We start from the raw sequence: 209,587 nt of genomic DNA, 5'->3' as shown, positions 1-209,587 counted from the left end.
CAATTGCGAGAGAAAGTGCAAAATCATCTGGATCTGCCACTGATAGAAGAAATCACCCACCCACTCAGCAAAAGCCTCATCTCAAGGCGGCCAGTCTGGACTAACCTGCCCAAGCTAGGTTGGGTGTGGACCTGTGGTACAACACCAACAACACAGCCCAGAATCTGTCCTGGCCAATATTTAACCTTCCATCAATACCACAAAAACAGATGATCTGATCTTTATAACATTGCTGTGTGTGGGTATACTTGTGCGCATTTGGCTTCTGTGCTCCCTTAAAAATACGTTACAATTAACATTTTAAAACACATGCATGGATTTGATACGGGAAAATTGTGTTTAACTAATGTAGTTGGGTTTTTCTGAAGAGGTAACAGGGAGGGTTGGTGAAGATAATGCTGTTGATGAGATGTGCATGGACTTCCAAAAGGCATTTGATACAGTGCTGCATAACAGACCTGTGAACAAAGTTAGCGATCACAGACTGAAAGGGGCAGTAACAATATGGATACAAAATTAGCTGATTAACAGGAACCAGAGCGTTGTGTTTCGTGGATGTTTTTCTGACTGGAGTAAATTTTATAGTGGGAGTTGGTGTTGGAACCCTTGCTCATCCTGATGACATACATCATAGTGTATCGGGCAAGTTTCAAAACTGACCATACGGTTGTGAAGTATGAGGAGGATAGTGTTAATCTTCAAAAGGATATAGACAATTTGGTGGGATGGGTGGGCATGTGGCATTTAAATTTAATAAAGATTAGTGTGGAGTGATATATTTTAGTGGGAATAACAAAGAGAAACAATGTAAAATAATTATGAAGGGAATGCAGGAGCAGAAGCATATGGATGCATGTGTGCATAAATCACTGAGGAAAGCATAACAGGTTGAAGCGTGGTTAATAAAGCTTATTGACGGGGCATTGAGTATATGTTGGAACCAACAATTCTACAGACACATGCTTGTAGGATTAGAATAGCGGTTTTAATATACTCACAACAGAGCCAGCCGGTTAGCCATTGAACTTTCGGTGAACTGGCCGGCTGACCATGTGGCACTGATCTTTATACAGCAGCTCCAGGGGGAGGAGTCCTGGGCGGAACCAAGAGAGAAGCCCAGTACAATTCTTGAGCATTCCCAGAGTTACTCCCCCTGGTGGTCAAGTAGTGCAACTGCACTTACAATATAGGCACATGTATATACAGATTATAATCCGGTGTGAATCACATTCACCACAGTATATAAACAAGGAAATTATGTTAAAATGTATTAGAACACGGTTGAACTTCAACTGGAATTCATCCAGTTCTGGGTACCCCATTTTAGGAAGAATGTGAAAGCTTTAGAGAAAGTGCAGGAAAGATTCATGAGAATAGTTCCAAGGATGGGGGGGGGGGCGGGATTCTCCAACCTCGGGCCGGGTCGGAGAATTGCCAGGGGGGAACGCGAATCACGGGATGCCGTTTCGCAATTCTCAGAGCAAGCAAAAACGGCGTGGTCGGGAACAGCGCCGCGTGGCCCGGGGAATTGCCTGAGGGGGGTGCGTTGAGCGATTCTCCGGGCTCCTGCCGATACTGCGGTCGAAGTCCCAAAGGTGAGACCCGAGGTCGCGCCGGCGCCGTTCTAATTTGCTTTTAAAAATCGTGAGCCAGTCGTGCTGGCTGACGATGCGGCAGCAGGAGCTGAGTGGTCGACATGGGGGGGGGGGGGGTGGGGGAACCTAGGGCTGGTGGGATGGGCACGGCCGTGGCTGGGGGCGAGGGGGGGAGGCACTTCCCAGCCGGCGGCACCTACTGGCGGGTAAATACAGGGCCGCACACACGGCAGTACTCAGTGAGGGCAGTGCCATCCAGCGGTGGCGCTTGCAGGAAGGACGGGCAACAAGAGTCAGGCACTGAGGGTGCGGGCAAGGGTGGGAGGCATGCGTGGCTGGGGCGCAAGCTGGCAACCAGGGCGGCCATGTAGCACATGGCACCTGATTGTGGAGGGGGGGTCATGCGCCATGGTTAAACCTGTAGTCTACCCCCACCCCACCCCCCCCCCCCCCCCCACTGCAGATCATAATGTATGGGCACCAGCCAGCGATGTTGGCCGCCGTGGGGGGGCCGCTGCTCTGCATGCAGCCCTGTTGCAGTGGAGGCACAGGCAGCTCAGAGAAGCAGCGGAGGCTGCAGCAGAGGGACTGGCTGCAGAGGACCAGGGCAGCACGGTAGCATGGTGGTTAGCATAAATGCTTCACAGCTCCAGGGTCCCAGGTTCGATTCCTGGCTGGGTCACTGTCTGTGCGGAGTCTGCACGTCCTCCCCGTGTGTGCGTGGGTTTCCTCCGGGTGCTCCGGTTTCCTCCCACAGTCCAAAGATGTGCGGGTCAGGTGGATTGGCCATGCTAAATTGCCCTTAGTTTCCTAAAAAATAAGGTTAATGGGGGGGGTTGTTGGGTTACTGGTATAGGGTGGATACGTTGGCTTGTGTAGGGTGATCATTGCTCGGCACAACATCGAGGGCCGAAGGGCTTGTTCTGTGTTGTACTGTTCTATCTTCTATTCTAGGTGGCCACTCAGGCTGGAGGGCTGCCCGCCTGAAAGGTGCAGGAGGAGGAGGAGGACAACGACAAGGGCGAGGAACAGGATGACGATACCGAAGAGGGTGAGGGGGACGAGGAGGGGGTGAGTCGTGGGGAGGAGGAGGCAGAGGTAGTGTTGGTGCCAAAGCCCCGGAGCCGCCTGATGAGGCCTTGTGTGTAAAGGTGCCGCATATCCTTCCAGGACCTCACGGAGGAGACTCCGGATGAGCCGGAAAACCGTTGCCCATAACTGCCACCTGATGGCACACCTGGCACCCCGTGGCACTGGGGGAGGGCATGCTCCCCCGGTGGTCGTCAAGGTGTCAAGGTGATACACCACTGTTGTATTGTGTATACTGCATACGAGGGTATTACGGTAAGGCCCCTGTACTACAGGTACGTGGGTAGATCCCTGCCTGCTGGCTCAGCTCAATAGGCGGAGTATAAATGTGTGGGCTCTCCGAGCTGCAGCCATTTCGGTCTTCGCACATTGGCTAGCTTGCTTCGAGGCATACATCGGATCTGCGACTGAACCACCCTCAGAGGCACAGAAGCTCCAGATCCTTTACACGCGGCTGAGCTCCGACATCTTTCCCCTAATACGGGACACGCCGACCTACGCTGAGGCCATGGCGTTACTGAAGGAGAACTACACTCAGCAGACCAACAAAATCTACGCCAGACACCTCCTCGCCACGCGTCATCAACTCCCCGGTGAGCCCTGCAACTCCTAGTGAGAGACTGCGATTGCCAGGCTGTTTCGGCCACTGAACATTCTGACCTGCAGACGCATTCGTTACAGGCATAGGGTTGGCCTACATCCGCCAGCGACTCTTCAAAGGGGCTACCCTCGACCTCGCGGCGACCAAGAAACTAGCGCTCTCGCTCACAGTCACCTCACGCAATATACAGGCGTATGCCTCCGGCCGCACGGCCCCCCCTCCTGGGCATCGTGGATCTTGCCAGCGAACACCCCACAGTGCACCCCACCAGCGACCTCCCACAGCCAACCCCAGGCCAGCGCCGTGCGGCAGCCAAACAACCCAGGTACCCAAGTGCTGCTTCTGCAGCCAGTCAAAACACACCCGACAACGCTGCCCGGCACGGAGTGCGCTCTGCAAGGCCTGCGGCAGGAAAGGGCATTTCATCGGGCCGCTCATCACCTGCAACCACCGCCGACCAGCCATGTCTGGCCTCCATCATGATCGACAAGTCCCAACCGCACAACCTCGCGACCGCGTCGACGACAGTGAAGATCGACGGGAACAAGATATCCTGCCTTCTGGACTCCGGGTGCACTGAAAGCTTCATCCACCCCAATATGGTAAGGTGCTGCGCCCTCACGGTACACCCCACCAACCAGAGAATCGCCCTGGACTCCGGATCCAACTCCATGGCGATCCGGGGGTACTGCACCGCCACCCTCACCATCCAGGGTGTAGAGTTCAGGGGCTTCCGGCTGTACGTCCTCCCCAACCTCTGCGCTGCCTTGCTTCTCGGCCTGGACTTCCAGTGCAACCTCCAGAGCCTAACCCTGAAATTTGGCGGGCCCCTACCACCCCTTACTGTACGCGACCTCACGACCCTTAAGGTCGACCCACCTTCCCTGTTTGCGAACCTCACCCCGTTTGCAAACTCGTCGCCACCAGAAGCAGACGGTACAGTGCCCAACACAGGACCTTCATCAGGTCCGAGGTCCAGCGGCTGCTGCGGGAAGGTATTATCGAGGCCAGCAACAGCCCTTGGAGAGCCCAAGTGGTATTGGTGAAAGCTGGGGAGAAACAGAGGATGTTTGTTGACTACAGTCAGACATCAATTGCTACATGCAGTTCGACGCGTACCCCCTCCCTCGTATATCTGATATGGTCAATCAGATTGCACAGTACCGGGTCTTCTCGACAGTGAACCTGAAATCTGCCTGCCACCAGCTCCCCATGCACAAGGCTGACCACCAGTACACCGCGTTTGAAGCAGACGGCCACCTTTACCATTTCCTTAGGGTTCACTTCGGCGTCACTAACGGGGTCTCGGTCTTCCGACGGGAAATGGACCGAATAGTTGACTGGTACGGACTGCGGGCCACCTTCCCGTACCTGGATAACGTCACCATCTGCGGCCATGACCAGCAGGACCACGACACTAACCTTTCCAAATTCCTCCACACCACCAAACTCTTCAACCTAACCTACAACAAGGCGAAGTGCGTGTTCAACACGGACCGATTAGCCATCCTCAGCTATGTGGTTCAGAACGGAGTTCTAGAACCCGACCCCGATCGCATGCACCCCCTCATGGAACTCCCCCTCCCCCACTGCCCCAAGGCCCTCAAACGATGCCTGGGGTTCTTCTTGTACTACACCCAGTGGGTCCCTAACTATGCAGACAAGGCCCGCCCACTCATTCACTCCACCGTTTTCCCACTAACGGCCGAGGCTTACCAGACCTTCAACAGTATCAAGGCCGACATCGCCATGGCTGTGATGCATGCGGTCGACGAGACGCTACCTTCCAAGTCGAGAGCGATGCATCAGACATCACACTGGTCGCCACCCTCAACCAGGCAGGCTGGCCCGTGGCATTCTTTTCGCGCACCCTCCATGCCTCCGAAATTCGGCACTCCTCCGTTGAAAAGGAGGCCTGAGCCATCGTAGAAGGCAGTACCTGGCTGGCAGGAGGTTCACTCTCCTCACTGTCCAAAGGTCGGTTGCCTTCATGTTTAACAACACACAGCGGGATAAGACCAAAAATGATAAAATCTTGAAGTGGAGGATCGAGCTCTCCGCCTACAATTATGAGATTTTGTATCGCCCCAGTAAGCTCAACGAGCCCCCCCCGATACCCTATACCGAGGTACATGTGCCAAAGCACAAGTGGACCGACTCTGCACCCTGCACGACGATCTCTGTCACCCAGGGGTCACCTGCTTGTATAACTTCATAAAGGCCCGTAATCTGCCCTACTCCATCGAGGAAGTCAGGGCTATCACCAGAGACTGCAGGTCTGCGCGGAGTGTAAATCGCACTTCTACCGGCCAGACCGTGCACACCTGGTGAAGGCCTCTCGCCCCTTTGAACGCCTCAGCGTGGACTTCAAAGGGCCCCTCCCCTCCACCGACCGCAACACGTACTTTCTCAGTGTGGTCGACGAGTACTCAAGATTCCCCTTTTCCATCCCATGCCCCGACATGACGTCTAGCACCGTCATCAAAGCCCTCAACACCACCTTCAGTCTGTTCGGTTTCCCCGCCTATGACCGGGGATCCTCATTTATGAGCGTTGAGCTGTGCCAGTACCTGCTCAACGGGGGCATTGCCTCGAGCAGGTCGACCAGCTACAACCCCCGGGGAGGTGGCAGGTGGAGCGGGAGAATGGGACGGTCTGGAAGGCCATCCAGCTGACCCTAAGGTCCAGAAATCTCCCGGCCTCCCGCTGGCAAGAGGTCCTCCCCAACACCCTTCACTCCATTCAGTCGCTCCTGTGCACTGCGTCTAACAAAACTCCCCATGAACATATCTTTGCCTTCCCTAGGAAGTCCACCTCCAGGGATTCGCTCCCAACATGGTTGGCAGCTCCAGGACCCGTTCTCCTCCGCAAGCACGTGCGGCCCCACAAGGTGGACCCGTTGGGTTGCAGGATCATTCCAAATCATAAGAGATCTTGGCAGGGTAGACAGGAATGACCTTTCCCATTGGTGAAAGGAATAATAGTAATCTTTATTAGTGTCACTAGTAGGTTTACATTAACAATGCAATAAAGTTACTGTGAAAATCCCCTCGTCGCCACTCTATGGCGCCTGCTCGGGTACACTGAGGAAGCATTCAGAATGTCCAATTCACATAACAGGTTGTATTTTGGGACCAAAGGATGACAATTAAAGGTAATTGGCAAAAGAATCAAACGTGATACAAGGAAAATCATAGCCAGCAATCTCTGCCAGGATGATTCTCCGTTATGTCGCCGCTCGGGAGTTTCCCGACGGCGTGGGTCTACCCCACAATGGGAAACCCCATTGACCGGTTGGCGTAATGGAGAATCCCGCCGGCCGGTCAGGAAAGAAGGGCGAAATTCTCCGACCCCCACGACGGGTCGGAGAATAGCGGGAGGGCCTTCCCGACATTTTTCCCGCCCTCCCGCTATTCTCCCCCACCCCCCGCCCAACTCCCGACCAGAATCGCTGCCGCCGTTTTTTTACGGCCGGCAGCGATTCTCAGCTGTTCGATGGGCCGAAGTCCCAGCCCTTTACGCCGTTTTTACGAACGGCAAACACACCTGGTCTGGCCGTTCGTAAAAACGGCGTCACAAACTCGCTTTTTATAACCATGGCACCGATTGGCACGGCAGCCTTACGGGGCGAGATTCTCCCAAAACGGGAGAAATCGTAAGGCTGGCGTCAAACCCGGGCGGGTTTGACGCCAGCGCGTCCCTTCCCGACCGGGAACCGATTCTGGTCCCCGGTCGGGGCTAGCAGCCCGACGCCGTAGGCTCCGGCATGACGGGCTTAACGAATATCGTTAAGCCCGCTTGCCGGAGTTAGCGCCGGCTGACGCGTCATATGACGTCAGCCGCGCATGCGCGGATTGGAAGACTCCAACCTGCGCATGCGCGGATGATGTCATCGCGTATTTGCGCGAAACCCGCGCATGCGTGGGCCGGGTTGCCCCTCAGCCGCCCCGCGAATGGATACTGCGGGGCGGCGGAAGGAGAAAGAGTGCGCGGGCATCGGGCCCGCGATCGGTGCCCACCGATCGCGGGCCCATGGCACTCTTGGCACGGCCGTGGTACTGCCGTGCCAATCGGTGCCATGGTTATAAAAAGCGAGTTTGTGACGCCGTTTTTACGAACGGCCAGACCAGGGGCGAGATTCTCCGGACTCACGACGGGTCGGAGAATAGCGGGCGTCGGAAATTTTTACGGCGACGCTGTTCCGACGCCCTCCCGCTATTCTCCGAACCCCGCAAATTGTCGGAGTCGCGTTTCCCGACAAACGCCTCCTTCCCGCCCCTGACACGACCAGAATCGCCACTGAGAGCCCCCCCGCTATTCACCGGCCCGGATGGGCCGAAGTCCCGACGTCATGGCGCCCTGTTTGGACGTCGTGAAACACACCTGCTTTTTAAATTCGTCAACCAGTCGGCCTGGCTGACGACTGCTTGGAGGAGGTCAGGGCACCACTCTGCGCACCGCTCAGCGCACCGTTCAGCGCACCGCTCGAGTCTGGCCAAAACGGGGAAGGCATCCCTGGGAACGGGAGGGGGTCCAGAGCGGGGGCAGTGGGGGGGAGACGGGGGAGGCAGTGGGGGAGACGGAGGGGGCAGTGGGGGAGACGGAGGGGGCAGTGGGGGAGACGGAGGTGGCAGTGGGGGAGACGGAGGTGGCAGTGGGGGAGACGGAGGTGGCAGTGGGGGAGACGGAGGTGGCAGTGGGGGAAGACGGGGGAGGCAGTGGGGGAGACGGAGGTGGCAGTGGGGGAAGACGGGGGAGGCAGTGGGGGAGACGGAGGTGGCAGTGGGGGAGACGGAGGGGGCAGTGGGGGAGACGGAGGTGGCAGTGGGGGAGACGGAGGTGGCAGTGGGGGAGACGGAGGGGGCAGTGGGGGAGACGGAGGGGGCAGTGGGGGAGACGGGGAGGCAGTGGGGGAGACGGGGGAGGCAGTGGGGGAGACGGGGGAGGCAGTGGGGGAGACGGGGGAGGCAGTGGGGGAGACGGAGGGGGCAGTGGGGGGCGACGGAGGGGGGGGGTTAGGTAGAGAGTGAGCCGTCCAACCCCGTAACAAAATGTCTGCCACCATGCCATGGTGTGCAGGTGACGAGGACACGGCCGCTGGTTCCCCTGTGGCTTCCGGCCACAGGCCACTGACGCACCCGTGAGGAGGCCATAGTTTACTGGCCGTTGGATGCAGAAAGTGACCAGGGGTTAGGCTGACCGCGTGTCAGCAGCGCGACCAGGCCACCGGGACACACTGGTATCCCATGGCTGGCGGCTGCCGAGGTGTCGACTAACGTCCGTCTAACATGTCCCGTTTCTCTGCCCCCCACCACCCTTCTGTAGGTTAGCACGATGCATGGGAACAGAACGGCTATGTTCTGCGCAGTGGTTGGGGCAGCTCTACTGGATTTGGAGATGCAGCAGCATCCACACCCACAACCCGCAGTGGCTGCAGGGCCAGCTGCAGCAGCAGAGGGAAGGGCCGAGGAGTTGCCAGTCGTCGAGCAGCATGGGGGGGGGGGAGGAGGAGGAGGAGGAGGAGGAGGAGGAGGACGCTGGCGGAGTGGCGGGCGCAGCACGCAGACACGACCCAGGTGCTGGTGATGTCCAGGAGGCGGCACGACGGACCCGGCAAGGACGGCGGGCACGCGACGCCATGGTGGCAGCACGGTTCACGCATCGCATGTGACGTCCCCGATGAACACCAAACCACCACCTGCATCGCTAGTCATGCAGAGGGTCACCACACAACTGCCACCACCACAACCCCCCCCCCCCCCCCTCAGTGTACACTGCTCCACTTCGACATGACGCTTATCACTGGGTCCAGACCGAATGGCACAACATTGATGGCTGTGTCAGCGGGTGTGATCAGTGCCATGTGGAATGATGACAGCCCGCTCTGCGAAGAGCTGTGAGCTCAGAATCGTTAGAGAGAGTCTGACCCATGGCAATAGCTGAACCATCCACCTTGGTGGCCGCTGAGTTCGTCACTGACACTCCATCACGTGCCCGCGTGGGCTAGCTGTGGGAGGGGGGTAGGGGCAGGGACTGCACACCCGGCACCGAGGTTTCACCACCCGTCACCCCCAGCGACACTCGGTCACCATCACGATTCCTGTGGCTGTGGAACAATCACACGGTATTACAAGTAAGGTGGAACAGTGCGTTTAATATTAACAATTATTTACAGGTGCCCTAGCCCCTACAACTAAACTGTGCCCTTCACCCGTGCCAACTTACTCAGTGTCTATCTTAGTTGCCTTACGGGCCCTACCACTACGTCTAAGTGAATCCCCAGATGATACAGCAGGAGTGGAGGAGGATTGCTGCGAATCGCCCCCCTCGACTCGTTTCTCCTTGGCCAAGCGTTTCCTGGGGCGACCCGGCCTTGATGGGCCAGGCTGCTCTGCGGGCGTCTCGGGTGACATTGTGCCACCCTGCTCTGCCTGCTGCCCACCCGATGCACCAGGGATGGGACGGGGGGAGGCCGAGAATTCCGGGACGTCCCGTGATGGAGTTAATGGGACGGGCCCCGAAACCTCCTCCTCCCTCGGGGAGCCCGGTGGCCCCCGGGCCTCACTTTGGGACAGAGGTGCGAGCGGGGAGGTTCCCCGTCGCACCACCGACACCTGGCGCTGCCAGTCCTGGAGGCCTGCAACGGTATCCACCAGGATCCGAAGGTTTGCAGAGACGGAGTCCAGGGAGTTAGACATTCCCGCCAGGGACTGTGCGATCTCAACCTGAGTGTGCACGACGCCATCCAGCACATGTGTCAGGCGGTTGATGCTCTCGGCGACTGACTGCTGCGACTGGCCAATGACCTGCTGAGACTCGGCCATGGCCCGCAGGGCGCCGGCAATGTCGGTTTGGCTCTGGCACATTGCTGCCTGTGAGAGGGCAACCCTGTCCAGGGCCGAGGATGACGCGTGCACATTAACCCCAACGTCTTGCATAACCTGACCCATTGCCTCCACCGCGGATGCCACCCGTGCGGTGTCGGACTGGGTCTCTGCCATGAGCGGCACCACTCCCTGCTCTTGGACGCGGTTCGACTCCTCTAACAGCGTCTGCAGAGTCTGGAAGGAAGCCCTCATCCCGTTATTGTTTCCCTGGGTTTCCTGAGGCATCGGCTGTGCGGGTGGGTTGAGAAACTCCAGGAACTCCGAAAACGTCTGGGAGCCAGCTGCATCCTGGGCCTGGTCTGGCCTCCGCGAGTCCGGGCCCTCTGTTGCTCCGACCTCCACCTGCTGTACCTGCTCATCTGTGATGTGCCAACCAGACTGTGCCCCAGGAGACTCATCACTAAATAGGCCCGCCGGGGTGTGTATCTCTGGGATGATGGATGTGGTGGGAGAAAGCAGTGCCGCAAGCCCGACGCTCTCAATGGTTAGGTCCTCATCCATGGTGTGGGGCTGCTCAGCGACAGGAGGGTTGTCCCTGGCCATTTCTGGTGGTGGTGGTGGACTTCGAACCCTCTGTGCGTCCTGGTCCGCAGATTGGGTTGGGGCGGATAGGGCTGCCCGCTGATCGGGCACCCTCTGTTGTGAGGCCCCGGGTGAGGTGGCGGCAGATTCCTGTCTCCGTCTGCAGCCAGACGGCCCTGGTCGTTCGGCATCACGTCCTAGGGAAGAGAATGAGACGGGTTATTTCGATTTGCTCGGCAGGCCGTTGGACGGTCCCAGTGGGCAGGGTGTGTGAAGGGACAGAGGATGGGGAGGTGTCCCAGTGGGCAGGGTGTGTGAAGGGACAGAGGATGGGGGGGGGGGGTGTTTGTCAGGGAGGGTTGTCTCACTTGCTGCAGTTCCGCCAACCTCGCATTGCGCGATATCGCGGGTGGCAGACCCCCCAACAAGGTCCAGTGCCCTCTGTTCAAAGGTGCTGAGGGGTGCATGTTGGGCGAACCCCCTCCAGTCTTGTGCCGCTCACGGTGGTTATGACCGGCCTTGGCCTGTTGGGGGAGAGAACATAGGTAGATCATTACAAAACGGTAGGTATCAGAAGTCCGTTCTGATACTGGCACAGTTTGGGGGGGGCAAGTTGTCATCAGATGATTGCATCTCTCCTCGGGGCCAGAGCGCTGGGTCTGTGACAACTTTGTGAACCACCCTCAAATAACTCTGCCCCAATCCCTCTCCCCCCCCCCCCCCCCCCCCCCCCCGGGCAGTTAAGGGGGAGGGATGGTTGTGACTAGGGGGCACCCTCATGGCACTTACCCTGGCAGACCTGGTGAGGTCGTGTAGCTTCTTTCGGCACTGCTCTGCTGAGCGAGGGGTCTGCCCCACAGCACTGACGGCAGCAGCCACGTCACGCCAGGCCTGGCGTACCGTGCTGGCAGGTTGGCGATGCCCTCTCCGCGGGCGGATGATGCCCCTCCTCTGCTCCACGGCATCGAGCAGCGCCTCGACGTCTGCATCAATAAAGCGAGGAGCAGCTCGCCTAGGCTCCGACATCCTGCCCGACAGATTCTGTGGTCGCCCGCGCCTATTTACGGCGTCGGGCGGCGTCACATGGGCGGGTTCGTGTCGTCGTCGCGTTCCGTCGTCATCACGCACGTAATTGACGCGGCCGCGCTGCTAGCCCATTTCCAGGGAGTGAATCGGTCGGGAAATGAAGCCTTCGCGACCGTCGTAAAACGGTCCCGATTTTTACGACCGTTTGCCGACTTTCCGCGGGTGCGGAGAATTTCGCCCCAGGTGTGTTTGCCGTTCGTAAAAACGGCGTAAAGGGCTGGGACTTCGGCCCATCGAACAGCTGTGAATCGCTGCCGGCCGTAAAAAAACGGCGGCAGCGATTCGGGTCGGGAGTTGGGCGGGGGGTGGGGGAGAATAGCGGGAGGGCGGGAAAAATGTCGGGAAGGCCCTCCCGCTATTCTCCGACCCGTCGTGGGGGTCGGAGAATTTCGCCCACGATTTCTCCCGTTTTGGGAGAATCTCGCCCGAAATGTGGCGCAAAGGGGCAGAGAATGCCGCCCATGTCGACGCAGCGGGTGGTGAGGATCTGAATGCACTGTATGAGCGTGAGGTGCAAGTAGGTTCAGTGGAGGCATTCCAGAGTGAATGGGATTGTTACCTGAATAGGAAGAGCGTGCAGGCTAGTGGGAGGGAAAAAAGACTTTGACGAGGCAGCATAGACACGACGGGCCCAATAGCCCCAATAACGCTTCAGTGATTCGATGAGAACAGCTTCAACAAAATTGAAAGAATGAGCCATTTGGTGCAGCAACGGCTTCAGCCAATCTGAGAGCCCGGTTCAGTTTGATTGACAGCTCGGCCTGGGATACTCTCGCGAGAAGAGGTTTCCAGGGTAACAAGCGCCGCCACAGAACAGGCCGGCCCGAGTCTCCAAACCCGAGAGCAGAGAAAGAGGGGGTAGGATCCGGGAGAGGGATCCGGGGAGGGGAGTGATCGGGGGAGGGGGGCATATCCGGGGGGGGGGGGGGGGTGGTCCGGGCGGGGAGTGATCTGGGGGTGGCGGGTTATCGGGGGGGGGGGGGGTGTTATCCGGGGGAGGGGGTGTGATCCGGGGTGAGGGTGATCCGGGGGGAGGGTGACCCGGGGGTGAGGGTGATCCGGGGGTGAGGGTGATCCGGGGGTGAGGATGATCCGGGGTGAGGGTGATCCGGGGGGAGGGTGACCCGGGGTGAGGGTGACCTGGGGGAGGGGGTGATCCTGGGGTGAGGGTGATCCCGGGGGTGGGTGACCCGGGGGGAGGGTGATCCGGGGGAGGGGGTGATCCGGGGGAGGGGGTGTGATCCGGGGCGAGGGTGACCCGGGGGTGAAGGTGATCCGGGGGAGGGGGTGATCCGGGGGTGAGGGTGATCCCGGGGGAGGGTGACCCGGGGGTGAGGGTGATCCGGGGGGGGGGGTGATCCGGGAGAGGGGGTGTGATCCGGGGGTGAGGGTGATCCCGGGGGGAGGATGACCCCGGGGTGAGGGTGATCCGGGGGAGGGGGTGATCCGGGGGTGAGGGTGATCCCGGGGGGAGGGTGACCCGGGGCTGGGGGTGATCCGGGGGAGGGGGTGATCCGGGTGAGGGTGATCCCGGGGGTGGGTGACCCGGGGGGAGGGTGATCCGGGGGAGGGGGTGATTCGGGGGAGGGGGTGATCCCGGGGGGAGGGTGACCCGGGGGAGGGTGACCCGGGGCTGGGGGTGATCCGGGGGAGGGGGTGATCCGGGTGAGGGTGATCCCGGGGGTGGGTGACCCGGGGGGAGGGTGATCCGGGGGAGGGGGTGATCCGGGGGAGGGGGTGTGATCCGGGGCGAGGGTGATCTGGGGTTGGGGGGGGTGATCTGGGGGGGGGGTGATCCGGGAGAGAGGGTGTGATCCAGGTAAGGGCGGGCTGGTTCAGGGGAGGTGGGGGTGATCTGGGGGAGTGTAGGAAAAGGAGGAGGGATCCGGGGGTGGATGGGAACAGAGGGGAATACCCTAGATGATGGTGTGGGGTGGGGCGAGAGGGAGGATCGGGATGGGAGGAGGAGGTATCTGGGTGGGTGTGAAATCACGTGTGGAGGGACCCGGGTTGAGGGGCTGTGGGGTGATCCCGGGGTGGGGGGGTGGGGGGGGGGTGGGGTGGGGAATGAGGGGGTAATCAGGTTGGGAGAGGTGATCTGGGTTGGAGGGGGTATCTGGATTGGGGGTGATGGGTGGTGGTGGGTTGGGGGAGAGAGGGGATTGGGGTCCGATCCGGGGGGGGTGGTGGGGAGAAAGGGAGTGGAGCTGTGGGATAAGTCTTGGGAGGGGGTTCCGAGGCTGAGGGTTGGGGGGTCTTGTGGGGCAGGGGGGGGTTGGAGTAACCTGGAGAGGGGTAATGTCTGATTGGTTGGGGTGAGAAGAGGTGGAAGATCTGAGGTTGGGGAAGATACAGAGGTGGATGGGGAAATTCCAGACTATGGTAGTGGGAGAAGAGGGAGGAGAGTCTGAATGGTGTGTGGATGGGGAGCAGGAGGATGCTGGAGCGGAGAGGATGGGGGAGCCTAGTTAGGTGTGTTTGGGGAGGGGGTGAGAGAGGAGAAGGGGAGTCCAGATGATAGTAGGAAAGGAGAGCGAGAGGGAGAAAGTTCAGACGGTTTGGGGAGAGGTGGGGAGAATGCCTCAACGGTGACGGATGGGGCTGTGGGGGAGAGAAGAAGAGAGTCCAGATGAGTCCAGGGCTGGTAGGCCTGCCTGAGGAGGAGCAGGGGTAGATCGAAGGGATAGATGGGTAGGCCCAGGAACAGGGTGGGAAGGTTGTTAGTTCGATGAGAGTATGGCTAGGGATGTGGGGGAGGAAGGTCCTGGGCTGAAGGGGCATGATAGGTTTTGGGAGGGGTGTCAGGTCTGGGGCGAGGATGATGGATGTGGGTAGCTCCAGTGTTTGGGGGATGGTGTAGCTTCGGGTGAGGGAGTGTGGGTTAGTGGGGAAGTCTGACGAGGGAAGTGGAACAAACTAGATCTGGGTGAGGAGGCGTTCAGGGTAGACGAGGTGAGCGGTGAAGGTCTAGTTGAAAGGGCAGTCAGAGTGGGGTTGGCTGGGTCTGGTGGGTGGAATGGATGCTAAGTTGAGGAGGGGAGGAACGCAGGGTGTGGTGGTGATGATTAAAGGCTGAGTTTGACACCAAGCCCAGGCGTTTTGCAAAGCAATAGTTAAGAAGAAAGTTAAATTTTATAAAGGAAATGGAGTGTGGGACAGAGCAGGTACAGTGTAGCACAGTAAAATATTGGTGGTGCACAGGGTTGCTGTCAACTTCATCATTGCATAAACAGTTGATCTGTGAGAGGTGGTTGGAATTCTTAATGGGGGGTGGGGGGGGTGGGGGGGGGGGTTTGTAACAGGAGAGGACTGTTTAATACAGAATAGTTTTTAATACGGAGTAGTTCGTCAAAATAGTTTGGTGAGAGTACTCCTTTGTGTTTCCAGCATGTTGATCCCACAGAATATTTTATAACTTCAGCTCAAGGTAGATAAAGAAGATCTGCTGTTAATTTACTGTCTCCACTTCCTTGAGCTGGTGAATCAGTATTCCTCATTTGAAGAATCTTCAGAGGAAGCACTGATGGCACACAGATGGTGGAAGTTTAATGCTATCCCCTGAGCAGTGGTTGGAGATGCAAGGCATATAATCAGGTTAGAGGGTGCAGGGTGGGGAACTTGTTGCCTACCCATCTTTGTCCTGATTGAATCTGGAACAGGAGAATCGCGGATAGCTGTCGTACCCCAATGCCAGTTGAGGCCTTAAGTGGGAAGTTAATGTCCACTTCAGGCACTTATCCCGTAAACATTGGTGGGCAGGGCAGTCACCATGCGGGATCCTGAAAAGTGAATCCTGTCAAGTTTGCTTGTTGGTTTCCAGGGGAGTCCCTTTCCGGAGGGAAGTTCCAGTAATATTGGCACCAGTTAGACCCGAATCTGAATGGGGAAACAAGAACCAATAAGATAATAAATAGAAACAAAATACTGCAGATGCTGAAAATCTGAAATAAAAACAGAGAATGATGGAAAAACTCAGCAATCTGGCAGAATCTGTGGAGAGAGAAACAAAGTTAACATTTCAAGTCCGTATGACTCTTCTTCAGAGTCACACTGTTCAGGCCTGGGGTTCCAGTAGACAATGCCAGTCATACTGGTGATGGTGCCATTAGAACTGCCAGTCATACTGGTGATATTAGCAGTACTGGTCCAAATGTGGGATTGTTTCCAATTTTTCTGTTGGGTTTCATTTTTGTTGTGCTTCAAGTGAGCATCAACAGATGCAACAAACTGAAAGCACTCAGCCCCTTTCCAATGTGTATTTGTGTGGAGGAAGACTATCAAGATGATTAAATCTGATTCTGCAGATTTGGAGGTTAAATTCTGACTAACACACGGAATAAAAGTTTGTGTAAAGGCTGCAAATTTTATTGGGATAAAATGGCAACTGTACCTAATTAAAATGCAGAATTAATCTTCGAAAAACAAAACTTCAGAATAAAGTTTACAGTAAACGTTACACCAATTTTATTGCTGGAAAAAGGGAGCAAACCCAAGTAACTGCATACAATCATTACATTACACTGGGCGCCACGATAGTAGTGATTAACACTGTTGCTTCACTGCGCGGGGACCCAGCTCGATTCCCGTCTTGGGTCACTGTCTGTGTGGAGTCTGCATGTTCTCCCCAAACAGGCATCGGAATGTGGCGTCCAGGAGATTTTCACAGTAACTTCATTGCAGTGTTAATGTAAGTCTACTTGTGACACTAATAAAGATTATATGCTGACTGAGTTCAGTCAGATTTTGATTTTTAATTAAGATCCATGATCTTCTCTCTGATGCAATTGTCCAGTCAGCGTAACCACTTTGAGGTCTCCTCACTCCACCTCTTTATCTTTAATCGTTGGATGAAACATGCTGCAGCTAGGGAGGGAAGAGGAAAAACACGAGCATCAACTCATTTAAATCGGTAAAGTAACAACTGAGGTTACAATTGAGATAGCAGAGACATCTATTGCAGCGACAGATGAGGGGTGGGATTCTCCGTTTGGGAGACATTTCTCCCGCCGGAGCTGAATTGCACTATCTTTACGAATTTGTGCATGGCAAGGAATACGAGGGTTTCCCAGCGTCTCACGCCATGAGGCTGCCACCCTGAACGGGCACCCTGACATCGGAGTCCCCCGGCTGGCACTCCTGTCTCCGCACCGCAAATCAGCCCCTTCCCCCCCCCCCCCGTGACACTGCCTGCAATGAACTTTTGATTGGCTGGCAGTTCTTGGGGTGGTCAGATTTTCACCTCCGGAATCTTTGATCCCAGAGAATTCTTGCCAGTGGTGAAGAGGCACTCCCACTGGAGGTGATTTGGGGCTTCTGTAATGGCTGTCCAGTCGGGAGGCAAGGCTCCTGCTGCAAGGATTAAATTCGGCCCAGGATATACTCTTCTTGGGTCACATCAATATCCACCACCAAGAGTGATGAGGTAGAACCTCGACTGAAAAGGTGGCTCAAAAAACACTGTGGCCAGAATGGGTCTACATCAAGTGGTGAGGGAACCAAAAGGAGTAACTTTGATTAACTCTGCCTTATCAACCTACCTGGGACAGATATATCTGTCTGTGATATTATTTGGAGGGGGGAACTACTCCACAATCTCTGTGAAGATACTTATTTTCATAGTGAGTACACCTTCCATTGTATAAATTGATTTTGCTATACTACAGAGGTCACGTAGGTCCTGGGCCGGGATTCTCCCCTACCTGGCGGGGCGGGGGGTCCCGGCGTGTCGGACTGGCGTGAACCACTCCGGCGTCGGGCCGCCCCAAAGGTGCGGAATTCTCCACACCTTTAGGGGCCATGCCCTCACATTGAGGGCATAGGCTCGCGCCAGAGTGATTCCCACTCCTCCGGCTGGCGTGAACGGCCATTGGCGTCACGCCAGCCGGGGCCAAAATGACTTCTCCGGCCGGCGTAAGTCCACGCATGCGCCGGAGCGTCAGCGGCTGCTGACGTCATACCGGCGCATGCGCAGGGGAGGAGTTCTCTTCCGCCTCCACCATGGTGAAGGCCATGGCGGAGGTGGAAGAAAAAGAGTGGCCCCATGGCACAGGCCCGCCCGCCGATCGGTGGGCCCCGATCGCGGGCCAGGCCACCATAGGGGCACCCCCTGGGGTCAGATCGCCCAGCCCCCCCCCCAGGACCCCGGAGCCCGCCCGTGCCGCCAATCCTGCCGGTCAGGTAGGTGTTTTGATTCCCGCCGGCGGGAGAGGCCTGTCAGCGGCAGGACTTCGGCCCATCGCGAGCCAGAGAATCGCCGCGGGGGGACCGCCAGCTGGCGGGGGGGGGGGGGGGGGGGGGGGCGCTGACCGGCACGATTCCCGCCCCTGCCAAATCTGGGGGGGCAGAGAGTTCGGGACATGGCGGGGGCGGGATTGACGCCGGCCCCGGGCGATTCTCCGACCCCCTGCCCCCCCAGATCTCCATGAGGTGTTGTAAGACTTGGATGCTACTTGAATCTGTAACTTCAGTTGACTTATCGCACCATCACCATTAATCTGGGAAACTAACTGTGGTCCAATAGAGAGCATAGAAGGAGCAGCACAGAAAATAAGGAAAATAAGATTAAAGTGCCAACACTATGAAATTGTCTTTGTTCTGATCACCAAAGTATGCACCCAGATGTTGATAGATGAGAGAAAAGCGTTTTGTTTTCTCTCCGTCCAGCTGAAAGTTGCAAAATTAGGTAAATAATGTTAGTAGGATGTTTTATGAATATCTCCATATTTAACAATAGTGTAGCCCAGCATGTTAATACAAGATTTAAGGGACTAAAGTGTTTGCCAATATCTTTAACCAAAGTGGATGACCAACTATTCCTCCTTTAGAGGTGCCCGCCATCACAAAAGCAGGTTTCTAGTTAATTGAATTTAGTTCACATTTAGAAGAGTTTGTAGAAAGTACTGGACACAGTAAATATCATGGGCCCTGATGACATGTCAGGTCTGAAGTCCTGTGTACTGCCTCCTACATTCTACTAGCTAAGCTAACAATGTAGTTATGATATAATGATAATCTTTATTGGTGTCACAAGTAGGCTTACACTGCAATGAAATTACTGTGAAAATTCCCTAGTCACCACACTACAGCACCTGTTGGGTGCACTGAGGGAGAATTTAGAATGTCCAATTCACCTAACAAGCATGTCATTTGGGACTTTTGTGGATGGAAACCGGAGCAGCCGGAGGAAACTCACGCAGACACAGGGAGAACGTGCACTGTGGATGCAGTATGTATGATGTACCACTGCATCAATTTTACAAAGTTACTTTTACACCACCTCCCTTTTTCTGTGACTTCTCTTCCCAAGAACAGTAAACAGCAGGATCTGGAAGACCACCTGCCTGAGGTATAGATTACTTTATTATTGGTCAAGAATACCCTCGAGGGAGCACCATCACCATAAGAACTGTAGCATTTGGGGAACTTGGGCTACAGCTGTCTTCTTTGGGTAACAAACCACAATGGATATCTTGCTATTTTCCTGATTGAAAATTGACCCTTGATTGGAACTGTAAGATTTAAATATTTGGTAGTGCTGTTGCATGTGAATCAGAAGGTAAAATAAGTACTTAAGTACAATATGGCCTTTCTCATTCTTTCATGGGATGTGGGCATTGCTAGCAGGGTCAGCTTTGAGCATGTAATATAGGTTACTGCCTACGTGTAGTACTGAGGTTGAGCTGTTTTGCTGGAGGTGCTGTCTTTTAGATGGCATGTTAAACCAATACCCAGTCTGTCTATTCTAATGTCCAAGATGCTATCCAGAAGGGAAGGGAGTTCTTCATGTATTATAGCCTATGTTTATCAATAAAATAAACTCGCACCATCAAAATTGATTAACAAATTATTTTTCTAATTACTGTTTTTAGGACCTTTGCTGTGCTCAAATTGATCACCACATTTGTCAAAACTATATTAGTAAAAACAGAAGTATTTGGTTATCAAATACTGGTTTTGTTTTTTTGCAAGCTTGTTTTTTCTATCAAATAGTCTTTCCACCAGCCTTTTTTCTTGTGAGCTATCAAATGGACTAAACTTAAAAGTACGGAAATACTTCAATTAAACTTCTACGAAACGACAATTTATTCAGTTAACGTATACCAAAATAACATAGAACAGTACAGCACAGAACAGGCCCTTCGGCCCTCGATGTTGTGCCGAGCAATGATCACCCTACTGAAGCCAACGTATCCACCCTATACCAGTAACCCCCCCCAATTAACCTTATTTTTTAGGACACTAAGGGCAATTTATTACAGCCAATCCACCTAACCCGCACATCTTTGGACTGTGGGATGAAACCGGAGCACCCGGAGGAAACCCACGCACACACAGGGAGGACGTGCAGACTCCGCACAGACAGTGACCCAGCTGGGAACTGAACCTGGGACCCTGGAGCTGTGAAGCATTTATGCTAACCACCATGCTACCGTGCTGCCCACTTGGATCAAGCCCATTACTGCAGCACGCAAATACTCATGTCTGCTGACTAGTGAAGATAATGCTTTGTCTATTTAACCTTCTCCAATCCCTTGTAGAATTTGAAGCATATTCATTAAATCTCCTCATTCTCTTTGTTCTAGTGAACAAATCCCAGTTTCTCTTCACCCCGGCATCATTTTACTAATCCTTTCTATGCCCTGCAAAGCTTTACCATCCTTACAATTGAACATCCAAAGATGGAGATTATTCTTAGCTTCAATAATGTGTCCTCCAACTTTCAAATTTGTCAACCTGAACCCATAATCCTCTGCTCTTTAATACAAATTTGCCTCTGCTATTGATATAGTGAATGTTGGATTCATACATTATGCATTTTATGTTGTGGTGGCCTTTAGTCTTGGTAGTATAGAATGACATTTGCTGGAAATATTGATCTCTACACTGGTAACTGCAAAGGCTAAGAAATACCCTAAACGATAAAAAATTAACAATTAATCCATCATTGCCAATGCAGTTTTATTTGCAATCTACTTCTATAAATTCTCATTAATCTCTGTAACAGCCGTCACTGCCTTGGGTGGGTAAATTTTCAAACGGTCTGGTTGAGATCAAGGTTAATCTGAGAAATTGAAGATACAAACCTACACCTTGCTTGATCTTTTAGAAAACTAGTATATACCACAGTGCTGATGTTGCATTTAGCTCGCACTTGTATCAATGTATTTCATCATGCTGAGTGTGATTGGATTATTATCCAGCAATTTAACTTCTTTTTACATTTTACAGATGTAATAGATTACGCCTTTGTTTTTCAGAAATCTCTGTTCTTGCACTGCATTGTTGGATGTAACGGGTGACATCTATTGACTTTCAATTGTCACAATCACTGAACCATGAATCACAATGATTTTGTTGTGATCCCAGGCAACAAACCTGCCACATCTGTTAAGTTAAAAGCAAGGTAAGTGAAACAAAAGTATCTCGGGCAAACATAAACATTTTTGCTATTGTCATTTCTTTTATAGATATGAAGATATGAAGTTGAGTGTTTATGGGAGGATAAAACTTTGAATCAACAGTCTGATTTTCCCTTGTATTTGTAACAGTGATCATAGTGCTTGCTAACTTCTCCATTCTAAATCACATATTGAACTAAATGAATTAAATCAAGGACAGTGCCTCAAAACTAGAATATCAGGACTGAGGCTGTGCCATATTTTGGATCTTGCCAGTTTTTGGAGGCAGGGTAGGGCGATGGTTGGCTTTAAGCTCAAGTGTATTACAAAATGTCTGCTGCTATGTGCTCAACTTTTCCTTATGAATCTTGTTTGTCCCTAGATTCTGGCTATTTCCCACCTTGTTGCTTTTCATTCTAAAGGCCATGAAAGGCGATGGGCAGTTGGAGGTTCTGTTTGCTCATCAGTAATAGAAGGAACTACCACACAATTCTTTTGTTCACCAATGACACTGGCTCATTAATGATGACACTGGCACCATGTGGTGACTATGGTTCGGGTTGGGTTGGGCCACGCTGGGTCGGATGGGGTCAAGAGTCGCTTTGACCGCTTGACCCCATCCGCTTTGACATGCACACAATACTGCATGGAAATCTTCATTTTGCTTTTCATCCTACAACTGGCCAGAGGGCACATTTAGAATGTTGTCTTCTACTGTGCGTTTGTGGTTAAGTAATTAACTAAAACTAGCAGATAATACAAATTGTCGGGAGGTGATTGCTTAAATTATTACATTTTTATTTATGCACTTGTCTCCATGGGGTATCCTTACACGTCTCGCCGAAAAAAATGTCAGGTTTTCAGGCATCACTGATTTTGGGATAGCCAAATTTGAGGTAGTGTACCTATAGTTTAATTTCTGAACCTCGTACTATTGCAAACCTAACTTACGTGATAGTTCCAATCTGTGGTGGTCATTAAGCCTGGTGAAAATCCTTGATTGGGAGCAAATTTTTAAAAGTGGCATTCAGACCTACTCCAAACTCTTCTCCATGATATCTCAAAAGCCTAAATCAAATCACCCTTTAACCGTCTAAATTTGGAAATACAACTCTGGTTTGTTTATTCTCTCCTGGTAGCTTGACACTTGGGAGTCCAGGCCGGTATCATTCTGGTAAATTTATGCTGAGGTGTAGTGGCCAGAATTGCGCACAGCACTCCAGGTGTTGTCTACCGAATGATCTTGGGGCCGGTTTATCATAGTTGGCTAGACAGCTGGTTTGTGACGCAAAGCGAGGTCAGCAGCGCGGGTTCAATTCCCGTACCGGCTGAGGTTCTACATGAAGACTCCACCTTCTCAATCTTGCCCCTCGCCTAAATGTGGTGATCCTCAGCTTAAACCACCATCAGTCAGCTCTCCCCCTCAAAGGGGAATGCAGTCTATGGTCATCTGGGACTAAGGCCCTTTATCTTACCCCAAGCTATGGGGCTGGTTTAGCACAGTGGACTAAATAGCTGGCTTGTAATGCAGAACAAGGCCAGCAGCGCGTGTTCAATTCCTGCACCAGCCTCCCTGAACAGGCGCAGGAATGTGGCGACTCGGGGCTTTTCACAGTAACTTAATTGAAGCCTACTTGTTACAATAAACGATTATTATTATTACATCATGGTAAAGAATCACAATATTTTACTTTTATTGTAAATCAGATGGAAGTTTGGATTTTCCAACACATAGTATAAAATATTTTTGTGTGTAATCCATCTCAGGCATCCACCCAAACTTTCAATGTTTTCTGATGCATACTTCTTGTTTTTAAAACTTAAGGGTGGGATTCTCTCAGCCTGGGGCCAGGCTGGAGAATCCCCACGACCGGGACACGCCGCCCCAACGCCGGCACACGATTCTCTGCAGGCGTGTTTGGCGCGGCCCCGAGCACGGGCCGCTCTACGCGGCTGGTCCGCCGATTCTCGGCCAGGGATGGGCTGAGTGGCCGCAGTTAAAACGCCGAGTCCCGCTGGCACTGTCCACACTTGCTCGCAGCCGGCGGGAACTCTGCGTGCAAGGGTGGCGGCCTGTGGGGGGCCTCCGATGCGCCTGGCCCGCAATCGGGGCCCACCGATTGGTGGGCCGGCCTCTCTCTGCCCCAGCCTCTATTCATACACACTGACTCTTGTACTCCTGCGCCATATTGCGTTGGGGCCGGCATGTTGAAGGAGGCCACCACGCGGCATGAACTGCTCCAGCTGGCCTCCTATAGGGGCCAAAATTACTCGTGGCAGCGGCCCGTTCACGCCGTCATAAAACGTGACGCCGTTTACGACGCTGTGGACACTCTGCCGCGGGATGGGAGAATCCCGCCCAATGTTTATTTGCAGCCACAAAGAAATGATGGGATTGATTTTAGAAATGTGAAAATATTCTTTAGGTGAAATGACAGATTTGTTAAACTATGATTACTTTGGACAGGCAAATTTAGTGTTTCATAGAATCATAGTCTCCCTACACTGCAGAAGGAGGCCATTCAGCCCATTGAGTCTGACCCTCTGAAATAGCACCCTACCTAGGTCCACCCTACCTAGGATTTGTGTGTATGAATGGGGATGTTTTACTGCAATTGTATAGGGTGTTGGTGATGTCACACCTGATGTTTGTGTGCAGTTTTGGTGTCCTTATCTGAAGAAGAATGTTCTTGCTATGGAGGGAGTGCAGCAAAGGTTTACCAGGTTGATTCCTGGATGGAGGTACTGTCATATGAGGAGAGACTAAGTCAGTCAGGATTATATTCATTGGAGTTTAGAAGAGTGAGAGGGGATCGCATAAAATTCTAAAATGCTTAGACACGGTAAGGGCAGCACAGTGGCGTAGTTGTTCGCACTGTTGCCTCATGACACTGACTACCCGGGTTTGATTCTGGCCCCGGGTCACTGCCCGTGTGGAGTTTGCACATTCTCCCCGTGTCTGCATAGGTCTCACCCTCACAACCCAAAGACGTGCAGGATAGGTGAATTGGCCACTCTAAATTGCGCTTTAACTGGAAAAAAAAGGCACTCTGATATCCCAGGTCCCCAAAAAAATCTTTCCCCTCCCCCCCAGCTCGATGCAATATGGGAGGGTTCCCCGCTGCCCCAATTTCCACAGCGCACAACCCTGACCTGATCGCGCAAAGAAATGCCAGCTTGGCACTGCCAACCTTTACATAGGCTGCCATCCTCCAGCTGTTTGCTGGCGGAGGGATTCCCTGCCTGCAGTTCCTCAGTGGCGTGGGGTGGCTTCAATGAGAAATTCCATTGATAGTGGTGGGGGACAGAGAATCCCACTGTCAGCAAACAGCGTGCCGCCTCCCACCGCCGAGAAACATGCGGCTGAGAATCCTGGCCATAATGTCCTTTATTTCGTATTTTATCAAGTAATTGCAAACAATTCCTAAGTATGTAGGCTTGTTTCACCACAACATTTTTAGCAGTGTTACCTCTGGCTCTTTATCGCACATTTATCCAGGTCACAACTAGTCCAAGCAATGGCAGAGGACAAGCATTGTCGAAATTGTGTATGGATACTGATTTAAAAACTGTGAAATTTGTTCTTTCAAAAATGTGAGAAATATAAAATCAGAAGGACGTACCATACCTACCAAATGTTAGCAGGATTGCATGTAGATTGTTATGTATTTGTGGGATGAAGAAACCATGTTGGAGGCACATTTCCAGCAGGATGCTCATAAATACATTGATTATTAGATTTGTCAGGAAGCCATTTGAATATATATTTTTGTAAATCCTTTCCTTGAGAATTACACCTATTTCTCGGTGAAAGCATACAGTTTTTGGAGTTCTAAAGTTCTAAAATGAATGGATCAGTAAAGTTTGGCATTGTATTGATTATTGAACTGATTCTAAAAGTGCATTAAGAAGCAGGACTGGAAAGATATACATTGCTGTTCGGTTATCTGTCAGGTTACTGTGGGTTAAGTTTCCTAATATATCTTACAATATTAAAGTCTTGAACTTTTTTTTTTCTCTAGAAATCTTCGGGAGCTCCGATTGGAAACTGTGCAACTAGAACTGGACAGTGATGTAATGGAACAGAGATTGCAGCAGCTCCGGCAAGCCATGAGTAAGGAAAAGGAGGAAAGGGTGTAAGTTTTATGAGTTACTACTTTGTGCATTCTATTATAAAGCTGTGAACTAGGTGGACAGAGTTTCAATGACAATTGTAGCAATTTGCATTTAGAACATAGAACAGTACAGCACAGAACAGGCCCTTCGGCCCTCGATGTTGTGCCGAGCAATGATCACCCTACTTAAACCCAAGTAACCCGTATACTCGTAACCCAACAATCCCCCCATTAACCTTACACTACGGGCAATTTAGCATGGCGAATCCACCTAACCCGCACATCTTTGGACTGTGGGAGGAAACCGGAGCACCCGGAGGAAACCCACGCACACACGGGGAGGACATGCAGACTCCACACAGACAGTGACCCAGCCGGGAATCGAACCTGGGACCCTGGAGCTGTGAAGCATTGATGCTAACCACCATGCTACCGTGAGGCCCTTTATTTCGCAATTTCAATTAATAAAAACATCCCATATCGGAAAAATTGGGAGTGAGCCACAAGAAGAGATATTCGGATAGGTGACCAAATCTTAGTCAGAATAGTTTTTAAGGAATGGCTTAAGAGGATGGAGTGAGGAATGGTTTCGGGAGTGAATTTTGGAGCTTGATGCCGAGGTAGCAGAAAACTAGAAATCAGAGGCGGGATTCTCCATCGGCCAATGCCGGAATCAGGAAACATGATTGGTGGAGAATTTGGCGTCAGCCGGAAATCGAGGTTGGCGCTGGGCGGCTGACGGAAAGCCATGCTGCGGTGCCTCATCTGCGGCGAGAATGCGTTTTATGCCGCACGTACAGTAAACGCAGTTGGTATATCATTAACGGGTCTGTCCCAGTATTCTCCAGGGATCCAGAAGGAATTACTGTCGGTAAGGTTCACCTCTGGTTTTAAAAATCAGCAAACAGGCACAGTGGCTACTGAGGGAGAGAGAGGAACTAGGTCATGTTCTTACAGGCAGTCCCGCTGCAGCCATGGCTGGCTGGGGGACGCGGGTATCTGCCAGAGCTGCGGGGAGGGGGGGGTGGGGCGTGGAAGTAGCGGGGGCGGTGACCAGGGGATGGTCCATGGCGTCGGGTGACACCTGGGACCGGGGTGTCCAAGCACAGATTGCTATTGCCGGCCTGCAAGGCAGCCACCTTGCTGCGCATCTAACTGACCACCTACCTTGGCCCATGGTTGCATTGAGCGACACCAGTCATATGGGTGCGCTCATCCAACCCCCCCAAGCGCTATCTAAACCCAATCCGCCATATCCACCCCACACCCACAACCAGGCGCCATCTTCTAGCGGGGCATCACATGGTTCTTCAATGGACAACGCCCACAATAGCCCCTATAGGAAGGCGCCGGACAGGGGGCCGCAGAGCATACCTGTGACATGGGTGGGGCCAGCCACTGGTACCCCTGCCGGCAAGGACGGGTGTCGTGGTTATCTGCTGCAGTTGTGGTTGATGACGCCTATCCGGAGGCCACAGCCCGACGCGGAGATGCATTATAATGATGCTCATTCTGCAACCAGGGCAGTGATTGAGTGGTGCATCGGTGTCCTGAAGATGTGATTCGGGCCCTCCAGTATAGCGCTAAGAGACTCTCCCACATCATGGTGGCGTGCTGTGTCCTCCACAACATTGTGCGGCAGTGGGGCGATGTGCTGGAGGAAGGAGATGAACGCCAGGTATTGCCCAATGTTGATGATGCAGGCGAGGGCCAGGATACTCTAACGACCTCGAGGTTTGCCGACTCGAGTGCCTGGCCAACGGCTTTAGTGAACAAGGTACCCGGCCATGACGGAAGGTATGGGGGACATGTGGCGCAGGGTCGGGTGTGAGCAGACTGCTGACAGGTGGGGTTCGGCTACCGTCCAGGTGAAGGCGGGGGCACGGTGCTGAGTACTCACCCTGGCAGCCCTGAGGAGGTTGAGCAGCTTCTTGCAGCACTGCTGGCCGATCCTGGCAGTGGTGCCCACGGTACTCATGGCCACCTGTGTCTAGGCCCGGTGTACGGCGGTGGGTGGCAGCCTCCTTCCCACCCCGGGAACAGGGTACCCTGCCCCTCCTCCATGGCGCCCAGCAGGGTCCCGAGCTCCGCCTCTGCGAACTGTGGTGCTTCCCTTCGGGCTGTCATCTTGTTGGCTGGAATGAGTGTGTGAGGGGAGTGGTATGCTGATATGCGGTTGCAGCTTATCAGCCTTTCGAGTGCCAATATGACCCCAGCGAATAGGACAGCGTTTTTTATTGGAATTGCTCTAATTCCACAAGGCGCCAGTGCTAGCCATTAACGGATCCTGAATTGCATGGGATTCCGTAGTCGTAGAACAACACTGATTCGGCGCAACATCGAGGGCCGAAGGGCCCGTACTGCGCTGTAGTGTTCTATGTTCTATGTTCTATGATTCAGTCCTGGTATAAGCACTTGTCTGACAAATGGAGAAGGGATGTCAGAAAGGCCGGAATTGGAGGAGTGCAGATATTTTGCTTCAAAATAAAATTTACCTTGGCATATGCGTTGGGGACACTTTTTAAAAAGATGAAAAGCGGTATATTCTGCACTCCAGCAGCGTGTTTTCTTGCGGCGGCGGAGGTGGTCTGCCATTGGCCAGCGTTGGGACTGTATGGTCCTGCCGCTGTCAACGGGGTTTGCCATTGTCCACACAGGGAGTTGTCGGCAGGACCGGAAGATCCCGCCTGCGGGACCGGGCAGAAAATCCCACCCTGAGGTTCAGGACATTTCAGATATTGTTTTCACTCATTGGCCACCCCTTTGCAACATTTTCTGAAATAGAATATGCTGTTAAATTCAGTACTTTAGAGGTTTCTTCCCCCTGTCTCTGAAATAAAACTGCTCATTCAATCTCTTACATATAATGATGGCTTCTTACTGCTGCAGCAAATGGCACCTTCAAGATGGTGTTACAAATTCTGCAATTTGGCTCCCGAATGGCTGACTGGGTCAAAAAATACCATGCCCATGTGATTTATCTCTTCAAATTTATCTAATTAATTTCAATTATTATGAAATAATGGGCCAGCCAAGAAAAATGATGTGAGCACACCAACTGCGCAGCCATTTTGTCTCGCAAATTGTTTAGCAGCACGGTAGCACAGTGGTTAGCCCTGTTGCTTCACAGCGCCAGGGTCCCAAGTTCGATCTCCGGCTTGCGTCACTGCCAATATGGAGTCTGCACATTCTCCCTGTGTCCGCGTGGGTTCCCTCCACAAGTCCCAAAAGACGTGCTGTTAGGTAATTTGGAAAATCTGAATTCTCCCTCCGTGTACCTGAACAGGCGCTGTAATGTGGCGACTAGGGGCTTTTCACAGTAACTTCATTGCAGTGTTATTTTTAGCCTCTTTATAACAATAAAGATTATTTGAAAATAAAATTAATTAAAGCACTTAGAAGAAAAAATCCTGGAGGTGTGTCCCACACCGTAATGCTGGCGGATTGGGGTCTGAAAGAACCAGCAAAGTCGGCTTTCTTGAGATTAGGGTCCTGTTTTCAAAGATCACAGGTTTAAAAAAAAAACAAAGAATAATCCCATGGACCCGGGAACCCCTCCCATGAAGTTTCCCAGAGGAACCTGCGCCAGTTAATCCTGTTAGTTCAGGATTAATTTACATTGGGAACTGACCCGAATGCTCTTAATCCTCATTATAATTTGCTGCATTTTCTTTTTTGCTTCTTGCATTTATAAAATTCCTTTTTTTTAATAGTCATTTTGAGCAGTGCACAGCCTGGCCATAATAAATGTTAATAGACTGCCATAAAGTTGTTTCTTGCTGCAGATGTCAGTGTGTAGAAACTGAGTATTAACTTACCCTTTGTTTCTTCTTCAGCATCACCCAGTGGTAGGGATTGGATACCTCACTGCGGCTATCCTGATAATCTATAAAATAGCTTTGAATCATTGTAGCTTTTAATTGGTGTGCTGTGATTTTATTTTCAATTTTGGTTATTGCAGGCGATCGGGACCATACCATTGGAAATCTGGACAGATGGGGGGTCTTGTAAATCATGCACAGCAAGTGCTGAGGAACAAAGACAATTTTAATCAAAAGGTAAGGAGAGACTTCAGATTAAAAGAGAAATAAAATGATTTGGCATTTCTATCATTTGAAGCTGTTATACATTAGTATCTTCATCTGTCTCTTTAATATTTGATGCCATGTTTGAAATTCAATTGAGGACTTGCAATAACTGGGAGTGAGAAAGCCTTGTTTGGAAGTAAGGTAAAGGTAACGTCGCCATAGTCCCAGTTGACCATAGGCTGCTTTGCCCTTTGAGGGGGAGAGCTGACTGGTGGTGAATTAACCTGAGGATCACCATACCTCAGGTGAGGGGCAAGGTTAAGTAGGCGGGTCCTTCATGAATGACCGGTACAGGAATTGAAGCCACGCTATTGGCCTCGCTCTGCTTCAAAGACCAGCTGTCTAGTCAACTGAGCTAACTCTTGGAAAGATGGTGATGGAGACTAACCAACATTTTACACAAATGGCTAATCCTGTTAATCCTACACCCTTCCAGAAATGTCCTCCGTTACTTGTTCTGATGTAACTTTTGGATAAAATGTCAGCAAAATCTGGTTTAGATATGTTTCTGGATTAATGTTATGAAATAAATTGTTTATGCTGCTCAACAGTTGTGGTAGGTGGCTATGGTGGGGTGACAAGAAAAGCAACAGTGTAAACAGACAAGATTAAATGGCCATTTTCTCTTTTGCTTTCTGAAGTCAAAAGTAAATTGAATAGCTTTTACTTCAGAATTTATTTTAACGCCTACACAATCATCTAGTCTGCATTGAATCTTTTCCTAAAATAAAACATTTTCTTTTCTGCTGTTGGAAAATATCACCATCTACCAGCTGAAAGTATGGCTGGAATTTTATTAATCCTCTTGAGACCGACTGGGAGCTGAGAGAGCTTGTAAAATAGTGTCCTAAAGGTGTTGAGAGGGAAGCCAAATCATTTCCTACTACCACTGATACTCCCAGACGCACAAAGGGCAGTGGGTTTCTTTCCACCTTAGGCATAGAACCTCCTTGCTTGAGATAAAATTTGACCCTATGTTCTGTCGGTTTCCAAAAATAAAATAATACACAGCAGTTAAAAATAATGACAAGGTAGTATAAGATACAATAACTAACTTATAATAATAATCTTTATTAATGTCAGAAGGAGGCTTACATTAACATTGCAATGAAGTTACTGTGAAAAGCCCCTAGTTGCCACATTCCGGCGCCTGTTCGCGTGCACCGAGGGAGAATTCAGAATGTCCAAATTACCTAACAGCACGTCTTTTAGGACTTAAGGGAGGAAATCGGAGCACCTGGAGGAAACCCACACAGACATGGGGAGAACGTGCAGTCTCCGCACAGACAGTGACCAAAGCCCGGAATGGAACCTGGCGGTGTGAGGTAACATTGCTAACCACATTGCAACCGTGCCGCCCATAACTCCATACAGAACTAGGTTAACTACCCAAAAATATATGAAATAACTGCAGTTTTTGATGAAAAATCCTTAACGAAACATGCGGTGTGGTAGAAAATGCCTCAAATTTCTTCCCAATCATTGGTAATCTCCAAAAACTAGTCTCAAACATTTGCCAGAGATTTTCATGATATGGCACCTGCGTTGTGATGTCCAAGACTTGCAACAGTGGCTTTAACTAATTTCAGCACTGGAATGTCTTCTTGACAGTGGGAGAGCTGAGTAACAGTTCATTGGAACCAGATATACATTAGATTTCCTGCCGATCATTGGACGAGGCAATGGAGAAAGACTGCAGCAAAACTGTTGGCTCATGAGAAAAATGCGGACAATCTGTGGGTGGGTCTTAACTGTGCTTATTTCAGAGACCCCGAAATGTGTATTCACCACTCTAAAAGAGTATGCCTATTAATTAAAAAATGTGAAAGCCTAGCATATTTGAGAAGATGTTTGTGAGAAATCTCCAGTTAATTAATTTGGCCAGCATATAAGTAGGCCATTGCACTCACCAGTATTTTCTTCCAGGTATGGCATTTGCACTCGTTTTATTCATATCACCAGATAGTTGTACATAAATGTATATGGATACATATTAACTGATATCAGTTTCTGCTCTTTTGCAAGGTAACCCTTTTAAAATTACACTTATTTTGTCACAGCTAACTTCTGGAAAGACAAAAATCAGAATACTGAAAGACCAATGTGAAGGTATGGCTATTGTTTTTTATTTAACTTGGATTTATACAGTTAATAAGCAACTGAAATGGTTTCTCATTGTGCTTATTTCAGAGCCTCCGAAACGCATATTCACCAATGCGCCAGTTTGTATAACCGAAAGGGCAAAGATTAAGGGGAAATTATGTGGGCAGTGTGAGATCAGAAGTCCTGTGCTGGTAAGTAAGCCAAGAGTTACATGTGAAATAAAACCTGTGCTTTAATTGTTTTACACAATAGCTATATCAGTGGAAATGTGGAAGCTGAATATCTGCTGGCACTGACATTAGAATATGACTTGACACTGCAGTTTAATGATAGTGCAAAAGGGCAGCATGGTGGCGCAGTGGGTTAGCCCTGCTGCCTCACGGCGCCGAGGTCCCAGATTTGATCCCGGCTTTGGGTCACTGTCCGTTTGGAGTTTGCACATTCTCCCCGTGTCTGCGTGGGTTTCGCCGCCACAACCCAAAGATGTGCAGGCTAGGTGGATTGGCCATGTTAAATTGCCCCTTAATTGGGAAAAATGAATTGGGTACTCTAAATTTATAAAAATAATAAACAAATAAAATAAAAATAATTGTGTAATGACCCTTACAATACCCACGGAGACAACCCGATTGATCGCCCCATGGGGCTTGAGGAATATGAGCTCCGCCCCCCCGCCCCCCCTGGCTAATGGGCGGAGGTCCATCAGCGGGGGCTCATAGAATCACCTTTAAAAGCCGGCCTGGATTGGGACGGCAGGATCGTTAGTCCTGGTTGGGACCTTTGTGCTGTATGCTGAGTTGCAGCCTTTTCTTTGGCTGAAAATAAATTACAGCCTGGTATGGCAACTGCTCGGCCGAAGACCACCTTCAGAGAGTCATAACACTGCCCTTCCATCATACAAACCTACCACCCATCCATTGACTCCATCTACACCTCCCGCTGCCTGGGGAAAGCAGGCAGCATAATCAAAGACCCCTCCCACCCGGCTTACTCACTCTTCCAACTTCTTCCATTGGGCAGGAGATATAAAAGTCTGAGAACACGCCCGAACAGACTCAAAAACAGTTTTATCCCCGCTGTTACCAGACTCCTATACGACCTTCTTACTGACTGACCTGATTAACACTACACCCTTGTATGTTTCACCCAATGCTGGTGTTATGTAGTCACATTGTGTACCTTGTGTTGCTCTATTGTGTATTTTCTTTTCTTTTCATGTACTTAATGATCTGTTGAGCTGCTCGCAGAAAAATACTTTTCATTGTACCTCGGTACATGTGACAATAAACAAAATCTAATTCAATTCAATAGGAACAGGAGTAGGCCATATGGCCCATCAAATCTCCTCTGCCATCAAAATTATCATGGCTGATCTGATTGTGCCCTTAACTCCACTTTCCTGCCTGTCGCCCATAATGTTTGACTCCCTTATCAAACATCTTCTTTTGTTGGACACCCCCCTTTTTCAAAAAGCTCAAACTTTTGAGTAAAAATCTGTCTAACTAAGCCTAAAATGTATTCAATTATCCATGATTCACTGCTGTCTGAAGGAAAGAATTCCAAAGGTTGATGATGCTCTGAAAAGAAGGACTGATATCTCCGTTTGGGAGACTATGGCCGGGATTCTCCCTTCTGGGGACTCAGTTCCCACGCCGGCGGGAGAACTGGCGCCAAGCACTCCGGCGTCAACAGCCCCCGAAAGTGCGGAATTCTCCTAGTTTTCGGGAGCGTGGTGGACACCTGACGGGTTGGTGCTGCTCCAGCCGGTGGCGAAGGGATGGCGTGATCTTGCGCATACGCGGAACTGTCGGCGTGGTTCCGTGCATGCACAGACCGGCAGGCATATTTTGCTGCATGCACGAGGGCGTCTCTTCTCCGGCCCCTGTAGGGCTCCGTGGAAGAAAGGATTGCCCCCACGGAAACAGCCCACCCGCAGATCAGTGGGCCCTGATAGCGGGCCATGCCACCTTGGGGGCTCTCCCTGGGATCGGATCCCACCGCGCCCCCCCCCCCCGAGGACCGCCCCCGCCGGCTTACCTGCCAGGTCCCACCGGTACGTGAGTTGAGTGATTCACGCCGGCGGAACTGGCCAAAAAGGGACGGCTGCTCGGCCTAGCGGGGCCTGGAGAATCGCCAGGGGGGTCACTGCCAACGGCCCCCGACCAGCGTGGCGTGAATCCCGCTCCCGCCTGAAAAACGGCGCTGGAGAATACGGTATCCGGCATGAGGCGGCGGGGCGGAATTTGCGCCGCCCCCCGGGGATTCTCTGACCTTGCAGGGTACGGAGAATCCTGCCCTATATTCTCCCTGTGGAGACGAATCGCTTCAGATTTGTGCTCGTGCTGGGAGCGGGAATCTAGAGGCAATTCACAATCACTTGCAAATCTATGTACAGCGGGGATTGCAAGGATTCCCTTGTGAATTGAACTATCGGGCCATCATTTTCAGCAGGCGGCCCAATAGCAAGGTCTGGAGGCTGGTGCCCTCTAATCCCCCCCACAAGGCAATTCCCCGCCACTAGGGAATTTTCTGGGTCACCCCCACCCCTTCACAGTACAAGGATGACCCGACCTCCCCCACCAGATTGCCATGTGGAAATATGATATGATATGAGCTAGATATTATTATAACCTTTTATTAGTGTCACAAGTACACTTACATTAACCCTGCAGTGAAGTTACTGTGAAAATCCCCTAGTTGCCACACTATGGCGCCTGTTCGGGTATACTTGAGGGAGAATTCAGAATGTCCAATTCACCTACCAAGCACGTCTTTCTGGACTTGTGGGAGGAAACTGGAGCACCCAGAGGCTGACCAAGGAATCGAACCCGGGTTCCAGGTGCTGTGAGGCAGCGGTGCTAACCATTATGCCGCCATTGCTATGCGGATCTTGGTGCGCAGGGGGCAATTTCACTGTTTGCAGACGACACAAAACTTGGAAGCATTGTATACTTTGAGGAGTACAGTGTAGATTTTCAAATTGACATAGACAAGACCTGGAACATTCCACTGTTCATACTGGCGGTATCTTCCGGCCCCTCGCCGTCGCCACGGGTTTCATGGCGGTGAGGTGTGCATTCAATGGAAAACACGTTGACAGTGGTGTGACAAGAAGATCCTGCCACCAGCTAATGGCAGGCCACGAAATGCCTCTTATGGAAAATCCCTCCCACGTTGTTGCAAGTGGACAGATAGGTGGTAGATGAAATTATGTGAAGAGACAATATAAAATTAGGGGCACAATTCTTAAGTTGATGCAGGAGCAGAAGGACCTGGGTGTATGTGTGCATAGATCATTGAAGGTGGCAGGACAGATGGAGTTAATAAAGCATTCAATATCCTGGGCTTTATTAACCGGACATGGTGTACAAGAGCAAGGGGGTTATGTTGAATTTATACAAGACACTAGTTAGACCTCATTTGGAGTGTTGTATACATTTCTGGGTGCCACACTAGAGGAAGGGTGTGAACACATTGGAGAGAGTCCATCGAGGTTTACAAGATAGGGTCCAGGAATGAGAAACTTCAGTCATGGGGATAGATTTGAGACATGGACTGTTCTCCTTGGAGAGAAGAAGGCTGAGAGGAGATTTGATACAGGTGTCAAAATGAGGGGCCTGGATAGAGTGGACAGGCAGAAACTATTCCCACTCATAAAAGGATAGAGAACGAGACGGCAAAGATTTAAATGATTTGCAAAATAAGCAAATGTGATGTGAGAAAAAGCATGCACAAATTGGGTGGTTCAAGTCTGGAATGTGCTGCTTGGAAGTGTGGTTCAATCGAGGCATTCAAGAGGGGGTTTGATGATTATTTGAATGGGAACAATGTTCAAGGGGAAAAGGCCGGAGAATGACACTGAACCACAATGCTCATTTGGAGAACTGGTGCAGACACGATTGGCCGGATGGCCTCCTTCTGCTCCTTAACAATTCTGTGGTTCTGTGACATGTGGTGGTTGTTATTTAACCATTAAAAAAATATGTTTGGGAAATAGTTTCAATAAGCTTATCTTTTATTTTGTTTAACCTAAGAAAACTTGTCCGACTAATTGTTTACAATCTGAAAGCATAAATACTGGGACCTGCAGAATTGGCAAAGCACATCCTCTCTAAATTCACACAAAAACCCTGTTACATCAATCTCACTCTTCCCCATGTGGTTGTAACAGTACAGACAAAGATTCTCCTATTTGCAGTTGTTGGAGGAAGAATAATTGGAATGGCTTTGCCTTCCAAAGGAAGCTCTTGCTAAGTTAAATCACATGCTGCACCATGACCTGCAGCCCACTGCCAACACAGACATCACATTGGTGTTGTGTTTGATGCTGCCACAAGTTCCATTCACTTAGAATCAATTTTTGCAGCCAGCGCCTGTTTCCCTTCCTTCTCTTTCCTTCTTTATCTCCTTTCAACATGTTCACTGCTGTATTTGTATATATGGAAACTTTCTGTCCTTCTACAGACCAACCAGCCATCCCTTATCATGGGCTCTTGCAGAAAGGAAAAAGGACTTGTTTTTAAAGTAGCAGCCTTCAAGACATCAGGTTGTTCCAAAGCCTGTCACAGACAATTAAATAGTTTTGAATTGAAGCCAGTGTTGGAAAATATGCCAATCAGTTTCTACGCAGGAAGATTCCACACATTCTGCAATCAGATATAACCAGATAATTGAGTGATGTTGATTAAATGATAAATATTGCCCAATGCAGCAGGAGCACTCTCCCAGCCCTTTCAATAGTACTCTGTGATTTTTACTCCCATGTGAGATGATTGTGTAATGTCTGTTCTGAAAGACAGCGCCTCCAATTATACAGCACTCCTTCAGTACTGCAAAGAAGTCTCAGCCTATATTATGTGTTTGAATCATGATATGGACCTTAAACCCACACCCTTCTACTCAGGCAAGAGTACTACTACTACTGGACCAAATCTGACATGACCAAATCTTCTTTTGAACTGCTTTAAGCCTTTGTTTCCCGATTTAGTACACTATTGTGTATCCCAGTGGTAAGTTCTTGTTCAAAATATTATAACAAGACTACATATTATAATAGTGGTTAGTGCTTCTAATGTTTCGGTGTACATCATGTACCTATCCAGCTGAGATGTTCTTGTCTGAGATTGTCCAGAATTTCACAAAAACCTGTAGTGAAACATTGGTGAAACTGCAACATTATGCAGGTTTTTTGACATAAAAATTAATGAATATCTGACAAGGGACTTGAGCACAATTTTATGTTGTGCCAGAATGGCTCCATTTTTGTTTATGTCCAATTCAGTCATTTCTGTGATATCCTTTGCTATTCATAAGCAAAAATGTAGCTCATTCAAATTTCTGGTTTAGCACAGGGCTAAATCACTGGCTTTCAAAGCAGACCAAGGCAGGCCAGCAGCACAATTCAATTCCCGTACCAGCCTCCCCGAACAGGCGCAGGAATGTGGCGACTAGGGACTTTTCACAGTAACTTCATTGAAGCTTACTTGTGACAATAAGTGATTTTCATTTCAGAATTTGTGCCAATTTGTGCCAGGCTTCCATTTTGCAGCTATACTTTTAGGCTTATCTCTGAAAGTGTATTTCTGAATGATTTGCGCTAACATTTAAAAACTTCTCTGCACTTTAAAAAAATGTGATGTGGCTGATGTGCATACATGGTGATGGTTTGATTTCTCCAAACTTTGAATTTTCATGCATGAAGAGGAACTGAGGGCTGATTTACTGGCCGCATCTCAGCAGAATCAGAGCTAGACGTGGCTGGTGAATCCCGGGGTAGGCCTCCCCCGGGATTCCTGATGGCCGTTACGCCTCGCGAGGTCTAACCAGATCTTGCGAGATGTCACAATCTGGGTCCTGCCCACAATGGGCAAGTTCCAGTCTTGCGTGGTGAAGTGAGTTTAAAAACCTGCTTAGCCGTGCCGACTGTGGATCGAACGGTCACCAGCATCTATCGGCTTCGCCAATGAGACCACTGCCAGGCGCTGTTGAGCACTGGTCCCCATGAACAGGGGTCAGGCGGGGGTTCTCCCAGGTGATTGGAGGCCCCCCCGGCAGCTGGCCACCAGGCAGGGTGGCATCCTGTCACTGTTGGTGCCAGTCTGGCACCCTGTCACTGTCACCCTGGCATCCTAGCAATGCCACTCTGGTGACAGCCTGTCACTGTCAGGTTGGCAGGGGCACTACCAGGTGCCAGGATAGCAGTTCCAAGGTGCCAGACAAGCATGTTACCTGCGCTGCGGTGGTGCCCTGCCCATTTGAGGTGGGATGCGGGCGGTCCCGAGGAGCTCCGAGGGGCATTGGGGGGTGGTGGTCCGGCAGTCGCTTTGGGGTCGAGGGTTCAGGGCGTCATTACGAATGGCGTCCTGATCTCTTCCTGTACTGAGAAGCTTCGCTCCATGGAGATCCTCAGTGCAGGCAAAGACACAAAGTGCGGCCTCGGTGGGGGAGGGGGGTTTCCTGCTGGGGCCCAAAATAGCAACAGAATTCTGTTAGATAGTGGGGCACTGGGAATGACCCCGCTAATCCCACTCAGAACAGACTCTGATGTTTTTGGGTTAGATTGTGCCTGTGTGTAAGTTTGCTGCATTCCTTGGGTTATGAATTCACTTGTTTCATTCTCTATTTTATGTTCCAGAATATGGTAATAAGATCTTGGGGAACGTTGATGTAACCCCTGTAATTGGGAGGTGGGCAAAATATTCAGTGCAACTTGCCTATTATCCAGTTTCAGAATTTTGATACCTGCCAAATTTAAATGTGAAGTATTTAAAACAGAATTTGTTAACATTTCATCGAACACATTGTAATTCGTATCGTGTTATACAGCATTTACAAATGATATTTTAGCAGCCACCTCTTTACTTAGAATCCCTACAGTGCAGAAGGAGGCCATTCGGCCATCAAGTCTACACTTGACCCTCTGAGGGAGCACCCCACCTAGGCCCACTCCCCAACCCTAACCATGCAGCCCCGTACCCCCAACTAACCTTTGGACACTGAGGGACAATTTTAACATGGCCAATCCACCTACTTATGCGATTATATTTATTCCACAAAGCAGTCTACTGAATGCTGATAACTTTGTATTCTGCGTTATTTGTATATTTAATTTTTTTCTCCGTGTTGTTGCTTTAACTTGATGTTTTTCAAAAATCAATGTGCATAAAGGCTAATTTTATGGAATTTAGGCAGTAAACTTGCCTGCTGGGAGTACACACCGTGAAATTGCATGCATTTAGCATCATTTTCAATCCATTCAGTGTAATGTGTGGGAAATTATGAGCGTGCTCACCATTCCCAACATGTGCTCCCGGTGATTTCAAGGCCCCCACTGGGAGGTTGATTTTGTAAAACAAGCTCCAAAGCAGTTAAGTTTCATTTCATTTTTGACTGCACCTGAATTTTAAAGATAACTTTGTACATGTTTGGAGTCAGAGAAATGTTTCTCTCTTTTAAATCAATGTGCATTTCAGTGAGTCTCACCTTAACATGTTTCTATGCTTTCCAAAGGTTTGTGTGGAGTGTGGAGAGGATTACTGTTCGAGCTGCTTTGCCAAATTCCATCAGAAGGGGGCACTGAAGCTTCACAGATATTCTCCTTTTCAGGTACAGGCTTCTGTCACATATTTTCGTAACATGATGATGTTGCTTATATATGTTGTAACTTGGAGTTCTTAAAACTAATTTTTTAAATCGTAAATTTTGCCTGATTTTAAGGTAGCAACTAACCATTTCAAAGTTGATAACCTTTCAACATATTGTTTTTGATTCTCTGCCTTCCAAAAGAAATCCACAAACTTATTATTATTACACATTGGAAAATCGAACATTTACTGTCAATAAATGAATGGCCAACAGTCATGCCCACTGCGTTAGCTTACATTTTGAAGGTATGCTTAACTTTGTACTCGATGAAGACAGGGGCGCACACGCACACATACACACACACACACATCGATCAAAGACAATATACCACTGATGAGCAAGATCTACTAATCATCGCTTTTGAAAAGGTCTGCTGAATTAGTTTGAACTTTGTATTGAAGTTAATGGAACACAAAATCAAGCAGTGTGTATGATGGGTGGTATATCCGATATAGCCCATTTTATGCCACTGTTGAAAGTTAAGATTAACCTCAATGAATGAAGGTCAAATGTTTTCTTTGGATTAACTGTGATTAGAAGATAGAGGATAATTGGACTAGGGCACACAGTATAGCTGTTGAAAATAAGTAAATGCCATGTTTGACCTTGGTGTCTAATCAGTTTTTCTTTAAAATTTCACATATTTGAATGCATTGCAAAGGATGTTAGGAAATGTTACTTCCCTCCTCTTTGTACTCCCCATCCCACAGAGGCCTCAGTGGAATTAGCTTTAAGGTGGTCCTTTTTGATTCAGTGCCATTTTGCGCTTCTTTCAAAACAAAAAGCATTGTTGAGAATCCAAAACAAAATAAAATATGGGAGTAGTGGATTCTGATGGGTCTGTACCTGAAATGTTAACTGATTTGTATTCTCTTGACTGATGGTGCTCGTTCTGCTGGCTGTCTCCAGCATTTACTGTTTTTGCTACCATGGTTTTCCCCTGCTGCATCTTTTTCCTTCTATTCTGCCTTTGTCTACAGAAAATTCTGTTCCATTTTCCTGGCAGCATGAACAAGTGCTGGTAAACTAATCTACCATCAATATTTTGCTGTGAACAACGGCCCCACTGAGTTCACAGGAACATTTCTAAATATGCACTCCAATTTTATTTTCTAACTAATCAATTCCTTTAGGCTTTGCTTAAAGGAAATTGGAGGACATAAATTATGCTTTGCTTGTAATATTGCAAACTTAGTTCCCTAGCTACTGATTCAATTCCTCTCCCTGGCAACAGTCTGAGATTAAACCAATCTGTTTGCAACATCACCCTGGTGTCACATTTGATCCCATGATGAACATCCAACCTCATATTTGTGCCATCACTGACACCATCTATTTCTACCTCCGTAACATAGCTTTACTTTATCCCTGTCTCAGCCCCTCATACTGTCTTTATCTCTGGACTTGACTATTCCAGTCTCTGGCCAGTCTCCCACATTCTATCATCCTTGAGGTCATTCAAAATACAGCTGCCCATGTCTTAATTTACAGCAGGTCCTGTTGCCCTATCACTCCTGCGCCCGTTGACTTCCATTACCCCGATCAAGCAATGTCACAACTTTAAAATTCTCATTGTTGATTTCAAATCCATCCATGGCCAAGCCTCTCCCTATCTCTGTGATGCCTCCAGCCCCACTACACTCTGAGATATCTGGGCTCCTCCAATTGTGGCCCCTTGAGTATCCACAATTTTAATTGCTCCACCACAGATAGATGTGCCTTCAGCTACATAGGCCCCAAACCTGGGAATTCCCTCCCTACAACTCTCCATCTCTCTACCTCGCTTTCTTCCTTTAGACAGTCCTTAAAACCTACTTTTTTGACCAAGCTTTTGGTCGCCTGACCCATTGTTTCCTTGGTGTTGTGCTTTGTTTTACATTGCTCTTGTGAGGTACTTTGGGACATTTCATTATGTTAAAGGTGCTATATGTGGAAAGTTGCGGACACTTCCTGTGGCGTAAATAATCACATGTGCAGGAAGTGTCATAAGCTGCAGAAACCTGAGCTCCGAGTTTTGGAACTCAAGTGACAGCTGGAATCTCCATGTGCATCTATTGAGGCTGAGAACTATACGGATGGTGCATTCAGGAAGGTAGTCACACCACACGTTAAAAGAGCAGAAGCAGAAAGGGAATGGGTGTCTGCTGGGACCTGGCAGGTAGTGCAGGAGTTCCTTAAACCACCTTGTTCACTCACCCTAAAAGGGTTGGTGTAAAACCTAGAGTGGATTTGCTGGTAGATGTGGATCAGAAGTTCTGTTCGAAAGAGTTCTTTGGAAAATGTGGAGTGGATTTTGGAATGCAAACTGCTAATGGAAAACATTGTTATGAGAGAAGATTTTAAAGTGTGCTTTTGGAGGTAGAGTTTGGAAATTCTTGCGTGACAATCATCTGAGGGGGATTCTGAGGACAAATCCACAGACACTAATTTGGGTTCAGAGAGTTTGACCACAGCCAATCTGTGTGCTTTGAAAAAAAAACATTGTGTGCTTATGAGACCATTGTAGCTTCCAATGTTTGTGTCATTCGTATTAATCTTAAAATCTGTGTGTAATTGCTAACCTAAGGGGGACTAAAGGTGTATTTGATTTTAATCCAATTTTTCCGTGTTTAATAATTTGATTGTTGTTACGACTAATTAGCTGTAACTCTGGTCCTCCACGTTTGAAATGAAATGAAAATCACTTATTGTCACGAGTAGGCTTCAATTAAGTTACTGTGAAAAGCCCCTAGTCGCCACATTCCGGCGCCTGTCCGGGGTTTGATAAAGAATATATAAAAGTTATGGTTTTTTGAGCCAGGGTTCCATTCTGGGATCTTCCTGTCCAGTTATAACATCAACCGGGATCGTAACGTAGTGCAGTTGGGGACGATTTAAACTAGCCCTGCACATAAGTGCAAGGTCTCCAGCTGCACAGATGTTAGTCTTCAGCCAATACGATTCACTCTATGTGATATCAAGAAACGGCTGAAGGCACTGGATACTGCAAAGGCTATGGGCCCTGGCAATATTCCGGTGGTGAAAGGTTTGAATGTTTGTGGAAGGGGGAGCAATCAAGTGGGCTGCTTGTCCTGGATGGTGCCAAATTTCTTGAGTGTTGCTGGTTCTCCTCCATGTCACTCACCACCCTGACTTGGAAATATAACGCCATTCCTTAACTGTCGCTGAGGCAGCATCTTGGAAAAACTAGAACCAGAGGACACAATCTCAGATTAAAGGGGCGATCCTTTAAAACAGAGATGAGGAGGAATTTCTTCAGCCAGAGGGTGGTGAATCTGTGGCACTCTTTGCTGCAGAAGGCTGTGGAGGCCAGTTCACTGAGTGTCTTTAAGACAGAGATAGATAGGTTCTTGATTAATAAGGGGATCATGGGTTATGGGGAGAAGGCAGGAAAATGGGGATGGGAAAATATCAGCTATGGTTGAATGGCGGAGCAGACTCGATGGGCCAAGTGGCCTAATTCTGCTCCTATATCTTATGGTCTTATAATGCCCATGAATTGTCCCCTTCTGTAAATGCTATGATTCTATGAAATTCTTCACTCAGAGGGTTTTGGAATTCTCTAGCCCCAGATAGATTTCTGGATAGTAAAGCCTCAAGGGATAGTGAGGTAGAAGATCAACCCTGATCGAATTGAATGGCGGAGCTGGCTCGAGGGGCCAAATGGCCTATTCATGCTCCTAGTTCCTCCGTTGCTATATAAATATAAGTTGTTGTATTTGTGTTTTTCTGTTGCTAATTTTGTATATTTCTGTTTTGCTTTGTTAATTCTGCCAATAAAGGAACCTGGATGGCTGTGTCATGGGTGTAGGACTTGAAAGGAGGGGAGTGGTATCGTCTTGGTATAGACCTAGTACAGTGTTTTTCAAACGTTTTTTCCCAGGACCCACTTTTAACAACTGGCCAACCTTTGGTACCCACACCAGCCGATCTTCGCAACCCACCATTATTTCTTACCTTTAATGCGATAGGAGAGCTTGCCTGGTCCTCATAACCCCACTTGCTTTGTCATTTAATGTTATATTTCTGCTAAGGACTTCAGCTGAGATTGAAGCTCTTGCTGTATCCTTTCGAAAAAAATCACGAGGTTTGTCCTCGTTTTGATGGTTTTAAACCTTCATTTACCAGAAAAAAACAGACATGGCTTTGCAACTGATTTGCATTGGTGCAAAGAACAAAGCTGCACCTCAATAAATCACTTTCAGACTGCTTTGTTCCAGATTTCAGTTTTTTTCTTTGTTGGCTGTTTGCCAGTGGCCCTGGAACTCGGCACCAGCACTGCTTTGCAGTGGACCCTCCTTGGAAGCTCTCTCCAGCAGATTCAATTGTGAGATCCTGGCCTATTTGTGTCTCTCACCCTCTCTTCCTTATTAACCCATCTTCAGTTTTCACACAGTCCTGTTGCTTGCTTGCTTGCTGGCAGCTACAAAATGGAGGAATCTCTCCTCCGTGATTGTGCCCAAAACACAAATGTAGAGGGCGTGGGATGTCAGTGTACACGACGGGCGTGTGACCTGCTCTCTGTTGCTGCATCTGGCAGGTACACTCCATCGTTTGTGTTTAAAGGCCGGTTGCGGCATTTTTAAAAGGCGGTCGCAGCCATTGGGCGCTTCTCCCTCAATTGGGAATGCCACGACCAATTGCTCCGCGATCCACTCACAGGTCACAATCCTGAGTTTGAAAAACCCTGACCTATTGATTATGAGGGCCATTAGCTTTGTAGGCCTGTTTTGTGTTTGGCATCTGTAGGGTGATTTTCAGCTGTGGCTAGGGGAGGTAGGTGCGGGCTACCTTTAGAGCCTTGTTGAAATAGTTGAATTAGTCCAACAAACCTCACTTTTTTAAGAATGATGAGCACAAACGTGTAAAATTTTGTGTACTCTTACTAGGAGAGTAACACATCAGAAATATTGGGCGGAATTCTCTGCAAGGCCCATTGCCGTCGTGAAACCCGGAGAGGTTCACGATGGCATCGGAGGCCTCTCCTGGCCCCCTATTCTGCCCCCCCCCCCCCGGGGGGGGGGGGGGGGGGGGCTAGGAGGGCCGTGCCATAAATCTCGGCCGCCGGGAATGACGCGGCCGGTGCGCCTAATGACGCCTTCCCGGTTGCCATGTTCCCCTCCGCTGCCCCTTTGAGACGCCGGCCCGATGATCGGTGGGCACCGATCGCGGGCCAGTCCCCTCCCGAGCACGGTCGTGGTGCTCACTCCCCTCTCTGCCCCCCACAAGCAACAAACCAGGTATTGGCGCCATGTTCACGCCGGCAGCGACCAGGTGTGGTTGCCGCCGGCGTGAACCGGTTGGGAACGGCAGGCCGCCCGGCTCGGAGAATCGGGGGCCGCCGTGAAAAACGGCGGCCCGCGATTCTCCGAGCGGCGTGTCCCAAAACACGACACGCCATTTTGGGGGGGTAGGGTGGGCGAATCGCGGGGGGTGCCAGAGCTGCCCTCCCGCGATTCTCCCACCCGGCGTGGGAGCGGAGAATCGAGCCCATTATGACACAAGTACTAAAGCTCTTTTTGCAGATTAATCACAGTTAAAATAGTTAAGTATACAGTTAAAATATTTAGGCAACGTCAATGATATTTGGCCAATTGGGAGGACATAATTACGTGTGATGTTTCCGGGTTTTGAAGTACTGGCAGTGAATTATAAGTTACTCAAGGGAATTAATTTAAAATGTGTTTCATCTATTTTATACGGATTTTAGTCTGCTTTAGGTGGCCTCAGACTTGTGCTCTCATCAGCTCTCACCTGTAGAGATTTGTCAGATGTTAATTGCAGATGAGATTCCATGTTTTTATTTTATATTACCACTGTTCGGATTATTTCCAACTCGCTTGTGCCATAAATAAAAAGCTCTATTCCTGCATAAAATGTAGGCACATTTTATTGTGGCTATATAATATGTATGAGTTCTTTTTTATCTATGACTTACATGCATCAATAGGTTTTGAGGAAGATGCCACTATCTGTTTCAGGCGCAGGTGGCAGCATCATGTATTTTCAAATCAAGAAAAAGTATTTAAGCCTGCATATGGCTGCTAATAGTCGTGTGCCCTGTGCATGTTGTATTTAATTAAAGTGTAGCAACTGTTATACATGTACAAATTTAAATCTTGCAGCCCTTACCTATAATACAAATACAACAGATTATTTTAATGCAGTATATAATTTGTTGGTGTGTAGTGTATTAAATATTTTATTTTATTTTCCATACGAACACACAAGCTTCTGTTTTATTACAGCAGTATTGGTGAATATCAGAGAAATCAATTAATTTGCTAATCTTAAATCTCTGTGACTTACCCTCCTGCTCGATGTTACAGTCTATTAATTATGCACTGACTACAAATAGAACAGCTTAACTAATTGGGCTGGATCTTGCTCTGGGCTTGGGAAACCTGACTTGCGCAGGGGTCAGATTTGAAGGGTGGTTTGCGAGCTGCTCTGGAGTGCCTGAGGAGTATGAGCGCCGAGACAGGCCAGTTAATTCCCTCCAGTAACTCTAGTTCTACAACAGATTGGGATAATCCCACAATGTTTAAAGCCTTTCAACCTCACCCTAGCTCAGATCACCTATGCCACCTCCACACCCTTATATCCTCCATGCACCCTCAGATCACCCATGCCACCCATGCCCATTTCCTCTCAGATCACCAATGCAACCTTTATGCCCCAAAGGTGGTGCCAAGCTGCCTTCTTGAAATCATACAGTCCATGTGGTGTAGGTATACTCATAGTGTCAAAGGAACATAGGAATTAGGAGCAGAAGTAGGCAATTCAGCCCTTCAAGCCTGCTCCGCCATTCAATCAGATCTCGGTCGATCTCTTCCTGGCCTCAAAGCCACCTCCCTACCTGTTCCCTATATCCCTGTAACCCGTTTTTAAAATCAGAAATACATCTATCCCTCTCTTGAAACCATTTAATGATTTGGACTCCACCACATTATGGGACAGTGAGTTCCACAAATTCAACACCCTCTGCGAGAAGTATGCCTCCTCATCTGTTTTAAATCTACTGCTATGTCGTTAGAAAGGGAGTTCCAGGATTTTGACCCCAAATCATTTGCAATTGCAAGTTGTCGGAACTATCATTCATTCTCAGATGAACATAACACCTCCTGTGCTGGAACCTATTAGGGGTTGAGGCATTGGTAATGGTCACAGTTGTCCAAATAATGGACTTTTTTCTGGGAAGAAATGGCTCCCCATTTCAGTTTCAAAGCAAAGTGTTGTGTCAATCAATGTAAGGGAGCAGATGGTGTCAAAACAAGTCTTTTTTTAGCAGGCAAAGCCATTTAAATCACAGTAGAAAAGATGATGACACAGGTTGAAAGGACATTTTGTAACATTTCTCACTGATTTATGGACCATTCTCCATTGGCAAAGTACTGTACTGCATGTGAACAAATACACAAGGTGGTCAATGTAAGGGTCAATTTACATGAAGGTGTTCCAGACTCCTCAGCAGGCTTTCCATTTTCCTCACAAATTCTGAAACCTGGCTTTTAACAGTTCCAAAACCCGTGTCACTAGATGAAAATGGTGCGTGGGAGGAAATCCGATTTTGTCACCCGTTTAAAATGGGAATTTGACCTAAGCAGGGGTGGATGTGAGTTTTTAACACCAGGCATTACCTAGCTGCAAAGGGTCCAGAGGAAAATACTGCGAGATTAAGAATGCAGAGGAAAATTTGATTTCCTCCAAGAAAAACTGAATGTGGATATTCGCACACCAAGTCATACCTCAGCAACCAGTTAGAAATTCAGCCCATTAATTCCATTGAAACTGCAACTTTACTGCCACAGAACACTCCTTTCAGCACAAGGCCAAAATAACACATGTAATCCAAGGTTCAACTTTGTGGCTGAATGTTTTTTGAGAGAATGCTCCAAGGTCATTACAATTCAGGTACACTGCCAAAATAATGGTGCAGAAGATGGTCTGTCCCACCTTGTGGTACTAAAAGGAATTAGAATTTTAAACTGATACAGTAGGTTTGTGCCCCTAAGAAATTGTCCTCATTGCACAATGGGACAGTACTGGACGGGATTCGCTGTCCCGCCAGCCCCGATTTCCAGTGTGGTGAGCCCCCGCTGGCAGCGGGATTCTCCGGTTCCGCAGCCAGCCAATGGGGTTTCCCCATTGTGGACCACCCCACACTGTTGAGAAATGCGCACGCATGGGTTCACTGCTGGTGGGACAGAGGATACCACCAATGGAAAATCCTGCAGACTACCTTTCTGCTTTTGCATTATAGACAAAAGAGTGAAGGCTTATGGATGCAGACAGGAAAGTAGAGTTGAGACCATATTCAGACCAGCAATGTTCTTATCAAATGACGGAGCAGGCTCAAGAGTCAGATGGCCTACTCTTAAATAATATGTTCCATTTCTTTTGGAGAAGGAAGGAAATGCAGCAGAGTTTAGAAGGTGCATAGATAGCTCATATGGAGAAGAATATCAATGGCATGTTTATACCCTGTATCATTTAGTACTCTATACATGACAGCATATTAATAACAGAAAGCATTCATGCATTATTTTCAAAAGGTTTAAAGATGGCACTGTGGTAATAATATTTGATTGGGGATAGCGCGGTGGCGCTGTGGTTAGCACTGCTGCCTCACACCGCTAAGGACCCGGGTTCTATCCCGGCCTCAGTTCACTGCCCGTGTGGAGTTTTGCACATTCTCCCTGTGTTTGCATGGGTCTCGCCCCCACAACCCAAAAGATGTGCAGGTTGGTGGATTGGCCATGTTAAATTGCCCTTAATTAGAGAAATAAATAATTGGGTATTCTTAAAAAAAACTATTAAAAAAATGATATTTGATTGGGTTGATTATCAAGTAATTGTTACATCAATTTTCCTGGACATCTATGTTTTGTGACCAAAACATTTGTTCTGGTGAATAATTTTATACACTGTGAACCTAAATTTTCTGTTCACTTTTACTTTTTCTTCCTTGATAATGAAGCTCAAAATATGTTTACCTTTAATAATGTTTAGTTAATCTTCCCTCGAGCATGTGGATTGAAGCAAACATTGAAGGGTGCAGTATAGTTATTTATCTAGTACTGCTTCAAGATATCTTTTGGTGCAAAGAGCAACATTAACTTCATGTCGAGATTTTCAGTCGCACAATCTATTTATTGCGTTGCACCAGTTTTGGGTCATTTTGTTCTATTATGTTTGCAAATGTACTTTGGAGAACTGTTGAATATTTATGAGGAATAACTGAATAATAAATGACTTAAAAATCTAGGCGGGAATGATAATCTAACACGGCCCTTATTAAGCTGCCTCTTTTTAAAAAAAAATCCTATTTAACAATGTCATCCATTTTTATAATATTGACAGGCTGAGGAACATACATCAAGCAGCTCATTGCATTTAGTCACCCAATTTAAAAAACAAATTGAATCTGATGACCCACCTGTGAATACTAAGCAGTTCCTGAAGAAACAGTTTTCAGTAAGAAAAGCTTCATCTCAAAGGGGAAAACAACACGCTGAGGTATATTTTATTGTTTGAAATTAAGATTTTATCTGTGAAAGGGCTACAATTTAAATTGGTGCATATTTGCTTTCTGTTAATTGAACCCAGTATGAAATAGCAAGCATCAAATTTTATAACTGGTACAAATTACCAACAGGATGCACGTCAACCTCGAGAACCAGCAAAACTGATCAACTGCTTCAAAATGTCTAATTGCTCAGAGGCAAATCAGAGCGCAAGTCAATGACGTTGGAAGTGTAATGGGACATTGGCTTACAATTTGAACGGTTTGCATGGATAACATTCCTTCATTTTTATTAAAGAATATAAAAACCGATGTATCTGAAGGGTTCTACCAGCCCAAGGGTGGGAGGCCCAAGGTTTATTTTCATTTGGAGTGTGACTTGGGAGGGGGGAACAATTAGCCTCCAGCAATTATAATTTTTGACAATTTATCTGGTTTATTTTCCAGTGTTTTAGAATTTGTGTGGGCATTGCTAATGTTTCATTTAAGAAGGGACATTTTAAAAAACTTTCTTGAAAATAACCTTCCTTAATAATCTTCCTTTATATTTCAAAACTTCTGTTGCCCAGTAGCAGGATCTTTTGCTGAAAAATGTTTCAGTTTATTTTCTCAGAGTCGAGTATTTGAACCTAATCTTATAATTCTAACCTAATTCCAGTTGGAGTTTAAGGCAGCACATTTATAAATTCTAACCACTGTAGGGAGACATGCCCTCTGAGAAATGTTGATGTTTGCTTCATATTGGTGCGTTCATATTAATTTTAAACACTTTAATACACTACGGTCTTAATTTAAAAAACAGCCTTAGGTTCTCAATAGAACAACGAGACCACAAAGGTCTCATATCTCCCATCCCCCCATAATCAAACAAGCAATGTATGCCTTCCAAAACTAGAAGATCTGACTTCCCCAAAATTTCCCTCAATAGCCGCATTTCTTTTGTGCAACCAAACCAAGCTCATATCATGCTATCCCACTATTTTTCAAACTTTTTTTCCCCCGGGACCCACTTTTTCTATGGGGCGCTGAATTGCGATGCGGGATGAGTGGACAGCTGTGGGACCTCGCTTTTGGGCACTTGCCCAAAATGCATGAATTTGTATAGCGAGGAATTGGGAAGGAACACACATCAGGTGCAATTCAGCTTTGCTGAGAGAACATAGGGCACGATTTAACAGGCAAAAAAAACAGAATACCGTTTCAGGTGCGTACAATTGGTGTTTCTCGGTGCGTGCAGTGCCAAGAATAATGCCGCAATCCAACAGTATTTTTTTGCCTCGGTCAGATTTGCCACCATTTCTAAATGCTGTCCCAATCCTTCGACACCCCACCACTGCTCCTCCACAGCAGCCCCTGGACTCCTCCCCCCCCCCCCCGACTGCCCCAGTGTACCTCTTAGGGGGTCCTCGAGCACCCCCCCCCCCCCATCCCACATGTTAAGGGCAGAGCACCCCCAACCTTGATACCTGGCATGGCTATCTTGGCATTGCCAGCTTGGTACTCTGGCAGTGCCCCTGTCAGTCTGGATGTGTCACCCGGGCACCCCGGCAGTGACAGGGTGGCACTGCTAGGGTGCCTGGATGGCAGTGCTAAAGTGCCAGGCTGGCAGTGCCAATGTTCCCAGGTGCCAGTGGGTGTGCTGGGTAGCACCCTGCCCAGAGCACTACAACCCGGAGGCCAGGTGCCATTATGCCTGGTCCATGTTTGTGTGTACCAGTGCTAAACTGCACCATGGTGAGGTCTCCCAGGCGAGGTCATTAGTTCCTGGGCCTCTGGAGAATCGGGTCTCAACATATGCAAATGAGCCTAATGACTCACTTAAATATGTTAATCTGGATCTCGTCCAGCGATGTTGTTCAAGCTCGCGAGACATTCAATATGTTTCAAATCTCGTGAGGCCTTGCGAGAGAATTTCGCCCATTGTTTCTCTTTCCTGCCTCCTCATATTGAGTGCCCGATGTGGTTTTGTGGCATTTGCTTCCTTCTCCATACTAAAATAGTGTAAATTGAGTACTTGCCCATCCAACATCAACAACTTGGATTTAAATAACACATTTAACTTAGTATAATAGCCCAAGATACTTCATTATCTTATCAGATAGAAATTAAAACCAAGCCACTTACAGATATATTTGGATAGATGGCCAAATGCTTGGCGAAAGAGGTATGTTTTTAAGATTAATTCAAAGGAGAGTGACAGAGGGAATTCCAAATCTTTAATCCTAAATCGTTGAACACATGACCAGCTATTTCTAGTGATAGATGTTGCAGTGCAGGATCCTCTCCTGATTGAGCGCTGCTGACCTCACCGTCAGCACCCGAACAATCCACATCCTCACCGGCCAGCTAAATTACTCTACCTTCAAAGTCTGTCAGGACCTTGAGTTCAGCCACTCCTCCACCAGTGTAGGACCTCTGATGCATCTAGAAATGGTACAGCAGTTATCATGGGAGATTTTAATCTACATGTCGAATGGTTTAACCAGGTCGGTCAAGGCAGCCTTGAGGAGGAGTTTATAGAATGTATCCGCGATAGTTTCCTAGAACAGTATGTAATGGAACCTACGAGGGAACAAGTGGCCCGGGATCTGGTCCTGTGTAATGATACAGGATTGATTAATGATCTCATAGTTAGGGAGACAGGGAGCAAAGACTTTATGGTGAAACAGTTGAGGAACAGTGGAGAACCTTCCAAGCGATTTTTCACAGTGCTCAGCAAAGGTTTATACCAACAAAGAGGAAGGACGGTAGAAAGAGGGAAAATCGACCGAGGATATCTAAGGAAATGAGGGAGAGTATCAAATTGAAGGAAAAAGCATACAAAGTGGCAAAGATTAGTGGGAGACTAGAGGACTGGGAAATCTTTAGGGGGCAACAGAAAGCTACTAAAAAAGCTATGAAGAAGAGTAAGATAGATTATGAGAGCAAACTTGGTCAGAATATAAAAACAGATAGTAAAGGTTTCTACAAATATATAAAACAAAAAAGAGTAGCTAAGGTAAATAATGGTCCTTTAGAGGATGAGAAGCGAGATTTAATAATGGGAGATGAGGAAATGGCTGAGGAACTGAACAGGTTTTTTGGGTCGGTCTTCACAATGGAAGACACAAATAACATGCCAGTGACTGATGGAAATGAGGTTATGACACGTGAGGATCTTGAGATGATTGTTATCACTAAGGAGGTAGTGATGGGCAAGCTAATGGGGCTAAAGGTAGACAAGTCTCCTGGCCCTGATGGAATGCCATAAGAGATGGCTAGGGAAATTGCAAATGCACTAGTGATAATTTACCAAAATTCACTGGGTGGTCCCGGCAGATTGGAAATTAGCAAATGTGACACCACTGTTTAATAAAGGAGGAAGGCAGAAAGCGGGTAATGTAGGCCAGTTATCTTAACTTCCGTAGGAGGGAAGATGCTGGAATCTATCATCAAGGAAGAAATAGGGAGGCATCTGGATGGAAATAGTCCCATTGGGCAGATGCAGCATGGGTTCATAAAGGGCAGGTCCTGCTTAACTAATTTAGTGGAATTTTTTGAGGACATTATCAGTGCGGTAGATAACGTGAGCCAACGGAGGTGGTATATCTGGATTTCCAGAAAGCTTTTGACAAGGTGCCACACAAAAGGTTGCTGCATGAGATAAAGATGCATGGCATTAAGGGTAAAGTAGTAGCATGGATAGAGGATTGGTTAATTAATAGAAAGCAAAGAGCGAGGATTAATGGGTGTTTCTCTGGTTGGCAGTCAGTAGCTAGTGGTGTCCCTCAGGGATCAGTGTTGGGCCCACAATTGTTCACAATTTACATAGATGATTTGGAGTTGGGGACCAAGCGCAATGTGTCCAAGTTTGCAGATGACACTAAGATGAGTGGTAAAGCAAAAAGTGCAGAGGATACCGGAAGCCTGCTGAGGGATTTGGATAGGTTAAGTGAATGGGCTAGGGTCTGGCAGACAGAATACAATGTTCACAAATGTGAGGTTATCCATTTTGGTAGGAATAACAGAAAAAGGGATTATTATTTAAATGATAAAGTATTAAAACATGCTGCTATGCAGAGAGACATGGGTGTGCTAGTGCATGAGTCGCAAAAAGTTGGTTTACAGGTACAACAGGTGATTAAGAAGGAAAATTGAGTTTTGTCCTTCATTGCTAGAGGGATGAAGCTTAAGACTAGGGAGGTTATGCTGCAACTGTATAAGGTGTTAATGAGGCCACACCTGGAGTATTGTGTTCAGTTTTGGTCTCCTTACCTGAGATGTACTGCCGCTGGAGGGTGTGCAGAGGAGATACACTCGGTTAATCCCAGAGTTGAGGGAGTTGGATTATGAGGAGAGGTTGAGTAGACTGGGACTGTACCCATTGGAATTTAGAAGGATGTGGGGGGGAATCTTATAGAAACATATAAAATTATGAAGGGAATAGATAGGATAGATGTGGGAAGGTTGTTTCCAATGGCGTGTGAAAGCAGAACTAGGGGGCATAGCCTCAAAATAAGGGGAAGTAGATTTAGGACTGAGTTTAGGAGGAACTTCTTCACCCAAAGGGTTGTGAATCTATGGAATTCCTTGCCCAGTGAAGCAGTTGAGGCTCCTTCATTAAATGTTTTTAAGATAAAGATAGATAGTGTTTTTGAAGAATAAAGGGATTAAGGGTCATGGTGTTCGGGCCGTAAAATGGAGCTGAGTCCACAAAAGATCAGCCACAAAAGACCAGCCATGATCTCATTGAATGGCGGAGCAGGCTCGAGGGGCCAGATGGCCTACTCCTGCTCCTAGTTCTTACGTTCTTAATGTTCTCTTCCTTTTGTTGTGTGCCAGCTTGTCCTGCATGAAGACAAATGGAAATGGTGTAGGCAGGATGCCTGCCAGGCCAGATGATAAGGATGCCTGGCATGTGTAAGTGGTGAGTGGGGCCATGGACATGGTGAGGACATGATCCACAGGAGAGATGGAGGTGTGTGTGTGTGTGTGGGACACTGAGTGGTGGTGTCCCTTGAGCTGGCATTGTGCAAAATCCCTGTTGATGTGTGATGTGTCTGTGAATGTGTGGGTTGATAGTTTTGAGAAGAGTGGCTTACCTTGGCTAAATGGAGGAGATCATTTATCCTCTTTCAACACTGGATGACCTTCCTCTTTTGGAGATCGTTCATCCTCTTTCAACACTGGATGACCTTCCTCTTTTGGAGATCGTTCATCCTCTTTCAACACTGGATGACCTTCCTCTTTTGGAGAGCAACAGTGAAAGAATGGTGTTATATTTCCAAGTCAGGATGGTGAATGAATCGGAGGGAACCTACAAGTGGTGGTGCCCTGAGGTATCTGCTGCTCTTGTTTTTTGAGACGGTAGTGGTCATAAGACCATAAGATCATAAGACACAGGAGCAGAATTCGGTCACTCGGTCCATCGAGTCTGCTCCGCCATTCAATCATGGCTAATATTGTTCTCATCCTCATCCGCCTGCCTTCTCCCCATAACCCCTGATCCCCTTATTGGTCCTAGGTTTGGAGGGTGCTGCCTAATGAAACTTGGTGAGTTCCTGCGGTGCATGTCGTGGATGGTACACACGGCTGCCACTGTTCTTCAGTGGTAGAGGGATTAAATATTTGTGGAAGGGGTAGCAATCAAGTGGGCTGCTTTCTCTTGCATGGTGTCATAGATGCTTACAGCATGAAAACAGCCCCATCGGCCAAGCTGGTCCAAGCCGCCCAGTTTCTGTCACTAAACTAATCCCACTTGCCAGCATTTGGCCCGTTTCCCTCTATGCCCAGCCTGCCCATAAGACCATAAGACCATAAGACATAGGAGTGGAAGTAAGGCCATTCGGCCCATCGAGTCCACTCCACCATTCAATCATGGTTGATTTCAATCCATTTACCCGCTCTCTCCCCATAGCCCTTAATTCCTCGAGAAATCAAGAATTTATCAATTTCTGTCTTAAAGACACTCAATGTCCCGGCCTCCACCGCCCTCTGTGGCAATGAATTCCACAGACCTACCACTCTCTGGCTGAAGAAATTTCTCCTCATCTCTGTTCTAAAGTGACTCCCTTTTATTCTAAGGCTGTGCCCCCGCGTCCTAGTCTCCCCTGCAAATGGAAACAACTTCCCTACGTCCATCCTATCCAAGCCATTCATTATCTTGTACGTTTCTATTAGATCTCCCCTCAACCTCCTAAACTCCAATGAATATAATCCCACGATCCTCAGACGTTCATCGTATGTTAGGCCTACCATTCCTGGGATCATCCGTGTGAATCTCCGCTGGAGCCGCTCCAGTGCCAGTATGTCCTTCCTGAGGTATGGGGCCCAAAATTGCTCACAGTATTCTAAATGGGGCCTAACTAGTGCTTTATAAAGCCTCAGAAGTACATCCCTGCTTTTATATTCCAAGCCTCTTGAGATAAATGACAACATTACATTTGCTTTCTTAATTACGGACTCAACCTGCAAGTTTACCTTTAGAGAATCCTGGACTAGGACTCCCAAGTCCCTTTGCACTTTAGCATTATGAATTTTGTCACCGTTTAGAAAATAGTCCATGCCTCTATTCTTTTTTCCAAAGTGCAAGACCTCACACTTGCCCGCGTTGAATTTCATCAGCCACTTCTTGGACCATTCTCCTAAACTGTCTAAATCTTTCTGCAGCCTCCCCACCTCCTCAATACTACCTGCCCCTCCACCTATCTTTGTATCATCGGCAAACTTGGCCAGAATGCCCCCAGTCCCGTCATCTAGATCGTTAATATATAAAGAGAACAGCTGTGGCCCCAACACTGAACCCTGCGGGACACCACTTGTCACCGGTTGCCATTCCGAAAAAGAACCTTTTATCCCAACTCTCTGCCTTCTGTCTGACAGCCAATCGTCAATCCATGTTAGTACCTTGCCTCGAATACCATGGGCCCTTATTTTACTCAGCAGTCTCCCGTGAGGCACCTTGTCAAAGGCCTTTTGGAAGTCAAGATAGATAACATCCATTGGCTCTCCTTGGTCTAACCTATTTGTTATCTCTTCAAAGAACTCTAACAGGTTTGTCAGGCACGACCTCCCCTTACTAAATCCATGCTGACTTGTCCTAATCCGACCCTGCACTTCCAAGAATTTAGAAATCTCATCCTTAACGATGGATTCTAGAATTTTGCCAACAACCGAGGTTAGGCTAATTGGCCTATAATTTTCCATCTTTTTTCTTGTTCCCTTCTTGAACAGGGGGGTTACAACAGCGATTTTCCAATCCTCTGGGACTTTCCCTGATTCCAGTGACTTTTGAAAGATCATAACTAACGCCTCCACTATTTCTTCAGCTATCTCCTTTAGAACTCTAGGATGTAGCCCATCTGGGCGCGGAGATTTATCAATTTTCAGACCTTTTAGTTTCTCTAGCACCTTCTCCTTTGTGATGGCAACCATATTCAACTCTGCCCCCTGACTTTCCTGAATTGTTGGGATATTACTCATGTCTTCTACTGTGAAGACTGACGCAAAGTACTTATTAAGTTCCTCAGCTATTTCCTTGTCTCCCATCACTAGATTACCAGCGTCATTTTGGAGCGGCCCAATGTCTACTTTTGCCTCCCGTTTGTTTTTAATGTATTTAAAGAAACTTTTACTATCATTCCTAATGTTACTGGCTAGCCTACCTTCATATTTGATCCTCTCCTTCCTTATTTCTCTCTTTGTTATCCTCTGTTTGTTTTTGTAGCCTTCCCAATCTTCTGACTTCCCACTACTCTTTGCCACATTATAGGCTCTCTCTTTTGCCTTGATGCATTCCCTGACTTCCTTTGTCAGCCATGGCTGCCTAATCCTCCCTCTGATAACCTTTCTTTTCTTTGGGATGAACCTCTGCACTGTGTCCTCAATTACTCCCAGAAACTCCTGCCATTGCTGTTCTACTGTCTTTCCCACTAGGCTCTGCTTCCAGTCGATTTTCGTCAGTTCCTCCCTCATGCACCTGTAATTACCTTTATTTAACTGTAAAACCTTTACATCTGATTCTACCTTCTTTCTTTCAAATTGCAGACTGAATTCTACCATATTATGATCACTGCTTCCTAAGTGTTCCCTTACTTTAAGGTATTTTATCAATTCTGGCTCATTACATAACACTAAGTCCAGAATAGCCTGTTCCCTCGTGGGCTCCATCACAAGCTGTTCCAAAAAGCCATCCTGTAAACATTCAATGAATTCCCTTTCTTTGGGTCCACTGGCAACATTATTTACCCAGTCCACCTGCATATTGAAGTCCCCCATGATCACTGTGACCTTGCCTTTCTGACATGCCCTTTCTATTTCGTGGTGCATTTTGTGCCCCTGGTCCTGACCACTGTCAGGAGGCCTGTACATAACTCCCATTATGGTTTTTTTGCCTTTGTGGTTCCTCAACTCTACCCACACAGACTCCACATCGTCTGACCCTATGTCGTTTAGTGCTATTGATTTAATTTCATTTCTAATTAACAAGGCAACCCCGCCCCCTCTACCCACCTCTCTGTCTTTTCGATAGGTTGTAAATCCCTGGATGTTTAACTGCCAGTCCTGAACCCCCTGCAACCACGTCTCTGTGATGCCTACCACATCATACCCGCCAGTCACAATCTGGGCCACAAGCTCATCTACCTTGTTCCGTACACTGCGGGCATTTAAATATAGCACCTTTAATTCCCTATTGACTGTCCCTTTTTGTTTTCTTAGTGTGGTGGACCTTGGTTTACTGAGCCTTTCCATACACTGTGTCATATTTTGTGAGATGGGGACTATCGTAACCTCTCCTGAGCTCTGTCTTTTCGTGATTTTTTGTAATCCTAAGCAGCTACGCTTCCCACTGATTCCTTCACCTCTTGGTTCCCTGACTTTCCCTTCCCCCCCAATCTCTAGTTTAAAGTCCTATTGACCACCCTATTTACTCTTTTCGCCAGAACACTGGTCCCAGCTCGGTTCAGGTGGAGACCATCCCAACGGTATAGGTCCCCCCTGTCCCAAAACTGATGCCAGTGTCCCATGAAAAGGAACCCCTCTTTCCCACACCACTCTTTCAGCCACATGTTAACTTCCCTTATTCTTGCCTCCCTATGCCAATTTGCACGTGGCTCGGGCAGTAATCCGGAGATTATGACCCTTGAGGACCTGTTTTTTAATTTGAATCCTAACTCTTTATAATCTCTAAACAGGTCCTCTTTCCTAGACTTGCCTAAGTTGTTGGTACCGACATGGACCACAACAACTGGATCCTCCCCCTCCCTCTCCAATATCCTTTCAAGCCGGTCAGAGATGTCCCGCACCCTAGCACCGGGCAGACAACATACCATGCGGGACCCTCGATCCTGCTCACAAAGGATACTATCTATCCCTCTGATAATAGAATCCCCTACAACTACAACTTGCCTATTTACTTCCTCCCCTTGAATGGCCTGCTGAACCATGGTGCCTTGGTCAGCTGACTCATCCTTCCTGCAGCCCTGTTCGCCATCCACACAGGGAGCAAGTGCCTCGTACCTGTTGGACAGGGTCAAGGGCTGAGGCTCCTGAGTTCCTGACTGCTGGTTCCCTTTACCTGCCTGACCTGCAGTCACACCCTGCTGTCCCTGGCCACTGGCAGGATTTAAACTATTTACTCTGACAGGTGTGACTGCCTCCTGAAACAAAGTGTCCAGGTAAGCCTCCCCCTCCCGGATGTGCCTCAGTGTGTGAAGCTCAGACTCCAGCTCATCAACTCTGAGCCGGAGTTCTTCGAGCAGCCAACACTTACTGCAGATGTGGTCGCTGCAGCTCGCAATGGGATCTGCCAGCTCCCACATCAGGCAGCTTAAGCACATCACCTGACCAGCCATCTCTAATTAATTAATTTGTTTAATTTAAGTTTACGAGTTTTAAATTTGGGGCAGATTGGTTATCAACCAATCAGATCACAGCTTCCCTCTGACGTCACTTTTGAAAAAAAAAAGTGGAAAACAGGAAGTTACCGTTAGGTCTGTATACTCACCCAGAGACTGCTCCTCCTCCTCTGAACGGCTCCCGAAACTAGGCCTCGAACCCCGGGTTAAAGTGAGTTTTTGTACTCACCCAGAGATTGCTCCTCCTCCTCCTCTGAACGGCTCCCGAAACTAGGCCTCGATCCCCAGGTTAAAGTGAGTTTTTATACTCACCCAGAAACTGCTCCTCCTCCTCTGAACGGCTCCCAAAACTGGACCTCAATCCCCGGGTTAAAGTGAGTTTTTATACTCACCCAGAGATTGCTCCTCCTCCTCTGAACGGCTGAAACTAGGCCAACAGACAGAACTTTTTTTTTGGTTAGAGGAGGAGGAGGATGGGTGGGAGACACTACGTAAGTAGTGTTTTGGGTAAAGCTGTCACTCGAGAACAGCCCCTTCACAAACCACCTTCAACTTACGCTGACCGCACTGCACATATGCAAATGTCCCCGGAACAGCCAATCAGAAGCTCTGCTCTGCTGCCCTCTGCTGGATGCTTAACTTCCGTCGAACTCCTCGGGTCACTGATGCAGGTGCACCTTCAACTTACGCTGACCGCACTGCACGTATGCAAATGTCCCCGGAACAGCCAATCAGAAGCTCTGCTCTGCTGCCCTCTGCTGGATGCTTAACTTCCGTCGAACTCCTCGGGTCACTGATGCAGGTGCACCTTCAACTTACGCTGACCGCACTGCACGTATGCAAATGTCCCCGGAACAGCCAATCAGAAGCTCTGCTCTGCTGCCCTCTGCTGGATGCTTAACTTCCGTCGAACTCCTCGGGTCACTGATGCAGGTGCACCTTCAACTTACGCTGACCGCACTGCACGTATGCAAATGTCCCCGGAACAGCCAATCAGAAGCTCTGCTCTGCTGCCCTCTGCTGGATGCCCATGTAACTATCTAACTATTTTTTAAAGAACATAATTGTACCGCCTCTGGCAGCCCATTCCAGATGCTAACCACCCTCTGTGTGACAAAATTAGAACTTCTTGAGTGTTGTTGGAGCTGTACTCATCCAGACAAGTGGAGAGTATTCAATTACATTCCTGACTTGTGCCTTGTAGATGGTGAACAGGCTTTGCGGGTATCAGAAGATGAGTTACTCACCATTGGATTCCTAATCTTTGACCCTCTCTGATAGCCACATTATTAAATGGCTTATCTAGTTCAGTTTCTGGTCAACGCCAGGATTTTGATAGTGGGAGATTCAACCATTGAGTATCAAGGGGCGATGGTTAGATCATCTCTTGTTCGAGATAGTTATTGCCTGGCTTTTGTGTAGTGCGAATGTTACTTGTGACAGATGTGTCAGTCCAAGCCTGGGTATTGTGCAGGTTTTCCTGCATTTGGACATTGACTGCTTTGTGCAGACATACATGGTCTGTTGTTTAAATAAATGAAAGCAATTTTCATATTGGAGGGTTTGGAATAAAATAAGTATCAAAACATGATAACATTTTATAATTTACTTGTACACTGCAGGTTATTAACTTGGAAGAAGAGGATGATGAATCCATTGTCTGTGTGCAAAGTAACAGTGAAGAAGATTTGAACAGTAGCTCATTATTAAATGGTGACTTTAATGAGGAACAGTCATCACAGTCTTTCCAACAGGCACTAAAAGAGTGGAGAGACAGAAAACCTAGTGAAGCAGAATGGACTCCCGAAATGTTTTCAGGTAGAAATGATTGTGACACTTTATTTGGAAACTCAAACAATTTAAGGAAAAACAACTTAAAATGCGATTTAGCAACTTAAATCAAACATTATTTTGTTATGTTATTAAAAAGTGAAAACACATAAATTTTAACAATGTCATGGTACTAACTTTAAATAAGGAAATGAAAACAGCATTTCAATGAATTTAGGAGCTGCCATAAATTGCTGACAAACAATTTGTATTCATGCTGTATAGATTGCAGCTAACACCTTTCTTTGTCTGCGTTTTCTTTCTTCAACCTCTTGAGTTCTCTCAATATCTCTCACACACTGTCATATTTCCTTCTCCAACATACAGTCCATCATATCACTCTCCCCCTCTCACTATCCAGTCGTTTTCACCAGTTTTTCAATGAACCTCGGATAAATAGTGCCAGAAATATGCTCCACAATCTAGTCCATCACAGTTCTCTCTGGAAGTGTAGATACATGTGTAAGTATGTTTTCTGCCATTTGCCTGGGAACTGGCACCACTTGGGTCTTGCACCATCTTTCAAAAGTAAACAGAGAGGGCCTTTCAGTATCAATTCCAGTGGTATCCAGGAAAGGCTGTCTTGATAACTCAACAGCAAATCGTGCAAGAAAACTGTTTATTCTTTTGGCAGTTTGGCTTCTCTTAGAGGCATCTTCCCAAAATGGGGCCATGTCCCCACACCGGCGTAAAAATGCAGGCGTCGCACTCCGGACTTCCTGAAAAGAATACAAGACGATTCGCTTCCCTTCAGGGAGTGCTTCATGCAGCTTTAGCTGTGGATATGGGCTCCCGCAATTCCGGTTCCGAGTCCTCCAGCGGCCGCCCTGAGCCCCATGGCGGACTCGGACCAGGGACCCACACAAAGAAACTAGGCCCCTCCGATCAGCTGCGCACCCGAGGATCCGTCTGGCCCGATATCACCCCCAGCTGCCCATTAGGCCCCCCCCCAGGTGCCACATGCCCCCGCCCCCCCACCAGGGCGGCCGCGGACTGAGTCTGCAGCAGTTACGTGAGAGACCTGACCAGCCTTAGCATGTTAGTTCCATGCCGTCGGGAACTCGGCCGGTCAGGAGCGGAGGTTCGCTGGGCGAGACTCTAACAATGGCCACCCAGCCACGCGGTGTAATTTGCAAATGCGTGGATATACGGGGCCCGGAGAATCGCCAGAGTGGCGCCGGGCCCGATTCCGTTAGGAAATTTGATTTTCCGCCCCCACGCCAAACGCAGTTTCGGCGCAGGGCTGCGGAGAATCCAGTCCATGGTTCCGGCAAAAACATGGATCCTGCTACTGACACACCAGTGCCTCAAACCCCGAAAATCAGTGGATGCAAACTAGAAATGCTCTGTGCCAACAGCCTAGGATGTAGAGGACAGAAATGCCAGATGCAGCACCAGGCGCACCTCAGAATGAGGTACCAATCTGGTGAACTAGAACACAGGAATACATGCATGCCAAACATCAGAAGCAGCATGTGACAGAGAGAGAGAGCAACACGATTCTACAACCAATGGATCAGCTCAAAACTCTGCAGTCCTGCCATATCCAGTCCTGAATGGCGTAGTCAGTTAAACAACTAACTGGAGGAGGAGGCTCCAAAAATATACCCATCTCCAAAGATGGGGGAGCTCAAAATATCAAGCTTGAGTGGAGCATAATTATTAGTATGAAGTGGTCGGCCAAATGGTCTGTTTCTGTGTTGCTTAATCCTATGTTAGAACAATATAAAAGGTAATTACAAGATTGTGGGCACTAAATACCATATGCACTCATGTAAAAGTCCAATTTTTGACATTTGTTTTAAGCCAAAAGTCATGTAGTCGACCTTTACCTGGGTGATGTTTATGAGGGGTTAACACACATGCTCAGTTGGGCCCAAGTGAAATTTGTAAAAAACCATTGGGATGGAATAAAGTACAACCCACCAATACAAGCATTCATATTAATTGTCATTCATAATCTGATTTCTTTAATAACCTGGATGAAAGAAGAACGTAAATGAATAAATGTTTTAAGCATTTACGTCCCAGTACGAGTATACAAGGTATTCCTTGTTGTGGTTTGTTACTTCTTTGTGTTATATTTTACTCCGTTAAGGTAAGAGGAGCTCAATGCTCCAAAGAAGTTTATTTTTCACAATATTATAAACAATGTGGAGTTAATAGTGGGTATCCCATTCTTATTCTCTCTGCTTCATGCCTCAAAGTTTCCTTTACATAATTGTGCCTGTGTGATGCTTTTCCTCCATGCCTCTAGCAGCAGTAGCACAGGTGTTGAGTAATAAGATCATCTTGTTGGGCAAATAATATCTCATTATTCCCCCCACACAAAGTGGAACCCAGCAAATAGGTTAGTTAAGGAGCTGTGGCAATATCTTGTTGACTCTGTTCCTAACCATTGGCAGTTAAGTTGTTCATCCACATCTCTGAATGGTTTCTTTCTCAGCAGCAGCTTTACTTATGGGGCTTAAAGTGTAGTCTGCTGATTTGAAATAGATCATATGCCTCTCCTTGTTTGTGAACTGTACTAAATATGCTTATAATGGGATCTTCTGTGATTTGCATTACTCATGATCACAGGTGGTCAGGGAACGCTTTTTTTGGTCACACAATTAATGAATTGCAAAACGGGCTGTCATCTGTTAGCAGCAGGAACTGTCGGGAAAGAACACCACATTTATTCCATTTAAATGACTACAGTAAAGCTGTTTAATAAATTTGGTTCTTGAATTCAACATGTTTTTAATTTAAAACTGAGCACTAGGTTTGAAAAACCAAGCTGAGCCATAGAAATTCCTGTAAATTATTGAGTCAGTGGGACAAAAAGGAATATTTTTAGGTATTGACTGACAAATGCCAAAAAATAACAGCAGAAATTGTAGTTTCTGTTATAGTGACCTATCTATCAGTAATTCGCTGATATTTTAGAATGCCCCTTTATGGAACCTGGCATTAATAATTCTCTTATAAAAGACCAATAATTTAAAATAATCCAGATTGCAGAAGCATGCTTTCGTCCTTGAAGTGACAGATGTTATCATGAAATGCCCGTGAGCAAGGATTAAGGAAATGTTAAATGATTAAAGCATTGCAGTACTTCTCTGAGCTGCCAGTGGTATTTGGAAGCTGTCATATACATTGATACTGTTGTCTAAGCTATATAAAAGTACAAACAATTGTATTTTTTCCCTTTATTTAGATTTAGCAGCATTCACTATTAGAAATTAAAATGGTGCAAACTTGTCTTGATTTTTTAAAGTAATTTAACATAATCGACTTTAAATAGCATGAAATGATTCAGCACAGAAACTGACCATTCAGCCCATCATGCTTGTGTCAGTTCTTTGACAGAATAATTCAATTACTCCCACTCCCCATTAATCATGCTGAAAATCGGAAGAATACAATGTTGTCTTTAAATTTAAATTTTAATGAAGTTGCAAAGAACAAATAATGATTGAGAATTTGCTTGAGCAAAGCATCTCATGTAGTTAGACGTCTTCCTGCACCCTTCAGCTAAACATGTTTCTTGCTGGCAGTGTAAACTGATCATGGCATGCTGAAGGACCAACAAGGAATCGCCTGCATCAAAGAGATTTAACGATTGAGAAAGAAACAGGAACGACTAAGAAGGGGATGAAATGCAGTCAAAATAAATATAAAAAGAAAGAAAGATTGACAAAAAAAAGGAAAAGTAAGATAGGTGAAAAAAATTCGGCATTTATGAAATCTCAAACAATTTAGTAGCTAAAGAAGTGAAACCCTACATTTTTTCTCTTTTACAAAAACCAGTTAAAATAAATTCACAAGTTAAAAGGGCAGACCCTTAAAGCAACACTGCATCAAAATAAAGAAAATCTCAAAGGAAACTTACAACATCAAATCAATTCCACATTTGTAATTGTTCACTCTTTGGATTAGAGCTGAATTGGTAGTGATGATCAATTAGCACATTGTTAGTTGGGTACTGAAAATATAATGACTAAGTTTGACTTTGTGGTGAGTTTACTGGGCAATTAGAATGTGCAAATGCAGAATTTGTTTGAAAATCAGAGATTAAGGGAGAGATGCTGTGCCGGATTCTCCACTGCCTGTAGCGGAGTTACCAATGCGGTAGAGAATCCAGCGGCATCAAAAAAACTCTGGTCTTCTGCTGGCGGCAGTATTGCGGTTCGTACCCTGCGTCAGTGGGAGGATGCAAGTGGGTCAAAATTACCCATTTGCATCCTACTAACGGGCTGGGCACCGGATTCTCCAAGACTGCGCGATTCCCTGGTCCTCTGGATCGGGATTCACGTGGGAGAGAATTGGTGCAGGTATGTGCCAGCATGGTTCTGGCGCAGTGGACCTTATGGTGGGCGAAGGGGGCAACCCTAAGGGAGTTGCCCCCAAAATCACAGGACTCCCTCCCCCACAATGCAAATCCAGCCTACCCCACCCCCACCAGACCCACCACCAGAAAACCCCCATAAGAGAGCCCTCCATAAGAGAGACCCCCACCAGAAATGCCCCATTAGATATCCCCACCAATGACCCCCCCATAAGAGAAGCCCTGACCAGAGACCCCCATAAGAGAGACCCCGCCATAGGCAACCCATTACAGACTCCCCTGCAGAGACCCACGATAAGAGAGACATCCCATCACAGAGACCCCAGCAGTGACCACCCGTAAGAGAGACCCCCATCAGACCCCCATTTGAGACCCCACCAGAGATCCCCATCAGAGATCCTGCCATAATAGAGACCCCCACCAGAGAAATCCCATTACAGAGATCCCTGCCTGGAAGCTAAAGAGCAGTTCAGACAGAGACAGTGAAAAATTCACTGTTCTAAAACTCACCTGTGGTCAACACCTACTGGCTCAGGCAGTGAAAGCAGCAGTTGTAAATTCCTAGAAAGCGAAAACCACATCAGCTGGATTTAAACCCCTCAGATTTTGTATCTGCAAGGCTTTGATTCACATCAATGTGAAATTGGTTTTCTTCGGCTGTGATTGACAGTGTGTACACAGCCAGCTATCCAGATTGTTTGATTTCAATTCCCTTCACGCTTGAATGGATCTCAAGTACCCAGCTGTGGAACTAACCACAATGTTTATAAACATTCAGCTATGATTGACAGCTCTTGGATCAATTCAAAAGCAGTTAGCGCTCTCACTTACTCTTTTTCTCTGTTGAAAGTAGTGAGTTTTAAAGCAATGATTTTTCATTGTCTGGTCTCTAGCTACCAGGCAGCAGTTTCTGCTGTGGGGAGGTCTCTGTAATGGGGAGGTCTCTGGTGGGGTGGGGGTCTCTGTAATGGGGTGTTTCTGATGTGGGTCTCTGTAAGGGGCATCTCTGTAATGGGGGTCATGTTGGGGGGCCTGCTTATGTGGGGTCTCTGATGGGGTTCTCTGTAATGGGGGCTATCTGGTAGGGAGGTCTCTGTAATGGCTGTCTCTGCAATAGGGGGTCTCTGTAATGGGGGTCTCTTATGGGGGTCTTCGATGGGAGTCTCTACAATGGGTCTCTGGTGGAGGTCTCAAATGGGGCTCTGGTGGGGGGGTCGGCACAAATCCCTTGGGGAGTGGAATTGGGTAGCGGGAGGGGCCAACCGGCAGAACTCGCTATCGAGCCACACATTTAAAATGGCAGGCTGATCGCGGGATTTGTGAGGGAATCCCTCACAATCACCGCCATGCATAAATTTGGCGAGCAAGGGATAGTGAATCACCTCTGGCTTCCTGCTCCCAACCTGAGTGCAAATCCGAGATGGTTCATCTTCGGCGGGAGAACATATTCACCCAAATGGATAATATAGCCCACTCTCCATGAAGTTAAATGCAGACAGGCCATATTGACCAATTAGTTAAGATGATTGGGCAGCACGGCAGCACAGTTGTTAGCACAGTTGCTTCACAGCTCCAAGGTCCCAGGTTCGATTCGCGGCTTGGGTCACTGTCTGTGCGGAGTCTGCACGTTCTCCCCGTGTTGGCGTGGGTTTCCTCCGGGTGCTCCGGTTTCCTCCCACAGTCCAAAGATGTGCAGGTTAGGTGGATTGGTCATGTTAAATAGCCCTGAGTGTCCAAAAAGGTTAGGTGGTGTTACTGGGTTCCAGGGATTGGGTAGGGTGCACTTTCCAAGGACTGGTGCAGACTTGATGGGCTGAATGGCCTCCTTCTGCACTGTAGATTTTATGATTCTATGATTCACAATTTAATGGGCACTTCTTCCTTCAGCAATGTAATTCATTATCCCTTTCGAACAAGTCATTTGATTAAGTGATTTAATTCTAATCCCCGCCTGTAAAAATTAAATTATTATAAACTGGATCTACTGTGAAAAATGGTTAACTGAAATAGACATATTGAAAAAAGACACCACAACTGGGTTCAGGTGATGTTGTAATTGCAGTGCTGCAAACTAAGACTTGAATGAATTAAGCCTTTGCCTTCATCTGCATTTAACTAGTGCCACAGGCACTAATTCAATATCCCTATGCAGTCTTCTGGTCGCAGTCCGATGACGCCTGTTCCTCCTGGCTCCTTGTCTCATCCAAATTATCTTCATTCCCATATGAATCTTAATATTGAATTTCAGCAGACTGAATGATTGCAGAGGAATCTTGTCTTACCTGCAATTGCTCAATAGCAATCAAAATGAGGATTCCGGTTGATTTTAGCTCTTCCTTAACTAAGGGGAACTGATATATCTCTTCTGGTGCCTCTACCACATTATCTGCAATTGTGTTCCACTCCACAAACAGGCTGAAAGCTGTGATCTTCATGTGCTATGTGGCAGTTTTTGCTGCTCAAATTCACTCAGCCATTGGGCAGCTAATGTTGTATTATAGAAGTAAACTTTTACAGAAGAATAATAGTGACTAATTTACATAATCCTGTCAGTTTCTACAGGGACATCACATGATCAAGACAATTTGCAAAGTCCAAAAACACCAATTGAAATTCATTTTAAGGAACACAACACAAGCTACTTGGATAAGCTGCTGCTCAAAAAGTACAGGAGGTACCTTCAGTTTGTTTGCCTTGACTTTTCAGGTGCTTTTTTCACTTTCCTACCATTGCATGCACGTTAGGGAGAAGGGTAGATACCATATTAGCCAATTTCAAATATTACATAAAGTAGAAAGCATATGAATATCTCAGTCAGCGGTATTGCTTCTTGGGGTCACGTGATTGACAGCAGTTCTTGTTCCTAACAAGATAATTTGTTATCTCCAAATGAAAATTAACCTTTAAACAGAAAGCAAATCACACAACAATTATTTCTTCATAGCAATTTTACTCAAGTGAATATTGATTAAGTTGAAACTGTAGCAAAACAGACAATTATCTGCTTTTAAACATCCAGAGTGATTGCAAAAAAGGCAGGCGTTTGTCTCTGCTCCAGTCTGCTTCCAATAGATTGAAGTTTGAATTATTTATTGAGCAGCAAGTCAAATTGCATTCTTATCGAATGATTAAAGCCAGAAATGTTCGGGTCAAAATGATAACTCAAATTATTGTGTTCCGACAGTCCAGGTTATGGACTGTTAACGTTTAAATACAAATCCAAAAACTTAATTTTAACCAGTAGGCCTATACCTCAAGATTGCACTTTTTTTTAACAAAACAAACTTTATTGTATATAAAAGACTTAAAACAAAACAAGCACTATTAGCCTAACAATATTGCCCTTCGTGTTGGGTGGGGTTACTGGGTTATGGGGATAGGGTGGAGGTGTTGACCTTGGGTAGAGTACTCGTTCTAGGAGCCGGTGCAGACTCGATGGGCCAAATGGGCTCCTTCTGCACTGTAAATTCTATGAAATATGGTGTCTAACTACATATGTCACGTGTTACATATGTCACCAGTTTTATTCTTTCTTGCCCCATTAATTCTGTTATGAGGCACATTAACCTTAAAAGTTATTTACTTATATCAGGACCACTCATTAGTTTGCCACAGTGCTCTGGAAAATTCTAGTCAGCGCCAGCAATTCTGAAACATAAAACTTTCATTTACCACCACTTGCCTCAGTCCCTTGTTTGCTTACTTTGCCAATACTTCTCATTTACATAATCCTGTCAGTTTTCACAGGGACATCACATGATCAAAACAACTTGTTGGTTTCTTTGGTATAAGACTCTGCAGAGGACTACTCTAGATTATTTCACTTTCAAACCAATCAACCTTCCAGCTTCCGTTCCCTCACGCACAATTAAGACTCACCCGCATTCCGCATGGCTTATTAATTTTTTCTGCTTACAATGCAGGCCTATCTAACCATCATTTACTTTAGCTGTCTTATCTCAGTGTGCTGCAAACCACAAGAGGTCCAGGCTGGAGATTCCCTGCGACCGGCATGAATTGCGCCATGCCGCCCCGATGGCAGGACGCTATTCTCTGCGTGGTGTTGCTCGTTATGCTTTCCTTAATTTGCTCTGTTTTAACTACCGTTGTTCAAGAGTCGCCAGGTATCCTTTTGATACCACCCCAAGGTTCAAAACCGAATACTGATCAATGACTCGATACACCAGTTAGTAAGTTTGAAATCAATGCACATTTATTTACACACACAGTCAATTATTACTCATGCACAAACTCTACTCACTAAAATACAACTACTAATAAAAGCGTATACTTAGCTTTGGGCACCCACTCAGTCAGAGGAACAATGGCCGTTGTCCGGTTCTGATATTGCTGGCTTTGAACTGGTATAGAATAGTAGCTAGGAGCACCTATCTCGTAGCGTGCGTTGACCTTAGACTTACTTGGCTTGTGCTTGGCAGGCTTCTCGTCGCTGAGAGCCAAAGGCCAAGGTGAAGAAGAAGAGAGCGCTCTGACCTTGGGGACTCTTCTTTATACCTCAAAGGGTTTCGCGCCCTTCTGGGCGGTTCCTGAACTTGGCCCCAATTAATTGGACCATGTCCCAATCGTTTGTATTGATTCTCTCCAATAGAGGGGTCGTTCCTTGATCACTTGGTAACCGTTGGCCTGCCTTTGTTTTAGTCTCCACTGGCGCCAGGGAGTCTGCCCTAGTACCGATTGTTTAAATGTTTCTCTTTTGTCCCCGCAGATAGCTCATTACTATGCTAATGGCTTGTAGTATCAGTTCTGTCTGGGAGCTGCAAGTTCCAATCCACAGGCAAACCTTGCACCTGCTTATTTTCCCAGCACTGTCCAATTTTCCCTGTACTCTTTGCAAGTGTCCATTTTGAAATCGGGACGTGGCCACCCCAGGTGGCTACAGTGGTCAGGGTGGCGCCAGTCGGGGCCGCGTAGTTCTCGGCCCGGGATGGGCCGAGCAGCCAATACAAAAAACCTGAGGCCTGCTGGCACTGTTCTAATCTGCTCTCAGCTGGCGGGACCACGGCGTAGAAGGGTCCGGGGGCGGCCTGTGGGGGGGAGGGGGGGATCGACCTTGGTGGGGGGGTGGGGGCCTCCGTTGTGGCCTGCCCCGCGATCGGGGCCCCCCGATCGGCAGGCTGGCCTCTCGGGCTGGGGGCCTCCTTTCTTCCGCGCTGGCCCCTTTAGTCCTATGCCATATTGCGTTTGGGCTGGTGCGGAGAAGGGAGCCACTGTGCATGCGCGCGTTGGCGCCGGTGCCACTGCGCATGCGTGGACCCTACAGTGTCCAGTTGACACTGGGATCAGCAGCTAGAGCAGCGTGGACCACTCCAGTGTCGTGCTGGCCCCCTGTAGGGGCCAGAATTGCCGGTCCTGAGGCCATGTTGATGCCGTCGAGAAACGTGACAGCGTTTCCAACGGCGTCAACACTTAGCCTCGGGATCAGAGAATCCCACCCCATGCCTCCAGTTCTTTAGCTAAATAAGTTCATCTGCTGTTTTGTGATGTTTTTCTAGTCGTTCACCTCTTAAATCAACATGGCCCCAATGTTTTAAGGGTGATAGATTCCAAGTTTGTTTTAATTGTGCTTATCCCATTTTCTATGGTTAATTTTACACATAAAGCACGAACAGTGTGAACACACTTATCCACAGAATTTAGGTAAACATGTGGAACTGATGAATATTTTAAATTCATTTCAGGGAGGGATTGCAATTTCATTTTAACTGATACATTGCTGATTTAAATAGGCCTGTGAGTTCACCTAAAAATATGCACATCGTGTGGGTGTGCTGCTTGATTCCTGATCAATCACCCATGAATCATAATTAAATGCTGGCCTTCTGTCCTAGTAGCTTCCTACTTACTCTGCTCACCTAATTTCCTCTGTGAATTAAAATATTTGTGAAGTAGGGTTTAAAATACTTTAATCTAATTTACATCAATATATCTTTGTCTCTTAGAATGCCAGTTGAATCTTTTAAAGATCCCTGTATAAATGACTTAAAGTCCTTTTCCCCTTCATTTTGTGAGGAAGAGGTTAACCAAAAAGACGAAGAGCCCCTTCTAACAGGTTAGTTTTTGCAATGTGCTTTGCAACTGAAGATACTCAAACTCTTCAGATGTTATACAACTTGTGCCAAACCTCACTGTCTTAAATTATAGAATTTTAAAAAAATACTGTGGTTGCGAGATGAAATAAAAACAGAACATGATAGAAAGAAGCAGCAGAGCTGGCAGCATCTGGAGAGTGAAACAGTTAATGTTTCGAGGCGGAGTGACTTCAAAGCTCTAAATATCGCCAGAGCTACTGAGTTTTCCCAGTATTTTCTGTTTTTACTTTGATCTTAAATTGTAATCAGCTGCAGTTGTTTTAATTGCTTGTGCAATATGAAGCCTAGAGAACTTTACATAAACTCTGGTCTTAAGTTAATAGTAATTTTGTTTATGGCAATATTTGGACTTGCAACCACTGGTGTAAATATTTTCAGCAGTGTACAAAAATGTTGGACAGTTGGCTGTGAATAATTCTTTTGCCTGTAAAGCTCAAAAATGGGAATCAAAGTAAAATTGCAAAGAAAGCACGGGCACGATTCAACACTCCCACGCCGGGTGGGAGAATCGAGGGAGGGCCGTTCTGGCACCTCCCGCGATTCTCCCCCCCCCCCCCCCCCCCCGCCAAAGTGGCGTGTTGCATTTTGAGACACGGCGCTCGGAGAATCGCGGGCCGCCGTTTTTCACGGCGGCCCGCGATTCTCCGACCCGGATAGGCCGAGCGGCCGGCCGTTCCCGACCCCTTCGCGCCGGCGGCAACCACACCTGGTCACTGCCGGCGTGAACATGGCGCAGCAGCTGTTTTGTGGCTTGTGGGGGGCGGAGAGGGGAGTGAGCACCACGACCGTGCTCGGGAGGGGACTGGCCCGCGATCGGTGCCCACTCTTTCCCCTCCGCCGCCCTGCAAGATCAAGCCGCCACGTCTAGCGGGGCAGCAGAGGGGAAGACGGCAACCGCGCATGCGCGGGTTTGAACCATCATCCATCGTGACATCAGCCGCGCATGCGCAGGTTGGAGCCGGCCAACCCGCGCATGTGCGGCTGACGTCATTCTCGGCGCGCCGGGCCTTGATGCCAGCGACAATGCCCAGCAGAGAGAATAGGGGGCCAAGAGCGGCCTCCGACGCCGTCGTGAACCTCTCCAGGTTTCACAACGGCGTCGGGCCTTGCGGAGAATTCCGCCCCACCCTTTCATCGAGTTTATTTTTGTCAACGGTTCTTTAGATGTAAGGATGTAGTGCAAAATTCTCCGTTTGGGAGATTATGGGCTGAATCAGCAAATGTGTGGACGACTGCGTGCCAAAGAAAGCAGTACATACGTTCTCCAACTGGAAACCATGGCTCAATTGCGAGATTGACTCCCTACTGAAGGACAGGTCGGAGGTGTTCAAGTCCGGCGACCCTGACCTACTCAAGAAATCCAGGTACGACCTCCGCAAAGCCATCCGAGATACCAAGAGAGAATATCAGACCAAGCTAGAGTCACAGACTAGCTTTACAGACTCTCGGTGGTTGTGGAAAGGCTAAACAACATAACGGGCTACAAAGCGAAGCCGAGCAGTATTTCCGGCAGCAGCGCATCCCTCCCTGACGAACTCAATGCTTGGTTTGAGCAGGAAACCAATGATCCGCTGTCGAATGTCCCAGCAGCCCATAACACACCCATATCCACCATCACAGCTTCTGAAGTCAGATTGGCTTTCCTGAAAGTGAACCCTCGGAGGCAACAGGTCCGGAGGGTCGTGCACTAAGCCAGCGCGGTCCAGCTGGCACATGTGTTCGCGGACATCTTTAACCTGTCCCTACTCCGCTCCGAGGTCCCCGCCTGCTTCAAGAAGACCGGTGCCAAAGAAAAACCAGGCAACGTGCCTCAATGACTACCATCCGGTGGCCCTGACTTCCGTTGTAATGAAGTGCTTCGAGAGGTTGGTCATGAAGTCTGAGAACACGCACGAACAGACTCAAAAACAGCTTCTTCCCCACTATTACCGGACTCCTAAACGACCCTCTTATGGACTGACCTGATTAACACTACACTTGTGTATGCTTCACCCGATGCTGGTGTTATCTAGTTACATTGTGTACCTTGTGTTGCCCTATTATGTACTTTCTTTTATTTCCTTTTCTTTTCAGGTACTTAATGATCTGTTGAGCTGCTCGCAGAAAAACACTTTTCACTGTACCTTGGTACACGTGACAATAAACAAATACAATCCAATCCAAATCCAATTCTCCACTGTTGGGATGCTCCATTTTGCCAGCAGTCCGGGTTTCCCGACGGCGTGGGGCTGACCCACAATGGGGAACTCCATCGACCAGCCGAAGAAACGGAGAATCCCGACAGCATGCCACACCTAATATCTGTGCAGAGGGATGGAGAAACCCGCCCTACGTTCTCCAACCTGAGCTGAATTGCACATGTGGGAGCGCAAATCAGGAAGCGATTCCCAATCCTTTGCCATGCAAATTTATGCATGATGAAGATTGCGAGGGATTCCTTAGCTGGCAGATCACCATTTTGAGTGGGCGGCCCGATAGCGAGGTCCTGCGGCTGCCCACCCCCCGCCCACTGCATCGCAATCCAGCCCCCCCATCCTGGGACTTTCTGCCCCACCCCATCCCCTCAGTACGGGGGTGTCCCGACCTGCTCCTTCCACAGAGTCACAGAGATTCCTAAATACCCCAGAGACCCCCTAAATAAATAGATCCCAACCAGCGACCCCCTAAATAAACAGACCCCTCACGGGCTTCCCCAAAAAAGAGACCCCTCAGGACATTACAAAGAACTTTGCAATGGCTGACAAATACTTTTCTAATATAAGGAAATGCAGCAACCAACTTACATATTGTAAGGTCCCATAAACAACAGTGAGGTCCATGGAAAGCTTATCTACTGCCCCAACAGCCTCCGACACACGCATATCTACTGTCATAGCATCAGAAGTCAGGCCTTCTTGAAAGTGAACCTACGGAAAGTAGCAGGTCCAGACAGAGTCCCTGGTCGTGCAGACCAACTGGCAGGTGTGTTTGCGGACATCTTCAACTTCTCCCTACTCCATTCCGAGGTTCCCACCTGCTTCAAGAAGACCACTATCATACCGGTGCCAAAGAAGAACCAGGCAATGTACGTCAATGACTACCGTCCGGTAATCTTAACATCTATCATTATAAAGTGTTTTGCGAGGTTGGTCATGAGACACATCAACTCCATACTCTCAGAATGCCTTGAGCTACTGCAATTCGCATACTGCCACAACCGGTCCACAGCACAGCAGAAGCTATCTCCCTAGCCCTCCACCCATCCCTGGATCATCTTGACAACAATGGCTCCTACGATAGGTTCTTATTCATTGACTATAGCTCTGCCTTCAACATTATAATCCCAGCCAAACTCATATCCAAACTCCAAAACCTGGGACGTGGCTCCTCCCTCTGCAACTGAATCCTTGACTTCCTGATCCATAGACCACAATCAGTAAGGATGAACAACAACACCTCCTCCACGATGGTCCTCAACACCGGGGTACTGCAAAGCTGCATTCTTAGCCCCCTACTATGCACCCTATATGCACACGACTGTGTTGCAAAATTTGTCTCCAACTCCATCTACAAGTTTGTTAATGACATGACCGTAAAGGAAGATAGAGAACCTAGTGACGTTGTGCAACAACAACAATCTCTCCCTCAATGTCAACAAAGCTAAGGAGCTGGTCATCGAACCCAAGAAGCAAAATGTTGTGCCGAGGTGGGTGACAGTTTCAAATTCCGAGGTGTACACATCACTAACAATCTGTCCTAGTCCACCCATATCGATACTATGACCAAGAAAACACATCAATGCCTATACTTCAGGAAACTAAGGAAATTCAGCATGTCTATATTGACTCTTAACAATTTTAACAGATGCACCATAGAAAACATCCTGTCTGGCTGCATCGCAACCTGGTATGACCCAAGACCGTAAGAAACTACAGAGAGTCACGAACACAGCCCAGTCCATCACGCGAACCCGCCTCCCATCCATTGACTCTCTTTTTTTCCAATATATAAAAGGTAAGAGAGAGGCAAAAATAGGCATTGGACCACTGGAAAATGTGGCTGGAGAAGTAATAATAGGAAACAAAGAAATAGCAGATGAACTGAACAATTACTTTGCATCAGTCTTCACGGTGGAAGACACCAGTGGGATGGCAGAACTCCAGGAGAACCAGGGGACAGAGGTGAGTGCAGTGACCATTACTAAGGAGAAGGTTCTGGGGAAATTGAAAGGTCTGAAGGTGGATAAGTCACCTGGACTGGATGGACTATACCCCAGGGTCCTAAAAGAGATAGCTGAGGAAATTGTGATGATCTTTCAGGAATAACTGGAGGCAGGAAGGGTCCCAGAGGACTGGAAGGTGTCTAATGTAACACCAATGTTTAAGAAGAGAGGGAGGAAGAGAAGACGGGAAATTTTAGGCCGGTTAGCCTGACTTCGGTCATTGGTAAGATTTTAGAGTCTCAGATTAAAGATGAGATTGTGAAGCATTTGTAAGTGCATGGTAAAATAGGACTGAGTCAGCACGGCTTTGTCAAAGGGAGGTCGTGTCTGACAAATTTGTTAGAGTATTTTGAGGAGGTAACAAAGAAGTTAGACAAAGGAGAACCAGTGGACGTGATTTATTTAGAATTCTGAAAGGCGTTTGACAAGGTACCGCATAGGAGACTGTTAAATAAGTTAAAAGCCCATGGTTTTAAGGGTAAGATCCAGGCATGGATAGAGGATTGGCTTACTGGCAGAAGGTAAAGTAGGGATAACAGAGTCTTTTATAGGATGGCAGCCGGTAACTAATGGTGTGCCTCAGGGGTCTGTGCTGGGACCACAACTTTTCACGATGTACATTAATGATCTGGAAGAAGGAACTGAAGGCACTGTTGCTAAGTTTGCAGATGATACAAAGATATGCAGAAGGACAGGTAGTATTAAGGAAGCAAGGGAGCTGCAGAAGGATTTGGATAAGCTAGGAGAGTGGGCACTGAAGTGCGAGGCTATGCACTTTGGCAGGAGGAATTTAGGAATAGACTATTTTCGAAATCGGGAAATGCTTAGGAAATCAGAAGCACTAAGGGACTTGTGAGTCCTTGTTCACGAATCTCTTAAGGTTTATGTGCAGGTTCAGTCAGCAGTTAAGAAGGCAAATGCAATGTTAGCATTCATGTCGCGAGGGCTAGAATACAAGACCAGGGAGGTACTTCTGAGGCTGTATAAGGCTCTGGGTAGACCCCATTTGGAGTATTGTGAGCAGTTTTGGGCCCCGTATCTAAGGAAGGATGTGCTAGCCTTCAAAAGGATCCAGAGGAGGTTCACAAGAATGATCCCTGGAATGAAGAGCTTGTCGAATGAGGAATGGTTGAGGACTCTGGGTCTGTACTCGTTGAAGTTTAGAAGGATGAGGGGGGATCTTATTGAAACTTGCAGGATACAGCGAGGCCTGGATAGAGTGGACATGGAGAGAATGTTTCCACTTGTAGGAAAAACGAGAAACGTAGGACACAGTCTCAGGCTAAAGTCACGATCCTTTAAAACAGATGATCTTCAACCAGAGTCTGAATCTGTGGAACTCTTTGCCGCAGAAGGCTGTGGAGGCCAAATCACTGAGTATCTAAGACAGAGATAGATAGGTCCTTGATCAATAGGGGGATCAGGGGTTACGGGGAGAAGGCAGGAGAATGGGGATGAGAAAAACATCAGCCATGATTGAATGGCGGAGCAGACTCGATGGGCTGACTGGCCTAATTCTGCTCCTATGTCTTATGGTCTTTCAATTCCAGATTTTTATTATTAGTTATTTGAATTTAAATTCCACCAGCTGCCATGGTGGGATTTGTACACATGTCTCCTGGGCATTTGCATTACTCGTCCAGTGACATAACCACTACACCACTTTATCCCCACTTCTTGAAGGTATAGCACTAAATCTTGTTTAAACAAATTTATTGAATAGTAAATAAAAAGCATGTAAATAACTGAAATATATATTTACCCTTTGTTTTGCTCTGAGATTTTCTCAGTTGATTCTGGGTATGGCTTTTATTCTTGATCTTGTTGGTGTTATGTTTCATAATGTGTCAATTCTTTCTGTTTTCTTTTGAAAGTTGTTGAGGCTTCCCTACACTTGCAGTCTGTACTTTGTTGTTTCCCCGTTGCACTGTCACTTGTTATTTGTTTTGCATTTTCTAAGTGTCTCAGAGCTCCTGCAGCATTTGTACTGCAAATCATTCCAAATATTGTATTTTTTTTTTCTACATATAATTTGCTGCTGATTTTGTTGATAAATGTATGGTTCCTCTCTCAGTATTTAATTTTGTGATTGTCGTTTTGGTAGGTGTGTAAGGTTTTAATAGAGGTATAGAGAATGTATATATTGGTTTTGATCTTCCAGAATTCTCTATGGCTTTGACTAAACCTAATCACATTATGCTTTCCTAAGTGCCTTGCTACATGTCAAAGCAGATTTGCAAAAAGGAAATTGTGTTTTGAGTTTGTAAGGTTCGACGAGGGCTAACCAGTGAATGGAGCGTGTTTGGATTTTCAAAAGCATTTGATTAAGGTGCCACATGAGTGGTTATTATACAAAATTAGCCCTCATGGGATTAGGGGTTGAATGGGTTGAAGATTGGTAAAACGTCAGTAGGAATAAGTGGGTCATTTTCCGGTTGGCAGGCTGTAACTCGTGGAGTACTGCAAGGATCAGAGCTTGGCTTTAGCTGTTAACAATCTACATCAATGACATAGAAGAAGAGCCTGAGTGCAATGTATCCAAGTTAGCTGATGACACAAAGTTAGATGGGAAAGCAAACTGAAGAGGATGCAAAGAGACCACAAAAGGATTGAAATATGGTATATGAATGGACAAGTATGTGGAGAAATGCAAAGTTATCCACTTTGGTAGGAAAAATAAAAAAGCAGAATTAATTTACATGGGGGGCGTTTTTGAACCCTCTCTCTCTGTGGGAAACTTGCATGGACTCAATATCTGGAGAGAATGGAAAAACATGATTTTTATCTTTTAGAAATCCCTCCCGAGCGGCTTGGTGGCACAGTGGTTAGCATTGCTGCCTCATGGCGCTGAGGACCCGGGTTCGATCCCAGCCCCGGGTCACTGTCCGTGTGGAGTTTGCACATTCTTCCCGTGTCTGCGTGGGTCACACCCCCACAACCCAAAAAGATGTGCAAGGTTGGTGGATTGGCCACGCTAAATTACCCCTTAATTGGAAGAATTGGGTACTCTAAATTTATTTTTAAAAATAATTCCCTCTTCCACCTTGCCAGTGCGAATCATGTGGCTTGAGCCCGGGAACCTCATTTTAATGCATTAGCATGTCATTAGCGAGCACTCTTTCTCTAGATCTTCATCCGTCACGGAATGTTCATTGGGCGCCAGCATGACATTACACTAGCATCATTTAGAACAGGTCTGCAAATGCATGAACCTGGTGGTGTGGAATATTGGCGGTGGCACACTCAGGCATCCATGATTCCCAGGCTCTTTACTGCTTAAGGTGCATCGGAGAGAATGTGGGGCCACAGATAAGTTTGACTCTGAGCTGGGGCTAGGGTTCAGTCAGACAGAGGTCACTGGCTGGATTTACTTTCCACTCACTTCGGGGTGCCCCCTTTAAAGGAGCCTGGAGGCTGGCATGCAGGCACCGCTTCCTGTGGCCTCGCTGGGCTTGTGACCAAATCACTGCTAAGGGAGTTCCCATACTTACTGGGAGCTGGAAAGTGGGTGACTGGAGGTGAATACTGAGGGTCAGCACAGGGGGTAACCGGGTGGGGTCTCATGAGAAGCCATGCCGCAGGGGCAGAGTGGCGCCTCAGGAATGGCTTGCATCCCTGCCTCATGAGTAATGATGACCCTCCCACTTGGGGAAGCACAACTGAACTGTGTGTAGCACCCCACACTCAGGCAGAACTTTCAGTACCAAGGGGTTGAGCTCCATTGAATTATCAATTGCACTTGTCTAGGAAGTTTGTTTCTCAGGAACAAGTGTGCAGGGCTGAGAAATGGGAGAATGAGGGTGCCCTCTAGATGTGTGCTTGTTATGCTCATTGTAGGCTTTAATTTAATCAGCTGTGACACTCATTGTCAGAAGAGACATTTAATTGATTGGAATTCGATTTCACCCTTCATTGCCAACTCAACGCTGCCAATGAGATATGCAAAGCTAAAGAGAACTGCCACTTATTTGAGTCCCAAGCATTGAACTTCAATTTTCAATGAAGAGTTTACATCACACAGGATACACTGATGGGACACCCAAAACAAGGCTGTATGGTAAACCCTATCATCACTCACCCTGTTACATGGCATGACGGGAGGCTTCTTTGAGATTCCCCGTGAGGATTCAGATGCGGGTCCCATGCAGCAAGGTTTACGTTTCAACACATGTGCTGGTGGCCAGGTGATGCAGTTCCAGTGCCTGGACTGTTTGGTGGGTGCCATCCACTACAGCCTCAGAGGGTGTCCTGCATTATTGTGATCTGTTGCATTCTCCACAACTTGGCACTGCAGAGGGGAGATGCCTGGACCCAGAGGAGATGGAGGAGCGTCACATTTCCTCAGTCAGGAAGGGTGGCAAGGGGGCAAACAGCGGAGGAGGAAGCACCTCAGGTCATGGCCAGGGCTCCAGGTTGGTGTTCAGCAGGCCCACGTGTGAGGAGATCTCCAACTATGGGGACTGCTATCTCAGCATTAGTATGGTGCCAACAGTAGGTGATTGTGTATGATTCCATGGGCAGAACACTAAAGCCATTGGCTAGACTCTGCAGGAGCGGGGCCCAGGATACACAGCTAAGGTTGCGGCAGTCTGCTGCCTTACCTGCCCTGTTGGGTGGGGAATCGGGGGCTGGACACTCCCAGGCTCCCCTGGGTTGAGGGTTGAGGCTTGCTCCTGCCGATCCTCTTCCCTTCGAGTTCCCAGGGGTCCCTGTGCTCCTCCATGGGATAGAGGGGCAGCTGGAGTGAGATCCAGAAGCCCAGTCTGCCTTCTGGTGCAGACACTCGTGGATTCCCATCAGTCCCTGCACCATGCAGTTGAAGCCCTCAGCCATGAAGGTCATGCTCTCGGTCATAGAGTGGACATCTTCCACGGAGTGCACGTTCTGCACCAAGGGCCCCATTGCAGATGCCACCCAAACAGTGTTGGCCCTGTTGCATTGGGCTGATGGCATCATCTCCTCAGGCAGAATGCAAAGGGACTCCTCAAGTGGGCCTTGCAGTCCGAGGATGGATGCTGCCGTCCCTTCCTGATTTTCACGACTCCGCCTTTGCTGTTCCATCAGCTCGGGGACGAATAGACCCAAGGGCATGTCATCAGTCAAGGACTCAGCAGTGTCCAGGACCCCTGCATTCCTCCAAGTGCCGGATCCTTGGGATGTCCACTGAAGTGGCGATGCCTGAGAAGACCCCCTCTGAGCTTCTTGAGTCTGGTGATTCCAGGAGGCACAAGGATGGTTCGGCTGCTCATCTGAGTGCCCTGCAAATGAAGGGAGATGGCATTCATACATCGTTGGGGATAAATGGTGCAACATATTTACTCACATGAGGTTTGAGGAATGACTGTTTTTCCTCAGGGTTCTCACTTTTGCTCACTGCCCCCACTTCACATTTAGCATAGGCATGGTCAGGCTCCTCCCTGGCCAAATCAGGGGCTCAGGGATTCAGGTTCTGGAGTTCCCGCTTGCCACCGAGTGGCTGTGCCCTCTCACACCAGTTGAGCTCGAGTTTTTCCTGTGGCGATACAGATGGGAGGCGGTGTCCTTCCAGTTCAGGTGGTTGAGGAGTGGCATGCGAAGAAGATCATTTATTTTCTCCCTGCACTGCTGCCCCACCCTCTTCTGGAGAGTGCTGGCATTCATCGAGGCAGCTATTGCCTCCCAGGAAACCCTGCTGGTGGGCCGCCTCCAGGATTGTGGGTACAGGCATTCCTGACTCTGCTACACATCAATCAGTGGTCTGGTCAGGGCTTTCATGCTGCCATTCCCTCTCAGGGAACCAAAATAAGCGCTGGAGAAGCGTTTATATGCAGCTCCCCAATGATTACAGTGATTAAGTTTCCCCCGGGGCGAGCAAATCAGCAGGAAGGTTCCAAGAGCATGACGTGATTCTCGTGGGGAGAAAAAACTATCTTTAAATGACGTACGATTCTGTGAGAAATCCCACTGATTGAGTCGGCACTCCCTGTTTCTTGCCGGGACCGACACTTTCCCATTTTTTGATAAGCTTCCGCCCATGGGTAGAGACTGGGAAATGTGAGGGGTTAGCAGCAAAGCTGGGTAAAACTCCTCACTCCCACGGCAAAAACGGCTGGAGAATGGGCGTGTCCATGGACACGCACGTTCATGGCGACGGCATTCAGCAGTTGTGCTGTACAACATGGCGCTGGCCGTGCACGGATCTGACCTGCCAAATACAGCCACAGAGGTCACCCCCTGGTCACTCCCTGGCCAAGCCTCACCAGTCTGCCCAGCACTCGCTGAAACACCCCCTCCCCAACCTGCCCCGCCCAGCGGCCCGTCTTCCGGCCGAATGTGGTGGCGCTGGACAGTCCGCAGCCGCCACGCCGGGTTCCCGACCACTCAGACAACACGTTAACCGCACGGTCGGGATCTCGACCCATCGTGGGAGGGCCTTCAGGCGATGCGCCAATGCTGTTCCAATGGCGTGCGGCGTGTGATGCGATGATGCAATTTCGGAGGGGACGAAGACTCGAAAAGCAGAGTCAAACTGGCGCCGCCCCCGATTTGGGAATCTATGCCCGATCGCCGATTATGATATCAGTGTTGGGCAGCGGGAATCCCATATGCAACAGAGATTCACGACTGACTCCTGGGCTGAGAAGCTAAGAGGAGAGATTTAGTAGGCTGGATCTGCATTCCCTAGAATTAGAAGAATAATAGATGATCGTAACTGAAATATAAAATTCTGAGAGGGCTTGGCAGGGTACATGCTGGGAAGATATTTCCCTTGGCTGGAGAATCTAACATTAGGGCTCACAGTCTCAGAATAAGGGATTAACCATTAAGAATGAGACAAGGAGAAATTTCTACACTGAGGGTTATGAATCTATGGAACTCTATCCCAGAGAACTGTGGATGTTCAGTCATATTCAAGACACCGAATCATAAAATGTGGCTATTGAGGATATTAAAGGATATTGGGATAATATGGGTAGGTGCAATTGAGGTAGAAGGTCAGCCATGATATTAGCTGAGCAACGAGCTGAATGGCCGACTCTGCTACTACTTCTTCTGTTCTCTTTGCCCACTCCTACTTTTCTTTGTCATTCCATATTTTTGTTGAATCTGTGAAACTGACACTAGCTATGAAACAGCTAATGCAATCCGAAGTTATAAAGTAGAATTCCTGATTTTGTAGAAACAGTGAACGTAAGGAATGCCAGAGAGGAGTGGACAGAGACAGATTAAAAGGCAAATGGAATGTTGTTGTTCATTCCAAAGGGAATGGAAAATAAAAGTTGGGTTGTTTTGCTACACTTGTCCAGGGCATTGGTGCAGTCACACTTAGAGTACTGTGTACAGTTTTGATCTCCTTATTTAAGAACGGACATAATTGCATTAGAAGCAGTTCAGAGAAGGTGCACTCCACTGATACCTGGGATCCAGGTGTTGTCTAATGAGGAAAAGTTGGACTTTACCCATTTGTGTTTGAATAATGAGATCCAGCAGAGGGCAGCAGAGCAGAGCTACTGATCAGCTGTTCTGGGGAAATTTGCATACGTGCAGTGCGGTCAGCCTAAGTTGGAGGTGAATCTGCGAAGGAGACCCGAGGAGTTTGAGTGAAGGCAATCATCCAGCAGAGGGCAGCAGAGCAGAGCTACTGATCAGCTGTTCTGGGGAAATTTGCATACGTGCAGTGCGGTCAGCCTAAGTTGGAGGTGAATCTGCGAAGGAGACCCGAGGAGTTTGAGTGAAGGCAATCATCCAGCAGAGGGCAGCAGAGCAGAGCTACTGATCAGCTGTTCTGGGGAAATTTGCATACGTGCAGTGCGGTCAGCCTAAGTTGGAGGTGAATCTGCGAAGGAGACCCGAGGAGTTTGAGTGAAGGCAATCATCCAGCAGAGGGCAGCAGAGCAGAGCTACTGATCAGCTGTTCTGGGGAAATTTGCATACGTGCAGTGCGGTCAGCCTAAGTTGGAGGTGAGTCTGCGAAGGAGACCCGAGGAGTTTGAGTGAAGGCAATCACCCAGCAGAGGGCAGCAGAGCAGAGCTACTGATCAGCTGTTCTGGGGAAATTTGCATACGTGCAGTGCGGTCAGCCTAAGTTGGAGGTGAATCTGCGAAGGAGACCCGAGGAGTTTGAGTGAAGGCAATCATCCAGCAGAGGGCAGCAGAGCAGAGCTACTGATCAGCTGTTCTGGGGAAATTTGCATACGTGCAGTGCGGTCAGCCTAAGTTGGAGGTGAATCTGCGAAGGAGACCCGAGGAGTTTGAGTGAAGGCAATCATCCAGCAGAGGGCAGCAGAGCAGAGCTACTGATCAGCTGTTCTGGGGAAATTTGCATACGTGCAGTGCGGTCAGCCTAAGTTGGAGGTGAATCTGCGAAGGAGACCCGAGGAGTTTGAGTGAAGGCAATCATCCAGCAGAGGGCAGCAGAGCAGAGCTACTGATCAGCTGTTCTGGGGAAATTTGCATACGTGCAGTGCGGTCAGCCTAAGTTGGAGGTGAATCTGCGAAGGAGACCCGAGGAGTTTGAGTGAAGGCAATCATCCAGCAGAGGGCAGCAGAGCAGAGCTACTGATCAGCTGTTCTGGGGAAATTTGCATACGTGCAGTGCGGTCAGCCTAAGTTGGAGGTGAATCTGCGAAGGAGACCCGAGGAGTTTGAGTGAAGGCAATCATCCAGCAGAGGGCAGCAGAGCAGAGCTACTGATCAGCTGTTCTGGGGAAATTTGCATACGTGCAGTGCGGTCAGCCTAAGTTGGAGGTGAATCTGCGAAGGAGACCCGAGGAGTTTGAGTGAAGGCAATCATCCAGCAGAGGGCAGCAGAGCAGAGCTACTGATCAGCTGTTCTGGGGAAATTTGCATACGTGCAGTGCGGTCAGCCTAAGTTGGAGGTGAATCTGCGAAGGAGACCCGAGGAGTTTGAGTGAAGGCAATCATCCAGCAGAGGGCAGCAGAGCAGAGCTACTGATCAGCTGTTCTGGGGAAATTTGCATACGTGCAGTGCGGTCAGCCTAAGTTGGAGGTGAATCTGCGAAGGAGACCCGAGGAGTTTGAGTGAAGGCAATCATCCAGCAGAGGGCAGCAGAGCAGAGCTACTGATCAGCTGTTCTGGGGAAATTTGCATACGTGCAGTGCGGTCAGCCTAAGTTGGAGGTGAATCTGCGAAGGAGACCCGAGGAGTTTGAGTGAAGGCAATCATCCAGCAGAGGGCAGCAGAGCAGAGCTACTGATCAGCTGTTCTGGGGAAATTTGCATACGTGCAGTGCGGTCAGCCTAAGTTGGAGGTGAATCTGCGAAGGAGACCCGAGGAGTTTGAGTGAAGGCAATCATCCAGCAGAGGGCAGCAGAGCAGAGCTACTGATCAGCTGTTCTGGGGAAATTTGCATACGTGCAGTGCGGTCAGCCTAAGTTGGAGGTGAATCTGCGAAGGAGACCCGAGGAGTTTGAGTGAAGGCAATCATCCAGCAGAGGGCAGCAGAGCAGAGCTACTGATCAGCTGTTCTGGGGAAATTTGCATACGTGCAGTGCGGTCAGCCTAAGTTGGAGGTGAATCTGCGAAGGAGACCCGAGGAGTTTGAGTGAAGGCAATCATCCAGCAGAGGGCAGCAGAGCAGAGCTACTGATCAGCTGTTCTGGGGAAATTTGCATACGTGCAGTGCGGTCAGCCTAAGTTGGAGGTGAATCTGCGAAGGAGACCCGAGGAGTTTGAGTGAAGGCAATCATCCAGCAGAGGGCAGCAGAGCAGAGCTACTGATCAGCTGTTCTGGGGAAATTTGCATACGTGCAGTGCGGTCAGCCTAAGTTGGAGGTGAATCTGCGAAGGAGACCCGAGGAGTTTGAGTGAAGGCAATCATCCAGCAGAGGGCAGCAGAGCAGAGCTACTGATCAGCTGTTCTGGGGAAATTTGCATACGTGCAGTGCGGTCAGCCTAAGTTGGAGGTGAATCTGCGAAGGAGACCCGAGGAGTTTGAGTGAAGGCAATCATCCAGCAGAGGGCAGCAGAGCAGAGCTACTGATCAGCTGTTCTGGGGAAATTTGCATACGTGCAGTGCGGTCAGCCTAAGTTGGAGGTGAATCTGCGAAGGAGACCCGAGGAGTTTGAGTGAAGGCAATCATCCAGCAGAGGGCAGCAGAGCAGAGCTACTGATCAGCTGTTCTGGGGAAATTTGCATACGTGCAGTGCGGTCAGCCTAAGTTGGAGGTGGTTTGTGGAGAGGCTGTTGGCAAGTGACAGATGGGTAACTGTAAGAGGGACTGGGAAGAAGCAGTCAGTGCAGGGACCCCCTGCGGTCGTTCCCCTGAGTAACAAGTATACCGTTTTGGATACTTGTGGGGGGGACGACTTACCAGGGGTAAGCCATGGGGTACGGGCGTCTGGCACGGAGTCTGTCCCTGTTGCTCAGAAGGGAAGGGGGGAAAGGAGTAGAACATTAGTAATTGGGGACTCAATAGTCAGGGGCACAGATAGGAGATTTTGTGGGAGCGAGAGAGACTCACGTTTGGTATGTTGCCTCCCAGGTGCAAGGGTACGTGATGTCTCGGATCGTGTATTCCGGGTCCTTAAGGGGGAGGGGGAGCAGCCCCAAGTCGTAGTCCACATTGGCACTAACGACAGAGGTAGGAAAGGGGACAAGGATGCAAGGATGTCAGGCAGGCCTTTAGGGAGCTAGGATGGAAGCTCAGAGCGAGAATAAACAGAGTTGTTATCTCTGGGTTGTTGCCCGTGCCACGTGATAGTGAGATGAGGAATAGGGAGAGAGAGCAATTAAACACGTGGCTACAGGGATGGTGCAGGCGGGAGGGATTCAGATTTCTGGATAACTGGGGCTCTTTCTGGGGAAGGTGGGACCTCTATAGACAGGATGGTCTACATCTGAACCTGAGGGGCACCAATATCCTGGGGGGGAGATTTGTTAGTGCTCTTTGGGGGGGTTTAAACTAATTCAGCAGGGGCATGGGAACCTGGATTGTAGTTTTGGGGTACGGGAGATTGAGAGTATAGAGGTCAGGAGCACAGATTTGACTTCGCAGGAGGGTGCCAGTGTTCAGGTAGGTGGTTTGAAGTGTGTCTACTTCAATGCCAGGAGTATACGAAATAAGGTAGGGGAACTGGCAGCATGGGTTGGTACCTGGGACTTCGATGTTGTGGCCATTTCAGAGACATGGATAGAGCAGGGACAGGAATGGTTGTTGCAGGTTCCGGGGTTTAGGTGTTATAGTAAGCTCAGAGAAGGGGGCAAAAGAGGGGGAGGTGTGGCGCTGCTAGTCAAGGACAGTATTACGGTGGCGGAAAGGATGCTAGATGGGGACTCTTCTTCTGAGGTAGTATGGGCTGAGGTTAGAAACAGGAAAGGAGAGGTCACCCTGTTGGGAGTTTTCTACAGGCCACCTAATAGTTCTAGGGATGTAGAGGAAAGGATGGCGAAGATGATTCTGGAAAAGAGCGAAAGTAACAGGGTAGTTGTTATGGGAGACTTTAACTTTCCAAATATTGACTGGAAAAGATATAGTTCGAGTACATTAGATGGGTCATTCTTTGTACAATGTGTGCAGGAGGGTTTCCTGACACAATATGTTGACAGGCCAACAAGAGGCGAGGCCACATTGGATTTGGTTTTGGGTAATGAACCAGGCCAGGTGTTAGATCTGGAGGTAGGTGAGCACTTTGGAAACAGTGACCACAATTCGGTGACCTTTACGTTAGTGATGGAAAGGGATAAGTATACCCCGCAGGACAAGAGTTATAGCTGGGGGAAGGGCAATTATGATGCCATTAGACATGACTTAGGATGTGTTGGTTGGAGAAGTAGGCTGCAAGGGTTGGGCACACTGGATATGTGGAGCTTGTTCAAGGAACAGCTATTGCATGTTCTTGATAAGTACGTACCAGTCAGGCAGGGAGGAAGGGGTCGAGCGAGGGAACCGTGGTTTACCAAAGAAGTGGAATCTCTTGTTAAGAGGAAGAAGGAGGCCTATGTGAAGATGAGGCGTGAAGTTTCAGTTGGGGCGCTTGATATTTACAAGGAAGCGAGGAAGGATCTAAAGAGAGAGCTGAGACGAGCAAGGAGGGGACATGAGAAGTCTTTGGCAGGTAGGATCAAGGAAAACCCAAAAGCTTTCTATAGGTATGTCAGGAATAAAAGAATGACTAGGGTAAGAGTAGGGCCAGTCAAGGACAGTGGTGGGAAGTTGTGTGTGGAGGCTGAGGAGATAAGCGAGATACTAAATGAATACTTTTCGTCAGTATTCACTCAAGAAAAAGATAATATTGTGGAGGAGAATGCTGAGACCCAGGCTATTAGAATAGATGGCATTGAGGTGCGTAGGGAAGAAGTGTTGGCAATTCTGGACAAGGTGAAAATAGATAAGTCCCCGGGGCCGGATGGGATTTATCCTAGGATTCTCTGGGAAGCCAGGGAAGAGATTGCTGAGCCTTTGGCTTTGATTTTTAGGTCATCATTGGCTACAGGAATAGTGCCAGAGGACTGGAGGATAGCAAATGTGGTCCCTTTGTTCAAGAAGGGGAGTAGAGATAACCCCGGTAACTATAGGCCGGTGAGCCTAACGTCTGTGGTGGGTAAAGTCTTGGAGAGGATTATAAAAGATACGATTTATAATCATCTAGATAGGAATAATATGATTAGGGACAGTCAGCATGGTTTTGTGAAGGGTAGGTCATGCCTCACAAACCTTATCGAGTTCTTTGAGAAGGTGACTGAACAGGTAGACGAGGGTAGAGCAGTTGATGTGGTGTATATGGATTTCAGTAAAGCGTTTGATAAGGTTCCCCACGGTCGTCTATTGCAGAAAATACGGAGGCTGGGGATTGAGGGTGATTTAGAGATGTGGATCAGAAATTGGCTAGTTGAAAGAAGACAGAGAGTGGTAGTTGATGGGAAATGTTCAGAATGGAGTTCAGTTACGAGTGACGTACCACAAGGATCTGTTCTGGGGCCGTTGCTGTTTGTCATTTTTATAAATGACCTAGAGGAGGGCGCAGAAGGATGGGTGAGTAAATTTGCAGACGACACTAAAGTCGGTGGAGTTGTAGACAGTGCGGAAGGATGTTGCAAGTTACAGAGGGACATAGATAAGCTGCAGAGCTGGGCTGAGAGGTGGCAAATGGAGTTTAATGTGGAGAAGTGTGAGGTGATTCACTTTGGAAAGAATAACAGAAATGCGGAATATTTGGCTAATGGTAAAATTCTTGGTAGTGTGGATGAGCAGAGGGATCTCGGTGTCCATGTACATAGATCCCTGAAAGTTGCCACCCAGGTTGATAGGGTTGTGAAGAAGGCCTATGGTGTGTTGGCCTTTATTGGTAGAGGGATTGAGTTCCGGAGCCATGAGGTCATGTTGCAGTTGTACAAAACTCTAGTACGGCCGCATTTGGAGTATTGCGTACAGTTCTGGTCGCCTCATTATAGGAAGGACGTGGAAGCTTTGGAACGGGTGCAGAGGAGATTTACCAGGATGTTGCCTGGTATGGAGGGAAAATCTTATGAGGAAAGGCTGATGGACTTGAGGTTGTTTTCGTTAGAGAGAAGAAGGTTAAGAGGTGACTTAATAGAGGCATACAAAATGATCAGAGGGTTAGATAGGGTGGACAGCGAGCGCCTTCTCCCGCGGATGGAGGTGGCTAGCACGAGGGGACATAGCCTTAAATTGAGGGGTAATAGATATAGGACAGAGGTCAGAGGTGGTTTTTTTACGCAAAGAGTGGTGAGGCCGTGGAATGCCCTACCTGCAACAGTAGTGAACACGCCAACATTGAGGGCATTAAAAAATTTATTGGATAAGCATATGGATGATAAGGGCATAGTGTAGGTTAGATGGACTTTAGATTTTTTCCATGTCGGTGCAACATCGAGGGCCGAAGGGCCTGTACTGCGCTGTATCGTTCTATGTTCTATGTTCTATGTTCTATGAGAGATGATTTTTATTGAAATAAGATCCTGAGGGGAATGACAGGGTTGACACAGAAAGGATGTTTCCCCTTTTGTTAGAGACTAGAACGTGGGGGCGGTGGGGGGCACAGATTAAAAATAAGCAATCTATTTAAATTTTAAAAAATTTCTTTGAAGTCTAGAGTCTGTGGAACTCACTTCCCCAGAGAGCAGTGGAGAAATTATTGAATATTTTTAAGGCAGAAGTAGATACATTCCTGGCTCGCAAATGAGTCAAAGGGTATGGGTGGTAGGCAGGAAAGTGAAGTTCACTCAATGCTTCTAACTTGTATGTTCATAATGCACTCCCTCCTTTTTATGCTAGGGTGCTGTGATATAGGTATGAGTGCAAAGAGAAGTAGGAGGGATGGGGGAAACACGATGACAGTGGCGACTTGAAAAAGTTTTAAAACATTTAAATTGCAAAGCATTTTTTGTGGCACCTACACTGATACCACCACATATATTTTCTTTCTTTTTTGGCAGCTGAAGAGATGGAGGAACATGAAAACTGTGTTGCGCTTTTTAAAGTAGATGAATACTCTAAGGATGCAGAGAAAGTGCAGCCAGTTTTGAGAATTATGGAATTAGAAGAGGTAAGTATGTGTATACCAAGTAAATTAAATCTCTGGGATTGCAAGGACAGAAGCAAATAAACTTGGAATTTTCCACTGTCAAGAACTCCAAGTGTGAAGGTCAGATTTGTATTTCTAAGCCGTTCGAAATCTCGTTGAACTTATGCAATAGCTTTGGGAGTCAGGTCGAAGCTGTGCAGCAAACATTGCACAAGTGGAACTCTAACATCAAATTAAATCTTTCGTGACAGAACAATAAACATTACAATGTTTTGGGCAGGTTGTTTCCACTGGCGGGTGACAGCAGAACTAGGGGGCATAGCCTCAAAATAAGGGGAAGCAGATTTAGGACTGAGTTTAGGAGGAACTTCTTCACCCAAAGGGTTGTGAATCTATGGAATTCCTTGCCCAGTGAAGCAGTTGAGGCTCCTTCATTACATGTTTTTAAGGTAAAGATAGATAGTTTTTTGAAGAATAAAGGGATTAAGGGTTATGGTGTTCGGGCCGGAAAGTGGAGCTGAGTCCACAAAAGATCAGCCATGATCTAATTGAATGGCGGAGCAGGCTCGAGGGGCCAGATGGCCTACTCCTGCTCCTAGTTCTTATGTTCTTATGTTTTGGCTGCCATGTTGGAAGAATATTACAATCTACAACTCCGAAAGAATGTGGACTCTGTATTACTTTTGCAGCAGCTATAACTGATATCAGAATTGAGTAAAACCTCAGCAGTCAGACCCCACGTCAGGAACATGACCCCTTGTGGGCACCTTGCATTTCTCAGGTCAAGGATAATTACTGAAAAGCAAAGTTTTAAATCTTCCAACCACTAGTGAAGAGGAACTTTGTAGAAACTTGTAAGCTTACAGCATTTTAACTTTCCTCAAAATGCTCCATGTTACCTTTATTGTGAAACCTAAGTTTGCTTACTTGAATTAATGACTTTATATTGGCATAAAACACCACATGATGGATGCAACATGGCCAGTGCATTTTTGTGACATGTTTCTTTTGCTACTGCTGATTGACCTTTTACGAGTGGTTCTTCTCCTCATGGGAGATCAATATTTTTCACTGTACCTCAGTACACGTGACAATAAACCCAAATCCATTCAAAGACCTTTTATTGTATCTTAGGAGCTTCAAAGCTCCAGTTTCACAGAAAAACAAACTGAATCGTAAATGCTAACCCAAAACCCTCAAAAGAAAATCTGAGATCCAATGTACTAAAAAAGAAAAATAACTATTTCAGTTACCTTCAGGTAATTACTTTGATCATAGGACTTGCTGTTCTTCAGTTGTGAGTTATGCACTTTAGGGCAGTCAGATTTCCTGAGTTGTAGGGTGTCATGTACTACGGAATTGTCTGTCCCATTGTAAGACTTGTATGGAAAATGGAAGTGTTTGATTGGTTCAGTGGCCAATTTCCAAGGTTAGGGTTATGACACGTTATTGGGATAGAGTGGAGAGAGATATTTGTTTCTTTAGAATGTTTTTATTTAGAATTACCTGACCTGGCCCAAAATATGAATTGTTTTCTTTTACTTAGCATGCACTTAGCTGATCATGGCCAGGCCCAAAATTCCTGAAGAACTTATGGACAGCCAGAGAAAATGGTCTAATATTTTGAGAAATATGCAAACTTTTAGATTGCACTATATTACAATATAAGCATATTAATGATTTGGTTGTGGGCAAAATTATTGTTGAAGCGTACAGTAAATCAAATTGTCTTTATAACCAGACCAATGATGATATATTTGAAGAACCTTCCTTTTACTTGGTTGAAGAAGCTGATTGTCATGGACAAGAAAATAGACCAAGGTAATACAATATTGCACTATTTATGAATGTGTGACAAAAATATCATATATTTCAATATTTTCCCAATATCATTGTGATATACTGCGAAATAAGCTTATGTGTGTACAGGTGTGACTAATTTTCTTAGACTGAAGGCAGTTAAATTGCAAGGTTAAACACATCAAAAAGGGGTTCGACGTGAAATGAAGTACTTTGAAGTGGAGATGAGCATGGCTTAGATGGGATACCAATGAACAGCATCAATGGAAATTTATATTAGGAGGATATGAAGGGTGACTTGACATTTAATTATTGTATTTCAAAAGGAAAATGTACAGTTAGCAAAGATCATAAATTGATAAAGTATTAACTGTATTTTCTACCAAACGTAGTAGCTATAAAATAACATGAAATATTTGTATATTCTGGGAAAGGGAATATCCAAAGGGATATAAAAACAATAGATTTAAAGATGAAAGGAGAAACACTTATGTAAAGAGCGATTGAAGGCTGTATAGGTGGGTGTAGCTATGAGATCCTGAAGAGCATATGTGTTGAAACAGACCTCTGAAGAAGGTAGCCTACAGCCACCCCCAGAGAAGACAAGTGTTGTGTCTGCAAGATTTTGATATAAGCTTTGGTTTTCCAGTATTGAATGAGAAAGGGAGAGGCCTGTGGAATACCTCCCCTGTCACAACACTGGATGTTTGTGGCAATCCTTCTGGAATTTTTGTACAGGAAATCTATGAGCATGTTGCTTATAAGGGGTGTTTAGCTCTGAGTTTAACTAAGCATTACTTCCCAATGCATCTTCCTTGGTCTTCTTTCCACTTGTTACTGTTACATTACTTCTAGGTTTTTCTCTCTCTGTTTGACACTTACATTATTATTTAGAGATGCATTTAGAGGAGCTATGATGCCAGATTGTTATTCTGGAGATTATTGTCATCATCATTATGACCTCACGCTTAACATTCATGTGAGACAATGCCTATTGCATAATTTTAAATAATGAAATAATGACCAAAACTTATTTTTTATTATTCAATAGCTCACAATTGATCAGTGCCTACAGCAGCTTAACCCTTGACGTAGCATTAATTGATTTATGGCGAAGCTTCAATCCCTATCTCAGAAAGAATGATGTGATATGACCCCCTGGGCGAATGTGTTCAATTCTAGCCCCATTTAACCCGGAGTTGCAACGCAGTTGGATTAACCAATAATTCTTAGAAAAATTACTTGAAGTCTTCTGCCCTTAGCTGCCCAATAATTACAGTCATCGGGTTTGTAAATTTAAACTCAATTACCTTTTTATTTATAACAAGAGTTATAATGGAATATGCAGCAAATACAACTGGTTAATGATTATCTAATTCCTAATCCCCACTTTAACTTGCCCCCATCCTCTACACACATACACATACACACACACACAAACACACACAAGACAGACAAACACAGAGGGGGGTAGAGGGGTAAAATAATAGGTCAAAGTAAAAAGAGTCTTTGTTTTCAGCCTGTAATTGTTCCCCGGTAGATTCATTCATTCAAATTCTCTATAGGTTCAGAAATACATCAACTCACAGCCTTTCTGGAGAGAGGAGAGGGGGAGGCAGCAAGTCCTTGGCCATGTGCTTCCAGGTGTCAAACTCTGCTTTCCTCAGGTCTCGGGAAATTATCAGGCAGGATCCAATCACCACCTGTTACTGGGCAGAATACGTCCTTTTGGCCAATTCATTGGCCACCAGCCAATTATCTGAACCGAGTTCCACCCCATTTCTTGGATGCTGAAAAGTCTGGGTCTTGCTGTGCAAAGTTAGCAGCACTATATACAATGTTGCAACTTCTTGAATTCCTCATTTTCTTTGCTACTTGACTTAAAGATATATGTTCATTAAGCATCCATGGATCAAAAATGATGATGGAAAACATAGAAGGAGGTAATAAGGGAATCAAGAGGAATGATCCTTACACATGTCTCAGTGATTTTAAGGGAATCAAGAGGAAGGATCCTTACACATGTCTCAGTGATTTTCTGTCCAGTTGGATTGGCCAGCAGCCCTGTACACCCATCAATATCATTGAGAACTGGCAACTGGTGTCAGTACAGGTCGCAGACAGTACCACTACACTGAGGAACTCAAGTAGAACCAAGGTTCTTGGTCAGGGGGCGGAGGACCAGTTTAAAGAGGCATAGATAGAGGATGAATGGGGGGAACGAGCTTTGGGAAAGGGATGCCACCTATGCCTCGCAAAGAATGTTCTCCCCTCACCCGGTTCTGATACTGTCCCACACAGCTAATGTTGCTGGGCCTCTGGCATGTCGTGGGATTCCACCCCTTCCCCTCACCCCGTCAAATTTCAGACAGGTTGGGGGCAGGCAGGTAGATGGTGGAAAATATATTATGTTCTTCCCACCTCAGCCTAAAATTCTGCCTAGGGAGTCATAAGTCTAATTTACTGTTAAGCAAAGTTAGAGGGCAGGGAATAATTGGATGCCAGTGGACAAATGTAATTCAGTCACCATTTTAAAATCATACATTCTGTGCTTATCTCTATATATCTCTATATATTTCCTATAAATTCTTCTGCCCACATTTATAACTGAAGCTGTAAATGTAAATTTTGCACACTATTGTTACACCTTTTTACTGATGCCAGTGGAAAAGGTTGATGAGAATAGGATGTTTACTCAAGGAATTTTATATGATTTATATGAATATACATCATAGTCATTGCTTCTCTGTTTTATCTCAGAATTTATGGAAGTTTATCTAACACAATGAACACAACATTGCAACCGGAAAACATCACAATATCAACAACTATTGATAGTTCTTCCTCTCAAGCTTCAAACAGAATTGATTCAATAGACTCCAATCACACCAATACAGCAGAAAATGAAAATCAACAGCTATCTCTTCATGACACAAATGGAGATTTAATGGAAAAGCAGCACAATCATAAAGGTATAGAATATCAAATTTTCCCCAGCTCTACTGAACAAAAATATATATTGCAACCCCTATGTCTCCGTGTAGCAGGAATTTGAACATTGCCAAATGTGAAGAAACATGTTGTTATTTTAAATATTTTTTTGGTTTATGGGGGGGCGGGGTGCGCATGTGTGTTTAAAGTTTAGGATATCAAAAGGATGTAGGTGTGAAAGGCTGGTACCAAAAGTAAATATAGCCACATTAAATTTTCTAAAAGTTCAGAAGGAGGCTATTCGGCCCATTGAGTCTGCACCGATCCTCGAAAGAGCACCCCACCTAGGCCCACTCCCCCGCCCCATCTAAGGGACAATTTTAGCATGGCTAATCCACCTAACCTGTACATCTTTGGACCATGGAAGGAAACTGGAGTACCCGGTGAAAACTCATTCTTTGTTTTAAAGTTTCATGAATTTCCACAGCAGAGTGGGAGAATGTGAGAAGCATTGTGACATATCTTCCCTACAGCAGCAGTGGCTTTGCTTTGTGGAAATATTACCAGATTTGTATGGTTAAACTTAGGGAACTGTTGCTTAAATGGGTGTTTATTTGCGAGCCTAACCCAAGTAGATGTTGTTTTGAAATAGAGTTCCGCAGGACTCATTTTGACTGTGTAAATGTAATCTTTGTGTTTAAGTTTTAATTTCTTTTGTTGATAAAGATTTTGATATAATATTTAAAATCTCCCAAAATGTTACTGAAATTTGTGACTTCTGACTTCAGCATAGGTATCATCTCATGGTCAAAATAAGAACATAAGAACTAGGAGCAGGAGTAGGCCATCTGGCCCCTCGAGCCTGCTCCGCCATTCAATTAGATCATGGCTGATCTTTTGTGGACTCAGCTCCACTTTCCGGCCCGAACACCATAACCCTTAATCCCTTTATTCTTCAAAAAACTATCTATCTTTACCTTAAAAACATGTAATGAAGGAGCCTCAACTGCTTCACTGGGCAAGGAATTCCATAGATTCACAACCCTTTGGGTGAAGATGTTCCTCCTAAACTCAGTCCTAAATCTACTTCCCCTTATTTTGAGGCTATGTCCCCTAGTTCTGCTGTCACCCGCCAGTGGAAACAACCTGCCCGCATCTATCCTATCTATTCCCTTCATAATTTTAAATGTTTCTATAAGATCCCCCCTCATCCTTCTAAATTCCAACGAGTACAGTCCCAGTCTACTCAACCTCTCCTCATAAAGAAGAGTTGCGATAGGTTTGCTATGTTTCCCTTTGGGATTTGGATTGTGCAGTAATTACTATTTGACAGATCATAAGATGTGTTCTCCTCCCTTTCCTCCCTTCTCTCCGTTGCCCTCGCCGAGGAGAAGCTTAACCTTCTCTATCACTGAGCTCAATGACATGTTGCCACCCCACATGTGGTGATGGCATTCCTAACTCTCCGACAAATCTCTAATGAGGACAAACACCACCTCCTTCAACCCCCTCCCCACCAACCCATCTTTCGCACCTCCTCCCCCACCACTGTGAACCACTCGTGTGACTAACGGCGCCCCCTCTGTGGCTCCTCAGGAATAGCTCTCCCAAAATCACTGGGAGAGGGTCCAGACTGACAGTAGTGTGCCAGACATCAGGATCCTCACCACCTTCGAAGAGCCTACCCCGGAGGTGACTGGTGTGGCTAAGGACAGGGCAGTCACCAATGCGGAGGCTGGCGGATGCCGCAGAGGTGAGGAACCACCAGGCTTCACCCTGTGGATCTGTCAAACTTGAGTTGTTATTGCCTTGTTGACTGACCCATCCCTCCCACTAACCACATGTCCATTCTACCGCAGGTCCTCCAGCTAACGGCACCGGCCCATCCCAGTTAGCACTCTCTCCAGTCTCATGGGACCACCTCAGACTAGAGCTCTGAGGATGCCACCGTACTAGCCATATCAGAGCTGTCACAGCACCCTCCATCAGCGCAGATACACGCACTTCGGTGGGAAATGTTCGTGGTCAGGCTTCTGGGGCTCAATCCTGTGAGCACCACATTGCTGATGATGTGCATCAGGTGGAGGCAGGAACCCCCAGGAGAGACAGCAGTCGAAGATCTGCTGGATCCCAGGACGCAGCTGGGTTCCAGCCTGATATTGAGTCTGTAGAAGAGGTATTCCTGGAGCAGATGGAGATGTTTGGGAGTGGCTGGGACATTCAGAGGGAGATGTAGCGTCACTCCATCAGATTCATAGCCGCTTGGAGGAGTCCCAGAGGCTGCGGGCGCAGGAGATGTCAGCGTTCAAGCATGGCACCGAGGCCATCACTGCTCGGGTGGAGAGCCTGGTGCACGACGTCGGCACCATTAGTGAAGGTGTCCAAGGCATTGCATAGTTGGTGACGGTCATGGCTGAGGGTCTAGGCAGAATGTCTGTCTTGCTGGGGAATGTCACCCAGTACCAAGCTAACCTTGATAAGGTTCTGCGGGACATGTCCTACTCTCAGATGGGAATGGCCTGGGCACTATGGAGCGTGTCCCAGTCACAGGTGGGCATTGCCAAGGTACTGCAGAGCATGGCCGAATCACTGAGGAGCATTGCTGAAGGCATAGGCATGATGATGCGGACCTTGGGGAACCGCCAAGATTGGCAAAGCCAAATGATGCAGGGGCAGCCGAGGTTTGAACCAGCTGCCTCTCCATCCCAAGGTGAAACCCAGGGTCCTGTGGGCATTGAGCGGGTGGAGAGGGTGCCGGGTGCCAACCTGGACCCGTCTCATGGAGTGGCGATGGTGGCCAGCAGTTTCTCCAATTTCCACCCGTCTGATGAGGCCGCATCTCACAGCCAGCACATGGGACAGACCGGCATGACTGTGCATGTGCTGCTGACAAGTTAGCCAGGGTCCTCCAGCCTCAGAGGCCCCAGAGGATGTCCAGCAGGGGCATCGAAGGCTACGGGATGTGGTAAGCAGTTGGCTGCCTCCACCTTAGATGTGCATCCTGGGGACACACCAAGACGTAGTGGTAGAGCTAGGAGGGCCAAGTACATCGAGGATCACTGAGGGCACTGGGGGAGGGGGTGAGAGAGGTAGGCAGGGAATGAGAGGGCTGGGGTTGGAGGAGGGGACAGCACCATTGGAAGGGTGCGGAATTATCAAACACAATAAACACCTTTGTGCACAGCTAGTATGATGCTTCTGTCAGTTTCTTCCGCAGTGCGGGCTGGCCTCTGAACCCTTGGCCCATCTCTCCTGGCATCTCCCTCTCCCCGTAGCACTCACCCACCCTCTGTCCATGGCCATACCCCCAGAGCTATGTAACAGAGCTGGGTGTTTGGGTGTTGGCTGCTGCGTGTGTGCTGTAGCCTTCCACAGTGTTTAAGCACAGTATCCATGCATCAAGGTTTGTTTGAGATGCTAACCTGGTGTTGTAAGACTTCTTACTGAGATGCTAGACAATGACTCCCACATGCTACATGGCCCGCTCATCCAAGGGGATCCACGGGTTGTGTGAAGTATTCACGTAACCACGATTGCCAATTCCCTATTAGCAGTAGCTTGCAGCTGCACGGCCAGGGACCTCGGCAGTCAGTGGGGGTTATAGGTGGTCATTGGGGCAGATGGGCAGCATCAAGGGTTGCCCCTCTAGAAACATATACACACGATCGAGGCATTGGCATGGTGATGTTGTGCGCAGTTTCCTCTCCCCCCAGCACCTCCCCCCCTCCACCCTCCCATGGCGGGCCACCCCTGCGGAGGGTCCCTCACTCCCAGCTGACGGTCCCCCATCCCCTACCGAGCACTGGGGTGGCACGTACAGCACTCCCGGGCTCTTTGCCGGTGATCAAATATGGCTACTTACCTCCTCCGGGAGGCTGCTGAATGACAGGAGGCCATTGGATACGGGGTGGCTCTTGTTAAGTATATGGAAATAGGGCTTAAGTGGTGATAATTGGTTTCTCGCCCTGTTGTAGCGAGATCCCGATTTCACCTTCGGGAGCGGGCCAGTTACATTGCAAACTGTTTGACGCCTGACGTGGTCTCGTTTTCTGCCTCTCCCGCTATTCATTGAATCATAGAATTAACAATGAAGAAGGAGGCCATTTGGCCCATCAAGTCTGCACCAGCCCTTGGAAAGAGCAACCTACGTAAGCCCACACTTCGTACCTATCCCCGTTACCCAGTAACCCCACCTAACCATTTTGGACACTAAGGGCAATTTAGCATAGCCAATCCACCTAACCTGCACATCTTTGGACGGTGGGAGGAAACCGGAGCACCCGGAGGAAACCCACGCAGACACGGGGAGAATGTGCAGACTCTGCACAGACAGTGACCTAAGCCGGGAATCGAACCTGGGACCCTGAAGCTGTGAAGCAACAGTGCTAACCACTGTGCTACCATGCTGCCCAACCGGCCTAGTTTTGCTTGAGCGAGAGTGCAAAAAGGCCGGAGAATCACGCCTGTTCTGCCTTCTGTTCCCCTCATCTATTTTTCTCCACTTTCTTTTGCTGTCTAATTCAAGTATTTCCTTGTAACTTGCTTGACTGAATACCGGACAGTATGATTCACCACTCGCGACTTGTTACTATTTTGGAGGTAATGTTAAGTTCTGGAAAGATTATTGTTTTTAAATTCATTTATGGGATGTGGGTGTCGCTGGCTGAGTCAGCATTTATTGCCCATCCAGAATTACCCTTGTGAAGGTGATCTGCTTTCTTCAACCCCTGCAGTCCATGTAGTGTAGGTACACACACAGTGCTGTTAAGAAAGGAGTTCCTGACCTTGTGACAGTGAAGGAATGACACATTCCCAAGTCAGGATGGAGGATGGTTTGTGGGTGGGTGGGGAACGTTTAGGTGATAAGCCCATTGGACATAGGAGCAGAAGTAGACCATTCAGTCTGCTGCGCTATTCAATGAGATCACGACTGACCCAATGAGATAATCCCTAACTCCACTTTCCTGCCTTATCCCCATATCTCTTGATTCCTCACTGATTAAATATCTGTCTATCTCAGCCTTGAACATACTTAACAACCCAAATTCTACAGCTCTCTGAGGTAAAGCCTTCCACAGATTCACTCACTCTTGAGAGAAGAATGTCCTTCTTTTTTCTGTCTTAAGTTGGAATTTCCTGACACTGAATATGCCCTCTGGCCCTAGACTCTCCCACGAGGGAACACAACCTCTCAACACCTACCCTGACAAGCCCCCTGAGAATCCTATGTGTCTCATTAAGGTCACTTCTCATTTTTCTAAATTTCAATGAGTACTGGCCCAACCTATTCAACCTCTCCTCATAAGAAAATCCCACCATACCCAGGATCCACTGAGTAAACTTTCTCTGGACAGCCTCCAATGCAAGTAAATTGTTCCTTAGATAAGGGTACCAAGACTATTCACAGTATTCCAGGTGTGGTGTAACGAATGCCTTGTATATTTTTAGCAAGACTTCCCTATTTTTATACTCTATTTCCTTTGAAATAAAATCAACATTCCATTCGCCTTTCCTATTACCTGCTGAACCTGCATGCTAGGTTTTTGTGATTTATGAATCGGGACCCCCTAATACCTCTGTGCTGCAGCTTTCTGCAGTCTTTCTCCATTTAAATAATATTCAGCTCCTTTATTTTTCCTACCAAAGTGCATAACTTCATATTTTCCTACATTACATTTCCTTTGCCAAGTCTTTCCCTGTGATGTTCCCATGCACCTGTGCCCCTTGTCCTTCTAATTGGTAGTGGTTCAGGGCTTGGAAGATGCTGTTGAAAGAGCCTTGGTGTAGAAAATCTTGTAGATTCTACACACTGTTGCCACTGTTCGCCGGTGGTGGAGGGAGTGAATTTGGAAGGGGTGTCAAATGTCTTAAGTGTGTTGGAGCTGCACTCATCCAGGCAAGTGGAGAGTATTCCATCACACTCCTGACCTGTACCTTGTAGATCGTGGAGAGGCTTTGAGAAGAAAGGCGGGGTGGGGTGGGGGGAATGGCACTTGCCACAGGATTCCTAGCCTCTGACCTGCTCTTGCAGTCACAGTATTTATATGGCTAGTCCAGTTCAGGTTTTGGTCAATGGTAACTTGACAGTGTGGGATTCAGCAATGATAATCCCATTGAATGTCAAGGGTCGATGGTTAGATTTTCTCTTGCCTGAGATGGGCATTGCCTGGCAATTGTGTGGTGCGAATGTTCCTTGTTATTTGTCAGCAGAAGCCTTGATATTGTCCAGGTCTTGTTGCATTTGGATGTGGACTGCTTCAGTATCTGGGGAGTGGTGAATGGTGCTGAACATCCCCACTTCTGACTTTATGGTGGAGGAAGGTCATTTGTGAAGCAGCTGTAGGTGGTTGGGCCTAGGACACCACCTTTGAGGAATTCCTGCAGTGATGTCCTTGAACCGCGATGATTGACTTCCAACCATCACAACCATCGTCTTATGTGCCAGATATGACTCCAACCTGCGGAGGACTTCCCCCTGATTCCCATTGACTCCAGTTTTGCTGGGGTTGCTGGATGTCACACTTGGTCAATGCTCTCTTAATGTTAAGGGCAGTCAATGTCACCTCACGTCTGCTGTTCTATCATTGTTTGAACCAAGGCTGTAATGAGGTCCGGTGCTGAGTGACCCTGGCGGAATTCAAACTTGACTGTCACTGGGCAGATTGTTGCTAAGGAATTGGCACTTGATAACACTCTTGATAGCCCTTTCCATCACTTTACTGATGATAAAGACTAGATGGGTGGGGCAGTAATTGGCTGGGTTGGATTGGTCCTGCTTTTTGTGTACAGGGCATAGCATATATATGGGTAATTTTCCACATTGCAGGGTAGATACCAGTGTTGTAGTTGTACTGGGACAGCTTGGCCAGGGGTGTGGCAGGTTCTGGAGCACACATCTTGTTGCCGGAATGTTGTCAGGTCCCAGAGCCTTTGCAGTACCTAGTGCCTTTATCCATTTCCAGATAACACCTGGAGTGAATTGAATTGGCTGAAAGCTCGCAATTGTGACATTGGGAACCTCTGGAGGAGGCTGAGATGGATCACCCACTCGGCACTTCTGGTTTAAAGTTGCAGCAAATGTCTCAGCCTTCTCTTTTGCACTTATATGCTGGGCTGCCCCATTGTTCAAGATATTTGTGGAGCCCCCTCCTTCAGTGAGTTGTTTAATTGTCCATCACCATTTATGACTGGATGTGACATAAATGCAGGGCTTTGATCTATTCTGCTGATTGTGCAATATTTTAGTTCTGCCTCTTGTTGCTTAATGCTGTTTGGCGTGCAAGTAGTCCTGTGTTGTAGCTTCACCGGGTTGACCCGTCATTTTTAGTTAAGCCTGGTGTTGCTCCTTGCATGCCCACCTGCACTCATCATTGAACCAGGGTTTGTCTCTCAGCTTGATGGTAATGGTAGAGTTGGAAATATGCTGGGCCATGAGATTAAAGATTGGTTGTTGAGTTCAATCTTGCTGCTGCTGCTAATGGCCCACAGTGCTTTATGGATGCTGAGTCTTGAGTGGCTAGAACTGTTCGAAGTTTATCTCAGTTAGCACGGTGGTAGTGCCGTATAACATGATTGAAGGTATCCTCAATGTAAAGAAGGACCTTCATCTCCACAAGGACTGACCGGTGGGCGGTAATTCCTGCTGAAACTGTCATAGACTAATGCACTTGCGGCAGGGAAGTTGCTGAAGGTGAGGCCAAGCATGTGTTTTCCTCTTGGTTGTTTGCCCATGACCTGCCGCAGACGCAGTCTAGCAGCTATGTCCTTTAGGACACGGCCAACTCGGCCTGTGATGATGCTACAAAGTCACTCTTGGTGATGGACATTGACATCCACAACCCAGGGTATGTTTTGCAACCTTACTATCTTTACTGCTTCCTCCAAGTGGTGTTCAATATTGAACAACATAGAACATACAGTGCAGAAGGAGGCCATTCGGACCATCGCGTCTGCACCGACCCATTTAAGCCCTCACTTCCACCCTATCCCCGTAACCCAATAACCCCTCCTAACGTTTTTGGTCACGAAGGGCAATTTATCATGGCGAATGCACCTGACCGGCACATCTTTGGACTGTTGGAGGAAACCGGAGTACTCTGAGGAAACCCATGCAGACACGAGGAGAACGTGCAGACTCCGCACAGACAGTGACCCAGCGGGAAATCGAACCTGGGACCCTGGCGCTGTGAAGCTGCAGTGCTATCCACTTGAGCTACCATGCCGCCCTTTTTAAAAATGCAGCCGCATATGACGACGGGATGTGTGACTGCCTGTCTGTACTGCTGTGCAATTCACCCGGAAACTCCTGGCTGCATAACTAATAGTACAACATCATGTAATTCGGTGGAATTGCCCATTCGGCTCCATGGCGGGAGTCCCTCTGATTCCTGTCCTTGCCACAGGACTTGGGTCAGGAGAAGAAAATCCTTGCCCAATCTGTGTACACGTATAAATAGCCAACTTCCACTATTTTCTGCTGTACACTTTCAGGGGAATTGCAAATTGAGTGAATGCATTTTGTCTGCACTATTGATTTTGGGTGACACCTAGTTGTGATATAAAATCCCAAACTGTGTGTTAGTTATGACTGTGTTACCTTTGTGTGTTTATTGGGGGAGGTGTGAATGATCCTTTACACTCCGAATCACCTCCTAAAGAAAATAGTTATCTGTTTTTTTGACTACAGAACTGTGACTTGCTGAGTGCTCCCTGCCAAATGTTGTCTCTTGGGAAATGGTGCCTCCTCATTGAGAATAGTATCAAAATGTGTATTAAATTGTTCTTATTTTATATAAGAAAAGTTACTTTTATAATGATACCCAAAATGATTCGGAAAAACACTGCAAAAGTTGGTGCACTGCCAAGAGAGGCTAAGCACTCTTAAATCTTATTACTTTTTAATCAGCATTTTTTCGTGGGCCGTTGCAGCTTTAAGTTGTTCAACGTGTGCCTAATTAATATGGTTATAAATAATCTGTTCAAGTTTATGCTCCCCATAAAGTTTGTAGGAGTTTTTAAAAAACATATTACAAATACAAGAATGCCGGGTTTCATGCGATGACGGTTTGCACCACAGGAGACGACGTGTGATGACTGTGATTGGCCGGGGCATTGCCATGGAGAAAGCAACAAGGAGGGAAGCCTATAGTTCCATGGCAATGCCACGACCAATCAGAGTCAACTGGAGAGCACCCCGCTTCTCCAGGGGTGTAAATGGTGATTGTTTAAAACTTGGCATTTTTATGTTTGTCCTGATGAATATAAAACAACGGGCGTGATTCTCCAAGAAGGGAACGCGTTTAGCAGCGTGTTCCCTGGTGCTTGCAGTGCTGAGAAACACATGGCTATTCAATTCGCGTTGAATAAGGGGCCTGAAAGGGGAATGTGTGATTGAGGCCGCTCATAGTTCTGCTTTGTACAGTGGGGGTCTGCTCGTCAGAAAATAAAATATAGATGAGTCCTGATTCACCAGCTGAAGGCAGGGGTATGTGGTGATCGGCAGGAGATTTCATGTTCGACCTGGTGTCATGAGACTTCATGGGACGGAATTCAATGGAAAGATTCCTAAATTCATTTGTGGCACGTTTTTCCAGGGGCTGGTTTAGCACAGGGCTAAAGAGCTGGCTTTGAAAGCAGACCAAGGCAGGCCAGCAGCACGGTTCAATTCCCGTACCAGCCTCCCTGAACAGGCGCCGGAATGTGGCGACTAGGGGATTTTCACAGTAACTTCATTTGAAGCCTACTTGTGACAATAAGTGATTTTCATTTTCATTTCATTTTTCAGGAGTTTTCCACTGCTATCCAATGACATGGCCACTTTTTTGGGCCTTGGGAGGTTTCTCACTGGCTTAGCCCACACTTGGAATTTTTTTCAGCACTGAACTCAGATCGGGCCACCATTTTGAAAGGGTGTCCATTCTCTAAGCCTGTGGGTCTCCACAACCACACCCATGGGAAATGACACCACTCACAAACATGGGCATCACCTCACCCTTCAAGTGAGGACATCCCGCTATGAGGTCCCTGGGGGCCTCCCCACTTCAGGCCCCCCACCAAGCCCCCTTACAGCAATCCGCACCCCTCCAGGACACCCACCCATCACCCCCCGACCTCCCAGAGGCCCCTACTTACCTGCCTGTACGCCCCACCCTTCAACCCACCCTGCTTTCATGGGCATGGCTCCCTTAGGGCTCTGACTGTTGTTAGTGCCACCCTGGCACCCGAGCACCCTTGCACTACTACCCTAGCACTCCTGCCAGCTTGGCAGTGACATCCGGGTGCCTTCGCAATGTCATGGTGCCATTTGGGCAGAGCCAAGGTGCCCACGTTCCAGGGTGAATGCCACCCTGCACCCCTGGGTGCATTTCCGCCTGGTCCACATTCTTGTGGACCAGTACTGATCGTCGCCCGGCTGCAGCCTCCCTGGGGAGGACAGTAGATCCTGGACAGGTAAGCCTTAAGTAGATTTAAGACCGACTTTAGAAAGCACCATTTGATTCCAACTTTTTGGACAGAGTTCTGATTCCGATGCATCGCGGAACTTGGGTAGATCCCGTGAGGTGTGAAGTCTCAGAAGCCCGCAGGAGGCATCGCCCGGGATTTACCGGCAGCTTTGTTCTCTCTCTTGAGTACAACGCGGCCACTGGATTGCACCCAAGAAGTCGCTGTTAAGGCCTCCTAGGGCAACACAGTCCTGACTTCATACCACTGTGCCACCTTCTCTGTGAAGGTAAGGTAAAGTTGGGCTTTATATTGCCGTAGTGTCTCAAGAAATTGTAGTTCAAAAGAAGACCCATGCTTGCCTCATAAAGTCAGATTGGAAGGGAGAGAGCTATAAAGCAACAGAGGGCTTATTGAAGAGCGAGAAGCATGGGGCTGTATTCTACGTAGCCTGGTGCCGAAATCGCGATTGCCGATCAGGCGGAGAATGGATTCCGACACTGGAATCAGGGCCGGTGCTGGTTTGACGCCGGTCCGTCATGCTCTGCCTCCTCCAAACCGGCATCATCATGACGCGTGCTGCGCGCCATTTCAACACTATGGCGTGTCATCGACCAGCCCATCTGCAATGCTCCACCTCCCTTTGGCCCAGGTTCACAACGGTGTGGACCACGTGTGGTCCCAGCAGTTGGGAACCCGGCGTGTTGGCAGTGGACACTGTCCAGCACCGCCACACCCATGCAGGATCGTGCCACTGGCCAAGGGGGCTTCTGCAAGGGCTGGGTGGACTGGTGGGGGGTGTACAGGGGCTGAGCTGTGGGGTCGCGGTTGGCAGATTACGGTTCAAGCACGGCCGTCACCATATTTTACGGCACGACCGGTGCAGGCCATCAGCCCTGCCCATGCGCATCCCAGGACCCAGCCATTCTCTGGCCGTTTTTGCCGCGATCCGCAGGTGTTTCATGCGACGCCAGTGCAAGCCCCTCACCGGTACCAGAATCGGTGAGGGGTTTGCGCCAATTTCCTGTCGTGAACCTCCCGCGGATTCTGCGTTCGCAGCGGCACTTAACTTCAGAAACGGAGAATCCAGCTCCTGATATCTGATGTACTTGCAGTCATGACATTCTCGAAAGATGGTTTTGTTTTGCAAGTCAAAGCTAAAAGCAATCAGTAAACCCTGAGAGGTTGTAAACCCTTTTACTTTATAAGATCAAATGCTAAATTATAAATAAGGTATAATTTACATAAAGCTTGTTTTGAGGACATCTTAGAGCAGTTTATGTCATCAAGGAGATGGGTGGCTCCCAGTTTCAATTTATCTAGTTGTTTGCTGGTAGAGGTTTTTAGTTGCAGTTTGGACTTCCTCTGGTTTGCAGCTCACAGCCAGAGTAAATTACAGTTGGACCTGCACTGTGAGCAATGTAAAACACTGACTTCATCGCTGACCATGAGGAACACTGGTGTGACTTAATCTCAGTTTGAATCTTGCGATGTGACAGAAGACAAAAGATCAGTGCAGCCAGATGCAACGGAATAATGCGATTGACAGTTCCCTTACTAACACTGTTTTCTTCAATGTGCCGTAGCAGGATAGGGAACATGTAGTAGTTTTGGTTTTGTACTTGCACTTGCCAAACTTTCAGTGACTTTTGGAAAGCATCTGTTTCGTCACAGTGCTGAAAGCAATCATAATCCTTTCCTTGCAATTTGAAGTTAAGTTCAATTAGAATTCAAAAGATTCATATAAGACATATTTAGCATTCAACTTTAATTACCAAATGAATCTGCCAGCGAAGAATATCTCTCAAGGAGGAAAGTGTGTATTTTATACCTCAATTTGCAATGTCTGCAAAGTATCCGACCTGTTGACAGCCAAAGTTCCTCTGTGTGGAACAATAAATATGTGTGCCTGTCCTCCATATCAGAACACAGAGCCTCGACAAGCCTAGCATTGAGTGTGCAGTGTTTAATTAAATTCACAACTTTCATAATTCTTTTCAACACCACTTCAAGATTGGATGGATTTCCTTTCAATGCCAATGCCTCATGGTGAATAAAACAATGATTGCAAACAATATCCTGACCAGCTGCTCCTTAATCCTTATTATAACCCCACTTTTTTCCAGACATGTTGTCTGCCCTATCACTTATGATTCCTCTGCAACGAATCCAGTCGAGCCCGCACGTTCCAACCACGTAACTATTCAGCACTTCGAAGATATGGTCGCAAGTCGTGCTGGTTGGTAATGTTAGGTAGCACAACAAATCTGTAATAAATTAATTGTGCGAACATATTTAATGTAAACTAGCAAGATTGCACAATCTGAAATATCTATACTTTCATCTAGTTGTATTGAGAACTCCTGTGCTGATCTTAAACGAGAAATAAACTGGACTTCAAATATCTCTGCAATGTCACAAATTCAGCGAGCCACTGTGTTATTAGGGAAACTGAATTTCAGTTTTTCAGCTGACCTCTCATCTAGGACCGTATGAGCCGTGTCTCATGCTGCAGGGAGAATTAATCTCTCTGCTGTAGTATGGTGCATTCTCTCTTTAGCTACGAAGTAAGCTACCATGTAAGAGGATAATTGTGTTTTGTCATTTAATGTTACATTTCTGCTAAGGACGGCAGCTGATAATTTAAGTTCTCACTGCATCCTTTGAAAAAAAGAGATTTGTTCTCCAGCTCCCCATGCTTCGTTTTCAGATGCCTTTGCAGTTTTGAGGGTTTTAAACTCTCACTCGCTTGTACTTCCCTGCATATAACACACATAGGCTTTGCATCCTGCTTTGCATTGGCACAATTAACACAACCATATCTCAAGAACAGTAAGAAGTCTTACAACACCAGGTTAAAGTCCAACAGGTTTGTTTCAAACACGAGCTTTCGGAGCACGGCTCCTTCTTCAGGTTGTAAGACTTTTTACTGTGCTCACCCCAGTCCAACGCCGGCATCTCCACATCATATCTCAAGAAATCATCTTTATACTGTTTTGTTCCCAATTTAAATTTCTTCTTTGTAGGCCGGAGGACCCGGAGCTCTGTGCACTCACAGAGTCATACTAGCACTGCTCTGTCCTGTTGTGGTCTCACCTACACAGCTCTCCCCAGCAGATTCAGATGTGCCAGTAAGTGCACTGCTAATTTGTGTCTCTGACCACCTCTTTCTTCTCACAAAATGATCCATCACCACAGTCCTTCTAGCAGCTAGAAAATGGAAGAAGCTCTCCTCCTTGATTTTGCGCCAAAAGCACGTACATACAGGGCGCTTGGCATCAAATATACATGCAGGGCATGTGACCTGCTTACTGTTGACTCTTATGGTCAGAAGACTGCATGGCTGATAATATGGCTATTCTCATTTTAAATGCCAGTAGTGGCCATTGGGTGCTTCTTTCAGGAATGGGAACACTGCGCCCGATTGTTCTGTGGCCCTTCCGACACCCGCTCGCGACCCACCCGTGGACTATGATCCGCACTTTGCAAAACCCTGCTCCAGAGGATTGTGGCAAATGTATAGTAGTCCCTAGGATTGATATGTGTTAAAAGAGGGGGCACGATTCTCCGCTCCCACCGTCGGCCGAGTTCACGACGGCCTTTCCGATTTTTCGCGGGAGCGGAGAATTCCGCCCAGGATTCTTGGGGGAAAGTAGGAAGTAAACCTGAGTGCATAACATTTAATTCTGTAGTTTGTGTTTTGTTTAAAAAACATGAAGCCTTGTTGCATAGTTCTATTGGTTAAAACAAGACTTTTGGATTTCTATTTAAATGTTAACAGTCCTACCGAACATTACAGACTTAGTAGGAGATCAACTCGTTACAAATTACATTTGGCAAGTGGGGTGCATTAAGTTCAAAGCTTTCATGAATCACATAGCACATCTTGACAAACTCACTGCATTGTCCATGAAGCCGTTGCAAGAGCATTGTTGACAGTGCATCATTACTGAAACTAATTTTCAATTCCAAATTTATCAACTGATTTCAAATTCAGTTGCCATGGTGTGATTTGAACCCATATCTGAGATCATTTGCCTAGGTCTCTGAATTACTAATCCAGTGACACAACCACTGGACCACCATTTCCCCTCTTAAATGAATTTACTTAAATTTTTGTCACTTGGAAAGAGCTGGAATTGGCTAAACAGGGGCTCGATTTTCCCACTACGTTGAGCCCAGTGTCGATCCTGTGTGCCGAGAGCATCGCTGGGTAGGGGCAAAACGGGTTTGTGCTGGGCGCTAAACCCCTTTTGAATCAGCTGACCTGCACCCCCAGTGCTATCTGGATCACCCCCTCACCGGGCGTGATCCAGGTAATGATATTTAAATAAGCCATTAGGCTAATCTAAAATACAAGGCCGAGTTGAGGCCACATTCGCCTGGCTCCCGGGAGTCACCAGCCACTCCGGCAAAGTCTCTTCTCGGGGCCACATTGGTCTTCACAAGCAGAGCCAGTGGTCACAGGTTGCTGGCCCAGTGCTCGGGGCAGGAACAGCGGGGGGGGGGGGGGGGGGGGGGGGGGGGGGGAGTGAGGAGTGGGAATGGAGACACCCCGAGTGGGACGGCCTCAGTCGCGGAGGCGGTTGATGGACTGCCATCAGTGAGGGGTTGCCCCTGGCCGGGGATAAGTAACAAAAATTTAAGTAAATTAATTTAAAAGGGGAGATGGTGGTCCAGTGGTTGTGTCACTGGATTAGTAATTCAGAGACCTAGGCAAATCATCTGATACATGGGTTCAAATCACACCATGGCGACTGAATTTGAAATCAGTGGGTGTTCCAGTAGGACGCATGATGGCACCATGGTGTTGATGCCATTAGAGATGCCCCTCCGGATTGGATTGGATTGGTTTGGATTTGTTTATTGTCACGTGTACCGAGGTATAGTGAAAAGTATTTTTTTGCGAGCATCGGTGTGAGCAGGTCATGCTCTGTAGTGCCTCTCCAATGTCCACCTGCGCGTCAGTCACTGACTGAGCCACGCCTTGGATGCCACATTCGTGGCATTGACGTCATGCTGCAGGCTCTCCACTGTGGTCGCCAACCTAGCAGTGTTTGTCTCCATGCCACGCATTGCCAGCACTATCTCCTGTACTCACAGCCTTTGGGACTCATCCAATCGGCTGTGGACCTGCTAGAGTGTCAGAGGCACCCCCCTCTGAATCCCATGGCTGCACCGTATTGATTGCATTAGCTCCGGGTAGACCTGATCCAGAGGTTCAGCATCTGACTGGGACTCAACAGGGTCCTAAGACCCAGCAGACCCCCGACTGCTGTCTCCCCTGGATGTTCCTGCCTCCACCTGATGTGCATCAGCAGCTGTATGGTGCTTATCAGATTGTGCCCCAGAAGCCTGTTTTCTACTTTTTGTCCACCAAGGTGTGTGTCCCTGCTCTGGTGGAGGGTGAGGTTGACAGCCGTGTCGCAATGATGGTGGCATCCTTGGAGCTCTCCTCCAAGTTCTCATGTGAGATGGGGCCACCCGATGGGCCGCCACCATTGGATGGTAATCCTGTGGGAGAATGGACATGTGGTCAGTGAGAGGGAAGGAACATCATGCTGGCATGAACAACACAAGTGTGACAGATCATCTGAGTGGGAGCTGGTGGATACTCACCTCTGCGGCATAGGCCAATCTCAATGTCAGTGACCAATCCGCCCTCAGCCACCCCTGCAACCTCCAGGGCCCGTTCCTCTTAGGTGATGAGGACTCTGATGTCTAGCACCCCATCACCCGTCTGGGACTTCTCCCGTCTGTTGTAGGTTCTGCGGGGACACAGAGAGGACATTGTGAGCAACATGCATCATGCATCGTGAGGTGTGGCATGGGGAGGGAATGTCAGACATGGGCACCATTTCTGGGCATGGGTGAGCTGCGACACGCGGTATGAGGCTGGGCGGGGGTGGTGCCGTGCATGGTCGCTGGGGTCGGGTGACTGGCAGGACCCGTGCCAGGGGGTGATGCCAACTCACCCATGTGACCCGATGAAGATCGTTTAACTTCTTGTAGCACTGGGTGGCGGTCCTCCTGGTGACATTACCCGCGCTGACGGCCATTGCCACTTCCACCCAGGCGGCATTGTCTGCACTGTGGCTGACCCTCCAATCCCCTTGGGGGAACAGGGTCTGGACTCACCACGTCCAATAGTTTGGCCAGATCAGCCTCTCCGAATCTTGGAGCTGGTCTGCACAGTGGCATTGCTGAATGCTGTCTGGATTTTGCTCTACGGGAACGGTTTAAGTGCTGCTCATCCTCGTTAGCGGGGAGCTGCTGGGCGCGTTTTCGGCCAATAAGCCAGAGCGACAGTAATTTGCGGTGTGAAGCCCATAGTGCCTCGTTACGTGGACCAATTAATGTTCGATACCAGTGATAGATTCGCCGGGCTGGAAACAATCGAGAAACACCCGGCATTTCCCGCCCAATACGAAACTTAGAATGAATTTGGTTAGATTGCTCCCTAAGTGTGGGTTAACCGGTGAGAAACTCCGCAAAGCCCTAGTGAAATGACAATGTGGGTAAGTACAGGTCTGGGTATCACCCAAAAAGCTGATGGGAATTTCACTGCCAAACTCACCCAAAAATGGCATCTAGGGCACGATCCTGCGGCCTCGGTGCGCTCTTGCTCGAGCAAAACGAGGCCGATGAATAGCTGGAGAGGCCGGAAATGTGTACCGCGCCAGGCACCAAACAACCGGTCTGCTCCCGTAGTCGCAATTGGGATCTCGCCGTAGCGTGGCGAGAAACCAATTATCACCACTTAACCCCTATTTCCATACAATTAATGAGACCCCATATCCAACGGCCTTCCATCATTCATCAGCCTCTCCAGCAAGGGTTCACGCTGGCGCCAATTAGTACTCCTTTTGAAAATCATGAACCTGGCAGAAGGCTTCTGTGGGGAGCTGAGGAGATGAGTAGCCATATTTGCTCACAGGCAAAGAGGCAAAGAGCCAGGGATGCTGGAATTGGAACCCCAGTGCTCGGCGGGGGGTGGGTGGACGGACCCTCGGCTGGGAGGCCCTCTGCAGGGGTGGGCCGCCTTCAGAAGGTGGGAGGGGAGGCGTTGGGGGACAATCGGGGGGGAAACCACGCGCAGCACCACCATGACAACCTCTGGATTGGACTGGGACAGACAACCTCTGTACTGGGGGCAACTCTTGTCCCTGCCCACTGTACACCCATAACCCCCATAGACTGCTGAGGCATCTGGCCGTGCGGCTGAAGGCTATTGCTAATAGGGAATTGACAATCGTGGTTAAGTGAGCAATTCACACAACCCAAGTGGATTCCCGAGGGTGGGTGGGCCATGTAGCACGTGGAAGTCAATGCCTGGCATCCCAACCACACCTTGATGCCTGGACACTGTGCCTGAACATTGCGGGAGGCAACAGCACACGCAGCAGCCAACATTCGAACACCCAGGAGATGGGACACAGCTCCGGGACATGTCCACGGCCGGAGGGTAGGTGAGTGTCACGGGGAGGGGGAGAGATGGGCCAAGCGTTCAGAGGTCGGCCCGCATTGTGAAAAAAAGTGACAGGCATCACACTAGTTGTGGACAAGGGTGTTTATTGCGTGTAACAATTCCCAACTCTCCCAAATGTCCCGGCTGCATCCTGTTGTCTCGATCAGCTCCGGGATGACCTCCTCCACAGGATCAACATCAGACTGGGTCCTGGGATTCAGCAGACCTGCGACTGCTGTCTCGTCTCAAAGAACAAAGCACAGGAACAGGCCCTTCGGCCCTCCAAGCCTGTACCGATCCAGATCCTCTATCTAAAACTGTCGCCTATTTTCTTCGGATCTCTATCCCTCTGCTCCCTGCCCCTTCATGTATCCGTCTAGATAAACCTTAAATGACGCTATCGTGCCCGCTTCTACCACCTCTGCCGGCAATGCGTTCCAGGCACCCACCACCCTCTGCGTAAAGAACTTTCCACGCATATCTCCCTTAAACTTTTCCCCTCTCACCTTGAACTCGTGACTCCTCGTAATTGAGTCCCCCACTCTGGGAAAAAGCTTCTTGCGATCCACCCTGTCGATACCTCTCATGATTTGGTAGACCTCAATGAGGTCCCCCTCAACTTCCGTCTTTCTAATGAAAATAATCCTAATCTCCTCAACCTCGCTTCATAGCTAGTGCCCTCCATACCAGGCAATATCCTGGTGAACCTCCTCTGCACCTTCTCCAAAGCATCCACATCCTTTTGGTAATGTGGTGACCAGAATTGTACGCAGTATTCCAAATGTGGCCGAACCAAAGTCTTATACAACTATAACATGACGTTGTACTCAATACCCCTTCGATGAAGGAAAGCATGCTGTATGCCTTCTTGACCACTCTATCGACCTGCGCAGCCACCTTCAGGGTACAATGGACCTGAACACCCAGATCTCTCTGTACATCAATTTTCCCCAGGGCTATTTCATTTACCATATAGTTCGCTCTTGAATTGGATCCTCCAAAATGCATCACCTCACATTTGCCCGGATTGAACTCCATCTGCCATTTCTCCGCCCATCTCTCCAATCTATCTATATTCTGCTGTACTCTCTGACAGTCACCTTCACTATCTGCTACTCCACCAATCTTAGTGTCATCTGCAAACTTGCTAATCAGACCACCTATACCTTCCTCCAGATCATTTATGGATATCACAAACAACAGTGGTCCCAGCACAGATCCCTGTGGAACACCACTGGTCACAGTTCTCCATTTTGAGAAACTCCCTTCCACTACTACTATCTGTCTCCTGTTGCCCAGCCAGGTCTTTATCCATCCAGCTCATACACCCTGAACCCCATGAGACTTCACTTTCTCCATCAGTCTAACATGGGGAACATTATCAAATGTCTTACTGAAGTCCGTGTATATGACATCTACAGCCCTTCCCTCATCAATCAACTTTGTCACATCCGCAAAGAATTCTATTAAGTAGGTAAGACATGACCTTCCCTGCAAAAAACCATGTTGCCTATCACTGATAAGCCCATTTTCTTCCAAATGGGAATAGATCCTATACCTCAGTATCTTCTCCAGCAGTTTCTCTACCACTGATGTCAGGCTCACCAGTCTATAATTACCTGGATTAGCCCTGCTACCCTTCTTAAACAAGGGGACAACATTAGCAGTTCTGCAGTCTCCGGTACCTCACCCGTGTTCAAGGATGCTGCAAAGTTATCTGTTAAGGCCCCAGCTATTTCCTCTCTCACTTCCCTCAGTAACCTGGGATAGATCCCATCCGGACCTGGGGACTTGTCCACCTTAATGCCTTTTGGCATACCCAACACATCCTCCCTCCTTATGCCGACTTGACCTAGAGTAATCAAACATCTATCCCTAACCTCAACACCCGTCATGTCCCTCTCCTCGGTGAATACCGATGCAAAGTACTCGTTAAGAATCTCACCCATTTTCTCTGACTCCATGCATAACTTTCCTCCTTTGTCCTTGAGTGGGCCAACCCTTTCTCTAGTTACCCTCTTGCTCCTTATATATGAATAAAAGGCTTTGAGATTTTCCTTAGTCCTGTTTGCTAAAGATATTTCATGACCCTTTCAGCCCTCTTAATTCCTCATTTCAGATTGGTCCTACATTCCCGATATTCTTCCAAAGCTTCGTCTGTCTTCAGTCGCCTAGACTTTATGTATGCTTCCTTTTTCCTCTTTGCTAGTCTCACAATTTCACCTGTCATCCATGGTTCCCTAATCTTGCCATTTCTATCCCTCATTTTTACAGGGACATGTCTGACCTGCACTCTAATCAACCTCTCTTTAAAAGCCTCCCACATATCAAATGTGGATTTACCTTTAAACAGCTGCTCCCAATCCACATTCCCCAGCTCCTGCCGAATTTTGGTATAGTTGGCCTTCCCCCAATTTAGCACTCTTCCTTTAGGACCCCTCTCGTCTTCGTCCATGAGTATTCTAAAACTTACGGAATTGTGATCACTATTCCCAAAGTAATCACCGACTGAAACTTCAACCGCCTGGCCGGGATCATTCCCCAATACCAGGTCCAGTATGGCTCCTTCCTGAGTTGGACTATTTACATACTGCTCTAGAAAACCCTCCTGGATGCTCCTTACAAATTCTGCTCCATCTAGACCTCTGACACTAAGTGTATCCCAGTCAATGTTGGGAAAATTAAAATCTCCTATCACCACCACCCTGTTGCTCCTACATCTTTCCATAATCTGTTTACATTTTTGTACCTCTATCTCACACTCGCTGTTGGGAGGTCGGTAGTACAGCTCCAACATTGTTACCGCACCCTTCCTATTTCTGAGTTCTGCCCATATCGCCTCACTGCTCGAGTCCTTCATAGTGCCCTCCTTCAGCACAGCTGTGATATCCTCTCTGACCAGTAATGCAACTCCTCCACCTCTTTTACCTCCCTCTCTATCCCGCCTGAAGCATCGATATCCTGGGATATTTAGTTGCCAATCATGCCCTTCCCTCAACCAAGTCTCAGTAATAGTAATAACTTCATACTCCCAGGTGCTAATCCAAGCCCTAAGTTCATCTGCCTTACCTTCTGCACTTCTTGCATTAAAACAAATGCACCTCAAACCACCAGTCCCTTTGCATTCACCATCTGCTCCCTGCCTACTCTTCCCCTTAGTCACGCTGACTTCATGATCTAGTTCCTTACAGGCTTTAGTTACTACCTCCTTACTGTCCACTAACCTCCACATTTGGTTCCCATCTCCCTGCCACAATAGTTTAAACCCTCCCCAACGGCGTTAGCAAAAGTACCCCCAAGGACATTGGTTCCAGTCCGGCCCAGGTGTAGACCGTCCAATTTGTAGTAGTCCCACCTCTCCCAGAACCGGTCCCAATGTCCCAAAAATCTGAACCCCTCCCTCCTGCACCATCTCTCAAGACACGCATTCATCCTGCCTATTCTTTCATTTCTACTCTGACTACCGCATGGCACTGGTAGCAATCCTGAGATTACTACCTCTGAGGTTTAACTTTTTAACTTGGCTCCTAACTCCCTAAATTCTGTTTGTAGGACCTCATCCCGTTTTGTACCTATATAATTCGTGCCTATATGCACCACGACAACTGGCTGTTCACCCTCCCCCTTCAGAATGTTCTGCAGCCGATCTGAGACATCCCTGACCCGTGCACCTGGGAGGGAGATGACCGCAGGAGACACCGCACTGTCTTCCTGCTTTTTCTCTGCCTTTTGGTCACCCATTCACTTTCTCCCTCAGCAATCCTAATCTGTCTCGCCTTGAGGTTCCTGCGTTCACCTGATGTGCAACACCAGCAGTGTGCTGCTCACCACATTGTGCCCCAGAAGCCTGACCACAAACATTTCCCACCGAAGTGTGTGTATCTGCACTGGTGGAGGATGGAAATGACAGTTGTCACGCAACTATTATGGTTGCATCCTTGGAGCTCTCCTCCGAGATGTTCTCCTGGGAGGCTGGAAAGGGTGTCACCCGAGATGGGCCAGCGCCGTCGGCTGGAGGACCTGCAGGAGAATGGACATGTGGTAAGTGAGAGAGCTGGGTCGGTCAGAAAGACAATGACAACTCACATTTGATAGGTGCTTTGGCTGGGTCCCGGTGGTTGTTCACCTCTGCGACATCTTCCAACCTCCGCACTGGTGACCACTCTGTCCTCGGCCACCCCAGTCACTTTCAGGGCCCGCTCCTCGAAGTTGGTGAGGAACCTTGGGCGGGATTCTCCAATCCCGCGGCAGAGTGTCCACGCTGTCGTAAACACCGTCACGTTTTACGATGGCGTGAACTGGCCACTCCCACGTCTGCACGTCTAATTCTGGCCCCGAGAGGGGGCCAACTCGGCACTGGAGCGGTTCGTGCTGCTCCAGCTGCAGATCCCGGTGCAAACTTGGTGCCGCGGGATCCGCGCATGCGCAGTTGCGCTGGCGCCAACGAGGACATGCGCAGTGGTGCCGGCCCCAACACAACAAAGTGCAGGGCTACAGGGGCCGGCGTGTAGGAAAGGAGGCCCAGCCACAGAGGCAGGCCCACCGATCAGTGGGTCCCGATTGCGGGCCAGGACACATCGGAGCCCCCCCCTTCCCTGCCAAAGGGGGGGGCAAAAGGAAAGGGGGGTTGGAGGGAGGGTTGGGGGTCGCATGGAGAGTTGGAGGATAGATGCTCGCGTGGGGGGAAAGGTCCCGCGGGTAGGCCTTTGTGTCTCCTCACTCGTGCTGCCCTTTGTAGGTCATTGACCTTTTTCCGGCACTGGCGGCCAGTCCTCCTGGTCACACTCCCGGAGCTTGCAGCCGCCGCCACCTCATCCCAGGCAGCACTGGCTGCCCTGTGGCTTACCCTATGGGACCCTCGGGGGAACAGGACCTCTCTCCTGGCCGCCACTGCATCTAGGAACCTCCCCAGATCTGCATCCCTGAATCTTGGGGCCGGTCTCCTGGGCGCCAGTGTTGCAAGCTGGCTGGCGTTGAAAGAGCAAATGCTGCTCAAGTGCTACTCAACCTTACTAGTGGGGGCAGGCGAATCGGCTGGTGAGCCTTCATTTTCTACGAGAAGCCAATGGAGCCTCGTTCAGTGGACCAATTAACGTTAAATCGCATTGCTGGCCTTATTGGGCCTAGCACCGAGAAGCCCGCGGCAGTTCTCACTCACTGCAACACTTAGAAATCTTTCTGCAGAATGTGCCCCATGTCATTATTTTGGTGAATTGCGCCCCAGGTTTTTCTGACAAAGTTTTCAAACCACAATTTTTGACCACTGACCTATTCACACGTTTTTCAGGACTTACTTCATCCAGGAATTTAAAAGATTTAGCTCACACCTTTGACTCTGCAATCCGTGGCATTCAAACTGGACCTCCATGTGAACCATGGAGTCCTCAGCTGCACAGTGAAGTTTCTATCATTATTAACTACAAGAACTATGCACTGCTGATCTCAAAGAAAACTGGCCACTAAGACCTCACAATCTCTGACATTAATTTCCTTATGGTGAGAGCTTTAGAAGATTTTTGGCATCCAACCGCATTGTTGAATTCTAGGAGACTAATGAGCCGATCCCACTGAAGTATTCTCTTTGACAGCATGCCAGGAAATAACAAACCAGTTTTGTCATTCACATTTTATAATTTTATAGACATACATACACAGGGGTAGAAGTAAATCATAAGCAAACTTTAATTTTATTATTTTAAAAATCTGTGCAATTTTTATCATAGAATGGGGAAATTTCCCTTTCTACAATTTCTTTAGTTTTTCAGAGTTAGAGAGATTGTTCTGCAGTTATGAAGAACTTAGTAAGCTTTTAAAATCCCAATTTCAGCTTATTATGCATGATGTGACTTTTTCAAAGGTTTTTATTTAGCGAGAATAGAAACATAAAAAGCAGGAGGTTCATGTCAATGATTGCTAATGGACTATCGTCCACAAGGACTTCAACGCATTCTACGGAGAAATACGGAACCACTGACAGCAATTTCTGGATTTCGACTTTTAACTCCGCATTGTGATTGGCGGATGTTGCTGTCAGTTTTACAGAATAATGACAGTTTCACCATCATTATAACTGCAAAATGCAGGCCAATATATATCTTCAATACTACCGTCAAATATGCTTGTGTTTGCTAATATAGAATAATCATAATGTTTCCTATCCAAAAGATATTTCCATTCCAGAACTTAACAAGTACCAACAGATTCTGTCACGAGAAGTTATACAAAGAGCAGGATATAGTTAAAACATTATTTAAATTTTATCATGGCTAATCCACCTAAGCCACACATCTTTAGACGGTCGGAGGAAACTCATGCAGACACAGGGAGAACGTACAAACTCCACGTAGATAGTCACCCACGGCAGGATTTGAACCTGGGTCCCTTGCGCTGTGAGGCTGCTGTGCTAACCAATGTGCCACCCTATTATAATAGTTAATGGCTTTTTGAACTGGGTCCTGTATCCTGTTCCGACTGGAAAAAAAAACCCTCAGCATTATTTTCAAATAGCGGTAATGTATTTTGTCTGTGTAAGTTAAATATCCATCTGTTGTCATCGTCAAATTCTTTCTTTTTTTTTTAAATTTAAGAGAACCCAATTATTTTTTTCCAATTGAGGGGCAATTTAGCCTGGTCAATCCACCTAGCCTGCACATCTTTGGGTTGTGGGGGCGAAACCCACTCAAACACGGGGAGAATGTGCAAACTCCACACGGACAGTGACCCAGAGCCGGGATCGAACCTGGGACCTCGGCGCCGTGAGGCAGCAGTGCTAACCCACTGTGCCACCGTGTTGCCCGAAATTCTTTCTTAATACTTGGTCTTGGCCTTTTCATCTAGCTCGTTGTTAGCCAATTCCACAAATGTATTAGCCTTAATACACACTTTTTAAAAAATGACTGCTTCTAATTTTTAATTTGTTTTTGACCCTTTTCTCAGTAATAATTTTGCTGCATTATAGTTCATACTATTTTGCCATTTGTACTCAAGTAATGCAAAGTTGTTTTAATTTTTTAAGTATGCCACTATCAAATTATGTTACAATGTTGGTATGACTCTGATGCATGAGCAGCTTATTTTAAAAGGAAAGCAAAATACTGCAGCCGCTGGATAACTGGAATTAAAATAGAAAGTGCTTGGAATATTCCACAGGTCAGACAGCATCTGTGGAGAGCGGAACAGGTTTACTATTTCAGTAGTGATTACCGTCCAGTTTAAAAAGTCATTAACTATTATAATAGGGTTGCACATTGGTTAGCACAGCAGCCTCACAGCGCAAGGGACCCAGGTTCAAATCCTGCCGTGGGTGACTATGTGGAGTTTGTACGTTCTCCCCGTGTCTGCGTGAGTTTCCTCCGACCGTCTAAAGATGTGTGGATTAGGTGGATTAGACATGATAAATTGCCACTTCGTGTTCAGGCATGTGCAGGTTAGGTTATGGGGTGGAATGGGGAGTGGACATGGGTAGAGTGCTCATTCGAATGGTTGGTGTAGCCTCAGTGGGCCGAATGGCCTCCTTCTGCACTGTAGAGAGTCTACAATTATTGCTGTACTAATTTGGTACTATTTTATTGTGTCTAAAATATTAAAAGTGCAGCTTATTGGTATTTAATATTATTGGTTTAATCGCTTTATGTTTATAAATTATTTTTTAAAAGTCTTGTGCATCAAAATACAATTTTTTTTCTCCAAACTTTACAGATTCCTCAACAACTGACAGGAATGATTCAGTTTCAAACTGCAAGACATCTCTGCCTCACGATGAACAAGTGAAAGGAAAGCAATGTGGTGGAAGACTGAATACAGTCATGCCTGATTGTGACAGTAGTTCATCCAGCAAACAAGGATTTGTAAACCACATCCCTGATAGAACAAACACTGTTACTTCTATATTGCCATCTCAGAGGACTTCAGTGTTTTCAAATGTTGCACTCGGAGACCCTTCTGCATTGGAAATTTCAGAAGAATTTGGCCATAAGCTGCAGATAGTCAGTTCAAAAGACAGCAAAAACACTGGCCTCACTTCCAAACCATCGAATGTAAGGTTTATAATAAGATCTTAATTCCTCATATAAATTTTCCATATTTTCTTAAATTAAGGCCGCTAAACTCGCACAGTGCTGGCATCTCTCGGGAATGTTGTATAGCCGAGCTGATCTCCTATTTTTTCATACGCTCAGTGATTTGTTTAATGTTATAATACAACTTAGATATTAAGAATAGCTTATTGCTCCATTATTGCAAACTCGAGGAATGATTCCGAGCATATGATAATGCCTCATAAGATACATGATATTAAAGCAAATTAATTTGTAGAGACATTGCATGAAAGCAGAAAGTAATAGCAAGTCTCAGTGGATGTTTCTCAGATTGAGAGGAGGTTATTGTATCTGAAAACATCCCAAAATTCACACTGTTGGCTCACGCGAGAAACCAATCTGAAGCTCGCACACTGGTACTCTCTCGCAGTATTGAACAACACTGTGCAATTTCAAGGTGGAGCCGAGATTCACACAGTCATCTGGAGAGGTGGGACCTATGAAAGCCGGCAACACCCAGAATCATGAGATAGGAGCGGCCATTTTAAAGGACACCCCAATCTCTGATTTAAATAAAAGGTTGCCACTACCCCCTCCATGGGCAGGGGCACCCCCTCCATCGAGACACCCCCTCCCCCCCCACGGAAAATGGAAACCCCCTTCCATGGATAAGGGGAATCCCCGCATTGGAACTCCCCAGGAGGCCCCCGGCCAGGGGGCACTGTCAGAGTGCTGGGGCAATGTCCAGGGTATTTCCATCACCACCCGGTACTTCCCTGTACACCCCCGGCCGGCATGGTCATCTCAACTTTTTTGGTTGTGAAAACCTGTATTGATTTGTGCCTGCTGGATGTGATGTTACGATGAAGGCAGGTGTAGCAGTGTCAGGTCTGCTTCTGTAATGTTAATTTGTGCCCTTCTTGGGTGTGAACCGGCGGGTGAGGGGTATCTCATTCTGTGGCTTTACAAAGGTTCTGTACAACTGTAGCATGACTTGCCAATTTTTACACTCGAGGCCCCGTCCAATGAAGGGAAGAATTGCATATGCTTTCTTAACTACCTTGTGACAAGGTCCTTGTCCACTTGTGTTGCCACCCTCAAAGATCTGTGGACACGCACACCCAGATCTCTCTGACTTTCTATATTCCCAAGAGTTTTGCCAATTATGATATATTTTCTCTCTATGTTAGACCTACCAAAATACATTACCTCACATTTGTCTGGATTAAACTCCATTTGGCATTTCTCTGCCCAAGTCTCCAACCTATCTATGTCCTGCTGTATCTTTTGACAATCCTCAACACTATCTGCCACTCCACCAACCTTGGTGTCATCCGCGAACTTACTAATCAGACCGGCTACATTTTCCTCCAAATTGTTTATGTACACCACAAACAACAGAGGTCCAAGCACCGATCCCTGTAGAACACCACTAGTCACAACCTTCCATTCAGAAAAACACCCTTCTACTGCTACCCTTTGCCTGTATCCATCTTACCACCTCACCTCTGATCCTGCGTGACTTCACCTTTTGTACCAGTCAATTTTAAACTTGGCACAGGGGCTTCTGCAAACTTGCTCAACAGGCAACCGTTTGCAACCAAAGCAACCCCTAAAATCAAGAAATCAAATTGTCAATTGTATGACTATAATGGCAATGCTATCACTTCATTGGGATATTGCTGTTTATTGGTTACAAATCATGACACTGCCATATCTGTAAGACTTGAGGTTGGTGATTCAAACAGATCTTCACTCTCAGGTGCGCAAGCCTGTATGGATCTTCACCTAATTCAGAGAATTTATAATGCAAGTTCAACGGGAGACTGAGTGCCGATGCCGGAGTGAAACCTCGCCCCCTATCCCCCCCCCCCCCCCCCCCCCCCCCCGGGGGGGGGGGCTAGGAGTGGCGGCGCGTGAATCCCGAGCACCCGGCCTTGACGCTTGCGTCAAAGTGGCGCGCCGGGAATGACGCGGCCGGCGGTGCCGGAGTGACGTCAACCGCGCATGCGCGGTTGCCGTCTTCCCCTCCGCTGCCCCGCAAGACATGGTGGCTTGATCTTGCGGGGCGGCGGAGGAAAAAGAGTGCGTCGTTTACAGATGCCGGCCCGACGATCGGTGGGCACCGATCGCAGGCCAGACATCTGCTGAGCACGCCCATGGTGCTCGATCCTTCCTCCGCCCCCCACAGGCCCCACACTCACCTGTCGCGCGCTGTTCATGCCGGCAGCGACCAGGTGTGGTTGGCGCCGGCGTGAACCGGTCGGGTTCGGCAGGGGCCCATCCGGGCTGGAGAATTGCCGGTCGCCGTGAGAAACGGCGAGCGGCGATTCTCCGAGCGGCCTGTCGAAAAACGCGACACACCATTTTTGGGGGGGTGGGAGGATCGCGGGGGTGCCAGGGCGGCGTGGCGTGATTCGCCCGGCTATCCCCCGATTCTCCCACTCGTCGTGGGGTGCGGAGAATTGCGCTCCATCTCTTTCACCTGTTCACGACGACATACAAGGAATTCTTGATCGCTTCCCGCACGTCTTTGAAGGCATGGGTACTCTTCCCTTTCCATATAAAAGTCAGTTAAAGCCAGATGCCAAACCAGTGATACACACTGGTTCCTGCACCGATTTGTGAGAGATTGAAGCAAGAACTTGCACGTATGCAAAATCTTGGCATAATATCCAGAATAACAGCACCGACTGACTGGATCAGTTCAATGGTGTGTGTAAAGAAACCTTCTGGGGAATGAAGGATATGCATCGATCCAAAAGATCTTAATAAAAATATTAAGAGAGAGTACTATCCGATAACCAAGTGTGAAGAAATCACCAGCGAAATGGCAAATGCTCTATTTTTTTCCAAACTGGATCCCTCCAGAGGATTTTGGTAAATGCAATTAGATGACACAAACAAGAAGTTGTGTAAGTTTGACACCGTTTGGTCGATACTGTTTTAACAGAATGCCATTGGAATTATTTCACCATCGGAGATATTTAATCGAGTGATGGAAAAGATGACTGAAGGTATTGAATGTGTACGAGTGTATGTGGATGATATAATTGTCTGGCCATCTACAGGAGCAGAACACAATGCAGGGCTGTTGCAAGTATTCCAACAAGTACATAAATTTAGTTTGAAACTGAATAGAGCCAAATGTAATTTTGGTATCTCAACTCTGAAATTCCTTGGAGATCAAATTTCGGAACATGGTGTGCGACCTGACGATGACAAGATTGCTGCCATACAGAAAATGAAAGTCCCAGAGGACAAGAAAGCTGTGTTGAGATTCTTAGGTGTTGTGAATTTTCTGGGGAAGTTCATTCCTAACCTCTCGTCCAGAATTACTTCTTTGTGACATCTCATCAAAAAGTCGACCACATTTGCATGGACTGACACTCATCAAAAAGAATGGATTGATCTGAAGTCACAATTGACTACTGCATCTCTTCTTTCTTTCTTTGACCCCAACAGGAAAAAAAAAATCTCTTATGGATGCAAGTCAAAAGTCAAAGTGGAATTGGAGCAGTTCTACAAAGAGATGACAATTCTTTGTGGTTACCAGTTGCCTATGCTTCAAGAGCAATGACGCCTACTGAACCACGGTATGCCCAAATAGAAAAGGAATGCTTAGGTTTACTAATGAGAATTCTCAAGTTTCACGATTATATATATGGTCGTCCTACATTCATAGTCGAGACTGATCACAGACTACTTGTTCACATCATTCACAAGGATTTGAATGATATGACACCAAGGTTACAGCGTATCCTGATGAAGCTACGTAGATATGACCTTCGACTTGTATATACTCTAGGCAAGGAATTGATAATTGCTGACGCGTTATCACGTTCTGTTAACTCAGAACAGCAACCACCTGAATTTATTCAGCACAAAGAAGCTCAAGTGCAGCTTCGAGCTGAAACCTACGTGCCTCCAACGACAAACTGAAACTCATCCGTGATGAGACCAATAAAGATTCAATGTTACTTCATGTCATGGACCATTTAAACAATGGTTGGCCTAAAGGACATTGTTCCAAGTATAGAAACATACAAGCTGAACTCACAGTTGTTTATGGATTGTTATATCGACTCGATTGCATAGTGATTCCTAGGTCACTTAGACCCATGATTCTAAAACAGATACATGAAGGTCACCTTGGCATTGAAAAATGCAAGAGAAGAGCAAGACAAACTGTTTATTGGCCAGGTATCAACCGAGACATCACAAATCTTATACTTGAGTGTGAAACATGTCAAAAATACCAACCTGCACAATGGGAAGAAAAACCTCTACCACATGCATTGGAGAAAACTCCATGGTCTAAAGTAGGAATTGATTTGTTTCATTTCAATGGTCGTGATTACGTGTTAATCATAGACTAGTTTTCGAATTATCCTGATGTCATTAAATTGTCAGACTTGACTTCCAGATCTCTTATCAAGGCTACAAAAGAAATCTTTGCAAGACATTATATTCTGAACAGCAGTGCAATAATAAATTAGTCTTGTTTCAATTTTTTGATTGGTATATTCTTTGTCAACACTACATCAGGTCATTCTTGAAGAAAGGACAAAGAATACAACATATTACCAATCATGGTAATATAACAAGCACTTTCTAATTAACTGAGTCAAAAGCCTTGTTCTGATCGATGGAGGCCATGTAGAGTGGTTGATTTGCTCCTGGCATTTCTCTTGAAGTTATCAAGCAGTGAAAATCATGTCCGCTGTTCCACGGTTTGGTAGGGAGCCACATTGGCTTTCTGGAAGGATTTCTTCAAAGATTGGGAGAATGCGGCTAGCACGGATTCGGGCGATAATCTTTCCAGCAATGGAGAGTGGGGGATTCCTTGGTAGTTCCCATAGTCAATTTTGTCTCCTTTCTTGAGGATGGTGGAAATGACAGCATCCCTGAGGTTAGCATGAATTTCTCTCTTCTAGATTTTCAGCAACAGCTAATGGAGATGGCAGGTGATCTCTTCTTCAAGTTTGATACTCTCCTCTTGATCCTGTCCATTGATGTGGCTGTTCCATTCTTCGCTTCCATAGGAGTCCTAGATCATCTTTTATGGGGGGTTGGGGGATTTCCTCAAACACGTCCTCGTCTACGGTTGTATCAAAGTTTAGGGGTTCTTTGAAGTGTTCTCTCCATTGAAGGCCAATGTTTTCTCTATCTCTCAATAGGGATCCATTCTTACTCTGCACCGGTTTGAAGCCGAGGGTAATATGTCTATATATTGCCTTGGTGGCACTAAGAAGCCCTGTGCATCATGCTTGTCAGCGAGGAGCTGCAGCTCTTTAGCTTTCTCAGTCCATCATTGGTTCTTGATTTCCCTATTTCTTCCTTGTACCCCCACCATAGCTAATTGATGAGTTCTCGTCTTTGCCTTGCTGGTTATGTCCATTTTGCCAGGTGCGGAGAGCTTTGTCCTTCTTGTCAATGAGGTCTCGGGTGGTGTGGTCGTTCTCGACGAACCAGTCTTGTGGTTTCCTGGTCTTGTAGTTGATGGTTTCTTCACAGCTTGAAATGATGGCTGTCTTCAGCTCTTTCCAGTTTTCCTCCAATCCATTAGAATGGACAAGTTGGAGATTTTGGAGGTGACGTTGTTGGAAGTTCATTAGCATGCTTGACTCTTTGAGCTGCTCACCATTGATCTTTTTTTCTGAGCTGTTTTTTCACCTTTCAGTGGAGTTTGACAGACATAGATGAGCGGATGAGCTGGTGGTCTGTCCAGCAGTCATCTGCACTAGTCATCGCTACGTGACGAGGGCACATTTTTGGCCTTCGGCAGACAGATGTGACATATGTTTTAGAAAAATAAGAGAATGGTAAGAATGTAAGAATTCTTAAGATTCCATCCACATAAAACTTTGAAGCCGAGTTTACACACAGATTATCAATAAGTAAAATAAGATTCTGGATTTGTAAATATGGCATGAATATAAATGTAAGGATGTGACATTGAACTTGTGGAAGATTTGATGATCCCAATGTTGGAAAAGTGTGCATGCATTTCTGGTCACCCTATTTATAGTAAGCATTTTAGAGCTATGGAAATTGTACAAAAAATAATTAGCATAATTCCAGGAATGAGAGACGAATTAGAAAGAAACAATTGAAATATTAAGGCTTTTTTGCTGAAGCAAAGAAGAAAAACCAATAAAGCTAAAAGATTTGCAAAATATTTATCAGGATAAATAGTCAAAGATTATTTTTCTTAGTGAATTGGTAACAAGGGGACACTTTCAGGATTATTATTTGAATAATGAGAGAGTAGAATTTGAACGAAGGACTATTAGAACATAGTACACTTTACCACAAGTGATTATTAACATGAAATTGTATCAACATACTGAATATATTTTTGAAAAGGAAGACTGCAAAATATCCAGGGAAATATGAAAAATTGGTCTCGAGGAAATAGCACCATTTGAAGAGCAATGGTCAAATGTGTTGTAGTATGACTCTCGCTAACCTCCCTTTTTAAATCTAGAAACAGAACAATGCTAGTTCCTTCCTAAATCACTGCCTAAACATGTCGCTCTGTTCCATTTGATTAAAATCATCTTCTCTTGTTTCCATAAATTATAAGAATTATTCATTTCATTCTGTAAAGGTTATGCAAGCAATCCTGTATGCTAAAAATACCTTTTTCTGTGGGTGTACCCTCTTGTGTATCCAGGTAGTCAGCTGGGTGACTGTATTAGACTGCATTATGACCAAGTGAGATGACAGCCTGCTCATACAATAACTTATTCAAAATAGAAAGAGAGGCAAAGAAAAATGTTTGGTTCTGCAGAGCACTGATGAGAATCCTACTCAAATAAGTCTTGTGTTCATTTGCATAGTCTCTCCTTCTCTGTCTTTTGCTAATTGCCTTAAATCTGCCCTCAGGTTCTCAGTTCTTTCACCAAAATCAACAGTTTCTCCATATACTCTGTCCAGACCCTTTATGCTTTTAAATACCTCCATTAAGTCTCCTCTCTACCCTCTTTTGTTCAAGGAGAACAGACCCAACTTCACCAATCTGTCCACCTAACTGAAGTTCCTTATTCCAGGAACTAAACTCATGAATCTATTCGGCACCCTTTATGATGCCATCACATCCCTCCTAAATTAAAGTGCTCAGAACTGGGCGCAGTAATCAGTTAAGACCATAAGACCATAAGACATAGGAGTGGAAGTAAGGCCATTCGGCCCATCGAGTCCACTCCGCCATTCAATCATGGCTGATGGGCATTTCAACTTCACCTACCAGCATTCTCCCTGTAGCCCTTAATTCCTCGCGACATCAAGAATTTATCTATCTCTGCCTTGAAGCCATTTAGCGTCCCGGCCTCCACTGCACTCCGCGGCAATGAATTCCACAGGCCCACCACTCTCTGGCTGAAGAAATGTCTCCGCATTTCTGTTCTGAATTTACCCCCTCTAATTCTAAGGCTGTGCCCACGGGTCCTCGTCTCCTCGCCTAACGGAAACAGTTTCTTTGCGTCCACCCTTTCTAAGCCATGTATTATCTTGTAAGTTTCTATTAGATCTCCCCTTAACCTTCTAAACTCCAATGAATACAATCCCAGGATCCTCAGCCGTTCCTCATATGTTAGACCCGCCATTCCAGGGATCATCCGTGTGAAGTTGAGGTTGAATCAGTGTTTTATACGGGTTAACAACATAGCTTCCTTCCTTTTGTATTCTATGCCCCTGTTGATAAAGCGCAGGATGCTATATATTGTATCTCTCAACCTGTCCTGCCACCTTCAATGATTTATGCACATATACATTCAGATTCCTCTGTTTCTGCAATTCCTTTAGAATTGTACCCTTTATATTGTTTCTCTATGTTCTTCTTACAAAAACTAATCACTTCATACTTCTCTATATTAAGTTTCATCTTCCGCTTGTCCGCCCATTCAACCACCCTGCCTATGTCCTTACACCAACCTCCTCATGGTTCCCAATACTTCATAGTTTTGTATTGTCTGCTAATTTTGAAATTTGTGCCCTGTACACCAGGGTTTAAATCATTAGTATATGTCTGAAAGTGCTGGAGTCCTAACGCCAACCCTTGGGGAGCACTGTTATAAACATTCCAGTTTGAAAAACAACCCATACTCTGCTTCCTGTCACTCAGCCAATTTTATATTTGTGTTGCACTGTCCATTTTATTCCATGAGCTCTAGCTTTTCTCACATCTGTTGTGCTGCAATTTTATCAAATTTGAAAGTTTGTGCACATTAACAGCATTAGCCTCAGTAACCCTCTCTGTTACCTGTTCAAAACCAGGAGCACGCTAACTAAACAAGATTTGCCTGTACCAAATCTGAGCTGGTTTTTCTTAATTAACCAGCATTTGCACAAGTGACTACTAATTTTGTCTCAAATTATAATTTCTAAAAGAAGCTTCCCCGCCGCCAAGGTTAAACTGGCCTTCAATTGCTGTACTTTACACACTTCAGTGAACAAGGATGTAACATTTGAAATTCTTCTTTACTTTGGTACCATCTCTGTATCTAAGAAAGATTGGAAAAGTCTGGCCAGTGTCTCTGCAATTTCCACTCTCATTTCTTCACTAACCTTGGATGCATCTCATCCAGTCCTGGTGCCTTATCAACTTTTAAGTGCAGACAGCCTATCCAATATATTTTCCTTATCAATTTTAAACCCTTCAAGTATATGAACTACCTCTTTTACCATGACCGGGGCTGCATTTTTTCCATGCCTCTTGACTCCATACATAAATCCCCTTTTGGTCCCTAATTGGCCCCACCCCTCCTTCTTACCAACCTTTTACTATTTATATGCCTATGGAAGACTTGCATTCCCTTTTGTTTAGCTACCAGTCTCTTCTCATGCTTTCTCTTTGCTTCAGTTTCTGCTTTTTCAATTCCGCTATGAATATTTATATATTCAGCTTGGTTCTTGGTTGTATTATCCACCTGACAGCCATCATAAACATTTTTTTTCCTGTTTCATCATACTCTCTATCTCTCTTGTCATCCAGGGAACCCTACCATTGTTTGCCCTACCTTTTCAGTTCGTGGGAATATGCCTTGACTCTGCTCAAACAATCTCTTTGAAGGCAATCCATTGTTCAGTTAGTCTTACCTGGTTTAGCTCACTGGGTTAAATCGCTGGCTTTTATAGCGGACCAAGCAGGCCAGCAGCACGGTTCGATTCCCGTACCAGCCTCCCCGGACAGGCGCCGGAATGTGGCGACTAGGGGCTTTTCACAGTAACTTCATTGAAGCCTACTCGTGACAATAAGTGATTTTCATTTTCATTTCATTACCTGCCAAACTTTGATTCCAATTTATCTGGGTAAGATCCAATTTTAATCCATTGAAGTAGTTTTATCACCAGTTAATTATTTTTAGTCTGGATAGTCCATTCTTATCACAGCCAACCTAAACCTTACGATCCAATGATCACTGTGGCCTGAATGTTCCCCTTTTGGCACATGGACCAACTCATTCCCAAACATCAGGTCTAACAATGCCTCTTTTGACATTGGACGGGAAACGTACTACTGTAGGGAATTCTCCTGAGTGCATTTTAGGAATTGTTGTCCCGCTCTGTCCTTTACACTACTACTATCCCAGTCTATATTCAGATAATTAAAGTCCCCCATTGTAACTTCTCTGTAATTATTGCACTTCTCTGTAATTTCCTTGCCTGTTGGTTTCTGTACAATTTCCTCACAGTTGGTGGCCTCTGGACCACTATAAATGCAAGTTACTTCTTAAAACATATTAATTTACAATGTTATAAAACCAATATTTGACAATAGTTAATATGGTATTCTCTTTTTATGACATGTACATTATCATTTTAAAACCATCATGAGTAAATGGCCAATGTGTCATGAACAGTAAACGGAAAATGCAGTAATTGTTGATAATTGCAGGTAAATGGTAACTTGATCTCTCGTTAAAAAGCATGAACTGGCACAGATGTGAATTTTTGGTCTGTAACTTCTACATTTTTCTAAGGTAACACAAATATTTTTGCATCAATTTGTTTCAATCTTTATAGGAATTGCATGAGATCACTCGTTGTCAAGATATTGATGCTAACCAGTATCTGGGCTTGGAAGGTTTCTTCACCTTGCAAATGGATCCTGATCAAATTGCTGCAGAACCCTTTGCAAAACGAGTGATCAAAGATGAAAAACACATAACAGAAACACTTATAATAGGTATGACATCCTATATTTATATGAAATCAGGCAGAATTCAGATTGGCTGTAACTGCCAGTTATTTCAATAAATATACAGTATCTGAAAATCAGTTGTAACTGTAAAATGAAGTTCAATAATTTTTGCATTGCATGTTAAAACCTTTCAGGAAATGTAGACAGTAAATACAGTGATGTATTGGTCAGAATGCTATCTTTTTGAATTGGTTTTGAATTCAGCCAAGTTAGATTGAAAGAAAGTCTTTATGGGGTTTGTTGGATGACAACATGAAAGTATCTCAATTGTCTAAATTTAGTTCCAAAGCTGCCTGGGTCTAAATATCAATAATTCAGGAGTAATTGTCAATTTTATTTAGGGACTAATCGGGTAGGTTTTCATCTCTACTACTTGGATGGTTGTAGAAAGGAAAATCTAACAGGGAGATGCTATGTGTTAAAAACAAATTCTAGAATTTCTTTCAATTTATATTAATGAGAGAAGAATTTGACGGGTTCTGTAAAAAGCTTGAAATTCTCTGCCACCAGACTTCCTTTGTGCTCTGCCCATTTGCTCCTTAATATCTAGGTAGTAAAGACAAAATCCCATGGTGTTTATAAAAGTGAATTTAGAGGTACCCTTCTGAAATCGTGAAAGCAAATTTTTTAAACAGTATGAAGAGAGTTTTGCCCTGCATTTAGGTTGGGCTCTATAAAAACTAGGAAGTTGGAGAAAAAAGAAGGTTACATATTATATATGATTAAGTCATAAATCCATTCTTCATGAACGGTTTTATAATGTATTACACATATCATATGGAGGAAACTTTCTCCTGCTTGAATACAGAAATCGCCGTTGGAGATGGTGGACAGGCTTTGGGGAGTCAGGAGATGAGTTACTCATCACAATATTCCCAGCTTTTGATCTGCTTTTGTAGCCACTGTATTTATATGGCTAATCTAGTTTAGTATCTGGACAATGGAAACCCCCCGGCATGTTGATCGTGAGGGATTCAGTGATAATTTAGTTGAATGTGAAGGGGAGATGGTTAATATCCCTTTCATGTTGGAGATGGTCTTTGCCTGGCATTTTTGTGGCATGAATGATGCTTGTCACTTATTAATTCAAATCTGAATGTTGTCCAGATCTTGCTACAAGTGAGCGTGGATTGCTTCGCTAATTGAGGAGTTATGAATGCCACAGAGCACTGTGCAATCGTCAGCAAATGTCCCTGATTTTGATCGTATGATGGAGAGAAGGACAGTGCTGATGCAGCTGAAAAGAAAGGGCAGCACGGTAGCACAGTGGTTAGCACAGTTGCTTCACAGCTCCAGGGTCCCAGTTTCGATTCTCGACTTGGGTCACTGTCTGCGGAGTCTGCATGTTCTCCCCGTGTCTGCGTGGGTTTCCTCCGGGTACTCCAGTTTCCTCCTACAGTCCAAAGATGTGCAGGTTAGGTGGATTGGCCATGCTAAATTGCCCTTAGTGTCCAAAAAAGGTTGTGTGGGGTTACTGGGTTACGGTGATAGAGTGATGGTGTGGCCTTGGGTAGGGTGCTCTTTCCAAGAGCCGGTGCAGACTCGATGGGCCGAGTGGCCTCCTTCTGCACTGTAAATTCTATGATTCTATGAGAACACCATCCTGAGGAGCTTCTGGAGTGATGTCCTTGCACTTACATGATGCCTTCAACAACCAAACCAACTTCCTTTGTGTTTGGTATGACTCCAACCAGTGATTAGTTTTCCCCTGATTCCCATTGATTTCATTTTTGCTCGAGTTTATGGATGCCACATTCAGTAATATGCTGTTTTGATGTCAAGAGCAGTCACTCTCACCTCATCTTTTAAGTTCAGCTATCTTGTCCATGGTTGAACTGAAGCTGTAACGAGGGCATTCATTTATGAGGTTCCAGGAATAGAGCCCAAGCCATTTGCTCACCAAGCAAGCGTGGTGCTGAAGTAGGGTGCATTAGGGCAGCATGTGGTGCAGTGGTTAGCATTGGGACTACTGCGCTGAGGACCCGGGTTCGAATCCCAGCCCTAGGTCACTGTCCGTGTGGAGTTTGCACATTCTCCCCATGCCTGCGTGAAGTTCACCCCCATAACCCAAAGATGTGCTGGTTAGGTGGATTGACCATGCTAAATTGCCCCTTAATTGGAAAAGAAAAATAATTGGCTACTCTAAATTTAAAAAAAAAGAAGTAGGGTGCATCAAATAATACGAACCCTGATCAGATCATTTTGTGCTGTACTTCACATATACTCATGAATGGGTCTAACGCTGTCACATTCCCTGCAAAGTGCTCAGTGTACCACAAATTGCCCTGGAATCTCAAAACTGTGAGCAGCAGGTGAAGTGCACTGCTGCTCACATTTTTGAGATTCCAGTCACACTGCTCCAATGCAGTAACAACATGAGTGGTATTCACCACCGCCAGAAATACATTCTGCCTATCACACAAATGAGTAATGTGGTATACGAATTTCAGTGCCAGTGTGATGCTACATTTGTAGACCATACATCCGAAAGACTGGCAGATGGTATCAAACAGCATGTACGACAGTTGATTGAAGTAATTTTTACTTTTAATTTTTGCAATGGGCAAAGTACAGAACGTACCCAATCAGCTTATGCTTGCAAAACAGAGTGTCCAACATTAGATCTGATTCGACAATTGGAAAACCTAATCCTCAGTGTGCTAAACGTCACACTGCCAGCCATTCTGAGATTGTCAGTTGGGCTCGCAGTGTGGTAGACTGCTGAAATCAAGGTGAAAAGCTTTGACAAAATGGTTTTTCAGCAATGCTTAAAGGAATGGGTTTTCTATCTGTAGTTTTTTGTCGTGCCTTCTGATTAATTTGTATCCACGTTGTGTGCCCCTATCCATGTGGAATTTCGAGAGGAAATGGTCCGGATTCTCCATTCTGGAGTCTAAGTGGTCCCGCCAATGGAGACTCACTCTTGGTCGCAGCTGGCGCGAGGAACGGCGCCCAGGTGTGATTTCCTCTCCTTTTCCATGCAAATGTACTCATGGAATCTCTGCCAGAATCCTGGTACTGGGCTGCCATTTTGAACGTGGCGGTCTGATACCGAGGTCCGGGGGCCGGCCCCCACCAAAATACAAATCTTGCACCCCCTCCACTGACAAATAGGGACATCCTCCCCCCCTGCCCCCGCAACCACCACGGAAATTGTGGGTCACTCTCCCGCTGCAGCACCCATACATGAGGATGACCCGACACCCCCCCAACAACCCCCATCAGACCCCCAACAGAAATCTTCTGATTAGACCCCAACAGAGATCCCCCCAACAGAGACTTTCTCCAACAGAGAGACCCGCCCCCCCCAACAGAGATCCCTCCCTCCAATGGAGAAACTTCCATCAGGGACAATCCCATCAGGGACCCCTGCCTGAAAGCTGAAGAGTAGTCAAGGCAGTAGGGTGAAACATCACTGCATTTTCACTTACCCCTTCTTAACATCTGCTGCCTCAGACAATAGTGTTTAAAACAGTAGCTGTTACAAGTGTCAGAGGATTCCTCAAAAGGCAGGTGCACTGCAAAAGTCCCTTGACAATCCCTTGACTGCATTTTTGAAATGCAAATCTTCCATTCAATTTCACACAGCAATACATTGCATTAGCTAGCGATTGACAGTTTTATTACTACAGAGAAAGCTGCTTGGTGGATTGCTGACTCATCTTTCCCTTCACGCTTCACTGCATCTCAAGAACCCTGCTTTGATGTTGACCACAATGTTTACAAACACTCGCTATGATTGACAGCTCCTCACCACACCAAAACCAGCTAAGTGCTTTGACTTCCTCTTTTTCACAGACAGTTCGGGTAGGTGGTGGAGGGGACATTGTTTGCCTTGTGGGGGTGAGGGGACCTTCCGGAGGACTTGGGGCGGCACCTCTGTTATGTATTAACACCCTAGACCCACCACGGGGTCTACCGTGTAAGGGCGACGATTGTAAATACCTGCAGCAAATCATGCTCGCGTGAATCCCAGCGGAGAGGGTTGGAGCATCATGTGTTGCTGGAGAATCGGACATCCAGCCCGTTCATCGGATGCAAATGACCAATTTGCATGATACCGCCGGCATGGGGCATGTAATTCACTGCTGGCGTGGGACCAGAGCATCGGGACTGAATTCCTCGGGTGAGAGAGTTGCTCTATGATGAGAGGCTACGTAGATTGGGCCTAGATTTTCAGGAGAAGAATAAGACGTGATCTCATTGAAAAATAGAAGATTATCCAAGCGTCATTAGTATTTGGAATTATCTTCCCCAGTGAACAGTAGAGTCGGGATCATTGAATATATTCAAGGCTGATCTAGATAGATTTTTGATTGAAAAGGCAATAAAGTGGAGTTAAAGCCACAACCAGATTAGCCATGGTTGCATTGAATGGCAAAACAAACTCAAGGGGCCAAATTACCTATTCCTGCTCCTATGTCTTATATTCTTCTAAAAGAACTTGTCAGGGTAGACCCTGAAAGGTTGATTACCTGTCTGGGAAATCTAAAACATAATGGCTTAGCCTCAGAATAAGGGATTTAGGATTGAGATGAGAATTCTTTTCCATTCAGAGGGTTGTGAATCTTTGTAATTCTTTATCCAGAGGGTTGTTGGATAATCCGTCATTGACTATGTTTAAAGCTGGCATCGATAGAGTATAAAGGGATATGGAAGCCGATGGGAAAGTGGAGTGTGTCAGAAATTCTGCCACAATCATACTGACTGACGGAGCAGGCTCAAGAGGATGTATGATCTATCTTATTCCAAAATATTCTTGCTTACCATGAATCTTCCTTGTAATGAGAGTTTAAAACCTGTACCAGCTACAAGATAGTGCTTGATTGCACATAGTCATTCACTGAAAGACAATTGTGCCTTCACGAATTTTAAGCTTCCTCCGTTTTAATAAGCCTGGCACAAAACCACTCCCTATCTATTCTTTTTAACCAGAGAGTGTTTTCAAAATAATTTTCTACGGGCAGGATTCATTATAATAGTTTTCTAAGTCACGGGTTTTTCCAGGAGTTTGCTGCTGGCTCTGTCGGCAAGTTCCTCACCACTATCCAATGACACTTAGGAGGTGGATTCTTCTGTCCCGCCTTCCGCCACGGGCAGGATGCGGATCATGTATAGGTCCATTGACCTCGGGTGGGACTTTCCAGTCACCAGGCAGGTGCGGCCGGAGAACCCACCCTCAGTCATTTATTTGGGCCCTGGGGAGTTACCCACCGGTTTAGCCCACGCTTCGAATTTTTTTCAGCACTGGGGCCATAAACTCATAGATCGGGCTGCCATTTTGAAAGGGTGCCCCAATCTCTAAGTGAGCATATGGGTCCCCCCCACCCACAACAAGTGAGGATACCCAGTCGATACGCCCCTATCTCCCCAGAGGCCTTTACTTACATGCCCTGCACACCTCCACCCTTCAAACCCCACCTCTATCCTCTTTTCATGGGCATGGACCCTCACAGACCCTGACCCTGCAGTGCAACCCTGGCACTCAGGCACCTTTGCACTGCCACCCGAGCAGTGCCCCTGTCAGTTGCAGTGCCACCCGGGCACCTTGGCAGTGGTGAAAGATTCACTAATCTTGTCCAAAGAGCAAAAAAAAAAATCACTACTTGTTCCTTCAGGAACTATAGCAGGAAAGAAGGAGCAATGCAGCTATCTACCGAGTAACCCAGACAATTATCACTCATGTACTTTCTTAGTTGTGCTTAATTGGTCAGAGTAGGAGCTGCTGAATTATGGCTATGTGACTTTAAATCTTTTTACAATTTCTTGCACAGTTCATGCTCAAGATATTGAATTCAATCTCATGAATCAACACATGCTGAATCAGTCAATAACACTTGTGACATCAGTAATAACACTACTTGCTGCACTCATAACTGCTTTACTGTATCATTCAACAAAAAATCAACACAAGAACGTATTTGTGTTGTCCAGATTGAACAAAATAAAAAAATATCGAAACAGAGAAAATAGGAGCAGGAGTATTCCAGTTGGCCCTTCGAGCCTGCTCCACCATTCATTATGATCATGGCTGATAATCCAACTCAGAAACCTGTTCCCGTATTCCCCCATATCTTTTAATCCCTTTAACCCCACGAGCTATATCTAATTCCTTCTGCAAAACTGTTGTGGCCTTAACTGCTTTCTCTGACAGTGAATTCCACAGGCTCACCAATCTCTGGGTGAAGAAATTTCTGCTCTTCTTAGTCCTACAGGGTTTACTCTGTATCCTTAGACTGTGACCCCTAGTTCTGGACTCCCCTGTCATTTGGAGCATCCTTCCTGCATCTACCATGTCTAGCCCTGTTAGAATTTTATAGGTTTCAGTTTTTATACACTAATGTCTTGTCAATGTCAAATCTATGTCAAAAGCCTTCTGAAAGCCTTCTGAAAATCCAAGTAAACTACATCCACTGACTACCTTGCCAACTCTATTTACATCATCGAAGAATTTCAGTAGATTTGTCAAGCGTGATTTCCCTTTCGTAAATCCATGCTGACTTTGTCTGATCCTGCCACTGTTTTCCAAGTGCTCGGCTATCAAATCTTTTATAATGGATTCTAGCATTTTCCCCACTACTGACATCAGGCTGACTGGTCTATAATTCTGTTTTCTCGCAACCTCCGTTTTTAAATGTTGGAGTTATATTAGCTGCCCTCCAATTTGTAGGAACAGTTCAAGAGTGTATAAAATCTTGAAAGATGGCCACCAATTCTTCCACTGTTCCGAGGGCCACTTCCTTGACTACTCTTGGATGTAGATTATTAGGCCCTTGGAATTTATTGACCTTCAATCCCTTCAATTTCCCCAAAACGATTTCCCTACTAATACTGCTTTCCTTTAGTTCCTCCCTCTCACTAAACCCTGTGTTCCGCAACATTTTTGGTACTTTATTTCTGTCCTCTGTTATGAAGAACCAATTGTTTTCTGACTAAAATCATTTTTGCTCCTGAAGTGCATTCTATATGTCAGTCTACATGTGAAACGCATCAGGCTGGATTCTCCATTCCTGAGACTAAAGGCGGGATTCTCCCGAATCCCCGCGAAGGCTCAAAAGTGTAAAAACCAGCCCGAACCCCTCTGGCGCAGGCCAACCGGAAGTTGCAGAATCCTCCGCAATTCCGGGGGCTAGGCCGGCAGCGGAGCAGTTGGCGCCGCGCCGAAGGGCCGATGTGAGTTAGCGCATGTGCAGACCCGCACTAGTGATAATTTACCAAAGTTCACTAGACTCTTGGGTGGTCCCTTCGGATTGGAAATTAGCAAACGTGACACCATTGTTTAAAAAAGGAGGCAGGTAGAAAGCGGTTAATTATAGGCCAGTTAGCTTAACTTCAGTAGTAGGGAGGATGCTGGAATCTATCATCAAGGAAGAAGTAGCGAGACATCTGGATGGAAATTGTTCCATTGGACAGACGCAGCATGGGTTCATAAAAGGCAGGTTGTGCCTAACTAATTTAGTGGAATCTTTTGTGGACATTACCAGTGCAGTAGATAACGGAGAGCCAATGGATGTGGTATATCTGGATTTTCAGAAAGCTTTAGACAAGGTACCACACAAAAGGTTGCTGCATAAGATAAAGATGCATGGCTTTAAGAGTAAAGTACAGTAGTCCCCCTTTATAACGCGGGTGTTGGGGTCCAAGACAGCCACCCGCGTTGCATCCGAGCCGCGGATATCCACGATGGGGGTTTTAAATTTATTTTAAAATCTATGCATGCGCTTCCCATTGTGAGTCTACGGGGGGAGAGGTCAGACCCCCGTAGACTCACAATGGGAAGCGCATGCATAGATTTTAAAATAAATTTAAAACCCCCATCGTGGATCTAATTAAAACAAGCACTGCTGCATTTTTAACAACTTAAAAGTTGGATTGGAGGGAGAGAGCAGCCGGAAGTGTCAATTTCAGCGGCCGGCTGCTCTCTCCCTCCAATCAGCCGGCAGTGTCAATTTCAGCGGCCGGCTGATTGTTTCAGTGAGAGAGCAGCTTCCCTCTCCGGATCAAAGTGAGCCGGCTGCTGAAATTGACACTGTCGGCTGATTGGAGGGAGAGAGCAGCCAGCAGTGTCAATTTCAGCGGCCGGCTCACTTTGATCCGAAGAGGGAAGCTGACGGTTGGGGTCCATAAGCCCCCCCCCCCCGCCGTATATCGCAAACCGCAGTATTGCGGAGCGCGGTATAACGGGGAACTACTGTAGTAGCATGGATAGAGGATTGATTAATTAATAGATAGCAAAAAGTGGGGGTTAATGGGTGTTTCTCTGGTTGGCAATCAGTAGCTAGTGGTGTCCCTCAGGGATCAGTGTTGGGCCCACAATTGTTCACAATTTACATCGATCATTTGGAGTTGGGGACCAAGTGCAATGTGTCCACGTTTGCAGACGACACTAAGATGAGTGGTAAAGCTAAACATGTAGAGGATATTGGAAGTCTTCAGACGGATTTGGATAGTTTAAGTGAATGGGCTAGGGTCTGGCAGATGGAATACAATGTTGACAAATGTGAGGTTATCCATTTTGGTAGGAATAACAGCAAAAGGGATTATTATTTAAATGATAAAATATTAAAACATGCTGCTGTGCAAAGGGAAATGGCTGTCCTAGTGCATGAGTCGCAAAAGTTGGTTTACAGGTGCAACAGGTGATTCAGAAGGCAAATAGAGTTTTGTCCTTCATTGCTAGAGAGATGGAGTTTAAGATTAGGGATGTTATGCTGGAACTGTATAAGGTATTAGTGAGGCCTGGAGTATTGTGTTCAGTTTTGGTCTCCTTACCTGAGAAAGGATGTACTGGCGCTGGAGGGTGTGCAGAGGAGATTCACTAGGTTAATCCCAGAGTTGAGAGGGATTGGATTATGAGATGTTGAGAAGACTGGGACTGTACTCTTTGGAATTTAGAAGGATGCGGGGGGGATCTTATAGAAACATGTAATATTATGAAAGGAATAGATAGGATAGATGCGGGCAGGTTGTTTCTACTGGCGGGTGAAAGCAGAACTAGGGGGCATAGCCTCAAAATAAGGGGAAGTAGATTTGGAACTGAGCTTAGGAGGAACTTCTTCACCCAAAGGGTTGTGAATCTATGGAATTCCCTGCCCGGTAAAGCAGTTGAGGCTCCTTCATTAAATATTTTCAACATAAAGATAGATAGTTTTTTGACGAGTAAAGGAATAAAGGGTTATTGTGTTTGGAGCTGAGTCCACAAAAGATCAGCCATGATCTAATTGAATGGCGGAGCAGGCTTGAAGGCCCAGATGGCCTACTCCTGCTCTTTGTTCTTATGTTATTATGTTCTTATGCTCCTGTTGGCTAGAAGCAGGAGTCTCTTGAGAAGCACCCTCAGAGTGTGGGAGCAGGTTCCCAAGGAGGTGAGTGCTGGACTCTGGCCCTGAGGATATGGTAACAGTGTCAAGAAAAGTTTAATGGCTTCAACCGCCCACCAGAATCGCCACCCCCCCCCCCCCCCCCCCCCCCCCCCCCCTGGTTCTTTGTGTCTAATCCTGAGTGGAAAACCTGCCCCACCCACCCCTTCCTCAGACGAACCTGGTCCGCCACCTTCAAGTGGGTCTCCTGGAGCATAGCCACGTCCGCCTTCAGCCCCTTCAAATGAGAAAATACCCGAGCCCTCTTAACCGGCCCATTCAGCCTGCCCCCCTCCGCCGCCGACTAGCTCATCGACTGCTCGCCCCAGGCCAGCACACCCCGCCCAACCCGTTCCCCATGACGATACCTCCTCCCCTCTACCCCCCCGGCCCACACCAGCTCTCTCCTGGCCCTTCCAGCAGCAACCCGGTACTCCTCCCCCCGCCATTTTGTCCTCCTTCCCCCGCTTTTCCTGGGGAGCTGCTGCAGCCTTTTCCTTTGCCCCACTCCGGGTACGCACCATAAATTTCGGGGAATGTTCCTCCAAACACCGGAATCGGCGAAACAGCGCCATTTGGGGCCCTAAAATAGGTCCGAAAGTCCTTTAATAGCGGGAGCTGCCGAACGTGCGGCTTAGCTCCGCATCACCGCAACCGGAAGTCAATCTATCTCTGTCTTAAAGACACTCAGTGATTTGGCCTCCACAGCCTTCTGCGGCAAACAGTTCCACAAATTCACTACCCTCTGGCTGAAGAAATTCCTCCTTATCTCTTTTTTAAAGGATTGTCCCTTTAGTCTGAGGTGGTGTCCTCTGGTACTAGTTTTTCCTACAAGTGGAAACATCCTCTCCAGGTCCATCTATCCAGGCCTCGCAGAATCCTGTAAGTTTGAATAAGATCCCCCCTTCATCCTTCTCAACTCCAATGCGTACTGACCCAGAGTCCTCAACCTTTCCTCATACGACAAGCTCTTCATTCCAGGGATCTTTCTTGTGAACCTCCTCTGGGCCCTTTCCAAGGCCAGCACATCCTTCCTTAGATATGAGGCCCAAAACTGCTCCAATACTCCAAATGGGGTCTGACCAGAGCCTTATCCAACCTCAGAAGTACCTTCCTGGTCTTGTATTCTAGACGTCTTGACATGAATGCTAACATTGCATTTGCCTTCTTAACTGCCGACTGAACCTGCTCGTTAACTTTAAGAGAATCGAGAACAAGGACATCTAAGTCCCTTTGTGTTTCTGATTTCCTAAGCATTTCGCCATTTAGAAAATAGTCTATGCCTAAATTCCACTTTCCAAAGTGCATAACCTCACACTTTTCCACATTGTATTTCATTTGCCACTTATTGCCCACTCTCCTAGCTTGTCCAAATCCTTCTGCAGCCCCCTTGCTTCCTCAATATTACCTGTCCCTCTACAGATCTTTATATCATCTGCAAACTTAATAACAGTGCCTTCAGTTCCTTCTTCCAGATCATTAATGTATATTGAGAAAAGTTGTGGTCCCAGCACAGACCCCTGAGGCACACCACTAGTCACCGGCTGCCATCCAGAAAAAGGCCCCTTTATCCCCACTCTCTGCCTTCTGCCAGTCAGCCAATCCTCTATCTATGCCAGGATCTATCCTAAACACCATGGGCTCTTAACTTATTTAACAGTCTCCTATGCGGCACCTTGTCGAAGGCCTTCTGCAAATCTAAATAAATCATGTTTATTGATTTATATGCCAGGGGCAGCACAGTAGCATGGTGGTTAGCATAAATGCTTCACAGCTCCAGGGTCCCAGGTTCGGTTCCCGGCTGGGTCACTGTCTGTGCGGCGTCTGCACGTCCTCCCCGTGTGTGCGTGGGTTTCCTCCGGGTGCTCCGGTTTCCTCCCACAGTCCAAAGATGTGCGGGTTAGGTGGATTGGCCATGCTAAATTGCCCGTAGTGTCCTAAAAAGTAAGGTTAAGGGGGGGGGGGGGGTTGTTGGGTTATGGGTATAGGGTAGATACGTGGGTTTGAGTAGGGTGATCATTGCTCGGCACAACATCGAGGGCCGAAGGGCCTGTTCTGTGCTGTACTGTTCTATGTTCTATGTCCACTGGTTCTCCTTTGTCTAACTTCCTTGTTACCTCCTCAAAGAACACTAACAGATTTGTCAGACACGACCTCCCTTTGACAAAGCCGTGCTGACTCAGTCGTATTTTACCATGCACTTCCAAGTACTATCTGTGCCCCTTACTAGGAAGTCCCCTATAACTATCGCTCTCCTGCGCTTTACAGCCCCTGTACAGGACTTTGATAAATCTGCAAAAAATATGTCTTTGACAAAACCTCCTTACATGAATAATATTCAAAAATAATTTATGCTACACTGCATTTCAAGATTTATGCCTCAACCTTTCAATTCAAATTAGTTGTCGGGGAAGAGTACTGAGAGACCTAATGACTTCTACTAAATCTTGTTGCCAAGCTATAACCCATTGGAATGCTCAAACTACATCTGCTCTCCTTGAGGAGATTAAATTCAGCTCTGCAAAAGTTACTTGGCCATTATGGCGCTACAGAGGGCCTTCATCTCTTGTTTTAAGAAGAGGTTGATGAATCAAGTTGATTGTACAATCTGATGACGAACCACATCAGAATTATGTCCCATCTTAGATTTTGTCCATTTATCTCCAAACCATTACTACCTAATCAAAATGTTGACTTGGAGGAACAACTTCCTAGAATTAGTTATTAGAATGACTGCTGAATTGTTTTTTAAAAATATTTTTTTATTCTCCTTTTTCACATTTTCTCCCAAATTTACACCCAACAATAAACAATAATCAATAATGAATGTAATGTCATTCAGACTTCCGGTTGCGGCTATGCGGAGCTAAGCCGCACGTTCGGCAGCTCCTGCTATTTAAGGACTTTTGGGCCTATTTGAGGGCCCCAAACAGCGCTGTTTCGACGAATCCCGGTGGGGGAAGGTGTCTAGAGGAGCATTCCCCATAATTTATGGTGCTCACCCGGAGTGGGGCAAAGGAAAAAGCTGCAGCAGCTCCCCAGGAAAAGCGGGGGAAGAAAGACAAAATGGTGGCCGGCGGAACACTCGAGGACTGGTGGAAGTGGGCGCAGGAGCAGCAGGCCTCTCTTCTGCGCTGTTTTGCTGAGCTGAAGGCTGAGTTGCTGGACTCCCTGAATGCGACTACCAACAAGCTGCTTGGGACCCGGGCGGCCCAGGAGGCGTCCATTCGGGAGTTGCAGCAGCAGGCCGCTGAGAGGGAGGAGGATGCCGCGGTCCTCGTGGGGAAAGTGGAGTTGCACGATGCACTTCACAAAAAGTGGCAAGACCGCTTGGAGGAGCTGGACGTTCGCATGAGGCGAAAGAATTTGAGGATCCTGGGCCTGGCGGAGGGGCTGGAGGGGTCGGATCTCCTGGCGTATGTGACCACGATGTTGAGCTCGTTGATGGGGGCGGGGTCCTTCCATTTGCCCCTGGAGCTTGAGGGAGCTCACAGAGTGCTGGCCAGGAGGCCTAAGGCAAATGAGCCCCCGAGGGCGGTGCTGGTGCGGTTCCATCGATTCAGCGACTGGGAGTGTGTGCTGTGCTGGGCCAAGAAAGAGAGGAGCAGCAAGTGGGAGAATTCGGTAGTGAGAATCTACCAGGACTAGAGTGCGGAGGTGGCTAAGCGGCGGGCCGGGTTTAAGCGGACGAAGGCGGTGCTGCATGCCAAGCAGGTCAGATTTGGAATGCTGCAGCCTGCGCGTCTGTGGGTGACATACAAGGACCGACACCACTACTTCGAGTCCCCGGAGGAGGCGTGGGCCTTTGTACAGGCGGAGAAGCTGGACTCGAACTAGGGCCTGGGGACACACTATGGCCGTTGCTGTTTTTGCTGTTGCTGTTCTTTAACTTTGACATGTGTGTTTTTTATGCTGGTTTTCTTTTTGCTCTGTTTCCGGGTGGGTCTGTTTGTTGGGTATGGGGGTGGGGTATGTGGGGAATGTTGGGGGTTTGTATTTTATATGTTCTCTTTTGTACGGGGCTGGGGGTTGGGGTGAAACTGGATTTTGCGGAGCTGCGTCGGAAGGGTGGGGTGTGGCAGTGTGAAAGCGCGGGCTTTCCTCTGGTTTCCCGCGCCGCGGGGCGGGGGGGCGGAGCTGGCGGTGGGGGCGTGGCCGCTACTGGTTTTCTTTCCCGTGCTGAAGCGGTGCCAAGGAGGTGTGGCAAGAGGGGGATGACCCCATGCCGGGAGGGGATAGGTTTTGGCGGGAGCTGCTGGGGTCAGCAGAAGTCAGCTGACTCACAGAAGTACCATGGAGGGTGCGTTGCGGCTACGAGGGGTCTTAGCCTGGCGGGGGGGGGGGGGGGGGAGAGAGTACCGGGTTGCTGCTGGAAGGGCCAGGAGAGAGCTAGTGTGGGCCGGGGGGGTAGAGGGGAGGAGGTATCGTCATGGGGAACGGGTTTGGCGGGGTGTGCTGGCCTGGGGCGAGCAGTCCATGAGCTATGGCTAGTCGGCGGGGGAGGGGGGCGGGCTGAATGGGCCGGTTAAGAGGGCTCGGGTATTTTCTCACTTGAAGGGGCTGAAGGCGGACGTGGCTATGCTCCAGGAGACCCACTTGAAGGTGGCGGACCAGGTTCGTCTGAGGAAGGGGTGGGTGGAGCAGGTTTTCCACTCAGGATTGGACGCGAAGAACCGGGGGGTGGCGATTCTGGTGGGGAAGAGGGTGGCGTTCGAGGCGGCTGAGGTGGTGTCGGATAAGGAGGGCAGATATATTATGGTGAAGGGTAGGCTGCAGGGAGAGAAGGTGGTGCTGGTTAATGTATATGCCCCGAATTGGGATGATGCTGGCTTCATGAGGCGCTTGTTGGGCCGCATTCCGGACCTGGAGGCAGGGGGCCTGATCATGGGGGGAGACTTTAACACAGCGCTGGATCCCCCACTGGACTGGGCCAGTTCAAGGACAGGTAGGAGACTGGTGGCGGCCAAAGTACTGAGGGGATTCATGGACCAGATGGGAGGGGTGGACCCCTGGAGGTTTGGGAGACCGAGAGCGCGGGAGTATTCCTTTCTCTCCCATGTCCATAGGGTTTATTCATGAATAGATTTTTTCGTCCTGAGCACGGGATTGATCCCGAGGGTGCAGGATGCCGAGTATTCGGCCATAGCGATTTCAGACCATGCTCCGCACTGGGTTGATCTGGAGATGGGGAAGGCGCGGGACCAGCGCCCGCTCTGGCGCCTGGATGTGGGGATGCTGGCTGATGAGGAGGTATGTAGGAGGGTCCGGAGAAGTATTGAGGGGTATCTTGATACCAATGACACGGGGGAGGTCCGTGTGGGGATGGTCTGGGAGGCTCTGAAAGCAGTGATCCGGGGGGAGCTGATCTACATCCGGGCGCATAGGGAAAGGAGGGAGAGGAGGGAGAGGGAGAGACTGGTGGGGGAGCTCCTGGATGTGGACAGGAGATACGCGGAGGCACCGGAGGAGGGGTTGTTGGGGGAACGGCGTAGTTTGCAGGCCAAATGTGACTTGTTGACCACCAGAAAGGCGGAGACACAGTGAGGAGGGCGCAGGGCGCGGTATATGAGTATGGGGAGAAGGCGAGCAGGATGTTGGCGCATCAGCACTGTAGGCGAGATGCTGCTAGGGAAATTGGTGGAGTGACGGATGGGGGTGGGAATGTAGTGCAGAAGGGGACAGAAGTAAATGGGGTCTTTGGGGACTTCTTCGAGGAACTGTATCGGTCGGAACCTCCGATGGTGAGAGGGGGGATGGAGAGCTTCATGAACAGGCTATGTTTCCCAAGGGTTCAAGAGGAGCTGGTTGAGGGGCTGGGGGCGCCGATAGAGTTGGAGGAGCTAGTCAGGGGGATTGGACAAATGCAGTCAGGTAAGGCCCCGGGGCCGGACGGGTTCCCGGTGGAATTTTATAAAAAGTATGCGGATCTGGTGGGCCCCCTGTTGGTGCGAGCCTTCAATGAGGCATGGGAGGGGGGGGGGCTTTGCCCCCGACGATGTCGCGGGCACTGATCTCTCTGATCCTAAAGCGGGATAAGGACCCCTTGCAGTGTGGATCATACAGGCCTATCTCACTCCTCAATGTTGACGCCAAGTTGCTGGCGAAGATCCTGGCCACCAGGATAGAGGATTGTGTACCAGGGGTGATACACGAAGATCAGACAGGATTTGTCAAGGGACGGCAGCTCAACACGAATGTGCGGAGACTGCTAAACGTTATCATGATGCCGGCAGTGGAGGGGGAGGCGGAGATAGTGGTGGCGCTGGACGCAGAGAAAGCGTTTGATAGAGTTGAGTGGGGGTACCTGTGGGAGGTGCTGGAGCGGTTTGGATTTGGGGAGGGATTCATCAAATGGGTGAGGCTGCTCTACGCGGCTCCGATGGCGAGTGTAGTTACAAATGGAAGGAGATCGGAGTACTTTAGGCTCTACTGTGGGACCAGGCAGGGGTGCCCACTGACCCCCTTGCTCTTTGCACTGGCGATTGAACCTCTGGCTACGGCGTTGAGGGAGTCAGGGAGATGGAGGGGTTTGGTGCGGGGTGGGGAGGAACATCGGGTATCGCTGTATGCGGACAACCTGCTGTTGTATGTGGCGGACCCAGAAGGGGGAATGCCGGGGGTGATGGAGCTGTTAGCGGAATTTGGGGCTTCTCGGGCTATAAGTTAAATTTAGGCAAGAGCGAGGTATTTGTAGTACACCCGGGAGATCAGGAGGAGGGAATTGGGAGGCTCCCGTTTAAGAGGGCAGTGAAGAGTTTCAGATATCTGGGGGTGCAGGTGGCCAGGAGTTGGGGGACTCTCCATAAGCTTAATTTTACCAGGCTGGTGGAGCAGATGGAGGTGGAATTTAAAAGGTGGGACATGGTGCCGCTATCGCTGGCGGGTACAGTTCGTCAAAATGACGGTTCTCCCGAGGTTCTTGTTCCTCTTCCAGTGTTTGCCCATCTTTATCCCAAGGGCCTTTTTTAGAAAGGTGACTAGCAGCATCATGAGCTTTGTTTGGGCGCATGGGACCCTGAGGGTGAAGAGGGTCTTCTTGGAGCGGGGTAGAGATGGGAGGGGCTGGCATTACCCAATCTCTCGGGGTACTACTGGGCAGCCAATGTGTCGATGGTGCGCAAGTGGGTGACGGAGGGGGAGGGGGCAGCATGGAAACAGGTGGAGAGGGCATCCTGTGGAGATACAAGCCTGGGGGCCCTGGTAACGGCGCCGTGGCTGCTCCCTCCTACGAGGTATACCACGAGTCCGGTGGTGGCGGCTTCCCTCAAGATTTGGGGGCAGTGGAGGCGACATAGGGCAGCACGGTAGCATGGTGGTTAGCATAAATGCTTCACAGCTCCAGGGTCCCAGGTTCGATTCCCGGCTGGGTCACTGTCTGTGCGGAGTCTGCACGTCCTCCCGGTGTGTGCGTGGGTTTCCTCCGGGTGCTCCGGTTTCCTCCCACAGTCCAAAGATGTGCGGGTTAGGTGGATTGGCCATGCTAAATTGCCCGTAGTGTCCTAAAAAGTAAGGTTAAGGGGGGGTTGTTGGGTTACGGGTATAGGGTGGATACGTGGGTTTGAGTAGGGTGATCATTGCTCGGCACAACATCGAGGGCCGAAGGGCCTGTTCTGTGCTGTACTGTTCTATGTTCTATAGGGGAGAAGTTGGGGGCTCGATGGAGGCTCCGTTAAGGGGGAACCATAGGTTCGTCCCGGGGAACATTGATGGGGGATTTCAGGGTTGGTACAGAGCGGGCATCAGACAGCTGAGGGACCTGATTATTGATGGGAGGTTTGCGAGCCTGGGGGAGTTGGAGGAGAAATTTGGGCTCCCCCCGGGAAACATGTTCAGGTATCTGCAGGTAAAGGTATTTGCTAGACGGCAGGTGGAGGGATTCCCTTTGCTTCCCGCGAGGGGGATGAGTGACAGGGTGCTTTCGGGGGTCTGGATCGGAGAGGGGAAGATATCTGATATCTACAAGGTTATGCAGGAGGTGGAGGAGTCGTCAGTAGAGGAGCTGAAAACTAAGTGGGAGGGGGAACTGGGGGAACAGATCGAAGACGGGACATGGGCTGATGCCCTGGAGAGGGTTAATTCTTCCTCCTCGTGTGCGCGGCTTAGCCTCATCCAATTCAAGGTGCTGCACTGGGCCCACATAACTGGGACGAGGATGAGTAGGTTCTTTGGGGGTGAAGACAGGTGTGTCAGGTGCTTGGGGAGTCCAGCGAACCATGCCCATATGTTCTGGGCATGCCCGGCACTGGAGGAGTTCTGGAAGGGGGTGGCGAGGACGGTGTCGAGGGTGGTAGGATCCAGGGTCAAGCCAGGCTGGGGACTCGTGATTTTTGGGGTTGGGGTGGAGCCGGGAGTGCAGGAGGCGAAAGAGGCCGGTGTTCTGGCCTTTGCGTCCCTAGTAGCCCGGTGAAGGATTTTGCTACAATGGAAGGATGCGAGGCTCCCAAGCGTGGAGACCTGGATCAATGACATGGCGGGTTTTATTAAGCTGGAGAAGGTCAAATTTGCCCTGAGAGGATCGGTACAAGGGTTCTTTAGGCGGTGGCAACCTTTTCTCGACTTTCTGGCTCAACGATAGGGTGCTGGGACAGTAGCAGCAGCAACCTGGGGGGGAAGGGGGAGGGAATGGGGGGGGGGGGGGGGAGGGAGGGGGAGGGAATGGGGGGGGGGGAGACGATGACTATGTTTGTTTATTTAATTTAAATTTATTTTTAAGTTCTTTTGTTGGGGTTGGGGGGGTGGGGGGGATATGATACATACATTGAGGCGGTCTGGGGGGTGTTACAGTTGTTATGGGTTATTTTGTTGCATTTCATTGTTTGTTGTTATATTTTATATTTTCTGTAAAAAATTCCAATAAAAATTTTTTTTAAATAATAAAATAATGAATGTAATGTCAATCCCCATATCAATAACAACGATCCCATCGTCCCACCAATCCCCGAAATATTAGCCTGCAAGTTAACATAAACAAATAACAAAGAGAAATCAGGAATCACCCATAGTTACCATTACACACACAGACCCCCCTCCCCCCAACCCTCCCAGCCTCCAACCCCCCTAATGTTCGATGGATTCAATTCTCGAAAGTGCACAATGAACCAATGCAGAAAGTCAGAGGGAAGTAAAACAGGGCCAGAAACAAAAAGCCGTAAGGAGGAAAGTGTAAGGCAGAGAAGCCATAGTCAAAAATCAAAAAGGGCCACAGTACAGGGTACAGTGGCTGAGGAGAGTGTAAAAAGGGATGTGGCCAATGCAGGATTGAGGGTGTTGTACCTAAATACGCGCAGTATACGGAAAAAGGCAAATAAGCTGGTTGCGCACATTGAAATTGGCCAATACGATGTGGGCATCACAGAGACGTGGTTGCAAGGGGATCAGGGCTGGGATTTAAATATCCATGGATATATGTCCTGTGGAAAGAACAGGCAGATGGGCAAAGGGAGGGGGGGGGGGGGGGTTGCATTGTTAGTAAGGAATGAAGTTAAATCGATAGAAAAGAGCGAGAGAAGGTCAGGAGGCATAGAATCTCTGTGGGTAGAGTTGAGAAATCGCAAAGGTAAATAGACCCTGATGGGAGTTATGTACAGGCCCCCTAGCAGTAGTCAGGATGTGGGGCAGAAAATAAATCAGGAGATAGAAAAGGTACGTAAAAAAGACAATGGGCGATATTCTCCCCTACCCGGCGGGGCGGGTGGTCCCGGCGTAGCGGAGTGGCGCCAACCACTCCGGCGTTGGGCCTCCCCAAAGGTGCGGAATTCTCCGCACCTTTAGGGGCTAGGCCCGCGCCGGATTGGCTCCCGCTCCGCCGACTGGCGCCAATGGCCTTTGGCACCATGCCAACCAGCGTTGGGGCTGGCCGAAAGGCCTTCACCGGTCAGCGTGAGTTCGCACATGCGCCGCAGCGTCAGCAGCTGCTGACATCACCACCGGCACATGCGCGGTGGAGGGGGTCTCTTCCTCCTCCGCCGTGGTAGAGGCCGTGGCGGCAGCAGAAGAAAAAGAGTGCCCCCACAGCACAAGGCCCGCCCGCCGATCGGTGGGCCCCAATCGCGGGCCAGGCCACCGTGGGGGCACCCGCCGGGGTCCAATCGCCTGGTGCCCCCCACAGGATCCTGGGGCTAGCTCGCACCGCCTGCTCACGCCGGCACAGAGGTGGTTTAAACCACGAGGCGGGTGAGGCCGGTCAGCGGCGGGACTTCGGGCCATCGCGGGCCGGAGAATCGCCGCGGGGGGCCCGCCGACCGGCGGAGCACGATTCCCTCCCCCGCCGATTCCCGGGTGGCGGAGAATTCTGACCACGGCGGGGGCGGGATTTACGAAGGCCCCGGGTGATCCCCGACCCTGCAGGGGGGTCGGAGAATTTCGCCCAATATTACAACAATCATGGGGTATTTCAATATGCAGGTGGACTGGGAAAATCAGGTTGGTAGTTGATCCCAAGAAACTAAAAAAGCAATAAGGGCAGAGAAGATGAAGTATGAGTGCAAGCTAGCCAGTAATTTAAAGGAAGATAGGAAGAGATTTTTTCAATATATAAAAGGTAAGAGAGAGGCAAAAATAGACATTGGGCCACTGGAAAATGTGGCTGGAAAAGTAATAATAGGAAACCAAGAAATGGCAGACGAACTGAATAGTTACTTTGCATCAGTCTTCACGGTGGAAGACACCAGTGGGATGGCAGAGCTCCAGGAGAAGCAGGGGGCAGAGCTAAGTGCAATGACCATTACAAAGGAGAAGGTTCTGGGGAAACTGAAAGGTCTGAAGGTGGGTAAGTCACCTGGACCGGATGGACTGCACCCCAGGGTCCTAAAAGAGATAGCTGAGGAAATTGTGGAGGCATTAATGATGATCTTTCTGGAATCACTGGAGGCAGGAAGGGTCCCAGAGCACAGGAAGGTGGCTAATGTAACACCACTGTTGAAGAAGGGAGGGAGGCAGTAGATGGGAAATTATAGGCCGGTTCGCCTGACTTCGGTCTTTGGTAAGATTTTAAAGTCTGTTATTAAGGATGAGATCGTGAAGTACTTGGAAGTGCATGGTAAAATAGGACTGAGTCAGCATGGCTTTGTCAAAGGGAGGTCGTGTCTGACAAATCTGTTAGAGTTCTTTGAGGCGGTAACAAGGAAGTTAGACAAAGGAGAACCAGTGGACGTGATTTATTTAGATTTCCAGACGGCCTTTGACAAGGTGCCGCAGAAGAGATTGTTAAATAAGTTAAAAGCCCATGGTGTTAAGGCTAAGATCCTGGCATAGATAGAGGATTGGCTGACTGGCAGAAGGCAGAGAGTGGGGATAAAAGGGTCTTTTTCAGGATGGGAGCCGGTGACTAGTAGTGTCTCAGGGGTCTGTGCTGGGACCACAACTTTTCACAATGTACATTAATGATCTGGAAGAAGTTACTGAGTTTGCAGATGATACAAAGATCTGTAGAGGGACAGGTAGTATTGAGGAAGCAAGGGGGCTGCAGAAGGACTTGGACAAGCTAGGAGAGTGGGTATTGAAGTGGCAAATGAAATACAATGTGGAAAAGTGTGAGGTTATGCACTTTGGAAGGAAGAATTTTGGCATAGACTATTTTCTCAATAGGGAAATGCTTCGGAAATCAGAAGCACAAAGGGACTTGGGAGTCCTTGTTCACGATTCTCTTAAGGTTAATGTGCAGGTTCAGTCGGCAGTTAAGAAGGCAAATGCAATGTTAGCATTCATGTCAAGAGGGCTAGAATACAAGACCAGGGATGTACTTCTGAGGCTGCATAAGGCTCTGGTCAGACCCCATTTGGAGTATTGTGAGCAGTTTTGGGCCCCGTATCTGAGGAAGGATGTGCTGGCCATGGAAAGGGTCCAGAGGAGGTTCACAAGAATGATCCCTGGAATGAAGAGCTTGTCGTATGAGGAACGTTTGAGGACTCTGGGTCTGGACTCGTTGGAGTTTAGAAGGATGAGGGGATCTTATTGTAACTTACAAGACACTGCGAGGCCTGGATAGAGTGGAGAGGATGTTTTCACTTGTCGATAAAACTAGAACCAGAGGACACCACCTCAGACTAAAGGGATGATCCTTTAAAACAGAGATGAGGAGGAATTTCTTCAGAGGGTGGTGAATCTTTGAAACTCTTTGCCGCAGAAAGCTGTGGAGGCCAATTCACTGAGCATCTTTAAGACAGAGATAGATAGGTTCATGATTAATAATGGGATAAGGGGTTATGGGGAGAAGGCAGGAAAATGGTGATGGGAAAATATCAGCTATGGTTGAATGGCGGAGTAAACTTGATGGGCCAATTGGCCTAATTCTGCTCCTATATCTTATGGTCTTATAACGCCCATGAATTGTAGAACCCCTCCATCCTTCCCCTCAGTTCAAATTTGATCTTTTCAAGCGTCAGGAATTCCAGCAGGTCCCCCCGCCACGGCAGGGCACAGGGTGGAGAGGTTGATCTCCACCCTAATCGCCTTTGGGCGATCAACGAGGCGAAGGCTATAACATCTGCCTCCGCGCCTGTTATTACTGCTGAACTGTTCAGTGAAGGAATTGGATCTCAGTTCCCTAACTTGTTACTTTTCCAGATTGTATTCTCAAAAAGACTGGGGGCGTGATTCTCCCAGCCCGGGGCTGGGCTGGAGAATCCCCGCAACCAGGCCATGCCTCCCCGACGCTGGCGCGTTTGGCGTGGCGTAGGCCGCTGTATGTGGCCAGTCCACCGATTCTCTGGCCCGAATGGGCTGAGCGGCCTCTCTAAAAAGGCAGAGTCCCACCAGCGCCATCCACACCTGGTTGCAGCCAGCAGGAACTTGGCGCGCAGGGTCGGGGGACGGCCTGTGGGATTGTGGGGGGGGGGCTCCGACCCCGGGAAGGGCCTCCAATGGGGCCAGGCCTGCGATCAGGGCCCACCAGTCGGCGGGCTGGCCTCTCGCTCCCCGGGCCTATTTTCTTCCGCGCCGGCCCCTGAACTCCCGTGCCACGTTGCGCCGGGGCCGGCACGTTGAGGGACGCCACTGCACATGCGCGGGTTGGCGCCTACGCCGCAGCGCATGCGCGGATCCCGCAGCGCATAGTTTGCGCCAAGATGGGAGGCTGGAGTAGCGTGAACCGCTCCAGCCCAGTGATGACCCCCTGTAAGGGCCAGAATGGGTACTCCCAGCGGCCCGTTCACATCATTGTGAAACGCGACAGCATTTCCAAAGGTGTGGACACTCAGCCGTCGAATGGGAGAATCTCACCCAAGAAGTTTAATGGCCGTATACTGATTTATATTTCCTATTGATGGAATATGAGCTCTTAAAATCCCATCCCTTATCGACCTCATTTCTTTGCCCTCTCCTCTTCCATCAATTTAAATCTTTTACAGGGAAAAACAAATATCAATCTGAGTTGAACTCCCACAACTGTAATTCAATGTAATTGAATCATGAGTATCATCCATTAATAATGATGAGCACGATGTTATCTGGTAATATTGTACTGATTTGAGTGGATGTGAGTGTAAATGGCAATTGACAACATGCTTATTCTGTAGACTTAATGTGTACAATATTTGACTTCAATATCTGTTGTTCATTTATTTTTCATTTATTTCCAAGTCAAGCAAGATCTATTTATGTTTTTTTTATTAATTCAAGGGATGTGGGCTTCGCTGGCTAGGCCAGCATTCATTGTCTATCCCTAAATGCCTTGCGAAGGTGGTGGTGAGCTGCCTTCTTGAACTGTTGCAGTTCAAATGGTGTCGTACACTTACAGTGCTGTTAAGGAGGGAGCTCCAGGATTTTGTTCCAGTGGCAATGAAGGAATGGTGATATATTTCCAAGTGTCATGTGGGAGTACCTATAAGAGATGGGTGTTTAAGAAATGTACCTTTAAGAAATGGGTGTTTATCAGTGATGTCAGAGTGTGGTTGGAGCTTGGCTTTCGGTCAGCTTTTTACTTTCGTTTTAGGCCGTTTGCTGCAGGGTGTGTTTTAGTTTTGTTTTTTCAGAGCTGGATAGCTGCAGTCACAGTCAGAAGGGGTGTTAGTCTCTCTCTGTAATCTAAAGAATGTAAATCGATCCTTTGGTGATTTAAAACTAATAACTGCCCTCAGTAGTGACTTTAACCTGATGTGCTTCTGTTAAAAGTTATTTTTTAAGTCTTATTGCTATTAAAAGGACAGCTTAAGGATTACTTAGTGTTGTATTCTTTGGGGGTTGTATTTGAATGAATGGTTGCTAAGATGTTCATTGTTTGTTTTAAGAAGGTTAACGTGAGTTCATAGAATAAACATTGTTTTGCTTTAAAAAATACTTTTCCCTTTCCGCTGTACCACACTTGTAGAGTGGGCCATGTGCTCCCCATACCACAATCTATTAAAAGTTGCGGGTCAGGCGAACTCCATGATACACTTTGGGGTTCTCTAAACCTTAGCCCATAATAAAGTCAGGATGGCAAGTAGATTGGGGGGCACCTTCTTCCATTTGGTGGGGTTCCCATGTATCTGCTGCGCTTGTTCTTCTACACGGTAGTGGCTTTGAGTTTAGAAAGTGCCGTTGAAGGATCCTGCAGTTCCTGCAGCACATCTTGGAGATGGTGCACACTACTGCCACTGTACATTAGTGGTGGAGGGAGTGAATGTCTGTCGAAGGGGTGCCAATCAAATGGGCTGCTTTGTCATGGAGGGGGGTCAAGCTTCTTGAGTGTTGTTGGAGTTGCACTCATCCAGACAGGAGAGACTATTCCACCACACTCCTGCCTTGCAGATGGTGGACAATCTTTTGGGAGTCAAGAGGGGAGTTACTCTCCGCAGGATTCCTAGCCTCTGACCTGCTCTTATAGCCACAGGGTTTATGTGGCTAGTCAAGTTCACTTTCTCATCCATGGTAACCCCAATATGTTGATAGTGGGGCAGACAGTGATGGTAATGCTATTGAATGTCAAGGGCAATGATTAGATTCTCTCTTGTTGGAGATGATCATTGCCTGGCACTTGTGTGGCACAAATGTTATTTGCCACTTGTCAACTGAAGCATGGATTTTTTTCCAGTTCTTGTTGCAATTGAACATTGAATGTTTCAGTACCTGAGGAGTCATGAATGTTGTCGGAACATTGTGCAATCATCAGCGAATGTCCCACTTCTGATCTTGTGATGGCAGGAAGGTAATTGATGAAGCAGTTGAAGATGGTTGGGCCAAGGACACTCCCCTGAGGAAGTCATGCAGGGGTGTCCTTGAGTTGAGACTGACCTTCAGCAACCACAACCTTTGTGCTAGGTTTGACTGCAACCAGTGGAATTTTCCCCCGATTCCTATTGATTCCAGTTTTGCTAGGGATCCTTGATGTGGCACGGTGGCACAGTGGTTAGCACTGCTGCCTCACAGCAGCAGGGACCCAGGTTCAATTCCGACCTTGAATGACTGTTATGTGCAATTTGCACTTTCTACCCGTGTCTACGTCGGTTTCCTCTGATTGCTCTTGTTTCCTCCCACAGACCAAAGATGTGCAGATTAGGTCGATTGGCTATGGTAAATTGCCCCTCAGTGTCTGAGGGTGTGTAGGTTAAGTGGGTTTACGGGGATGGTAGGTGAGGGAAGTGGGAGGGGGGGGGGGGGGTGGGGGGGGGGGGGGGTGGGAGGCTAGGTAGGGTGCTCTTTCAGAGGGTTAATGCAGATTTGATGGACTGAATGGCCGCCTTCTGCACTGTCGGAATTCTATGTTCTATGTTACACTCAGTCAAATGCAACCTTGAAATCAAGGGCAGTCGTTCACACCTCACATGAAAAATGAAAATCGCTTATTGTCACGAGTAGGCTTCAATGAAGGTACTGTGAAAATTCCCTAGTCGCCACATTCCGGCGCCTGTCCGGGGAGGCTGATACGGGAATCAAACTGTGCTGCTGGCCTGCTTGGTCTGCTTTAAAAGCCAGCGATTTAGCCGAGTGAGCTAAAGCAGCCCCATCATGAGCTCAGCTCTTTTGCTCATGTTTGAACCAAGGCTGTAATGAAGTCTGCAGCTTAGTGGCTTCTTCCTCCATGGGGTGTCTTGTCTACGCGGATGTGGCTGTAATAAGTACACAGAGGCAGAGGTCCCTGCACCAGAATGCCTTTCATTTACAAAACCAACAGCCGAACAACCAGCTGCATTCCGCTTGCTGTCTACACTGGGAGTGCAGAGGATCTGACACACCCTGTTATATACAGAGAAAGGGGTTCCCTGATTAGGCCATTAATCAGGGAACTCATATTCTAATTGGCCAATCTCAAAGGCCTGGTCTAAGTCATTACACCTGCACAGGTGCCGCATTGTCTCTTTGATAAGACAGAGTCTCCTGTGGCACATGATGTCCATCATCTCTTCGAAAAACCAACGGTGCCTGAACACTTTGGCCGTCACTGGTCACTCCCTCTGGGTTCCTCCTTGGCCTGATGGATGCTCGGGTTTTCAGGGTGTGCAGTGGCCCCCTTACACAAGAGGTGCTACCTCCAGCCTGCATCGTCCCTGCTGTCGCCTTCTCCGGCATCTGCCTTCCTCAGCTGCCACCAGCAAAGCGAGGACAGCCTCTGCGGGATCCACAACAGCAAACATTTTTTAATCTGGAAGGAATTGGAGAAGGAGAAAGTGTGACAATCCATTAGGGTTTCCATCCCGGCACCCTTAAATCCCACAAGCAACCCCCTTCCACCCTTACCATGACTGTTCTGCCTTCTCCCAGAGTGCCTTCCAACGAACCAGTTGTGCAGGCAAACCTTGCTCTGCACACTCACCCCGGCCACATCAGAAGCTCCTCGACCCCAGACCTCTACTGGGAACATAGGAAGGCCATGCTCCAGTGCCCTCCTCTGATCCACACACTTACCCTTTGATCACAAGATTCCTAGTGCTAAAGCTCTTCGGTGTTTGATTATTGGTTTGGGAGCTGCCTCTATTATGCTGACACTCCTAAAGTTTAGACACAGTATTCAGGCTTTAAAGTTTCCTTAAGGTGCTATGCACTAATCATCCTCTGTACATGTACCCTGGAATAGGCAGCTGAGAGTTGAGAATATTTTGATTATTAAACAGTCAACAGTAGCAAAGATTTGAAGATCAACTTTGTAATATTCCACATATACAACAAGGAAATGTTCTAATTCTATATTGGTCCCGATACAAAGTTATATCAGCTCATTTTCACACAAAAAAAACAAACACACGGTATCATCCCTCGCAGGTTCCTCAACAGAAATGGAGGAAAAGCCTGAGAATGTGTTATCATGTGCAGAACTTTTTCATTGAAATTATCTGTCCATCAATGTGTTACTTGATCCATATATCAGTTCCATTCTTCGTCCAGGAACTGCACCTGTGCAGGCCCTCCCACCCGACCCAACCGAATCCTGGCATCCACATATTCCACTAGCGCTCAGAATGCAGTTGAACATCTTTGACTTCAGCGTGTTTGATCCACGGTGACATGCTAGTTACATGCAGTACTCATCAGTCCAGCAACAAAACCATCAGCAATCTGCAAAAGCATTTCATCAACTGTGTCATCAAGTGGCCCATTCTGATCAATGTTGTGCACCAGGTCCCATAGCGTCTTCTTGCTTCAATCCGGATTGCCTTCCAGACTCATAGTTCTCTGCGCCTGTTGTTCTAGGACCCAGATATCTTAGAAAATATTGTCCTTTCTTCCGGCTACAGAAAAGGAAAGAAACAGCAAAAAAAGCAAAAAAAAAAGGCATCTGCAGCCACCAGCAGGAACAAGCAGCAAACATGACCTGCAGCTGTGAAGTGCTCTCACAACTAACAAGGCTAATTTATCATTCACTATAGCCTTCAGCTGTGCAGCTAGAGGCTGGTCACAGTCAAAGGGAGTGAGACTGACTTTCAGCATTGAAGCCACAGAAAGGCTCTGTCCTGGAAGTGTTTGGTGGGTCAGACAGCCTGCAGCTTGCCCCTGTTATGGGTTGAAGGCCTTACAGATACAAAGCTCCTCACCTCCCCCCCCCCCACCCCCCCCCCCCTCCCATACACACACATCGACACCCCCCCCCCCCCCCCCCCCCACCCCAGCCCAGAAGCGACCCTGACCTGGAATGCTTCAGCCTCCCCCAACCAATACCAACAGGCCTGAGGGGGTGTGTGGTGTGCAATCCCCCCCCCCCCCCAGCTAAGCATTGGGGCAACAACTCCGGTTCCCTTGAGCTCCATGCTGGAACATGGACATGGCTACTCACCTACTCACTTCCCCTCAGCATATTCCCCTCGCCATATTTGGGTGAGATCTGGAACTCACCATCGGCAGCTGGCCGGGTAAATTGGAAACTGATTCACGCCTGACGGGAATCTCGAATTTGGCCTTTCCTGCTATTTACATGTTATGCCCAGATCTGCACCGGACGCAACGGGTTGAATCGCGCCGATTATTTATTCTGGTGGAAAATCCATTGCAGGAGGGCTTAAAATTAGAGTTAATGGTATTTAGGAATAAAATCTAGAAGCAATTTCTTCAGACAAAGAATAGTAGAGAGGTTGAGGATGATCAACCTGGAAGTTTGCAAGACTGAGATTGATAATATTTTTGTTTGTTAAAGGCATCAGGATATGGATCAAAGATGTGTAAGTGAAGCAGAGGTACAGATCAACTATGGTCTAATTGGTGGAAGTACTTGAGGGACTGAATAGATAATTTCAGTTGCAATGTTATGTAAACAAACGTAGCAGCCAATTTGCAGCAAGGCCACACAAAAACTGTGAAGAATGACTAGATACTCCATTTTTAATTACGTTAGTTGAAGGATAAATATTGGTCAGGACGCAAGTGTTGATCCGTTTTGAGAGACTTCTGCCTTGTTCCAGTTGCTTCCCTGTTATACTAATGTGCAAACATGTCGTCAAAAAATCAGTTGTTGCAGAATAAGGATAAAATGGTGGGCTTATTAGATATTATGTAGCTGACATCACAAGGTAATTTATTATGTAATAACACATTACATGCTGACTCTTTATACCAGATACAGTTGTGGCAGAGTTAAAATGCTTTTTAAAGTAATCACTCTGGACTCTGGTCATTTTTCAAGAATTGTTATATATTTGTTGAAGCAATTCTGTATTAAGGGACCGTAAGTCTAAGTATATTTCAAGTTCCATATGATTTATATAGATTTGAAATTCTGATCTCTACAGGTTTTATTTTGGTAAACTGTTTTAAACGTGCATTTGCATTGCATGTCATTTTAATGGGGAGGTAGTGATGTACAGTGATGAGCATTCCTTATCCGATAAACGAAAAACTCCAGAATCCGTACATGTTTCAAACGCCGACATGACGTTACGAGTGTGAAATCCCAGAAGGTTCCTGGGCGATGTGCAGTTCCCAACGCCCGCCGCAAATGTGCAGTTCCCAACGCATGCCACATATGCGCAGTTCCCAAAGTGCTAACGCTCCTCACATGCACAGTTCCCAATGCACACCACACGTGCAGTTTCGAACGCGTGCGTGCACAGTTCCCAACGCGCTATGCATGTGCAATTCCCAACGTTCCACACATGCACAGTTCCCAACGTGTGCCGCACATACACAATGTATTCCGAAATCTGAAAAAATTCCACAATCCAATACACATTGCATTTTGGAAGGGATTTTCAACCTGTAGTGGGATTGTTGCTGGATTAGTAATACAGAGAACCAGGATAATTCTCGAGGAGCCCGGGTTCAAATCTCACCAAGGCAAATTATGAAATTCGAATTAATTGAGAATCCGAAATTAAAAGTCGTATTTGTTGATTGTTGTAAAAATCCATTCTGGTTCACTAATGTCCTTGAAGGAAGGAAATCTGTCGTCCTTATCTGGTCTGGCCTACATGTGACTCCAGATCCACAGCAATGTGTTTGACTCTTAATTGCCCTCAGGGATTAGTAATGAATGTTGACCCAGACAGTGACGCCACATCCCATGAGCAAATATTTTTAAAAATTGTTCCGATATGCTTTATGATTGATCTTTAAATTTCATCCTTGGGAGAAAGTATGTGGTAGCAGATCAGCCACTCATTATAACCTCAACTTCAGATGGGATGCCCAATGGGTTGCTGATCCATATCACCCATTTCCTGCCACCAACAAAAATTAAACTCAGCCCTGACAGCAATTCCTTTTTATTTCCCAATTCTCCAGAAAATGGGGACTGGCGACCGCAAAGCAGCCTCTGCAAATATGCAGATAACTCCATCGTTAATGATGTAATTGATGATATTCGGAGTAGGCCTTCAAGTAGTTTCGGAAGGCATGTTGCATCCACGAGAGTTACACCATGGACACCATTATCAAAATCAACAGCAGGTAAGTTGTCAGTACTCACATTTTTTCCATCCATTTTTTCCATCATGTTTTTGTAGCTCCATTTTATTTCCTCTGTTCGACATGTTTCCTATGCTTACAATAATTCAACATATTTACAGGACTTGACACCTCTCTTTAGACAAACCTTGCCTCTATCCTTTGCAATACTCATCAGTTTCTCTTGTAACACCTTCCTCATTCTCACCTATCTCCCTCTGAACTTGTAGCACATTGTTCTCTCAGGTCCAAAACTAACATTGTCATTGAACTTGCTGACAAGGATATCAGTATGGTTGTTGGTAAACCATCTTCTACCTTGGTAAACCAACTTCGACTTAATAAACCAACTTTGTGACACCTCTTCCTATCTCCACCTGGACCATGACTCTACCATCAGCATTAAACCATTATTTTTCAAACTGTCATTAACATCACTATTGGAGATCATCCCCACCAAGGCCTGCACTCTCATAGTCCACCAGTCCAAGAAACCCACTTCTAAGTGCTCAGGTCCACAAGCCAGCAGTGCGGCTCACTCTGGCAATTCTTCTTCCTCTAGAATGGGGAACTAATCACATGGCTTTCTTTACTACCCATTTGACTTTGAATTAGAGAGATCCAAATCATAATCATCGTATAAAACCTTGCATTCAGAACAACTGAACGTTTTCCAGTGTTATTCACATCTGTTATTTTGGCAAATGGCCTTGGAATATTAAGAAGTTGAAGATTACTTCTGTGCTAGTTTCATAGACATGGACAGTTTACTACTGCATTCATTGCATGTGAAATAGTTGTGATGGAAGGTCAACTGCTAAAAGATTATTTATATGGCAGGGAGAATTTAACAGGATGGAAGTTATTATCTCAATAAAACTTTATAGGATTGTTAAGGTGCAGTCACTATCTTAAAACATCCAGAAAATGTATAGCCTTCTGCAAGTTGTTCAAATTTGAACAGAATTAAAAAGAAAAGTTTGAACTTAACTATAATAGCTTTTTAGATTTAAAAAAAATGGAAATTTCAAGAAACTTGAATTTATATGCCATCTTATCACGGTAGCATGGTGGTTAGCATAAATGCTTCACAGCTCCAGGGTCCCAGGTTCGGTTCCCGGCTGGGTCACTGTCTGTGCGGAGTCTGCACGTCCTCCCCGTGTGTGCGTGGGTTTCCTCCGGGTGCTCCGGTTTCTTCCCACAGTCCAAAGATGTGCGGGTTAGGTGGATTGGCCATGCTAAATTGCCCGTAGTGTCCTATAAAGTAAGGTTAAGAGGGGGGGTTGTTGGGTTACGGGTATAGGGTGGATACGTGGGTTTGAGTAGGGTGATCATTGCTCGGCACAACATCGAGGGCCGAAGGGCCTGTTCTGTGCTGTACTGTTCTATGTTCTATGTTATCACATCCTTAGGAAGTTCCAAAGTGCTTTCTCACTAATGCATCAGTGTTGAAATGCAGTCAGTATGATTATGTAGGCAAACAGGTCTGTCAATTTGTGCACAAGTTTTCACAAACAGCAAACACATATGTGAAAGGTACATTTGCTTTGATTGGTGTTAATTAAGAGAGAAATATTGACTGGGACAATGGAGAAGTTACTTTAACGATATGGAATTTATTTTTCTCCTACCTAAGCAGGCATAGAGAACCTGAGTTAAATACCTCATCTGAAAGACAGCACCTCCAACAATGCAGCACTTCCTCAATGATGTGTTTGTCTAGATAATGCACTCAAATCAGATTTCTGATTTAGAGGTGATATACTACCAACTGAACTGAACTTACACTTTGAGAAAAGCTATCTTTTGAAAAGCAAAGTATCTGGCTTCCTCAAATATCTATTTTAATGTTTGCTGTGAAATCAAATCCAATTCTAAAACATACCTATAAAATGAAAGAATCCAATATGTATATGTACATTTATTATTTGAGTGTTCCTCTGTAGTTAACAGCAGGATGCATTATTATGCTTTATTGGTGAGCAGAACTATGAAAAAATATAAAATGAAAATATTATGTGATGGGCTCAAATTAAAAAAAATATGGTGACAGAGACAAGTCCTCCACAGAATTTTGAGACGGGTGTTAGTGTTTGCCCTTTTGCAGAGTTAATGTGACTGTCTGTATTAGAGTACAAAATTGGTATTTTACTGGGATAGAAGACTGAAGAACATTACCAATTGCTATGTCGGGAATTGTGGGAAGTAACAGCCGTCTATAGTGGTAACTCAGCGATTATCCCTTGGGTGTTGTATATGAAAAACTAGAATGGACAGAAAGGTTTTTCATTATGGGTTAATAGGAAGGAGATTTGCTCCTATAATCTTCACCTGCCAAATTATTGAGCTTATTTGTATCCCTGTGGGAAAGGAACTCGGCAGTTACCAGTCATTTTTCCAGAGGCAGAAACAAAATGACCCCGAAGACTGCTTTTGTGCATTTCCTTGCAACTGACTTCAGAATTTTATTGATAGAGGTTCAGATACAGGCTGTTTGGCCTCTCCCTTGATGAATGGCACAAAGTCTGTCAAAAAAGAAATGGGAAAATCACCTTTGAAAGAGGGAGCCCAGCCTCAAACAGAGGAATAAAAGTAGGGCAATGGACAAACATGTGAATAACTAATGCCAAATATTACTGACTGTGGGCTTGTTTATATTGTAAGGGAAGAAACAAATGGAATTTAATGCATTATTATATTGAATGCCAGACATTCGATTGTTCTGAGAGTTTGTGAATTAAGTACAGGAGATGCCAACTAGAAGGGAGATAGCAGTAAGGGGTGTAATTTTAAAGAGAGTGGAAAGGACAATAAGTACGGATTATGAGAAAAATAAGCCAATGTCTGTGGTAGATAAATGCGACAAAAAACATGAATAATTAGCTTTGAGTGTTATATTACATTCTGTAATTATTTGTGTATTTGCGATTTAACTGAAATTTGTAATGTTTTTAGGGACTCTGCGATGTTCTGGGCGAGTAATGTCTCCCTCTCCAGTAGAGGCATCTAAAATTTCAACAAAACCTCCGGTTTCCCAGAAACAACATAAAATCTCTGATCACCCGCTGTCTAGAGCTGCAAGGGAAATTTCTGAAGTTGAAAGCATTGGTCAAGGTGAATCCAGTTTTGACAATGATGCTGATGAAGAAGCTTTAATTGAATTAGCGAGGGAGCTATTGCAGATTCATAAAGGTATAAAATACTTAAATGAATTGATGCTAAGTTATAATGCCTTTCAAATATCAGTTTGTGTTCCAGAGATTTCAAGTTTCGTATTTGACATGAATGAGATATAAATAGCTTCCAATTACTTGAAAGCAGGATTTCTAGGCTATTAATACATAAGAAAAAGATCTGAGGCGGGATTCTCCCGAATCGGCGCGATGGCCGGACGCCGGCGTAAAAAACAGCGCGAACCACTCCAGCGTCGGGCCAATCGAAAGTAGTGGAATTCTCTGCGTTTCCGGGGGCTAGGATGGCGCCGGAGGGGTTGGTGCCGCGCCAGTCGGCGCCGAAGGGACTGCACGAGTTAGCGCATGCGCAGACCGGCCGGCGTATTCTGGCGCATGCGCAGGGGGGTGTCTCCTCCGTGCCGGCCATGGTGGAGCCCTACAGGGGCCGGCGCGGAAGGAAGAAGTGCCCCCACGGCACAGGCCTGCCGCAGATCGGTGGGCCCCGATTGAGGGCCAGGCCACCGTGGGGGGCCCGCCACACCGGGGTCGGATCCCCCCATGCCCCCCCCCCCCCCCTCCACCCTCCCCGAGAACTGCACCAGCCAACCTACCTGCCAGATCCCGCCGTATGGGACCATGTCCAATCTATGCCGGCGGGACTGGCCAAAAATGGGTGGCCGCACAGACCATTGGGCCCGGAGAATTGCCGGGGGACCGCTGCCAACGGCCCCCTGACCGGCGTGGCGTGGTCCACGCCTCCGCCTAAAAATTGCTGCCAGAGAATACGGCAGTCGGAGTGGCGGGGTGGGATTCACGCTGCCCGCTCCCGCCGGATTCTCCGACCTGGCGGGGGGAGGTTGGAGAATCCCACCCCTGTTGTCCAACAGTGCCTCTTGGAGCATATCACTGCACACTTCCCTCCAGTCCATAAAACAAACGTTCACCTCTAAATCTTGTTTTCTGTCCCTTAACCAATTTAGTATCCACGCTGCCAGTGTCCCTTTAATCCCACGTGGAGTTCAATTTGAAGTATATTGGGCGCGATTCTCCCAGACAGGGAGAAATCGTAAGGCTGGCGGCAAAACCGGGCGGGTTTGACGCCAGCCTCCCCCTCCCCGACCGGGAACCGATTCTGGTCCCCGGTCGGGGCTAGTATGCCGCGGCCGTGAACTCCGGCATCGCGGGCTTAACGAATTTCGTTAAGCCCGCTTGCCAGAGTTTGCGCCGGCTGACGCGTCACATGACGTCAGCCGCGCATGCGCAGATTGGAAGACTCCAACCCGCGCATGCGCGGATGACGTCATCGTGCATTTGCGCGAAACCCGCGCATGCGCGGTCCGGGATGCCCCTCAGCCGCCCCGCGAATTGATACAGCGGGGCGGCGGAAGGACAAAGAGTGCGCGGGAATCGGACCCGCTGCCCGCGATCGGTGGGCACCGATCGCGGGCCCATGGCACCCTTGGCACGGCCGTGGCAATCGGTGCCATGGTTGCCAAGATCGGGACTTTACGGCCGTTTTTACGAACGGCCAGACCAGGTGTGTTTGCCGTTCGTAAAAACGGCCGTAAAGGGCTTGGAATTCGGCCCATCGGCCAGCTGAGAATCGCTGCTGGCCGTAAAAAAACGGCGGCAGCGATTCGTGTCGGGAGTTGGGCGTGGGGGGGGGGGGGGAGAATAGCGGGAGGGCGTCGGACTAGCGTGGCCATAAAAATTTACGACCCCCGCTATTCTCCGCACCGTCGTGAGTGCGGAGAATTGCGCCCATTATATTTTACGTTTGTTATATGGTACTTGTCAAACACTTTTTCATATGTCCATAAACACATCAACCATACTATTACCGGCAACCCCCTCCATTACTTCATCAAATAACTCAGTAAAGTTGATTTGTCTTTAACAAATCCGTCCTATCTTTCATTTATTACTCCAGAATTTTCCAAATGTCAAGTATTTTTTTTTAAATAAACAATTTTATTGAGGTCGGTTTTGGCTTTATAAACAGTTACAGACATCATCAGAAAGAAAGCAAAAAAGGCAAAAATGTGCAAACATCCATGTACTTTCAATACTTCCATCGTAACATATTGCACATTTCTGGAATAGCTCTAGTCAGTCTTGTGGACTTTTCCCTCAAACATTCTAAAACGGCTGGTTTAGAATAGGTTTTTCACCAACTTTCCCAACTATCTCTCTCCTCTCCCAAGTTTGCACTAATGATACAGCATCAGCTTCTTGCAGACTTTCAAGGCCTTACATCTGCATTACCTTCAACACCCTGGACAATCTGCTAAATAAGACTTTTCAGTGTGGCCAGTATTGGACATGGGTGGGTCAGGGCATGATATGGTGATGTACAGGGGTTTGCCAGGCACATGGTTGTTGGGGTGGGGTGGCTTGCAAGGTCGGTGCCAACCCACCTGTGCGGCCCGTTAATCTTGTTACAGCACTGGGTGTCAGTTTTCCTGGTGAAGCTTCCCAAGCCGAAGGTCGCTGCCACTTCCTCTCAGGTGACACTGACTGCTCTGTGGCTGACCCAAGTCCCTCGGGGGAATAGGGCATCCCGACTGCACACGACCCCTGTCATAATATCCACTCATGTATATAATGAGATGCATTCAGGCAGTGATCGACACACAGGATAACCAATGAACACACACGACACAGAACAACCAATCACCAGACAGAATACCACCACTATAAAGCCCACAGTGCATTAAGACTCTCCCTCTCTCACAGGACACAGCTACTGAGATAGTTAGACTGCACAAGCCAGTGAGCATCATCTCCATCTGGTAAAGAGCTAGTCTGGTCAAGCTAGCAGGAGGTTATCAGTTAGGTTAATAGAGTGTCAACTCACAGCAGATTATGTACAGCAATCAGCCAGTTCAATAAAACAGTGTTGGACCATCTCCTATGTCGGAAGCCTGTTTCTAGTTTTGACAATCCCTGATCCTTTTCACCAGTCTGGGCTCAATAAAATCTGAGACGGATCTGCAGGTATCAATTATTGTTTTATTTCCACCAGCTTGCAAGGCTGACTCACCCGTGGGACCTTAAAACACGAAGCTGTCTTCTAGAGCTCCCAAAAGTTAGTGAGGGAGAGAACAAAGAAATCACAGCACATATTGATTGAATCACATCAAGATTCGCATACAAGCTTCCCATTGGTCATTCTATACACCTTCTGACCTGGCCATATATCCTGATTGGCTCACTTCACATTTCCCAATCTTAGGCCTCTTGTTACCCAGCATCCTTTTCACCATTCTCTCCACAAGGCAAAGCTCCCCTCCCCCCCTTCCTAGCCATGCTGTGCTCATCCCTTTGTTCTCTGTGAACTCATTACCCTCAGGGTCCTACTGTCTATCATATTCGTTTGTTCACTTCCTCAGTTTCACTGCATCCAGTTGCAGTCAATGTTGAACTAACTCACTTAACACATCAACTGGCCAGTTAGACATCCCCAAACCATGGGGTGGTCTCTTTGGTGGCATGGCTGTGAGCTGTGTGGGGTTTGCTCTGTGTGATCGGTTTATGCGCTACTCCCCCTTGTTGGCGGGGAGCTGGGGGGTGCCGTTCCTTCACTCTTGCTGGGGCAACATCCTTAAAGGCACAGTGGCTGTACCTACATCTCAAGGACTGCAGCAGTCCGAGAATGCAGCTCACCGCCACCTTCTGAAGGGCAACTAGGAATGGACAATAAATGCTGGCCAAATCAGCAATGCCCACATCCCGTGAATGAATTCAAAAAAATATGGCTTGTCCGGTTCAGTTTATGATGAATGGTAACTTACAGGAAGTTATCAGTGGGGATTTAGCAATGGAAATGCCATTGAATGTCAAGGGGAGATGGTGACATTTTCTCTTGTCCAAGATGGGTTTTTCTTAACACATATATGGTATGAATGTTTCTTGCCGCACATCAGCCCAAGCCCGAATGTCATCCAGATCTTGCTGCATTTGGACATGGACTGCTGAGTAGCTGAGAAGTCACGAATGGTACTGAACATTGTGCAATGATCAGTGAGCATCCCCACTTCGGACCGTATGATGGAGGGAAGGTCTTAAAATTCCAAAGGACAGTCACATGAGGAGTAAATTAAGGACACCTTAAATAATAGTCATGTGCTGTGGATAAAAATGATCTGGAGCAGAACATTATTTAATGCTTGGTTTGCACACCCTGAGAAGTGAGATAGAGCAAGTGGCCGGAGACACCAATTTCTTGAGTCTGGCCCTGAGGATCTGGCTAAAGTGCTGGAAAACGTTCAGTGCCCTCACATAGATGGTGAGTGCTAAGGTCAGTGAATGCATCTTCAAATGAGATCTCCTGCTCACTGGAACACCAACCTGCCATCACTCAACCATCAGTAATCAGGACTTGCATCTCACATTCAGATGCTACTATCTCACTCTCACATATTTAACAATGCTACTAGCCTCACAACTAACTCTCACAGCTTCCCCATACCTCCACTATTCGATGCAGCAACATCACCCAAACACATTACAAGGCAGTCATTGATATTCTTCCCTAATCCTTGGAGGACCAACTGGCAATTAATCATGGGAGCAGCAGAGAATCAGCGCGGGACAAGCATACCTGCCACTCTTGAGCCTTTGAAGGAGCCAGTGCTCTTCATTATGGGACTGACAATGCCTGCATCCAGAATTGCCTAGACCAGTCAGGATGATATATGTTCCAACTTTATGCCATTCTCAAATCCCAGTTCATTCTTATCCTGCTATCTGATTACAAGTGCAAGATGTAGATGATGTGACCCTGGACCTTGCTTTACACCTTCCCTCATTGCCCTAGGCCCAACATTGCCTTTCTGCATTTTAGATTCCAAATACCCAAGATTTTATGCTTGGCTAAACATTGCAACTTCATCAAGAAGGGTGGGAACAGCACCAGACCTCTGAAGAAACGGGTGGCTGAAATTTCTGGTGACAGATCAGAAGGCTATCTTTCCTGCATCTCTGTAAAATTAGGTGTGATGACACCTGTTTGCAATAATAAGAGGTGATCAGGGCCCAAAATTATGAACATAAGGGGGGATGGCGATTCTCTGGGCCCCGCTCCGGGCCGGAGAATCGCAGCAACTGCACCACAATGCCCCGGCGCACGATTCTCCGCGCCATTTGCACCGGCGAGGTTGGCGGGGCGCTGGCCGCTGGAATCGGCGGGCTGCGCGGATATGACAGAGTCCCGCCGCCGCTGTTCACCCCTGGTCGCTGCCGGCGGGAACTCTGCGCGAAGGGTCGGGGGGGGGGGGGGGGGGGGGGGGGGGGGGGGGCCTGTGGGGCGGGGGGGGGGGGGGGGGGGGGGGGGGGGGGGGCTCCGATGGGGTCTGGCCCGCGATCGGGCCCCACCGATCAGCGGGCCGGCCTCTCCCCCCCGGGCCTACTTTCCTGTGCGGCCGGCCCCTGAACACCAACGCCATGTTGAGTCGGGGCCGGTGCACGAAAGAAGTCCCCTGCGCATGCGCAGGTTGGCGCGGCGCCCATTTGGCACCGGGAAGGGAGGCTCCAGCGTGAACCGCTCCAGCGCCATGCTGGCCCACTGTGGGGGCCAGAATCGGTCGTCCCCATGCCCGTTTCGCGCCGTTGTGAAACGTGATGGCGTTCACGACGGCGCGAACACTTGGGCTCTATTTGGGAGAATCGCCCCCAAGGAGTTTCACTTCCTGAATGTATAACTTGTATGTGATCTGTATGTGATTCATACATGCTCAGGAACACTGAGGTTCCACAGCTATTCTCCACATCAATGCCATTTGGAGGGATAGATACGTGATGGCAAGGAGTATCCGCCATAACCCCTGTAAGGAACCGGTGAACAAAGGGTGAGCACTGATATGAGAGCCGTGCATCCATCAAGGCCACCGTTGCTGGGCTTTTCATAACCTCGGGGTGAGGGGGGAGAAGATAATCTCGGTGTCCGGCCTGCATCCTTGGATTATAGATCTGAAGAGGATTCGGAAGATGAGCAGGCAGATCCAAACTGGCCTGTTGCTGCAGGCTCATTAGGGAGTAGGTGCCAGAGAAATTCGGGAGTCTATCGCAATGAGATGCTTCTGTTGAGGATGTGGAGAACATTCAACAAGGTTTAGGCTCCACAGTCTTCTAATCTGTAACTCCATATGACCATTCCAAGTCAACGCAACCAAGGCCAGCATCTCATGTTTCATTGCTAAGTAAACCTGAGGAAACTCACTTGATGTAGACATCACAAAGCAGCCATGGATTAGAAGCCCTTTAAACAACCATTTAACCATGAGATCGTTTACAACAATAACACATCCAAGTCTGTCCATCATTTTATAAATTCAGTAAACTTGACACCATCCAGATGATGTTGATGAAGAGATCCCTGCATTTCACACCTTTGCTATTTAATCTATCTCACAAAGTGATGTTCTCCCAACCTCTAGATGAGATGGATTCATTCCTGCTGGCACTGAAACACAGCCTCCCTACTTCCCTACCCTGGGGCTGTTTAGCACACTGGGCTAAATTGCTGGCTTTGAAAGCAGACCAAGGCAGGCCAGCAGCACGGTTTGATTCCCGTAATAGCCTCCCCGGACAGGCGCCGGAATGTGGTGACTAGGGGCTTTTCACAGTAACTTCATTGAAGCCTACTCGTGACAATAAGCGATTTTCATTTCATTTAATTCCCAAGCCATGCTGCAGCTCAAGAGATATTGCAACTAGCCACAATTATAATGATGTAGACTTTCTAATGGCTGACCTCCTTGTCAAAATCCAGCATCACTCTCTTATAAATCGAAAAGGTTTGCAAAACCCCTCCAAAAACACTTAACACACTTTTACTATTGGAGGGAATTGTGAGTGGGAGCAGGTGAGGTCCGCAGTGCAATTGAATCCATGCATAAAATAGCAGATTCTGCACTAATCCAGCATTAGAGTCTGTTTAGGGTCATGTTCTGCCCGTTTGTATGCTTTCAAGGCAAAGCCTGCATGCCAATGCAGGCACCCTTACAGCCAAGCCAAGGCACACACCATGGTGTTCCAGAGGCATTCCAGTTGCAATTTTCTGAATTTTGGTTTCTGTTGTGCAGGCACTAGTGACACCACTGAGCCAACATTAACGATGAAGGAACACTAAAGATGAGTAATCATTCATATTTGGAAGGGAAACTCTAAAGAATGATTTGAAACATATGCAAAATTCATGAAAATGTTAAAACACTTGAAAATAACATGTTGCCAAAATTAGTTTTAATTAGAAACTTTGACAGTATACATGACTACTATTTGTGTAGCAAAATGAATAATAGAATATAGATAGAACAGTACAGCACACTACAGGCCCTTCGGCCCACAATGTTGTGCCGACCATTTATCCTAACCTAAGATCAACCTAACCTCATAGATTTCATAGAATTTACAGTGCAGAAGGAGGCCATTCGGCTCATCGGGTCTGCACCGACTCTTGGAAAGAGCACCCTACCCAAGCCCATACCTCCACCATATCCCCATAACCCAGTAACCCCACCTAACACTAAGGGCAATTTGGACCCTGAGGGCAATTTAGCCTGGCCAATTCACCTAACCTGCACATCTTTGGACTGTGGGAGGAAACCGGAGCACCCGGAGGAAACCCACGCACACACAGGGAGAACGTGCAGACTCCACACAGACAGTGACCCAAGCCGGGATTCGAACCTGGGACCCTGGAGCTGTGAAGCATTTGTGCTAACCACTATGCTACCGTGCTGCCCTCATCCCACCACCTCTAACCTACATCCCTTCAATTTACTGCTGTCCATGTGCCGGTCCAAGAGTCACTTAACTGTCCCAAATGACTCTGACTCCACCACCTCCGCTGGCAGTGCATTCCACGCACCCGCCACTCTCTGTGTAAAGAACCTACCTCTGACATCTCCTCTGTATCTTCCTCCAATCACCATAAAACTATGTCCCCTTGTGACAGCCATTTCCGCCCTGGGGAAAAGTCTTTGGCTATCCATGCCTCTCATCACCTTGTGCACCTCTATCAAGCCACCTCTCTTCCTTCTTTGCTCCTGTGAGAAATGCCCTAGCTCCCTCACCTTTCTTCATAAGACATGCCCTCCAGTCCAGGCAGCATCCTGGTAAATCTCCTCTGCACCCTCTCCAAAGCATCCATATCCTTCCTATAATGGGACGACCAGAACACAATATTCCAAGTGTGGTCGAACCTGGGTTTTATAAAGCTGCAGCAATACCTTGCGGCTCTTAAACTCAATCCCCTTGTTAATGAAAGCCAACACACCATATGCCTTCTTAACAACCCTATCAACCTGGGTGGCAACTTTGAGGGATTGATGTACGTGGACACCAAGATCCCTCTGTTCCTCCACACTTCCAAGAATCCTGCCTTTTACCCTGTATTCAGCATTCAAATTCGACCTTCCAAAATGAATCACTTCACATTTATCTAGGTTGAACTCCATCTGCCACTTCTCAGCCCAGCTCTGCATCCTGTCAATGTCCTTGTTTAACCTGCAACACCCCTCGACACTATCTACAACTCCACCAACCTTTGTGTCATCGGTAAACTTACTAACCCACCCTTCCACTTCCTCACCCAAGTCATTTATAAAAACCACTAAAGAGCAGAGGTCCCAGAACAGATTCTTGTGGAACATCACTGGTCACCGACCTCCAGGCGGAATACTTTCCATCCACTACCCCTCGCTGTCTTCTTTTGGCCAGCCAATTCTGTATCCAGACAGCCAAATTTCCCTGTATCCCATGCCTCCTAACTTTCTGAATGAGCCGACCATGGGGACCCTTATCAAATGCCTTACTGAAATCCATATACACCACATCCACTGCCCGACCTTCAAGAATGTGTCTCGTTACATCCTCAAAGAATTCAATGAGGCTTGTGAGTCATGACCTGCCCCTCACAAAGCCATGCTGACTATCTTTAATCAAACTATGTTTTTCTAAATAAACATGAATCCTATCTCTCAGAATCCTTTCCAATATTTTGCTTACCGCAGACGTGAGACTGACTGGTCTGTAATTCCCAGGGATTTCCCTATTCCCTTTCATGAACAGGGGAACAACATTTGCCTCCCTCCAATCATCTGGTAACATTTACTTCCCTCCAATCATCCGGTAATATAGAAATAAAATGTGTGTTGTGATTCACAAATGCTTATAACTTTTATAAATGCATTTAAAATTATTTCAAAGCCATTCTTTGATACTATAGGCAACGGAAAAAGAAGGCATGACTTGCCGTCAACCTATGAGCTGTTGATCCCTTCTGGGCAATCAATTGAAAAGACTACTCCTGTTACTCAAAGGTCAGAAAGAACCAAGTAAGTAATTTTGCAAAGATATATTGTATCATTTTTTTTGATTACAGTTTTCCAAGAATTTCACAAAATCAATTGGAAATAGGAAAGATGTTATTTGTTCCCTTGGCTTTATGGTATAGCAAGTTCTAAACATAAACTTTGATAGTGTTTGGGTTTAGTTTTGGTTGAGCTATCTAGGAAGGAAACAAAAGTGCATTTATATAATGTTATTTAGGACATCCTAAGGCACATTTTCAAGTATAGTTAGTACATGAATCGGCAGCTAATTTTCATTTCAAAATTCCAACATATTCAAAGTCATGTGCCTGTGCATACTCCCTGATGGTCAACTTTTCTTTCTTAAAAACCATGTTTGTTGCTGTCATGACCTGAAGCCATGGGACCAGCTTCCATATATATGGTGATGAAAGCACAGAACAAAATGTACTGTATTCAGGATAATTACTTGCATGAAATGAGCAAATACTATGGGCTGGATTCACCGTTTTGGAGGCTAAATGCCGACCCCGGTGTGGGAACTGTGGAGTTTTATTTATTTATTTATTTATTTTTAATTTAGAGTACCCAATTCATTTTTTCCAATTAAGGGGCAATTTAGCGTGGCCAATCCATCTAGCTTGCACATTTTTGGGTTGTGGGGGCGAAACCCACGCAAACATGGGGAGAATGTGCAAACTCCACATGGACAGTGACCCAGAGCCGGGATCGAACCTAGGACCTCGGCACCATGGGGCCACAGTCCTAACCCACTGCTCCACCGTTATGCCCTAACTGTGGAGTTTTATGATGGCAAAATCGGCGCCAAACCCTCACCGATCTAGCTCCCACGACATCAACACCTGGAGAATGGCCGGGCCCGTGGCTGCACATGCGCAGGGCGATGACCTGCAATGGTCGCGCCGTGAAACATGCCGCCAGCCATGTGCGGACCCGACTTGCTAAATAGTGCACCCTGGCCTCCCCCCACCAGTCCCTCCAGCCCTCGAGGAAGCCCCCCCTCCCCTGGCCAGCGCATGGCTCCCGCCACCACACTGGGCTCCCAACCGCTGAGATCACATGTGTCCCGCGCAGTTGGTAACTCAGCCCATCGGGGAGGGCCTTCAGGTTACGCGTGAACGGCATTCCAACGGTGTCACGATGGTGCCATTTCAGAGGGGGTGGAGGACACAAAGCCGGCATCAAACCAGCACCGCCCCCGATTTAGGCGTCGGAATGGATTCTCCGTCCAATCACCGATTATGAAATCGGCATCGGGGAACGGTGAAATCGCCTCATGTGTCTTTTTTCCCTCTGAAGCAGAAACATAGAAAATATGGGAAGGAGTAGGCTATCCGGCCTTTGAGCTTGCTCCTCCATTCAATATCATGGCTGATCCTCTTACTCAAAGCCACACTGCAGATCTCTCTACATACCCCTTGATGCCTTTAGAGTTGAGAAATGTATCTATTGCATTATATACATATTATGACTTGGCCGACCTTGTTTCCTGAGATTGGGACCCTTGTTTTAGATCCCTCAGCCAGAGGAAACAACATTCCTTCATGCAATTGGTCCAGCCCTGTCAGTACTTTATATGTTTCAATTGGATCCCCTATCACTCTCCTAAATTCCGGTGAATATAGGCCCAGTTGCCCCATTCTCTCCAACCCAGGAATCAGTCTGGTGAACATTTTCTGCACTGCCTCTATGGCAAGTATATCATTTCTTAGATATGGAGACCAAAACTTCACACAATACTCCACGTGTGGTCTCACCAAGGTCTTGTACAGCTGCAGTAAGACATTCTTGTTCTGTACTCAAGTCCTCTTGCAATGAAGGCTAACATATCATTTGTCTTCCTATCTGCTTTCTTTACCTGCATGTTTGCTTCAGTGACTGGTGTACAAGGACATGCAGGTCCCTTTGTACATCAACATTTCCCAATCTATCATAATTTAAATAATACTCTGCCATTCTATTTTTCTGTCTAAAGTGGATTAATTCACATTTATCTACGTTATACATGTTTTACTGCATTTGACATATATTTGCCCACTCACTGAACTTGTCTGAATCAACTTGAAGCATCTTAACCTCCTCACCACTCACATTCCCACCAAATGTCATGTCATCAGCAAACTTGGAAATATTGGTTCCCTCATCCAAATCATTGATGTATATCATGGATAGCTGGGGCCCAAACATTGATCCCTGTAGGACCCTGCTAGTCACCGCCTGCCCCTTGTTTCCTGTCTATGAACCAATTCTCAATCCATGCCAATCTATTACCCCCAATCCCATGTGCTTTAAATTCTATCCTCTTATGTGGAGCTTGATCAAAAGCTTTCTGAAAATCTAAATGCATCAAATCTACTGCTTCACCCTTATCTATTCTACTAGTTACATCCTCAAAAAACTCCAAGTTTGTCAAATTTTCCCTTCATAAATTCATGTTGACTTTGTCTAATCCCATTGATATCCTGTTGCCACATTCTTTACATTACACTCTAGCATTTCCCTCCTACTGCTGTTCGGCTAACCAGTCTGTAATTCCTGTTTTCTCCCTCCCTTCCTTTTTTAAATAGAGGGGTTATATTTGCCAATCTATTGAAGAATCTACAGAATTTTGGAAGGTGACAAACAATATTACCACTATTTCCATGGACATCTGGGATGCAGATTATTAGGCCCTGGGGATTTATCAGCTTTCAGTCCCATTAATTTCTCCAGCACCTTTCTTTAGTAGACTAATTTCCTTTATTTTCTCCTTCTCACTAGACCCTTGGTTCCCTAGCATTTCTGGGAAGTTGTTTGTGTATTCCTCTGTAAAGACAGAGCTGGAGTAGTTAATTCATTGCTCTCCCATTTCCTTGTTCTCTATTATAAATTCTCCCAAATCCAGACTGTAAGGGACCTACGTTTGTCTTCACTAATATTTTTCCTTTTACATCCATATATAGAAGCTTTTACAGTCTGAATTTATGTTGTTTACAAGTTTACTGTCATACTCTATTTTTCCCCTCTTAATCAATCTCTTGGTCCTCCTTGGCCGAATTCAGAACTGCTCCCAATCCTCAGACTTGCTATGTTTCCGAGCAATTTTATACGACTCGGCTTTGGATCCAATACTATCCTTCATTTCTCTTGTTAGCCATGATTGGGCCGCTTTTCTAGTTGTGTTTTTGTGCCAGAAAGGCATTATAACTGTTGCTTAAATATTAGCCATTGCCTATCCACTGTCATGCCTTTTAATAAAGGTTCTCAACTCCCACCTTATACCTCCATAATTTTGTTTCTTTAGATTTAGGACCTTAGTATCATATCAGATTTCTCCACTTTTCATCCTAATGAGGAATTCTAAGCTCCGTGAAGCACCACGGGGTGTTTTTCCACATTAAAGGTGATGGTAGTTGAATGTTGTTAATGTTAGATTTGCAGAATAAAGAAATCCCCGGCGCTAATTTGGAACCCTTGAATAAACAATATATAAAACATGCCTAAGTAGGGCAATCCTTTAATTCATAGTAAAGAAAATTCATGGAAATCTTGATCAAACGTTTGTGATACAGGCTTTCTTCTGTTTTATTCCCTAGTTATTATAAAATCCTTCTACATCGTACAAGAGCTGAGATTAATCTCCACATGAATCAAATGCATAAATTAAAACAAAATACTGGGTATGCTGAAAATTGCAAATAGAAACAGAGAAAGCTAAAAAAATTCAGCCAGTCAAGCAGCATCTTCAGAAAGAGAGTCTCGGGGGATTTTCTGTGCCTCTTTTCATTGGCGGGATCAGCGACGGGAAGTAAAAATCCCACGGGAGGCCCAAATGTGATTTGTGCTGATATAAAGGTGCGACGTGACTGTCTCTGTCAATGACATAATGGAACCATCATGATCCCCATTACAATAACTGTACATATAATTATCAGGCCTCATGTCTGATAATCCCCCTCCCCACCTTTGTCGGTACATAATCCAATGTGATGTGAATTACAACAGGTCTCCCAAAGCATGTACCTGGTGAGCAGAAGCCGCCAGACAAGTTTAGGTGGGTACAATGCTCAGGGGGACAGTGGGTCATGTTGGGCACTGCCCCTAGTGGGGGAGGGGCATTGGGTTTGGGAGTTCTTGGTCTTCAGTTTTTAAAAGGCGCCATAACCTTTTAAAAAACTACGTTTCTGGGGGAGCGGGCTCAATCAGAGCATACCCCACCAGCGTGGCATGTCTTGGGACCTGCCCCTTCACTTTTTTTTCATTAATAGCCGCCGTCCACACCACTTTGCCACCCGCTGCGCCATTTTGCCAAAACAATGGGAAAATTGCACCCTCAGAGCTAATTCAAAACAAGAAGTCATATTGGACTCAAAACCTTAACTGGGCTCCTCTCTCCACAGATGTTGCTTGACTGCTGAGTTTTCCCTGCGCTTTTCATCAGATACATGTTCATTTCGGTAAACAATAAAATAAGTACACTGGCTGGGATTTTCTGGCCCGTCTTGCCGGTGGGATCTTTTGTTCCTGCTGAAGGTGACACCCCTCCCCTCCCACTGCCCATACGTTCCCCAGCGGCTTAGCCGGTGAGCAACGCAAATAGCCATTGACTTTAGCGGGAAGGGAAATCCCGCTACAGGGGGCCAGAAAATCCATGACCATTGTTTTTTATGTATTACATGCAGATAATCCTAAATTATGCAGTAAATGCTTTTCATGCTTTGAGGCTCTTTATTTTGATTTCAGCTGGAACTTCTCAGCAATTGTGCCTACCAGTGAAGAAGTGGATGATTCATGTTCTTTAGAACAGTTATATTTCACATGTCTGTCTCCATTTTTCCTAGGGATGCTGTTGGTTCTCAGTTTATGCTTGATTCGTTGATTGGAGAGGTAGATGAAGGTCAAACAGATGATGAGGGAGAGGAGGCGCAAGACAAACAAAATGTTCTGTTGTTATTCTGACAATGTGTCAGAGATAAATATTAGATAAAATTTAACTGTTCCTCACCAAGCAATAAGTTCTGGAAAAACTCAATCAAATGGGATGTATTATGTGATTTGTAATATTAAATATCAATATCTGTTGAAAAGAGCGTGATTTGATAATGATTTAGGGTTATGCACTTTGTAGAACAATCAATATTTTGTAAAATATGAATAAAAAACGACAAACTCATTTGATTTATTTATTTAAAATTTTGAATCATCTGTAAATTTCTACTGAACCCACCTTTAAATGTGTACATTTGGGATTATGATCTGGATCTTCATTTTTTAAATCGTTCTTGTGATGTGTGCACAAGTGGCATTCATTTTAAATCCTTAATTGCCCTTGAGAAGGTGGTGATGAACTTCCTCCTTGAATTGCTGCAGCCCATGATGTGTTGGAAGAAGTTGTAAGAATTTGACCCACCACAGTGAAGGTACAACAGCATGGTTTCAAGTCAGGATGCTGTGTGACTTTGAGAGGAAAATTCAGGTGGTGGTGTCTCCATGCATTTCCTGCCCTTCTTTCCCAAGTGGTCGAGATTTCGGACTTAGAAGGTGCTGTTGAAGGAGCTTTAGCAGGTCTCTTGCCAGTGCAGCTCATAGATAATACACAGACCTGTCGCTATGTGCCATTAGTGGGGAGTGAAGGTTTATTTTGTTGGATGGGGCAAGTGGGCTGCTTTGTCTTGGATGGAGCTTTTTGAGTGTTGTTGGAACTGGATCTATCCAGATAAGTGGAGAGATTCCATTTGATTCTTGATTTGCACTTGGTACATGGTGGATGAATTTTGGAAGTCAGGATGTGAGTTACTTGCCACAGAATCTGATTTGCTCTTGTAGCTACAGAATTTTGTGTCTGGTCAAATTACTCTCAGAAGTTTGGCAGTGAGAAATTCCGTGATGGTAATGCTTTGAACATCAAGGGGAAATGCCATTTTGAAAGCGTGCCCTGATCTCTAAGTGAGCCTGAGGATCCCCCACACCCTCCCTCCCCTGGGCAATGCCACTCCCCACAGACATAGGCATTACACCCCCCTGCCAAGTGAGGATGCCCCACTATGGGATTACTGAGTCCCCCCCTACGCTCCCTCTTTTGGGCCACCCCTTTTCAGAACGCCCCCTTCATTGCCCAACCTTTAAGAGGCCCCTTCATATCCCCCTTCACCCCCTCAACCCACCTTTCATGTGCATGGCCCCTCCTCACTTGGCAGTGCCACCCTGGCACTGCCAGCCTGGCACCCAGAAAGTGCCACAGGCACCCCGCAATGCCAACCTGGAACTGCCAGGGTTCCCGGGTGCCTTGCCCTGTCCCCGACCACCTGGGGTGGGTCTCATTGGTCTCATTGAGTCCGTGCCGGTACGGATGTTGACTCACAGGAACATAGAACAATACAGCACAGAACAGGCCCTTCGGCCCTCGATGTTGTGCCGAGCAATGATCACCCTACTCAAACCCACGTATCCACCCTATACCCGTAACCCAACAACCACCCCCCCCCCCCCAACCTTACTTTTAAGGACACTACGGGCAATTTAGCATGGCCAATCTACCTAACCCGCACATCTTTGGACTGTGGGAGGAAACCGGAGCACCCGGAGGAAACCCACGCACACAGGGGGAGGACGTGCAGACTCCGCACAGACAGTGACCCAGCCGGGAATCGAACCTGGGACCCTGGATCTGTGAAGCATTTATGCTAACCACCATGCTACCGTGCTGCCCCACGGGTCATTATCAATGCAATTTTTTCCAGATTCCCATTGAGTTCAGTTTTGGTCAGAGTCTTTGATGCCACATTTAGTCAAATGCTGCCTTGATGTCAAAAGCTGTCATTCTCACCTCACTTGTGGAATTCAACTCTTTTGTCCATGTGTGCAGCAAGGCTGTAATGAGATCAGGAACTGAGATACCCAAACTGAGTTACTGACACTTCTGATAACATTGTTGATGACACCTTTCTGTTGATTGAGAATAGACTGATGGGGCAGTAATTGACCAGATTGGATTTGTCCTACTATTTATAGAAAGAACATATGTGGACACCTTTCCATTTTTTTGGGTCAATGTCAATGTTGTAGCTGTACTGGACTAACTGTTAGAGGACTGTTGTCAGAGCCTATAGTCTTTGCTAGATCTAGTGCCTTCAGCTCTTGATATCATGTGGAGCAAAGCAAATTGTCCGAAGACTGGAATCTGTGAGGGTGGATCTTCCACTTTGCAGTTCTGGCTGAAGATATTTCCAAATGCTTCATCCGTGTCTTTTGTACTGATGTACTGGCTCTGTTATCATTGCAGTTGGGGATATTTGTTGCGCTTCCTCATTCTGTTAGTTGTTTAATTGTCACCCATCATTCATTACTGGGTGTGGTGGGGACTGCTATGTTGACTGTGGGATTGCTTCACTCTTTGTATTGTATGCGGCTTCCACTATATAGCGTGCAAGTAGTCCTGTGTTGTAGCTTCATGAGGTTGACACTTCATTTTTAAATGTGCCTGGTATTTTTTTTTTTACACTCCTGTTCTTCTACGCTCCTGTGTTAACCAGGGATGGTCCTCTGGTTTGCTGGCAATAGCTGAGTGAGGAATATCTCAGGCCATGAGGTTATAGTTCTGATGCTGCTGATGGGCCACAGCGCCTCATGATGTCCAGTTTTGAACTGCTGGATCTGTTCTGCGTCAATCCCATTCAGGATGCTGGTAGTTCAACACAACACAATCAGGATTCCCATAGTGTGAAGATTGGCTTTGTCTCCAGAAGACCTGATTGGTAGTCACTCTTGACACCAGTGTCATGGACAGATGTGTCTGCAACAGGTTGTTTGGTAAGGATGGGTCAAGTAAGTTTTTTCCATCTTGTTGGTTCCTTCATTGCCTGCTTCAGGCCTGGACGTACCCAAAAGACATGCTGTTAGGTGAACTGGACATTCTGAATTCTCCTTCAGTGTACCAGAACAGGCGCTCGAGTGTGGCGACTGGGGAATTTTCACAGTAACTTCATAGCAGTGTTAATGTAAGCCTACTTGTGACACTAATAAAGATTATGTATTAATACTATTGCAGATATTCCCTTCAACACTTAGCCAGCTTGGTGAATGGAGATGTCACCAAGTCACATTAGACATTGAAGTGTCACATATCCAGAGTATATACTGTGCCACTGCTTCTTCCAAATAGTGTTCAATATGGATGAGTACATTCATCAGCTGAAGGAAGGCAGAAGGTAGTAATGAGTATGAGCTTTCCTTGCCAGTGTTTGCTCTGATGCCATGAGACCTTATTGGGTATAGAAATATTGTTGAGGACTTCCTAGGAAAATGCCCTTTTGACTGCATATCACTGTGCCTCCAACTCTGGTGGGTCTGTCCTGACAGTGGGACAGGGCATGCCCAAGAATGCTGATGGAACAGTCTGGGACATTGGGTATGATTCAGTAAGTATGACATTGCCAGTTTGTTGCTTGACTAGTCTGTCCGTCAGTTCCCCTATTTTCCCAACTTGTCCTCACATTATTGAGGAGGACTTTGCAGAATTAACTGGGCAGGGTTTGCCTTTGTTGTTTCCAGTACCAAGGTCGATACCTGTGATCACTTGTTTTATTCTTATCACTATTGCTCATTATCATGTACTTCATAAGACTCTTCTCAAGTCTTCGATCTTAAAGTGCATTGAGAATGTACGTTTGCAGGGTCAGATAAATCTGTTTAACTTTAGTTTTGACAATCTGGTTGAATATCATTGATTTATGAAATGCAAATACATGGTAAGCTACATGCTACATTTTTGTTGTATACTTATTTAACCTGTCAAACGGTGACAGGAACAGTTCTAAGTATTTCTGAAGGTTTGGAAGCATTGGTCACAAGTGATCAACATTTAAGGTGAAGCTTTAACTTCCTTTAGCCAATGGATATTTTAATTGCTCTGTTTCCTTGGGCAAGAATCTCAAGTATAAGCATATTTTGGATCTATCAATTAATAAAAGCCTTGATTTAATTTTAATATAGGTTAAAACATGGCTTGTACCAATGTAGGCCCTGTGAACTAAGTGTAAAATTTATTTTTGAGGAGCTGGAAAGATGCTGCTGCCCTGGTCCTACGGCTTGCCACCTGAGAGTTCAAACCCCTCCTTAAGAAGGGCACAGTGGGTAGCACTATTTCTTCACAGCACCAGGGTCCCAGGTTTGATTCCCAGCTTGTGTCACTGTCTGTGCGGAGTCTGCATGTTCTCCCCTTGTCTCCTGGGTTCATCCAGATTCTCCGATTTCTTTCCACAAGTTCCGAAAGATGTGCTGTTAGGTGAATTGGACATTCTGAATTTTCCCTCTGTGTTCCCGAACAGGCGTCAGAGTGTGGCGACTAGGGGATTTTCACAATAACTTTATTGCAATGATAATGTAAGCCTATTTGTGGCAGTAATAAAGATTATTATTGATTTAAGGAGGTGATTTCTTGGCATAATTCAGTCCTGAATAATAAGAGGTCTCACATCACCAGGTTAAGCCCAACAGGTTCATTTGGAATCACTAGCTTTCGGAGCGCAGCTCCTTCATCAGGACTCACCTGATGAAGGAGCTACACTCCAAAAGCTAGTGATTCGAAACAAACCTGTTGGACTTTAACCTGGTGCTGTAAGACTTCTTACTCTGCTCACCCCAGTCCAATGCAGGCATCTCCACATCAGTCCTGAATGGTTAAAAACTGGTGCAAATCTAATTCAAGAGGAAATGGACCAATAACCCGTGATTTTGCCATTGTAAATGAGGATGGGTATGAAAATCCCTTCTGTCTTTTCATTGTGGGTGTGGATGACTGATCATGGCCATAAAGGTTAAAATTGACCCCAATGGATATAACTGGACTACATTCACCCCATTAAGTCGTTAGGTGCAGAGTCCTGAAAGCTTTTAATTTTTGATTGTTTCATCAAAAATATTCTTTGTTGACCTCCATTTATTGACTAGTAAGTCATGACAGGCTTCTTGGAATTCTTAACTGCACTATTTATAAAGTGATCAATGCAAGTGTTTTGTACAAATTTGTAATTAAGCATATTAGTAAATGTGTTAATCCTGCTGTTGGTTTGGAAAATGTTATTTTTTTACATTATTATTTACTTTATTCCATTCATCAAAAATATTCAATTGATACTTAAAATAGGTCATTTCAAGAGAAAAACATACTTATCTAACTGATTTAAGGAATGTGTCTTTCCAACTGTTCCCCTAGCTCCAATTATGAAAATAAAGCAGACAAAAAGAATGCCCTTTTAAACAATAGATACTTGAAAGGAATATATAGGCCAGGGGTCAGTGACTTTATTTTCCACTTGTTCACATAAATCACTGTTATAATAATATTTATTAAATTTGAACTTATACCTGGAATTGATTTTTCCAGTTAACATTAACGCCACTGATGAAATGTAGTCCATGCACAGGGGTTCCTGCACAAAGTTATAAATCTTGCAATTGCTCCACTGATTTCCACAGTCATATTCGATTTATACGTGGTTACTGCAGAGAAGATCTATAATATGAACAGAAAACACTTAACGACAGCCTATGGAATACCAAGCTTATTTCGTAAATAACTATCTTTAATTGGTATTCAAACCATTCAATTTAAAAATTGTAAAATTTAATGAATAAACATTTGTGAACCGAGTAGCTAACATTAGTTGTCAGATGTAAAGCCTATCGCGAGATTGACCTGGCTCGCCGTGCCTCAAGATCTAATGGAAAAGTGAGCAGCTATAGACTCACTGGATGTACCCAAGATGTTGGGATCTAATCCCTTTGCATCAGAGATGCCAGGCAAGCGCCGCTTAGCAGTGGTCTCCACAAATGGGGACCTGGCACCCCTGATGCCAACTTGGCACTGTCAATCTGGCACCCTGGATGCCCACCCTTTCACTACCAGGGTGCCCAGGTGGCACTGCCAGCTTAGCAGGGGCACCAGCAGGGTGCCAGGCTGGCAGTGCCAATGTGCCCAGGTGACATTTTTCCTATGCTGGAGATTGGGCCCTGGGGTTCCCTGCCCTTATTATGTGGGGTAGGGGGGCTCGATGACTCCCTTGTAGGTGAGTTGGAGGGGGGGGGGTTCTGGAGGGCATTGAAAATGGTGCCCTAAGTAGGATTAAATACAGCCTTGGTGGGGCATTCCCCGTTGAGGACCCAAAGTTTAACAGTCCAATTAAATAGTGTGGTCTTTCTCGGTGCTGCGAGCACCGGGAAACATTCAAGCAACTGTCCTTCACACAGGACTCTGTTTCATTTCCTTAGACCAGGTCTGATCTCTTTTCATTTGGAGTCAAATGTAAGTTAGTAACTGACCCTGGGGTCTGAAACTCAAAAATGAATTTTTCGCCCACTACTTCTCTTTCAGAATCTGAAACTTCTCTCATTTGCCAGTAGTTCCCTGCCTATAACACACATGGGTTTTGCATCCTTATTTGCATTGGTGCAATTGAAAAAAACCATACCCCAAGAAATCATCTTTATACTGCTTTGTTCCCGAGTTATGTTTCTTCTTTGTGGGTTGTTAACCAGAGGCCTTGGAGCTTTGTACCAGTGGTAAGAGCTGGTCTAGTAATCTAGAGACTCAGAGTCAAGATCTGGGAACCCAGTTTCGAATCCCGCCATGGCAGATGGTGAAATTTGGAATTAAAAGACTAATGATGACCACAAAACCATTGTTGAGTGCCATAAAAAGCCATCTGGCTCACTGATGCCCTTTAGGGAAGGAAATCTGTCGTCTTTACCTGGTCTGGCCTACATGTGACTCCAGACCCACAGCAATGTGGTTGACTCTTGAATGCTCTCGGATGGGCAATAAATGCTGACCCAGTCAGCGACGCCACATTCCGTGAACGAATAAAAAATAAAATAACATTAGCACTGGTCTGATACTCCAGTGCAGCTATCTCCAGCAGATTCAGATGTGAGATCCTGGTACTCTGTACATTTGTGTCTGTGACCACCTCTTCCTTGTAACAAAACAGTCCATCTTCACAGGCCTCTTTCCATGCTTGCTCGCAGCAAAAAATGGAGGAGCCCATTGTCCAAAGAAATCTCTGATTTGGCACCAAGGTGCCTGATGTCAAGTGTACATTCAGGGCATGTGACCTGCTCAATGCTGTCGCTTATGGCCAGAAGACTGCACACAGCCTCATTTCCTTCACATCTTAAAGGCTGCATTGACCATCCTCAAAATAAATGCCGGTCGCAGCTGTTGGACGTTTCTCCTGCAATCAGGAATGCTGCGACCGATCATCCCGTGACCCTCCCAACACATCCGGGCTGTGAACCAACACACAGTTCATGATCCACACTTTGAATAAACCTGTCTGATGGCATATTTAATCTTCTCCAAATGAAGAAATGATTTTACGTCTTCGAACAGGATGAAGCAGTGGATGGTTTGGGGGACATCCGAGTTAATAGAATCTGCCTATGGTCTATTAACTCCCCAGTATAGCAAGAGATCAGGATTTTAAATGGCATCCCGATCTCTGAGGCCCCGCCCCCCCAACCCCCGCACCGGGGACCCTACCATAGTGCATTCAGGCTGCGGGGTGGGGGGGTGTGGTGGTCAGGAATCCCCTTGGGGGTCTCGGAGAGCTCTCGCTATTTATAAATGGCATCCTGATCTCTCGCTACACTGAGGAGTTCCGATGAGCGGCGCTCCCTGCTGAACAAAACAGGACTATGTGCGGCCTCATCCGTGCATTCCCCATTCAGGCCCTGTACAGCGCGAGTTGTGTTGAATAGCCATGTGTTTCTCGGCACTCCAAGCACCGGGAAGCATGCAACTAAATGCGCTGGCTACGAGACTGTGTTCCAATTTGGGAGCATCGCGCCCAGCGTGTTTAAGCACTCTGCATGCTGCCATTGTTTAAGTTAGTACAGAGCACAATGTTTGTTTGTTGCCTTCCTCAGAAGGAATAGCAAGGTTAATTACACATTGTGATCCTTTCGTCTTCCATTCAGGTTTTATCCAATTCTCTCCCTATTTCGTCGCCCCTCCTCCCCTCATCCTAGTTCCATAGAATTTCAGTTGTGTGATGGAAGCAATGGTTAAGAAGAAAAAGCAATACAGAGTCTGTAAACATTGAAACAAATAAGCAGTTAGATGTCAATCACTATCAGCTTCTAGTGACAGCATTTGAAAATTTAAAATTCCTGGTTGAATAAGGCATCTACAGTGTTCCAAATGAATATGTATTCATCCTTCAAAAATGAAATATAAACCCAAGATTAAATACATAGAGCCCTGAAAGTATTGTAGATCATCAAAGTAATGCTGTGTGCATGTGTTTTTATATATTTTCACTCTATTACTCTGGATGTGATGGTACATCAAGGTCATGGCTCAGTTAATGAAGTGATTGACAATATATATTGAAGCCAGTGTGTGAGCGGGAACCTATCCTTGAACTAAGAAAAATGTCAAATTTCATGCTTGATTGCTGTAGGAAACCTGATGGGCGATGCACGGTTACTATTTGTGTGTTATAGGTAATGATCTTGCAATATGATCTATGATTATTATTGAAATGTAAAAGTAACTGATGGTTAGACACCAAATTATATTTGCAATCATTGTTCTTTCATGGGAATTTAATACACCAGCTCCAATCTAGTAACTTGTACCTGATGAGGGTGAAGGGTTAAAACAGAGGCAGATTTCTCACAGCGCCATTCATGCTGTTCTCCTCTCACCACCATTTTAATTCCTAGGTTTCAAGAGGTGCTCACTGCAGGCTGTACAACTTGGGACCCTGTGATACAATTAGGCCGGCAATGCTCTTTTACTCTGGGTTTCACAGATTGCCAGAGAATCTCTCAGCAAGCCAAGGCTCAGGAAGGCACGTGGTTGTGATAGTGTACCTTTGGGCCCCACAAGGAAACCTTGGGCTTTACAAAAGAAAATATTGTGGATTTTGGAAAGCTGAATTAAAAACATAAAGTGCTTGGAATAGTCAGAAGTCTGGCAGCATGGAGAGAGAAACAGATACCACAGCAATCCCCCTTTTCCCTCACTTAAAGTTGTGTGCTCAAATAATCAGAGCTACTTACATTGCATTTAAGAAAACTGTTGTGTGTTTAAGTATGCAATGACACAAAGTGATAAATTTATGAGTTTCTGAAGCTTAAAGATGGTTTGCTGATATGCCCAGACTTGGTTACTGTGAAGTTGGTTTGGGATCACTGTATGTTCTCACAATTCTGGTTGCCTGTTGAAGTGTTGTGCCTCGGTCATATCTTAGATCATATTATACTTGCGATGGGATTACTTGATATTTCTTGTTCTGGTACTTCCCTGATTTAATATTGGCTTCTGCGCATTGTCCTGCCGTTGGATGTTTGCACTTGGTATGGTCATGCATCTTGACAGATGCTAATAATTTCAGCAGGGTTCCATGCTCCATCAGTTAGTTGGGTGTTGTGTTCATATCTTTTGTCCAATGTTTATATAGAGTAATTCTTTTCCCACATGTCACTCATATGCGAACTTCATCTTCCCTTTTTTCCATGAAAAACACCTCATACTCCTGGAAATACCTACGTGAACTGGTTGTTCACATTTGTCTGCCGAACAGTGTCACGCTAAGGTGTAGCATTGTGACATGCAAGTCTTGTTTAGTTTGTTGACATTTTATAATGAAGGACATTACATTACACACTATACATTGCACAATGCCATTACAGTTGTGACAGTGTGGTGATGAGGAAGTATGGTCAATATCCACTTTTCACACATTAATGTTGAGGAGACCCAAATAGACTAAAGATTGGACTCAAGTCCTCAGTGGATGGAGGATTGTGGTCATTGGGGATTTGGATTGTCAGTGGGGGGAGGCTGATAAGTGGTAGGGTGGTCAGTGGGAAGGGTTGGCTGGTCAATGGGGTTAGGTGGTTAGTGGGGGTTGGGGAGGGTAGTTGGGGGTCAGGTGGTGGGGAGGTGGTTTGGAAGGTGTGTGTTAACTGGATTGGGGGGGTAGGGGGATTATCTCAGGGGGGAGGTATTTGGGATTGGAGAAGTCAGTTGAGGGACGGATGTTGGGGGTCACGTGGGAAATTGGGGGAATCCTATGGGGGGGGGGGTCCTATTTCAGTGCTATAATTGCCCAGGAGTTACAAGTGGTTTTGATTTTCTAACCATTGCTGGAAGGCAGTTGAAACTATCTGAAGTTTGGAGGCCATTTGGCCCATCAAGTCTGCAACAACCTCTGAAAGAGTATCCTACCCAGACCCACCTCCACGTCCTATCCCCATAACCCAATCTGCACATCTTTGGCCACTAAAGGGCAATTTAGCATGGCCAATCCACCTAACCTGCATATATTTGGACTGTGGGAGGAAACCGGAGAATCCGGAGGAAACCCACACAGGAAGTCATGGGTCAATGTATCTGCAATGCTATGTTGGATATGTCGTGTAACTGACAGAAAATGGGAAATTTCGAGAAATAGTCACAACCAAGAAATAATCTCCACAGATGCTAAGGAGATCAATTGGAATTCCTGCCCATGGAGGTAATGATAGTTCTTTGTGGAGACTGGGCATGCAGGCTGGGCATGCCTTGCATTCCATCATGGCTGTTTTTATGTCTTGAGACATCCCTGGCCAGTATACTATTGCTCTAGCCAGTCTCCAGCTTCAATCTGTCCCCCCATGCGCTTGGTGCAATTGCTATAGGATGTCAGGTAATAATAATAAGCTTTTATTGTCACAAGTATGAAGTTACTGTGAAAAGCCCCTCGTCTCCACATTCCGGCGCCTGTTCAGGTAAGCTGGTATGGGAATTGATCCCGCGCTGCTGGCTTTGTATTGCATCACAAACCAGCTGTCTAGCCCACTGAGCTAAACCAGCCCTTATTCTAAGGTGTTCTGGAGTAAGAACATGATTGCCCTTGAAGATAACATTTGAGGATACCCTGAGCTCATCTCTATAAAACCAAATGGTTCTGAACTTCAGGAACATCGTGGAAAGACTCTGGCCACCCACCAATCAGGTTTGCCATAATTGTTGCAATCCAGGATCACTGGATATCTCCTCTATTTGCTGGCAGTTATACTGCCTAAATTTATGAGGTCAATATGTAAGATGTCTGCTATTTCCATATCAACGAGATTTACTTGAAGATCTAAGGAAATATCTACAGTTTTATATAGATTGGGTAAACAACTTGAAGTATCATATAGGACAATGGAACTACCTAGCTGGTAGCATACATCACAATCATAGCCTTGTATTTTGATGCGTAAGCACTGTAATATGGGTGGTGCACTAGTTAATACTTCATGCCAAATCATCGCAAGAGGTGTGAGGTTGGTTTACATGATAAACCTTTTTTCAAATAGATACATGTGGAAAAGCTGGATTCCAAATCCCAATGCTCTTCAAGACCCAGATGGCTTTCTGCTAAACCACTGGAAGCTAAAGCTATATAGGCTTCCCTTTTTGTAGGATACATGCTTGAAGCTCTTTTTGTGATACATTTGGATTTTGTTTATTGTCACGTGCACCGAGGTACAGTGAAATTATGACAAACCTGATTGGTGGGTGGTCTGAGTGGCAAACTTGATTGGTGGGTGGATGGGTTACACACACACACAACTGATATTACATTCTGTAGTCATCATCTTGGTGTTATTGGTGCATTCTGCAGACACTTCCTGTGATATAACAAACAGACAAGTTTATAATCATAGCTTTTCATGAGTGGGGTTCTGATCATATGACTACGCAATTGGCACACAATGGATGACAATTTCACATTAACAAAGGAGCTGTCATCTCCCATTGTCAAAACTATAACGCTGCCATTGATATAGCTAATGGGTCCCTAGCACCCTGCTTACATTATGAGTTTTGTCAGTCCCATTTTGTTCCTTGGCAGTTTCTGGAGCTAGGAAGATTGGTGGTGTATTGTTCTTATGTTTTATAGAGAGTTCAGACAATGGCAGGTATTAAATCCATCAGGAAACTGCCAAGGTATGTTGCCTGATAATCTCTTATCAGAGGCAGCTAGGAATTAGGTCAATATGCAGGTGAGGTGACTTTTGCAGCCATTTTAAAGCACAGTGGCTTTGCAATTCTAAAACGATCCCAACAGTTGATGAAACTAACGATCAATATTTCACATAGAACACAACACATCACTGCGACAACAGTGTATGTTTCCCAGGCTTCTTTGTGTATTGTTCATCCAAAACCTTTAACACTATTCACATTGTATAACTCACTCAGCTCTGCCACTGGTCCCAAATTAATGCAGAAGGCATTACAAACAGTTTCCACAAATCGAAAAATGAGAAACTTTTTTTTTTTTAAAAGAACAGAGAAACAAAAAGAAAAAAAAACCATGAAAACTGCAGCAATGTTCAAAATTTCTCAGTCCACCACCAGTCCTTTCCTTTTCACAAAGTCCTGTGTGTCTTCAGACGACTCAAAATAAAAGTGCTGTTCCTCGTACGTGACCCAGAGACAGGCGGATACAACAGTCCGAACTTCACCTTTTTCTTAAAAAGGATCTACCTAATCTGGAAGGCTGCTCTTCTCCTGGCCACCTCCCCACTCAGGTCTTGGTAAACCCGCAGGATACTATTGTCCCACTTACAGCTCCGTGTCTGCTTGGCCCACTGTAGAATGCGCTCCTCATCCAAGTACCTGTGGAATCTCACCACCATTGTCCTTGGGGGGTCTCCAGCTTCCTCACGAGTGCTCTGTGAGCTCTGTCCACCTCCATGGGTCGAGAGAATGCCCCATTCCCCCAGCAGCTTCTCAAACATATCTGCAATATATGCCCCAGCGTCCGTTCCTTCGGACCCCTCCGGGAGCCCAACGATTCTCAAGTTCTGCAGGCGGGATCTATTCGCTAGGTCCTCCACCTTCTCCAGGAGCTTCCTCTACTGGTCTCTCAGCATCCCCACCTCCAACTCCACTGCAGTTTGATGTTCCTCCTGCTCAGCCAGCGTCTTCTCCACCTTCTGGATCGCCCGATCTTGGGCGTCCAATCTAAACTCCAGCCGCTCAATCGACTCTTTTAATTGGGTCCAAGAAGTCCCGTTTCTGCTTTGCAAAGCCTTCCTGAATAACTTGCATCAGCTGCTCCGTTGGCCGCTGGGTTGATAAGCCAGAGGTCCGGTCCTCCGCCATGCTGTCTCCCGCTGCAGCTTCAGCCCAAGCCTTCTCTGTCTTTCTGTTTCTGCCTTTCCGAGCACTTCTAGTCCTTCTCTCCATGCACCGATGTGGGAATTCAGTACACAATTGCCTCTGTCATCAGTTTTACAGTTCAAGTCCGGTAGAAAATCTGGGGAAAAGGTCCAAAAGTCCGACCCGAGCGTGAGTCACCAAATGTGCGACTTACTCCTTTATAGTCGCCACCGGAAGTGATCTTATGATCCCTTTAAATTGCACAAATGCATGGTGATCCTTTTAAGTAACACATATGGGGGATCTCTTGTATAGCTTAATGTGTGTTCAGCTGTGTATTTGGCAGGCGTTATATGGCCCACTAGATTGGCACGTTATCCACCTCCTCAAACATCCGTGAGGTCCAAGATAGCAGCATGTGCACCAAATTAGTATTAGATGCTGTTTGACATTAAGATATGCCGACACTGATGTCCGTGTAGTCAAGGTGCGTTGTGTGGGCCACATCAGAAGTGGTTGAAAGCATTCCAGCCGACTTGAAGATTTGGACTTCTGTAACGCTGGTGCCCGATGTGCTATTGAACTGAATTTTGTCGCCGTGGTCCAATTTCCAAGTGGGTGGAAATCCCCATATTATGATTCACACGCCTAACCAGTGCTCCCTGGGACAAACGCAGAGCTAAAACACAGTGGTTAACATCGTTGCTTAACAGCTCCAGGGGCCCAGGTTCGATTCCCAGCTTGGGTCACTGTCTGTGTGGAGTCTGCATGTTCTCCCTGTGTCTGCGTGGGTTTCCTCTGGGTGCTCCAGTTTCCTCCCACAGTCCAAAGATGTGCAGGTTAGGTGGATTAGCCATGCTAAATTGTCCTTAGTGTCCGAAAAACGTTAGGTGGGGTTACTGGGTTACCGTGATAGAGTGGAGGGTGCTCTTTCTAAGGGCTGGTGCAGACCCAATGGGCCGAATGGCCTCCTTCTGCACTGTAAATTCTATGTTCTATGAAAACCTCACTGCAAAGGAGGCCTCTTCATTCTTACTAGCTCCTTACTGTTCAAAATACCTTAGGTTTTCTACTATATTGTCGTTTTTGGAAAAAGGATAATAGGGACTTTTTTGGGAGGCTTGTGAAACTTTGGTCATCCTTTCCAGTTTGCTCAACAGTGTTGGAATTCTGATTTGCAAAAATGTATGAGAATGAGTATCCCTATTATCAGTAGGCTCGAGGGGAACTGAATTGTCAGTTAAGACATGCCTAACAGTTGTTTTTTATTTATTTCTTCATGGAAACAGGCTTCGCTGGTTAGGCCAGCATTTATTTCCCATCCCTAATTGCCCTTGAGAAGGTGGTGGTGAGCTGTCTTCTTGAACCGCTGTAGTCCATGTGGTGTAGGTACACCCACAGTGCTGTTAGGGTGGAATTTCCAGGATTTTGACCCAATTACATTTAAAAAATGGTAATATACTTTCTATGACCTATAAGTAGAAGAACTTACACATGGTGGTGTTCTCATGCATATGCTTCCCTTGGCTTTCTAGGTGGTAGAGATCATAGGTCTGGAAGGTGCTTCAAAGAAACCTTGGTAAGTTGCTGTAGTGCAGCTTTATAGATGGTACACACAGCTGCCACTGGTGGTGGAGGAAGTGAATGTTTGAGGTGGTGGATAACGTGCCAATCAAGTGGGCTGCTTTGTTATGGATGGTGAGGGGCTTCATGAGTGTTGGTGAAGCTTCACTCATCCAGGCAAGTGGACAGTATTCCATCACAATCCTGACCTGTACCTTGCAGCTAGTGGAATGTCTTCTGGGAATCAGGAGGTGGGTTACTCTCTGCAGCATTCCCAGCTTTTGACCTGCTCTTGTACCCACAGTATTTATACTGCATGTCCAGTTCAAATTTCTGTCAATGGTAAGTCCCAGGAAGTCGAGAGTGGGAATTCAGTGATGCCAATGAATGTTGAGGGAAATTGGTTAGATTCTCTCTTGTAGATGATCATTGCCTGGCACTTATGTGGTATGAATGCTCCTTGCCACTTACAACTCCAAGCATGAATGTTGTCCAGGTCATAATACATCTGGACATGGTCTGCCTCTGGATCTGAGGAATCACAAGCATTGCTGAATTGTGTAGTTGTCAGTGGAAACCCCACGTCTGACCTTATGATGGAGGAAACATCATTGATGAAGCAGCTGAAAATGGTTGGGCCTGGGACATTATCCTGAGGAACTCCTGCAGTGCTTTCCCAGGGCTGATATGATTGACCTCCAATGACCACAATAATCAACTTTTGTGCTAGATATGTATCCAACCATTGGACACCTTTCCCCCTGATTCCCATTGGCATCAGGCTCCTTGATGCCACACTTGGTCAAATGCTGCCTTGCAGTCACTCCCAACTCACCTGTTGAACATAGAACATAGAACAGTACAGCACAGAACAGGCCCTTCGGCCCTCGATGTTGTGCCGAGCCATGATCACCCTACTCAAACCCACGTATCCACCCTATACCCGTAACCCAACAACCCCCCCCTTAACCTTACTTTTTAGGACACTACGGGCAATTTAGCATGGCCAATCCACCTAACCCGCACATCTTTGGACTGTGGGAGGAAACCGGAGCACCCGGAGGAAACCCACGCACACACGGGGAGGACGTGCAGACTCCGCACAGACAGTGACCCAGCCGGGAATCAAACCTGGGACCCTGGAGCTGTGAAGCATTTATGCTAACCACCATGCTACCATGCTGCCCTAAGAGCCTGAGTTCAGCTCTTTCGTCCATTTTTGGACTAAAGGTTGTAATGAAGCAAGGGGCTGAGTGAGTGGCCCTGGCTGAACCCAAACTGAATGTCATTGATGTGTGTTTACATGTGAAGTGCTTTATTTTTATATCTGCATACAGAGTAGCAGATTATTTTATCAGCGCAAGTTTGAAAACTTAATACAGACAGAAACTAAAACCTAGTTTAATGACAGCGCTGGAAAATTCAGGTTGAAAGTTCCATGAGCTGCATACTCCTTTCACTAGATTTGGAAACACTTCTCCGACATGAATGCCCCTATCAGTGGCTGTTGAGGGTGAAAGATATGTTGAAAGTTTGTACAGTGTGCATTCCTTCTTCTGTTCGGAACTTTGCTGTGGATTTCCCCAACTTGTAAGATGTCTCCATGAAGGGATGTAGAAATACCAAGGTACGTTTATATTCAGGCCTTGCTCACAGCAAAGAGAACGAGTTGGCCAAAATCCCTAAAGATAAACCTGGAAGTATTCCTCTTGAGTGTACAATGAACACAGAAAATACAGTGCAGGAGGCCATTTGGCCCATCACGTCTGCACCGATCCACTTAAGCCCTCACTTCCACCCTATCCCTGTAACCCAATAAGCCTCCTAACATGTTTTGGTCACTAAGGGCAATTTATTATGGCCAATCAACCTAACCTGCACGTCTTTGGACTGTGGGAGGAAACCCACGCAGACACAGGGAAAACGTGCAGACTCCGCACAGACAGTGACACAGCGGGGAATCAAACCTGGGACCCTGGTGCTGTGAAGCCACAGTGCTAGCCACTTGGGCTACTGTGCTGCCCTAAGGCAAGGTTAGTTGTTAAACAGACACAACATTGGGAAAAAAAGAAGCTCTGTTCAGAAAAAGCTGCAGTGTGTTTGTTCAATCATTCAGACTGACACTTCAGTGAAATGCATATTGATCACAGTCATATCCAATCAATCGTTTTAACATTAAGAGGATTTTTGATCATTTAGGAAAAAGCTTCATTTAGAGTAATGAGGGCGTTGTCAACATGTCAATGACTTGTCAATTTCATTGAGGAACTTTCACAAAGCCCAGTACACATACACAGCAGTCTCTTGGACTGCTTTAAGGTGTCAAAACGGTGGTGAACATCTCTGATATTTCCTTGTTTCACTGTTATATTCAAAACATCAATGTATAATGATAAATCTTGTTAGCATTATTATCGACATAATGACTGAGAATTTGTAATTTATTAATAACAGTGAATTGATCACAGATCACAATGATGCCATGCAGTTTATCACACAACAGAGATACGAGACAGAGATCTTTGACTGTGGAACAATACTGAATGAAGAATCTAAAAAAATGTCTGTCAATAAAGGCAGATCGAATGTGTCTGTCAGGATTCTGATGCATTACCAACTGAAACAAGACGATATGCCTGCTTGCTTCCTTGGGTGGGATAATTACAGAAACTCAAGAGACATAAAATTGAAATTGCATTGGGCAATTGATGAAACCGGCTGTTGTCAAACATGCTGACGATGAAACTCCAGACCATCCCATTATCTCAGCTTCATCATCAAAGGTGATTATGAACAAAAGATCTTCCAGTTCTTCGACCTTTCAATGTCCCAAAGCAGTTTACAGTTAAGTACGTGAAGTTCTGAAATGTTCTGTTTATGAAATAGGCAAACCTCAATGTTGACTATATGCAGACAGATGTAGAAGATTTTTACAATCGAATGACGCCTGAAGCAGACAAAGCACAAGCTTACACCTGTTTTCCACATCTTGTTTTTCCTGGAGCAGATCGCCAGCCTAACGCCAGAGGCTAAAGCTTGGGGGTGAGGGGGTGGGGGGGGGGGGGGGGGGCACTCTGTATCAAGCATAGCTGACTAGGAATACCTCCTGCTCTTAGCACCTGTCGTTGGTGTGTTGGGTGGACTTACAGATTAACAATCAACCTGTTTGCCCAAGCTATGAATGCATCTTCCATGGCTATCAAGTTCTCGACTGGGACTTGAAGCCAGAGCTTCTGTTTCAGAGGCAGGGACACCACAAATTGCACCATATTACCTTGCGACATATAGCTGAGAAAATTATTGATTTGTAAAATTAGAGACGGTAACTATAATAAGTTGGTAATGTGCATTGAATGGCCATAGTTCCGTGCACAATGGGAAATTCTGTCAGTAACACCAAATGTCCCAGAGGATATCACAGGTGATGGATTGATTCTATCAAAGAACTAACAGCTGAAAGACAGCTAAGACTGCAGACTTTACAGGAGAAAGATTGATGATGCCAATGAGTCATGAAAGCAATAACCTTAGACCAAAATTAAGTGAGAGACAATATTGTGAGTAGATGGATTCTTAATTCAAACACAGCATAATAGAGTAAATTATTTCTTTATCTTTCATTGAAGCCTAATTTATTCTTAAAAACTGATATCCTTGTTAGAAAAGATCACATGAAACATTCTTCAATCATGTTTGCATACCTTAGTTAGTATTTTTTACAACCGCAATGGGGGGGTTGTTGGGTTACGGGTATAGGGTGGATACATGGGTTTGAGTAGGGTGATCATGGCTCGGCACAACATCGAGGGCTGAAGGGCCTGTTCTGTGCTGTACTGTTCTATAAGGCAAGGAATTAACCTTTATTCCTGATCATTGGCAACTCAGTGAGAATAGGAAGTGGTACAATATTGGTAGACACAAAAACTTTTTTAAAGATTTTGAATTTCCAGGGACTGACTTAAAGCAATTGTAAAACAAAATTTCAAGTTTTAAGACATTTAGTTTAACAAATTAAAAGCAACATTGACTAAATATTACTTAGTGGGCAACAATTGGTACTCTAATCTACAGAAATTCTAGCCTTTATTCATGTATTAACAAGACAAATAGCCTTACATTGCATGCATACACATTACAGCACAGTCTCCCCAGGATTATATTCTTTATAGGAAACAGTCCACAGTCCCTCCCAGCTTCCAATTAATTCATGTGTCCCCATTTGGCTGCGTTGTAATATTGAATGACTGCCGAAGGGTGCTTCCCTGTTTCCTGAACCGACTACCAGATAAAAGGTCCACTCTGGTGATTTATTTTTGTGGTGTTGCCAAGGGACATCTTTCAGAGTAATGAGATGTTTGACATTGAATGTATCTCTGTGACCAGAGGCTGTTGCCCCTCCCATATTCTGTCTGGTTGCTCACAGAGGACTCGCAGTAATCTCCTCTCTACTGAGTACACCAGCTGCAATATTTTGTCTCAGTGAGACTTTTCTCTCTTTCTCTGTCTGTTCAAAATCTTGGAGACCAAAAGTCTGTCTGCATTCAGCCCAAAACTGCCACCTTTGATTTCAGGTGTACCTATTTTGTAGTTTGCAAGTCTCAATGTGGGCCCATCTGTCCCAAGACACACAGGCTAATGCCGGGCAGAACTTAGAGCAGATCACATGACCCTCTTCATTCCTCCATTTTAACTTAAAACGTAACAATCTTACAATCTTGCATTTGTAACAGCTTCCCTCTAAAAGATGAAGGGTGGGATTCTTCATGAACCGTGCCCCTTGCCAGCAGCAGGATTCTCTGTCCTGCCAGCCGGCCAATGGAACTTCCCATTGTGGGAGGCCCCATGCCATCAGGAAATCCGAAAAACTGTTAGTGCAACGGAAAATCCCGACAGCAGAAAATCCAGCCCGAAAACTTTTGCCATGCCAATAATATCTACCAAAACATAACATTGTAAACAGCTTATCAACTGATTTAATACACGCAGCACATGTAACACTCTCATCCTTGTTGTCTTATTTCACCTTTAAACAGTCTATTCTGGCAGCATTCTAAAGCTCAACCTGTCACACCCAATCTCATGTGATAATTTGGGATTTATAGTTCAGTTTAGATGAGTTCCAGGAATTCTGACTTTTCTGCCTGAGAGTTCATTTCACTCCCGGTGACTTCACATTTCGCCATTCTGAGTAGGTTTTACAGCTTTTCCACGTTCTGGGTTAGAAAAATACTTGGTTTGGTCTGGTTAACTTTGTTCAGGTTTTAATCTGTACTCTCTTTTATGCCTGCAAGTTTTTTAATGTCGGCATTTATTTCCCACCACTTGCCCTTGAGATGGTGGTGGTGAGCCACATTCTTAACTGCTGCTGTCCCTGTGGTATAGGTACACTCACAGTACTCTGTTAGGGAAGGAGTTCCAGGATTTTGACCGAGCCCCAGTGAAGGAACAACAATATATTTCCAAGTTAGGATCACGACTGGCTTGGTGGGGATCTTTCAGGCTGTGATGCTCTCATGCATCTATTTCCCTGGTCCTTTTGGATGGTAGTCGTTTTGGGTTTGAAAGGTGCTGCTAACGTGCCTTGGTGAGTTCCTGCAGTGCATCTTGCTGCTGTGCCTCGATGGTGAATAGTTATGGATGCGGTTCTGATCAAACGGACTACTTTGTCTTGGGTGTGTCAAATTTTCAGTGCTTTTGGAGCTTCAGTCATCCAGGTAAGGTGAGAGTATTCCATCAATTGTGCCTTGTAGATTGTGGACAGGCTTTGGGGAGTCAGGAGGTGAGTTACTCGTTTCAGGATACCTAGCCTCTGACCTGCTCTTGTAGCCACAGTATATATATGACTGGTCCAGTTCAGTTTCTGGTCAATGGTAATCCTCCAGGATGCTGATAGTGTGTGATTCAGCGACGCTAATGACATTGACCATCAAGAGACAATGGTTAGATTTTCTCTGTTGTAGATGGTCATTGCCTGGCACTTGTGTGGAGTGAATCTTACTTGCCACTTGTCAGCCCAAGCCTGGATATTGTCCAAGTCCTGCTGCATTTGGACATAGACTGCTTTAGTATCTGAGGAGTTGTAAATAGTGCTAAACTTTGTGAAATCATCAATGATTTGTGCTAGGTATAACTCTAACCAGTGGAGAGTTTCCCCTCTGATTCCCATTGACTCCAGTTTCTGAATTGGCTGAAGACTGGCACATGTGATGCTGGGGACCTTTGGAGGGGACAAGATGGCATTTCTGGCTGGAGCACATTGCTAATGCTTGAGCCTTATCTTTTGCACTGTTGTGCTGGGTTCCTCCTCCTGAGTGAGTTGATTAATTGTCCACCACAATTCATGGCTGGATGTGATAGGACTGCAGAGCTTAGATCTGTTCCATTAGTTGTGTAATTGCTTAGCTCTGTCTATTACTTGCTACTTATGCTGTTTGGTAGTCCTGTGTTGTAGCTTTGCCAGTTTGACGCCACATTTTTAGGTATGCCTGGTGCTGCTTTTGGTATGCCCTCCTGCACTTAGGATTGATCCCCTGGCTTGGTGGTAATGATAGAAATGGGGGATATGCTGGGCCATGAGATCGCAGATTGTAGTTGAATACAATTCTGCTGCTGATGGTCCACAGCACCTCATGGATGCCCAATCTTGAATTGCTAGATCTGTTTGAAATCTATCCCATTTAGCATGGAGAGTATTTTCAACGTGAAGACTGTACTTTGCCTCCAAAAGGACTGTGTGGTGGTCACTACAACTGCTACTGTCATGGACAGGTGCATCTGTGACAGGTAGGTTGATAAGGATGAGGTTACTATGTTTTTTCCTCTTGTCAGTTCCTTCACCACCTGATGCAGACCTAGTCCAGCAGTTATGGCCTTTCGGACTTGACCAGTTCAGTAAGTAGTGGTGCTACTGAGCCACCCTTGGTGATGGACATTAAAGTTCCCCATGTAGACATTCTAAACACTTGTTAGCCTCAGTGCTTTCTCCAGGTGGTGCTCAACATGGAGTAATACTGATTAATCAGCCCCAGGGATGAGGTATGTGGTAACCAGCAGGGTTTCCTTGCCCATGTTTCACCTGAAGCTATGAGACTTCATGGGGCCTGGATTTGATGTTGAGAACTCCCAGGGCATCTCCCTCCCCATTGTATACCACTGTGCCACCCCCACCTCTGCTGGGTCTGTCTTACCGATGGCACAGGACATATGCAGAGATAGTGTTGGTGGTGTCTGGGATATTACCTAAAAGGAATGATTTTGTAACTATGACTTTGTCAGTCTATTGGTTGATTAGTTTGTGGGACAGCTCTCCTAATTTCTGCCAAGCCCCAAAATGTTAGCAAGGAGGACTTTGAAGGTGGACATGGCTGAGTTTGCTGTTGTTGTCTCCGGTGCCGATGGTAATGGCCCATCTGGCTTCATTCGTTTGAGACATTTTTGCGGTTTGATACAGCTGAGTGGTTTGCTAGTCCATTTTATGGGTCATTTAAGTGACAATCACAGTGTTGTGCAGTAGGCCAGACCAGTTAAAGATAACAGATTTTCTTTCTGAAAAAACATTGGTGAAGCAGATGAGTTTTTATTAAAATGGCTTCATGGTCTGATGCGACCATCAATTCACTCAGAGACACGCTTTGGAGTAAACTATGGCTTTAACCTGCTTACAACGGAGCCTGCCTGCGACTGTGCTGAACTGAGGGCGGACTCGCAGGACCGCAGCACTTATACTTCCTGAAGAGGGCGGAGCCAAGGGCGGAGCCCTGTACATGCTCCTCATCTCCCCCTGTGGGCAGAGCCTTGCAACGGCTCACAGATGGAGCCCACAGGGACACAGTAATGTACAGTGTGAATTATAGTGGTTACACATTCACCACATGGTCATCATATGACTTTTAATTCCAGACTTTTTATTCGATTCACTTTAATTAGTTGGGACCTTCCAAAGCAGATTCTCCAGCGTATTTTTGGGATACCTCCGTAATGTGATGCTGGCGAGCTCATGTTACGGCCCTATATCTTAACAGGCCCGATTAACCCCATACTACATATATTTATATATACTTTACAACATGCTCAACCCAGTATTGCAGTCTTTCTAGGTAACACTCCACAGTCGCTCCCAGATTCCAACGGGTGAATTACTCTATGTTTTGTTGAGTTGTAACACCAAATGACTATCAAAAGACATTTTGCCATGCCCGGGTTTTTGGAGAATATCTGAACAGACTACCAGCAGTAAAGCCCACTCCAGTAATTATTTCTGACCTTGCCTGGTACAGGTAATAGGTGATGCACCATCGATTGCACGCGAGGCGAGTGATTTACCAATGTCAGGCTTTAATTAACTAGAACACAGCCTGGCGATCGTCTACAGTGGAAAAGAACGATCGTCAGGCTTCTGAGCATTTATACCTCGTTGGTAGAGGCGTGGTTAACTCAGCCTCTCGGCCAATCGGTCGAGAGGCACATGACCGACCAGGGCCAATGGTAAGCCGACGTTCTGGCCCAATGGCAGACGAGTATGCAGATCATATCATCACATTAGGTACTACTGGTATAGGTATTACCAGAGTCTTTAGCTTGCCATAGGGTCAGAGACTGTCCTCCCTCCTGATTCTGTCCAGTAGCTCACAGAGGACTCAAAGCCTCCTCCATTCGGCTCACCATACCAGCTGCAGTCTTTTGAATCCACGGTCAGCACAGCTGCTGCTCCTTTTGTTTTCAGGTGTGACCATTTTGCATTTTGATACGGGTAAGCCTCAATTTGCATTCCCCCCCCCACCTTCTCGGTTTCCATAATAAAAAAAGACACACAAGTTTGTTGTCAGGCAGAAACCAAAACAGATCACCTGACCCTCTCCATTCCTCCATTTTACCTTGAATTAAAGAGAGAGTTTAAAACATAATCTTATGAAACCTTACATCTGTAATGGAAGTCAAGCATTATACAAGATATAAACAATATAAACTCCTTTGTAAGATATTAAACTTGGCTCACTATACAGAAATCTTGGGAAGTGTAAGATAATAAAATCAGCAAAACAATTTGATCACACTGAGAGGATGGGGAAATAATTTTCACCCATTTGGTATTTTGTATTGAAAATGTATCTGAAGCACAAGTTTGACAGGATGTCACACTTGAAGAGGATTAACATTGCAGTTCAAATATGACACATTCACTTTGAGTGGAGTTCCCCATTGGGCACATAGAAATACTAAATTTACTCCTTATGCGGTATTGAGAAGGATGTGTCACTGGCAGGGTGACTTTAAAATTCAGACTGCATAGACCCATAAAATCATAGAATGTGAACTACACAGAACAAGTCTATTCTATTTGCTATGTCTGTCAGCTAGTCCCTGCCCTTTTCCCCCACAGCCCTGCAAGTATTTTCTCTTCAGGAGCTCATCAAAAGCAAAACCGTCATTTGCATGGATTTCAATACCATTAGCATGTTGGACACAGTATGCCCCACCTTTCATAGAGTTTACATTTCATAGAATTTACAGTGCAGAAGGAGGCCATTCAGCCCATCGAGTCTGCACCGGCTCTTGGAAAGAGCATCCTACCCAAGGTCAACAACTCCACCCTATCCCCATAACCCAGTAACCCCACCCAACACTAAGGGCAATTTTGGACACTAAGGGCAATTTATCATGGCCAATCCACCTAACCTGCACATCTTTGGACTGTGGGAGGAAACCGGAGCACCCGGAGGAAACCCACGCACACACGGGGAGGATGTGCAGACTCCGCACAGACAGTGACCCAAGCCAGAATCGAACCTGGGACCCTGGAGCTGTGAAGCGATTGTGCTATCCACAATGCTACCGTGCTGCCCCATTGTCCGTACTGTCCCACCCATCTTAGGCTGAAATCTCGCTGGTGTGAATTAGTACAACTATTGACAAGCAGAGTCTGGGCGCCATGGCTGAGGAGGGGGAGTGGGAGACTAAACAAACTGTGAAAAACCCTCAGAAATTGTCAGTCTTGCTGGGGAATGACTTGGTGTCAAGTTCATGAATTCGGGGTGTCTTCCTCAGGATCGGGGCAGTTTGGCTCAGACCACCATTGCTGCAGTCTGTCTTTTAAACGCACCCCTTTGGTGCTCTTTACAGGCTCCTGGAAGGTTGCTCTGCTGAGTGCTGCCTGTTTCCTTTGAATGGTGAGGGTGCCTCTGGTCATCTGGGAACCCACCCAGGCCACTCCTCTAGACACCCTCATACTCCAACTGCTTCACCAAATGCAATACCAATACGCCACCACCTCCCACAACCAAAGGATGTTCACTCAATGGGAGTGAGATACCCTGCCATCCTCTATTTATTTGACTAAACTAAACAAAAACAAACTAAAGGCTTAAATTGAAAAATAAAACCTCACCAGCTTCTCTTTAATCAGCACCTTCCCTTGTGCTGATGTTAGTTTTTTTTTAACCTTACTCCCAGCTGACACTGGCACTAGCTCCGTATTCTGGTTCTGCACTTCTTTGGCCAAGTCATCCTTACCTGTTGGCACTTTTTCCCCTCAGGGTCCCACTCTCTGACTTCCCTCCACTACTTTTACCTTTTAGTCTCTGGACCTCAGCCTTGTGCTCTCTCTCAGAACATCAGTTGTGAGTAAAAAATAAAATTGGAATCTTCTGAGGCTCACATCTGAATGTACCAGGACGTTAATTATGATGAAGAACTTCGTGAGACTAAATAGTACTTCTGACTCAATTATGATGAATCAGTGCAAAATAGAAAACATATTGCAGTTCACTTGCCAGGCAACTAGGTGCAGAATGGTTCATATGGAAAAGCAAGATCTGTGCCTGTTGTTTTGAAGCTGTGGATCAATGTGCATGCATTCATTTCATGCCTTACCTCATTAAAATCTAAGAACTGATTCAATGAATTCTGTCACATTTCTATTGGATTTGTCTCAGTTTGCTGTATTTTTTTGTTCTCTCCCAACATGTGCTCATTTCAAATGGAAGCAAATCAAATACCAGAGGGAAATGGGACAGGTTTTGCCAGTTTCTTTTACAATGTGTAGTGTTGCTTTTATCAGACATAATACATTTGCAATTCTTTCTACAGGCTGTGGTTGTGCAAGTGGGTGTAATGATGGTAGAACTGCCATTACTCACCATTATTAGTGTAAAACTGACAGCAAACCCCTCACATATACAGAATAACACTGAAATCTGGAAGTTGCTGCCAGTAAGGGGTGAATGATGTGCTATTCCACTCCTCATATATACATGCAATACGGGATCATAGATTTGACATGAACTTCAACTTTGTATGTACTATTCTTGAAGTGAACAATGCAGATATTTTTTCTTCTTCAATCAGGGGTAACTGAGTTTTTAATGGCATACTCAGTCTCACTTATCATTGAGCTATCCATCTGGTCCCTGAAAATTACTTTAACTATTATATTCCCTCAGAACACTTAAAAATTGCTTGTTTTTCAAAATAATAAAAGTGTACATATTGTTTTTTTAAAAAGCTCTCTTTAGGGTACTTCAACATTTCCCTAAATCCCATGTGCAAGTCCCAATCTTTATATTGCGTTCTGTGTAATGATTAAAATGCGAATTATATTCCAAGACTATTACTTCCTGCTTGACAAATTGGAACTTCCAAAAGGGCATCTAACAGATGGTGGAGCAACTTAAATATGCTAATCAGGGCCTAAACACCTGTTTTTGGACTTTGCTGAAATTTTGTGATAAATGGGCATAGCTGAGATTCACACTTGTGCCTATTAGACGTACCTGGGAGCAAACACTCACCACTATGCATTGCTAACTACAAAACCATGTATTACCCATCCTACAGTAGCAGTACACAATGCTCCCCCATACCACAATAAAATAACTGTCACCATTATTCCTCCAATATAAGTTATGCTACGTTTCTTAAATTATGGACTTCCAACCCTTTTTAAAAATGTTTTAAAGGGACAATTTAACATGGCTGATCCACCTATGCTGCTCATCTTTGGGTTGTGTGGGGGGGGGGGGGGGGGGGTGAGACCCACACAGACATGGGGAGAATGTGCAAACTCCACACAGACAGTGACCCAGGGCCGGAATTGAACCGGGGGTCCTCAGATGCCATGAGGCAGCAGCTAACCATTGCACCACCGTGCCTTGCCGCTCTTTTTTGAGCCCCTTTTTGTGGGACAAATGAATTCATTTTGTGAGTTGTCAATAATGAGTCTGAGATGCACTGGTGCACTGTAAATTGTTACATATTTTAAATGGCATCTTCATCTTGTTAAAATTTGTTTGCACTTCTGTCTGACACCAAAATAAGTAAACCAGCAAATCAATTTAACTCGCCTCTCCAAATTGTTAAAAGCCTTGGTCCACCTGTGTAGCTCAAGTGAAGGTCATTATTCTTTCCTGCAAGATGAGAAATGTAAACTAATAATTCCCTCTTATTGCACCATGAAACCATTTCCAGAGCCCATCGCCGTACCATTGACAGCATGATCCTGTCAAATACCAGGAACCATTGTTCAATTATTGTGATGCATCAAATAATGAGAGGTTATCAATCAGGACATTTCTATGAAAAGAGATGATCTAAAATTTCATTTTTACGACCAGGCAGTGATGTGTTAGGCAGGTTGGTTCGACGTGGACTGCACTTGATGCAGTGTGGCGAGAGACAGACCTCTAACACTGGAGAAGATCCAACGCGATTTTATTCAACGTTATAACTTATATACATGATCAGCTGTGGGTTGACACTATACTGAACTGACTGGCGACCTAGTACTAGCCTGACCAGACTTACTAGCTACCGCATGGTGTTTGCACTGCTTGCTCTTGGACTCTGACTGTCTCATCATAGAATTTACAGTGCAGAAGGAGGCCATTCGGCCCATCGAGTCTGCACCGGCTCTTGGAAAGAGCACCCTACCCAACGTCAACACTTCAACCCTATCCCCATAACCCAGTAACCCCACCCAACACTAAGGGCAATTTTAGATACTAAGGCCAATTTATCATGGCCAATCCACCTAACCTGCACATCTTTGGACTGTGGGAGGAAACCGAAGCACCCGGAGGAAACCCACGCCCACACGGGGAGGATGTGCAGACTCCGCACAGACAGTGACCCAGGCTGGAATCGAACCTGGGACCCTGGAGCTGTGAAGCAATTGTGCTATCCACAATGCTATTGTGCTGTCTCGGTGGCTGGGTCCAGAGAGAGCGGGAAACCTAGTGCCCTCTGGCTTTATAGTGGTAGTGTCCTGTCTGGTGATTGGCTGCACTGTGCTGTGTGCTTACTGGTCATCCTGTGTGTCAATCACTGCCTGTCTGCACTTTATTATATAAAGGAGTGGATAATATGACATCTCCCCCCTTTTTGTTTCGATAAATAAATATTAAGGTGTGCGTGTGGATATATATGTATATGTGCCCAACTATATACAAAAGATGTCGAAATGAACGTGTATACATAGGAAGGTGTCGATAGTGCAGATACATGGCAAACAAAACAATATTTACAGAGGTCAAATTGATGAGGTAACAAAAGGTACAAAAGTTCAGTCTATAGATTTAGTCTTTGTGGTGGCCGACGAATTCTTGTTGACCGCCGGAGAGATGGATCAGGAGCCGCCTGCACTTGGATAGGCGGGATCACTGCCATCGTGGTGGTCGCGGGGGCCGGTAGGATTGCTGGCAGATCGGTGGCCTCGTGGCAGGGTACGTCCGGAGGAAACATTGTAGGTGGCAAGGCACTTTGGTCAGAGAGAGGGCGTGGAACTCTTCGCAGTGCCCATCTGTTGCGGCGTAGCAGGGAGCCATCAGCCATGCGGACAAGGAATGATCTTGGGGCCAATTGTTTGATCACCACAGCTGTGGCTGATCAGCCGCCTTCAGGCAACTGGACTCGAACATGATCAGTAGGTGCCAGCTCGGGTAGATGTGTGGCATGAGCATCATATGTGGCTTTATGTTGGGCCCGTGACTGCTGCATTTTCTGTACGACCGTGAGGTGGTCATGGTTTGGAACATGGATGGCTGGAACTGTGGTCCTCAGAGTGTAATTCATGAGCATCTGTGCTGGAGACAACCCAGTGGACAGTGGGGTTGCCATGTATGCCAGCATTGCCAGGTTGAAGTCGGAGCCTGAGTCTGCAGCTTTGCACAGCAACCACTTTACAATATGGACCCCTTTCTCGGCCTTCCTGTTCGACTGCGGGTAGTGGGGGCTGGAGGTTACGTGACAGAAGTAGTAGGACTGTGCAAAATCAGACCATTCCTGGCTGTAAAAGCAAGGACCGTTGTCACTCATTACCGTGAGAGGTATCCCACACCTGGCGAACGTTTCTTTGCAGGCTTTGATCACTGCCTTTGACGTGAGGTCGGACAGTTTTACCACTTCTGGGTAACTGGAGAAGTAGTCGACCAGGAGGACGTAGCTATGCCCCTTGGCGTGGAAAAGGTCGACACCGACTTTGGACCACAGAGAGGTCACTATCTCATATTGCTGCAACATTTCTTTGGGTTGAGCTGGCTGAAACTTCTGACAGGTAGGGCAGTTGAGGACTGTGTTGGCAATGTCCTGGCTGATGCTCGGCCAATAGATCGCCTCCCGAGCTCTGCGTTGGCATTTCTCGACCCCAAGGTGACCCTCGTGGAGTTGGCCGAGCACCATAGCTCGCATGCTCTGAGGAATCACGATCCTGTCGAGCTTCAGAAGGATGCCTTCCACCATCGTAAGTCGTCCTTTACGTTGTAGAACTGGGGATATTGTCTCTTCTGCCAGCCATGGGTAAGGTGCTGCATCACACGCTGCAGCAGAGGATCCTTGGCCGTTTCCTCATGAATTTGGACTACCCGCTCGTCAGAGGCTGGGAGGTTAGTGGCACACAACTGCACTTGCGCATCTATGTGTCAGATGAAATCAGTTTGTTCACACGGTGTGGTAATGGACCTGGATAGGGCATCTGCAACAATGAGCTCTTTGCCTGGCGTGTAGACAAGTTCAAAGTCGTAGCGGCGTAGCTTAAGAAGAATTTGCTGTAACCAAGGCGTCATGTCATTTAAATCCTTTTGGATAATGTGGACTAGAGGCCTGTGGTCCGTCTCTGCCGTGAATTTTGGCAGGCCATAAACATAGTCGTGAAACTTTACCATCCCTGTTAGGAGGCCCAGACATTCCTTCTCAATCTGAGCGTACCGTTGCTCAGTGGGCGTCATGGCCCTGGAGGCATACGCCACTGGAGCCCAGGATGAGGAGTCATCTCGCTGGAGGAGCACTGCCCCAATGCCATCCTGGCTTCATCAGTTGATATCTTGGTTTCCTTGGTTGGGTCAGAGAACGCCAGAACCGGGGCTGTGGTGAGCTTCACTTTCAGCTCACGCCATTCCTCTTCATGTGTGGGCAGCCACTGGAATTCCGTCGACTTCTTGACGGAAGGGCCGCGGTGTGGGATGCCATATTGGGAATGAATTTCCCGTGTAAGTTGACCATCCCGAGAAAGCGGAGGACCGCCTTCTTGTCATCTGGGGTCTTCATGCCGTTGATCGCCGAGACCTTGTCGGCATCTGGCCGCACGCCCTGCTGCGAGATGTGGTCACCTAGGAATTTCCTAGGATTCCTAGGACACCTAGGATGTCCGATTGACCAAATGAGCACTTGGCTCTGTTGATCTGGAGATCATTCTCATGGATTCTCTGGAATACAGTCTTGAGGCAATCGATGTGTTCCTGGGGCGTTGTGGACCAAATAATGACATTGTCAATGTACACTGGCACCCCCTCGATGCCTTCCATCATCTGTTCCATGATGCGGTGAAATACTTCTGAGGCAGAGATAATGCCAAAAGGCATCCGGTTGTAGCAGTAGTGACCGAACGCGCACAGCTTGCGACTGGACGCGTCCAGCTGTATTTGCAAAAAACCCTTAGAGGCGTCCAGCTTTGTAAAGAATTTGGTATGAGCCATCTCACTGGTCAACTCTTCACGTTTTGGTATCGGGTAATGCTCCCGCATGATGTTGGGGTTTAGATCCTTGGGGTCAATGCAGATTCGAAGCTCCCCTGACGGCTTTTTGACGCAGACCATGGAGCTGACCCAGTCCGTGTGTTCTGTGACCTTCGATATGATGCCCTGGTCTTGGAGGTCCTGTAATTGCTTCTTCAGACGATCCTTGAGGAGTGCCGGCATCCGGCGTGGTGCATGAATTACAGGGGTGGCGTTCGGCTTGAGCTGGATTTTATATCGGTATGGGAGAGTGCCCATTCCATCGAATACGCTGTGGTACTGCGTGATGATATCATCTATGTCAGCTTGGAAGTTTCGATCAGGCGAGGCCGTCGCCGGTGACAATGACATGGTGTGGACTCGCTGAACCAGGTTCAGGAGCTTGCAGGCTCGAGCACCGAGCAGGGATGCTCTGTCAGGGCTGACGATTTCAAACTGCAGCGTCGCCTTGAACGCCTTATTGGACACCCCTAGTTGACACGAGCCACTGGCAGCTATGGCATTGCCATTGTAGTCAAGGGGCTGGCAGGCCGGTGGAAGAATACTTGGTCTGACGCGGATGGTGTCGAGATCGGATTTCGAGATGAGGTTCGCCGATGCGCCGGTATCCAGTTTGAACCGGATGCGAGCCTTGTTAACTGTGAGGTCAGGACACCACTCGTCGTCGGGATCCATGCTGAAGATCGAGAGGTGCTTCGCCGTTGTGGTGAAGGACAGCGCATGCTTTGTTACGATGCCCACCCGGTATGGGGACTTGAGGCACTCAGCATCAGGGTCTGTTGGGCTGTCAGGATCGGAATCTGGCATTCCTTGCTGTATTGAACGGACACTCCTGCGCCGCAGCTGGAATCATAGGCTGCTGAGCAGTGGATCAGACCTGCAAAGGGCTGCGTGGTGGCCAAGCTTGCCACACTGCAGACATTGGCGTCCTTTTGCCGGACATTGCCGCTTTAAATAGGCGGAGCCACAATGCGGACCCCATCGCGCATGCGCAGTGGGGTCGTTCGACGTACGAACCTGCGCAGTCGTGTCTTTGGTCTCGTCGTCCCCACTGTTGTGGCGCGCATGCACAGGGACCCGGGAAAAGTCCGCGAAACGGCCACTTTCCTCGATGCTCAGGCCCTGCATCTGTGCGATGGCCTGCACCCTTTCTGCCTCGTGGGAGGGCAGCTTTGCATTCTCTGCCACCCTGATGTGGGAGTAACGATTGTTAGCATGTTCATGGATGCCTCGTTAGCGATAGTGAGGGTCAACTGCTTGACTTTCAGGAGCTGCTGGCGAAGGGAGTCGGAGTGGACCCGGAAAACGATCTGATCCTGGATCATGGAATCAGCTGTCGAGTCATAGTTACATGACTGCGCGAGGATGCGGAGATGGGTCAAAAAGGACTGAAAAGGTTCATCCTTACC

The 209,587-nt window shown here is 47.0% G+C and overlaps 1 protein-coding gene across 13 annotated transcripts; it reads left to right on the top strand.

Moving 5' to 3' along the window:
- The first annotated feature begins 12,542 nt into the window (after positions 1 to 12,542).
- On the top strand, positions 12,543 to 177,639 carry zbbx (zinc finger, B-box domain containing). 13 transcript variants are annotated; one of them, XM_038816048.1, is made up of 20 exons: positions 12,543 to 12,638; positions 21,038 to 21,183; positions 25,201 to 25,314; positions 29,255 to 29,351; positions 31,442 to 31,490; positions 31,572 to 31,675; positions 38,994 to 39,089; positions 48,492 to 48,647; positions 60,113 to 60,308; positions 67,204 to 67,324; positions 70,611 to 70,720; positions 89,361 to 89,470; positions 91,191 to 91,270; positions 94,010 to 94,221; positions 119,787 to 120,124; positions 130,154 to 130,316; positions 159,815 to 159,979; positions 162,932 to 163,090; positions 172,382 to 172,490; positions 177,308 to 177,639. In XM_038816048.1, the coding sequence occupies exons 2-20, from the start codon at positions 21,116 to 21,118 to the stop codon at positions 177,423 to 177,425; spliced, it is 2,565 nt and encodes an 854-aa protein (XP_038671976.1). In that variant the 5' UTR covers positions 12,543 to 12,638; positions 21,038 to 21,115; the 3' UTR covers positions 177,426 to 177,639. The 13 variants fall into 13 exon arrangements, with proteins under 13 accessions (XP_038671976.1, XP_038671968.1, XP_038671977.1 ...); XM_038816040.1 differs by having other exon boundaries at positions 162,932 to 163,168; XM_038816044.1 differs by lacking the exon at positions 12,543 to 12,638 and adding an exon at positions 15,118 to 15,141 and having other exon boundaries at positions 162,932 to 163,168.
- The last annotated feature ends 31,948 nt before the right edge of the window (positions 177,640 to 209,587 follow it).

This window comes from Scyliorhinus canicula, chromosome 13 (assembly GCF_902713615.1).
Source record: "Scyliorhinus canicula chromosome 13, sScyCan1.1, whole genome shotgun sequence".
Lineage (NCBI taxonomy): Eukaryota > Metazoa > Chordata > Chondrichthyes > Carcharhiniformes > Scyliorhinidae > Scyliorhinus > Scyliorhinus canicula.
Note: the sequence above shows the minus strand (reverse complement) of the source record. Positions and strands in the feature narration are given on the sequence as shown.

Excerpts from the sequence above, each read along its gene's own strand:
- zbbx (XM_038816040.1), top strand. The coding sequence starts at position 21,116 with ATGAATCACAATGATTTTGTTGTGATCCCAGGCAACAAACCTGCCACA. Across the intron at positions 31,676-38,993 it reads AGATCAGAAGTCCTGTGCTG|GTTTGTGTGGAGTGTGGAGA; the intron begins GTAAGTAAGCCA and ends TGCTTTCCAAAG. Across the intron at positions 89,471-91,190 it reads GAATTATGGAATTAGAAGAG|ACCAATGATGATATATTTGA; the intron begins GTAAGTATGTGT and ends CTTTATAACCAG.